Source organism: Lampetra planeri, chromosome 47 (genome assembly GCF_965212315.1).
Source record: "Lampetra planeri chromosome 47, kcLamPlan1.2.h2, whole genome shotgun sequence".
NCBI lineage: Eukaryota > Metazoa > Chordata > Hyperoartia > Petromyzontiformes > Petromyzontidae > Lampetra > Lampetra planeri.
The window spans coordinates 8,143,515-8,424,848 of record NC_136153.1 but is presented as its reverse complement, the minus strand read 5'-3'; the positions used below and the strand labels follow the sequence as shown (position 1 = coordinate 8,424,848).

Here is a 281,334-nt window from a genome sequence, read left to right as displayed (position 1 = left end):
GTGATGGTGAATATCGGCACGTGTCCCGTGCCTCCCAAAGGGCGACTCGGGCCTAAACCGCCTGCGCTGTTTCAAAACAATCGCCGCTGGGGAGACAAAGGCGGCCGGGCGTGACGCCGGCGCTGGGCACGCCAAATCCCATAGACGTGCCCCGCCATGCAGCCTTCACGAGGTGCTCGCGGACAGCACTTGCCCCCACCAGGCCGGGTGGGCTACACGGGGGGTCTTTGTCTTTGTGCCCGTAATGCTTGCTGGCCACGCTCTATGCGTTCACGCGCTGTGTGGTCACGCGCTGTGTGTTCATGCGCTGTGTGTTGACGCGCTGTGTTCACGCTCTGTGTTCACGGTTTGTGTTCACCCTGTGTGTTCACGCTTTATGTGTACACGTGCTATATGTTCACGCGTCATGTGTTCACGCGCTGTGTGGTCACGCTTTATGTGTACACGTGCTATATGTTCACGCTCCATGTGTTCACGCGTCATGTGTTCACGCGCTGTGTGGTCACGGTTTGTGTTCACGTGCTATATGTTCACGCTTCGTGTGTTCACGCTTTATTGTTCACTAACTTTATGTGTTCACTCTTGTAAACGGACGGCGCCTATAAACGCGTTCACGGTGTTTAAAATCCACCTCCCACCCCAAGTCAGACAGAGGCTGACCGCGCGATTTACAGGACCCAGTGGGAGCGTTCAATCTGTTAACGAGTCACGAGTATAAATTTATATATTTATATATTAGTTTTTTGAATTTGGTTCAATCGGAATATTTTACACGAGATTCGAAGCTTTCGTGACTGCAGGAATTATTATTTGGTTCTTTCGGTAAAGGCACGTAGAGATAAATTAAATAATAATAGAATACGACGTTTCGATTGCAGCACAAGCAACCGTCATCAGGTACAAATGAATGAGAAAATTAAACATAGTAAACTGAAATATATATATGCATTATATTTCCAAGTTTACTAGGTTTGTTTTATCATTCATTTGTACCTGATGATGCTTGCTTGTGTTACAATGGAAACGTCGTATTATATTATTATTTAATTAAATTAATTTCTACGTGACTTTACCGAAAGAGCCAATGAATAATACGGAACATTTTAATTTAGACTGCAGGGCAAGGAATTCGATGAGCTATGAAGCTCTTTGTTCACAGATGTCCAGCATGGGGCGTGTGGTCAGCAAGTTACAGCAGCAAAACAACACGAGACATACACACGTATATAAATGTGTGTGTGTGTATGAGACGAATGGATGAAGTGTCATCAGGTGTCATGCTGCCCTCTCCAAGTCGGCGCGACAGGGAGGGGAGATCGATGATGGAGTCTCTGAGACTTCTTCTGTCATTTTACATCGAAGGTGGACATCTGCGAGGGGAGGGGGTGGGGGGGAAAGAGCTTTAGAGCTCATCAGATTCCTCCAGTCTAAATCGATATGGATGATGGCGTCAGGAGCGGCGGAGTGGTGAAATCGCTGGCCGCTGCGACGATGCCTCCTCTTCCTCCACTTCCTCCTCCTCATCTGCTCCATCCTCCTCTTCCTCCTCTTCTCTGGTGGAACAAGTGAACTACTCCACTCAGCTACCCCAGTACACCACGTGTACCCTGGTGGAACAAGTGGGCTACTACACTCAGCTACCCCAGTACACCACGTGTACTCTGGTGGAGCAAGTGGGCTACTCCACTCAGCTACCCCAGTACACCACGCGTACCCTGGTGGAACAAGTGGGCTACTCCACTCAGCTACCCCAGTACACCACGTGTACCCTGGTGGAACAAGTGGGCTACTACACTCAGCTACCCCAGTACACCACGTGTACTCTGGTGGAGCAAGTGGGCTACTCCACTCAGCTACCCCAGTACACCACGCGTACCCTGGTGGAACAAGTGGGCTACTCCACTCAGCTACCCCAGTACACCACGCGTACCCTGGTGGAACAAGTGGGCTACTCCACTCAGCTACCCCAGTACACCACGCGTACCCTGGTGGAGCAAGTGGGCTACTCCACTCAGCTACCCCAGTACACCACACGTACCCTGGTGGAGCAAGTGGGCTACTACACTCAGCTACCCCAGTACACCACGCGTACCCTGGTGGAACAAGTGGGCTACTCCACTCAGGCCATTGTAAAGATGCTGCCACGGGACGGCCCACGGCATTGAACAAACAAGCGCAGCCTTCTTCTGCTTTGCCGCAACCTCCATTGCGCAACACGAACACCGACTTGACTCACCTGATCAGACTGTGGGGGGAGGGGGGGGGTGGACATAGCAAAGACAAAGATGCCCTGTATAGCCTTCACGGACTGTTGGGGCAAGTGCTGTGAGCGAGCACCTCAAAGCATAACTCACACCCCCACACCTCACGCCAACCTTTAATAACCAAGAGCGTTCGACGAAGCGTTCGACCCCCTCAGTTGAGCGGAAGTCAGAGAATGACTCAGTGGGATCGGCGCACTCCCCGGAAGTGGACATGGCAGAGCTACCTCCGACGGCGGGACTCGCCTAAAGTGCCACGGGCTTTCTCGTCGACCTCACGAGCACGTGGACGAGTTGAACAAAAGTTGCTGACGGAGTAAACTAACACCTCTGGGGGGTGGGTGGTGGGGGGGAGTGGGGGGGTCACATTTACGAGGGGGTCACTCGGGCTGGTTTCAGGAGGCAACAACAATGAGGCCGTGTCTGCAGACACACACAGACACACAGATACACACACACAGACACACAGACACGCATACAGACATACAGACACACACACAGACAGACACACAGACACACACACAGACACACACACACGCAGACACACACAGACACACACACACAGACACACACACGTAGACACACAGACACACACAGATACACACACAGACACACACACACACATAGACACACAGACAAACACACAGACACACACACACACATAGACACACACACATAGACACACAGACACACACACAGACACACACATAGACACACAGACACACACATAGACACACAGACACACACATAGACACACACACAGACACACACAGACACGCACACATAGACACACACACATACACGCACAGACACACACGCACAGACACAGACACACACACACAGACACACACAGACACAGACACACAGACACACACACACAGACACACACAGACACACACACAGACACACACAGACACACACACACAGACACACACAGGAGGCGCCGCGAGGACGTCGCGAACACGGCACGGAGGAATGCTTCCGTCTGTTTGCTTGGGTCCATTGTAACATCTGGAGGAATGTGAAGATGCCAACAAAACAGAGTTGCACGTGCGTGTGTGTGCGCGTGTGTGCGTATGTGTGTGTACGTGTGTGTGTGTGTACGGTTCGATTCCCGCTCACGGCCACCACCAGTGACGATTATCTGAACCGGTCCCGGGCCTCCTCTAGGTCGACTCAGCCTCAAATGAGTATCTGGGGCCGTGTGTAAACATTGCCACTGGGGAGACAAAGGCGGTTGGGCGTGGTGCTGGCCACCCACCCCCTCGTGTACCGTTCCGGCCTTCATAGGTGCTCGCTAACAGCACTTGCCCCTACAGTCTGTTAAGGCTATATGGGGGATCTTTTTGTGTGTGTACGTGTGTGTGTGTGTGCGTGCGGGGAGCGTTAGTGTAGCGGTTAGCGCACGGCCAACATCAGTGGCGAGTGTCTGAACCGGTCCTGGGCCTCCCCGAGGCCGACTCGGCCTCAAATGAGCACCTGGTGTGGTGTGTAGTAAACATCGCCACTGGGGAGACAAAGGCGGCCGGGCGTGGTGCTGGCCACCCACCCGCTCGTGCGCCGTGTCGGCCTTCATAGGTGCCGCTCGCTAACAGCACTTGTTCTAACAGTCTGTTAAGGCTACACGGGGGATCTTTGTATTTCTAGTACTTGCCCCGAAAAGTATGTACAGGCTATATAGGGATATTTGTCTTTGTCTTTGTAGCCGTGTAAATGCACTGCGCTACGAACCCGGCGAGACGAGGTCGCTTCCCGCTCACGACCTACAACGATAACGATTAACCTGAATGAACCGCTTGTGGGCCACCGCTAGGGCAACTCAACCTTAAAAGGAGTCCCCGGTGCGATGTGTAAAAGATCAGTATTGGGGAGACAAAGGCGGGCCAGGCGTGGTGTGGAGCGGCCACGCGGGCCTTTTAGAGGCGCTCGCCCCAACAGTCTGTTGGAGGCCAATCGGGGTGGGGGGGGGGATTTTAGTCTTTGCGATCGTGCGGTTGTGAGCACACGCGTACAAAGACCCCCCACAACAGACTGTTGGAGCAAAGTGCTGTTAGCGAGCGCCTCTAAAGGCCGGCACGGCACACGAGGGGTTTGGGGGGTGGCCAACACCACCGCCCGGTCTACCTGGTGGCGAGGTTTACACACCGCACCAGGTATTCATTTGAGGTTGAGTCGACCTAGGGGAGGTCCAGGACCCGGTTTAAATAATCGTCACTGGTGTTGGCCTTGAGTGGGAATCGAACTTCCTACGCTACCGCACTCGCGTTCCCCTGTGAGAGTGAAGAAGACTCCTTAAGCGCTATAGCGCCTCCAAACATCTTTGCAAATCAAACACAGCGTGGTGGAGGCGCGGCGCCACGGTGGATAGGAGATGTTAACTACCTCGCCTGGTATACAGGAGGTCGTTGCTTCGATCCCGACACGGACGCCTGCTGTGTATTTAGAGTTTTGCGCCGTTCTCCCCGTGGTCGCGTGATTTTTTCTCCGGGTCCTCCGGGATTTCCCCTCTACATTTCGCACCAAAATCACGCGTTTCGAGTGTTTGGCTGCTAAACATTTCCACGTGATGATGATGATGAGCCCACTTCGTTGAGCGATCATTTGTGGCAGCCAGGTCGCTTCTGAAAAAGAGCTGCGTAGCTCAGCGGGCCTCTTACCTGGTCAAATAAATAAATAAATATCTTCTTGGTTCTTTCGGTAAAGTCACGTAGAATGGAAATAATAAAGTAATAAAAATAAAACAATAAAATAATTCTCACGACGTTTCGGCCACAACGCAAGCAGCCGTCCTCAGGTGGAGAACAGGTCTGTCGAGAACAGGTCTGTCGAGAAGACCTGTTCTCCACCTGAGGACGGCTGCTTGCGTTGTGGCCGAAACGTCGTGAGAATTATTTTATTATGTTTTATTTTTATTATTTTATTATTATTTCCATTCCACGTGACTTTACCGAAATAACCAAGAAGATGAATCCCTGCAGTCACGAAAGCTTTAAATCGAAAAATAAATTAATAGTTTCTAGTTTTAGTTCAGCTTTAAACTGTAATGCATCCACAATGTATAAACGCTTCCGCGAAGCAATGCCTTGGGGCTTTTTGTTGTTGTTGATTCGTCGAACTGCCAATAAGCTTGAACTGCCCCATCCACTTCCCCGTCTCGTTCACTCTCAATTGGTGGCGCAGACGGAGGAGGCGGCGCAGCTGATGTCATGTCTGCTCCCCAAACATTCGCCCAAACACGTGGCCGCCACATTTTGGCCGTGGGAGAAAAAAAATGTATCCCAGCTCCGGTTTGCTGTGCCTGGAACATTTTGTAAAGTTTTTTTTGTCTGTGTGTGTGTCTGTGTGTGTATATGTGTCTGTTCATATGTGCTCGCTAACAGCACTTGCCCCAACAGTCTGTGAAGGCTATACGGGGGATCTTTGTCTTTGTGACTGCGTCTCATTCACAATGAACTCTCGCACACGCTGGCATTGCCCAACATGTGTTTTCGGCATCGCGGTCGTTATTTAAAAATAAAGAAAGCGAACATTTTCAGCGACGAATGTTTTTGTTATGGAATATTTTTTTTACCTGTCAGTCAAATCCAGCGTGATTTTTCTAGGAGTGAATGTGTGCGTGACCGTGCGTGCGGGCGTGTGAGTCTGTGTGCGTGTGTTGGTGTGGGGAGCGGTGGTGTAGCGGTTAGCGCATTGCGCTACGAACCCGGCGACCCGAGTTCGCGATTCCCGCTCGCGGCCAATACCAGTGCCGATTATTTTAACTGGTCCCGGGCATCCCCTAGGTTGACTCAGCCTTAAATTAGTACCTGGTGCATCGTGTAAACATCGCCACTGGGGAGACAAAGGCGGCCGAGCGCATTGCTGGCCTCCCACCCCCTCGTGTGCCGTGCCGACCTTCATAGGTGCTCGCTAACAGCACTTGCCCCAACAGTCTGTTAAGGCTACACGGGGGATATTTGTCTTTGCAATTGCCGGTCATCTAAGTCAGTCAAACCATGGCACCTGGGTCTGTTCCGATAGCCTCAAAGTGCACCTAGCCTGGCACAAGCGCCGTGGTGACGCCACCGCCACTGAGTGACGAACGGCGCTTGTTGTATTTTTATGTATTTGTGAATCGTCATCATCAGTCAGTCATGCTCGATCCCCTGCTGGTTGACGGCTTCTCAAAAGCTGCTTTAGGCACCGCCTCCTCCAACGAACCGACAACGCAACGGCGTTCACACACCCCAGCACGTGCATACCGCTCCGTCTCCTTGGGGCGCGTCCTCTCAGACGCGAGCCACATCTACGCGCAAATGTTTCCCCCTTTTAAATGTTTACCGTATTCTACGTTTACCGTTGGACATGGAGCGACGGTTTCGGTTTGCGTGCGCAGGCGCGAGGTGGGTTGTTGTTGTCGTTACATCCAGCAGCAGACTGAGCGTGGATAATGATGACGTTGGCCTGGGGAGGCCTTCATCCAGCAGTGGATCAGCCAGGAGTTCCCTGCCTCTGCCTTCGCATTCCCGCAAATGCCACTGCCAGTCGTCATCAAAGAGTATAAACGTAGCCCCCCCTCCCCCCCCGTATGTATCTGCATGTTAATTAACTTCTGTTGCACCGTACGTAGCCCAGCCGTGCTCATCGGAGGTGCGAGGACACTTCAGCAATTGCTTCTTGCTGTGGTTGTCCCACCTGATGACGGACGCTTGTGTTGCGCCCGAAACGTCGTGATTTATTTTATTTTATATCTACGTGACTTTAACGAATAAACCAAATGGTATAAAGAAGCAGTTGTAAAGGAATGAGTTTTTCAACCTAGAGAAGACGATTTAAAAGTGCATAGCCCCAGTGGCTTCCAAAAATCGGAAGGAAGAGCGTTCCAGACGGTCGCAGAAACGCATCTGAAAGCGCCACGCGGTGCGGTGAGTGTCTTTGTTCGACGTTTCGCCAAAATCCGCTGCTGCTGGTGGGGAGCGGTGGTGCAGCGGTTAGCACGCTGCGCTACGAACCTGGACACCCGAGTTCAATTCTCGCTCACGGCCAACACCAGTGACCATTATGTGAACCGGTCCTAGGCCTCCCCTAGGTCGACTCAGCCTCAAATTACCTGGTGCGGTGTGCAAAACATCGCCACGAGGGAGACCAAGGCGGCCGGGCGTGGTGCTGGCCACCCACCCGCTCCTGTGCCGCGTCGGCCTTCATAGGTACTCGCTCGTGGCACTTGCCTCTACAGTCTGCTCAGGCTATACGGGGGATCTTTGTCTTTGATGGTGAGCCAACATCCGCTTGCTGCCGCGAGGATGGCCGGAGTTCCGCGTGATGGCGGTACATGCTGTTGAGTGAGAACACGGGAGGCGGTGTCACCGTGTGGTTTTACTCGTGGCGAGAAGCGCATCCGTTGCGCAAAGGGTTGCGACCTTGCGAGAGATGTCGACATGACGATGAGCAGCGTCCCAGCCTCGCCAGGTAGCGCTGGGGTGGGAAGACTGCTCGCCGATGGAAGCACACGCGATGGATTCTTGAATGCATCCGTGCGGAGCTTTGAGCGTCACTCCCCTAAACGCGACGCGTTTTGGGGTTTTCCTGCGACGACGATTTCTCCGGATGTACTCGACACGCTCAATCACGGGACTTGGCCCAAAAACGTCACCGAAGTAGCGGGACCTTCCTCTCGACAAACAAACACAGAAGTGAGAGATCAGAATCACAATGTTTATCATGTGTTTAGACTGGAGGAATCCGCAGAGCTAGAAAGCTTTAAAAAAAAAACATGTCCAGTAAGGGCAATGGCAGAACGTTACGACGGCAATCAATACAAAAAACACGATCGGAGTGCAAATTATAGGCAAAGTAAAAACTTTACTTGAAAAAATGTTTACACAAATAAACTAAACATTCTAGATTATACGTTTTCGTGACTGCAAGGATCCATACTCTTTGGTTATTTCGGTAAAGTCACGTAGGTGTAAAAAATGAAAAAAAAATATGAAAACAAGAATAAAAAGAAAAAAACGTCGTGATTTATATATTTCAATTTTTATTTGTATTTTATAATTTTTATTCTTATTTTTATATAAAAAAAATTTCACCTACGTGACTTTACCGAAAGAACCAACGAGTATAAAACTAATCAACTGTTGTCGTATCTTACTGGGCGAGGCCCCACTTCGACACGAGGCTTGCTTATTCAGAAGCGACCTCGCTCGCGGTTGGGGCGAAACTTCGAGAAATGTCTCCCCGGGGCATTGCACAGACGCCTGCACACACGCTCCAGCTCTTCACAATTAGCAATTTTAATTCCCGGTGATGTAATATCCTCACATGCCTCGAGCAATGACAACGCAGACTGACGCAAGTGAGCAAAATATTTCCCACTTGAATTCTCCAAACCCTCGGCGAAGGAAAACATGGGGTGGTGTGGTGGTGGTGGGGTGGTGGTGGTGGGGTGGTGGTGGTGGGGTGGTGGTGTTGGGGTGGTGGTGGTGGGGTGGTGGTGGTGGGGTGGTGGGGTGGTGGTGTGGGGGTGTTGGGGTGGTGGTGGTGGTGGGGTGGTGGTGTGGGGTGGTGGGGTGGTGGTGGTGGTGGGGTGGTGGTGGTGGGGTGGTGGTGGGGTGGTGGTGGGGTGGTGGGGTGGTAGTGTGGGGGTGTTGGGGTGGTGGTGGTGGTGGTGGGGTGGTGGTGGTGGGGTGGTGGTGGTGGTGGGGTGGTGGTGGTGGGGTGGTGGTGGTGGTGGTGGGGTGGTGGTGGTGGGGTGGTGGTGGTGGGGTGGTGGCGGTGGGGTGGTGGTGTTGGGGTGGTGGGGTGGTGGGGTGGTGGGGTGGTGGTGTGGGGGTGTTGGGGTGGTGGTGGTGGTGGGGTGGTGGTGTGGGGTGGTGGGGTGGTGGTGGTGGTGGGGTGGTGGTGGTGGGGTGGTGGTGGGGTGGTGGTGGGGTGGTGGGGTGGTAGTGTGGGGGTGTTGGGGTGGTGGTGGTGGTGGGGTGGTGGTGGTGGGGTGGTGGTGGTGGGGTGGTGGTGGTGGTGGTGGGGTGGTGGTGGTGGGGTGGTGGTGGTGGGGTAGTGGTGGTGGTGGGGTGGTGGTGTTGGGGTGGTGGTGGGGTGGTGGTGGTGGGGTGGTGGGGTGGTGGTGGGGGGGTGTTGGGGTGGTGGTGGTGGTGGGGTGGTGGTGGTGGGGTGGTGGTGGGGTGGTGGTGGGGTGGTGGGGTGGTAGTGTGGGGGTGTTGGGGTGGTGGTGGTGGGGTGGTGGTGGTGGGGTGGTGGTGGTGGTGGTGGTTGGGTGGTGGTGGTGGGGTGGTGGTGGTGGGGTGGTGGTGGTGGTGGGGTGGTGGTGTTGGGGTGGTGGTGGTGGGGTGGTGGTGGTGGGGTGGTGGGGTGGTGGTGTGGGGGTGTTGGGGTGGTGGTGGTGGTGGGGTGGTGGTGTGGGGTGGTGGGGTGGTGGTAGTGTTGGGGTGGTGGTGGTGGGGTGGTGGTGGGGTGGTGGGGTGGTAGTGTGGGGGTGTTGGGGTGGTGGTGGGGTGGTGGTGTTGGGGTGGTGGTGGTGGGGTGGTGGTGGTGGGGTGGTGGGGTGGTGGTGGGGTGGTGGTGTTGGGGTGGGGGTAGTGGGGTGGTCGTGTTGGGGTGGTGGTGGTGGCGGGTGGTGGTGTGTTGGGGTGGTGGTGGTGGTGGTGTTGAGGTGGTGGTGGTGGGGTGGCAGTTATTTGCTGTTGGGGTGTGTGGGCGGAGATTAACTTGTGTTAATTGCCGCGTAACGTGTACGTAATGTCTACAAAAATAAAAAAGGCAACAAGCATTCCTTTCAGGTAAAGGGTTACATGGGGGGCCATTTGTGTCGGAATATTTATACAGTTAATGAGCAAGATATGCTGATGCGGTCTGGTCCGTAGGAGCGGGCCGCTGTACTCTGTGCTTCAAGTGGATCGCGCCCTATTATAATAATCACGCGTGTGTGTGTGTGGAGCGAGGACATGTGTGTGAGAGGAGCGGTGGCGCAGTCGTTAGCGCACTGCGCTATGAACCCGGCGACTGAAATTCGATTCCCACTCACGACCAATAATGGTGACGAATATCAGAACCAGTCAGCCATGGTCAATCCACTGCTGGATGAAGGCCTCCCTCCTGGTCAATCAACTGTTCACGAACCTGAGATGTAAGACAAAGATGCCCCGTGTAGCCTCTAAGAGGCTGTCCGGGGCAAGTGCTGTTAGCGAGCAGCACCTATGAAAGTCGGCACGGCAAACGACGGGGTGGGTGGCTAGCTCCCCTAGGGACCGATTCAGATAATCGTCACTGGTGTTGGCCGTGAGCAACAATCGAACTCAGGTGGCCAGGTTCGATGTAATAATCCACCAAGCACTCGCATACGAACTGATTTCATAACTCCATCTCCTGAGAAAAGTCATCTCTTTTAAGCACTAATTATGAAGATTAAAGGGCATTAAAAATTAAGCAAATTATTATATTATCTATAAAAATGCGTGCTGCAATTTTAAATACAGCTCTGTATAATTGGATTAATTTGAATGTAATACGTATTTTTGTTACATTTTATGATGTACTAAATAATTACAAGCTGGTTAAAGTAAAATAATGATACAGTAAATTTTAAAACATGTCATAGAATATCATATTTTACGTACATACATAAAATACATGGATGTTGTTTTGTATGTTAATTTAAATTAATTGCATCATAATGTAAACATGAATATGACAAATATAATAAGTGTAGCATGCACTTGTGCACAAAGACAAAGAACCCCCGTGTAGCCTTGAACAGACTGTTGGGGCAAGTGCTGTTAGCGAGCACCCTATGAAGGCCGGAACGGCACAAGAGGGGGTGGATGGCCAGCACCATGCCCGGCCGCCTTTGTCTCCCCAGTGGCGATGTTTTCCCTACTCTACCAGGTACTCATTTGAGACCGCGTCGACCTAGGGGAGGCCCAGGAGCGGTGTAGATAATCGTCACTGGTGTTAGCCGTGAGCGGGAATCGAATCCGGGTCACCGGGTTCATAGTGCACCGCGCTAACCGCTACACTACCGCTCCCCACACACGTACACACACACACGTACACACACATACGTAGACACACACGTACACACACACCTACACACACACGTACAAATACAACAGCTCTAATAAATTTAAAACAGCAGGCATGACTTTTGGGGAAAATATATTTTTCGCTCCTGTTTAATGGGATCGTCTGACATAACTCTTCGTGACTGGGGCTTATGTTTCGTATGCGAGCTCACTGTTCTGTCCCGATGGAAATTATTGGTGTTATGTTTCTACTCGTTTAAATATCACTGCGGAGGTTTTAAATTCAAGCTGCCATCATTATCGGCCGTAATCCACCGTTGCTGTTCATGATGTGTCTCGGCTAAATCCATGCAACGGCTCAATCAACACAATGGCTCAATAAATACCATGGCTCAATAAATACAATTAATCTCAAAATAGCCAAACGTGAGTTCCGGCTCAAATGAAGATTCAGACATTGGGGGCCCATCTCCTGTTAACAGCGCTGCAGAGCCAGTGATGGGAATTCTTTATTCATATGGCAGGGGCCGAGTCCGTCGATAGGACACACCACCGCCGACTATTTTATGGACCCCCGGAGTGATGATGGGCTCTAATCTGCCGTCAAATTATTAAAATGTATGACTTTGTTCTTGATAATTTTCCATTACTTTCTACGATTCACTCCAAACTACATTCCTAAAAAGATCAATACATTCAAATCAGGGCCAGCACCAACGCCCGGTAGCCGGGTTCTTGGCGCAGCGCGCTAACCGCTGCGCCACCGCTCTCCACGCACACAGATTACACAACGCACAGACGCACACACAAAGGTCCCTATGTAGCCTTAACAGATTGCAGGGGCAAGTGATGTTAGCGAGTAGCACCTATGAAGGCTGCCATGGCACACGAGGAGGTGGGTGACCAGCAACTACGCCCGGCCTTCCTTTGTCTCATTCGCGGCGATGTTGGCACACAGCGCACCAGGTACACACAGACACACACACAGACACACACACACAGAAACACACACACAGACACACACACAGACACACACACAGACACACATACACACACACAGACACACACACAGACACACACACAGACACACACAGATACACGCACAGACACACACAGACACACACACACAGAAACACACACACAGACACACACACACAGACACACACACAGACACACACAGACACACGCACAGACACACAGACACACACACACAGACACACACACAGACACATACACAGACACACACACACGCAAACACGCACACAGACGGTGTCAAATACGCACTACTCCCCCCGTCTAACCCCAACCCTGCCGGCTTGTCGGGGCTGTATTAGGAGCCAGCTTTGCCGTAGAGGGGTCGGGTGATTAATTTGCCCTTGCGCAGACAGAGGGCTTGTGTGGCCAGGTGCTCCCTTGACACACAGGGGGAGAGTTTGAACAACAAGGTGGGCTAGGTAGGTGCCCCTGGCAAATCAGTAATGGTCGCAGGGCAGGTGTTGTCCAAAGAAACTCGGGCCAGAGCAAACACAGGGAGCGCAACTTCCTTCAAACAGGGCCTCCCACTCGTCCCCCTGCGAGAGGGATGACGCGCGGCTGCTTTAACTCAAGTCACGCAGGCGATATTCGGCGCATCATGAGACGCCCCGAAAAGAAAGAGGGCAACCCCCGCAGCTTGCGCCCGGTGTGCTAATAAAGTTGTACGAGTTTGTTCACACACACAACACACCAACACACACAACACACGCAACACACACACCAACAACAATAACAACACACACACACCAACAACACACACACCAACAACACACACACAACAAACACAACACACCAACAACAACACACGCAACACACACACACCAACAACACACACAACACACACAACACACCAACACACACAACACACACACACACCAACAACAACAACCGCCATTCGCCACTAAAGTAGCGGCGACGTCACCACGGCGCTCGTGCCAGGCTACGTGCCCTTGAAGGCCACGTGAAGTGTCGAATGCCCGCTGGCAGGAGGTCACGGGACAGATCCCAGGTGCCGTGGGTTGACTGACTGAGATGAGTGGCCGATGCACCACCACTTGTGCCCCCTGCTGTGCCAACTTGATGTGCTTTAACACCCGACGCTTCGCTCGTTGTTGTGAGCGTCGCTCCTCCGCCCTCCGTTGTTGTTGGAGGGCGACTGCCTCCAACTGCCCAGTAGCGTCCTTCACGAGCCTCCTCCACAGAAGCCTCCTCCTGCACTCTCTCCTGTCCCGGAGCCATCATCTCCACGCACACTCCACATCCCTGGGTCTCCTCTTCGCAAAGCTTAGCCTAGTCTCTGCTCTGGTGCCTCTCACGTTCATCACCGTTCAGAATATTTGTTTTTTATCAGATTTTTTTTTTTACTGAGCCCGGACGCGGAATCAGATGAGCGTGGAAGCTCTTTCTCATTGATGGCGAAGTATGGGCGGGGTCAGCGAGTTCCAACGGCGAACAATGCCAGTGTTTTAAATTGTATTATTTCTTCTGTATACTTTCTTCTGTCCGTGTGGAATCTTATCTCCTTTACGACGCATCTCCCTTATAGCCCCCCCCCCACCCGAGTGGACTTTAAGCTTATCCGAGATGGGCACCACTGACCCCTGATCTGACCCACAAGCCCCAGCCACCTGAGGCGACCTCTTCTCGAATTATCTGAGATGGGTTCAAACTCAACCCCTGACCCAAATTTTTTTTTTTCCATTTCGAGATTTACACCGCACGTTACTCAAGTGGGATCGCAAGCACAGTAGCGGTCATCAGCCCCCCTGCCGGCAGACCGATGTCCCAGGCCACTCTGGCAAACGGGACCAGCCCCTTGCCTTTCGAGTTCTCAGCTGTGGTTAAACAAAAACAAAACAACCCCGTTCACTGAACTTTCTTCCCGTGTGATTTTGTCCATCTCCTCTTGAGCCACAATCGTGTCCGCATTGACTTAGCCGACTTTACAATCTACGCTTGTCAAGAGGTGGGTACCACGTGGCCCACTCACCTACCCGCCTGTCAACTCACTCACGCACCCATCCACTCACTTGGTCAGCCACTCACCCACCCACCTCCCTTACGCATCCGCTCACCCACTCACTCATCTGTCCACACATTCACCAATCGTTCCATTCACTTACTCATCCGTCTGTCCACTCACTCACCCATCTATCCATCCACTCACCCACTCACTCACCCATCCGTCCACTCTCTCACCCATATAGCCATCCACTCACCCATTCACTCACCCATCCATCCACTCTCTCACCCATCTATCCATCCCCTCCCCCACTTACGCACCCATCCATTCACTCACTCACCCATCTATCCATCCACTCACCCACTCACTCACCCATCCATCCACTCTCTCACCTATCTATCCATCCACTCACCCACTCACTCACCCATCCGTCCACTCACTCACCCATCTATCCATCCATCCACTCATCCACTCACCCATCCGTTAACTACCCGAGGAGCGCACTTTCTCTCCGCTTGTCACGAGACGGGCACCCAAACCCTTCTCTCGCCGCCCTCCTCGTCTCTTCCGCGAGCCGCCCCTGTAATCCCTCACACCCTCGCGTATTTACATCGTCACTGCGGTGCACAGCGATCTTCTCCCTCCCCTGGTCTCTGAGAGCCCAACGCTCAGAGCCGCATGTGTGTCACTACGGTATTGTGTTAAATGCAAGATGACAGCGATAGTGTGTCATTTTAACACGTAGGCTTTCGCGACCAAAAAAAAATGACATTTATGATGAATAGTGTAGCCATTGTCAATACCGGTCTTAAACTCATACCGGGCGGGGGGGGGGGGCGCGGGGGGGAGGGGAGGGGGGTAACAGTGACCGCGTCATCATCATCAGCGTAGGTTTGGCTACAAGCCACATCACCATCATCATCACCATCATCATCACCATCATCATCACCATCACCATCATAGGTTTGGTTACAAGCCACATCATCACCATCACCACCATCACCATCATCATCACCATCACCACCATCATCATCATCGGTTTGGTTACAAGCCACATCACCATCATCATCACCATCATCATCATCACCATCATCATCACCATCACCACCATCATCATAGGTTTGGTTACAAGCCACATCACCATCATTATCATCACCATCACCACCATCATCATAATCGGTTTGGTTACAAGCCACATCACCATCATCATCACCATCATCACCATCACCACCACCATCATCATCGGTTTGGCAACAAGCCACATCATCACAACCCTCGTCACGCGAGGAGGTTCGACGTCGCGCGCTGTCTCCCACCGGGCGACCGCTCTCCTCTTTCGAGCGTCCCATTCCAGGGCTGCTGCTGCCACTGCGTCATTCTTCTTCTTCTCATAATTATTCTTATCATTAAAATTATTATTCTTATAAGTCTTCTTCTCATAGTGATAATTTACATTATTCTCATTATTATTATCATTATTATTTTTCTTATTTTTATCAGTATTCTTATTATTCTTATTAGTATAAATTTCGATTTAAAGCTTTCGTGACTGCAAGGATTCATCTTCTTGGTTCTTTCGGTAAAGTCACGTAGAATGGAAACAATAAAAATAATAAAATAAAACATAATAAAATAATTCTTCACCTGAAGATGGCTGCTTGCGTTGTAGCCGAAACGTCGAGAGAATTATTTTATTATGTTTTATTTTATTATTTTTTATTGTTTCCATTCTACGTGACTTTACCGAAAGAACCAAGAAGATTCTTATTAGTATTATTCCTCTGCTTATTATTATTATTATTATTCTCGACCTCCGTCCGTCATTTCCTCCTGCTCATGGCCCACGCTCCACTCGCCTCGCCGTTTGGATGATGTCATTAAGCTAGCATGATGTCACAGCGCGCCCGGCCGCCTTTGTCTCCCAAGTGGGCGCCGTTTCCACCCCTTGCACCAGGTACCCTTTAGAGACTGAGTCGACCTTGCCTTCCTTCCTCCCCCCAGCAATTCCGATAAGCACGGTTGGCTACGTGCGGAGCCGAAACGAGTTGAGCGTGAATATACACAAGGGGAGGCCCAGGACCGGTTCGGATGATAATCGTCACTGGTGTTGTGAGCGCGAATCTCACCCGGGTTTTCCTCGCAGCAGTAGCGGATTGTGGCTCACCGTCAAACAAAGACAAAGATGCCCCGTATAGTCATAACGGACTTTTGGGGGCAAGTGCTGTTAGCGAGCACCTACGAAGGCCAGAACGGCACACGAGGAGGTGGGTGGCCAACACCACGCCCAGCCGCCTTTGTCTCCCCAGTGGCGATGTTTTTACGCAACGCATCAGGTACTCTATGCACACAAAAACAAAGATCCCCCATATAGTCTTAACAGACTGCAGGGGCAAGTGCTGTTAGCGAGCACCTATGAAGGCCAGAACGGTACACGAGGGGGTGGGTGGCCAAAACCACGCCCGACCGCCTTTGTCTCCCCAGTGGCGATGTTTACACACCGTTCCGGGTACTCATTTGAGGGTGAGTCGACCTAGGGGAGGCCCAGGACCGCTTCAGATAATCGTCACTGGGTGTTGGCCGTAAGCGGGAATCGAACCCGGGTCGCCGGGTTCGTAGCGCAGCGTAGCGCTAACCGCTACACTACCGCTCCCCATGCACACACACACTCTGACGCACACACACAATCGCACACACACACACTGGTGCACACACCTCTTCTGTCCACAGAGCACCACACACAGGCACAATTCTCTGCTTGTTTTGCTTAAAGATGACAGCCACATTTTCTGATCCGTATCACAAGCCCGTGCGCGTGATGGGTTTATTATTTTTTGGGCTCGGCTGGGCTCAGAGAAAAGTTTTGTAAAATGAACAACGACAAAAAAACGAGTCGAGAATTCGCGTTCGAAAAACATGCCGTGTGGAATGTAGCGCCGTGGTCTGTGTCATCGTCGTCATCGTGAGGTCGTGTTCAATCCACTGCTGGATGAAGGCTTTTGCCGCAGGCACTGCCCGCCACCACTCGCGATCCCGCGATGCAATAATCCGCGCGCACGCGAGGTTCAAGGTAACGCGAGCACGATTCCGTTGCTCCATCTCATCGGCGGATGTGACCCCTCGGTCGCGTTCTGTTCCTCGGCCGCCGCTCCGCTATGTTTCTCGCGTATTTCCTGGTCGTTGGACAACGTCCGAACGGGCGACGCATCCTACGCAAGCCTACCCAGCTGCTCACCCACCCAACGACCCACCCCATCTACCCACCCCACCCACCCACTTACCCATTTACCTACATACTCACCCACTTATCCACCCACCTACCCACCCTACCCCACCCACCGACCCTACATACCCACCCACCCACTTACCCACACACCCACCTACCCACCCCACCCACTTACCCACCTACCCACCCACCTACCCACCCCACCCACTTACCCACCCACCCACCCCACCCACTTACCCACCTACCCACTCCCCCACCCCCACCCACGCCGTGTTCCGGACAAGAGCTCCTCGCCAAGCCAGACGACGCAGAGACGACGCAGAGACGGGACTACGTGCGGGCGCTCCACAAAGCTGCGCCGGGCACGGTTCGACTCTCGCTTACAAACCCTGGGATCGCTTCATCCACGCACCAACCAGGGCTCAACACTGCGTAGATTTGCCACGCAACCTCCGATTAGCGCGGTTGGCTATGTACGGTGCAAAATAAGTTCAATGTCCATATATAACCTGGGGTTGCATGCTAGCCGCTCATCCACGCACTACCCAGGCTCAACTCTAATTAGCTTAACCATGCATCCCATAGCACCTGTGATGCATGCTAGACGCTTATCAACAGACAATCCAGGCTCAAAATCCTGCTTGTCTTCCTGCTTTGCTCCCAAGATGTATGTTTGTGTTTGTTGAACTTCTTTTGCATCGTACGAAGCCAACCGTGCTATTCTGGGTGCATTCTGGGTGATTTGGCCGTAGATTCTGCAACGAGTTCAAAACGAAAAGTTTTTATTTTATTTTACCAGATAATGCCCCACCAAGCTATATAGTAGCTATTTTGCAGAAAGGACCTAGCCACGCATGATAGCTCGACGAAGTGGTTTATCGTGTGGAAATGTTTCACAGACAAATACTCTAAACTCATCGTCTTGATACTCAATGTGGAGGGAAAAACCGGAGGACCTGGAGCAAAATCAACGCGAACACGGGGAGAGAGAGAGACACGCAAACTCCAAATATACAGCAGCAGGCGTCAGGGTCGAGATCGAATCCACGACCTCATGTATACCAGGCGAGGTAGTTACCACCTCCTAGTCACCGTGATGACAATGAGAGAGACGCAACTCCAAATATACAGCAGCAGGCGTCAGGGTCGGGATCGAATCCACGACCTCCTGCACACCAGGCGATGTAGTTAACATCGCACCACCAACTGCCACGCAGGGAGATCGAATGGAACGGGCGACCTCGAGCACCGCAAGTCCGCCAACGCAGCGGGAGCGCCCTGCGTCAAACAAACAAAAAAACACGAACAAAAATAATAGAGAGGGCGACAGAGAGCAAGTAAGAGGGAAGGTTTATTCACTCAGGATCCCAGCAGAATCCTTCGCTAAATAGCGAGACAAGTCCTCGGGCGGAGGTGGTGTGCGCGCCGCGCTCTCTCCCCCTCTCGTCTGCCAGGGCTTTACCCCAAATCCTGGGGGGGGGGGAGTTTTTTTTATCGTTTTCTTTTCCCCTTCCAGAAATGGGGGCCGTGTTGACACCAGGATTTTGTTCCCCCCCCTCCTCTCCCCCGCCTCCTCTATACAAACACAGCAGCAGCACGATTCTTTCTGCTGCCCGGTCAAGAAATGCTGATTTGTGTCCACCTCCACCCAAGACTCAAAGCAAATGCCCCCCCCCCCTATCTCCCACCCACCCCCATCTCCCACTCCTCCATCTCCCACCCCTTCCTTCTCTCATCCCCCATCTCCCACCCCCATCTCCTACCCACCACCCATCTCCCACTCCTCCATCTCCCACCCCTCCCTTCTCTCATCCCCCATCTCCCATCTCCTACCCACCACCCATCTCCCACTCCTCCATCTCCCACCCCTCCCTTCTCTCATCCCCCATCTCCCATCTCCTACCCACCACCCATCTTCCACCCACCATCTTCCACTCCCCATCTTCCACTCCCCCGTCTCCCACCCCCCATCTCCCACCCCCCATCTTTCACTCCACCCTCCCATCTCCCACCTCCTCTACCGCCCGCCACACCCACCGCCCCCACCACCCCCAGAAAGGGTAAAGCCAAATTCTTATATTTTCATAATTTTGATACTGCCACAAAACGTCCCATAGGTACAGCTGCTCAACCCGAGCGATGAATACGTGGGCGCTCGCTCCGCCGTGATGCCCTTCGCCTCTCGGCGTTCTCTGGTCTCACACTGGTGGTTGAGACAAGGCCACAAAGAAGGCGCCATGCGTCTTCACCCGCGGGTTATCGTCCCGTACAGGGCACCGACTGCGTCTGTTTCTCAGCGAGGGGCGACGCCCGCTGTGCGTTTATAAATCTTGGGTTTTTTTTTTTACGTCTGAATTTTTTGTTCTTCCCAAAATTTGTCAGATTTTGAACCCTCACCGGCTCCGCTCTCAATGTCTGAGTAATGTTTATTAACCCCCCCCCACCACCAATTGGAAGCACGATAATTAGCTGGGCAGGGGCCCACCTTGCCCTGTCAGCAGAGGGGGGCAGGGGGGGGCGGGGAGGCAGAGAGTGGAGGGGCGGGGGGGCTGTGGAGGGGCGGGTGGGGGGGCAGGGGGAAAGGCGGGCGAGGGACGGAGGGGGGGGGGCGAGGGACAGGGAGGGGGCAGGGGTGGGGGGGCAGGATGAGAGGCGGGAGAGGGACGGAGGGGGGGGGTGCGGGGGGAGGGGCGGGGGGGCAGGGAGAGGTTGCGAGGGTTTTATCGATTCGGGGCCCACCATTGCCAACATTTTGAGAAGCGCCGATATAACCCCCACCAAATAAGACTCCACGCACGGGGGTGTTCTCAGCCGGCAGTGCGATAGGTGTTCATCTCATGTTGGGTTAGGCATCGGAATACTCTGCCCAATTCTGTGTTGCCAAGCCCCTCCGCCACCCGACGAGGCCACACGAATTGAAACTGTCGTGCGTCCTGTACGTGAAGACACATGGATAAGAGACGCGTGACCCTGGCAATTGGACACGTGTGTGTGTGTCTGTGCGTTTGGCTAGACACATGTGTGTGTGTTTTAATTGTGTCGAATTTGCAGCGTTCGATTTAGTTCTTGTTAAGCTTACCGATGAGCTGCAACAATAATAATAGTGGCTCAATGAGAGAGAGAGAAAAAATAAAATCAATTGCGGACCCACAAAATAATATCACACGTACCAATACAGAAGTCGGGCATACGCCGCTGCTCAAACAAAGATCCCCCGTATAGCCTCTAACAGACTGTTGGGGCAAGTGCTGTTAGCGAGCACCTATGAAGGCCGGTACGGCACACTTAAGGGGTAGATGGCCAGCACCACGCCCGACCGACTTTGTTTCCCCAGTGGCGATGTTTACACACGGCACCAGGTACGCATTTGAGGCCGTGTCGACCTAACGGCACAAGCACGCGCGCGTGACATTTCACATTGCAGGACTCTAAACACACGGCGCGGCAGAAGCACATCGCGACACCGGTGGGCAGCGGTCATCTGCACGTGTGCGGACGCAAGTGGAGGGAGACAGGGCGCCGAGGTGCGTGGGCGGACCCCGAGCGAAGGGCACAGACGCGCCGGCAAGCCCGCAAAGAAAACACGCGTCTCAAATCGTGAGGCCATTCATCAGTAATACTAGCCCGAGTGATGTGGCATGTGACCTCCGCAAGAAGACGGGCGGGGAAGGGTTCACAAGCGGGGAGATTTTGAGCGCGGGTCAGGGCGAGATTTGCCGTCCTTTGGTCGTTAGCAACAAAGCGGCATTTTTTGTTGTTGAAAAGTTTAAGTCGTTAACGCTCGCCGGGCTGAAGTCGAAGCGTTTGTGCAACAGCTTTGTGTCTGTCTGTCTGTCCGTCACGGGCGGGGGTGGAAGAGGGGATGGGGAGGCGGTGTTGGGGGGGGGAGCAGGGTAACTCCATCAGAAAGTTGACCCGATACGATGGAAACTTTCGTGTGAAGTTGTGCCGCTATTTAGGCACCTGGCACCTTTAGAGGGACCGGACAAACCCATCCAAGGTGGGGGTGGTCTTTTTGCGTTAAAAAAAAACCCCATAGGCGAAGAGAACGAACAAAAAACCAGCGCTAAAAGGGTGCCCAGACCTCGGAGTCTCGGCGCTGGCCGGCCACACACCGCTATTGTCGCCATGATCACTGATTACATTATTATCATCATCGCTGATTCAATTAGTATCAATAATTAAATTATTGTTATCGCCGATGGAATTATTGTTATCGCTGATTTGGTCGTAATTTTTTGTTTTGCTGACTGATTATTATTGTTATCGCCAATTAAGTGACAATTATTATCACTGATTAAATTATTGATCTTATCGTCGATTAAATTATTGTTATCGCTGAATACGTAATAATTATTATCGCTGACTCTATTATTATTATTTCCGTAATTAATAATAATTATCACCGATTAAATAATTCCGATCGCCGATTAAATAACAATAAATTATTATTATCACTGAAATATGTTTTTATTGTCGCCCATTTAATTATTATCACCGATTAAATAATTTTGTATTATTCTTCTCATTGTCGTCGTCGCTTATTAAACTCAGTCAGCGTGCCAAGCAAGGCTCAAAGTGGGCATGCACTTCGATAATTTTGGCCGACATTTAACCGAACGTTTCACCATCACCATCGTTAGCCATGGTCAATCCACTGCTGGATAAAGGCCTCCCGCCCCCCTGCCCACCCCCGCTGCCATTTCTCACGATCCAGCGATGTAGCAACCAACCCAGAGCACGTGCACCGACTTCATCGCTCCGTCTCCGCAATGCGCGCGGTCTAGAGCGGTTTGAAACGCATTGTACGTACATTGAACTTCCTTGGCACCGTACGTATCCATCGCAGGTGCGGGGGGGGGACAACAAACTCAAACACAATCAGCAGTCCTAAAAGAAATGATTGTTGTAATAGGTTTTTACCCTTTCAACTGGTACAAAAACTGACACCTTTATACAAGGCATCATGTTTGCAATAACCACAACACAAGCAGTCAAAATGCAAACAATGGAGACAAGAAAAGCTGTCTCGGGTGTGGACCAATCAACTTCAAAGACAGTGCATATCATTATCATTATCAGAGTTGTTTTTTTTTGTTTGCATTTTGACTGCTTGTGTTGTGGTTATTGCAAACATGATGCCTTGCATAAAGGTGTCAGTTTTTGTACCAGTTGAAAGGGTAAAAACCTATCACTATATTTTGCCACTGGTAAAGGAGCTGTCTCATAGTGGAAATTAGTTTTGTCAATCCACACGATGTAACAAACGTGTCACAGCTCCTAACATCGGAAGGGGAACGGAAGCGCGCGCGCGCATCTCAAAGCGCACGTGAGCAGTGACCCCCCCTCCCCCCCTCTCTCTGGTGGGGGGGGGGGGGCACAGCGACGTCTCGTGCAGTGCCGCTGCCTTGCGTGCTCCTCCGTGATGGGCGCGACTGCCGCTGACTTCAATTGCCGAGCACGCAGTTGCGGCCACTCGGCTCAATGGGAGTAATCCTCGAGGCTGTAGGAGGGTATCCGATGAGCTATGAAGGAACTTTTTGCCGCAGATGTCCAGTAAAGAGTGGGGTGGGGGGGGTGGCACGGGATGAGAACGTTGCGAGAAATAAATGCAAAAAAAAAACACGATAGAATTGCAAAGTTCAAGAAAGGTAAACAAATCACTTAAAAGTTTTGCGTAACGGAAATGATGTTTTATCCTACCAGGCAAAGGCCACTGAGGTGTTCATGTATTTCTCAGTAGCGACCTGGCCACGCATGATAGCTCAAAAAGTGGCTTATCGCGTGGAAATTTATAGCAGCAAAATCGTTTTAGGCAATCTCAACGCATGTTTCTAAATGTGGAGGAGGCGGGGGGGAGGGGAATCCCGGAGGAGCCGGAGGAGAAAAATAAATCCACGCGACCACGGGGGGAGAGACGCAAACTCCAATACATCAGAGAGGGCAGCAAGAGTGCCCGAGCGAGCGAGAGAGCGAGCGTCTGTTCCGACTTAACGAAGAGTTAAATGTGGTCATGCATACCTGCTGTTATCTTAGCTGGCCCAGGGGAGCCATCTGTACGGGGCACTGATGGGCCAGCCTCCAGGGATGAATCGGGGATACGGCTTCGTGTCTGTGCGTGTGTGTGTCTGTGTGTGTCTCTGTGTGTGTCTGTGCGTGTGTGTGTCTGTGTGTGTGTGTCTGTGCGTGTGTGTGTCTGTGTGTCTGTGCGTGTGTGTGTCTGTGTGTGTCTGTGTGTGTCTGTGCGTGTGTGTGTCTGTGTGTGTCTGTCTATGTCTGTGTGTGTGTCTGTGTGTTTGTTTGTGTGTCTGTATGTGTGTGTCTGTGTGTGTTTGTGTGTGTGTGTGTTTGTGTCTGTGTGTCTGTGTGTGTGTCTGTGTGTCTGTGTGTGTCTGTGTGTGTGCGTGTACGTGGCGCAACGGTTAGCGCGCTGTGCTACGAACACGCCCGACCCGAGTTTGGTTCCCGCTCACGGCCAACACCGGTGACGATTATCTGAACTGGTCCTGGGTCTCCCCTCGGTTGACGCAACCTCAAATGAGTACCCGGTGCGGTGTGTAAACATCGCCACTGGGGAGACAAAGGTGGCCGGGCGCGGTGCTGGCTAATCACCCCCCCCCCCCTCGTGTGCCGTGCCGGTCTTCATAGGTGCTCGCTCACAGCACTTGCCCCAAAAGTCTGATCGTCGTGGAAGAGTAGACAAAATACGCTCTAGAGATACGTCCACGTGGAGGCCCCTTCTGCCGGCAGCAGCGTGAAGTGGGCAAGCAGTTGCAGGGCCGCGCCTTTGCCTTCTCATTGAGAAACCCGTGCCAAGTGCCAACCCGGCGCTCCCGCGACGAAGATTTCGATTCAATGATGACAACAACAAAAAGTTGAAGTTTAACAAAAAAACAACTCTATTCCGATTAAACAACGATCCCCCCCCCGCCATGCCCTCCCTCCTCCCCCCTCCCCGCTCTCAAAACCAGTAACCGATCGCGAGAACGGTTACCGGTTCAACCGGTTGTCGCCTGACGACGACCCGAGGTGTTGCACGCGAGATCCGTTTACGGATTTATTTGTCGAGGACCCAGACACCAAACAGCATCGGGGGGGGCAGCGGCCGCTCGCCGCACTGCACCCCCCAGCCCCAACCCACACACCCCGGGCAACCGGAACGAATCCATAAAGGGGGGGAGGGGTGGAAACGTCGACGCTCAACGCCTTCCGACGGGATTATCGCCCCTTTCGGCCCAAGGCGCGTTTCGTTGCACAGCGGTCCCGCGGAGGCGATCGCAGCCGGGGGCCTCGGGAGAGTGAGACGCGAGTCGCTCTCCCGTCACGGGGATCGGGCCACGTGCTGCGAGTCAGCGGTGACGACGACGACGGCGGCGGCGGCCGTGCCGGCAAACGAAGGACGGAGGCCTCGAGGGAGCTTGGCGACGCGGCCCTCCACCACCCGACCACCGTCGCCATCCTCGCTTCCAAACCCGCCGGCGCATCCGTCCCCACCACCATCACCACCACCATCATCACCACCACCCCTATCATCACCCCAACCATCACCACCATCACCACCGCCGCCATTTCCACCACCACAACCACCACCATCTCCACCACCATCGCCACCACCACCATCATCTCCGCACAACACCACCATCACCACCACCACCATCATCTTCACCACCATCTCCACCACCATCATCTCCGCCACCATCCCCACCACAACCACCATCACCATCTCTACCACAATTTCCACCGCCACCATCTCCACCACCCTCCCGCGTTGCCCCCCCCCCCATCTCCCGCCAGCGCGCGTCGCTAGGGAGCCTGCCCCCCCCTCTCTCCGTGGTGTCGCGTCAAGGAAGAGCGAAGGCATAAGGCCGATTGTTTTTGCCGGGATCACGAGTGTCACCGAGAAGCTGCGGGGATTAACCGCCCATAAGCCAGCGATGGGCAGCAAAGCCTCCTCAAATCCCTTAGAAAATCGTTCACGCAGCGGCAGATGGAAGGGGAAATTCACCGCTCGGACCATAACCGTGGAACTTTTTTTTGGTCGCTTTATACAACAACAATAATGATTATTGTAATATTGGCATTTACATGGCACGTGCTTCAATGCCACAGCAGCTCCATCGGCATCTCCTCTGAATCAAGACAAAGGTCACCTCCCGGCGGCAGCTGTACCTGCGCTGTGTATGGCAAGTGGGGGGGCACTGGGTCTACCAGTAGAGAGGGCGATGAGAGTGGTGAACGTAATCCAATTTGGGGGCGATTTGCCGGTAATGTGTTTTGTTTGTTTGAAGATTTGGACAAAAATTCGCCGTCAAACGGCGGCCCTCCTCGCTTCGAACGACGTCGGCGGGGAATCTCCACGGGCCACTGCGGACGAGGCAAGCGGCGTGGAGGGTTGGCGAGACGCCTGGGCGCGACGCCGCTATTACGCCATCTTGCTGCTGGGAAGCTGGCATCGGCACGGGGGACATCGTGCCTGCAGATCTCGCGGCGACGCAGCCGCGTAACACGCGCGCACGTGAGCAGCGATCGAAACATCGCCCGTGCAAGGACAAAGGTCACGCTACACAAAGACGAAGGTCCCCCGTACAGGCTTCAGCGGACTGTTGGTGCAAGTGCTGTCGGGGCAAGCGAGTAGCACCGATTCAGGCCGGCACGGGAGGTGGTGTGGTCAGTGCCACCGATGTGTCTCCAGTGCTGATCAAGTGAACACGCGGGCGTTTTAACACACCGCACCAGACGCCCCTTTTAGGCTGCACGTTTGTATGCTGAACTTCTCTTTTGCACCGTGCGTAGCCGACCGTGCTGATCGGAGGCTGAGTCGACCTAGGGGAGGCCGAGGATGGGTGTAAAAAATAAAAATGTTTGCCACCGTTATTGTTGACGAGCGGGAATGGAACTCGCGCCAGCGCTCCCCACGTACGGGCAGATACATTCTTGCTCGGATGTATAAATACAAACATCCCCCGCATAGCCCGAACAGACTTTCGGGGCAAGTGCTGTTAGCGAGCGCCTATTAAGGACGGCACGGCACACGAGGGAGGTTGGTGGCCAGCACCACGCTTGGCATACGCGCATACGCACAAATGCACTCATATACAGACACAAATATTAAATAAAGATGCCAAATAATATATATTTTTAGGAGCTTAGACCAGATCATTTCACTCGACATGACACCGCATATTGCGTCACTTGCAATAACTAGATTGGTGTGTGATTCCTGGGCTTGAAAGAATCCCACTTGCAATTACAACCCACTTATGGCAATGCATCTTTAAAGCCGCACACGTGAGAAAAATCAAAATGCGTAAATCACAATGCGTCTTAAACGCATCCCCATGAAGAGTGACAGGTTTTTTTTTTGTTTAAATCCAGATTATTGAATCCAAAGCCAAAGGAGTAAAAACGAAATCAATACTCTATGAATTTTAAATCAATTGCAAATGTATTCTGTGTCCGATATTTTTCACTTTTATAATTGTATTTATTTCGTAAACAAATGCTACAAATTGTTCCTATCTTTCATATTTGCCCAGGAGAGTCGAACACGGAGTCTCCAGGTCGGTGCTGATTTGGGCGTTTGGTCAAATCTACACTTAAAGGTTGGAGTGTTTTTTAGGTGGAAGTGTATTGTACAAAATGGTTTCGTCACCATTATTACCGTCATCGTCATCAATGATAAGTTATCATCCATTATCCATCCACTGCTGGATGAATGCCTTCGCAGTACGTATGCGAGTCGCAGGGGTTATTTTGACCATACTTCACCAGGCTGGTCAGTGCGGGTTGGTGACGGCGGGAAGACACAAAGACCTTTTTCGCGTAGTACGCTACAACAATGCTGCACTGTCCTCTGCTGATAACCACGCAGCCCCCTTGGCGGCAGCAGCAGCAGCCGATAGAACCTGCGGTGATGGCCCATCCGAGCACTTCGCCAGGCTAAAGCCCTGCTTAGCTTCCCGAGATCTTACCAGCCGAGTGATATGGTCACAGCCATAAAAAATCACGGTTTAATAAACACGTGTGCGTGTGTGTGCGCGCTAATCAGCATTGTAGAACACTGCACATTTTAACAGGTTGGGCTTTCGCCACCAATATGATCCATAATAGAAGGGCTCTTTTTGGGGGGGTTAGATCGCGTAAATATAAATTAACCACGAACGGAATGGCACGTTCTGTGTATGTGACAAGCCTTACTAATCGGCTGTGTCGGATGGTGGCGTGTTTAACGACACATTTAAATATTTACGCGATCTAACCCCCCCAAGAAACCTCTGTTGTGGGTGTATCAAGTTAGAAGTTCAGTTACAAATTACGGGCGGCGGAGGGGGTCAATGAGTAATTCATTTTTGGCATTTTCAGGATTGAATATATACGAATATAAATGTTTCTGTTTACAGAAATGCCAACTATGTGGAAAAACAAACCCAAAGCAACACACACATTTTGTGCTCATCAAGTTGGTTACGAAAGTCACAATGCGGGTTTGGGGTTCGGTAGAGTTGTGAATGCCCAGCCCCTGCAAGTGCCCACTCACGCCACTGCCGGAGGGCAGCTCTGGAGAGGCCCTCTGAAGAGTGTCAGCACAAGACGATCAACTCGTCCCGACCGGCCAGACGGCTCCATCAGAAGCGGTGGCGATGCCTCACACTTTACCCCACCACACGCAACCGAACTTGCACCCTCCCTCCCCCCACACCGATTGTTCGAACGCCCGGGAGATGGAATCGAACCGGCGACCCTCTGGATACGCGACACACCGCCACTGTGACGGCAGCTGCAGCAGCAGCAGCGACAGCAGTGTCCCACTGGGGCTCGTCGAGGTGGTGGTAAGGAAAGCCCTCTTGAATTTCTGTCAAGTGCTTCCCGATATTCTGCTGCCAGTCGAAAGTGTTTAGGGATTTACCCCCTGCTCACTCCCGATTGGCTGAAAACTAATTAGACAATAAGCCTCCTTACAATTGGACCACCTGCTTCCATCATTTGCACATTTTAAGAAAGACAACGATCCCCCGTATTGCCTGACTAGACTGTTAGCGAGCACCTTTGAAGGCCGGCACAGCACACGAGGGGGTGGGTGGCCAGCACCACGCCCAGCCGCCTTTGTCTGCCTAGTTGACACACCTAACCAGGTACTATATGTTTTATCACACTCGTGCACACACACGCACTCTACTGCACGTGCGTGTGTGTGTGGCTGAGAGACCCTGTAAGCGATTTTCAAATTCCAGAGTAAAACGCGGCCCAATCGACAATGTCAGCGAATAAAAGGTTTGCTTGATTTTAAAATGAAAAAAACAAATCAATTGGCATATTTGTCCCATGACGTGAGAAAGCGATTTTATTGGCTCTGTCGGGTCGGCGGTGAAGGGGATGCGTTTATGAGGCTCATTTGTTTTGCAGCTGTCAAAATGATGAAACAATAATGTAGAAATACAGGAGGCGATAGGATGTTCAAACACCAACAGGTGTCTATTGAGGGTTTGAACATCTTAACTCCTGTTTCAGAATCAGAATATTTATTTAGACTCGGAGGAATCCGATGAGCTATGAAGCTCTTTTTCACAGACGTGCACGAGTTTTCGCAGATGTCCAGTCGTATTATAATTGGAGGGACAGAGATGAACATTTCCATTACACACGACAGGACGAATCTAACCAAAAAACGAGCAAACAATGATCAGCCGCAGAAATATTGCCTGCGAATGAAAGTCCACGGGCTTGAGGAGGACACATCGCTGGCAGGGATGAAGCGGAGTGGACGATACGGGTGACAGAATGGGAGCGAAAGGAGGGGATACACCCACGGATACGGAGCCAATGAGATCCATACTCTTAGTTTAATCGGTAAAGTCACGTAGGTAAAAAATGTAATGAAATTAAAATTAATAAAAATAAAATAATAATTGATGAGATCCGTTGGCTTTCGCGACCAATATCATCATCCATAATACAGGTTTCGTTTTGGGTTAGATGGCGTGAAGAAAAATGTGTCGTTAAAACCGCCACCACCCGACACAGCCAATTAGTAAGGGTTGTCACGTAAACAGAACATGCCAAATCTGGCTGTCGCCTGATGAAGCTAATTGTAATTACTGGCGAAACGTCGTACTCAGATTGTAAATGTTGTGGCTTGGCTCTCCAACACACCGGTTAGTGCTGTGCTCGTGACGAATTGGCCACGTTCTGTTTACGTGACAACCCTTACTAGTTGGCTGTGTCGGGTGGTGGCGGGTTTTAACGACACATATTTACGCGCTCTAACCTCCACAAAACCTGTGTTGTGGACGAATGAGATCCGTTCACGTGCAGCGGTGAGTGAGAGACGGGCTCGTGGCATCGCGAAGGCTGCGCGAAGTGTTGGCAGCATACGGAGGATTTCATCTAACTGTGGATGGAGCATGGCTCAGGGGTGGTGCACAAGACTAGGACTCACGAAACACCTCCGATTAGCACGGTTGGCTACGTGCCGTGCGAAATAATTTCAACATACATACATGTCCGTACGTTCAATGATCTGGAGGTAAAAATTTTATATTGAATATTTTTAAGGGATTTGTTAACCTTTCCTATACTTTCCACTCCTATCGTGTTTTTTGTATTTCTTGTTATAACGTTCTGACCCCTTGCCCCTTTACTGGGCATCTGTGAAAAAGAGCTTCATCGCTCATCGGATTCCTCCTGCATTATAAATAAAGATTCTGATTGAGGCGACAGTTTCGTGCAAATAGCCCTTTCTCATCGCATGATGGGACGTGGCCCAACACATCACCTAGTCCAGTGTACACATGGCATTCCTTCTCTGCGCCTGCAGAGAACGGGCCATGCCTGAGAATCAGAAACATAACTCAGACCCAGGCGGTCCTTTGTTTAAAGAGAGCTCGCGGAAAATAAACCTCCGCTGCTGATATCTGCGGCGATTGCCCTGCCTTGTCATTCCATGTCTGCTCTAAGCCCCTTCACTGTCCACTCAGCATTTGCCCTCTTCCTCCCTCCCTTCCACCCCCAGCCATGATGACACACTGGTCAACAACTTCGACACGGGACAGGTGTCTGAGAGCCGGTGACATATGGAGGACACTGGGGCCATAACCATTGCGACCTCGGCTCCGTGGAGGCAAAGTGTCTTTATGCAGGACGCTGCGCGGAATTCCACTTGACGGATTTGCCGGGAGATTGGTTTGCATCTCTCCCATCCCTCCCTCCCTCTCATCCCTCCCTCCCATCCCTCCTTCAACCTCTGCGCGCTTTGTCCGCGGCCGGCACTTTTGAAGGCCCCTCCCGAATGGCCACAATGGCCTTTTTTGTGTGTCCAAATCAAACACCAGCAGATGGGAATTATGTTTGAGAGAGAGCGAGAGAGACGCACACAATGCCGGCGAATTGTCGCAAGCGGGCATTCGTCGACTTCATCATCATCGTCATCAGCAGTAGTATCTTCCCTCGGTTATGTTCCATCCACTGCTGGATCAAGGCCTCTTTCCCGATTGTAAAAGCAAAATAAACCTGAAAACCGAAGGTTGCCAAATGTCCCGCATTGGCCAGGACAGTCCCGGTGGGCTCGGAAAATCTGTCCCAGGGTCCCCCCACCCCCCGCCTATCAATCAGTATTTGATCACGAGTTTAAAATATTCTGACCGCGTGCTCGACTCAAAGGGCGGTGCTACCTGAGCAGTCGGCGTGGCTACCTGAGAGCTGTGGGTGGAGTTAACGGAACAGTGGGCGGGGCTACCTGCGCAGTGGGCGGAGCTAACGGGATAAGTGGGCAGGGCCTGTGAGCAGTAGGCGGAGCCAATTTACAGGCGCAGCGAAATCCGCTTTCTCTCTCTCTCTCTGGCATCCTCCTGACTCCCTCCGTGCTCCATCCCGCCACCGGATCTCTCCGCAGCTCCACCCAGGAGCACCTCTCGACACCCTAGAGAGTCAGGACCACGATCGCCATTGCGTCGTTTCCTCCACCACCTGGAACGCCGCCACCCACACCCCTTGCAGATTTGACCTACTTTTAAGCGCCTTCTCAAACACATTTTTTTTTTACAATATGGCACCTTTCTTGCGGGTTTCAAAATATAACAAGTGGTTTTATGCTTTCTGGCAATGAGAAAATGTGTTAAGATATTAGAACACCAAACAGAATCATGTTTTACAAGTTATCCGGTCTGCATTAACCGCACGTACCTGTGGTGAACATGCAAACTAAACCCGCTCTGGTTTGACTGATTCGGAGTGAGACATCTTCGGTCAAACCGGAGCCGGTCATGAGCACACTGCCCAAGTATGGGAAACTCTCCACTATCTCCACAACTGCCTCCCATTGTATCTGTACCAGAAGCAATCGAAGGCTTTACGAACTACATGGTCGAAATACATGTTAAATAATGTGGGGGCCAGAGGACATCTCTTTTCACACCCCAAGGTGAACAGGGAATGACTGACTCCGACTCCTGGCCACGTAGCTTTACCCAGGCCCGCTCACCATCATGAAGGTCCTTAATGATCGTGAGCAGAGAGTCAGGGACTCCGAAAGCACGAAGAACAACCCAGATCCCAGGCCTACTGATGGTATCATAGGCCTTGACCAGGTCAATAAAGCAGAGATGTATGTCTTGTTGGAATTCCCTACATACCTGCTGTAGCAGACAGACAGAGAATATGGCATTTGTGCAGGACCGCCCTTTCTTGAAACCACAGTGGTGCTCCGCAAGCCTCTCCTCAGCGTGCCTAGTAAGGCGATGTTGAATAATCCTCGCCAGAACCTTTCCCGGCACACTGAGGAGTGAGATGCCCCTGTAGTTGTTACAGTCTTTGTGGTCCCCCTTCTTAAAGAGGGGGGCCACCAGGGCATCCTTCCAATCCTGTGGAACCCGTCCAGTGGTCCAGACTGTTCTTATGATGTCATGTAGGGCAGTTTGTGCACAAACGCCACCCTCCCTCAGCATTTCGCTTGGGAAATCATCTCTGCCCGGTGCCTTTCCTCGTCTCAGACTCTGGATCTCCTTCAGTACTTCCTCAACAGATGGCACCTCAGCCAGCCACTCACAGGGGGTGACTTCTTCCTCCAATATTTGAGGCACAGCAGCCTCAGCAGGGTCATCCCCACTTTGCCCCATGATCTTTTCGAGGCTGAGGGATTTCCCCTCCCCCAGGACCTCACGGAAATGGTCAGAAAATATGCAAACCTGTTCCTTGGATAACCGTTCTTTCCCTAATAATGGCAATAGGTGTGGCGCTGCAAGCAACTTTTTGATGGAATTAAAGAGTGATTTGTGATCGCGGGCCACTGAGGCAGATTCCATCTCCTCAGCAACCCGCGACCACCACCCATCCTTGCAGCACCTCACGGCTCTCCGAACCTCCGAGCGAAGGCTGTGGTAAGCCTCCTCATTCTCTGACGTGGGATGCTATAGACAAGCAGAGTGGGCCTTTTGCTTTTGCTCAGTCAGCCTGAATACCTCCTCTGTCAGCCAGGGTCTCTGGGGAGGTCTGGACCGTATACCCAACGCACCCATTGCAGCTGCATGAGCGACAGTCCTAAACCTCGCCCATTTCCCCTCGACATCAACTTGTATCAGCTAGCTGAGACCATGCCACTATGGGTTTGAATGGGGTCCTGGGTGTACACCCATCACCGGAGTGGAAGAATGGCAGGTGCATCTTACAAATGACAAGTCAATGGTCAGTGGGCAGATCAGATTCACGGTAGGTCCTGGTCTCAAGGACATGGGCGCACATCCGCCGTTCCATCATTATTTAGTGCAGCAGATTTTCTTGCTTGGACCCAGCATGCATCCATGATGTTGTGTGGATGCGCTGATGCCAGAACAGCATGTTGGTAGTTACAAGCTCATGGGCTGCACAAAAATCTAGCAGCCTCCGACCATTGTTATTGAGCTGATCTGGCCCATGCCTTCCAACCACTCCAGACTAGGTGTCAGCATCATGACCAACTCGAGCATTGAAGTCACCCAACAAGATGACTCTATCCCGAGGGGCCACTTTAGCTAGCACCTGGGACAGGAAGTTATATAAGGCATCTGACTCATCGGCTTTGCCTGCATCCCTCCGCGGATGTTCGTCTTTGGTGGGGGCATAAGTAACCAGAACCACCACTCTTCGCCTCTGGTTAATGGGAAGGCGAGCCCAAAGTAGCCTGGGGCTTATAGCTTCCCACACCTCACTGCCACGCTCCCACACCACCTTCATTAATTTTGTTCAGAAGAAGAGCCACTCCCTGTTGTTTGGCAGTCTCCTGCCCCGAGTAGAGGACTGTCCACCCCTCATAGTGGCGGAAGCCAGAGCCGGTCCACCGGACCTCCCGAATACCACAGAGATCCAAGCGGTACCGGTCCAGCTTCCGACAGAGGAGTGGCAGCCTCTCCTCTGCAGTGAGTGTTCGAACATTCCACGTGGCCACCTGCAGTGTTTTTTTGTTATTTCTGGAGGAACCCCGAGGGCAAAGATTCAATCTCCTGGCTCCGCCAAATGTTTTTTTTTCCAGAAGACATCATGGACGCCTGTCCCCCCGGGGCCTCCGACACAAGCTTAATTAGATTTATGTTCCGTGATATCGTGGTAATTTATTTGATGGTGGAGGGATTACCAGCCCCTCGCACCCTTCCAGAGCCCCCATTTGGCCGTTATGGTGGCTACAAACGCCATGAAGGGAATGGCCAATAGAAATTGGCCCTCCCCCCAGGGCACTGCTCACCACAGCGTGGCCGTCCGGCACCAACGAGGAGGTAGGGGGTTGTTTTTGCCGGACTAGCACACTCACCCACACACTTACTCATCCACACTCTCATACCTGTCAACCCCTTATGAGTGCCCTACCTCATTACAGACCAATTCAGACCTCATTGGTCACCCCGTGCCCCTTTACAAATCTCAACGTTCATCCTACAAAGTCCCATCACGAGGGAGAAACACAAACAAATAGACAATTACCACTAGTACACTCACCACTTGTACACTCAATAGACAAAACAAAAATTTGCCCGTATAGAAACGGCTGTACGCCGTATGGACCTGAAAGCTCAATTTCCCTGTACAAAGAATACGGGGTGGTAAACCGTATTGGTTGGCAGCGATGTTAATACGCGTATGTGTGTAACGCCAATCCACTGCTGGATGAAGGGCCTTCCTTACGCCGTTGCGGGTCTTGTTTGACAATACTTCACCACGCCGGTCAGTGCTGGTTGGTGAACGCGGGGAGCATAGATGTGGCAACCATATGGGTCTGTGCTGCAGTGTGTCACTGCATATGCAGGGGTGTATTTGTGTGCATTATGAACGCATGTGAGTACTGTATGCAATGTTTTTGTACCGTACTTATTATGTACACAGTACACGTATTACGCGTGCAAAAGTTACGTTTGCATTGTGAATGCATTCTTAATGTCCGTGTATATTTGTACGCATATGGAGACTTCAGATATAAGCTGTACACTCTATATAAACAAAGGCAAAGATCGCATGTATAGCCTTTAGCAGACGGTTGGGGCAAGTGCTGTCAGCATGCGTCGATAAACAATACAATTACAATTTTACATCGCGTCTTTAATGTCATTGCCTCTCACAACGCTTAAGCTCCGAAAATAAGAATATAGGGGGGGTGGGTGACCAACACCACGCCCGGCCGCCTTTGTATCCCCAGTGCTGATGTTTAATCACCACACCAGGTACTCATTTATGGTTGTGTCGATCTATGGGAGGCCCAGGACCGGTCAAGTATTCGCCACTGTGATTGGGTCGTGAGCGCAGCGTGCTTACCACTGCCCCACCGCTCCCCACTATATACATGGACTGAATATATATACACACACACATGCAAAGAAATGGTTGATTTTTTATTATTCTTTTGAAACATAAATCTTTGTACCGGTGGCTGCATCACGGGCAGATGAGTCAAGGATGGAATGCACGGGGCAAAGAGAAAGGGACGGGAGAGTGCAGAGACAGGACGGGGAATACGAGGAAGAAGATTGGAAAAGGAGCGGAGAAACAGGAGCACGTGGTGAGCAGAGGCAAGGCGAGGAGGTAGAGGCTGCATCAGGGTCTCGACTTTGCTGCTGTGCTGCACATAGGAGGAGGAGCGGAGTGTGTTTTCACAGTGGGCGGGGTATCAGAGTAGGGGTGGCCTCACACGAGTCACGTGGTGTACTGGAGGCTTGAGCTAATTTAGATGTAGGGGTGTGAGGATGGAGGGATTCAGAGTGGGGGTGGCCACGCACAGTTTCGCGTGGTTTACTGGAGGCTTGAGTTCGGCGTAGAGAGAGAGATGTAGAGGGGGGTGGATAGCCGCCTTCAATTGCTGGCCGAGGTTCGCGCACTCTGTCGCGTTCTCCACTCGTGCCGGTTATTCGGCGAGCCCATCGAGCCGACTCTCGGCCAGGAATCAGAACAATGGGACGCTGATCAACAGGTAACAGGAACATAAAAACTCAAACAAATCTCATCGTGCGTGAAGAGGTGGGGGGGGTGAAGCTTGGAAATGCCGCTGGAGCAAGGTCAGGGGACGTCCAGCGAACATTCTAGACTTCACATCGACATGCTGAGACTGCCAACACAGCTTGCTAATTCATAATCAACGTTTCTGGGTTTAGATCGCGTTATTTAAAAATGTGTCGTAACCCTCCATCACCCGACACGGCCAATCAGTAAAAAAGTGTCACGTTGACCAAAGACAAATAGTTCACTGCTTTAGCCCACCGGTGTGTTGAAGCGTGAAACCACAACATTTACAATTTGAGTACGACGTTTCGCTGGTAATTGCATCCAGCATCATCGGGCAATTCGCGAAAGCCTACGCGTTAAACTGACAGCTTGCTAAACTAACTTTTTATTTAACCAGGTAAGGCGTCCACTGTGCTGTGTAGCTTTTCTTTTTTCAGAAGCGACGTGGCCACAAATTATAGCCCCAGTGAAGTGGCTTATTATGTGAAAATGTATAGCAGCCAAATACTCGAAGCGCAGGTTTATTATAACTACGGAGGGAAAAACCCGGAGAAAAATCCACACGACTATAGGGAGCGAGAGAGAGAGACACGCAAACTCCAAATATACCACAGGCATCAGGATCGCATCCACGACCTCCTGTATACCAGGCGAGGTAGTTAACATCTCCTCGCCACCGTGATGATGATGAGAGAGACACGCAAACTCCAAATATACAGCAGGCGTCAGGGTCGAATCCACGACTTCCTGTATTGTATACCAGGCGAGGTAGTTAACATCTCCTAGCCACCGTGATGATGATGAGAGAGAGACACGCAAACTCCAAATATACAGCAGGCGTCAGGGTCGAATCCACGACTTCCTGTATTGTATACCAGGCGAGGTAGTTAACATCTCCTCGCCACCGTGATGATGATGAGAGAGAGAGACACGCAAACTCCAAATATACACAGCAGGCGTCAGGGTCGAATCCACGACTTCCTGTATACCAGGCGAGGTAGTTAACGTCTCGTGTCTCGCCCGGGCCACAGTGGTCAAGGCTCAGGCGGGAGCGGCAGCCCATGCAGGGGCAGTGCGCCCGACGGGAACGTCCGCCGCGGAGATGGAGCGATGGGGATCGGCTCGTGGAGGACTCCCGGGGGTTGTTGTTGCATCGTGGCACCGCGGAGTATGCAGTGGATAGAGCACGGCCGGTGACGGAACGCACGCCATTTTGTATGCGTGATGCGTTTGTATGTGTGTGCACGTGTGCGCGTGTGCGTGGGGAAGCGGTCTCGTGGCGGTTAACGCCTCCAATGAGAGGCCCAGTGTGGTGTGTAAAATGTCACCAAGATGGAGACATAAGCGGCCGGGCGTGGTGCTGGCCACCCACCCCCTCGTGTGCCGTTCGGGCCTTCACAGGGTGCTACTCGATAACATACCACTCTGGTCAAGGCTATCCGGGGGATATTTGTGTCACGTGTTCATGCATGAATGAACTTATGCCGTACGCTACGTGTGTACGGTTCGTGTTTTCTCGTGAGTGTGCTGTTGTAGGAAGGGCCCTCATCATGACACAGCTGGTGTCTCGGTGGTAAAGGCGCAGCCCTGCAATTGCCAGCTCACGCCCACCCCTGGCGGAAGCTCCAGAGGGCCCCTCTAGAGGGCGATCGGCCGAAACCCTCCTACGCTGGCAGGACGTCTCGGAGGAGATGTTCTTACCCAGCTTGACCCCACCACACGTGACCTGCCCATCGAGTTAACTGCGGTTGAACCCACCCGTGACGAGCTGGTGTGGTGGACAGAGGCGGTGCGGTGGGTGGGGGGGGCTAAAGAAAGTTAAGAAAGTCGCTCCCACCGTTTCAGCTGCTGCGCCGGGAGGTTGAATCGAACCGGCGTGCTCACCGCTACACCGCCACTGTGGCATCGTCCCCAGTGGAGTGAGCGCGTGCGTTGAACTTCTTTCGCACCGTGCTCGATGGGAAGTGCGGGTGTGTGAAATAGGTGCACGCATGAAATATTAAACTGATTCATGGATAAGTCATCAACAATACAACCTCAGGCATTGATTTATTGATGAAGTTTGCACTTTATAGAGTAAAGGGGGGGGGGGGGCATCTTGTCGCCTTATAACCGGTGATATTCTCCCCAAGAATTCTTGGATGTTGGGCCTTCAAAAGTGAACATCAAATGCCATCAACTCATGCAACAAAGTGGCTTTGAATATGGACAGAGTTAATTTCGTTTTTCCCCCTCGCACTTTTAGTTTTTTTTTTCTCCCAACGTGACCCAAAACAATTGCAGCTACTCCGTTTTCTGATAAAATAATAAAAAGTAAATATCAACAATAATAATAATAATGATACAGGTCTCATTAAATTGTACATTTATACTCAGGGAGTCTCTGAACAGTCCTCTTGATCCACTGGCATCAAAATCTCTCCGTCCGTGGACGCCGCCGCTATTCTACACGAGCCACATCGTTTGATCAACGTCTTCTCCCCCAACCATTATATTAACCTCTCTCTTTATTTCAACGGCGCTTTGTCCACCTGGCCGCCGCCGCTGCCGCCCGCCCGCCAGCGCTATCCAACTTGCAGGCGAAGTGCAAAACGCATCTCCGGGCCAGGTCACGTCCCACAAAACTAGCGGCGGCGGCGGTGGCGAGACCACGAGTCGCTCCGCGGTTCACCCGGCCCGGAGGGATGAGACGAAAAAAAAGAATCCCGTCCAGGAAACTATCTCCCGTTCATGATGATCACCGACGTCCCGTTCAGCTGCAGGTGTCCATGGTGGCCGTGATGAATCCCGGCGGCGTCGAAGGCCGTCCTCTCGCCGTACCCCGACAGCGAGAACCCGCCGGCCTTCCCGTCCGCCGCACCGCCGCCCCCGCCGGCGAGAGTCCCGGGGGCGCCGCCCGCGACGACGCCGGCGGCGGCGCCGTAGCAGGCGTGCCTCGAGGCGGCGCCGTAGCCCGAGTAGGCGCACGGGGAATGCTCCGCTTCCCCCGCGACGTCGGCCGGCGAGCCGCGGTCGTGCCGGGCGGCCGCGTCGCCGGGCACGCCGCGGTGGAACCGCGCGCGGAGCTCCGGCGGCGAGCCGTGGCAGTCGGCGTCGCCCGCCGACCCCTCGTACGCCGCCGGCTTGAAGTCGCGGGCGTAGAGGCCGCCGCCGCCGCCCGCCACGGCCTTGCCGTAGGCGAGCGTCTGCGGAGGGGAGTGGGTCGACGGTTGGATTCGCGAGTAGTCCAGCACGGTTTGCGAGGAGCTGTGCTGCTGCTGCTGTTGCTGATGGTGGTGGTGATGGTTCTGCTGCTGTTGTTGTTGTTGCTGGTGGTGGTGATGCCTTTGAGCCTGCTGCTGCTGCTGCTGTTGATGATGATGATGGTTCGTGGGCGGTGAACAGCTGGCGTAGGTATTTCCGTTACCGCCGCCACCTCCTCCGTGAGATCCCTCCAGCGACGACGTCGATGAGGGGCTCGGGAATTTGGCGACAGACGAAGACGTCTTCTTGGACGGAGCCAGACGCCTCTGCTCCTCCTCCTTAATCATCTGTTGCGTCGCTTGGATGAGAGATTCAATGCGACTCGGTTGCTGCTGCTGCTGCTGCTGATGCTGCTGCTGCTGATGATGATACACCTCGGTCGTGTAATCGTCCGCCAAGCCGAGCCCAGTGTGGTCCACCCCACGCCACCCGTTGCTTCCTGTAACCAGCAGCACGATTGCGCAACGAGTTAAGAGACTTGTGTTGGAATCGAGATCTCCACTGAGACTGGAGGAAGCCGATGCACTACGTTAGGGGGGGGGGAGGCGCATCAAAATCTGGCCCGGTGGCTCTGTGTAAGAGCGAGTGGCTCACAATCGGAAGGTTGTTGAGTTAAACTCCTGGTTAGGGGGGGGGGATTGACTTATCCAATCATCCCTCCAGGGTTTATTAAATGAGTACTGCGCTGGACTCGCCAGGAGGAGGAACCACAGATGAGCGGCGAGGCAGCAGCAGCAGCCACGTGGTGAGCACACCCAGGCTCTATATATTAAGTTGTTCTTGGCCAATTAATGAGTGTTTGCATGCGGGAGGAAACCGGAGCACTCGGATCAAACATACGTGTACGAGTGGAGAAGATGAGGGTCATTGACGATCGTGATGGTGGTGACAATCACGACAATGATGATGATGGCGACGATGGTGATGATGATGATTGTGACGATGATTGTGACTGATGGTGATGATGATTGTGATGATGATGGTGACATTGATTGTGACAATGATTGTGATGATGATGGTGACGATGATTGTGACAATGATGGTGATTATGATTGTGACGATAATGGTGATGATGATTGTGACATTGATGGTGACAATGATTGTGATGATGATGGTGACGATGATGGTGACGATGATGGTGACGATGATGGTGATGATGATTGTGACATTGATGGTGACGATGATTGTGACATTGATGGTGATGATGATTGTGATGATGATTGTGACATTGATGGTGACGATGATGATGACGACGGCAATGCTCTCTCGTGCTTACCGTGCGCTGCGTGGAAGGGCATGGCGTGTGGGGGAGGGGCGATGACCCCGCCACCGCCGCCGCCGCCGTACGAATGCCTCGTGTCCCCGCCAGCGCGCAGCGCGTAAAACCCGGAGCGGACCGCCTGCCACCGGCACTCCGACTCCACGTCGGCCGTCACGCCGGAGGGGGCCGCTGGCACGACCGCGCTGAGCACGGCGGCTGCGGCGGTCGCGGCGGCGGCGCCGGCTGCCGCGGCCGCCGCCGCCGAGGAGGAGGACGAGGAGGAGGAGGAGGGGCAGTGGTAGCGGCCCTGCTGGCCCAGCGGCCCCCGCAGGGGGCTGGCGTCGTACTGTGGGTAGGAGCCCAGCGCCGGCTCCGGCGAGGCGAAGGCCGGGTGCGGGTCCTCGTAGGACAACGAGGAGATGGTGGTGGTGGCGGTGTCGCTGTGGAGACACACACACGCACGCGCGCGGGGATGATTTTGAAAATTATGACGACGGCGATCATTCGGATGATGATGATGATGATGATAATGATGATGGTGACTTAATTACAACTATGATCACAATGACGAACATGGGGATGATGACAGTGACGATGAACAAAATTATGATGATGATCACAGCGATGACGACCACAGCTATCATCGTCGTCGTCGTTATCCGCAGGACAGCGTTATCCATAGCACGGCAATCATTGTCGCCGGCTATCCTGGCACAGGTGGCGCGTGGCTAGCGAGTGGGACACTGGCCGTGGTGGTGTGCGGTGCAGGCGTTGGCGTACGGGTGGGACAGCGTGTAGGTGTGCTGCGTGCTGCCGTAGGCTGCGTCCCGGAACGGCGTGCCGAGGGGCGGAGGGGACTCGGCGCACGACTGCTCCTCCCACTGGCTCTCGCGGTCCGAGTCGCCCCTCTCGGAGTAGAAGGTCGTGTGGTGCGTCTACACGCGCAGAGAGAGAGACACACACACACAGATTAAGCTCCCGCCCGTATAGCCACGCAGAGTGATGCACCCGTGGGTGGCTGAAAGACGCTCCTGGATGGGTAGCTGAGTCACGATTCTTAAGTGGATGGCTGAGTCGCACGGGTTTCCGAGTCAAGCATTTGAGTGGGTTGCTGAGTGATGCGTCCGAGTGGGTGGCTGAGTCACATGGGTAGGCGAGTCACACGTCCGAGTGGGTGGCTGAGTCACATGGGTAGCTAGTCACGCGAGAAGCAGGAGGAGGTGCTACGCCCCCACCTGTGGGTAGGGCGACGCGCGTGGCTTGCCCCGGTGCTTGGCGGCGCGCCCCTTGGCCGGCCGCCGGCCCTCGGGCTGCTGGTGCTGCTGCTGCTGCGCGTCGGTGCTGGCCAGCTCGCTCGCCACTTTGCGAGCGTGCATCTGCTCCAGGGAGAGCTGCAGGTCCTTGTACTCCACGTCCCTGTTCGCACACACACGCACGCACACGCACACGCACGTCCCGCGCACCTCCGATTAGCACGGTTGGCTACGCACGGTGCGAACAAACACGTCCCAAATGTCGTCTCGAATCTCAACCCAAATGTTGCTTTACACCGACAATGATGATGACGACGATGATGATGGCGACGATGATGATGACTGACGACAATGACGACGATGAATATGACAATGACGACGATGATGACAATGACTGCGACAGTGACGATGATGAAGACGACAATGACGACGATGAAAATGACGTGAATGACGACAATGACGACGATGAATATGACAATGACAACAATGACGACGCCGCGCGAGGAGCTCACGTGAGGACGTAGTTGACGCTGACGATGCAGTGCGGCCGTGACGAGCGGCTGTTGTGCACGATGGTGGCGCAGCTCTGCATCCACACCCAGCCGCCCCGCTTGGCCAAGAAGCGGTAGTACTTGGTGGTCACCTGGCCCTTCACCAGCACTGAGCAGCACGCGGACGGGCAACGCACACGCACGCGGCGTCACGATCATCGTCCACCATCTCCACCCACGTCACAGCCTCTCTCGCCACGGACGCGTCACAGCCTCGCCCGCCAGGGACACAATCTTGTAGGCTACACGTAGGGGGGGCGATGATTGCTGCCGTGCGGTCTAGCCTAGGGGCACCCCCAGTGGCAGCTGTCCCCGTGCGGAGCTCACGCAGGTGGTGGGCGTAGCGCAGGTGGAACACGTCACAGCCGTGCACGTGGTGGTACAGCGTCTTCTCGATGAGGTCCTGCGGCTCGTAGCCCGTGAGCGCCGACACCCTGGCAACACAGCGGCATCGTCAGTGACGTCATCAACGGCAGTGACGTCATCGTCGACAGTGACAACATTATGAACATCACTACTGATAATAGGAATCTTATCATCATCGGAAGCATCGTCGTCATCATCCTTGGTAAAAGTATTATCATCATCGTTCTCACCATCGTCGTCAATGGGCATCAACAGCATCAGCAATAATGATTCATAATAATCGCATCATTATAGTCGTGAATAAACTCACCATCATCAATAATCATCTCATTGTCATCAACAGCACCAGCGTCACCAAAGTCATCGCCGTGTGTGCACGAATCGCTTGCCAACATCGTTATCATCATCGTTATCAACGTTATCATCATTGTTATCATCGGCATCATCATCAGCGTCACAATTATCAGCAGCAGCAGCAGCAGCAGCAGCAAGGGCATCGTCAATAATTATCATGCGTCGCTTGTCATCCGTAATGTCAGAGAGATCTCACCACCACCACCAATATCGCCTTAATTAAAAAATGTCATTAAATGAAATGATCCCAGTTGCCACCATTATTATCAACAGTTGCAGTGATTAAATTCGTAATCGTAGATGACAACCATCGCAGGGTCTCCAGGTATAGCGATGGTGTGGGGAGGCCACCACCCAGCAATGGATTGATCATGGCCGATGGATAAATTCGCCATCATTTTGTAATAAAGCTCGTTGAGACGACTTCTGGAATCCGTTTTTATTCAACTTATGTTACAGATACTTCACGATGCTGATAGGCAGCGTGAGAGGGACAGATAGACAGAGAGAGACGCACTGCCACGTGGCAACTCGGAGCCCCGCTCCCGCGTGGCCCCCCTCCTCTGTTCGTTCCCGTTCTGACCACCTGTCGTTCGTCTCCACCCCTATTTAATACCCGGATCACGTGGTACGTTTCCGCCAATCCTCGTTAGCCTGCATCGAATCTTCCAGGCTCCCTCGTCAGCTCGCGGGACCACGCCCCTGACTCATCTCCCCATTGGCTGAGGCCAAAGCCAGCAGAACCAATCTTTATAGCTGTCACCTTTCCATCACGTCAGGGCCATGCCCCCAGGCTTCCCCCCATTGGCTGTAAACCAGCACCGGCAGAGCCAATCACCATGACAACTTGTGATACGTCAGTGAGCCGGATATATCCTCATATTACAATTTGATCTATTAAATGTATCATGACAGTTGTATTCATCATCAACAGTAATTCATAACCAATCATGAACAACATCATTCACTTTCCATCATCATCTAAATTAGCGTTCATCAGAAATCAAATCGCATCATTGCTCAAATACACCATCGTCTCTGGAATGACAACTTCTCGTGTCTTTGAATGTACGCATGTTGGAATTCTTTCGCACCAACCGCGATAATCGGAGGTCTTTCACACGACGGGTGAGGGCGCAGCCCCTGCAAGCAGTGCCGGATTATCCCAGTAGCACAAGTAGCTGCACATGTAGTAGCTGCTGCACATGTAGCTGCACAAGTAGCAGCTACACATGTAGTAGCTACACAAGTAGCTGCACATGTAGCTACGAGCCCAACAACTTTCAAGGGCCCTGCGCTAAATGCTTTCAAGCTATCAATTCCGGTATAGTGATTCTGCACTTGCTCTATTACTATAGTACTATACCGCCTTCAACTTTTACGAACGACCGGGTGTTTAAGGTTAGCGATTTGTCGTATTATCTGGCTGTATAGCAACTAAAAACAAGTGCAATTACTTTACTGTGCAACTTAAAAGTAAGTATTTTAATATGTGCGTGTTGTTTTTATGTAGGGCCCCTTTATAACAAATGCCACAGAGGCCCTGCATGATCATCATCCGGCACCGCCGCCTGCAATGGCTCGCCCACGCCACTGCCGGCAGAAGCACCTCCTCCACTCGACGGAGCTGGACGAGGTTCCCTTCCCCGGGGCACAATGGGCCTCCTCTTCCACGCTCGCCCGACGTTTCGGAAGAGGTCTATAATTGGCGTAGCAACAACAAAAAAACGACCCAAAGCGTGCAATTTTAACTATAAATCGTGGGCTACTAGAATTTTAGAAGTTTACCAAACGTCGCTGCCGGCCTAATTTCCACCGCCTCGATTCACGAAGTCACGTCCCGGCAATTAACCGGGGCGTGGGCGGCCACGCGAGCGATGATGAATCGTACAACGTTCGAGAGGCTGGCTGACATCACCCCACCCCCCCACACCGATTAGCACGGTTGCGCTACGTACGGTGCGAAAAAAGTTCAACACACACGCGCGTACGTTCACGTTGCCGGTTGCGCTGCTCGCGCCACAGCACAGAGGGGGCGCTTTGAGAGGTTCGAGTGGCAGGGCGGTTTTTGCCCGGCCACTCGAACCCGACGGGAAGGGTTTGTGCAACACCGAGCGGCTGACCCTCGTTAAGACGTCAACGTTCGGCGAGCCACGTGTAGCCACGCGCAGCACGCACGCACATCAACACGCCCCGCCTGTCACGCCCCCACCGCGCCACACACACACGGCTGTGGGGGGGGGGGGGTACGTGGACGTGGGGTATTTATTTATTGTTTAAACTATGGACCGTGCAAGCTAACCCATTGAGACCCATCGAGACACATGGAGACCCATAGAGATACATAGAGACCCATAGAGATACATAGATACCCATAGAGATATAGAGACTCATAGAGATACATGGAGACCCATAGAGACCCATAGATATAAATGGAGACCCATAGAGACCCATAGAGACCCATCGAGGTACATAGAGACCCATATACGTACATAGACACCCATAGGAGATGCATAGAGACCCATAGAGATACACAGACACCCATAGGAGATGCATAGAGACCCATAGTGGTCCATATAGATAGATAGAGACCCATAGACGTACATAGAGACCCACACGAGATACATCATGATGCAAGTCCGTCCCTAAGGAAAATGGACATCTCCTTGCATCGGCAGGCAGGCATCGTTCGTAGTCTCACGTGGTCGTTGCGTTTGATTGCTCCGAGTTCGCTTGTGACGAACAAGGCCGCCGTTTGAGCGACACACCTTGCCATGTAGACCGCACGCACGGTGGGCCGAGCGTAACTCCTGAGATGCAGATGCACCGGTTGACGCACTAACCACTTCTAGACCCGACTCTCCTGGCTCAGAGATACGTAGAGGCTCATAGAGATACATAGAGACCCATTGACACTCATAGAAATACCCATTGAGATACTTTAAAGACAGGCCACAGTAGCAGTGGGAATGTGGCCAGCACCCCACGCTATGGACCGTGCAGTAAACCCAGAGACACATGGAGATGCATAGAGACCCATAGAGATACATGGAGACCCACAGAGATACATGGACACCCATAGAGACCCATTGAGACCCATAGAGACGCATAGAGACCCATAGAGACCCATAGAGATACATAGAGACCCATGGACACTCAGATGCATAGATACCCATAGAGATGCATAGAGATACCCATAGAGATACTTTAAAGACAGGCCACAGTAGCAGTGCGACTGTGGCCATGCACCCCACGCTACGGGTTGTACAGTGAACACCGCTGTGGTCGTCTGCGCTCCTTCAACGGAGGAGGTGGAGGAACAGCGACACGACACGAACTCTCTCCCTGCTGAAGCCCTCTCATCGTGACCAGCAGCAGTATAAGCAGTAGGTCTCAACATTGGCATCGGGCTCCTGAACATCTTGCTGCTGCTGCTGGCACCATGCATGTACGAGTAGAATAGAACATGTCACGACCCAGCAGCACTTGCGCACAATCACCTTCACCCAGTCGCGTAACCACCACCACCACCGCACGAGTCTGGATAGGCGAATTGTTTTTGAATGACCCCGCCGTGTCGCCTGTAACAGACTGTTGGGGCGAGTGCTGTTCGCGAGTAGCAGCACCTATGAAGGCTGGCACGGCACACGAGGGGGTGGGTTGGCCAGCACCACGCCCGACCGCCTTTGTCTTCCTTGTGGCGTACCAGATACTCATTTGGAGTTGACCAAGTCGAGGCCCAGGACCGGTTCGGATCATCGTCGCTGGAGTTGGAGGCCGTGAGCGGGAATCGAACTCGGGTCGCCGGGTTCGTAGCGCAGCGTAGCGCTGAATGTGGCGCTACAAAATCACGCGAACTCCGGACATTCTCACCGCATCGCGCGCTTTCAGATGCCGTTCTGCGGCCGTCTGGAACGCTCTTCCTTCCGATATTGGGAAGCCACTGGAGATGTTCGCACTTTTAAATCCCCAAGGTTGAAAACTCGTTTCTTGAGAACCGCTTTGTAGCACAGCTTAGTTTGTTGCCCTTGCCCCGCGCCTCCGCTTGGCGCGGTTGACTACACACGGTGCGAGAGAAGTCTACAACCTGGACGTGCAAACATCCTCCTCCTCCCCAGCCCCTGGTACAGACGGACGGAGAGAGACGCATCGGCGCTCCGAGCCCCGTCGTTGGCGAGCGTAATGGGGGGGGAGGTTGTTGAGAGGGGGGGGGGAACCCACAAGGAAGCGTTTTCTCATTCCCAGAAACATTTTGGTCGCCGTAGCTTCCTCGCGACACCACCGTGTTTACGTCATCTTGTTGATCTGGCGGTGCCAGATGTTTTAATTCCGCCCGCCTCTCGTTTGTTTTTCTCTCCCGTTGGCGAGCGTCAATTCGCTGCCCTGTTTAGTGGCGGTAACATTCTCCCCCCCCCTCCACCAAGATGTTCGGCTGATGCGTCACATCTTGGTGAAACCGCGCGGACTCGCTAATGGCCCGTGCGGGAACGAGCACAGACGGGCAGAGAGAGGCACGCACAGGCGGACAGAGATGCACGCACAGGCGGACAGAGGTGAGGCGCGCACAGGCGGACAGAGAGGCACGCACAGGCGGTCAAAGAGGCGCACAGGTGGACAAGGAAACACAGAGGCAGATCGAGAACTAAATGAATGGAGAAAAAAAAACAGGCAGACAATTAGATAGACACGCAGATAAATGGACATGTGGAGTGATGGTGGTGCTGCTGATGGTGCTGCTGGTGGTGGTGGTGCTGCTGGTACTGGTGGTGGTGCTGGTGGTGGTACAGAGATTTTAACAGCTAGGTTTGACGTTTCACTGACAGATTCCGCATCCTCAGGCAGGTGCCAGGTATGCGATCTTGGAAATGTTGAGAGTAAGCAAGGATCACACTCGAAGCTAAAGTGCACACAGATGCACGTAAAAAAAAGACAAAGATACCCCATGTAGCCTTAACATACTGTCAGCGAGGGGGTGGGTGGCCAGCACCACGCCCAGCCGCCTTCGTCTCCATAGTACCGATGTTTACACACTGCACCAGGCACTCATTTGAGGCCGAGTCGACCTAGGGGAGGCCCTGAACCGATTCCGATAATCGTCACTCGTGTTGGCAATGAGCAGGAATCTAACTCGGGTTGTCTGGTTCGTAGCACAGGGTGTTAACCACTACACTACCGCTCCCCACACACACACACGGCACGTATGTACACACAACACATGCATGCAATATGTGTGACATTAAACATGTTCATCGACTTTAAAAGATCCAAAATCTTTGACAGCTGCAGCAGCACCGCACGCTGCTGGCAGCGGCGCGTTCCTGGACAGCGATCCGCGCAACTTCTTAACAATGGAGAAATCCGATGAGCTATGAAGCTCTTTTTCACACATGTCCAGTAGGGTCAGCAAGTTCCAGTAGCAGCAGCATCATCATCATCGCCAAATGAACCCATGAGAAACCCAAAACCATACGAACGCGGCGCTCTTACCGCTCTCACCGCTCGCTCACCACTCACACCGCTCGCGAGTCGAGCGCTCACCGCGAGTCGAGGAAGATGAGCTTCATGTCGAGCGAGGCGCGGAACATGAACATGTTGGTGTGCAGCTTGATCTCGGTGATGGCGCTGGGGGGCAGCGAGTGGCCCACGGCCACCAGGCCGACGTTCTGGTAGCACGCCTCGAACGGAGAGACGTCGAGGGCACACGGACGCACCTTCAGGTAGCCGCTGCAGTGGATCACCTGCCGGTCACGGGGGGGGGGGGGGGGGGGGATGAGCGTTGAGCGTGCCGGGGCTGCCGTGGCGAGCAGCCGATACGGCAGAAAGCAGGGCACGAGGTTCGGAGTCCATGCTGATGGCGTTCCGGGGGGTTTCTTTTTTCCCAGGGCCGCATTGTTACGATTTGTAATTGTTAGAAACCAAAAATATTTCGCAAAAGTGCCGTGGCCTGGCAAGGAAAAGTTTGACGAGTAATCGGTCAATGTGTCTAGGTCATGGCTCTTCTTCTTCTCATAGCACGTGGGGTGTGAGGGGCGGGAGAGGGGAGGGGAAACGAAGGTGGAGGCCGCTACAATTTCCCACGTGATGATGATGATGAGCCGCTAAGGTGAGGTGTCATTTGTGGCCAGGTCGCTTCTGAAAGAGAGCTGTATAGTTCAGTGGGCCTCATCTGTAAAAATACACAATAGTTTTAGTTCATTGCTTGGAGGAATTGCGCTGGACGTGGTGGGTTCGATCCCGGACCCTGGCGATGCTGCTGCTGTTGTAGATCTGGAGTCCGCGTGTGTTCGCTCTCTCTCCCCGTGGTGGTCCCAGCGCGGATCTTTCTCCGGGTTTTCCCTCCTCCCCCTCCACATTGAGAACCAATGCGCGCTCAGATGCTCTGGCTGCGACCTCACCATTTCCGTACGCGTGGCAATGATGATATCAACCACGACGACGATGATTAGTGATCCTCACGTGGTTTTGCGCACCCCCCCCCCCTCCTCCTCCACATCGAGAATGAACGCGCGCTCAGATGATCTTGCCGCTACTATAAATTCCCACGTGCGGTGATGACGACGATGATATCGACCGCTGCGATGATGAATTATCATCCCATGTGGCCAAGTCGCTTCCGAACGAGAGCTAGAGAACTAACAGCTCAGAGGGCGTTAATGTGCCTTGAGATTTTAGGTAAGTATTATTTAATATTTATTACAATTATTCAAATTACCATTATCATAATTATTACTACCCTGAGAAAATAAAGCAGTTTTTTGTTGTTGTTTGGCGACCGTCACCATAACTGTAAGCCGTGCCATCGAGTGCCTCTCCCCTACGGAGGAGACCCGAGGTGCTGTCGTATTTTTAGTCGCTCGTCCTTCCACCCCGTGCCTCCGATGAGCATGGCCAGCCACGTACGGCGCGAAAGAAAGATGCAGCGTGCGGTTACGTAACCAGGAGCCGGGTAAACCAAGTGGCTCTGCCCGACCACGTGCGGGAGGAGTGTCGCTAGTGACCGCTCACGACAGCGGCACCCCGGGGGGTTTGTTCACCTTGTATCCTCCGCACGTGAGCCCCGCGTTCCGCTTGGCCAGGACGCACTTCATGCGCAGGAAAAACGATCGCTCGATCTCCAGCTCCGCTGGAGGAGGACGGAGAGGGTGGTGGGTGGGGAGGGAGCGGAGAGGGGCGTGTGAGCAGCTGGTAAAGGGGCAGCCCCTGCAACTGCCCGCCTATGCCCCCCCCCCCTCCGCCTCTCCGTCTCGAGACGGCCTGAATAATGTGTTCGTCTAGCAGTGGATCGATCGTGGCTGACGATGAAGATCAACGTACCATAATAATCATTGATTTGATGCCATCATCACGTGAGTTCACATCCAATACAAATTTGCGTCACAACATCAATTGTGGAAGTACTTAATGTAAGTCATTAATGAACACCCTCATTCACTTGGTATTATCATCTGAAAAAAAAAATTCACGTTAAATCAAATCGCATCATCATCATCATCATCCAAATACAATATCGTCCTTAGAATGATAAACAACTGCTAACGTCTTCCGCAAAATGGGCAAAGGCGCAGCCCTGCTATTGCCCGCTCACGCCACCGCTGTCGGAAGAGCCTTCCACTGGAGGGAGCTCTGGAGATACCCGCTCTTGGGTACTTGGCCTTCTCTTCCCTGCCAGCAAGACGTCTTGAAGAAGGCGACAGTACCCACACTTCACCACACGGCGCGCGATCCGACGCGCGCCACGAGCGACCCCGTTTCGACTGCCACACCCGGGACATGGAACCAGGGGGGAGTCTCCAGCGCACCGCACAGCGCCACCAACCCCGGCCACCCGGACATCTGAAGCGGTCTCGGGGCATCCGCTAGCTCCATTCGGCCTCAAACGGCGCTCCTGGCGCGGTGTCTAAGACATCAGCACCGGGGTGAAGAAAGCGGTCGGGGGAGCGGCACGTGACCACGCCGGCTGGGTGCGCCGCGCCGGCCTTGGTGGCACTTGCCCCCATCGGTCTGTCGAGGCTACGCGGGGGGGGGGGGGGGCAGCTTCGTCCCACCGCCGCCCTCTCACCTTGCACGAAGTTGGAGTGGAAGGGCTGGTGGAAGGTCAGCACGGCCGTCATCTCGTCGTGATCGGCCGGGTGGATGTACTCAAAAATACTGTTCCCTGTCAATTCTACCTACACACACAGAGCGGGGCGGGCGGGTGGCACGGTCAGAGGCGGCGGCGGCGGGGGGACAGAGCCCCCCCCCCTCCCTGGGAGAGGACCCCCCAGACCCCCCCCCTCCACCCCAGAGCCCCATGCCCACCACATTCACCCGCTGGGTCACTGGCACCGCACACCTGGATGTCACCGACGTGACGCAGAGAGAGAGACAGAGACACGGAGAGAGATGAACACACAGGTTCGACAAGCGGGCAGAGAGACGGAGGGATTAACAGAGAGTCGGACAGACAGGTTAATATTTAGACAGACAGGCAGGTGGATAGACAAACAGACAGACAGGTTGATGTACAGACAGAGAGACAGGTGGATATAGAGACAGATATAGAGGCCTGTGTATAGATGGACAGGCAGGGAGATGGATAGACAGACAGGCACACAAGCGAGCACACTGACAGGCAGATTAGCAGGTAGACACAGACCATCAGATGGACTGACAGGCAGACAGACAGAGGGGCAGAGAGACACAGAGAGAGAGAGACGTAATCGCGTGAACACGCACCGCAGGTACCGGGACCGAGGCACGGGAGGGACGCGGACAAGCCGGGCGAGGCAACGCGTCGACGCCCGAGTGTTTTATTGGGGACGCGAGCCGTCCGGCTCCCCCCGGCGTTGTGGGCGACGGCGAATGGACGACGCGGAGCATCTTACCTGAGAGAGGCCCAGGTGGACCGATGCCGTCTCCGAGATGTACATGATCTTGCCGTCCGGAGCCACCACGAATATGAATCCGTCCAGCGTCTGTCCACCGACGAGACGCACCGAGAGCATTTGCGACCCGCGCCAGCGTCTGTTTACGCGACGTGAGCGAAACTCGCGTGCGCACCTAGCCTGGCACAAGCGCCGTGGCGGCGGCGTCACCGCCACTTAAATGGCGAGCGGCGGTTGTGGTTGTTGTTGTTGTTGTCGTGGTGGTGGTGCAGCTACAAACCCCTCCTCTGCATCAGGTGGAGGGTTTTACGACACAACGTTTTACTCACGCGGCGAACCGACACACCCCCTGTTATTACACTTTGGTAATTGGTTAGTATCTACTTCACATTTACGCCGGTAAATTGTAACGTGAGTGCGTTCTTGGCCACGTCTCAATGCTTTTGTTTGCTTGGTTTCACTGTGCGTGTGTGTGCACGTGTGCGCGCGTGCGTGCGTTGACCTGCAGCAGATGTGAACCCAGCTCCCGGCCCACATTGTCAAGGGCACTGCTCCGGGCAGTGTGACCCCACGCCTCACCCAGACCTGACAGCGCACACACACACAAAAACAAAGACAACGGTAAAGATCCCCCGTGTAGCTTCAACAGACTGTCGGGGCAAGAGCTGTTAGCGAGCAGCACCTATGAAGGCCGGCACGGCACACGAGGGGGCGGGTGGCCAACAACACGCCCGGCCGCCTTTGTCTCCCTCGTGACGATGTTTACTACACACCGCACCAGGTACTCAGGACTGGTTCAGATAATCGTCATTGGTGTTGGCCGTGAGCGGGAATCGAACTCGGGTGGCCGGGTTCGTAGCGCAGAGCACTAACCTGCTACACTACCGATCCCCACACACACACGGACACACAAAGACAAAGATCCCCCATGTAGCCTTCATTTATTATTGCCCCAAAATAAATAAGAAATTGGGAGTGGTGGGGGGTGGGGGGATAATAAAATATGGCTACACGCGAGAGAGACGGCGCACGCAAGTGGACATCACAGAACCAAATCTGAGACGTCACTTCTTCAGGTCACACCTTAGGTCCATATGCGTTGTAGGGTAGAGGGGTGGCCAACGCCTTCCACACGCGCCACGCAATACGAGAGCAATGGTTTCACTCTCAAGAGCTGCCATTCGGCCACATTAAGCACAACAAACATATTCACAACTCACTGCGCTTTAGACCTCGGTTTAAAATCTCAGGTGGCTTCCTGGATTCGAACCCAAGGGCCCGCAGTGGTGCAAGCCTTGCGCTCTGGTCTCTGAGCCGCGTGGTCACCTCGTGTCAGCCCACGCTGTCTGATTGAGTTGCTTCGAGCGCTGGGAGCGGGCACGCTACGCTGGTCGGCACAGCGCACAGAGGAGTGGTTTATGGCTCGCAAACCACGACCTGGAAGCTGGTGTCTTCCAAATCCTGATGTCCACACACCACACGAGGTACTCATCGAAGGCCGAGACGATCTAGGGGAGGCCCTGGGCCAATTCAGATTATACCCGACATTGATGTTGGCTGTGACCGGGTATAGAACTTGGGTCACCGGGTTCGTAGTGCAGTGAGCTAACAACTATGCTACCGATCTCCACACATGCACCTACACGCGGCCTCGTACACGATTACAAAGACAAGACAAGACAAAGATCCTCCGTATAGCCTGTAACAGACTGTTGGGGCAAGTGCTGTTATCGAGTAGCAGCCCCTATGAAGGCCGGCATGGCACGTGAGGCGGTGGGTGGCCAGCACCACGCCCGGCCGCACTTGTGTCGAAAGCCTCAAAGTGCACGTAGCCTGGCACAAGCGCCGTGGTGACGTCACCATCGTTGTTGACCAGATTTGTGTAACTTTATTGACACGGGGCCATATGTTTGGTGTGCGTTGTCTTACTTTCCGGAGATGATATATTTGTAGGCCACCCCATACCCCTGATCATATGGGGGGGGGGATTGTTTGACCATACTTCACCACGCTGGTCAGTGCGGGTTTGTGAATGGTGAATTGGGTGGGAAGAGGGGCAGCATTATGCGCAGCCCTTGCAATTGCCGGCTCAATCCACTGCTGGCGGAAAGCCCAGAGATCCCTCGCTCGATACAAATCCAGGTGCCTCTTCGTCCACGTTCAGTAGAACATCTCGGTAGGTGGGTGACCCCCCCCCCCCCCCCCACACTTGAGCCCACCCTGCACACGACGTGCCCAAAATCAGTCCCGCTGCCTGCGGAAGTGGACAGAGGCAGGAGTGGGTGGGGGGTAGAGGGGTCTGGGTATAGGGTGGCAGGGGTGTGGAGGTGTGGGGGTAGAGGGGTCTGGGTATAGGGTGGCAGGGGTGTGGAGGTGTGGGGGTGGAGGGGTCTGAGTATAGGGTGGCAGGGGTGTGGAGGTGTGGGGGTGGAGGGGTCTGAGTATAGGGTGGCAGGGGTGGAGAGGTGTGGGGGTGGAGGGGTCTGGGTATAGGGTGGCAGGGGTGGAGAGGTGTGGGGGGGGGGGTGGAGGGGTCTGGGTATAGGGTGGCAGGGGTGGAGAGGTGTGGGGGTGGAGGGGTCTGGGTATAGGGTGGCAGGGGTGTGGAGGTGTGGGGGTAGAGGGGTCTGGGTGTAGGGTGGCAGGGGTGTGGAGGTGTAGGGGTGGAGGGGTCTGAGTATAGGGTGGCAGGGGTGTGGAGGTGCGGGGGTGGAAGGGTCTGAGTATAGGGTGGCAGGGGTGTGGAGGTGTGGGGGTGGAGGGGTCTGAGTATAGGGTGGCAGGGGTGTGGAGGTGTGGGGGGGGGTCTGGGTGTAGGGTGGCAGGGGTGTGGAGGTGTGGGGGGTGGGTGTAGGGTGGCAGGGTTGTAGAGGTGTGGGGGTGGAGGGGTCTGGGTATAGGGTGGTAGGGGTGTAGAGGTGTGGGGGGGTGGGGGTGGAGGTGGGGTGGGTGTAGGGTGGCAGGGGAGTTGAGGTGTGGGGACAAGTGGCGGTGGGCATTGAACCAACTTCCAAGAGCGTTCTTTCTTTCTTTCAAACCCTGCCCGCTCAGCGGAGCTCGAACCGCGCGGAGCGAAGTTCCCCGTTGCGCCCAAAGAAGCCGCGGGCGGCACTTGATGGTTACGTAATGGGGTGGGTGGGTGTGGAGCGGGTGGGGGGAGCGATGGGTGAGGCAGCAGGAGGAGGAGGAGACACGCAACGAAGGGGACAGGATGGGCGAGTGGGGGCACATGAGCCCGCATACTGATGCAGAGATTACTGGCGAGGAAAAGTCATTAAGCGGTGTGGTCAGGCACTTTGCAAGCATCGGCCGCTAAACAATAAATCTTAGGGGATGCGCGCCACTGTGGACTTCTCCCTCGACGACGACGACGACAACCGCCGTTCGCCACTCAGTGGCGGTGACGTCACCGCGGCGCTTGTGCCATGCTAGGTGCACGTTAAGGCCACGTGGCAGTGCCGAACGCCCGCCGGCAGGAGGTCGGGGGCAGACCCAGCAAGTGCCATGGGTCGACTGACCGAGATGAGTGGCCGATGCACCACCACCTGCGGCCCCTACTGTGCGAACTTGCTGCGCTTTAGCCACCCGGCGCTCCGCTCGTTGTTCTGAGCGTCGCTCCTCTTGACACAACCCACACACGCACGTGACACCACCAACAACAACAAAACCCAATCACACCGTTTGTGTGGGGGGGAGCGACGTTTCGGACAATGGACCCTTCATGGCATCGCTGCCAATGCAAGTTTAGGTCAACACGTGGTGTCCGAAACACCGTGGCCTTTATTTAAATAAATAAATACGTGATGGACAACTCAGCACCCGTACACAGCACGTGTCAATCCACTGCTGGATGAGGGCCTCCCCACGCCTGACCGTTGCTGGTCGTCATAAAAGTGCAGTGCAACACTGGATTGGTCGGCACTGCCCTCTGCATACCATTGCATTCGTGCACAAATTCACGTGCACGATATAAAAAGACAAAGGTCCCCCGTATAGCCTTAACAGACTGATTGGGCAAGCGCCTATGAATGTCGGCACGGGTGGCCAGCAATGCTGAGCTCTACACACCGTACCAGGTACTCAGTTCAGGTTGAGTCGACCTAGGGGAGGCCCAGGACCGGTTTAGATAATCGTCACCTGGTGTTGACCGTGAGCGGGAATCGAACTCGGGTGGCTAAATTCGTAGCGTGGTGCGCCAATCACTGCACCACCGCTCCCCATACTCAAGACAAAGAACCCAAGTACAGTATAGCCTTAGCAGACTGTAGGGGCAAGTGCTGTTAGCGAACACCTATGAAGGCCGGCAAGGCACACAAGGGAATGCAGTGGCCAGGGCCACGCCAGGCCGCCTTTGTCTCCCCAGTGGCGATGTTTACACACCGCACACTCTATTTGAGGCCGAGTCGACCCAGGGGAGGCCCAGAACCCGTTCAGATAATATAATCGTCACCAGTGCTGGCCGTGAGCGGGAATCGAACACGGGTCGCCAGGTTCATAGCGCAGTGCGCTAACCGCTACACCACCGCTCCCCACCACACACACACAGACACACACAGACGCGCACCCTGCCACACACACAGAGACACACACAGACGCGCACGCTGCCACACACACACAGACACACACAGACGCGTACCCTGCCACACACACACAGACACACACAGACGCGCACCCTGCCACACACACACAGACACACACAGACGCGCACCCTGCCACACACACACACAGACGCGCGCGTTCATCAAGGAAGACACAGGTACGCCGCGCGTTTTGCTCATTGCATTTAAATGAGAGCTGGGGGTGACCGCCTGTGGCCAAGGCGTGAACATGCGCGGGTGCGACTCGGCGTCTCCCCCCCGCCCGCCCGCCCCGCCGTCTCAACGCGGGCCCGGGGTGAGTAGGGAGGAGAGAGAGACGAGGGGGTAGGGCGGGTAGGAGAGCATCGGGGTAATCATCACATCAGCATTCTGCGCCACGTGGAGGCGAGTGCTCTACACGTGTAATATTAGAGGGGGGGGGGGGTATTTGACACACATACATATACACACGGATATTGCATGCATGCATAGAGAGGAGAGAGAGAGAGCGATGGAGAGAGACTGTTACAATGCGTGCACACAAATAGAATACAAACACCACTCCCCCCACCAGCCATACGCACGTATGGGGTCTTTGCTGGGAGCAATTGCTGTTAGCGAGCACCCATTAAGGCAAGAGGGAAGTCCTACGGGTGTGTATGGTATCGTGGCTTCCATCGAGAGAGATACAAAGACAAAGGTCCCCCGTATAGCCTGAGCAGACTGTTGGGGCAAGCGCTGTTCGCGAGCACTAATGAGGGCCTGAACGGTACACGAGGGGGTGGGGTGGCCAGCACCACGCCCGAACGCCTTTGTATCCCCAGTGGCGATGTTTACACACCGCCATCAGGTACTCGTATGAGTCTGAGTCGACCTAGGGGAGACCCAGGACCGGTTCAGATAATCGTCACTGGTGTTGGCCGTGAGCGGGAATCGAATTCGGGTGGGCGGGTTCGTAGCGCAGCGCGCTAACCGCTACACCACCGCTCTTCAAGAACCCCCCCTACACACACTGCACACCACAACACGCACAAGCCAACCAAAAAAAACCCTTGTCTCCATGGCAGCCTCCCCCTCCTAATGATCCACTAATTATCCAGGATACAAATATATTATCTTCCTGCTACTCCCTCCTCCTCCACCACCACCGCTGCCACCACCACATTAGGTATTTAATTCAACTCAAATCGATGGCCATTTAATTGTAATCAGGGGCTCCTTTGCATTTTTATTGACTTCACGTGGAACTGCAAGCAGAATTGTACGGCATTACCATTAAGTATGATTACCGTCCTCATAACTATGCCATCGTTACAATATTTGTATTTATTACTTTATAAGAGACTGGGAAAACATGTGTGCGTGTTTCTTTAATTATATATGTTATATATTTTTGCTGCGTTGCCTGCAGTTCGAGTGCAGAATATAGACGGGCGAGAGGTGGGATTTTTTTTGCTTTCTAAGTCTTGAGAATTCAAATATTGATCGTCATCATCATTACCATCAACCCCAGAACCACCGCCATTCATTAACATCACCATAATAATATATTAGAATTATCACGATCGTTATTGTAATGATCACACCGCACTATAATCATCATCTCCACCACCACGATCATCATCATCATCGACGTCATCACCGTTGTGATTATCGTCACTGTCACACGTCACCCATCACTTTAACCACCACACATCTTTAGCATCATCACCAAGAACCACTGCTGTTCATGAGCGCATTCTCTCACCCCAATTAACTCTACCTCTCTGGCCTGTCTATGTGCTATGAAGGGCCATTGCCCGAAACGTCACCTATTATATTTGTTTGTTTTAAGGCTACACACACAGTGATCAATTACTGGCGAGTGTGTTTAGGGGATGATCTTAAATTGTGATTGTGCAAAACTGCCATCACAGCACCACCGTCTAATGTGTTTCACTCTGATCATTATCACCGTCACGATCATAAAATCATTATCATCACTGTTGTTATCATCATAATCATCATCACGTATCCAAGTCCCACTTTTTCAAAACGACAATGACATCCCCCCCTCCCTCACCCCGCTGGCTAATTAAAAGAAAATGTAATTCAAGTTGATGTTGGTGAACCACGTGGGAACTCAAGGGACTCCGCGATGAGACTAATTTGGAACGAGTCACATGGCGTCTCCAGAACATCAAATCAAAACTGAGACGTTCCAGAGTTGACAATTACAGCATTGGCTTCGCGGCCCAATCACGCAACCCTTTGAACCGTAACTTCTAAAAGTCTTAGACTCATCTCACAAAAAAAACCCATAGACTTACATAGAGATCCACATACTCACGCAGAGACCCATGGACTCGCGTAGCGATCAAGAGACTCGCATAGATATCCATTGAAAAAACTGGAATGCGCTGACAGGGTCATCTACAGTGCTCGAGACCCAGAGTCTCACCAATTTCCGCCATTCGCCACTAAGTGACGGTGACGGTGCCAGGCTAGGTGCACTTTGAGGCCACGTGAAGTGTCGAAGGCTCTCTGACAGGAAGTCTCGGGACAGACCCAGCAGGTGCCATGGGTCGGCTCACTGAGATGACCAGTAGATGCACCAGCTCTACCCCCTAGATTCACTCACAGAGGGACCTACAGACTTACAATCCCATAGACTAACACGAAGACCGAGTGACTCACGTAAAGACCAAGAGACTCACATGAAGCGCCATAGACTCAAAGACCCACATACTTTCACAGAGAGCTCATCACTGGTGCAGCAACAGCATCATCACCATCTTCACCACCACACACTGCCTCTGTGTTCCAATTATCAACGAGTCGACCCGCAACTCGCCATCACCTGATGTTCGTGATGTGATGTTGACGTCACCCATACTCACATAGGGATCATGGGTCGCTGTGTGAGTCTATGGGTCTCTATGCGAATCTATGGGTCTCTATGTGAGTCTATGGTCTATATGTGAGTCTATGGGTCTCTATGCGAGTTTATGGGTCTCTTTGTGAGTCTATGGGTCTCTATGCGAGTCTTTGGGTCTCTATGTGAGTCTATGGGTAATCTATGTAAGGTGACTTTAACGTCACTGGAGTACATTAACGATGTCCTGAAGTGTAACTTTATACGTATTTAATTTGAATATATATTTTTAATAAGCTTAAATTCGTGTCGGACATATCCACTCCGACAAAGGCAGAGACTCCGCGTATCGTTTCACAAACTGTTGGGACGCCTGCTGTTGGCGAGCACCTATTAAGGGCGGAACGGCAGACGAGGGGGGTGGTGTGGTTAGTACCACAGAAGGCCGCCTTTGTCTCCCCAGTGCTGATGTGTGACACACACACAACAGCGGGGACTCGCTTCAAGGACTAGTCCTCTTAATGGAATGTCTCTGGACCGCTTCAGATATCACGCATCAGTGATGTAAGCGCGGATAGGAATCGAACTCAGGTCTCAAGTAGAGCATACGTATAGGGGGTGGAGCGGTGGCGCAGTGGTTAGCGCACTGCACTATGAATCAACTTGGCAACCTGAGTTCAAATCCCGGCCACGGCAAACGTCAATGGCGAGTGATAACCTCAACTGGTCCTGTAGCACCAACCGGTCCAGCGTGGTGAAGTATGGTCATACAACTCCCATGATCGACACGGCATTGGGGAGGCACTCATCCAGCAGTGGAGTTTGCCAATGGTGTTTTAGAAACGTAATTAAAGTACGTTATTATTGTTGCATTCGTCGGCAAATAATAATGCAATTTTATTTCTCTACTAACTGTTAGTCCAAACATTTAACATTAATATTGTTGGACTTGTTCGGGAAAGCGGTTGGCGTATTAGAATGATATTGCTGCACGGCGCAGTAATTTTTACACATACAGTACACAGAGGCAATGTTCATGAATACTTATTCACAGCAACAACAACAACAACAGTTGCCATTCGCTCAGTCACGCGATGACCTCGCCAGCGCTTGTGCCAGGCTAGGTACACCAAACAAACACACAAAGACAAGCTTCCCTGTCTAGCCGCTAAACAGACTGTTGGGGCAAGTGCTGTGCACGAGTAGAACCTATCAGGCCGGCACGGCACGCGAGCGGGTTCGGTGTCAAACACAATACCCGGCCGCCATTGTCTCCCTAGTGGCGATGTTTACACATCGCACCAGGTAGTCATTCGAGGCTGAGTGGACCTAGGGGAGAGGCCCACTACTGGTTCAGATATAATCGTCACCGGTGTTAGCTACGCGCCAAACCTTAACAGCACTTGCCCCCAATAGTCTGTTCAAGGCGACCCGGGGGGGGGGGGGTGGGATTCTTTGTATCGTTGTGGATTTGTTTTTGTATTTTCTTTAAATCTAAAATGTGCATCGTAGTGTTAGCTATCGCCCGTTGTCGGCGGGGGGAGAACATTGACGGTGATGATGAGTGCCAGACCATTCGTTGGCACTGCGCTTACAAGGGGAGGTGGAATCCTGATATTACACTGCAGTCACGCGCACGCCGATCGAGACGAAGGGAGCGAGCGAGCGAGCCAGAGCAATAATTGCGGAACATTTACAAAGCGTAGCGCTTTGCTCGTGGTTGCTACATTGAGGCTGCGAGGTCGCTATCGTGCACTGCGTGTGAGTGTGTGAATATACGTCTTGTGGGGAGCGGTGGTGGAGCGGTTAGCGCGCTGCGCTACGAACCCGGCGACCCGAGTTCGATTCCCGCTCACGGCCGACACAGGTGACGATTATCTGAACCGGTCCTGGGCCTCCCCGAGGTCGACTCGGCCTCAAATGAGTACTTGGTGCGGTGTGTGAACATCGCCACTGGGAGACAAAGGCGGCCGGGCGTGGTGGTGGGCACCCACCCCCTCGTGTGCCGTTTCGGCCTTCAAAAGGTGCTCGCGAACAGCACTTGCCCCAACAGTCTGTTACAGGCTATACGGGGGATCTTTGTGTGTTTTTAATGTCTTGCCAAAAAAACTCCCCGCGGGTTCGAGTACGGAACCATGTTGTACCTTTATATAGAGACGCCGACTCATCCGGCGATGATGATGCTGCTGCTTTTGTGTTGACAGCAGGTGCGCAAGCACAAACAACAACAATAACAATCATTCCGTGTCAATAACACCGTGATCTTAGCAAAAATATATAATTGTCAACGTTTCGGGTAATGGCACCTTACGTCCGTATGAAGCATGATAATTACCCGAAACGTAGCCTATATTTGTTTTTACTTTTCAGACCACGATGTTATTGAGGAATGCGTTGCGTTTTGTCTTACCGTAGACTGTGTAATATAAATATAGACATGAAAGTAAAGATCCCCCCCAGTAGCCTGAACATAGACTGTTGGGGCATATGCTGTAAGCGGGGCAGCACGCGTGAAGGCCGACACGGCACACGAGGGGGTGGGTAGGCGGCCAGCACAACGCCCAACCGCCTTTGTCTCCCCAGTGGCGATGTTTACACAGAGCACCCGGTACTCATTCGAGGCCGGGCCAACACACACACAGACACAAGTACATATGTAGGCGCACACACGCGCAGACATGTAAACTCACACGTTCATGTATATACACATACAACATATATTCTTGGTTCTTTCGGTAAAGTCACGTAGAAGGGAAATAATAAAATAATACAAATATAAAACAATAAAAAAAAATTATCACGACGTTTCGACTGCAACACAAGCAATCATCATCAGGTGTGAAATCCACAACATGTTTTATGTCAGTAGAGAACATCTCATCATCATCATATTTTTTTTCAGACATTCGGTCAAATCATTTAAATCGATCGTCTTTCGAATTTACATTTTCAGTGATAATGATGCCGATGCTACATCGAGTGAATGATGTTTGCAGTAATGAAATGGCAATTATTTTGCAATTAGAATGTATAGATTTTTAGTTCGAATGTTTGCCGTGTATATGATACTACGTCTTTATAGAGGATTATACAGTGTACAGTACATGTAAGTCAGAATGTCTTATTATGCACTCTTACGACTCCAGTGTGGCCGCTTTGTTTCACCAATACTGATGTTTACACACCGCATTTTTAAGGCTGAGTCGACCGAGGGGAGGCCCAGGACTGGTTCTGGAATCGAACCCGGACAACCGAGTTCATAACACAGTTGCGCTAACCACTGCGCCACCGCTCCCACTATATGTGTGTATAATGATACACACACACATCGAGTGAATTTACTGCCTATTTAAAACCCTCGTAGCAATATAGATTGTGTATTTAATTCGGTAATATAATTATTGTAGTCCGTATAAGTGTTCATATGTATTTATATTCTAGTAATATACCTACCGATGTAGGTGTGTATTATATGCAATTAATATTTGTATACAGAAATATTGTGCGTGTAGTTACGTTATATGTATAAGATGATACCAGAGGTGGGACAAAGTCATTGTTATGCAAGTCCAAGTCGAGTCGCAAGTCATCAAATTCATGACTCGAGTCTGACTCGAGTCCAAGTCACATGACTCGAGTCCACACCTCTGGATGATACGTATTTTTTATGCCGTACATGTGTTTGTACGTTTGTGAGTGTGTACGTTAAATTGTGACACTGTAAACACTTTAAATTAAAGTGCCTATGTACTAAAAAGAAAAATAAGCATTCTATGTACAGCACATTAAACGCAACTAGAATAAAAATTATGCTTACGCATGGATTCTGTAACGATTTCCAGTCCGCATGTATCATGAAGCATTTCAATATCGAGTTTAACGATCCTGGTCAATAACCAATTTGTCCGATGTTATCTGGGCTCAGTCCCTTAAATGACACACGACTCAATAACAAAGTTGAAATTACTTCGGATAAAATGTACGAGAGTTCTCGTCGGAGATTGTTTGGCTGCCTATGTGAGGCTCTGGATCACTCTGTGTCTATCGGTATCTATTTGAGTTTTTGAGTATGTATTCGAGTCTACGGGTATCTATACAGGCTATGGGTCACTATGGGTCTCTGTGGGTCTCGGAGTCTTTGGAAGCCTCAAGAACAGTTGGGTCGGACTTTCTCGTCTGGAAAGAGTGGCAGTGCAAATGCGTTGTGTGCACGACGGGGGTTCTTGTATGTGAACTTGACGTGGATTACGAATGAAAACGAACGTGCCGATTATTCTTCCACACCATTGTCACATTATATAAATAATGTATACAGAATCCAATATTCCTACTATTTTCTTATTCCTTACATCTGCGGTACGAATGCTATGATGAACTCGGAGATCTGCGTTCAATTCCTGTCCGCGCTAACATCAGCTGTGCGTGATATCTCAGACGGTCCAGAGCCCTCCCATGAGTACCCGCTGTTTCATGTGTAACACATCGGCACTGGAGTGATAAAGGCGGCTGGCGGTTGTGGTTTCAACCACACCACCCCCTCGTCTGACGTTCCGCCTTTAATTTGTGCTCGCCAACAGCACGCGTCCCAACAGTCTGTGTAACTATGTCCGGCACGAATTTAAGCTGATTTAATTTGAAAACAAATGTATATTTTTTACGTATGAAGTGACACTTGAGCGTATCGTTAAGGCACTCCAGTGACGTAAAAGTCACATACATAGTCACCCATACACTCAGAGAGAAACCCATAGACTCAGAGAGAGACCCATTAACTCAGAGAGCCATAGACTCACACAGAGACCCACAGACTCACACAGAGACCTACAGACTCACACAGAGAGCCACAGACTCACACAGAGAGCCACAGACTCACACAGAGAGCCACAGACTCACAAAGAGACCCATATACTCACAAAGAGACCCACAGACTCACACAGAGAGCCACAGACTCACACAGAGAGCCACAGACTCACACAGGGAGCCACAGACTCACACAGAGAGCCACAGACTCACACAGAGACCCACACTCTCCGTGCGAGTTTGGGTGACGTCCCCATCACATCACGAACATCAGTGGTGGTTGCCCATCACCAGTCGTAGGTGATGGCGAGGTGTGGGTGGACTCGCGAGGTGTGGGTGGACTCGTGAGGTGTGGGTGGACTCGTGAGGTGTGGGTGGACTCGTGAGGTGTGGGTGGACTCGCGAGGTGTGGGTGGACTCGTTGAATATTGGAACACAGAGACAGTGTGTGTGGTTGGTGATGAACGCGTGAACGTCAATACGTGGACAGTAATTATACGTTGAGACACAAAAAACACAGAAGGGCACGTGACAGACCCAGGTGCCATGGCTTGCCAAACTCCCATACAAAGGCAAACACTAAGACCCCCCGTATAGCCTCAACATACTATTGGGGCAAGTGCTTTTAGCGAGCACCTATGAGGGCCGGCACGGCACACGAGGGGGTGGGTGACCAGCACCACGCCCGGCCGCCTTTGTCTCTCCAGTGGGGGACGTTTACACATCGCACCACAGACTCATTTTAAGGCCGAGCCGACCGAGTGGAGGGCCCCAGGAGCGGTTCAACTGTTCGCCACTGGAATTGGCCGTGAGCGGGAATCGGGGTTCTGCAGCGCACTACGATGGTGACCCGGCGTGCCGGGCTGGACACGACGCTGCACTGCACGCGCAGTCACTCGAGACGACACCCGAGTAGCGGCTCTGCCCAGCTCGGTGTAGACGTCACCGTCACACAAACATCGCCGTGCTGCCCAACATCTCTGACGCGACGCAGATGCGCGCCTGGATTGGGGGGGGGTCTCAGTCGAGACGCTCTCTCTCACCCTCTCTGCGTGTGTCAGTAGATCAGAATCTTTAATTTATACCGGAGGAATCCGAAGAGCTATGAAGCCTCTTCTTCACAGACTTCCAGTAGAGCCACTCTCTCCCATCCGTGTTTCAGTAGATCGGAATCAGAATCTTATTTTTATACCGGAGGAATCCGAAGAGTTATAAAGCTCTTTTTCACAGATGTCTAGGAGATAAAATCTCCCCTCTGGGTGTCTCATTTCCGTTCAGTAAGACCACTAAAGTTGTCTCAATTCAAAGTCTATGCGGCGCCTACGAATTATTTCAAAAAGTTGTACAGAGAGGATGGCAGAAAATTTCGATTTAAAGCTTTCGTGACTGCAGGAATTCATCTTCTTGGTTTTTTCGGTAAAGTCACGTAGAAGGGAAGTAATAAAATAATAAAAATAAAACATTAAACAATTCGCACGACGTTTCGGCCACAACGCAAGCAGCCGTCTTCAGGCTGCTTGCGTTGTGGCCGAAACGTCGTGAGAATTGTTTTATGTTTTATTTTTATTATTTTATTACTTCCCTTCTACGTGACTTTACCGAAAAAACCAAGAAAATGGCAGAGAAGCAGACGGATAGACAGACTCCCGCTCTATAACCTACTATATAAAGACAAAGACCCCCCGTATAGCCTAACAGACCGTTGGGGCAGGTGCAGTTAGCGAGCACCTATGAAAGCCAGAACAGAAAACGAGGGGGTAGGTGGCCAGCACCACGCCCGACCGCCTTTGTCTCCCCAGTGGCTATGTTTACGACACACCGCACCAGGTTCTCATTTGAGGCTGAGTCGACCTACGGGAGGCCAATCGCCGGTTAAGACAATCGTCACTGATGTTGACATACACAGACGATATTCCTCCTCGACATATTAACCTTATGGCGGGACCCCATAAGGTTAAAATGTATTTCCAGATAAAAAATTTTAAATCAAAGGTATGTTTTACATAACCCATAGGCCGCACAGCCTTCTCGCAGTGCATTAATTCAGCAGCATCGATTAAGGTACCGGACAGTACTAGCAAATACATACTGCACACATTCCTGCAGTGATATACAGGATGGTCCAGATGTTTTGTGACCCCTCCAATTTTTATCTCTTTGCATATTAGTTTCTGTTTAAAATAAACCTTATTTTAAAAAAAATACGTTTTTTTTATTAAATGTAGGTCACTCGACATCATCTGGACCACCCCTATACGATATTAGACGGTGGTGGTCACTAACACACAAGCTGGACTCGCCGGATTGTGCTGCGTACTCAACATCAAGGCGATCGCGTTCCAACGGGTCAGGCCACCAACGGCCGATCCGGTCCACCGACGGCAGATCCAGTCCGTGCGGCATTGGCGGCCGAATCCGTGCTCCGCGCATCCACTCCACGTCTTCCCTTCCCCAACCCGGCTCAACAGAATCACGTTGATGCCGATTGGCCAACTTCGTGATCAGCGCAAATCACCTGAAGCCAGTGGCTCCGCCCGCGTAGGTCGCAGTCCGCGCTCGAGACGCACGCCTCACGCGCATGATGAAGTCTCTCTCGCGTGTTCGGGCAAGCGAGTGTTTGCGAGCACCTGTTTAATGTCCAGGGTGGGTGGGCGAGGGGGACTCTACACCACCACTGCTCTATATTTCACCAAGGATTGGCGTTATTTTGCACCCGCTGGAATATTGAGGCTCGCGGCCACAGCCAGAGCGAGAGGTTAATACTCGATGCGGTGTGCCGGTTGCCACAAAAGACAAGATCCCCCGTATAGCCTGCAACATGCTGTTGGGTCAAGTGCTGATAGCGAGGAGCACCTATGAAGGCCGGCACGGCACACGAGGGGGTGGATGGACAGCACCACGCCCGGCCGCCTTTGTCTCCTCAGTGGCGATGTTTACACATCGCACCAGGTACTCATTTGAGGCCGAGTCGACCTAGGGGAGGCTCAGGACCGGTTCAAATAATCGTCACTGGTATTGGCGTGAGCGGGCATCGAACCCGGGTCGCCAGGTTCGTAGCGCAGCGCGCTAACCACTACACCACCGCTCCCACACACACACAGACACGTAGATGCCCACACACACACGCGCCTGGCACGCAGGAGCGCGTGCGTTCGATCCCGGGGCCGCGGCGATTATGCTGTTGTACGTCTGGAGTCCGCGTGTTCCCCCTCTCCCCGTGGTGGTCCCAGCGTGGATCTACTCCTCCGGGTTTTCCCTCCTCCCCCTCCACACTGAGAATCAATGCGCGCTCGGATGATTTAGCCGCGACCTCACATTTCCGTAAGCGTGGCGATGATGAATATCAACCACGACGACGATGATTCGTGATCGTCACGTGTGGCTAGCACGCCTCTAGATGAGAGCTAACAGCTCCATTGACTTCACCTGATAAACAAACGAGTTTCGTTTTCGTATATCAAAGACAAACGTCCCCTGTATAGCCTTAGCAGACTGCTGGGGCAAGTGCTGTTAGCGAGCACATGTGAAGGCCGCCACGGCACACGAGGAGGTGGGTGGCCAGCACCACGCCCGGCCGCCTTTGTCTCCCGATATTTACACACACTCATATCTGGTATTCACTTAAGGCCGAGTCGACGTAGGGGAGGCCCAGGACTGGTTCAGATATTCTTCACTAATCTTGGCCTCCACACACACACACACTGGCACACCCACACAGAAACTTGCACAGAGAGATTTGCACACACACACACACACACTTTCACACACGCACTTTCACACACACACACACTTGCATAAAGACACACGCACATAGAGACGCGAAAAGACCTCGAATAGCCTCATACTTGAGTGCAAATCCATGCGTGGGGCCAACACAGCCCTTTCGTCCTTTGTGGGGACAGATTAAAGACGATCCACATCTTACAACGCGATCCAATAACAGTCACAGCCAGCCCCACACCCCACCACCCACCCACCCACCCTCCCATCACCATCGACACCACCCAGCCACTCATTACCACCACCTCCATCACCCGCACACTCATTACTACCACCACCCACCCACCCTCTCGCCACCACCACCCCCGCTTCCCACCCATCCATTACCATCACCACCACGAACTTTTCCACCCATCCACCCACTCACTTCACCACCCACTACCATCACCACCACCCACCCATCACTGTAACCACTAACCCCACTCAACCACCCATCACTACCACCCACCCATCACTGCAACCACTAACCCCACTCAACCACCCATCACCACCACCCACCCATCACTGTAACCACCAACCCCACACAACCACCCATCACCACCACCCACCCATCACTGTAACCACTAACCCCACTCAACCACCCATCACCACCACCCACCCACCACTTTAACCACTAACCCCACTCAACCACCTATCACCACCGCCACCACCAACATCCACCCCAATCCTAACTTCCCACCGCAGCTCTTACTTTCATTACAGCTCTTTCGCTCTCTCTCTCTCGCGCTCTCTTTCAGATAATTCCCATCTCGTGTGAGGAGGTCTCTTCAGGAATGTAAATCTGGGCGCGCTTTCGGTAAATGGAAAGTTAATCTCGGGCCGACAACTTCAAAGCAAATAATGATGCTGTGCGCGATGTCCGCGGTGGGGGGAGGGGGGGTGCCTTGTGTTCAGGGAGCGGTGGCGCAGCGGTTAGCGCAACTCGGGAACGCGGCGTCGGCTAACATCGGTGGCGATTATGCAAAACGATCCTGGGCACTCCCCTAGGTCGACTCAGCCTCAATTGAGTATCCGGTGGGCTGTGTAGTAAACATGGCCTGCTGGGGAGATGCCCAGGACCGGTTCACACATGCATACGTACACACACTAATATATTGTTTCCGTGCATACCGTAGCTCAGAGAAGACGTCTGCAATTATAAACACTACTGCTTAATCGAAATGAAACACATAGGCGACGTTTCGTGCAATGGGCCTTCCTCATGAGTAAACAAATACATGTTCGTACTATAAAGAGATGGCAATTGCCCCAACACGTGAGCGATGTATGTGTCTCTGTCTTGTCGTGCAGCGTTATCGGTGCCGAGTCGCTGTTGGACTGTGCTTGTGCACCCAGCAGGAGCAGCAGCAGCAGTGGCAGCATCGCCGCAGAATTGGAACTTTGATCCTCACCCATGTCGTTACTTTGTGCGTGACATTGTCTTGATGTCGCCTGGAATTACTTTTGCTGCATTGCCCAAGCGTGCATTTGCTGTTGAAAAATCGACAGGAATTGATGTACTTTATTTATTAGTAGTTCGATTATTTTATTTCCCATGACTTGCTTACCTCTGCACTGCTGTCGCGTTTTGCATCATTGTTCTTTGCTGTTGTTGTGAAAAAGAGCTTCATAGCTCATCGGATTCCTCCTCAAGGCCGAGACGATAATCGCGACTCTGGATCTGTGCCGACGGGCAGCAGTCGCCGGAGAGCGAGAGAGGAGTTTCCAAGACGCGAAGGCGGCCGAGAGGGCGAAGGAGCGAGTGGTGGAGGAGGAGTGGAGGAAGGAGGGCAGGAAGAAAGGAAAGATGTGGCCTCGAAATTGAAACAAGCGAATGATGTCATTTTCTACTCTGGCAGTCGCGGTAGCTAAGTCGGGATCTTGCAATTTCCATTTAAATAACAACCACCCGGGATTAACAACTAATCTGGGTCCGACCTATGTCGCAGAGATGTTTTTTTTATTCTCCCACTCTGCTTTAGCGCCTGTGTGTGTGTGTGCGTGTGTGCGTGTGTGTGTGCGTGTGTGTGCGTGTGTACGTGTGTATGTACGTGTGTGTGCGTGTGTGTGCGTGTGTACGTGTGTGTGCGTGTGTGTGTACGTGTGTGGGCGTGTGCGTGTGCGCGTCTGTACGTGTGTGTGTGTGTACGTGTGTGTGCGCGTGTGTGTGTGCGTGTGTGCGTGTGTGTGTGCGTGTGTACGTGTGTGTGTACGTGTGTGTGCGTGTGTGTGCGTGTGTGTGCGTGTGTACGTGTGTGTGCGTGTGTGTGTACGTGTGTGGGCGTGTGCGTGTGCGCGTCTGTACGTGTGTGTGTGTGTACGTGTGTGTGCGCGTGTGTGTGTGCGTGTGTGCGTGTGTGTGCGTGTGTACGTGCGTGTGTACGTGTGTGTACGTGTGTGTGTACGTGTGTGGGCGTGTGCGTGTGCGCGTCTGTACGTGTGTGTGTGTGTACGTGTGTGTGCGTGTGTGTGTGTACGTGTGTGTGTGCACATGCGTGTGTACGGGGAGCGGTTAGCGTGCTGCGCTACGAACCCGGCCACCCGAATTCGATTCCCGCTCACGGCAAATACCAGTGACGATTATCTGAACCGCTCATGGGCCTCCCCTAGGTGGACTCGGCCTCGAGTACCTGGTGCGGTGTGTAAACATCGCCACTGGGGAGACAAAGGCGGCCGGGCGTGGTACTGGCCACCCACCCCCTCGTGTGCGTGCTGGCCTTCATTGTCGCTCGCTAACAGCACTTGCCCCAAACAGTCCGTTAAAGCTATTCAGGGAATCTTTGTCTTTATCTGTGTGTGTGTATGTCTCAGTCTATATCTCAGTGTGCGCGCGCGCGTCGCGATTTCGCGCCTAGACTCGCAACGAGACGTAGGAATCACGAAACCCAATTAGCGAGTAGACGAAGCGACGGTGGAAAAATGGCCTCGCGAAATATAAAAAAAAAGATCCGCGACACCCTCAGTCCAGGCGGCGAGGCCGCATTCTCAAAGAGACAACAACCACCACCACCACCCCCCACCCACCCACCCCCACCACCATTCATCTCCTCGGTCTCTGCCATCTGGTGCGCCAATGCCTTCCTCTGTATGCATCCAACACACGCGACGGCGGACCATTCGATTTTCAAACCCCGGGGCCAGGGTTTTCTCAAACTCCAGTCCGCGCGGAGACACCCACCTCTCACCCTGCTGCTTCGTCTTTCCGCGTTTGACAATTTACTCCATCACCCCCCCCCCTCCCTTTTCACATTAAAATACAAAATGCAACCCCCGTTCCGCGCTTCACGCACACGATGATTGTTAAAAGCACGTCCCGTGTGGCGCGCGAAGCAATTGACACGCTGCATGCGTCACGTGTAACGCGTGTACACGCGCGCGCGCACGTGGAAGACGTGTGAACACACACGCGCACTCACACGTAGACAGCGTTCATTTTTTACCAGCCCGTCACGTGGGACTTGTTTATCAATCATCGGGTGCGTGCAGCGCGGAACGAGTTACATTTGTATTCCGATGGGAGTGGTAACTTGACGAACGCGGAGAGACAGAGCGTGGTGATGGGGCCGCGGGGACTGGCGTCAACTGAAAGCCGATTCAAAAACAAAAATCGAGATCTTGGCGAACCGCCTGCGTGGTGTTCCACTTGGCTGTGGGGGTTTTCTTTTCAAAACACCAAGCGGCCAGTAACAAACATCACTACCACAATTATTATAGATGATTATTAACACGCGTTTTGAACCGAGCAGGATAATCATTACGAGTATTATGATAATGGGCCAGGGGAGAGAGGCGATGGTGATGATGATGATGATGTGAGACTGAGTTCCTCAGTCGAGCAGCGCAAGGGAAGAAGCAGCAATGGAAGTGGTGTGAGCCGCAGTGTGGGTGAGTGCGTGGGTGAGTGCGTGGGTGAGTGGGAGAGTGAGTGAGTGAGTGAGTGGGTGAGTGGGAGAGTGGATGGGTGAGTGGGAGAGTGAGTGAGTGGGGAAGTGGATGGGTGAGTGAGGGAGCGAGTTGGAGAGTGAGTGGGAGAGCGAGTGAGTCGGAGAGCGAGTGAGTGGGGGGAGTGAGTGGGAGAGTGAGTGAGTGGGAGAGTGAGTGAATGGGAGAGTGAGTGGGAGAGCGAGTGAGTGACTGGGAGAGTGGATGGGTGAGTGGGAGAGTGGATGGGTGAGTGGGAGAGTGAGTGAGTGGGGGAGCGAGTGGGAGAGTGAGTGGGAGAGTGGGAGAGTGAGTAAGTGGGAGAGCGAGTGAGTGAGTGGGAGAGTGGGTGAGTGGATGGGTGAGTGGGAGAGTGGATGAGTGAGTGGGGGAGTGGATGGGTGAGTGGGGGAGCGGGTGGGAGAGTGAGTGAGGGAGTGAGTGAGTGGGAGAGTGGATGGATGAGTGGGAGAGCGAGTGAGTGAGTGAGGCTACACCGGAGGTTGTTCGCATCGACAGGACTTCACCCAAGGGAGAGGAGTGGCTTTCGCTGGGGCGCTATGGGCAAACACAACTCTAATCTACATTTATCCACCATCGATAGTCAACACGGGGCGAGCCAACACCACCGCTGTACGAGCCGTCACCACGTCCCACCACCAACTGGTGGATGATTGATCACCACCACCACCGTCATGCCCATCAACAGCCACGCTCAATCCACTGCTGAATGAAGACTTCCCAACCCCCTCGCACACCCAAATCCCTGCTGTCGTCATCCCTCACGACGCTGCCACTGCACGTCAGCGGAGATAATAATTTACTGCTGCTGCTGTGCCTGCTGATGCCACCGATCCTGACCGTCGGACATAACGACCCGTTCTTTCGTAGCGGCGACGTTGCTCCTAAGCGACCCACAGCGACCCACCACCTTGTTCACAACGACCAACGTGATGGGACCCCGGCTTCACTCTTTTGCTCGAAGAATATACGAAGGTGTTAAGATGTTCAAACACCAAATAGACAGCCTACTAAGTCGGCATTCACCACAAGTGCGCGTGGCAGAACGCGCCACACAGACGCGCTTTGGTCATCACGTCTGCGTCGTCTTTGGAACTGGTTGCCCTCCACCAGCGCTGCGCCCTCCTCCATCGCCTTGCCTCGCCGCCGGCGTGAGATCGGAGGACAACGCCAAGAGGACAATGTGGTGATGTCTCGCGCATGGAATGCGCATTGTACATTTGAATAATTATTAATATTAAACCTCTGCGCGTGTTCTCGGGTGCACGGGCTCTCTCCAATTCTGCCTCTCTGTGTCATTTCAAACGAACCTCTATCTTCATCATAATGAAGTTTTTTGGGTTAGATCGAGCAATAATATATACAGAGACCCATTAACCTAACCCAAACACATTTATTATTAATAATATTAGTCGCGAAAGCCTACGTGTGAAACTGTACCTCCATCTAACCATCCAGCTTTTTTGCATCAATTGTGATGAATAAAATAACGATGATCCACGTTTCTTCATCAGTGTCGCTCAGATCCGGAGGAGCCCAGCTGCTTTAGCGATCAGAACGGAACGCGGATGTGCAAAATAATTAAAAGTATTATAATAACAATAAACACGACCTCGTCCTGATTGGAGATCCACATATCGCACCACCACCACCTCCTCCTGGCTTTGACATTCCTCCTCCTGCTACTGCAAGGCACACACTGGTGGTGGTGGAACCATCAACCGTGTCGTCAGAACATCACCGGGCAGGCCGATGCTGCACCGCGTCTCGTTCGTTGAGTGGAAACATTTAAAGACGAGGGGCCACAGCCGTGCGACCGTGGCCATGCAACCCAAACTACGGACCACATTGTAAGCCGACAGAGACACAGAGACTCATATAGACGAATAGGAGTTGCATAGAGATACCTCGAGAATCAGAGAGATGCATTAAAGATAAGCCACAGTAGAAGTACGACTGTGGCCATACAACCCAAACTATGGACCATGCAGTAAACCCATAGGGATAGAGACACATAGAGATACATAGATACACACGGACACTCATAGGAGATACATAGAGACCCACTGACACTCACAGAGATACATAGAGATACCCATAGAGATACTTTAAAGACATGCCACAGTAGCAGTGCGACTCTGGCCACGCTACTGGCTGCGCAGTGAACACCGCTGTGGTCGCCTGTGCTCCTTCAACGGAGGAGGTAGAGCAGGAACAGCGACACGAGTTCTGCTGAAGCCCTCTCGTTGTGACCAGCAGCAGCAGACCGACAAATTGTTTCGAGCTCCTGAACTCTTTTCTGCTGGCGCTTATTAGAGGCCGAATCGACCTAGAGGTAGGCGGCCCAGGGATCGGTTTAGATAATCGTCACCGTTGTTGGCCGTGAGCGGGAATCGAACTCGGGTGGCCGCTAGGCCATCGCTCCTCACGCATAAAGATCCCCCGGGTAGCCGTACAAGAGGTTTTGGGCCAAGTGCTGTGAGCGAGTTGGACCTAACGCAGGCCGCAGCGGCACACGAGGTGGAGGTTAAATTTTGACTTGAACCTTTCGTGACTGCAGGAATTCATATTCCATGGTTCTTTCGGTAAAGTCACGCAGATAGAAAAATAAAATAAAAAATATCACGACGTTTCGGTCGCAACACAAGCGCAACACCGCTTGTGTGTTGCGATCGAAACGTCGTAATATTTCTATTATTTTTTCTATCTGCGTGACTTCACCGAAATAACCCATAGCATACGAGGTGGGGGTTGCCCAGCATCCACACGCACCCACATCGACATCCACCCACCCACGCGCGCACACCCGTGCCGGCTGCCGGGATGTACTTCTATGGGGTTGTTTTCTGGGTCTACCTCTGAACTCCTCCGAGTTTCGTTGGCAGCGGCCGTGACGGACGGCGGGATGTGGGAGGCGTGGGGGGGTCTGGGTCTTGGCTTGCGACGTCTAATTGCGGATGAGAAGTGTTGTGCGGCTACTGCTGTGAGCGCGGTCTGCAGAGACTCGTGCTCGCTCTGCGTCCCTGCCAAGCGCGCGCGCGTGTGTGTGTGTACGTGTGTGTGTACACGTGTGTGTGTACGTGTGTGTGTACGTGTGTGTACGTGTGTGTACGTGTGTGTGTACACGTGTGTGTGTGTACACGTGTGTGTGTACGTGTGTGTACGTGTGTGTGTACGTGTGTGTGTGTACGTGTACGTGTGTGTGTACACGTGTGTGTACACGTGTGTGTACGTGTGTGTACGTGTGTGTGTACGTGTGTGTGTGTGTACGTGTGTGTGTGTACGTGTGTGTGTGTGTACGTGTGTGTGTGTGGTGTAGCAGTTAGCGCGCTGCGCTATGAACCCGGCCACCCGAGTTCGATTCCCGCTCACGGCCAACACCAGTGACGATTATGTGAACCGGTCCTAGGCCTCCCCTAGGTCAACTCAGCCTCAAATGAGTACCTGGTGCGGTGTGTAAACATCGCCACTAGGGAGACAAAGGCGGTCGGGCGTGGTGCTGGCCACCCACCCCCTCCTGTACCGTTGCGGCCTTCATAGGTGCTCGCTAACAGCACTTGCCCCTACAGTCTGTTAAGGCTATATGGGGTATCTTTGTTTATCTTTGTGTGTACGTGCTAAAGCCCAGCAAGTTGGCACAGTAGGGGGCACAGGTGGTGTATCAGCCAGTCATCTCGGTCATCTCATACAGTCGACCCGTGGCACCTGGGTCTGCCCCGTGACCTCCTGTCAGCGGGCGTTCGACACTTCACGTGGCCTCAAGGTGCACATGGCTTGGCACAAGCGTCGTGGTGACATCACCGCCAATTAGTGGCGACTGGCGGTTGTTGTTGTTGTTGTTGTGTGTGTGTCGAAGTGAGGGGGGTGACGCAGCGAACCCGCCGACCCCAGTTCGATTCGCCGTTCACGGAAATGAGGATTATCTGAACTGGTTCTGGGCCTTCTCCTAGGTCGACTCAGCCTTAAATGGGTACCTGGTCCGGTGTGGGGAGCATCGCCACTGGGGGGAGACAAAGGCGGCCGGGCGGTGTTCTGGCCACCCACCCCCTCGTGTGACGTGCAGCCCTTCAGAGGCTGCTACTCGCTAACAGCACTTGCCTAGTTGGTTAATGCTACACGGGGGGGTGGGGGAGATCTTCGTCTTTGTTATCGCCACCACCACCACCACCAGCAGTAGCAGCACACGCAGGGGGCTTCAAATATTCCGCTCAACATTTTCCCGAACGCTGCAAGAACGGCTCGCTTGGAGTTGGGTATGATCGGCGTCAGGCACTCACCACGGGAGAGGTGCAGGCTAGGTGCATCTCTATTCATCCACACGCCGTGTGATTATAGAACGTCGTCGGTGTTTATCTCGAGGACAGATCAAGGTGAGATGGATCTGGCTTGCCAAACTATTTTCCGGAACGGCGTTCTGGACTGATCCGGCCTTAAAAAGCAAATATATATACAGGGTGGTCCAAAAGTCAGGACACATAGTTTTTTTATATTTCAACACCGACGTTAAACCATCTGAATTGTTTATTATTGAAGTTAATATCTTGTTTTATTATTCCACTTCCAGATGACATGAAACAAATCAGAGACCATTGACTCAAGACGAACGAGTTTCAATTCGTTTTTATGCAGGCAGCTGTAATCTTAAAAAAACTAATCCTAAAATAATTTAAAAAGAGAATGCACGCATCCTGCATTAAGATTAAATCCAAGTCAGTTTGAACATTTGCTAACATAAATTAAATAACCCTACGTGCCCACACTTTTGGGCCACCATGTGTATACAACGGGCGACGTTTCAGGCAATGGACCTTCTTCATAGGAACGTGTGTGCGTGCGTGCACGCTTAGCTCGCGGTTGCCGAGAGCAGTCCCAAGGTCCCGAAACGCCAAGCGGCGAGTACCAAACCGCACCTCTCGAAATTGCAATGGCTGCGAGCTAATGCGTGTCTTGAAGCGAGCGAGGTTATTCCGAGAGATGGGAACAAGATGCGATGATTAGAGGAGGGAATTGCAGCGCTGTGCAGCGCGCGGAGAGAAACAAAGAGAGAGAGAGATGCGAGGTGAGCGGCGGTGTGGCGAGTGGATCAATTGGGGAGTGAGTGGACGAGTTAGTGAGAGGGCGGTGTGTGAGTGAGTGGTTGAGTGAGTGACTGAGTGTGTGTGCGAGTCAGTGGGTGGGTGTGTGAGTGAGTGGGTAAGTGTGAGGGTGAGTCAGGGGTTGATTGACTGAGTGTGTGTGCGAGTCAGTGGGTGGGTGTGTGAGTGTGTGTGTGTGTATGTGTGTGGGGAGCGGTAGAGTAGTAGTTAGCGTGCTGCGCTATGAACCGCGTTAGATTCCCGCTCACGGCCAACACCAGGTGACGATTATCTGAACCGGTACTGGGCCTCCGCTAGGTCGACTCGGCCTCAAATGACTACCTGGTACGGTGTGTAACCATTGCCACTGGGGAGACAAAGGCGGTCGGGCGTGGTGCTGCCCACCCACCCCTCGTGTACCGTTCCAGCCTTCATTGGTGCTCGCTAACAGCACTTGCCCCTACAGTCTGTTAAGGCTATACGGGAGATCTTTGTACGAGTGAGTGATCGCGTGACTAGTTGTGCAAGTGGTTGATTGAGTGAGTGGGTGAGTGGAGGAGTGAGTGAGTGTGTGTTTGAGTGAGTGTGTGTTTGAGTGAGTGAGCGAGTTTGTGTGTATGTGTGTGTGCGGTGGTGGTGGTTCCACACAGTGCAGACTAAGACAACGCAGTCCGGTAGACCGAGGAAGGCCTCCCCAAGATGCACTGGCGTCCCACGCCACACACAGGCACTACGCATCATAGCAGCACACACTCACACATCGCTAAATACATGCAAAAAACACACACACACAGGCGTGTGAATGTATGGGTGATGATACTGTGGGTGATTATGACGCTGTGTGTGACGACACTGCGGTTAATGTTGCTGTATGTGATTATGACTGCATGAGATGATGATGAGGGTATTGATGATGACACCCGCAGTGTTAACCTGGGCGGACGCGTGGTCCGAACCGCGGACCACTGCAGACACGGCCAACATCATCTGCTGGTGCGTATTTTTTTCTCCTCGACTATCATCTTACTCACAACTTTGTGCTGACATGGTCGTTGTTATTGTAATTATACCTGCGTGTGTAACTACATGTGCACACACAGACACACACACACGTGCGTGTGTGAATGCACGATCGCGAGAGAGGGTGTGTGTTTGTGCAGAGTTCCTATAGAAACAAAGCGAAGAAAGAACCGCTTTCTGTATCCTTGTAACGATTGCTTTATTCCTATTCTAATGCCGGTCCTCTCTATTCAATATACATTACAAGGGCTTGTGTAGGAGAAGTGGAGAGAGGGGGAGGAGGATGGGGGGGGGGAGTGAGAGGGGCTGGTGAGAGAGGTAAAAGATAGATACACACACACACACACTGATAGATACACACACATACACGTAGACACACGCACGCACACACAAGCGAACACACTCACCAGGCACACACACACACTGGACATCTGTGAAAAAAGAGCTTTATGGCTCATCGGATTCCTCCACTATGAATAAAGATTCCGATTCTGATTCTGACATGCAGACTCACAACAACCAGTGGCGGTGACGTCGCCACGGCGCTTGTGCCAGGCTAGGTGCACTTTGAGGCCGTCACGTGCAGTGTCGAAAGCTCGCTGCTGGCAGGAGGAGGTCACGGGACAGACCCAGGTGGTGCCATGGGTTGACCGACTGAGGCGACGGGCAGACTCGCATTACACATGAGCACAGACACGCGCATACAAAATGAACCACACACACACACACACGTTGACACATGTTACAGATGCCCCTTATAGCCTTTAACAGACCGTTGGGGCAAAGTGCTGTTGTGGGCGAGTACAGAGTGAGCTGCCAGTACCATGCCCGGCCGCCTTTGTCTCCCCAATGCTGATGTTTACACACCGCAGAACAGGTTCTAATTTACGGCTGAGTCGACCGCGGTGCCACTGCAAACGCATTGTACACGTGCGTGCACACGAATCACACCGATTCACAGACACCCCCAAACCCACACGCAGGCAAACATAGCCACACGTTATCCACTCCCACTGATATATACCGGGCTTAAAATAGCCTTATTTGAGACTGTCTGAGCGAGTTAGCGAGCACCTATGAAGGCCGGCACGGCACACGAGGGGTGGGTGACTAGCACCACGCCCGGTCACAAGGATTGCGTGTGTGTAGCAGTTTGCGCGCTGCACTACGAACCCGGCGACCCAAGTTCGATTCCCGCTCACGGCCAACACCAGTGACGATTATCTGAACCAGTTCTGGGCCTCGCCTAGGTAGACTCAGCCTAAACAAGTCCCCGGTGCTGTGGGTAGTAAACATCGCCACTGGGGGAGACAAAGGCGGTCCGGGTGTGGTTGTCGCCGTCACCACCTCGTGTGCCGCCCGGGCCTTCATAGAGGTGCTGCTCGCTCACGGCAACTTGCCCCAACAGTCTGTGGAGGCTACACGGTGGGTGGGGGGGTCTTTGCCTTTGTGTCTATAGAGGCTGGATGCTGGCTGCTGGCTGGATCGCTTTCAAAGGCGCGGCGCGGCACAATGGTGACTCTGCGTTGCCTCTCTCTGCTCGCCGCTGACCGCTACTCCATTAGGCGGTGGAGGCGCGCATTCGGCGCTTTAAGAGTGGGGGGGGGGGGATTACGAATCCGCGCTCTAAGCGACCATAATTGGATTGCGCTATGTAGCTGGGTTCCAACCACAAAGACAACGATCCACCCCCATTCCCCCCTCCCTCCCCCCGTGTTGCAGACTGTTGGGGACAAGTGCTGTGGTGAGCAAGCAGCGAGTAGCAACCTACGGCTCTGGTACGTAACACGAATGGGGTGGGAGTGGTGGTCAATACCACGACCCCCCGCAGCCCGGCCGCCTTTGTCTTCCCAGTGGGTGATGGTTTGCACCACGCCGGGTGTACGCATTTTGAGGCCGTGTCGACCTGGCCGAGGTCCCAGGACCGGTTCAGATAATCGTCACCGGTTTTAGTGGCCGTGAGCGGGAATCGAACTTTTGGTTCGTAGCCCAGGGCGACACGCGCACGCAGACATACAGATGGACGAAGACAAAGATGACACGGGTAGCCTTCACAGACTGTTAGGGCAAGTGCGTTATAGCGAGCATCACCTGCTAAAGCCGGCGTGGCGAGCGAGGCTGCGTGTGTAGGTGCGTGGGCCACGCCCGGTCGCCTTTGTATCCCTTACCCCAGTGCTCGGTGCTTACATTCTCCCGTTCCCTCCCTCTCTCTCTCCCTCCGAGTGGGAGCTCCCTCGGCCAGCAACAGTTGGCGTGAGAAAGCAATTGCAGGGGCTGCGCTTTCGCGTCGTTTGTTTCGTTGTAAGAGAGAAACGAGAGCGGTGACGTGCCACGCGGTGACGTCACGGCGGCCCCCGTGGCGTTTGTTCGGCAGCGCGTGACAATTAGGCTAATTATTATTATTTGTACGTTTTAAAAAATAATTATTTAACTACTAAACACGGTTACCGGTTCGTGACTTTCGGAACCGATAATTAATCAATTACGATAGCCGCTTGTCGTTTGACAACTTCTAATTTAAAAGGTATATAATATAAAGACGTTTCGGGGAATAGCCCTTCCTCATATCGCGCAACTAAATAGCGAATAATATACATATACACACAGACACGCGACAATACAAATACTTACTGCTACACACGTGTAAACATGCACACAGAGACAGCCGAATACATATATATATACAAAGACCAAGATACCACCAATAGCCTGAACAGACTGTTGGGGCAAGTGCTGTTCGCGATAAACTACGTATAATATACACATATACATATTCACTCACAACAAACACACGATAATATATATACACACATTAAGATAAACTGTGATATTTACAATGTATATGTACACACAGATACTTCACACACACACACACATACCACACCACGGTGACTGTGTAGAGATCGGCACAAACAAACACACAATACGCACACGCTGACACTATATATATACACACACACACATTGTGTTCTGTAACTACTGCATTAGCAGGTGGGGCACGAGCAACGTTATCAACGCAACACATTCGTCAGCAACACTGCGCGTGTGTGGCCTTAAAAGGGATTGATATGAAAGCCGACGTTTCGGGCAATGGCCCTTCGTCACGGCGCGTGAATGGAGGGGGCCGGAAGAGCGACACGAGTGGAGACTGCTCGTTGCACCGTGGGGCATTTTGATAATTATCTCTGAAGATTGGGATGCGGCTTGACGATTTTTCGCACCCGTGGCTCGCGCCCGCAGCCCGAGCGAGAGGTAAATACTCGATGCGGTGTGCCGTTTGCCACAAAAGACAAAGATCCCCCGTATAGCCTGCAACAGACTGTTGGGGCAAGTGCTGTTAGCGAGGAGCACCTATGAAGGCCGGCACGGCACACGAGGGGGTGGGTGGCCAACACTACGCCCGGCCGCCTTTGTCTCTCTAGTGGCGATGTTTACTACACACCGCACCAAGTGCTCATTTGAGGCCGAGTCGACCTAAAATACAAAGACACACGTACACACAGACTAATATATGCACACGCACGAACGTATACATATTACCACTCGCTAATAAACGAATTCCTATACAGACTAAAATTTAAAAAAATATACAAACACGCACACGTGCATATCACTGCGGACACGCGGAAAATGTAAATATATATATATACACACACGCACACTCGGGTTGTTAAACGACAACAGTTAAACGGATGAACCGGTAACCGTTTTCATAATGAATTAGTGGAATTTTAGTGATGCACACGCGGGATTGGCACGGCAGCAGAAGGCACCGCGTGGCGAACTGGGGTCGTCATTTATCAGTTAAAAAGGTTAATGAAAGTTAAACTTTGCGTGCGTTACTTGACATTTACATATGCGCGTCAAACCGGTAACCGTTTGGAACCGGTTTTTAAATCCGATAACCGAAAATGAAACGCAAAATTGTCCAGCGGTATAACCCAAATACATATTACACATCGAAACAAGCACACAAAGATAGCCTTAACAGGCTGTTGGGGCAAGTGCTTGTTAGTTAGTAGCACCTATGACGGCCGGCACGGTATACGAGGTGGTGGGTGCCCAGCACCACGCCCGACCGCCTTTGTCTCCCTAGTGACGAGGTGTTTACACACCACACCAGATGCTTATTTGAGGCCGAGTCGACCTAGGCGAGGCCCAGAACCGGTTCAGATAATGGTCACCGGTGTTGGCCGTGAGCGGGAATCGAACTCGGGTTGCCGGGTTCGTGACGCAGCGCGCTAACCGCTGCACCACCGCTCCCCACAATACACTCATTCACACGCACGCACAACAACTTGTTTTGCACGGACAGACTGTTCGTGTAAGTGCAACAACAACCGCCGTCCTTCACCACTAAGTGGCGTATGACGTCACCGCGGTATTTGTGCCAGGCTACGTGCGCTTTGAGGCCACGTGCAGTGTCGAAATCTCGCTGGCAGTTCACAGGGCAGACCCAGGTGCCATGGGTTGACCGACTGAGATGGCTGGCGATGCACCACCTGTACCCCCCCCCCCCCCTATTGTACGAACTGGCTGTGTTTTAGCTGCCCGGCGCTCCGCTCGTTGTTGTGAGCGTCGCTTCTCTGCCCCCTCCGCTGTTGTTGGGGGGCGACTGCCTCCAACTGCCCAGTAGCGTCCTTCACGAGCCTCCTCCTCCACAAGGGGCCGATCCTGACACCGCTGCTACCGGTCATCGTCAAGTCCACCCAGCTCCACATCCTCCTGCACCACATCAGCTCCATCTCGTCTCCAGCACGTGCCTCGCCCGTTTAACCCCCCCCCCTCTCTATCTGGCTAAACAGAAGCTGCTGTGGGCATGCGGGCTACCGTCGAAGTGCATGCACACACACACACACGTGGCATTCATTCCTTCATTGACACGTGCATACCATTTGTTATGAACAGACTGTGGGGCAACTACATTCGGCATACATTTCATGTTAGAGAGCTCCTATTAAAGCCAGCACCGGCGCGTATGTTTAGGGCCGTGGGGTGGTCAGCGCTATTCCCGATCCGCCTGTCGCCTTTTGTCTATTTTCACACACGGGATATCCAAGTTCTCCGCGGTCCTATTACCTACGACTCCCATTATCCGCGACAGCTGTGTGGTCCGCTAAAACGAAGTTCATCCGCCGCTCCATTTCATATTATCCGCGATTATCCGAGGGTAAACGGTAGTTACGTCATTACTCCTTTCATCCGAGATTTAAAAAAGAAAAAAATTTCCACCGCGGTTGAGTCGCGATATCAAGAATATCCGAATCCGCGGAATTGATGTCCCCACATCACCGCGAATTATACGAGTCTTGCGGTATTTGTTTAGTTATTTAAATGCGACATTAAAGCTAATGAATCGCACTGCAATAATTGCTACTTACGTCCGCATAAAGGCAAACGCGCCTACACTGTACATACTTAACGCATGCAACGCATGCTACCCATGTTGCAGGCATGTGCAGCAGCGTGCAAGTTGTCCCGCGTATTAGTAGCCGTGAGCGGGAATCGAACTCGGGTTGCCTGGTTCGTAGTGCAGCACGAAAACTGCTACACACACACGCGCACACACACGCACACGCACACACACGCACACACGCACACGCACACACACGCACACACACACACACGCGCGCGCGCGCGCGCAATCCGTGTGTGTGTCTTCGTGCATGGACCTGGCACTTGGCTGTCAATGGCTCGACTCTTCGACTCGTGCGTGCATGGTGGCAGCAGCAATGAGTTCAGGATCTCCATACCATTGCCAAGGTCTGCTGCTGTTGCTGCTAGCCATGACGAGATGGCTTTAGCAGAGAGAGAGAGCGAGAGCGAGTGTCGTGTCCGCTGTTCCTCTTCGGCTGAAGCAGCGCAGTTGGGACGACAGTACTGTGGCTTGTATTTTATGTATATATATATCTATGGGGTTTCATGGGTTTACGATGTCGTCCCTGGTTTGGCTTGCATGACCACAATCGCCCTGCAGTTGCGCGTATTTTAATGTAAATCTATGTACGTCTGTGAATCTCTTTGTATCTTGCTGGGGTTTATGGGTCCCTAAAAACACGAGTCTCTGATCCCTACGAGTCTCTATGGGTTGACCGTACGACATGGTCCGTAGTTTGGGTTGCATGGCCACGATCGCACGGCTGTGGCCCCTCGTCTTTAAATGTTTCCACTCAACGAACGAGACGCGGTGCAGCATCGGCCTGCGGGGTGATGTTCTGACGACGCGGTTGATGGTTCCACCACCACCACCAGTGTGTGCCTTGCAGTAGCAGGAGGAGGAATGTCAAAGCCAGGAGGAGGATGAGGTGGTGGTGCGATGGTCTATATACACAATACACGGGCTATTTACAGATATCACACACATTTAAAATAAATACAGGATACACACACCAGTGGCATTATTGGCACGCAGATATGCAGTATAGGGGGAGCGGTGGTGCACTGGTTAGCGCACTGCGCTACGAACCCGGCCATCTCAGTTCGATTCGCGGCCACGGCTAATATTTGTGGCGAGTGATATCTGAACCGGCCATGCGTCCAGCCACCCACGCACGCAGCCCCCTATCAACTTCACGAACCCGCACTGACCAGTATGGTGAAGTATGTCAAACACCGCTTGCCTCCCCTCCCCCTCCTAACCCCCATCCTTCCCCAGATATTGCCTACACGGCTAACATCAGTGGCGAGTGATACCTTGAATCGTTTTTTTTTTCTCGCCGTGGGCTTCTCTCACGTTCCCCAGCCCGCATTGCGCTGACCAGAGTGGTGAAGTATGTTTGCCAAACAACCCCTATGGCCCACATGGCGTGGGGTGGCCTTCATCCAGCAGTGGATTGGCCCAGGCCTTAGTCAGAATGTTTGCCGGGTCCTGCCGTAGACGTTTAGAATTTAAATTCGTGCACAACCTATGCTAACTGATGCTGAATTACATATATATGTGTGTATACGTCCACACACACACACATATATACACACACAAATGGTCAATTCAGCCTTAAATGAGTAACTGGCGCGGTGTGTAATACAAACAGTCACTTAGGGAGACAAAGGCGGCCGAGCGTGGTGCTGACCCACCACCCCCCCTCCCCTCTCCCTCGTGTGCCGTCCCAGCCTCTACAGCTGCTCGCTAACATCACTTTCCCCAACAGTCTGTCAAGGCGACACGCGGGGAGTTTTGGTTTTTGTCTTTACGAACAATCGTTGAGTGGTGGCGCAGTTGTAGCGACACCGTGAACTATGAACCCTGCCGGCCCGAGTTCGATTCCCCGAGCACGGCTATCATCAGCGGCGAGGTGATAACCGAGCCCATCCTGAGCCCCATAACAACCCGATACCAATTCACGCCCCTAACGCAGACCAGCGAGGTGAAGTATGGTCAAACAAACGCTCGTGGTGGGGAGACTCATCCAGCAGTGGATTAACAATTCATGGATACAAAAACTAGACGCACACACGTAGACTCGAGCACACACACACACACACAAGATCCCGTATAGCCTGAACATGCTTGTGGGGCAATTGCTGTTCGCAAGCACTTCTACGCACACGTAAATTCACACTGCGCGCACGCATACACAGACGTAGAAATACACCACGTGACGGGGTGGGTGGCCAGCACCACGCCTGCCCGCCTTTGTCTCCCCAGTGCTGACGTTTACACACCCTACCAGGTACCCATTTGAGGCCGAGTCGACTTAGGGGCCACCCAGGATGGTTTTATTTTTTTAGAAATCCTTCACCGATGGTGCGCCGTGAGCAGAAATGGAATTCGGGATGCCGGGTTCGTAGCGCAACGCGCTAACCGCTGCGCCACCGCTCTTAACTTGACACACACGATAAGCATTATGCACGCTCCACCCCAACACGCATCTTGCTACATACGTTATATATACACACGGGGCCCCTGGACATTTGTACAACACGCATAATTTTAGTCGCCTGTCTGGATGACTTAGAGTGAATGATGTATCGGCGTAATGCACTAGAGCGTGTGCAAGGTACGCGTAGCCTTCATTAATAATATACAACAATAATAACCCTACGCTACCATACACCTATGTTCCTGTGATCAGTTGTATAAAGGGTTATACAACACAGAGATCCGTGGGTTTATTGTTGTTGTCAGCTGTGGTGGTGTGGCTTTCACGATCTAGCAACTGCTGGATAAAGGCCTCCCCATGCCGTCGACAGTCCAAAACGGTCCCGCGATGTCACAAGCCACGTGGCTCCTCCCGCGATTCCATCGCTCCATCTCCGCGATGGGCGTCCGCTCACATTAGAAAAAGCACACGCGCGACTTTTCCGAGTACTCGTACCAAAAGTAATTGCCGCTCCGTCCGCACTGCCACTGCATAAATGAAGCCCAGATTTAATCCCGAATGTATAATTTCGCACTGTAATCGCATAATCGTTTTGCTATTACCACCACCACCACCCACCATCATCGTAATGACCAATGTCAAGCATCCTACAGCTGTGCTCTACGCGGCGTACTGTTTGGAAGACGGTGGCGCAGTACACGCGTGTGCACATACGCCGCGGGGAGCGGTGGCGCAGTGGTTAGCGCGCCGCACTCGTACCTAAATACTAACATCAGTGGCGAGCGATATCCTAAGCGGTGGTTGATTTCGGAAAAAAACATTTTGAGCAGGGTTAGGGCCAGGTAACAAAAAAAAATAAAACCGCAATGACTGTAACAGATGCGGTATCAGGAAGCCTGTATACAGCAGTGGATAGAAAATCGCTGCAACAGACACAATGTCACATTGAAACAATGCCGCGAAATGATCGTAGATTTTTTACGGTTAATATTTCTTTTGCACGGTTTTTTTTACACCCCCCCCATATTTAATGCAACTATTTCGTGTTGCAATTTATATATATGTGTGTGTGTGTACTTGTCCAAAAACACTGCTGTTGTGTTTGTTGTTGTCGTCTGTTCATTGACTTTAGGCGTCGCGTTCGCATTCAGCAAAGCCATTATTTACAACCCCGCGATTGATACCACCCCCCTCCCCCAAAAAAATAACAACAAACACAATTTGCGATCGTCGTACGAAACACTTCTGCACACGTGTTTTTTTTCTCCCATGTGCAATGAAGAAGGGCCCTAACCTGAAACGTCGCCTATTAAATATAGTTTTTTTTTTTTAACGCCACACACACAGTTGTTATTGACAAATGTGCCGAGTTGTTGCGTTAGACTGCGCTTTCGCGTCACCGCCAATAGAGCAGCATCATCGCCCCCGTCAGAGAGTTCTCTTACATTCAAGACGCCAAACGAACGTGCGGATTGTTACTCGCCGCTCGGTGTTTTTGGTGCATTTGGGGGGGGGGGGGGTCAGTGCTCTATGCTCAACCACCCCGCACCATCCACAATCCTTTCAACATATGCTACAAATTACACACATGTGCATTTCAACTCTGGATCACATCCTTTACATGTAACGTGATATATATAGTGCAAATTTGTACCAATTAATTTGCATGCGGTACGTGTGTTGAACTCCTGATCGCACCGTAGGTAGCCAACAGTGCTTCATCGGAGGTGCGCAAAAAAAGTCTAACGAATTTTTATTGTTAAATAAATAAAAGGTGCATGTTCAATTAACGTACTGGATATACCGAGAAGCTTTTTTTTTATTATAAAATTGTTTCGATTTAAAGCTTTCGTGACTGCAGGGATTCATCTTCTTGGTTCTTTCGGCATTAATATATTTCGGCATTAATATCGGTAATATATTTATTTTATTATGTTTTATAACTATTATTTTATTATTTCAATTCTACGTGACTTTACCGAAAGAACCAAGAATATATTAAATTGTTACGTAGATTTCCGACGGGAAAGTCGAACGGGCAGATGGAACCACGTTGAATGAATTATTGACATCACGCAACTGCGGGAGGAGGCCTTCATCCAGGAGTGGATTGAGAATGGCTGTCGATGAATTAAATAATTATTCAGGAATGCGTTACCGGCACCTCCGATTTGCACGGCCACGTTTACGTTTCGGTGCGAAAGACGTTCAACATGCATACATATATAATAATAATAAACACGGAAAATAAGTACGTTTTGTCCAATTCCTAAAGATTCATTGAAGCTTGATGTCAGTAGAGACATCATCATCAACAGCAGCAGCAGCAGCAGCAGCCATGGTCTATCAACTGCTAGATAAAGGCCTCCCCGTGCCATCCCGATCGGGCTCCTCCTGCGCCGTCTCCGCAGTGTTCGGGCGCGATGTTTCACTCTTTTGGCTGCAGTCCCATCACCGGCCTCGGCCATCGACTTTGATCCACCCCCCTCCCCCTGCTATGAGACAGCGAATGCTCTCGGCCGAACCCACGTGCACATTTCTTGACGGTCAATCACGATGCCACAGATTTGCGCGCCTTTCATAAATCAATGTGCTCCCATTTGTAGGCTTTGGAGAGCGCGTTTCATCCAGCAGTGGATTTATCATAGCTACTGCTGCTGCCGATTGCAATGGCGATATAAAACCACGGACAATGTCAGTTCCCGTACATTCACACGCACAAAGAGGCAACGATCCCCCATATAGAATGTGAACAGACTGTTGGGGTGAGTGCAGTTAGTGAGCCCCTATGAGGGCGAGTGACCAAACACCACGCCCGGCCGCCTTTGTCTCCCCGTGCAAATATTTGCACACCGCGGCAGGTGCTCGTTTATGGCAATCGACCTCAGCGGAGAAATCGGACCGGAATCAAATGTCGGTTGTGAGCGTAAATCGAACTCGGGTCGCCGGGTTCGTAGGGCAATGCGCTCACCACGACACAACCGCTCCCCATAAGACACAGACATATAATCACTTACTGCAGATATTTGACATCATTGCAAGCACATTAATATTGACATTGAAAAAAAAAACCTGTTGTTAAACTTGCCACTGTAAATGAAACAATCTTATTTAAGAATTCTATTGCTTTCGTGTTTTATCTTAAAGTGTTTTTTTACATTTAATAGGTAATACATACTTAAGTTTTTTCGGTAAAGTCACGTAGGTAAAAAATAAAAATAAAATAAATCACTTGATACAGTAAATTTAGCTGTGACGGTCCCACCTGAAGACGGAGACTTGTGTTGCCTCCGAAACGTCGTGATTTCATCGATTTATTTTCATCTATTATTATTTTATTTCTATTATTATTTTTTTACCTACGTGACTTTACCGAAAAAACTGAAGAGTATGAATCCTTGCAGTCACGAAAGCTTCAAATCTAGAATTAATAGGTAATACGTCGCAAAGGCACAGATCGGGTTCGAGTGAACAGCCCCTTCCAAGGAGATGGAGCGATGAAATATAGCTCTCGTCTGCCTACAGATGCCAGGCGGATTGTTATAGCATCGCAGAATGGCGAGAGATCACGGAGGGTTTCGGGGAGAGGCCTTCATACAGCAATGGATTGATCATGGGTAATGATGATGATGATGATGACGATCCCACACCTCCGATTAGTACGGTTCGCTACGTATGGTACGAAATAAGTAAATATATTCATGATTATGGTGGTGGTGGTGATGACATTCACGTGCTTACAAGTGATACACGACAGCGTTGTGTACAGGAAGCGTGTCCGTTCCCCTATATCGAGAGAGATGCCCCGTATAGGCGAATATTGCAATGCGTCTATGTCAAGATCGATTTACATTTTGGACCACGAATTGTCGTCTCGTGCTTAAGCGAATTGTATTTTTCGCTAATATTGTGGGAGAAAACAAAAATAAGCTTTACACATTTTTTTCCACGACAACTCCGTGCAACGACATGTATCATTCACGCAACGCAAGTCATCCATTAAATATTACAGTCACGCATTTGTACACACATACAAAAACGAGACAAAGATCCCCCCTATAGCCTCGCTAAGCTTTTGGGGCAAGTGCTTTTAGCGAGCACCTGTTAAGGCCGGCATGGCACACGAGGGGGTGTGTGGCCAGTACCACGCCCGGCCGCCTTTGTCTCTCTCTCGAGTGCTGACGTTTTACACACCGCACTGGGTACTCATTTAAGGTTGAGTCGACCTAGGGGAGGCCCAGAACCGGTTCAAATTTTCGTCACCGGTGTTGGCCGTGAGCGGGGATCGAACCCCCGGTCGATACGCTCGTTGTGTAATGCGCTAACCGCTGCGCCACCGCTCCCCACATATGTACAAAGACAAACAGACTGTTGGGGCAAGTGCTGTTAGTGAGCACCTATGAAGGCCGGCACGGCACACGAGGGGGTGGGTGGCCAGCACCACGCCCGGCCGCCTTTGTCTCCCAAGTGGAAATGTTTTTACATGTCGCACCAGGTACTCATTTGAGGCTGAGTCGATCTTGGGGAGGCCCAGGACAGGTTCAAATAATGGTCACTGGTGTTGGCCGTGAGCGGGAATCGAACCCGTGTGACCGGGTTCGCAGTGCGCTAACCGCTGCGCCACCACTCCCCACATGTACACACATTCATGCACGCACTCACAGATACATACATGCATACAGTATGGATCATGCTTCTTATGCATTAAACGGAACCCCTTTAAGTATTATCGTGGGTGAGGATCGCGGTGTGGAACACATTTAGCACTGGGGAGACAAAGGTGGCCGGGGAGTTGTGGTTGGTCACGCTATCTCAATCGTGTCTTTTATTAGGTGCTGCTCGCTCACAGCACTTGCCCCAACATCCTCCGTAGGCTACACAGGGGATCTTTGCATTGTCTTTGTACATAGGAATGTATATATAGGACTGGAACAAAATCATGTAAAAGCATTCCAAGTTTACGTGCAGTATTTAATGGAGTGGATATTTTAAGCGACAAGTTAATATACAATCAAGATTGACAAATGTAGCATTTATTTTGGCAGATTCTTAATTTATTCTACGGTACATTTATCTTTATTACGCAGTTTACAACAGCGACAAACAGTACACACACATACACGCGCATGCCCAGACACTGACACGTAAATACACGCACACATCGACACACACAAAGACAAAGATTCTCCGTATAGCCTTCAGACTGTTGGGGCAAGTTCTGTTAGCGAACGCCTATGAATTCCGCGAGGGGGTGGGTGGTCAGCACCACGCCCGGCCGCCTTTGTCTCCCTAGAGACGTTCCATGTACTCTTTTGAGGCCGAGTCGACCTAGGAGAGGCCCGTGACCGGTTAGAAAAGTCGTCAGTGTTGTTGGCCGTGATCGGGAATCGAACTCGAGTGGCCGGGTTCGTAGTGCAGCGTGCGCGCCATCCGCGGCACCACCGCTCCCAAATACACAAATATTCACGCGCACAAAAAGACAAAGATCCCCCGCATAGCCTTAACATATTCTTGGGGCAAGTGCTGCTAGCGAGCACCTATACACACACAAAGACACGTGTGTGTGTATAGTACTCATGCACACTCACAAGTACTCATGCACACAAGTACACAAACACTCCCCCCCCCCCCATGCACGCACACACGTGGCCTTAGCGTAACGTAAACAGGGAAATTAAGAGCAATTATTTTCCGCATGAATGTTTCGCCAAAATTGCTGGGCAAAAGACATCACTCATATTTCGTTGGTTTAGGAAAGGGAGCGAGCGTTCACCCCCCCCCCCTCTCCGTCTTTCCTGGAAAGTTTGGTTTCATCTGGAGGGCTATCATGGCGATTGTAGTCAAACAAATATTTCGCGAGGACACGTAAACAATTTTGACAAGGCCTGCGACAACAACAAATTAACTCTTCACTTAAAAACGAACCGACTCAAACATCCATCGCCCCCCCCCGCCACTTGACAATTAATGTATAAAGCCACTCAATAACGGGTGTCTCTACGGGACACACTGGGCCCCCGTCATAGCAACGAGGAATTTTCACCGATGACTCGAAGTACGAGGGGGGTGCAGTATCTGGGAGAGACAAGTGGAGGATTGCAAGGCGACATTCCATGGCAGTCCAGCAGTGGATATTCGAAGCTCCACGCTCACCCCCACCCCGCTCTCTGCATATCTCAGATTTCAGATTTGCTGTACGCACAGAAAAAAACAAAAGTCGCGTTGTTGGAAGTGGCCAAACATCCCAATGGGTCAGGGTCCTCTCCTGACAAGGAGTCTTGAGACTCCGTGAGTCTGGCCCGAGTCAAGAAGGGGGGGGGGTGGAAGGGAACACCAGACGAGAAAGAAAGGGGGTCGTACCCCCGTATCCACCCCCTCGGTTAAATTTGCAACCCAACGTGGAAATGAGCGGTGGCGAAGTGGTTAGCGCGCTGCGCTCCTGAACCCCCACCCCCTCCCCAGTTCCGAGTTCGACCTCCCGGTCGCGGCTCACATCAGTGGCGAGTGATGTCTGGCAATAGCAATGTTAATGACCAGCGTGGTGAAGTATGGTCAAACCACCGACATGAACGGCACGGAGTCGGAAGATGTCGACTTCATATTGTACATATACTATACACATCTAAGGCGACGTTGTTATGGATGATGATGATACGGTGTGAATACGTGCATACAAATGAGGGCACTGTATCGACGGCGCGTACAAAACAACGTTGCTGTTATATATAAACACACACAAATAATGTACACCCCCCTTCGTCATCAGACACGGCCAATCCACTGCTGGATGAAGGCCTGCCCGACCAGGCCCGTGTCGGTCGTGTTGGGGTCGCCTCGCCGCTGGAGTTCGCGAGCCGAGGTTCGACTCCCCGGCCAAGGCCAAAAATCGTGGGGGGTGTGGGGGGGGGTGTCACTCACGCGAGTCACGGTGACGTCGCTCAATCTGACCGTCGCATATCGGACAGACGAACCGCCCGCGACTGCGTTGACGGGCATCATGGACAGATGTTCACTTCGTCGATCCATACCCTTTGGTTCTTTCGGTAAAGTCACGTGGGCAGAAGATTAATAGATGGCGACGTTTCGATCGCAACACAAGCGACCGTCATCAGGTGAGAAACAATCACAGCAGGGACCTCTTCTGTTGCTGTGTGTCTCACCTGATGACGGTTGCTTGTGTTGCGATCGAAACGTCGTGATCTATTTATTTTCTACCTACGTGACTTTACCGAAAGAACCGACGAGTATGGATTCCTGCAGTCACGAAAGCTTCAAAATCAAGATCGTCGATATTTTTCACTAATCCGACTATTCCCCGTGCGAGACCGATGTTCCCGTGCTGGAGCGTATTTGTCTTTGTAATTTTTAAAAATTATATTCCGGTGATGTGTAAAATATGTACCGACGAGTATGAATTAAAGAGTTGTAGGTATTGAAACGTTAATCGTGATATGTATAATTGTGTTTGACGGCCTTCACAGCTGCTCCCAAACGGCACTTGCCCCAACAGTCTATGCGGGGCATCTGCGCATATATTGTTTATATTTGTCGTGTGCATTATTTATTATGCACATACATGAATACGGACACGTGATACATTATTGAACGCGCTATTGTGTATAGAGTTGTTTAACGTGGACCACGTCTCTACGCATGGACCGCAAGGTTATTCGCGTGTGTATATATATGTGAAGCGCTTGTGTAGAAAATGTATGTAATATAACAATGTAATAATATAGTGTGTACTTCTGCATAGTGAATACGCGTACGTGTGTGTACGCGGGATGGGGAGCGGTGGTGTAGTGGTCAGCGCGCTGCGCAACGAACACGGCGACCCGAGTTCGATTCCCGTTCACGACCAATCACCAACGGCGGATGATTGAGCCAGAGCCCACCCCTAGGTGGACTCAGCCTTAAACATGAGTACCTGGGTGCGCGTGTAAACATCAGCACTGGGGAGACAAAGGCGGACGGTCGCGGTGTTTGTCACCCACTGCCTTCCCGTGCCGGCGTTTATTGAACCTCGCCAACAGCGCTCGCCCCAAACAGTCCGAGTCGTTGTCTTTGTACACGCACAACCCGATTTTTATCTCAATCCACCGCTGGATGAAGGCCTCGCGGGGGTGGTTGACCATACTTCACCACGCGGGGCAGTGCGGATTGACAGAGAGGAGAGGTTGATGTTTTGGCCGCGGGTCGTGAATCTGGTTCTGAGCGCAGTGCGCTAACCACTGCGCCACCGCTCCACCCCAGTACGCCTGCGTGTTTTACAGGGTGCTTCAAAAAAATGTTAACACTTATATGAGACTATCGTTTTTTTATGGAAACAGAACGGATAATATGCTGTGGCATGATAACAAATGTCATGTTAATAGCTTCAACAAGTCAAAAAGTCTCCACTTGTGAACGCGTCGCTGGAAACTTCTCCAGGTGATCTCCAGACCCAAACGCTGCACATTTCTTGGTGGTGTTGTTACAAATTCTCAGAAGTGTCAACATTTGTTTTAAAGCTCCCTGTATATTCAGTACCCACGCAATACACTCGTACAAATTCCATAGTTGTAATTGATGTACACGAACATTAGTGAGATTTTAACGATAATCGTTTAATAGCTGCGATTGATAACGGAATACTGTACGTAACTTTTAAAAACACATACCTACACATGCGTATGGATATACGCTCGTTGCTGATTTACGCTACGTTCTTACAGCTTCTGTCGCACCGTACGGCGCGGAGAGGTGGGGCAGCGGTGGTGAGCGCGCTGCGCTAAGAATCCTGACCCCCTTCGAGCGGGTTCGAGTCCGGACCAGGGCTAGCGAACATCGTCATACCCCCTCAACCGCTACACTTCCGCTGATGATGCCCAGGACGTGTCTAACCAATCCTTGACAAGAGCGCAACGTGCAGTTTCATAGACAAACGTCCAGTATGTGACGATGTCGGCTCGTTCGCCATTGTTAGCATATAAGGCGACGCAGCAATAACTCGGCGCTGTCGACTTTCCCGAATGTATCGCACCCCCCCTCCTACCCCCCTCCTACCCCCCCCTTCCCACCCCCTCCTACCCCCCTCCTACCCCCCCTCCTACCCCCCCTCCTACCCCCCCTCCTACCCCTCGTTCTGCCGAGCGATGTTAATCTGAACCGCCCCATTCAGGGGAGTTGTGTGTGGAGGGGAGTGCCTGCGTCGTGGTCAGCGCGCTACGAACCGATGACGATTATCTAAAACCGGTCCTGGGCCTTCACTAGGTCGACCCAGCCTCAAATGCGTAACCCCGGTGCAGAGTGTAAATATCGCCACGAGGGAGACAAAGGCGCCCGGTCGTGGTTGATGGCCACCAACCCACCCACTCGTGTGCCGTGCCGGCCTTCATTAGATTATCGCTAACAGCACTTGCCCCTGCAGTCTGTTAATGCTATACGGGGGATCTTTGTCGTTGTGTCGTGGTTAGCGCGTTGCGCTATTAACTCGGCGACCCGAGCTTTCGATTCCAGCTCACGACCAAAATAAATAAAATTGACGAATATTTAAACAGGGGGGGGGGGGGGCTCGGCTCCCCTAGGTCGACTCAGATTGAAATGAGTACAGGACCGCGTGCGGTGTGACAAACATCAGCACCAGGGGAAGACAAAGGCGGCCGGGAGGGGTGCTGGCCACCCACCCTCTGTGTGCTTTGGCGGACTTCATTAAGTGCTCACTCGCAGCACTTACCCCAACAGCTTATCGAAGGCTATAGGGGGGATCTTTGTCTCTGGAAATTAAGTTTACTCGCCGTTGTGCACACAATAGCAAATGCCCATCATCACCACCACCACCATCATCATCACCACCACCACCATCATCATCAATACACTGCTGGATGAATTCCTCCCTAACCCGCCGCCGTCGCCACGATGCGATTCCGAGCGACGTTTCATCGGCGAGGCTCCTCTGAACACAGTTCAGTTTTTGGCCTACAACACGTTCCTCCTTGCCGTGCTCAGCGCACTCGATGACTATGAGCGCCACGTCGGCGTGATACAACCTCGACACATTCCTCAATAAACGCTGCGTGGCCTTGAACGAAAGAAAAAAAATATGCAATCGGTAACGTTTCGGCCCACGAGCCTCTATTCTTTAAAAAGGCACACAGCAGGTGGTTTAAAAAGCGCGTGCACACGTAAACACCATCACTATGCAATACCACACCACACTGCACGGTACATAAATACGCACGTATGCGTAAAAACTATGTCATATATACGATGTCATATATATATAGCCTGTGCATTGCGAAGACAAAAGACACCCCCCCCCACTCTCCCTGTATAGCCTTGAACAGATCTATGGAGCATTTGCGGTCTGCACCGATGAGAGACGCCACTGCACACGGAGGAACGAGTGGCCAGCACCACGCACTGCCGCCTTTGTCTCTCCCCCAGTGGCGATATGTTTTTGCTTTGTGTGCACAGCGCACGAGGTACTCATTCGAGTAGGCGCGCGTGCAATATGTAGGCCGTTGCACGTGTCCCTGAATTGTGTTATCTTTCATATTCATCGTTATTGGTTTCAGCCTACCCTTGCCGGCTTCTTCTTCTGTATGATAGAACAACGTGAGGACGACGTTCTTCTAACGCGAGATGTAGCGAGGAGTTTGGGGGGTGAGGAAGACATTCATCCAGCAGTGCGTTGATCACGGCTACTGCCAATGCTGCTGCTGATGATGATGTATTTGGCGCTAACGGAAACGTAAAAACATTACTCACCCGGCACACCACATCCAGTATACCAAAACAGCTTTCGCCGTGTTCCGTGGCTATCCGATCCATTCCAGAACTAGCGATCCCGGGACACGAGAATATGCGAAAATAAGCCACGGGTGTAGCCAATAAAGACACGCAAAACACATCACCCGCTTCGCCTAATCAGACCTTTGGGGGCAAGTGCTGTTCGCGAACACCTATTAAGGTCGGCACGGCACACGAGAGGGACGTGGCAGGCCGCCTTTGTCGCCAATAAAAAGACACGCACACACGCGTAAAGCGAATACATATACATATCTATATCTATAGACACGTATTAATTAGCGTGTACACATACGCGTGTGGAACGTGCATATATATGTGTGTAGTAATAATGTACACGTGTGTGCAATGTACTCGTATGATGTGGAATACACCCCGCGTCGCCTGTAACAGACTGTTGGGGCAAGTGCTGTTAGCGAGTAGCAGGGCGGCACGGCACGCGAGGGGGTGGGTGGCCAGCACCACGCCCGGCCGCCTTTGTCTCCCTGGTGGCGATGTTCACTACACACCGCACCAGGTACGCTACCGCTCTCCTTGCGGAAGAGCAGCACCGTCTCCACACGTGTGCAAGCTCACACACATGTAGGTGCAATGCCCTCTTACACATACGATGAGGGTACGCTGCACGTGTTTGTCACGCACACATGAATTAGAGTATCAACAGCAATGCACATACACGCGGGTGATACCATTAACATCATTAGCAGCAGCAGCCAGGGTCATTCCACTGCTGGATGATGGCTTGCACAGTCCCGTCGCCCACTTGACTGTAACGATCCAACCCAAGAGACCGCCACTCGAGGCCGATTTCATCGCTCCATCTCCGCACCGGGAGGACGGCGGCGACACGAATAGCGATAAACATTGCAGACGTTTGTGGATGGGGGCGCCACGGTGGCTAGGAGATGTTAAGTACCTCGCCTGGTAGGCAGGCGGTCGTGGGTTCGATCCCGACCCTGACGCCTGCTGCTGTATATTTGGAGTTTGCGTCTCTGTCAGTGGTCGTGTGGATTTTTCTCCGGGTCCTCCGGGTTTTTCCCTGCACATTGTAGAATCAAGGTGCGTTTAGATAATTTGGCTGCCATAAATTTCGACGTGATGATGATGATGACGTTGAGTCACTTCACCGAGCTACCATTTGTGGCCGGCTCGCTTCTGATAAAAAGAGCTCTATAGGTCAGTGCGGGTCTTACACGCAATAGTAAAAACAAATAGTTTATAGTTTAAAATAAAATAATCATTCTTGATTTTAGTAAAATCCCCAAGCTCTCCCAACGTCGATGCCTAGTTAAAAATAAAAACACGTTGAGATACAATGACAAATCATTTTCGAAGACGCCGTTAAATGTTCGAGTAATGTATATACACACACACATCCTATATGGGTTACACCCACTTGCCGGCAATGTACATATATACAACAGTATACGTGGTATATATTACAACAGGGTTATTAAAAGCGGTTTCTTATTGTGTACATCGCCGCGAAAGAAAAAACCCCGATGATAGATAACAGTTTTATGCCGCAGATATCGAAATATCTCGAGCAAACAACTATCATCACATGTGGATGTTGATTGTTTTGTTAACCGAGCAAACGCAAGCGAGGACACAAAGCGCGACACTTGCCACAGTCGAGGCTGTCGCTGGTTTTGCCGGGGAGCGGTGGCACTGTGGTTAGCGCGCCCAAGGCCAACATCGGCGTCGATTACCTGAACCGGGCCCATGACTACCCCCCCCCCCCCCTAGGTCGACTCAGCCTTAAATTAGTTCCTGAGACGAAGGCGGCCGGGCGTGGTGCTGGCCACCCACCCCCTCGTGTGCCGTGCAGGCCTTCATGGGTGCTCGCTAACAGCACTTGCCCCAACAGTCTGTTGAAGGTTATACGGGGGAACTTTGTCTATGGTTTAGCAAGCTATTCTGTACCGGAGTTTGCCGTCAATGTGCCAGTCTCCCGAAAGGGGCAGATGGAACAACCACGGTGCAAGATTCGATAAGGAGCGAATATATGATCACAACTGTTTTTCCACCCGTGAATCGGTTAGCGGTTACCCGACTTTCAGAACCGAGGCTGTAAAACGGTAACAGGTTCACCGTTTAACAACCCTATCAACTAGCGCGCACATAGTGTGCGCAAATAATATGTACACACAAATACTATATATTGGCACTATGTATACAGTATTTGTATGTAGTGTCTGCGCATAGTATGTTCGCATTTTATAATATTTTTTACCAAACATGTCACAAATTATCTTCATTCAATGTCTTATATATCGCGATACGAATATATTTTCCAATCGACCACATTCATAAAAAGCTCCCCCGGATCGCACTGTTGGATACGTACGGTGCGAAATAAGTTCAACAAGTGTTTGTAGCCTTAAGAATAAAAAAATAGATGACGCTTCGGGCCACGACCCCTCTTCACAGCACATTTCCAGAAGCCGACTTTTATATTATTTTAAAATCCCACACACATACACATAGTAGTTGTTGTTCGTGCACCACTGCCAACGCGACACCACCAGCATCGCCAGATGATTGTCATATTTGAAAAGCGGTGTGCAGTAATATAGGAACATATTTTTTAAAGATGTCGCACCCTAACAACTTTAAATCGGTGGTACTGGCAAGCCGACTCAGCCGCAAATGGGTACCTAGAGCAATGTGTAAAACATTGCCAAGAGGGAGACAAAGGCGGCCGGGCGTGGTGCTGGCCACCCACCCCCTATGAATGGCGTTCCGGCCTTCAAAGGTTATCGCTAACAGCACTTGCCCCAACCGTCTGTTAAGACTATACGGGGGATCTTTGTCTTTGCCACACTCAATGCAAACGGCGTGCGTGTAACTTGCGTACGTAAAGCCAATGTACACGTATGTGCGAGTGATGGTTGTACACGTGTGTGCGTGTGATGGTTGTACACGTGTGTGCGTGTGATGGTTGTACACGTGTGTGCGTATAATGTATGCACACGTGTGTGATGTCTGTACACGTGTGTGCGTGTGATGGTTGTACACGTGTGTGCGTGTGATGGTTGTACACGTGTGTGCGTGTGATGGTTGTACACGTGTGTGCGTGTGATGGTTGTACACGTGTGTGCGTATAATGTATGCACACATGTGTGATGTCTGTACACGTGTGTGCGTGTGATGTATGTCATCAGACTGCATCGTGCTGTACTTACAAATGTTCGCCGGTACGATTGGGAACGCTACCCCGAGAATAATTTTCGCCACTCGCCATCCACTCGATGGACAACTTTTTAAAAAAATTATGAACCAGCCATTTCTAGCAAACGGTGTAATATATGTCTATATGTACGTATATACATCCGTTTCCTTATGATTCAGAGGAGTATATGGTATAATAATAATAATGATAGAATATTGTTAGTGATAGGGGTAGCTTATACTCTGTAGTCGTGGTTAGTGCCTTAGGCCGACACTGCCGACTTCTTAACTCGCCAGCCGAACGAGCGGCGTTCCAGGAACATACCGAGTGAGAAATGACTCCCTGATTCTATTAAATGTGCACGTGCGCAGAACGTACCGACGACAACAAGGCTGATGAAACACGTGTAACCATCACGCACGCGTGTGTGATATCGTACAGCTGTGTGTAAGATGCGCGTGTGGTTGTTCATAGAGCGTGGACAATGTTACAGCCTTGGGAGACTGTAGAGCGAGTAGCACCCATGATGAAAGCCGGCAATGTACACCACGCCCGACCGCCTTTGTCTCCCCAATGCTGATGTTTACACACCGGGTATCATCCTTCATCCAGCAGCTGATTGACCATAGCACACAGGAAGACGATGCACACTGCTCTTACACACGGATGTGTCATAGACTGCAGATTACATGCTATTAATCACGTGTTAGTAGATACACATGTTATACACATGTTGCAAGTGAAAAAATACAGTGCGGATACTGCACTGACTTCCAACTGAATTTTTTTTTTATAAAAAGTGCGTATTAATGTGCGGGGCTTAACGTCCATACATCACCACTTTCGTTTCCACGCGTACCAACATTCTCAGAGCGCGCACGAATTAAACCGGTGCACACGCTGCACGCACCTGATGATTGCGTTATCGCGTTCCGCGACGCCGGCTGCCACCCCGCGTGTTACTCCTGCCGCTGTGTTAACCACGACGATATGGTAGCAGTGATAATGTCGCTCGCACCGCATGCTTCACTCACTCACACCAGACGTTAAATATTCGCCGAGGTCATTCGCAAGAGTTGGTCAATCGTGGTCCAAAGTTTCGCCAAATTCGAAAAGTCACAACGCAAACGACGCAATTGTTATGCTATGCATATATGTACAAGGGGGTAATGATTATGTCCGCGTGTGTAATGTACAGCTATGTGTAATATACACGTACGTGTGTGTGTGTGTGTAATGTAGCGTGTACAAAGACAAAGCTTCACCCAGTATAGCCTTAGCAAATCACAGGGGCAAGTGCAGTTCGCGAGCACCCTCCTCATCCCGGCAGCAACAGTCGCCACCTTCTGACAGACGGGTCACTCCTGGTCGCCCCGAGTTCGCACCCTGGCGACACCGCTTAGAGACGCACACACAGATCGTGATCGCAGAGCCGCTCTCAAACGCGAGACACGTTAGAACTCGTACGGAGGTAATTGGCAATTCAGCGGAGAGTGCGTGCTAACGCCATACGACGTATCGGAGTTTGAGAATACCTCGTAATTTGTTCTATGGTATTTACAAACTGCACACATTCGGCGTCGTGCTTCTCAGACCCCAGCACCCGCGACGCGCCACGCTCCGGCCATGCGCGTTTACCCATCTGTTCCACATTCAGACTCAACTTAGAGTCCTTCCACCGCTGCACGCGCCCGATGCTTGTTCAACACGTCCCACGTGACGCGCTAAGCAATTCGAATGAAGTGTTGAGATCTCAGTGCGCGTGCGTGTGTCCGCGTGTCCCGTGTGTGTGTGGGTACACGTGGCACACGTGTGTGTGCGTGTGTGTACACGTGTCACACGTGTGTGTGTGGGTACACGTGTCACACGTGTGTGTGCGTGTGTGTACACGTGTCACACGTGTGTGTATGCGTGTATGTACACGTGTCACACGTGTGTATGCGTGTATGTACACGTGTCACACGTGTGTGTGCGTGTGTGTACACGTGTCACACGTGTGTGTATGCGTGTATGTACACGTGTCACACGTGTGTGCGCGTGTGTGTACACGTGTCACACGTGTGTGCGCGTGTGTGTACACGTGTCACACGTGTGTGCGCGTGTGTGTACACGTGTCACACGTGTGTGCGCGTGTGTGTACACGTGTTCCACGCGTGATGCGGACAGCGTTTATTGTTTAGCGCGTCAGGCGGGACGTGTGTTTAACAATCATTGGGCGCGTGCAGCGTGGAGAGAATTATAATATTTGAATTAGATCGGTAAAGACGGCAAGCGGTAGGTCCGGGGGGTTCTGGAGTTCGGGAAAGTCGTGCATTCGCTTGCCACTCAACACGCGTGGACACTACATCATGTGTGCGGGAAGCGAAATGTGATTTTTTTTGGGTTAACCCGTCCACTCAAAATTGTACTTGTTGGTGTTAAAGTCAACAGCATTCAAATGTCATTCTACTCGCTTCATGTTGACGACCGAGTGCTCAGGATCTGCTTCCCTGCGTCGATGCCTCTATTCTGTGACTGTGTGTGTACTGAGTGGTACTCACCTACTCACCTACTCACACACCAACTCACTCGCTCACCTACTCACTCACTCACCTTGCCTTCTTGCCCGTGTCTATGCCTCTAGTCTGTGACTGTGTGTGTACTAAGTGGTGCTCACCTACTCACCTACTCACGCACCAACTCACTCGCTCACCTACTCACTCACGCACCAACTCACTCGCTCACCTACTCACTCACTCACCTCGCCTTCTTGCCCGTGTCTATGCCTCTAGTCTGTGACTGTATATATTGACTGTCACAACGCATTATTAGACTCCGTCGAGCAAACCGGTGAATATTGAGCGATCGTCTTCAAACTCGCATTGCCTTCAGATGAAGAGGGGAATGAATACAATACGGAGGTGCGATATTGAGAATATCAACCTTGAATATTGAGTGGTTTCCTTTTGCACGTAAGTGCATTGCACTATGCAGTATATATACATACACACAGCAATCACACGTAACATGACTACTATTACTATATATATTTTAAGTTTAACCAGGTAAGGTCCCACTGAACTATTATCGGCCTTTCTCAGAAGCCACCTGGCCACAAATGATAGCCCAACGAAGTGGCTTATCACGTGGACATTTATAGCAGACAAATACTCTAAAGTTGTATTTATAAATGTGGAGTAAAAACCCGGAGGACCCGAGAAAAATTCACGCGACCACGGGGAGAGAGACACACACCGCAAACTCCACATATACAGCAGCAGGCGTCAGGGTCGGGATCGAACCCACGACCTCCTGTAGACCAGGCGAGGTAGTCAACATCTCCTAGCCACCGTGATGATGATGAGAGAGAGAGAGACACGCAAACTCCAAATATACAGCAGCAGCAGGCGTCAGGGTCGGGATCGAACCCACGACCTCCTGTAGACCAGGCGAGGTAGTCAACATCTCCTAGCCACCGCGACGCACACCACCACGCACGCGGTTTGCATGTCAGCTACATGCAACGCGCTTGACACGCGTGTGTCATGTATGTGAAATGCGTGTGCGGTCTCCACGAAAATATATTATGCAAGCAACATTATTCATGTTGACGATTCATTCTGGATGTTGTGGCTTTGGCCACGCAACAGTGGGTGGTGGAGGGGCTTGAAGACACATATGTGGTCAGACCATTACGGGGCTTTAACTCGCACAACTATTGTGAATAGATAAAACACAGTGAAAGAAAGCATACATACACACACATGTATACACGTGTGTGTGTGTGATGTACGAAACATACGCATGTGATTTACGTGTTGTAAGATAACAACTATATTGTACACAGTATACACAATGAACACTTCGCACACAGTGCACGCTACACTGAATAAACGTGATGTATAACAATGCGTTATTGTACACATAGACAAAGATCCCTTCCTGCAGTCTTAGACTGTTGGGGCGAGCGCTGTTAGCGAGTAACAGCATGCCTCTATGTAGGCCGGCACGGCACGCGAGGGGGTGGTGTGGCCAGCACCACGACCCGGCCGCCTTTGTCTCTCCACGCACACTGACACACAGATACACATATCCGTCATTTGCCGCGAAGTAACGGTGGCTTCAACGCAGCGGTTGTACCAGACTAGGTGCGCTTCGAGATGCACAACGGATATGCATTCGCACACCGCAACAGATATATATACACACACATGCATTCAGACACACGTACACACACAATACACGTAGATACACAGACAATGTCATGAAGTTACAAATATTATAAACACATTCACATTGACAGCCCTACACATTGACACAGACTGACACACAGATACACACTGACAACTACACACAGTGACATAAATATACATTGATACGGTTAGAAACACTGACACACCACTACACAGGCTGACGCACAACTACACATACTGACACACAAGTACACACTCTGACACACAACCACACACTCTGACACACAATTGCACACTCTGACACACACGTACACAATAACACACATATACACCGATACAGCTACAGTCACGCACGCACAGCTACTGCACCGCACACCGACACGCCAACAGACACCCGTCGAACTTAATTTACCATCTCAGACACCAGCAGCAGCAGCAGCAGCAGCCGCCGCTGTACTAATATGAAAAGTAAAATAACCGCGAGACTTGAAAATACAGCTGGTTTCATTCAGTTCTCGAAGAATCTCCCAGCGTCGGCAGCATGTGGTGCGAAACGTCGGACATCACGCGCGGCACAACACATGAGAAGAAAGAGAGACGGGGCTCCACAGTAGGTGCGCGCACGACTTCGTTAGTCCAGTCGTCGGCAACCACAACAACAATAACAAGAAGTTTATCTTTAAAAAGTTTCTCTCAAATTCAGTTAAAATTAAAATAATAATCAATATTTGAAGATCCGCAATGCAACGTGGTGAATAGGAGGTGAATTCATGGTGAATACGTGGTGAATTCATGGTGAATTCATGGTAAATACGAAGTGAATACGTGAATTCATGGTGAATAGGAGATAAATACGAAGTTAATTCATGGTGAATACGTGGTGAATACGTGGTGAATTCATGGTGAATACGAGGTGAATTAATGGTGAATTCATGGTGAATACAAGGTGAATACGTGGTGATTACGAAGTGAATACTAAATTAATTCATGGTGAATACGTAGTGAATACGTGGGGAATCCATCGTGATTACGAGGTGAATACGAAGTGAATTCATGGTGAATCCGTGGTGAATAGGAGGTGAATACGTGGCGAATTCATGGTGAATTCATGGTGACTACGAGATGAATTCGAGGTGAATTCGTGGTGAATACGAGACACCGTGGGCCCTTCGCGCATAACGTCACGAAGCAGACCAAGTTGAAAGGTCCACACCACACCGCGTGGAGCAACAACGACTACAACGACTCCGACGACTGCAACGACTCCGACGACTGCGACGACTCCGACTAAGACGTTACGAATCTCACGCACGTGGCGATGGTGGCGGCGGTGGCGTCACGGAGTTCGGTAGCTGGGAAAGGGACGCACGCGACTAGTTGGGTTGTTTGTTTGTTGTTGTTGTTGTTTGTTTGTTCGTTACCTTCGGGGAAGACGGAGCGCATCTTGAGGTAGCTGGTGGTGAGGCGGATGATGGACGCCTTGTCGAGCTGCGAGGTGATCGCGGACGGGAGAGGCAGCAGTTTGGCGAGCTCATAAAACTCCCCGTTTTCCTTCTCCCGCCGAGTCCTGGCGGCGTTCTTTGTCTTATCCTTCATCGCGACGGCGACGACGACGACGATCTATCTTGTCGGTAAACAAGTCGCGTTGTTGTTGTTGTTGATGTCCTTGTTGTCGTTGTTGTTGTCCTTGTGGTGCCCAGTCACTCTGCGCGCGTCAAAGAAGTTTTGCTTAAGTCATGTCTCGCTATTGGAGCGCGCACGCACGCGCGCACGCACGCACGTGTTGTTGTTGTTGTTGATTGTTTGTTATCGTAAACCCGGTTGTTGCTCTCGGCTCGCTCCTTGTTGTCGTGGCCGCGAGATCGCCGTCGAGCGGTGGCAGCGAGGAAATCGTCGGCGTGGAACGGGCCGAGGTGGACTCACGTCTCACCGCTCGCGCCCATCCAGCAGTCACGGCTGCACAGGAGCATCGGCTGACAGCTCGTCGCAGCGGACGATCATTGGACAATCACAACGGCGACTGCCCTCCTCCTCCTGCTCAGTTGCCCGTAACTGTAAAGATCTTCTGCTGTGCAGGACGAGAAAGCGACAGGCCACCAACCCCGAGGCGCTCGTGGATGAACGAGAGGAGAGAGAACGACGCCGACTCTGCGCGCGACTTGTAGCTAACGCGGCTCTCTCCGGGTCCAACAAACTTATCGAGAGATTTCGAACTCGGGCCGACAGCCGCCCGCGCTGGACTTGTGTCGTTGTTGTTGGCCTCTGCAAGTCGTCACTCGCTGCCTTCGCTAGTGGATGCCGCGGCGGTTGGCGATGTGCAACGGCGACTTCTCCGAGACTCGAGGCGGCGTCGAAACGAACGCAGGCATCTTCTCGATGGCAAAAGAACAAATTCAGCTCGGGCTCCCTCCTCCCCCTCTCGCTCTCTCTTTCTCTCTCTCGTCCTTCCCGAGTGTAAGGACGCGAGAAAGGCACACACAGGGGCACGCACACGGCACGGCACAGACACACACACACACGCGCGCACGCACAGATGTACGTACGGCTATCTTCTGTTACCCCGCGAGCCGCTTGCAAGCCTAACGTGCCTGCCGCATGGCTATGGAGCGTGTCAGTGTGTTGTCTGCGTGTGTGCGTGTATATATATCTGCAATATAACTGGTACTATATATACGCGATACTACAGTGAAGTGTTTGCGGACTCACAACATAATTAAACACGCAGACTCGTGTGTGTAAATATAAATGTACAAGCTCAAGATCATATATCCGATGCTTTCTTGATTGCAGTGTCCTAGGTGTTAGTGCGTGTGTCAGTACAGAGAGCAATACGCGCGGAGTGACTGAGTGTGATTGTCTGTGTGTGTGTGTGCGTGCAAGAGGAGCCGTCTCTCTCTCTCTCTGTCTGTCTCTCTGTGTGGTGGGGTGGATTGAACAGGCCGAGGGATGGATGCTGGGGTTTGGGGGAGGGAGAGGAGAAGGGAGGGAGGAGAGGGCGCAGTTTCGCTTTGAAAGAAAAGTGTACGGCACGTCACAGTATCATTAACATAACCGCCGCCTCCTCCCCATCATCGCATGGACGAGAAAGGAAGAGATTTCAGGGGCGCAACGTGATGAACAAATGATGCCACCTCTTCCACGCTCGCACTCGTATCTCCACATGAAACAACACGATAGGAAAGTATATACACAAACACATTTATTTTAGACATCCCATCGGTTGAAATCCGATTAGCTTGAACGGATTTGGCTGAGAAGCGCATTGCTTGATCCGCAATGGTGTTTCAACACGAGGACATCTCTGGACCGGTTTCCACATTCAGTTTCTCACGACCAGCAGAGTCAGACTTTGCGTGAAGCAAATGCGATATTCACGTTGTGGACAAGTGGTGCTGGCCACCCACCCCCCTCGTGAGCCACAGCGCAGGCCTTCATAGGTGCTGCTAACAGCACTTGCCCCAACGGTCTATCGAGGCGAGAGGGTGGGGATCTTTGTCTCTGTAACGCGACTCACGACCTCCTCTTGATACCAAGATCCAGGATGGCCATGTCTATGCGCCGCTTCTCGGTGGCAGCCCCAACAGTCTGGAACGATATCCCTCTGCACATTCGCAGCATCACCTCAATCGCCTCCTTCAAGAGAGACTTAAAAACTCACCTCTACAATCACGTGCTTTCGAGCGACTCTGAGCTTGGCTTCGCGCCTCTGAGTTGCGGCCACTACGTCTGCAAATTTGCGCGCGTTACAAATTGAACTATTATTATATTATTATATTATTATTACCGGCGCTGGGGAGACAAAGGCGAACGAGCGGCGTGCCAACCACTTCCCCAACCCCCTTGTTCTTCGTGTCGGCATCCGTGACAGTAATCAGTTACAATCCTAGGGGAGGCTCAGCCTGACGTTGTACATTCATTTAAGTCTCATTTAAACAATTACAGGGACCTCGTTTTTTTTTTTGTGAACCAAGTAAATCGCCCGGTCGCTGGTGTGTCTTTAAATACATGACGTACACGCAGTCGGATACAAATACTAAACATCAATGCACACGGATTCCTCCAGTGTGATATAAAGATCCCCAACTCTGAAAACACTCCTTGCAGACCGCAACTTGAGTACATCACTGAAACTGCGCACACTGAAATGCTACATCTGGTCAATTTTGCTGTACGGAGTTGAGACGTGGACACTGACAATAACAGCAACAAAAAGGCTCGAAGCTTTCGAGATGTGGCTGTATCGAAGAATGCTGAAAATCCCATGGACAGCCAAAACCACCAATACACAAGTTCTGCAAGATATGGGCACTGACAGGCAACTGCTGAAGACCATCCTTAGCAGGAAGTGTTACTACCTAGGCCACATTGCCCGAAACGACCACAAATTCCAGCTATTAAAGCTAATCCTGGAAGGAAAAATCGAAGGGAAAAAACGACCAGGACGGCCAAAAACGACATGGCTCAGTAACATCAAAACATGGCTACAATTAACAACAGCAGCACAAACTCTACACGCCGTGCTAGACCGGGACCAATATCATCGTGAAGTCGCATACGCCGTTAGGCAGCACTAAAGAAGAAGAACTCTGAGTCTGTTCGCACGCGCGAAGTATCAATCCGAATGTGAGCTCTCTCTCTCTCTCTTACATCACGTAGGCATTTGTTGACACACAATTATCGGAAACGTGTAGCGTGTAACGACCTCGTTTGCACTGGCACAGAAGCAGCACAGGGCAGCACAAGGCAGCACAGGGCAGCACAGGGCAGCACAGGGCAGCACAGAAGCAGCACAGGGCAGCACACGTGCGCAGGTTGCGATAGGAATGGCGTTCGGGAACCGCCGAAAGGCAACCCAGGTGGACCGTGACGCACCCTGGGGGTAACAAAGCCATGCACGAGGTCAAGTTTGACGTTGGGTTTGTGCAACCAGCTGAAAACTGAAGAGACCAGGGTAGAGACAAGAATCGGTGGGTGGGTGAGTGAGTGGGTGAGTGGGTGGGTGAGTGGGTGAGTGGGTGGATGAGTGGATGAGTGGGTGAGTGGATGAGTGGGTGGGTGGATGAGTGGGTGGGTGGGTGAGTGGGTGGGTGGGTGGATGAGTGAGTGAGTGAGTGGATGAGTGGGTGAGTGGGTGGGTGGGTGGGTGAGTGGGTGGGTGGGTGGGTGAGTGGGTGAGTGAGTGAGTGAGTGGGTGGGTGAGTGGGTGAGTGGATGGGTGGATGAGTGGGTGAGTGGGTGGGTGGGTGAGTGGGAGAGTGGGTGAGTGGGTGAGTGGATGAGTGGATGGGTGGGTGAGTGGATGAGTGGGTGGGTGAGTGGGTGGGTGAGTAGGTGGGTGAGTTTAAGTTGTGTTTGTGCAACCAGCTGATAAATCAAGAGACCAGGGTAGAGTCAAGAATCAGTGGGTGGGTGAGTGGGTGGGTGAGTGGGTGGGTGAGTAGGTGAGTTAAAGTTGATTTTGTGTAACCAGCTGTGAACTCAATATACCAGGATAAAGTCTCATTTGCAAGAGCCAGTGGGTTGGTAAGTGGGCGGGTGAGTTCTAGATTGTATAACCAGGTGAGAATTCAAGATAGCAGGATGAGTCTCATCTTCAAGACCTGGGCCATTCGTCGTCACTCTAGTAAGAGTGCGATTATTGCTGCTGCTCCTGAGCCTACAGTGTGATCCCAATTGTGTCATTGTCTGGTGATGTGGTCCCTGACGCTGGCACACAGAGGCCTGCTCTTGAGGGGGGTCTTTAACGTCCCGCAGTGACGCGGACGTCGCGTATTTTTTTTTTATCGAAATCAACCAAAACCTCCCGTACATCACGTGACTTCCGTGTGGCCACCCCCGCTCTCGATCCACCGCCTCCACCAGCATCATCACCGTCATCACCATCATCATCACCATCACCACCGTCATCACCATCATCATCACCATCATCACCGTCATCACCATCATCACCGTCATCACCATCATCATCACCATCATCACCGTCAGCCACGGTCAATCCACTGCTGGATGACGAGTAGTTTCAGCCCCGCCGAACCTCTGCCTTTAGCCACGATTCAACACGACGTAGAGGCGCCGTAAGGCACCCACCGCGCTATCTAACGCGGCCATTCTTGTCCCAACGATCTGAACTGCCCTCTGAAATCCTCACACCGCCTCATCTCAATTTGGTTTGTAACAATGGACGCGTCGCGTCGTGCCTGCGAGTTCACGCGCTGTCCGTGAGCGCTTCCATTATTTAGACATTCACATATTTACTCGCTTGCTCGTTCATCGTTATCCCCGCGTTCTGCGCAGTGTCACCACACGAGGAATCCCGTGAGAAATATCCACCCCGCTGCGTGAGAGAACGGCCCGCGGAAGTAGTCACAAGCCCGCAGAACTACCTCCGAGACCTCCGTCTTCACGTGACCTCTGAACCACACACACACCCGCTCTGAGGAGCAACTCTGGAATGAAATTTAGCCAAATTAAGCGCAGAAAGAAGTGTCACGTGATGTTTATTTTGTGTGCGTGTGTGTACAGTCATTGGAGACCGGACTGAGACCATTAACTCACTGCAGTTGAGAACCCGGCTTAATCACAGCTCATAGGGTCTCTGTGTGAGTCTATGGGTCTCTATGAGTCTATGGGGTTCTATGTGAGTCTATGGGTTTCTATGTGAGTCTATGGGTCTCTGTGAGTCTATGGGTCTCTATGTGAGTCTATGGGTCTCTGTGTGAGCATATGGGTCTCTGTGTGAGTCTATGGGTCTCTGTCCGAGTCTATGGGTCTCTATGTGAGTCTATGGGACTCTGTGTGAATCTATGGGTCTCTGTGTGAGTCTATGGGTCTCTGTGCGAGTCTATGGGTCTCTGTGTGAATCTATGGGTCTCTATGTGAGTATATGGGTCTCTGTGTGAGTCATTGGTGACTTGAGAACCCGAGTCACCCCAGTGAACAATGTAATTGCCATCACCACTCAACACACACAAGACAAAGATCCCCCGCGTCGCCTTCATCGACTGCTAGGGCAAGTGCAGTTAGCGAGTATCACCTATAAAGGTATACGAAGTGGTGGGTGGCAAGCGCCGCGCCCGACCGCCTTTGTCTCCCCAGTGCCCATGTTTTATTTTTACACCGCACTAGGTCCTTATTTGAGGCTGAGTCGACCTATGGAGTTCGGAATCCGCCAGGTTGAGTAGCGCAGCGCGCTAACCGTTGCGCCACCACTCCCACAAAACGCACGGTTAGACTGTGCGCACAGCGAAGACCCCCCGTGGTGCCTGAGCAGACTCGACGAGCGAGTGCTGTGAGCGAGCACCTTACGAAGGTTTATAAACACGCACGAAAGATAAAGATCCCCCGTGTAGCCTGAACAGACTGTTGGGGCAAGTGCCGTCAGCGAGCAGCGCCTATGGATGCCGGCACGGCACACGAGGGGGTGGGTGGCCAACACCACGACCGACCGCCTTTGTCTCTCTCGTGGTGATGTTTACTACACACCGCTACACCAGGAACTCAGGTGAGGCTGAGTCGACCTAGGGGAGGCCCAGGACCGGTTCGGATATTCGTCACTGGTGTTGGCCGTGAGCGGGAATCGAACCCGGGTGGGCGGGTTCGTAGCGCAGCGTTTGCTCTAACCGCTGCACTACCGCTCCCCCCACTATACACACAGACACGCACACAGACTCACACAGACACACACAGACACAAACATAGACTCGCACAAACAACACGCAAACAACACGAGGGAATATGCAAACTAGCACCGTGCGGTGTCTTCACGCGGACCCGCGGCATGCGTCAATGGCATTGTTCGCGCAATGGAAGCTCCGAGGTCTACCTGCTCGGCCGTCTCACGCGCAGCTCCCAGAGCTGGTCTCCAAGGAAGTGCGGCGAGGCATTTGTCTTCGTTGCACAACGCAGATCCACCCCGACTTGTTTGCTCGCGTTCACGGAACTCACTCTTGCTGATGAGAACCCGACGCATCGAAAACCCCCACCTTTCCAGAGGTTTGCTTGTTGGCGCAACACTGCTCGCTTGATGCACACGCACACAAACTATAGTAGTGTCGCGGTGTGGCGAGACGTGGACGTGTCGGATGGCGTGAAGCCCTATTTGAACATCGCGTTTCAATCTCATACATGCGAAGGGCACCCCCCACCCCCCCCCCGTGGCAGCTGTCTCTGCGCGGCACGAGGTGACTCGTCGGCTGGACTGTTGGCGGAGCCAGGAGAGAGGGGGGGGGTGCGATTATTGTTCTGGGGTTTGACTCCAATTGAGTAAACTGACGGTGAGATTTTAAAACAAACAGAAAAAAAAAAGATCTGCTAAAATTTGGACCGTGACGCCGTGTCGGTACACAATGGCCTCCTGGCTCATTAAAGAAGAAACGTCACTGGATCTTTAACGTGCCTCTTATTGAGTGAAGGAGATGGCGAGCAGTAGTAGCTATTCATATTCCTGGGGTTTTTCGGTAAAGTCACGTAGGTAAAAAACCAGGATATATACGGGGTCGGATCTCTTGGAATTTCTCATTTAGTTGATACAGCGAGCGTGCGGTGACGGTTCCACCTGAAGACGGTGGCTTGTGTTGCCTCCGAAACGTCGTGATTTTTATTTTATTTTTTATTTTACTTGTATTAATTTTCATTTAAATGTTTTTACCTTCGTGACTTTACCGAAAAAACCCAAGAATATGAATCATTGCAGTCGCCAAAGCTTCAAATCTAGAAGTAGCTATTCAACTTAACTATATGTTTTATTTTACCAGGTAAGGCCCAACTGAGCTATACAGATTTTTTTCAGAAGCGACCTGGTTATTACAAACGATAGCTCAACGAAGTGGCTCTTGAAACGTGGAAATCTATAGCAGACAAATACCCTAAACGCGTGTTTCTAGATGTGGAGGGGAAAACCGGAGGACCCGGATAAAAATCCACGCGACCACGGGGAGAGAGACATGCAAACTCCAAATATACAGCAGGCGTCAGGGTCGGGTCCGAACCCACGACCTCCTTCATGCCAGGCGAGGTAGTTAACATCTTGCCAGCGCACTGTTAACCAGGGCCGCCTGCCGGATTCGAACCGGGAGAATCTCTGCAACGAGTGTCAAACGCGGCACCGCTCGGCCACGTCGTCACGCTCAACATAAACTCTCACACACATAAAAAAAAAACAACCCACTGCTTTCATTCGCTCACGCATGTCTGTTCTATTTACACACGCACACACGCCACCCAGTGCAGACTTTCCTAAGGTCGGCGGGATTAACGCTACGGGCGATGCTGCCTCCAGCCCCGTGGAGGGACATTCCTCGTTCGCTTATCCCGGCTGGAGGTCGCCCCCCGAACTCTGGGGGTCTCGGGAACGGGCTGCCGGACTTGGGGGCCGGCCCGAGACCCCCTCGAGCACGCTGACTCCGCCACCTGGCACGAGCGCGCACAGCGATAATCGCCTCGCTCGCTCACGCCTCAGAATAACATTTGTACGATTCTGTAAGCCTCCCTCCCCGACCCCCTCCACGACCCGATATATAAAAAAAAAACCCATAGCCGTATGACGCAACCCTTCCCCCTCCACGTGTTCTAATACAAAGCACGGCAGAGTCCTCGCTTAACGCGTGGCGGCGTTCACACCGCAAGGCGTTCCCGCGATGAAGCGGTTCTTCCGTGAGGGAAAACTTTTCAATACGTGCGCCGTTATAACGCAGAACGCGCCCCCATTATAATGATGAACGCCCACCATTACAACGCGGAACGCACCAGTTTATAACATGGAACGCGCCCCCATTGAAACGCGGAACGGCCTTGTTATAACGCAGAACGCAACCATTCATAACGCGGAATGCGCCCACATTATAACACGGAACGCCACCTTTTATAACGAGGAAAGCGCCCCCGTTATAACGCGGTTTCTGAGCGGTGACGATGAAAACTACTTGTTTGACTTGCACGGCTGAGCGTCGATACCGAGACACGGCGCGCCCTCAGTTATTTTATCTCGCCATCTCCAGTGCGCGTGCGCGGTGCTGGTCGTGCACCGTAACTCGCCACGCCTCATCGGTAACTCATCGACGGGAGAAAGCGTTTGCTGTGTTTCCGCTGAACGCGTTCGTCGCTGAACGCGGCACTTTCGAGGAGGGCGTCTGCGACCGGCCGAGGAAAATCACCGTCGTTTTATTTCGCACCGCGTCGCCATCGGCCGCACGCGCTTCCTCCCCAAGGTTCAAGCGCAAATTACTTTACTTTCCACTGCTTGCGCACGCACGCGCACACACGCACGCGCACGCACGCGCGCACACACGCACGCGCACGCACGCGCACACACACACGTGCACACACACACGCACGCGCGCGCACGCACGTGCGCACACACGCACGCACGCACGCGCACACACACACGTGCACACACGCACGCACGCGCGCGCACGCACGGACGAGAGGAGATGGAGCCGTGCTGGGTGTCCCCGCGGTGTATTTTGGCGGCCGAAATCGCCGACCGACAACCCGCACAGAGAGCGAGCGCGCATCGGCTCAACTGCGGAGTGGCCCGACCGAGAGACTTGGACTCAATAATTGTCACAAAGCTTCAAATCAAAATTGTAACAACATTTTCTTAAAAAACGTAAAAAAAACCCACAAGAAACAGGCGCAGGATCGTCGGTACCTGGGTCCGGGTGTTTATTTTTTTTGTTTGGAAAATGAAATATTCAATTGTCACGCGAGGCGACGACTCCCTGCAGAACATTTCAGCTCGTCAGGCTCCGCAGATGCGACGATGTGAAGCGTCAAAACAATCTCAACGAATATCAGCGGACAACAGGGAAAGTTCAATACAAGTGTGAACCAAAACAAGTGGGGGGGGGGGGCAATCACAGCCCCATTCACAGACCCCTTGTTTTCACTCACCCACCCCACCCACCACCCACCCACCACCCACCACCTACCCACCACCCACCACCTACCCACCCCACCCACCCACCACCGCCCACCACCACCCACCAACCACCACCCACCCACCCACCCACCAACCACCACCCACCTACCCACCAACCACCACCCACCCACCAACCACCACCCACCCACCACCAATCACCCATCACCCACTTCACCCACCACCCACCCCATCTACCCACCAACCACCCACCACACGCACAAACACACACACCACACATCACCACACACGCACACATACACACACGCGCACACACACACCACACACACACACACACGCGCACACCACCACACACGCACACACTACACGCACACACATACACACACACACACTACACACACACCACACAGCACACCCACACTACCACACCACACACAACACACACACACACTACACACACACGCACACATTACACACACACCACCACACACACACACACACCTAGACACACATCTACACACACACCTAGACACACACACACACCTAGACACACACACACACCTAGACACATACACCTAGACACACACACACCTAGACACACACGCACACACTACACGAACACACACACCACACACACACACACGCACACACACACACGCCTGAGTGAGATCCGGCTGGCTCGCGCGATTTCGTCTCCAACACGTCCGAGCTCCGTGCTAAAGACGTCTTTAGCACCAGCGGCCCGGGCCTGTCTCTCTCTCTGGCGCGCTAAAGTAAATATCAACACCCCACAACCACCACCACCACTCACTCCTCTCTCCCTGTAGGAGGGCGACCTCGCTGCGGCGACTGCGTGCGAGAGGGAGGGAGGGAGACGGAGCGCGCATGCCATTCCAATCAGAGGGGCTTTGTCTGCCGGACAGGGAAAGGTGTTGTGTGTGTGTGTCTAGGTGTGTGTGTGTCTATGTGTGTGTGTGTGTCTAGGTGTGTGTCTAGGTGTGTGTGTGTGTCTAGGTGTGTGTGTGTGTCTAGGTGTGTGTCTAGGGGGGGGGGGATTAAAGGCGGTCGGGCGTGGTGCTGGCCACCCACCCCCTCGTGTGCCGCTCCGGCCTTCATAGGTGCTCGCTAACAGCACTTGCCCCTACAGTCTGTTAAGGCTATAGGGGGATCTTTGCCTTTGTTTATCTTTGTCTAGGGGTGTGTCTAGGGGTGTGTCTAGCTACGTGTGTGTTTAGCTAGGGGTGTGTATGATTGTCATTGTGTATGGGCGAAGCGGTGGCGCAGTGGTTCAGGTAACTGTGAGCTGACCACGCTCACCTGAACCGGTAGACTCAGCCTCAAATTAATTTCGATTTAAAGCTTTCGTGACTGCAGGGATTCATCTTCTTGGTTCTTTCGGTAAAGTCACGTATAATGGAATTAATAAAATAATAAAAATGAAACAAAATAAAATAATATAATATACTAATATAATAATAAAATAATATAATATAATAAAATAATAATAAAATAAAGTCTCAAATGAGTACCTGGTGCGGTGTGTAAACATCGCTACTTGGGAGACAAAGGCGGCATAGTCGTGGTGCTGGCCACCCACCCCCTCGTGTGCCATGCCGGCCTTCCTTCATAGGTGTTCGCGAAATGCACTTGACCCAACAGTCTTGTGAAGGCTGTGTACGTGCGTGTCTGTCTGCATACGAGTCTGACCGTATGCAAGTATGCAGTATGCCTATCCGTCTTTCTCATTGTACATATCTGTACGTGTGCCTCTTTGTGCGTGTGTGTGAATGCGTGTAAGTGTGTGTGTGTGTTATTGGAGGATCTGTAGGTAATGAGTGATTTCCTAAACGCTTTGGTAAACGAGTGCAAAGGTGTCACACCTGCACACACACACAGCCCATGCACCTTCACATATACAAAGCTACCCCGCATATCCTTAACAGACTGTGGGGCAAGTGCTGCTAGCGCCCGCCTATGAAGGCCGGCACGGCACACGAGGGGGTGGGTGGCTAACACCACGCCCGGCCGCCTTTGTCTCCCCAGTGGCGATGTTTAGACACCGCACTCGGTACTCATTTGAGGCTGAGTCGACCAAGGGGAGGTCCAGGACCGGTTCAGATAATCGAACCCGGGTCGCCGGGTTTATAGCGCAGCGCGCTAAACGCTACACTACCGCCCCCCACACACACATACAGCTCCCCCCACACACATAGACCATCCCCCCCACATACAGCGCCACACACACACAGCCCCACACACACAGCCACACACACACACAGCCCCACACACACACAGTCACACACACACACAGCCACACACACACAAACTCCCATGCAGTGTGCAGAGTGATCCATGCATAGGTATCTCGATGCGAGCCGTGTCCTTCCGAATCGCTCTCTTCGTGGCATTTACTTAAGAACTTTGCATCAGACACTCCCCGTGGCATCCAGGAGTTCACGCCTTCTCGTTGTGCCCACGATTTCCCCCGGGTCACACCTATATAACGAATCAGTCTCGTCTGGTTTTCATTGACACGTCCAAGAAATCTCACCCTAATACAGGTTGCTGTTTTAAAAAAATGAGAACGCGTAAATAAATGTGTCGTTAAACCCGCCACCACCCGACACAGCCAATTAGTAAGGTTTGTCACGTAAACAGAACGTGCCAATTCGTTACGAGTACAGCACACCGGTGTGTTGGAGAGAAAATCTACAACAGATTTACAATCTGACATTTAACAATCTAACCCTGCCTTCTCAAAGGCAGGGTTAGATTTGTTGTTGTTCGCTTCTGATATCCGTGACACATTTCCCACTCGTCTTGTCTGTCCACCAAATGTTTAAACATCCTCCTGCGTCTTAGAAGCAAACACACAGACTTCACGTTGTGTCTTGTTTGCTCTCTGCCTGGTCTTTGTAATTGCCTGGCCTGTACAGCCGTCTAACAGAGCACACCTGCATGGGTAACACCGCAGTATACAGGGTGGCCCCGAAGGTCAGGACACATCGGCTTATTATATTTACCCAAACAAGTGGCATAGAGGCATTAAACGTATTTTCACACGTCCAGACTGACTTCCAATTAACACGAATGCACGAGGCATGAATTATCTTTTGAAATTAATTTAGGACGGTATTCAAATAAAGCACACACACACCCACACGCACTACGCTGTGTGCATTTCTGTCACATTCACCGCTGGCGATGTTTAGTCGTTTCACTTCACTCCGGGTTCTTGATCGAGTTTTGGTCACGGTGGATTTGAGATGACGTCACAGGGAGAAGACAAATATAATAATTATAATAGATAAGCTATCAACTTAAAGAATACACAATTAAAGTGTTTTAATGCCAGTGTTAAAAGATATTCTTAGGTTTTTTCGGTAAAGTCACGTAGATAAAAATTTTAAATCAATGAAAGTAAAATAAAAATAAAATAAAAATCACGACGTTTCGGAGGCAAAACAAGCTTCCGTCTTCAGGTGGAACCGTCACAGCACGATAGCTGTATCAAGTGATCAAGTGATACAGCTATCGTGCTGTGACGGTTCCACCTGAAGACGGAAGCTTGTGTTGCCTCCGAAACGTCGTGATTTTTATTTTATTTTTATTTTACTTTCATTGATTTAAATTTTTTACCTACGTGACTTTACCGAAAAAAAACTACGAATATGAATCCTTGCAGTCACGAAAGCTTCAAATCTAGAAGTGTTAAACAATGTTTAGCATTTCGCTTATTTTCATTACGAAAGGTTTCTGACGACACACGAGGCGGTGAGTGGCCAGCACCGCCCCGGCCGCCTTTGTCTCCCCCAGTGACGATGTTCACACATCGCACCAGGTACACATTTAAGTCTGAGTCGACCTAGGGGAGGCGCAGGACCGGTTCAGATAAATCGTCGCTGCTGTTGGTGGCCGTGAGCGGGAATCGATCTCGGGTCGCCGGGTTTGAACGCGTGAAACACAGTTTCGTAGCTCATCGGATTCCTCCAGATTTGCTGCATTAAGTCAGTAAAGTCACTTGATACAGCAAATCTGGCTGTGACGGTCCCACCTGATGACGGAGACTTGTGTTGCCTCCGAAACGTCGTGATTTTTATTATTTTATTTTTTATTAATTTTAATCTCATTTTTTACCTACACAGTGACTTTACCGAAAGAACTAAGAGTATGAATCCTTGCAGTCACGAAAGCTTCCAATCTAGAATTCTTAATCTTCTGCTTCTCAAGAAACTCGCACCATTGTCGGAGCTTCAGCTACGACTGGGACCTCCGGTCTTCGAGCCCTCGGGAACAGAGAAACAATGGGCTCATCTCTCTCTCACCCTGTGCACACGTAAACAAGTCAAACTTCGCATTCTACCGCGTCGCATCGCGTGGCCTTTAAATAACGAGGCACGCGCACGGTGGATATCGCACAGAGGGCGAGTGCGTGAATAGCCTGACACATCGTGCTCAGCGCGCACGCACAGACACACAGACACACAGACACACAGACGCACAGACACACGCACGCACAGACACACAGACACACAGACACACAGACGCACGCACGCACAGACACACAGACACACAGACACACAGACACACAGACACACGCACGCACAGACACACAGACACACAGACACACAGACACACGGACGCACAGACACACAGACACACAGACACACAGACGCACGCACGCACAGACACACAGACACACAGACGCACAGACACACAGACACACAGACGCACAGACGCACAGACACACAGACGCACAGACACACAGACACACAGACGCACAGACGCACAGACACACAGACACACAGACGCACAGACACACGGACGCACAGACACACAGACACACAGACGCACAGACGCACAGACACACGGACGCACAGACACACAGACGCACAGACACACAGCCACACAGACACACAGCCGGCGAGCTAGCCGCGATTACATAACGCGTTCTCGAATTCACACATTCACTCAAGAGCGGCGGTCGAAGAGTCACGGAGACGCGCACACACACAGGCGCGCAAAGAAGAAGCAAGCAAGCGAAGCAATGACAGACGCCGCGAGTCGAGCCGCACGCAACGGGGGCGTGCAGGGCCCGCTTGGTGGTGCCCCCCATGAGTCTCGGCGGCGGCGGTGACGGCGGTGCTGGGAACGGAGTCCTCGGGACACGGAACGAAGCATTTGTGGCCTCGCACGTGGGGACCTCTCGGACACGCCGACTCGCACTCGCGTTCTTCGTCGGTCGCATCGTGCGACGAAGCGACGCGAAACTCGGGTCGTCTTCTCTCTGTCTCCCTCTCTCTCGCTCTCTCTCTGCATGTACCTTGAACTTCGTTCGCGCCGTACGTGGCCAACCGTGCGGAATGGGAGGCGCCGGGGGAAGGACACCAAACTGAACGCAAAACGACACTTGTTGAAATCAGTTTCCAATTTACGAAAAAATACATGTGGATTTTTTATCGCTGTCTCTCTCTCGTTGTCTCTGTCTCTCGCTCGCTGTGCCTCTGTCTCTCTCTGTGTGTCTCTCTCGCTGTCTCTGTCTCTCGGTGTCTCTCTCCCTGTGTCTGTCTCTCTCTCGGTGTCTGTCTCTCTCTCGGTGTCTCTCGCCGTGTCTCCGTCTCTCTCGCTGTCTGTCTCTCTCGCTGTCTCTCTATCTCGCTGTCTGTCTCTCTCTCGCCGTGTCTCTGTCTCTCTCGCTGTCTCTGTCTCTCGATCTCGCGGTCTCTCGCCGTGTCTCTGTCTCTCTATCTCGGTGTCTCTCTCGCGTGGCGGGGTCGACAGCACGGAACACGTGGGCGAGTGGATCGCAAGCTGGCGAGGCTTGGTCTGGACGGGGTTTTCTCTCAGCCCATTATCCTCTCGGGGTCGATAAAATCAAGTGCTTGTACCCCATTCGTGGTGAAGTCAACCGTAGTTGTCCGATCGACGGAATGAACTCCACCCTACTCACCCCGCCCACCATAGGAATGTGGAATTTCCACCACTGGCGCAAGGACTGGAAGGAAGGCGAAGCGCACAGCCTCAATGCCACCTGGAGCAGGCCATCGATTGGACTTGGCACCAACCTTAGCGGCACGCTCGTAGCTTTATCTTTGTGTGGGTAGGTGTGTCATTGTGTGTGTATGTGGGTAGGTGTGTCATTGTGTGTGTGTGTGGGTAGGTGTGTCATTGTGTGTGGGTAGGTGTGTCATTGTGTGTGTGTGTGGGTAGGTGTGTCACTGTGTGCGTGTGGGTAGGTGTGTCATTGTGTGTGTGTGGGTAGGTGTGTCATTGTGTGTGTGTGTGGGTAGGTGTGTCATTGTGTGTGGCTAGGTGTGTCATTGTGTGTGTGTGTGGGTAGGTGTGTGTGGGTAGGTGTGTCAGTGTGTGCGTGTGGGTCGGTGTGTCACTGTGTGTGTGTGGGTAGGTGTGTCAGTGTGTGTGTGGGTAGGTGTGTCACTGTGTGCGTGGGTAGGTGTGTCACTGTGTGTGTGTGGGTAGGTGTGTCATTGTGTGTGTGTGGGTAGGTGTCAGTGTGTGTGTGTGGGTAGGTGTGTCACTGTGTGCGTGTGGGTAGGTGTGTCAGTGTGTGTGTGTGGGTAGGTGTGTCACTTTGTGCGTAGGTGTGTCACTGTGTGCGTCGGTGTCAGTGTGTGTGTGGGTAGGTGTGTCACTGTGCGTGTGGGTAGGTGTCACTGTGTGCGTGTGTGGGTAGGTGTCACTGTGTGTGTAGGTGTGTCATTGTGTGCGTGTGGGTAGGTGTGTCACTGTGTGCGTGCGTGAGTAGGTGTGTCAGTGTGTGTGCGTGTGTGCTTAGGTGTGTCACTGTGTGCGTGTGTGGTTAGGTGTGTCATTGTGTCCGCGTGTTATCCACTTAAACGTGTTTTTTCGGTTCGGAAATCAATTACTACTTCAAACAATGAAAGCAAAACATTTTAATCGACGCGATTAGTGCATGATTGGTAAGTTATATCGTAGCATTTACCTGTCAACCCCTTACCGGTGCCCTACCTTATTACAGACAAATTCGGACCTCCTCGGTCACCCCTTGCCCCCTTATACATCTCAACGTTCACCCTCCAGTCCCATCGAAACGGCTGTACGCCGTATGGACCTGAAAACTCAACTTCCTGTACAAAAATACGGGGGGTCAACCGTGATGGGTTGACAGCTATGGAAGCAGCATTGCCACTATCGCGGCAAGCTTTCTTGTCATGGACATTTGTAAAGTCTTTGACACGAGCCCAACAATTGTGTGATGTAACGCTTTTTATTTTCACGACTTTTTCCCAAAAAAAACCTTTCGTCCACGCATCTTCGTTTATACATACACACCGGTTTTAAAGTTTTGTATATATTATTTATATATATATACACACACACATGAGAAAGGTGAGCCATGTACAACAGGACCTCCACACGACAATAGTTCGGTCTAGAAAATAAGGCAATTTGTACGTAAACATAACAAAGTCTCGTCTCACAAAGTCATACGGCTAACTTAATGGCCACCATCGGTGTTGCTGAAGACCTTGTTAAATGCGCGATGCTTAGACGCGAGCGCATGTACGGCGTCCATAAAGCTCCTGGGCCTCCCCAAGGTCGGCTCAGCCTTAAATGAGTACCTGGCGCGGTGTGTAAAACATCTTCACTGGGGGCTGGGTGTGGTGCTGGCCACCCATGGTCCTGGTGTGCCATCCGGGCCTGTATAGGAGCTACTCTTGAACAGCGCTTGGCCCAACAGCCGACGTAGGCGATACGGGGGGGGGCTCTTTGTCTTTGTACGTACACACGCAATATTACTGGTACGAGAGTGGCTGTTGTATCAGATGTATGCAACACAAAACAATCAATGTTGTGTAGAGACAACTCAAACTGGCCTGTGACGGCTTTGGTAAGGATTCAACACGTTTGTAAAACCTTCAAAACTCAAGAAAATGTAAAAAAAAGACAATTTCTTATAATTACATCTTATTGAGATGCAACCTCCTATAATATATTACAGGTAATCAAGACCTGCGATAATTGTTCAAAACAAATGCTGTATACATTGATAAAGATTTAAGAAAAAAGATGAATGAGATGCCTTTTTGAATTTCAATGAATGAACCTTCATCCTAACATATCAATGTCCAGTTTCCTATGAAAATAACAGCTGTGTGATTATACGCATCTCTCAGCTATGCAGAACATAAAATAACGTCGTTAATAATTGCAACTATTACTTAAAAGGGGTTTCGTGTGCCTACATAGGCACTACGGAAGATGACAGTGGCTTGAACAGTAGAGATGATTGTTGGGATTAGGTAGAAAGTTACTAATATTCTCGGGAAGGTCACGGAGGCGAGACTTAGATGGTTTGCTCTGAGAAGGGCTTTGGAGATTAGAGGTCCATAGACTCACACAGAGAACCACGAACTCACATAGAGAGCCATGGACTCGCAGAGAGACCCACAGACTCACAAAGACCCCATAGACTCGCGCAGAGACCCACAGACTCACAAAGACCCACAGACGCGAAGGGCAAGTGGGGTGCCACCAAAGCAGAGTAGAAGAGGGAGACCGAGAGAGAAATGGGATGGGGTGGAACGAGGTGTGAAGAGGACAGTGGATGTGATGAGAGAAAAAAACACATGACTCCTTCGGTGTCTATGTACGGTGCGAAAGAGGTTCAACATACGGACATTATATATGCGTCTATGCAAGTCAATGGGTCTCTGTTTGAATCTACGGATTTCAATTTAAGGAGCGTGAATGCGCCCTCAAGGGAAGGCACGGAACAGAAGATCACGGAGATCGAGATGAGATCTGAGAGTCTGGGCCCGTGCAGAAGATGACGAGGATGTGATGACACCTACCCGACACGGGATGATTTAATTTCTTTAAATAACATTTCCACTAACAACTTCCTTTCACAGGGCAATTCGATTTCATGTCATTAAACAGCAAAATAATTTCCGACCACTTTTATGAATATTTACTTTTATTCCGATTACTTTTAAAGTAAACAAAAACAGGTCCTTCTCTTTTATACTCGGATGATATGTTATACATTTTCGAGAAAATAAACACTCACGCGCACTAATTATATATATATGATATAAGAGTATCGCAAAGTTTGCACATCCTGGCATAGAGAGCAGTGAGTGGCCTTGTTGAAGCTCTGTTATTTCTCTTACTTGGTCCATCACCATCATAATCATCATCATGATCATCATCATCAATCACCATCATCATCAATCACCATCATTGAAGTCCCAAAAATTAAATCCGCCCACGTGGAAGAACTCGGTCTGGCTCCAGACACCACTCGGAGCTCACGGCTCGCACGCTGCTCGAGAAGAACTACCCTTGAACGCGTGCCTCCTTAACCCTTTCCCGTTCCCATGATGTGCATGTGCGTCATCACTTTCTCTTCCTGTTCTGTTCCGATGACGTACGTGTGTGTGCGTGAAAAACTAAAATTAAATAACTTTATCAGTACCGAGGCTCCCACAAGGCCATGCGGGAGGGCGCGAGGCAGTTTCGCGCCAGCTATCGTAGGGTTGCGGTCGTGTCGCTACAGTTCTCCGCGGTGAGTACAATGTCTTTAAAAATAGAGGCCCTACGCCTCTCTAAATAAAATTAACGCCGCGCCGCTTGCGTGCTTCGAGATTCAGCGGTGAACGGGACACCGCACCCTGCAACTTGCCAGACGTCTCAAAAACGGGGAAGGGTTAAGCGGTCATCTCGTGTAGGTGTAACGTGCGAGAGTAGCCCTTGGTACGGCGGAGCAGATGGTGTCCCACCCGGCCGTGCTCGTGAGCTCTCCAGCCCTGGGTTGTCTCACGCACGGAACGTTCGGACGTTGGTTGCAGCCCGCGGGATGTTGCGATGGACGCACCGGACACCACGAGGTTTTATTCGACGCAAACCCCCCCACCCCTTCGCCCCCCCGACCGAGCGAAGGAGGTCGAACCATTCCAGAAGGCAAGAGGCTTCGCCGGGAAGAAACCTCCATGCGGACTTTGCACCGGAAACCTCTCCCTCGTGGAGTCAGGTCTCTCCGAGTCGGGAACGTCACGCTCGAGTTCCCACCGACGTTGGGAGAGCTGGCCAAGCCGAGCGGGGGGCCAACACTCTTGGCACGTTCGCGCCCACGAGCGAGTTGCAAACCCCGGGCCGCCGAGCGTGGCAACAACGTGGGGAAGGCACTGGGAGACCGGTGTGGCGGTCTCGTGGGTGGTTTCCTTCGCGTTTCTCTCACATTTTCTCTCCAAAGTTTTGCTCGAGTTTTTTTTTTTCCGTGGCTGTTTGAGATTTCTCCACCTTCAGCCCCGAGACGTGTTAACACCCAACAGGATACGAAACCCTTGCAAAGGTGAGTGTTCGCCCTTTTGCTTGTAGCGCCGACTTCCCTGTAATGTCCAGGCCGTCAACATGTCCATCAACTTCTCATGTACATTTGGAGGCGACCAGTACTGTTTGGGGTGTTTACTTGCGATCTTTTTCCACCGAGGCCTCGGGCTCGTAAAAATGGCACGTTCCTGTCTTTAATGCCCATCGTGTCCATCATTGCCCATATTGGCTCACGTCATCAGCGATGACAGGCTTGGCACTTCTAGGAGGCGAGCCTGTGGCCTCACTTCCTCGTCCCACGAGTGTGATGATGGAAGAACAGAGGAAAAAAAACAATTGCATCCAATGATCCGGTCACCAGCTGTGTCTATAAAGTACCTCGGTGTGTTAAGCGGAAGATGCAGCCGAAAGTAAATCAGAAAAAATATATTAAAGTGACGATCAGGCACACCTTTGCAATACTCTAGGGATGTCACTGCTGCCATGATGTTTCAATCAGAGCTAGGCCCCCCATCCCTCCAGCACTCGACCGATTATCTGTTGCTCGACTGATCGGGTCGCCAAAAAAAAACTGTAAAAAGCCTCAACTCTGTTCTCATGCGTGCCGCTGAACGGGAGGTGATGGGCGGGGTTTGGTGATGTCGTGGGGGGGGAGGGTTGTCACTTTTGGAAGGCAGGGGTGTACGGGAGGAGGGGCGGCCGCCGTTTATGGCTCCGAGTATCCAACGACAGCTAAAAAGTTGCCGACCGCGATGTCTGGTCGACAGCTCAACTTAAATCGGCGGCCGGTCACCCCCCGCCGGGGCTCGAACACGACCGGCTCGTCTCATCAACGGCAGCGACAACACTCGCGTGCTATTGCAAACATCTTGACAATCGAAGGCTGAAGCTCGCTTTAGGGGGGACAGCCCTGCTGACGCAGCGTGGGTGACGCAGCCAACCAACGGGGTGTGAGCCGTCAGGGTTCCTCGTTGGCGTCCACGCGCGCGGTGAAGAGCGGTCGAGCCGCCTGCCCGGGCATCACTCGCACACCTCAGAGTTGACCTGCGCTCTGATGCTGGCGGGGATGACTTCCAGGTGTATGTCGTACTGTTGGTCCAGGCCCAGGTAACAGTCGCTCATTACGTACAGCGTGTAGATGCACCTGCAGGGAGAAAAAAGGCAGGCGCGTCATCAGCGCCACACCGGCGTCATCGTCAGTGATTTTAGACATCAACATTTCCATCACTATTCACGTCTTCATCTCATTCCTTGAATAGTCACCCTCATTAAATATTACACACATAAATATGTTACTTCCCTCGCCTGTTATCCAGGAGGTCGTGAGTTTAATCCCAACCCTGACGCCTGCTGCTGTATATTCGGAGTTTTCATGTCTCTCTCTCCATGGTCGCGTGGATTTTTCTCCAGGTCTTCCCGTTTTTCCCTCCACGTTTAGAATCAACATCACGCGTTTAGAGTATTTAGCTGTATTCATATTCTTGGTTCATTCGGTAAAGTCACGTAGATAGAAAATAAAAATATTTATTAAAACAAAAAACCCACGCCTGATGAAGTCCGCTTGTGTTGCGATCGAAACGTCATGGGTTTTTTGCTTTTATTATTTCCAATTTATTAAAATTGTAATTGTATTTAACAATTTTTATTGTGGGTTTTTTGTTTGTATGATTTAAAAAAACATTTTAATTAGCATTTAAAATTGTATTTTATTATTTTTGCTTTATTTTATTATTTTTATTTTCTATCTACGTGACTTTACCGAAAGCACCAAAAATATGAATTCCTGCCATAACAAAAGGTCTAAGTCAAATTTTGCATCTAGCTGCTATAAATGTCCACGTGATGATGAGCCACTTCGTTGAGCTATCATTTGTGGCCAAGTTGCTTCTGACAGAAGAGCATCATAGCTCAGTGGGCCTAACCTGGTAAACTGAAAAAAGATAAGTTTTAGTTGAATTGCCATGGTGATTGTGGTCACCTGGAATGGGCCAAAATTGTCATTCTGGCTGGATGGAAATTATGCTACAGCAACTAAGCCAAACCATAACCAATTGGTATTTTGACAAAATAATCGCTTTATATTGCACAACACTTCCAAGGAATCCCTGGCAGGATCAGACTCTTCACATAAATGGAAATTTCAAGGTGGGAATTACTCAGAGGATGTGTGATTCCTGCAGGTATCATTCCAGGGTTGGAATTTATATGAAATGAATACCATTTCTGCAGGAATTCCTAGCTCAAACCATCATCATCATCAATTCATTCTAATTCATCATCATCGCCATCATTCATTCTCATTCAAAATGATCATCATCATCATTCAATCTCATAAAGATCATCATCACTATCGCTCATCCATTCTCATCTAACAATGTCATTCATCACCAACAACCACCGCCATTCAATCTTCGAGGCACACCCGGTTTGTGCCACCCAGCCACAACCCTCTCTCGAAAGCAAACGGCGGGGACCACATTAAAGACATCGACAGTGAGGACCACAAAGAAAAATACGGGGGGGGGTGAGGGGGACCGCCGGAGCCCCAATTGGCGGGTGATCAACACACACGCGCGTGCTAGTGCGGGTCAAACGGAGTGCCGGCGTGAACTCGCTCGGTGGGGGTCCAGAGCTCCACCGTGAGACTGGCTCGCACGCAACGACGACGCCAATTCAGGTGGAGTGCCGTCAATTTCAATCCTCTTCAAAACCGGTGGGGGCGGGCACGCAACGGGTTTTGTTTGAGAACCCAATATGTCTATTCACGCCTGCCCACTCTCGCTCTCCTCTAAACAGCCGAAATTCAACGTGGACCGGTCCGTCCGTCGCTCACTCGGTTGCACAACCGAAGTGCTCTCGACATCGCGCAAGTCAATCACCGCCCGCCAACTGCTTTGTCCACATCTGAGTGAGCGGTTGTGCAGCATAACCCCGGCCCTGGTCTGCGCGCAACTCAATCGTGCAACAGAATCGCTCGTGTGGAGCCCCGCCTTGTGCTGTGAACACGACCCCGTGCTACGTCAAAAGCGCCCGACTTTCCATCACCACCACCACCACCGTCGTCATCATCATCACCAGCCGTGATCGACCAACTGCTGGATGAAAACCCCCACAACCCGCAGCGGTGCAACAATGATCCACCACCCTGAGCTGAACCTTATTTGACCCGGTGACTGCATCCCCCGCCCCCCCCCCCTCTCTGTGACCTCCCAGCGTGACCCCTCACCGGCCCGTGCGCTCGGGGGCGTAGAAGGCCAGCGAGACGGTGGTGGCGCCGCGCACGAAGCCCACGCGCTTGAGAGCCAGCAGCTCCTTGCGGTCGACCTCGCCCAGGACCAGGATCCAGGCCTCGTCCTTGGGCTTGGGGAAGCGTGGGCACTGCGCCTTGCTTTCCGCCTTGCCCTGCGGGCGCGAGGGCGGCGAGTGTCACCGTGTGTCAGCGCCGTCGCTGTGCGTCAGCGCTTTCAGTGTCAGCTCCGTCGATGTGCATCAGCTTCATTGTCATTATCACCGTCATCTTTGTCATCATCATATGCATCATCATCAAAGTTGACATCGTCATCGTCAGTACCATTGTTATAATTAGTGTCGGTCACCACCAATCACTAAGTTTCATCATCATCAGTTTCAGTGTCATCATCAGTGTCACCGTGGTAATCATCAATCTCCGGTGTCATTGTTACCATCAACATTATTAGCAGCATTATCATAACCATTGACTGTGTCATCATAATTATAATTTTCATCATTATCAGTTTCGACAGTAATTATAATATTGTTGTTATCATCCCATTCATTTATCAGTGTATGCATGACGCACTTTGCCGTGAAGTGCTTGTAATTGCTGTGATGATAAAGGCTCATTAACATAATTATCATCACTATCACCACCACCTATGTCACCACCAGCAGCAGTAGAAGCACCACCACCATCACCACCACAACCACCACCACCATCACCATCCCTGCTGCTGTGCGCTTCGCACCTTGCCGTGGTGCGCCGCGTGGCGTCTCAGCCGCACGGTCAGCACGTACTCCTGGTCGGCGTGCAGCCGCAGCCACCGCTGCGCCGCCCGCGGGACGCCGTCGGCGCTCGGCACGGCCCGTTCAGTGCGGCTGCCCCCTCCTCCCCCTCGCCCCCCCGACTCCTGCACCTCCTCCTCGCCGCCGTCGTCCCAGCAGCCCCGCACGGTCACGCTCACGTCGAGCAGAGGCAGCGCCGACACGTAGGCCCACGCCTGGACGGGGAGAGGGAAGGGCGGCAGTGGGAATGGCGGCGGCGGAGAGAGGAGGATTGCGGAAGGGGCGGTGGGGAGGATGATGATGATGACGATGGAGAGAGTAGGAGGCATTTGTGGAGAGTGAGACAGGGTGGAGCAGTGCAATGATGAAGAGGATAAGGAGTGAAGGATGATTGGGAGGTCGGTGGAGGATGATGATTGGGAGATGAGTGAAGGATGATTGGGAGGTCGGTGGGGGATGATGATTGCGATAATGGTGGAGGAGGGGAATGAATGAGGGCGCAATTAAGAGGATGATGCAAAGGGAGGATGATTGCGATGGCGATGATGATGATGGAGGGATGATGCAAAAAATGGAGAAGAGATTCAGGAGGAGGATGGAGAGGATGAGGAGGATTTGGAGGAGAAAAATTAGGACAAATGTGGGTTAGGAGGATGAGGAGAAATATTGAAAGTGAGGAGGATTATATGAGAAGGTGGATGGGGAGGAGGAGGATGAGAAGGATGATGAACAGGGAGGATGACGGAGGAGCAGCATGAGCTTACACACTTGCGACATCTTAGCAGCAGTGATGATTTGACCTCGGATGTATCTTTAAGTGGGACAAGCTGCGGACCGTTAAAAACGCGTGCCCGCGGGGGAATCGGACCGTCATCCATCATCATCATCATGCGACTGCTGCTGCTGTTGCTGCTACTGGCAAGCGTGTTCGGCCTGCACGCTGTTGCAAGCACATCTTGAATTGGGCGCGCACGGGGGATTCGGGACCGTCGCACGTCACACAAACGATGCCGCTTTGCTCCCACCGCCCCCCCGTAACCACGGTGATACTGCCGCTATCTTCTGTGCGACATCCATGCTGAGGTGCATTGCTCCACCTCTGATCTCCGGCGGATGCATGCAAGGTGGCGCGCGCGCGTGGCCAATTCGCACCGTTGAAAACCTGGATTGCAAGTTACCAGCGCGTTATCCAGGGTCTGTTCTACCATCACATTTTTATCCCCCATATCTAGCCTTAACAGACCGCAGGAGCGAGTGCTGTTAAGCGAGTAGCACCTTTGAAGGCCGGCACAGCACACGAGGGGGTGGATGGCCAGAAGCACGCCCTGCCACACCACCCTGGGTACTCATTTGAGGCTGACTCGACCTAGGGGAGGCCCAGGACCTGTCCGATAATCGTCACCGGTGTTGGTGGCCCACGAGTGGGAATCGAACTCGGGTTGCTGGATTCGTAGCGCAGTGCGCTAACCGCTATGCCACCACTCTCCACACATTTGAAACCACGAGAAACAGGAGGCAAAAGGCAGCAAAAGCGACTTCCACGGCACTTTTCCACCACACGTTTTTTATGCCCCCCCCCCTCCACCACACACCCCACCGCTTACAGGAAGAAGTGCAAATATTAAAATTAATAATATTAATAATCGCAAGACAAGAAAACAAAATAACCAAAAGCTCCAATTAAATTCTCATCATCGCAGGTGAAATGAATTTCGGCGATTCCCCAGTGACAGAAATCAGCGGCGGTGTTTTTTTTTTCTTTCTCCACGGCTAAATCGAATTCTTGCCTCCTTGGCAAGGGTGGGGAGAGGAGGGGGCGGAGAAGATAGGAAATGAAAAAAGATCTCGTTTGGCGAGGACACCACTGTGCATATGATTATTCAATTAGCAGCGATGCAAGTCGGAGCTGTGATTATGCTGATTAAATGTAGGCACTGCGGCCAGCCTGCATCGTGACGCAAATGTAACAATTGTTGCCGGAGCTCATAAGTATTCATTGATTTTACATATATGTGTGTGTGTGTATTCATATACACTAAGATTGGCCCCTATCGCATTGACAGACTGCTGAGTGCTGTTGTTAGCGAGTAGCGCCTATTAAGGCTGGCACGGCACACGAGGGGGTGGGTGGCCAACACCACGCCTGACCGCCTTTGTCTTCCCAGTGACGATGAATTTACACATTGGACCAGGAACTCATTTAAGGCTGAGTTGACCTGGGGGAGGCCCACGACTGATTCAGATAATCGTCACAGGTGTTGGCCGTGAGCGGGAATCGAATTCTGATGGCTGGGTTTGTAACGCAGCGCGCTAAACGCTACACGACAGCCCCCCCTCCCCCCCACACAGCTTGACACAAGCGCACATTCGGCTGCAAAAGCAAGCTCTGCTCACCTGTGAGATGTGAGTGGGGGAAAGCTCCGGGGAGAGGATAGAGGCGAGCGTCGCTTCCCGGCCGTCGCAAGCCGCGATGAGTTGAGGCAAACTGTCGATGGGGCCCTTGAATCCTCCTCCCTTGGCTTCCATCCTCCGGCCAGCGCTCCACTTCCTGCGAGGGGGCCAGGTGACAACGAGCGACGTGACACCGGCGATTTCGCGGCGAGCCGTGCGGCAAAGCTGCAAGCTGTTACGCATTTTCCTGGTGAAAGTCAGCGTTGCGCCGTGAATCCGGCGAGCTGAGTTTACTCAACTATACTAAGCTATTTTTTTTATTGTAACAGTTAAGGCCCACTGAGCTTTCAAGGGCTTTTTCAGAAGCGACCTGGCCACAAATGATAGCTCAACGAAGTGGCTTATCACGTGGAAATTTATAGCAGCAAAATACTCTGAATTCATGTTGATTGTAAATGTGAAGGAACAACCGGAGGACACGGAGAAAAATCCACGCTACCACGGGTAGAGAGACATGCTAATTCAAAATATACAGCAGGTGTAACGGTCGGGATCGAACTCATGACATCCTGATACCAGGCGAGGCAGTTAACATCTCGCCACCGCAGCGCTCAAATTAATTGAATTCCCATCCAAGGCTAACACCGGGTGACAAGCGACATCAGGAATTGGGCCTGGGTCTCTCCCCCCCTCTCTCTCGCTTCACAACTTGCGCTGTGACCAGCGTGGTGAAGTAACAACCCCAGCGCCTGTCAAAGCACGGGGGGAGGGCCTTCTTCACCCACAAGTCGATTGATGAAGGGCTGTAAAAAATCGTTACATTGGGGCCACAGGCCACAGTCTAACGAAAGGATTACCACTTTTGACTTTCTGCAAATTGGTATTTATTTTATCAACCCTGGAGGGATGATGATGATGATGGTGGTGACAACTGGCCGAATTGACCCTCTGAGTGGGAATTGCGAGTCGATCACTTCAGGTATTGGGTGGTAGATTTGTGGCAGAAAGGAACCAACACCATCACGTGTTAACCAAACATAAATTTCACTCGACTTGAATGTGAAACGATACAAGATCCGCAGTGTAAAACATCTGTACCATCACAGGATGCCCATGAAATAATAAGAGCATAGCAGCTCAATGGGCCCTTCCTGCTGAAATAAATAAAATCTAACAACTAAAAAAAAACTGAAATAACCATTGCAAAAAAGAAGTAAAAGCAAAAAAGTAATCTGTGTACAAATGCATCACTCGGTAATGCTACACACAGCGAGCGGTAAAAAAAGTTTTTATAATGCGTGCGCAATAAAAGTTCCGCCGGACTTTAATCGAGGCTTACTTTGGAGCCCCCGTGCTTACGTTATAATCCTGTCTTATTGCACAATGATGTATTAATAGTAGTGGCTGTTAGAAAAAAAGACACCAACAAGGATAATCCTCCAGGATATACAACTCAGGCATATGAAGCATTCGCTGTGCGTGTGGTTTCAGGCCGGGGATGGTCTTGCACCGACATCGTATTCTCTGTTCGTCTGCTACAGCAGAAGTGCAGAGAATTTCAACAGGACCTACATATCTGTTCTATTGCCTTGGTCAAGGATTACGACACCATCGATAGACCAGGGCTCTGGGTTATTCTTCATGCCTTCAGGGTTCCTGATCCTCTGCTCACAATAATTACGGACCTGCATGATGATGGGCAGGCGTTGGATAAAGCTGCATGGCCAGGAGTTGACCTTGGGGTGTCCTCTGGCTCCTAGATTATTATTGAACAACTTGTTTGACCACGTAGTTCGAGAAGCTTTCCATGACTGTGCCAGAAAATATCCATCTGGTACAGATACAATGGGAGAGGCTGATCGATGCCCGCGTGCGGTCAAGGGATGGCTCCTTATTTATCAACCATGTCACTCACAACTGAGTCATGCCGATGATTTGGTAATTGCAGCTCACTCGCAGAAGGAGTTGGAGCCTCTGCTGCTGAACCTAGAGTGTGCCAATAAGAGGTGAGGCCTTACCATCAGCCCCACCAAAAACTAAGCACCTGCCTGGATATTTTTTTGTCAAACACTCCACCCCTCAACTCCCCCATGAGTGATGGGGCAGCTGTGGAGAGAGTGGAGAAGTTACAGTCACTGGGCAATCTGCTTATGACCGACTCCGGTTTGGTAACAGAGGCCTCACTCTGACTCAGTTGTGAGTGACATTATCTTTTCATCAGCTGCGAAAAAGCTTTGTGGAAGCTGCCTGGCCTGTTGCTCCACAGAAAGCTTCAGATCTTCAGCGAGTGAAGTTCGTGGCTGTCGTAACCACGACAGTAGCGATAAGAGAGTGACAAGGATTTGACAGACTGCCGGTGATGGAGCGAGTGGCTGGATGACCAATCACGCCGCTCCACGTGCCGGCGCTCTCACCTGAACAGGTGCAGGTGCTGCCTCTCCACGTTGGGCACCGTGAGCAGCGAGTGCTCGTGCAGCCAGCGCGCCTGCACCAGCATTTGCACCAGGTGGGCGACGCACAGAGCCGACACGAGCCAGCCCTGCTCCGCCACCGTGTCCAGCATCGCCTGACGCACGGGGCGCACACGGGGCGCACACGCGCGGGATTGCAGGAAGGGAGGATTGTAATCATCACCATCGCCGTCGTCATCATCACCGTCACCATCATCATCATCACCGTCACCATCGTTGCTGTTAGCCGTGATCTGCTGGATGAACGCCTCCCCCCCTCCCCAAGCTGTTGCCATCGTTGACGATCCTGCGATCAAACAATTCACCGAGCACCTGCACGCACATCCGACTAGCATGGTTGGCTACGTACGGTACGAAAGAAGTTCAATGTACATCAACATACATCCTCCCGCCCCCCCCCCACTCCGTTACAGACAGACGGACAGAGCTAACGCATCAGTGTTGGCGAGCGTTGATTATAATCGGAGAATGTTGAGAGGAAAAGGGACACAAGGAAGCGTTTTCTCATTCCCAGAAACATTTTGGTCGCGTGGCTTCGTAACGACTCCGTCTCCACAGAGGACGTGCTTTCTCCTCCAAATGCCACCCCACCATTGTTGTCAACTGTGCTAATCGCACCTCCGATTCGAACCTCCGATTCGCACCTTCGAATAGCACGGTTAGGCTACGTATGGTGCGAAAGAAGTTCAACATACATACATCCTCGATGGCAGTATCCTGCCCAAGCCCGCTTTTAACAAGTCAAGGTTATGCCTTACACCTGCGCGTGTTATTTAATTCGAGATGTTGACTACCTCGCCTGGTATGCAAGAGGTCGTGAGTTCGATCCCGTCCCTGACGCCTGCTGTATATTTGCTTTTCTCTCTCGCCGTGGTCGTGTGGATTTTTCTCTGGGTCCTCCGGTTTTTCCCTCCACATTTAATAACAAACTGTGATTGACGATAGTGATGGATTGCAGGGGATGACAGTGATGATGAGCGTGCGGTTATTGATTAAAAAAAAAACTCTCGTGTCTCACACAACAATTTTAACTCCCTCTAATAAAGCCAACTTTAATTGACAATGCACTTTACGGCCCGATGCGGACAGCTGTTATCTCAACGCTACCACAAACTGAAGCCACCCATTCTAACCGACTAGATTTTACAAAGCAGGCAATGGCAAAAAGGTCAAATAAGCATATTTGCAACATTTTCTGCCGTCTTTGACTCGCTGTAAAGGTGACAATCTGCAAGCGCTAAATTTAAATTGATTTCTTCTTTCGACGCACGGCTGTCTTGCGGACGCGCGACCATCGGGCACAGACCAGGCCGCAACTCAGTCGGGGTGTTAAATTGTCGCCGAACCGCGAGGGTGGTGACTAACAACACAACACGTGCCGGCCTGAAAGCAACACTCCGTTGAAGCGGCGAGCGCCTTATGGACGGGCCGGGAGGGGCATTAATGCGCTAATCCCCTCCTAAATGTGGTCAAGGGAGCAAATGTCTCATTCGGATGCCAAGATTAAACTGTCAATTTTTAATATCAGATCTTTATTCTCATTATTATAATTATTATTGTTGTGACTTTGAACGCTCGCTGCCGTACACCTTTGAATGACCATGATAGCCCAACACCGCCCTGCACTTAATAAATAAAAACTTGAACCGTTGTAACAGCAGTGTAAACATACACACACACACAGGGACACACACGGACACACGCACATCCACCCTGGCTCCCAGCGCATCACATCGACGCTGAGCTCTCACGCCACACGCGCTAAATTAAATCGCGCAATTTCTCATTATTAGCATAGTTAATGGGCCGCCAATCTTCCTTTTGAGCATCCCGCACAGACTGTGCGTTGATTAAAGCATTGGTATGCATTGCCACTGTCGCTCGCAACGAGCACAGGTGTATCGGCAGATTTAATTTTCATCGCTGTTTTTTTTTTTGGTATTTACACATGCACACACGTGCGCGCGCACACACACGAGCAAAGGCAGACAACAACAGCCGCCATTCGCTGAGAAGTGACGGTGACGTCACCATGGCACTTGTGCCAGGCTGGGTGCACTTTGAGGCCACGTGAAGTGTCGAAGGCTCGCTGGCAGTAGGTCACGGGACAGACCAAGCAGGTGCCACGGGTAGATTGACAGATGACTGGCAGATGCACTGCCTGTGCTCCCTAATGTGACAATTTGCTGCATTTTATTCGCCCGGCGCTACGCTCGTTGTTGTGAGCGTCAATCCTTTGCCCCCCCCCCGCTGTTGCAGGAGGGGCGACTGCCTCCAACTGCCCAGCAGCTTCAGTCACGAATCGAGGCCGATCTTGACACCGCTGGTACCAGTCATCCACACTGTGTTCAACAACCACCACGACCACTCTGCAAGTCACAACAACCACAACACTCACTCACCCACTTGCTCACCCACTCACACCACACTGCAGGTCACAACAACCACAACACTCACTCACCCACTCGCACCACACTGCAGGTCACAACAACCACAACACTCACCCACTCACTCACTCACTCACCCACTCGCACCACACTGCAGGTAACAGCAACCACAACACTCACTCACCCACTCACTCACCCACTCGCACCACACTGCAGGTAACAGCAACCGCAACACTCACTCACCCACTCGCACCACACTGCAGGTAACAACAACCACAACACTCACTCACCCACTCACTCACCCACCCACACCACACTGCAGGTAACAACAACCACAACACTCACTCACCCACTCACTCACCCACTCGCACCACACTGCAGGTAACAACAACCACAGCACTCACTCACCCACTCACTCACCCACTCGCACCACACTGCAGGTCACAACACTCACTCACCCATTCACTCACCCGCTCGCACCACACTGCAGGTCACAACAACCACAACACTCACTCACCCGCTCACTCACCCACTCGCACCACACTGCAGGTAACAACAACCACAACACTCACTCACCCGCTCACTCACCCACTCGCACCACACTGCAGGTAACAACACTCACTCACCCGCTCACTCACCCACTCGCACCACACTGCAGGTAACAACAACCACAACACTCACTCACCCGCTCACTCACCCACTCGCACCACACTGCAGGTCACAACAACCACAACACTCACCCACTGACTCACTCACCCGCTCGCACCACACTGGGCAGGTCACGACATTTCTTGGTCCGCTTCCTGCCCCGCACTGCTCGATTAACCAAGCCACTGCCTCATAGCACGTTCAAGAGCAACTCTGCGGCTAAATGACAATAATATATTAGGCCAACTTGCACGAAACATAATCTGCCAATGGACGATGCACTACCAGGTACAGAGCATTTCATTAGGCTGTTTAGGCGAGTCTGGAAGTTGAATACATACAGTAATTGGCTCTGTGTGTTTGCAGACCGTTCCTCACTTACGCCATTTAAGCACTCCCGACATTGATTGCAATGTGTTCATTCATTCACCGTATTGCAGTTGCACATTCACTGCTCATGGTCGATGTAAAAAAAAAGAACTGCTTTTTTAACAGCGATTCATCAAGAGGGGCGACCGGGTGGGGGGGGGGGCATCAGATGTCAGGAAGCGGAGCTGGCACCGCTGAGAACCTGGGTTCGAATCCAGGCAAGCACCACGTGTGGTTTAAAACAGGGTTCTCGAGCGCTGCGAGTTGATGGGCTGAGCGCGGTCACCAATGACCGCACCAACAAACAGACAAACAAACTCCCATCACATTTAGTTCCCTCCTTAATTAGGCTTAATTTCAGCGCGGAGAATTGTCGACATTGAATCTGACTCGTGGCCGACATTTGAAAGCGTTGGCCCCCGTCTGTGCTGACTAAAGGTCACTTGAAGGGACCTCGGAGGGAGCTCTGTGACATCTACTTCTGTGGCTCGTTCTCGAACACCAAGGATGGCACTGCTCAAATGAGAAATCTGGACGAGTTCTTCGTCTTAACGACGTGACGCCAGTAGCGGAATCGGGGTACAATTTTGGATTTTGAGGTTGTTAAATTATGAAATAATATTATCTGCATGAATCTAGTTGATGTATAATCACACAAACGACCACCCACGACCCACATGTTACGGGGAAGTTTTTATTCTGCAGTGCATTGACAAAGCAATGGAAATGAAAAACCTACCCCACGAACAAAAATACAAAATATTTTTTTCTGTTTGGCAAATTTATCTTTGGTGAAATATGAACGACCTCAACTGCTATACAGGAGGTCATCGTGGGTTCGATCCCAATCCTGACTCCTATATATTTGGAATTTGCATGTTCTTCCCATGGCCGTGTGGATTTTTCTCCGGGGCCTCCGGTTTTTCCCTCCACGTCCAGAAACACGCGTTTCGAATATTGGGCTGCTCTAAATTTGCACGCGAAAAGCCGCTTCGTTGAGCTCCCATTTGTGGCCAGGTCGCTAGTGAAAAGAGCTCCATAGCTCAGTGTGCCAAACCTGGTAAAATAAAATATATATATATATCGTTCATCTTCTTGGTTCTTTCGGTAAAGTCACGTAGAAGGGAAATAATAAAATAATAAAAATAAAACATAATAAAATACAATTCTCATGACGTTTCGGCCACAACACAAGCAGCCGTCCTCAGGAGAAGAACAGGGCTGTCGGAAAGACAGCGTCTTCACCTGAGGACGGCTGCTTGCGTTGTGGCCGAAACGTTGTGAGAATTGTATTTTATTATGTTAGATTTTTATTATTTTATTATTTCCCTTCTACGTGACTTTACCGAAAGAACCAAGAAGATGAATCCCTGCAGTCACGAAAGCTTTAAATCGAAATATATATAGTTTTTAAATGTGGGTGAACACAGGAGTGACCAGAGAATGCGTCTACACACTCACCAGAAATCACCGTTAGCAGGTTTGAATGTACGCCTGCCTACATTATGCAAACGTGCAGAGGCATGCACACACACACACACGCGCAAATGTTCCTGGTGCTGTGTATATATATATAAACACCTGCTCTAATTAACCAAGTTTAGCCAGTTTTCATAATAACTTAATTGAAACACAATGGAAATTCACCATTTGCATAATTGGCTTCATTGAAATACAACATAAGTAATGTGGAATGAATATGCTTCAAAATGGATTGAACCGTGCATGATAGCGCATTGGGATTGGTGCGTTGGGGATGTACGGATGAATTGCACCGTACAAATGTAAATAAGTATTATTATTACAGGCAAACGCGTGCCTCGTGCTGGGTAAACATGTCCACTGGGGAGACAAAGGCGGCCGGGCGTGGTGCTGGCCACCCATCCCCTCATAGGTACTGGCTGACAGCACCGGCGCCAAAAAGTCTGTTAAGGTTACATCTTTGCTTTTGTGCATGCGTCTCTGCAAAATGTGTTATTCATCCGTTTCATTTCATTGTTTCTCTGGCCGGTAAATGCGGCACATGTTTAGAAAGCGGAAAAAAAAACGCTCGCAAACCCACAACGAGCAATGTGTCCTTTCCATTCAATCGATTCTCGGATAACGAAATAAATAAATAACTAGCAACCCCCCCCCGCCTTCACCAAACCAAAGAAAGATCGCAGGAGACCGAGAGAGAGAGAGAAAAAAAGATTTATGCTCGAATCGCTCGCTAGAAAATCCAGACACCTGCTACCCCGTGTACACACTCTCCCAGCCGGCCAGCCAGCCCCACAACCTCTCTCTTCTCCTGCACATCGCTTCCCCATCTCCACTCTCCCCCCCCCCTGCTCCTTTTCCCCCATTTCCCATTTTTCGTCCCAGACGCCCACGCGCCGCAGCAGCAGCAACCCCCCCCGCCCCCCCCCTCCTCCCCCATAGGAGCCTTGCCTCAAGCTCGCTGCCGGCAGACTTAACACGCTGGCATTAGGAGCTAACACGCACTCTAATTAAGGGCAATCTGTGTCTCCTTTGGACGGGTGCCCCTGCAATATGCCCAGCGACACACACCATCCCTTTTTCTTACTCCCCGCTGACCCACCCTCCCTCCCGCCCCATCCAAATCCACATTCATGTCCGCACCATCCCCCCCCCCATCACCAACCCGAACCCCATCCCATAGCGTCCCCCCGCGCCCCCAACGCAGAGCGAGCAGAACCCAATGGCTCACCCACCAACACCTCGATCGCTGCCACCACCACCACCACCCACCACCCACCCCCTCCCCATAGTCCCTCCACACAAAGGAGACCCAGGGGAGGCGTCTAATTTAACGGGCGAGCGAGCGGAGAGATTTACAGGCGCACGCTTTTACACGGTTTCACAGGTTGGGGGCGCGTGGAGTCATTAGCATAGCGGCTCTTGGTCAATGCGCGAGCACAGTTTTACACTTACGCCGCTCTCAATGGATACGCCGCGACGTATTCATCGACCGGCCAGTTCACGGCGTCGTCTGTCCGCGTCGAGCGGCCAACGGGCGCGGCACGAAGTCTCCGCCGTTGGCCCCGGAGCCAGCGGGGGAAATTCCACGTTAGCAGCAATTTTCGTCGGTGTAAAGTGCTCGCTCAATTTTTGCCCACCCCGGAGGCATGATGGGATGAGTCCATCCTTGACGACATGTTGAACTCCACGAGTCCTGACAAGTAACACAATCTAAACATAATGCCACCCACTCAGAGATATTTATACGAGCTGTGATGTATTTATGAGCTGTGAAAATTATATAGTGCACAATGACTTGGTCGAACACAGTAGACGCATACATTTGATGATGCTCACAATGTATACTGTAATAAAATCAGCCAGGATGTGTCCGATCTTGGAAGCAAAGTAAGTTTGAGCCCGGACAGAGTTTGGATGGGGCAAACGGCGTGCATAACGGGTGTTACAGGCAGTGGGGCTACACCGTGGGCTGCGGAAAGGAGTTCAGGAAGAAAAAAAACACCCAACACAGCCACAAAGGGAAAAGCTAAAAGGAGGTGACGTGTTGGGTGAATGGTTATTTGTTTATAGTCCATACTTAGCCAGGAAAGTAGATGATATAGATAGGCTAGAGAAGCAGAGTCTACCTCCATGGCCTACCTATACTCGTGCAGTGAGACAAAGAGAGAAAGAGAGAGACAGGCAGCAACTGGCGCAAACACAGACATTGAAAGAGAGACCCAAAGGACAGAGAAATCGGGAGAACTCGGGAGACGAAGGAACGGAGGGAGAGAATCAGCCAAAGACACGCAGAAGTGACAGAAACACAAAGAGCGAGCAGCAAGCGACATGCACAGAAAGAGACACACAGACACAGAGAGAGAGAAACAGAGAGAAGCATAGGACACAGACAGAGGGGGAGAGGAAGAAGCAGAAGTCATTTAGAAAGCTACGGGCTGGGGTCATGCCTTGCCGGCATGTGCTGCGATAAATCGTCTCCGCTCCCACCACCGGGCCGGGCAGCGAGCCAGTAGGCGACGCAGACTTCATTATCGTGAGGAAGACGGACCACGCTGGCGGCGGCCAAGAGAAATGCCGAGACGCAAAACTTACACACACACACGTGTCGTCGTCGTTGTTGTTGTTGTGGGCTGCACTTTTGCATGGTTCAGTCGAGTTAAAAGTGTCCCGACACTTTTGCATTGTCTCTGCGCTGTTCGCCTCTTGACGTTCTCTGGTCTGACACTGGTGGTGAGACTAGGCCACAGAGAAGGCCGTCTCTGGTGGAGGCCAATCAGTTTCAAAGACAACGCCACATATTATTAGAGCGTGTTTTTGTTTGCATGTTTTGCCACAAGTACCGTGTGTGTTGTTAATGCAGACCTGATGCCTTGCAAAAGGTTTCCGTTTGGTATTTTAACATCTTAACACCGATTGTTGTATTGCCAGGAAGGTTAAAACCTTTTGTTATTCATCATCAGTCGAACTGGTTAGGCAAATCTAAATGACCGTGCTTCTATCGTCTTATCGTATCTTATTTTATATTCGTAGAGCGCCGGTATCGTGCGAGGAACATCAGCACCAGCGCTGGGGCACTCCGCAAGGCAGGCTCAGGCGTTAAACGAGAACGTGGTACGGGGCGTGGCAACGTCGGCACTGGGGAGACAAAGGCGGCCGAGCCCGGCGCCAGCCACCAGCGTCCTCGCGCGCCGTGCCGGCCTTTTCAAAGGTAACCAAATAACTTGGCAATGTCCCCTTCACGCATCCCGTCTCTCCGGCTTGGAAAATGTTAAATAAATAAAAGCATCATTTCAGCAGCACTGCTGCAATACAAGCAAAACTCTGGACCGGTTCGACGCACGGTGTCTGACCAGCAGTCGGGTTTTATTTTAATCGATGCTGGTGAACTGGCGACCTTAGAGGAAAGGACATGGGGGTGGGTGTGTTGGTTCGACACAAAATAAAAAAAAAGCAACTCAAAATAATCACGAGCTCGCTTTAAAGCACTTGTTCAGAGACGCCTGTATTGGGCCCTGCGAGGGATATTCTTCTGAACCGTCTTTGTTCAAAAGAGAAATGGAATACAACGTACGCACACACATGGTAATGAGCGTGCACGTATTTTGGTAGTCCCGCGTAGCGCCTTTCACAGGACACCTCATATGATTTGTATGTGTCTTCCCGCTAAACTAACTCGCATGCCAAACACACGCAAACTATTATCTCCCTTCCCTTGCCCATAAAAACAGCGGCGATTGTGCCTCGCCGCAGCTGCTGTAAGCAAGACGATTTCTCCAAGTCGCAAGTACAATTGCTGTATGCTTTTAAACCGCACGTGTCCCGCGCAATACAAAGCAACTCCCCCCCCCCACCCCGTTAAGCCTGACTGACTGCCGGAGCCAGTGGCGTTAGCGAGCACCCACTAAGGCTGGCCCCAAGTGGAGCGGCCTGCAACATTCCTGGCCGCCTTTGTCTCCCCGGTGCCCGTTTGAATACTGAACCAAGTACTAATTTAAGGCTGAGCTGACATCGACACGTGGTTACGAAAATATATGGCTACATATGAACAGACAAAGATACCCCATGTAGCCTGAACAAAATGTTGGGGCAAGTGCTATTAGTGAGCACCTATGAAGGTCGGCACAGCACACGAGGTGGTGGGTGGCCAGCAGCACTCCTAGCCGTCTTTGTCTCCCGCATGGCGATGTTTACACACTGCACCAGGTACTAATTTAAGGCAGAGTCGACCTAGGGGAGGCCCAGGACCGGTTCCGTTTATCGTCACTGGAGTTGGCCATGAGTGGGAATCGAACTCGGGTTGCCGGGGTTCGGAGCGTAGCGCGCTAAACCGCCACTGCTCCCCAAGCGCACACACACACACAGCTATACATGCACACACACACATGCACACACACGCACACACACGCACACACACTCACACACACACACATACACGCACACACATACACGCACACAGCTATACACGCACACAGCTATACACGCACACACACGCACACACACACACACACACGCACACACACACGCACACACGCGCACACGCACACACGAAGAATCCAAAACGTGCACCTGCATGTCTGGGCAACCAGTGCATTGGGGTCACATCCTGACTTATGCCGCGAGAGTAGAAAGATGTCCTCTAAGCTTTTTTCCCCCTCTCTCTTTCTTTCCCCACCGCCGATAATTCTTGGAGATGCCTCTGCGTTGGCGTTCTGTGCAGAGCGAGCGCCCTTGGCGAGTATCGCTCTGCGCTCAAACTTTTACGCGAAGCTGACAGCGCTGCGAGCGCACGGCCCAGGACAGGCCGCGCTCGCGACAACCGCGTCGCCGACACACTTTGCAAAGCGTGATCTATCACCCCGAGGCCGTCAAAAACGGGTCGCACTCTCTTGGCGCTCTTGACGAATTATCGCGTTGCTGTGGAGCATTGTGGGCAGAAGCAAACATACATCGCAGCTCCGTTCGGAGTCTCCAAATAAATGAATAATAAAAATATGTTGCTTAAGTCCATCAGCCAGTTGTTGGCTTTCGAGGCCAATATTTTCCAGCCAGATTTGTTCGGGCAAGCAAATTCTTAAAGAGTGGTCAGTCAACACAAAGACTGGCCTTCTTGGCATACTAACGTGGAATTTCCACCACTGGCTCAGGGCTGCCAGCAGAGATGAGCACGGTCTCTCCCATTACTAATGCGACATTTTTTTCTGAGAATAAAAGCAAATAGTGAAGTTGTAACTCGATGAGGAATTACTAACTTTTGTCGTGTAGATTATAAACCTCGGTTACGCGGCCCCGTCAAGACACGGGTCTTGAAGCTTCATTAACGGGTGAAAAAGTCTGGAGTGACTTTCAAACACACTGCCACGGTACTTGTGATGCCACTCCGCTGGTGCTGCATGGACACGTTTCCCCGCTGGGTATTTATTACATATGTAGCTACTACATATGTAGCTACTACATATGTAGCTTCTTGTGCTACTGGGATAATCCGGCACTGCCCGACTCCATTTCTGATGGCTAATTTCTTACTTTCCTTTGCCATCAGGATCATTATCATCGTTATGATCGTCACAAACACTTCTACAATTCTACAAACGCAGCACCACGACGGTCAATCCAACGGCCATCCTACGCGCACCACCGCCACTTGTACACCTGCCACAGTAACGTGGAATTACCAACGCTGGCGCACGATCGTTTGAAGGGGGGGTGGGTTGTCTGTGGGGAGTCATTTAAGACTTTCGCTGCAGCACTCTCAGGAAGATGTACCCCCCAATCCAACTCAAATTGCCTTTAACAGCGGAGGGTTAGGATGTGAAAAGTAATTGTGGGCAATTAAAGGGGCCTCGTTTCTTGTTCTACCCCTTCGTCTTCTGCCTCACTCTCTCTTCTCGCTCGCTCGCTCCACCCCCGACCACCAACCAACCCAAACGTTTGGCCGCACGGGCAGAACGGCATCCGGCCCGCTCCACAGACAGCCCCCTCCACCCGCGCCCCAACCCACCCCCCCACAGTTCGCAGCGCAATTACATTAATTCGTCTGTTTTTGCAGTGGCCGTTTGTTCCCAGACCCCCCCCGCCCCTACCGATGCCTTGCCATGTCTTAGACGTAATTAATACGGTATTTTCTGGACTCGCGACAGTAACCAGCATTGTGCCTGCACGTGGCTTCCACGCTGGTTAGCTGGGATGTCGGCGACCAGCGTCGGCGGGTTGAGATTCCCGGACGTGGTCAACACCGGTGACGATTACCTGAATGGGCTCTGGGCCCTGCGCCCTTAGGTCGACTCGGTCTTAAATGAGTACCTGGTTGCGGCGTGAAGACATCAACATTGGGGAGACAAAGGTGGCCGGGCGTGGTTTCTGGCCACACCAATCCCCTACCGTGTTTCGTATTGGCCTGAAAAGCTGCTCGCTACCAGCATTTGCCCAAGTAGTGTGTCAAAGACTACACGGGACACCTTTGTCGTTGTGCGTGCGTGTGTGCAAACACGCGTGCCTGTACGCCTGTACGCGCGTACCGTACGTAACACACGCAAACGCGTACACTACACACGCCGTCACAAACTTCTATTTCTCTCGAGCAGCAACAAAAAACCCACTCCCGACTTACTCCGTCTCAACAGCAATCCACACGCCCATTCCCCATCCTCGCCCCTCCTCAAAGGCCCAAAGAGCAGCGGGCAGGCAAGGAGAGCCTTCGCCCTGTTGCCCGGAACTTATTCTGCAACCTGAGAATACCAAGGAAACATTAGAGAAGGGTCTTTATCTGACCCCGTTCCTATCCATCACTCTGGGCTGCATCCACCCACCCATCCACCCACTCGCCCACCCATCTACCCCACCAGTCACCCCAACCCCAATTGCGTGGACACCCCCCCAGTAGGTTCCCCCCTCTGCCCCCCCGCCGCAGAAAACCGGAATGGCTGGCAATCTGTCAATGGCATGGCCGTGAGCTCAGAGCCTTTTACAACCGGGCGCACATAGCCCTGGCCAAAACGAAGTCCCGTTTATAAATAGCCCAGATCGCTGCAGCGTTTGAGGATGAGGGCAATTAGGGCCAATTTTAAATCAGCCGCTTCTTCTGAAAGTCGTCGCGAATGCAATTGCGAGCTTAGTGATGCTTACCGACAAACGCGAGTGCGCGCGCGTGTGTGCGCGTGTGTGTGCACGCGAGGTCTGTTCAGAGGTTTAGACACCGCTTTATCCTGTGTATGATGGGTGCGCGCGCGTGTGTGTGGGTATGCGGGGAGCGGTCGTGTAACGGTTAGTGTGAAATGCGCTGTGAAACCGGCGACCCGAGTTCCATTCTCGCTCATGGCCAACATTGGTGATGTGTATCTGAACCAGGGCCTCCTCCATGTCAACTCCCGCACCTCCGATTAGCAAGGGCGGCAAGGCAAGGTGCGAAAGAAGTTCAACATACATACACACAACTCGGCTTGAAGTGAACATCTGGTACAGTATATAAACATCAGCACTTGGAATACAAAGGCGGTCGGGCGTGGTGCTGGCTGCACCACCCCCTTGTGCGCAGTTCCGGCCTTCACAGGTGCTCGCTAGCAGCACTTTCCCCAACAGCCTGTGTAGGCTACACGGGGGATCTTTGCCTCTGTGGGGAGTGTTGGTGTTTCGGTATGACTGTGCTATAAAACCGGCGACCTGGGTTCGATTTCCAGCCATGCAAAACATTACCGGCATGTGGTATTTGAACGTTTGCCCTGGCACGAGGTGTGATTAGCAAAGCGATACGTGAATGTTCTCCCTCGGGTCAAACTCAGCCTGAAGTGAATGCCTTGCATGGTGTGTGAATATCGCTGCAAGGGAGACAGAGATGGCTAGGTGTGTTGCCGACGACACCGACCCTCCGTCGTGCCGTGCCGACCTTAATAGGAGCTTGCTTACAGGACTCGCCCCCCACGTTCTACAAGACGGTGTATGCGGAGTGTCCAAGTGCGCAAAGTATCGCCACACCGAAATAAGCACTGGGAATTGTTCCTTTCCTTTGGAAAAGCTCCAAATAGCACAGGTGGCGACGTACGGTGGGTGGAAAATAAGTTCAACCTACGTACATACATGCAGTGGTGGAAATGCCACATTCTTATAAGGATGACACCAATATTGCCTTTCCATAAGTGAGTAGTGCAGCCTCAACAGTTGTTTTATTTATGAAACCTGCAGAAATGACGATTTCGTTTCTGGTAGTAGTAACAATGGTTGTGGCTGTAGTTATGATGGTTATGACTAGGTTATTACAGTATTGATACTTGTGGTTGTCATGACGATGATAGTGGTGGTGATGATGGTGGTGACTATGGTGATGGTGGTGACGATGGTGGCTGCGATGATGAGGGTGGTGAAGAAGATGATGATGGTGGCAGTGGTGGTTGTTGTGGTTGTCGTGATGACGATGGTGGTGGTTGTGATGATGAGGGTGGTGATGACAACGACAGTGGAGGCTGTTGTGGCTGTAGTGACGACGACTGTAATGATAACAATGATGATGATGGGCACCGATACGGCCGAGCGAACACCAGTCCTGGACTCAAACACGTGCCCTCTCACGACTGTGCGCCCGGCTCTTCAAACCACCGAGCCAGCCGCTAAGTCACAACACATCACACGGCTCATTTACTCAACACGCAAACACACACACACATGACCCACAGCTCTGGCCACGTGACCACGCGTTCACATTTCTGCGGTGGTCAGCCGAAGGGACCACCTTTCACGTCTGGCCCATTCCGAAAATAATCCGCGCTCACAGCTTGCGAGATCCTGGAAAGTTTCTCCTTAACTTTTATGTGGGCGGGCGGCGGCGGGGGGCTTTAATTATTATTATTATAATTATATATTTTTTTGTCCTTCACTCCCCCAGTCCCCCAGGCCTAGATTGTGTCGGATTTCAAAGGGGCCGCGGGATGTGAAGATGGCACGATGAGACGATGCGACACGACAGGCGAGGGGTTGGGGGGCAGGGGTCTCGCACACAGACACTCACAACAGAGAGGTGAGTGACATCAAGAGCGCAATGTGTTGTTCATACACGTGTACGCATGCGTGTACACAAGCATGTATATATATGTAAACTAAAACTTTTTTTAATTTTACCAGGTAAGGCCCCACTGAGCTATGTAGCTCTTTTTCGGAAGCGACCTGGCCACAAATGAAAGTTCAACGAAGTGGCTTATCGTGTGGAAATTGATAGCAGCCAAACAGTCTAAGCGGGTGTTTATTCTAAATGCGGAGAGAAAAATCGGGAGGTCCCGGAGAAAAATCCACATGACCACGGGGCGAACACGTAAACTCCAAATATACAGGCGTCAGTCGGGATGGAACCCACAAACTCCTGTACACCAGACGAGGAAGCTAACATCTCTCCACACGTACGCACATATACATGTATGTGTACGCACATATACATGTATGTGTACGTACGTAAAGACACCTTCCCACCGGTAACCTTGACGGACTCTTTGCTGCGTGCAAGCCCTGTTAGCGAGCGCCTATTACAGCCAGCACGGCACACAAGGATGTCGTGGCCAAAGCCAAGCCATGCTCCGCCGGCTGTCTTCATCTCTCCAGTGGCGATGTTTACACGCCGGGCCGAAAACTAATTTAATGTTGAGTCGAACTATTAGGGGAGGGGCCCAGGACCAGTTTAGATGTTTGTCACCGATGTCGGCCGTTTGTGTGCATCGCAGCGCAGTGTGCTAACCACTGCGCCACTGCTCCCAACATATATATAAAGACAAAGATACACACACGTCCGCATTATATAGTGAAGATGGGCAGATAATAATAGATTGAAAGAAACTACGAGTATTAGTAACATTCCATGAGAGCAATGAGAGAAGGATAGTCTAGCAAGTGCTAGGGTATCTGTAGAGCCAAACTTGCTGACGGTGCTGCTGTTGCTGATGGTGCTGAAATGGAGATGATAATGCTTAACAAAAAAAAACATATTTCTATATTACTGTCGATGCTATGTTTAGAACAATACTGCAGCTCCTGATTAAACAGGCTAGACAATCGTGGTAAGTCATGATGATCTTGAGGATGCTGTTGATTAAAACCATAGATGTTTATAATGATGCTGATGAATACGATTTTAATAATAATCTACTCGATTCTTGTGCATGAAGGGAGCAATGTGCTCAGGAGATGAATGCCAATGGCGGGGTCTGCTGGTCACGACGAGAGGGCTTCAGTGGAGAGAATTCGTGTCGTTTTGCTGTTCCCTCCTCCAACGAAGGAGCTCCGACTACAGTCTGACAATGCTACGATTGTTTAACAACTTTCGCACCGTACGTAGCCAACCGTGCTAATCGGAGGGGTGGTAAGGCCCTACTGAGCTCATATAGCTCTTTTTTAGAGAAAGAGAGAAAGAGAACACACAAACTCCATATATACAGGCGTCAGGTTCGGCATCGAACCCATGACCTCCTGCATACCAGGCAAGGTAATTAACATCCCGCCACCGTGGGGGGAAGTGGTGGTTGGCACACCGAAGACGCAAACTGCAAACACACAGCACTGACCGACACGCCGACCCTCACCTGGCACACGCGGAGCGCCTGGTCGAGCACGGACTTGGTGTCGGTGCCGTAGTCGGGCGAGGGCAGCGGTACGCGGCCCACGTGCGCCAGCAGCAGCAGCAGCGCCTTGGTGTGCGCGCTGTCCATGGGCCGCTGGGCCACGCCGTCCAGGGACACGTGACCCGCCAGCTCCAGGTTGAGCGAGTCCTCGTTGTGGCGCACGGGCAGCTCGGCGTACTCGGAGGCGTCCTGCGGGGCGAGCGGCGCGCACGGCGTCACGGTGGTGGTGGTTGCACATCATTACAATGATGATGATGGTACATTGTTACAATGATGATGTTGGTACATCATTATAATGATGATGTTGGTACATCGTTACAATGATGATGTTGGTACATTGTTACAATGATGATGTTGGTACATTGTTACAATGATGATGTTGGTACATTGTTACAATGATGATGTTGGTACATTGTTACATTGATGGTACATTGTTACAATAATATGTTGATACATTGTTACAATGATGATACAGTATTGCAATGATGATGCATTATTACAATGTTGATGATGCATTGTCACAATGATGATAAATTAACACAATTATGATGATGACACCTACGGTATCACGATTATGATAAAAGCGACCGCATCTCAATACACTGTGCAAGAACACTGCGCGTGTTTATTTTATATTGGCAAGCGATATCCGCACCGCCGATTTCCCGCACCTCCAATTAGCACGGTTGGCTAGGTACAGTGCGATAGAAGTTCAACGTACATACTTACATCTGGATGTTCTCCCTAGGGTCAAACTCAGCCTGAAGTGAATGCCTTGCATGGTGTGTGAATATCGGTGCAAGGGAGACAGAGATGGCTCGGTGTGTTGCCGATGACACCAACCCTCCGTCGTGCCGTGCCGTTCCGACCTTAACCTTTTCGTGTTTCTGAGATGTCTGGCAAGTTGCAGGTTGGGTGTCCCATTCACCTCAGAATTTTGGAAAGTGCACCGTTGTTTTTAAAGACATTGTACTCACGGCAGCGAACTGTAGCGAACCGACCGCATTCAATGATCACTGGCGACAAACTGCGCCACACGCCCTCCCGCATGGCCTTGTGGGAGCCTCGGTACCAATGAAGTTATTTTATTTTAGGTTTTATTCCGGTTTCATTTCGCTCATGTACGCGTACGTCAGCGGAACGGGAAAGGGTTAATAGGTGCTTGCTTACGGGACTCGCCTCACGTCTACAAGACGGCGTTTGCAGAGGAGCCGAGTGTCTAAAGTGTGTGAATCCATTGAGCATCACCACATTAGTGGCAGAGGAGAGGAAGTTCTCCAGCCTGAACTTGAACAAGGTAGGGGAGCCAAAACAGCACGGACGGCTGGCGGAAGAAGGAAGGCGTTCCAGACCATGGAGGGCAGCAGAAGAGAATGAGCGAACGCCTCCAGAGGGAAGATCGACCGGAGGCTTCATCAGAAAGCCTTGGCGTGTATCGTGTACGTCGCCGCTTGTGTGCGCGTAGCATTACCGAGTACGCTTGTTGAACAACATCGACGGCGATACTTTTCTCTCTCGCGACGATGATAACCATCCAACGAGTGATGACGAGACGTGCTAACGTGGTGACGATTGATGACGATGACAAGGCACGTGATGATGACGTTACGGCGAGTTTCGTGAATGCTTTATGAGCCATGCTAATGTGCCGATGACGATGATAATGCTGCACACGGTAATGATGTCATGACGGTGGCGATGTTGAAGAGCATTGAATATCATATTTACGGTGAAAGGACCGAGTTTGGTAATCGAACGCAGAAATCATCATCATGAAATACTTGTACTCGTTGTCATCATCATAGCAACCACTTGCTTCGAGATGAGCTCGACACGTCGGCCCAAACCTTGCTCACGTGACACGATCAATCACCACCACAGCTTTGAGAGTGTTCACAAGGTGGGCTAACGAGTCAAAAGCGAAAGAAGTTTCGACGCACAAATGAGCAACGTAATCCCGCTCGCCGTTCTCTCTTGGCAGAATTGGTAGTAAAAATAAATAAAATACTCCGTGTTCCCATAGCAGGAGCCGGTTCATTGACAAGACAACCACGAAGTGACGAACAATTTATTGACCTTGAAAAAGAAGACCAACGATTGATGATGCCAGCAATGCTGACTATGCGGTCATTGATGACTATGATGATACTGATGATGAAATCCATGATGATGATGATGAATGAGTGAATCGATGCCCGACTGGGATTTAAACTCACAACCTTCAGGTTGGCGGTCAAGCGCTCGAACCACAGGACCTTTCAGCTAAAGAACGTCGATTCAATTTGGGCTCGGTTAACAACCTTAGTAATTACAAAAACAATAGATGGTTTTCTGAGCTTCGTCACGAACTGTTATACTCAGTTACTGAAGCGGCGCGTGCGACGAAAAGTGGCACAACCCTGAAAAGTGGCACAACCCTCAACGCGCGTGTGTCGGAGAGCTGTGCGCAGCGCGGAAAACCCACTCAGCGATATCAACAACGACAATAACAACAAACACCGACGGATAGGGATGAATCTATCACCACGATAGCTTTGCCCTGTCGCCATCGCCGTCAGTGTCGCCGCGCGCGCGCACTTGCGCGCGCGGCAGCCCTGCGATTGATGCGAAGCGTGCGTGCGCTGTACAACCGAGCGCCCCGCTCACACATCGGTGCGAGTGCGGCTGTGCGCGAAAGCTATTGTGGGACGAACTGTGGAGCAGGAGGAGGACGAGACGGACATCTGCTCCAGCATTCAGTCGGAGCTGGGGTTAGGGTCGAGGTTGGGGTTGGGTTTGGGACACACACGAGTTTTTTTTTTAACCAACTCCCTCCACTTTGCCCACTCCCCCCCCCCCGCCCCACTCGGGGGCAAACATGAGTGGCCGGCAGTTGTGAAAACACGGGGGGCGCTAAAGCGGCTGTGCACCCACGTGCACAAAGACAAAGATCCCCCGTGTAGCATTCATCACTGTTGGGGGCAAGTGCTGTTATAGCAAGCACCTCGGAAGGCTGGCAGAGAGGACAAGTAGGCGGCGTGACCAGCACCACGCTCGGCCCCCTTTGTCTCCCCAATGCCCATGTTTACAGACCGCACCAGGTACTCAACTCGGGTCTGTGGATTCGTAGCGCAGTGAGCTAATTAATTATTGCTCCACAGCTTCCTAAGCGTGCCTGCCTGCCTGCGTGCACGCGTACACACGAGTACAAACTAAGCGCACAAATGCACGCGCACCTCTAAACGTAGAGAGACACCGAGACAGAAAGGCACACATTCTCGTGCGCGCGCAGAGGGTCCGATTACATCTCCATTTGAAACAACGGAGCAAGTTTCTTGCACCTCTCCCAGCATCTGTCTACCCAGCGGTGTGAGTGGGTATCGCGAGAGTTCGCGGAGGACCGGCTGCGTGCGGCGGGGGCAATGTGCGCGTAAATCCCACCTCTGTCGCGCGTGGAAGAGTAGGCCTAAAAAATAAAAAAATTCCCACCGGTATTCTTGGGCTCCCTCTCGTGGAGCCTCTACCTTCCTCTACCAGTGGCACGAGCAGCAAGACATTGCAGGGCTGCACCTTTGCCATTACCTTTTTTTTGCGTCACACCGCGTTTTACAGAACAAGCGATTTTGACACCTACGATCGCATGACCGTGGGGGGCTTTGTCTGCGGCGAGCCGGCAACTCGACATCGTTGAGCGTGGGTGGCTCCCGGACTCGCAGATAAAGGCTCCCTTTCAGCGGAGAGCGGCGGGCCAGCTAAAGGTGAAACGGGGGTTTAAAACGCGACCCCCACCCCCCCGGCACCTTTTGAGTGCGACACTCGCTGCTCGTGAATGGGGGCAGCGAGCGGCAGGGTCACGGCCATGGGGATTGTTCGCCGTCGACGAGCGATGGCGGAAAGCACGAGAGAGGGGGTAACGCGTCGCTCGCCGCGTTTTGTTTCGGTACGTTTTTCCGTCGTTTGCGTGCGAGAGAGAGCGAGTGCAGCGAGCAAGCAAGAGCGACCGAGAGGAGCGAGAGAGAACGAGAGAGCGAGAGAGAGAGAGCGATTAAGAGAGCGAGTGAGAGAGAGGGAGTGAGAGAGCGAGCGAGAGTGTGAGAGATCAAGACAGTGAGAGAGAGCGAACAAGCGAGAGCGACCGAGAGGAGCGAGATAGAGCGAGTGAGCGAGCGATTAAGAGAGCGAGTGAGAGAGCGAGCGAGCGAGCGGAGCGAGAGAGAGAGCAAGAGAGAGTGAGCGAACGTTTGCAATGAGCAAGTGACGGAGCTTCGCACTGAGCGATGTGACGTGTGAGCAGTGTGACGTTTGAGAATAAATGTTCCAACGGAACGAAAATATTGCTGCATCCCACGTTGAAACATTTGCACAGTTGCTGATCATTGGCTGCAAAACGGCCGGCAATTGCACTCTTGAAAGGTGCAAACGATTAGCGGTTAATGCCTCTCTACAATTGAGCAAAGGTATATAAAACAAAACTTGGGAAAAAGAGATGATGAGTGAATAAAAAAAGTGGAGCAGTGCGAGCTAAGAAAGCGGACCTGAGCTGTAGTAGCTGAATGCAGTACGGAAATGTTCACGGGCCTTTTCAAATCCACTGCTGGATTAAGGCCTCCTGACACCATGTGGAACGTATGGACTGTTTGATAATACTTCACCGCGTTGGCCAGTGTGGGTTGGTGAACATTGGGGGGGGGGAGGAGGCCAGGACCGGTTTGCCAATGATGTCAGCCTCGGCTGGGAATCAATCTCAGGTCGCAGGATCCATAGCTCAGTGCACTCACCTACCCCCGCTACCCATAGCGAGAGAGAACGAGAGAGCAAACGATTAAGAGAGTGAGTGAGAGAGCGAGCGAGAGGAGAGAGATGAGCGAGGAGCGTGAGAGCGAGCGTTTGCAAATAAAAAAAAAACATTAACATACCTACTGATACACACACACAAAACACAGACTCGCACAGACACAAGTCATGAACAAATATACACGGACAACATGACACACACAGACACACTTACTAACAGATTTTTGGGGCAAAGACTACGCCCGGCCACCTTTGTCTCCCTAGTGGTGATGCTGACACACTGCAAAAGGCACTCAATTGAGGCCGAGTAGACCTAGGGGAGGCTCAGGACCGGGAATCGAACTCGGGTCGTCGGGTTCATTGCGCAGCGCGGTAACCGCTGCTGCGCCACCGCTACCCACACGTCCACAGTTACAGACACACAGACAGTTGGACGTACATTGTTAAACACAGATCACGTGAAAGACAGCCAGACACTGCCCGACACATTGACAGCTTGACACACAGTTAGATTACCAGCAGCGCCGAGTGTGACAGACAGCGGCAGTCTTGAGCGCGAGAGGGTGCGAGGTATCAGGATGGCTTTTGTGCACGCACAAAAGACAAAGATCCCCACGTGTAGCCTATACAGATCGTTGGGGCAAGTGCTATTAGCAAAGAAGTATGAAGACCGGCGCGGCACACGAGGGGGTGGGTGGCCGGCACCACGCCTTTTGTGTCCCCTGCCAGTGCAAATGTTTATGCACTGCATCAGATACTCATTTAAGGCTGAGCCAACCTAGGGGAGGTGCAGGACTGCTTCAAATATTTGCTACGCTTATTGGTCGCGAGCGGGAAACAAAACCGAGTGGCCAAGTTCGTAGCGCAGCGTGTTAACCACGACACTACCGCACATATCAAAGATTCAACCGACAGACAGAAGTGCTGTTAGCGAGCACCTATGAAGGCTGGCGTGGCACACGAGGGGGTGGGTGGCCAGCACCACGCCCGGCCGCCTTTGTCTCCCCAGTGGCGATGTTTACACACCGCATCAGGTACTCATTTCAGGCTGAGTCGACCTAGGGGAGATCCGAGGATTGGTTCAGATAATCTTTACTGTTGTTGGCCATGATTGATAATCGAACTCGGGTCGCCGGGTTTGAAGCGCTAACCTCGAGACTACCGCTCCTAACAAAGATCCTAGCTGTCCCCTTCCCCCGCACCTCCGATTAGAACGGTTCGATCGAATTTGCGGCCAGAGGTCCCGTGGTGTAGAGTTGTCTTGCCGCCTGGAAGGATCGTTCGGTTGGCTACGTACGGCGCGAAAGAAGTTCAATATACATTCTCGCTATCGCCTTAATAGACTCTATGGGGCAAGTGCTGTCAGCGAGCGCCTCCTAACACACACACACACACACAAGCTACGCACGTGCGTACAAACGCACACACAAGACGCGCCAGCACGCCGCCACGCAAAAACCCGTGCCGCATCCACTCCGCTGCCTTTGTGCTCAGCCGATAGGGCAGTGTGCAGCAAGGGCGCGCTGGCAAAGGCCGGGGTGGCCGACGGCCATCCGCTAAATCCAATTTGGCGCGTTTAAGCTCGCTCGGGTGAGCGGCAAAGAGACTACGGAGCGTGCACGTGCTGACAGATCGAACCTGAAAAGAATAAAGAGCCGGGGGACAAGGCGGCACACGGAGGGGGGCGGCACACGGAGGGGGGGCGGCGGGGGGGGGGGGACAGCCACCGGCTAGGGTCCTTATTTTCAACGAGTGCCGTGAATTATGTCACTTGTGTTTGCCGCTGTAATCTCGTTAGTGGGGGGGGGGGGGGTTAACGCCGCTCGCACTTTAATTGGTTGACTCGCCCTTGCTCATTGCAGTGTCGCTCGATTGTCAATTCTGTAACGCCGTGTGTGTGTGGCTGTGAGTGAGGGGGATTGACGTCAATTAGGAGGGGGGTAATTTTTTTTATTATAATTATATTTCTTCGGCACCTCCGATTAGCGCGGTTGGCTGCGTACGGTGAGAAAGACGCTCAATGTACGTGCACACATGCATCGTCGTCGTCGTTATTGTCGTTGTGGTGAAGAGTTCCAGATCGCTTGATTGAGAAAAGCCGCCCCAACGAAGGTGTGTGGCCAACAGCTTTGTAAGGACCGATTCGCCGAACTTGGAAGGAAACCTTCACATCCGGTCCATGTGTGCAAAAGTTTATGCACTCAAAAGGTTCCACGCGGCAGGACCCGTCCTGAGAAGAAAAGGGTCTAAATTTCGATTTAAAGCTTTCGTGACTGCAGGGATTCATCTTCTTGGTTCTTTCGGTAAAGTCACGTAGAAGGGAAGTAATAAAATAATAAAAATAAAACATAATAAAACAATTCTCACGACGTTTCGGCCACAACGCAAGCAGCCGTCCTCTTCGCCTGAGGTCTCCATGAGATTCACCTGCAGCAGCAAGTAACATTCGTATTCTACGTAAAAAAAATATACGAATCTTTTAAGGCAGCCTTAATGACAAAGATCGTGGGCGATTTGATATTCATGACAAGAACATTATCTCCCAAACGTTATGGTCGCGAGTCAAAGAATCGATTTAGATACGCAACAGACGTCAAAGAGAACCCTACTCCCCGTGGAAGCGGATATCAGAGAGCTACCCTCAAGAGATCTTTTGAGATTGAGCTCCGGTCCTCGACGGCGGAAAGTCTTCAAGTGCGCACTTCCATTTTTGAGCTTCACCAAAAAAATGGCTAAAATAAAATGAAGGTGTTAGTTACTTCCTCCTGGCGTGTGTCCAGTTTTTAAACCCACAAGACCTCGACTCCACACAAGCACGCCCACCCCCCCTCGCACACTGCCACTGCTACCCTTTGAGTTTTAATCTGTAAATCTGCATTGTGGGCGCAGAGGGAGACCCATTGTGCCCCGTGGCGTCTGGGTCCGGGGGGGGGGGCACAAGACATCTCAGCGGCAGACGCACGAGTGCCTGCAGAAGATCGGCTTAAGGAGGGCCTTCTTTCTCGCCCGCTGAGGCCAATGTATCTGGGACACGCAGCGAGTAACTGGCGTTAGGGATGTCAGGGAGATGAGACCGCAGGGTCCATATGGGAGGGGGTGGTGCTGGTGGTGGGGGGTGCAGAGGGCTTTTGGTGTTGGTAGGCATTTAAATGCCACTCTCCACAGCCACCTCCCCACAGACAAATCCTTCACCTCCCAGATGCCCCGTGTCTCTGTGCCTCTGTCTCAAAAGCACACATGTCGTATTGGCGGGATTGGGGAAGGAAAAAAGAAAGCAAGCAGCACGAGCAGACAGCATGTGGGCAAACTACTTGCTGTCCGGTCACCGAAAGACACCACACCTACATGCCCTGACGGGTCCACATCCCAACTGGTCATCGACAATGGGAATCACGGACAGGAATTGAACTTGGGTTACCGCTGTTATCATTGCACAGCGTGCCAACCACTACAAGATTGTTCATATACACACAAACCATAAAGCATGTGTAAGTATATAAAGATGTAATGCTATTTCGGTCAATCATAGGTGATACTAAACATCATACTACGATTCAAATAATCTATGCCTCGAGTTTCCTGGCTGGCTGCTGGCTGGTTCCCTGTCGAACTCTGCTGTTGTTAGTGGCTGCCGCAGGGGGCCATTGCAACCGAAACTATAGCAGGGTAACTGGCTGCACAGGATTTTCTGTGAAACAAATAAACGTTGGGTTGAAACAGCGGACTTCTGCACAACTGAACAATTTGCTTGTCAGGAGAAGCAAACCACACAGATAATTTTCTGAGATTCCCTGCAGCACCGCAATGGGACTCCTCAAGATTTGAAAATGCAAACACCAGAAGCGGTGGCCTGTGCAGAATATTGGGAAAAGGCCGCATAGGTTGGACAGGAGACACGGTGAAGAAGGAAACTGGACAAGTTCAAAGTACATTAAACTAAAATAAACACATTTATGCGGAGGGAGCTGGTAGGAACGTTGGGTTGCTCGGTCAATGGCCAGGGTCAACGGCGGCATGGTGTATTCCGCAAATATGCCCGACTGTGAGGGCGGGCACAAGCTGGCGTGAGTAGGTTAAACGTTGAGTTTTATAAGGGCACCACGGGGTGACCAGCCCCTCCCCACCCAGTCCCACCCCTCCCACCCCCCACCTCCCCACCCAGCCCCAGACTCCCCACCCAGCCCCTCCCCACCCAGCCCCTCCCCACCCAGCCCCTCCCCACCCTCCCCTCCCAGCCCCACCCTCTCCACCCAGCCCCTCGCCACCCTCCCCTCCCCACCCAGCCCCTCCCTCCCCACCCAGCCCCTACCTGCACGACGGACGGACACAATAATCCCCTGTGGGCTGGTGTAACCAGGAGGTTCCTACCAGTATGATGATAGATAGCGACACTGAAGAGGTGGGGCTAACGAATATAGAATACTGAGAAGGTTAATTTAAAATGTACCCAAACTTTTCAAATTGTGCCCCTATTAATGTCATTCTCTTGCCAGAATCTTTTTTTAGATACGAGAGAATACAAAAAGAAAATCTCGCAAGATATATTATCTGGCCATTTTATGATATAAAAGAGTGGATTACTTGTAGTGCTCAGAGTAACAAGATTGTGAGAAAAGTATTAAATTGACAGCCGTCGATAATTTTCCATTGCAGAGCAAACGTGTTCTCTACTCACTAAATAAATAAAATAAAAAGTCAAGGTGTAGCCCTAACCATTACATGCCACGGCAGTGTCTCCCATTTAAACTGAGAAAACAAAAATCTAAATATTAATTCGATGAAGAAATAACACAATCTAACATCTGATCTGCCAGTGTGTGTACAAGGCGGAGCAGCAACCCGCTGGGCACTTTGTTCAAAAAGAACGGCAACATTATCGCGTCATTTTATATTCATCCGTATCACTATTAAAAGGATTACAAGCTGGCAGTGAGGTCTGGTCGCCTCCCACCAGTGAACTAACACAACCTCAGCTTTCTCTCTTGCTGCTGCTGCTGCCACCACCAAAGACAAAGATCCCCCGTAGAGCCTGAACAGATTGTTGGGGCAAGTGCTGTTTGCGAGCACCTATGAAGGCCGGCACGGCACACGAGCAGGTGGGTGGCCAGCACCACGCGCGGCCGCCTTTGTCTCCCCAGTTGTGATGTTTTTACACACCGCACCAGGTACTCATTTGAGGCCGAGTCAACTTAAAGGAGGCCCAGGACGGGTTCAGATAATCGTCACCGGTTATGGTCGTGAGCGAGAATTGAACTCAGGTCGCCGGGTTCGTAGCGCAGCAGTGCGCTAACCGCTACACCACCGCTCCCCGCACCACACCACCGCCACACTCACCGCACAACACTCGGTGTTTTTTGTTCGTGAATCTGTCGACGCTGTGAAACGGAGAAGGGCGGCGCAAACTGCACAGAAGCGCCCCCCCCCGCACCCCCCCTTCCCCCCCCGTTTACCAGTTTGTATTTGTACTTTGCATTAATACATGGCGATTAAACAACCATCACCGACGTCCTGAATACTAATGGCTGCATTAATCCTCCGCCGCATTGCCTTTCCTTTATTCCGCTCGCCCTTTCTTTTTTGTGTCGCGCCAAACCCCCCCCCACCCCCCCCTAGGGCTTAGCTGTCCGCGATAGCGCCGCGCTCTGCCCGTGCCTTACTGAAAAATCTGCGAGCGTTTGTGCGCACGCGTGTGTGTATGCGCGCGCGCGTATGTGTGCTCGTGTGTGTGCATGTGGGGAGCGGTGGTGCCGTTGGTTAGCGCACTGCGCTACAAACCCAGCGGATCCGGGTCCGATTCCCGCTAATGGCCACCCACCAGTGATGATTATCTGAACCGGTCCTGGGCCTCCCCTAGGTCGACTCAACCTCAAATGAGTACCCGGTGCGGTGTGTGAACATCGCGGCCGGGTGTGATGCTGGCCAGCCACTTGTCTGTTATGGCTACATGGGGATCTTTGTCTTTGTGTGTGGATGGGGAGTGGTGGTTGGCACACTGTGCTACGTACTTGGCCAGCCAAGTTTTCACCTTCAACATCAATGTCGAAAACCAGAAACGGTTCCGAGTCTCCCCACGGCAGACTCATCCTTAAATGAGCAGCTGGGGAGACAAAGGTGGCCGGGCATAGCACTGGCCACCCACCCCTTCATGCCCAGTGCAGGCCTTAAGAAGTGCACGCGAAAAGCACTTGCCCCAACTGTGAGTATGATGGCCATACGGGGGGGGGGGGGGGTCTTTGTCTGCGTGCCTGTGTGTGTGTTGCTGTGGCACAATTGAGTGTAATAGGCTGCAACTGCTGGCCACCTGGGTTTGATTTCATGCTGTGGGTGACATTTATAGTAAAACTAAAAACTTCGTAAGGCCCATTGAGCAATATGTAACTCTTTTTCAGAAGCGACTTGGCCACAAATGATAACTTTAAAAAGTGGATTATTATATGGATATGTATAGAAGCCAAAAACTCCGAATGCATGTCTCTAAATGTGGAGGAAAACACCCGAGGACCCGGAGAACAATCCACACGACCACGGGGAGAAAACGCAAACAAATAATATACAGCAGGCGTCAGAATCAGGATCGAACCCACGATCTCCTGCATACCAGGCGAGGGAGCTAACATATCACCACCGTGGCACCAAACTCTGTCTTAAATGTCTCCTGGTGCGGAGGATAAGCATTGGCAGTGGGTAGACACAGGCGCCTGGGGAGGGTGCCGCAAAACCATCTTCTTTGTGTTTTGTTCCAGCCTTACCAGGTACATCCTATCAGAAATAGATCAGGCAGTTCACGAGGCTGAACGTGGAATCTGTTTGCGAAACGTTTACAGACATGGGTGCGTATTCCCGTGTATGTGTGAGAGATTGTATATATTATTATTTTTACACAAATGCATCCTGCTCACTTACAACACAGCTCGGCAAAGACACGCACAAATTCAAGTCGACACAAGTACAAAGGTCCCCTGTGTAGCCACACAGATTGTAAGGACAAGTGCCGGGACTACCTATGAAGGTCGGTGTGGTGCATGAGTGGGTAGCGTGACCAGCACCACGCCTGGACGGCTTTGTCTCCCCAGTGCTGATGTTTACATACCACACCAGGTACTCATTTAGGGCTGAGTAAAGCTAGAGGTGGGCCCTGGACAGATTTAGATTACGCCACTGGAAATCGAATCCAGGTCACCTGGGTTCGTAGAGCGGTGTGCTAACCACTGCGCCACCACTCCTCCCACAAGCCCACACACACGCAGGCAGGCACTGACACACCCACACACACGAAATAAATCAAGGATAATCTTTTTTTCATTCTTCCTGGTGCGTGTGTCCCATCTGCCAAGCTATTTTCCCCATCAAAGTCGCTCAATTAAGCCCCTAATTGATGAGCATGTTTAACAATAGGGAGCCGGTGGGTATGGGCTTTTTTTTTGGTTAAACTATTCAGCGTGGTGGATAATGAAGGGTGTGGATAGACCAGGCTTGGGTTAAAGGGACTCTCGGTTTGTCTTAAAGGCAGCTGGTTAACGTGGACTATAAAACGTAATTACAAAATGCAGTCGTTTAAAATCTCGGCTTGAAAGCCTAAAAGTTTGGGATGCAAGTGGGTCAGAGAGATAGGTTTCAATGGAATGGCAATGAACGTCTGATTACAAACTACGAAATGGCTCAGTGTGGCGCTGTGTGTGCATCTGTGTGCACGTCTGTTTCAACATTTTCATGACCGTGCGCTTAGCAGAGAAGCTTAAGAGGCAGTGCTCAGCCCTGTTGGTTGCACGTGCTGGACATTCCACATTACTATCGTGAGAGAATCCCCCCTGCCTTTCCCCCTATATAGATAACCGCTGTTGATTTAAATGAACTGTGTAATCGTCATATAGATCCTGGAATGTCTAGTGGGCTGCACTGATCCACAAAGAGATGAACCCACGGATATTTCATTGTCAGGAACTCTCAACAATAAATTAGTATTACATCATGACAATGACGATGGCAAAGATAATTACGAGAATATTTGCAGTAACAACACTACGTGACGATGATTATGATTAAGGGAATGAGGATGATGTTGCTAATGACAATTGTCAACATGACAGCATTAATTGTAATTGTGCCGGTTACTAAGATTGGGATGATAATCACGAGTGACAACGATAATGACGACGACAATGATCACGATGCCAGCCAACAAGAAGTTCAAGTGTATTTAGTTTAACAGCTCTGAGAACAAAATAGACCAGGGATGAGTCTCATTAACAAAGGGACCTACGGGGCAACCAAAATTACCAAAAAAAGAGAAACCAAAGGAAATAAAAAGTACGGCAAAGACGCAAACAGAAAACTGGACGCATCACAATATTTAAATTTAAAACACCGCACAAACACCAAAATCAAAGGCAAATAATAATCTCCCCACGTTGCGTGTCGCCAATAGTCAAGGTTCGCGGCAGCCCACGCCGTCTGCAACGCCAACGCCACCCGCCGCGCATTCGTGCCTTCGACTCCACAGGCACTTTTAAGAGACAATTTAACCCGTGAGCGTTACGATAACGTACGTGTACGTCAACAAAACGAAACCGGAAGATAAACGAATATAAAACAACTTATCAGTACCGCGGCTCCCACAGGGCCGTGCGGGCGGGCGTGTGGCACAGTTTGGCGCCAGCTGTCGATCGTAGGGTTGCGATCGACAGTTCTCCGCTATGAGTACGATGTCTTTAAAAATAACGTTGCTAAGTCTCTCTAAATAAAATAAAACTTTCGCGTTCCGAGACTCAGCGGTGAAGGGGACACCCACAGCCTGCAACTTGCAGACGTCTCAGAACGGGAAAAGGGTTAAAGGCCTAATTTCTCTTTCTTAAAAGGCCACGCACCTTTTCGCCTGGCTTTCGAGCGATACTGAGCTTGGCTCCGTGCCTAAAGAGTCGTCACCATCGTTTACGGCCGTGGTATATCGTGCGCGTTACAAACCCACGTCATCGGAACCGCCGTCACGGATGGTGACGACGACGATGATGACAACAAGCGTTGAGGAGGGGCGATCCATATGTATGTTGAACTTTTTTTCGCACCGTACGTAGCCAACCGTGCTCATCGGAGGTGCGGGGGAAGTACAACAAAATCTATCTAGATTTTAAAAAGAGAATAGCTCCAGTGGCTTCTAATATCAGAAGGAAGAGCATTCCAGATGGCTGCAGAAGTGCATCTGAAAGTGCTTGATGCGGTGACCGTCTTTGTTGGACGGCTCGCCAAAAGCCGCTGCTGCTGCGAGGATGACCGGAGTTCGCGTGACAAGATGAGCAAGGTGCCGTGGCTCATTGACGGCGAGCACTTTTGTGTGCAATGAGCGTGACCTTGCACGTAATGAGTGCGACCTCAACAGTGACTCACGGACAGGGTGACGAGGAGGTCCTCAACGCGGCTGTCGGCACGGAGCTGTTCACGGAACATGCGCACCGTGCCGTGCTTCAGGTAATAGTAGGAGGAGATCTTGCCCGGTGGGAGCGGCTGGATGCTCCGGTTGTCCTGAAGGAAACATGCATCAACACTCATTCACAAGATGAATCATTAAGACGTTATTGTTTAAAAGTTAAAATACATAATGGAGATTATGATACGTATTTTGCGTAATTTTAAAAAACCGCGACACCTTGCTTATATCAGATGGTGTTCTGGTGGGTGTGGCGAGTAGCATGCCCTGCCACCACCTTCGTCTCCCCAGTGCGAACTTTTCACACTAAACCGGGTACTCGTTTAAGGCTAAGTTAAAACGTCGTACTCAAATTGGAAATGTTGTGGCTTGGCTCTCCAACACAACGGTTTTCTGTACTAGTGACGAATTGGCAAGTTCTGTTTACGTGACAACCCTTACTAGTTGGCTGTGTCGGGTGGTGGTGGGTTTTAACGACACATTTATATACTTACGCGATCTAACCCAAAAAAAACCCTCTATTATGGATGATATTGGTCACGAAAGCCTACCACGTGTTAAACTGGCCTGGTACAGGTTCAAACAACGTCTTCGGCACTCAAGTAAACAGTGGCCAGGAATTTAAATCACGTCTCCGGGTTCACAGTGGTGCCGGGACTAAATAGGACTCCGTGACTCCGTGACAACCGACGGGACGAGTTAAGACCCACACAGGCGATAGCCAGAAATGTTCTGGCCATCGACACATTGATAGGCACGTGATCCAACCCACAAAAAAAAAAACTTTCACCAAGGTGCCGCTCCCTTCACGGCGCTCATCTCAAGCCGCTCGCCATTGCACGGCTACAGCCCTCGACCTCGACGTGCGGCTCCGCCGACTGCGCGAGTATTGCAGAAGGGCGTCTCTTGGTCCCGCGATGCCAAAGCACCAAAGCTTGCGCAATCGAAGGCACCGCTCAGGAATGGCTGTGACCCAGGGGAGGTCGCGCGCTCGCAGACGCGGAACGCGCCGCTCGCCCAAAACTTTCTCGCACGCAAATGTGCGCGACCGCGTGCGACTGCGTGCGACTGCGTGCGTGCACGACATGCGGCCGGTGTCGTAAACCACCTCTTCGTAATTAATATTGATGCAAACACTTTGGGTGGCGCCCGGTACATTACGGGCGTGAGCGCGGATAATTGCCTAAAGCCAATTACAAACGAATTACTGCTCTGTCGGCGTTAGAGAGAAAAAAAAATTATGCACCCGCGGCCCCCCGGTCTCGGAAGAGAGAGTAATTAAGGCATCGCGCTGCGTGGCGAAGCGTAAACAATTTAGCGCTCTGCATAGCTCCCCTGCCGGCCAGCCAAGCCCGGGCATAATGAATTGACCATAATCGCATTACTGCCGACGCGTGGCAGTAAACAGCGACATATAAAGGCGGCAATTAGTAGTGCTATGGGGGGCACCAGGTGTCTCCACAAGTGGATGGCGGTGGCATTGAATTTAACGGGGCTTGCATACGGATTTTAGAAAACTACCCATGCTAATGCCTGCGTGTGTGTTTGAGTGCACTTGCTCCAACAGTCTGTTGAGGGTATTCGGGTGATATTTTTCCTTGCTATTGTTTTGAGTACCTGGTGTGGTGGGTAATCATCGACCACCAGAGAGACAAAGCCAGCCGGAAAAGGTGCTGGCTACCCCCCCCCCGCCTACACCCGTGTGCCGTAATGGCCTTCATAGGTGTTCGCGAACAGCACTTGGCCTAAAAGTCTGTTGAGGCTATGCAGGGGGATCTTTGTGTGGAGGGTAGGGATGATGCATCGGTTAGGCGCAAAGGGCGATCACGAGTTGTCAAATCAGAGTTCCAGATCCATCCACGGGTAACGCAAACAAAAAGTGGGACCAGAATCTGTCGTGAGTAATGTTCGTCAAATAATAATTGTAATTCCCAGCGTGAGAACTTTAGCCAACAACAAAAACCCGTATTCCCTTCCCCGTTGCCAATGTTGACGACTGCGTCACTATGTCGAGTGTGTCACTTTGCCGGCTGCTAATGGATATCGCTGACCGAGAGGAGGCGGAGACTTGACTCGGATAACAATTTCCACGAATGTGAAAAGCCAGTGCTGTACTCGTAATTGAACCCAGTTTTACAAGGGATGGTGGTGGTGCAGAGTGCAAACCACTACGGGAGCACTCGACACTCTAGACACAGCGTCTAAACAAGCGCAAGCACGCAAGCACGCACGCACGCACTCGCGCGCACGGACAGCGAGACGTTTTTTTACACTTTCACGCGAATCGTGTAGTGCAAGTAAAACAACATGACGATGCTGATAATTGTTGATGCTGGTGAAAAATGTTCGTGATCATTCTCATGCTTGCCGATGATGGCCATCACGTGACAATCGCTCTAGTGATGCTCTTGTGCTGAGGTGATAATCCTGCAGGCTGCTGAAGCTTATTCCAAAGATGCAAATGACAGTGATGACAACAATGACGAAGACAAAGTTGGTGAGACAGTGACAACACTGCTGCAAATTCCAACGATTACGACAACAACAACAATACTGATGATAAAGATGCCGATGACAAATACAGTAGAACCCCTCTTAACGACCACCCCTGTTCACGACAGGCCTCCATAGAGTCCAATGTGTTTGCTTACCGACCATTCCCCTGTTTGGGGGAAAAAGGGAAACTTTCGATGCTATCGGAACGAATCAAGCCTTAACGTGTATTTCCTACACTCGCTTAATGGCCAAATCACTTAACGACCGGTTTCGTGGAACCAATTACCGTAGTTAAGAGGGGTTCTACTGTATGATGATGGCGATGCCGATGGCGAACACAACTCACCTCCCCGACCTCTATACATCCCGAGAACTCCAAGTCAAAGAGGGCACTTCCCACCAGCCCCGACAGGAAGTTGTTGATGGCCTGATGGTCGATGTTCTCAAGTTTGTAGTAGCTGCGGATGGAAAAGAGAAGCGCCACCAATGTTCACTTAGTCATCAATGTTCAGATTTTAGTCACGGTCCGAGTCTCGTCGGTGACAAACCGTGGCGTACGAGTCGAGTCTGAATGTCCTACCCATCCTGCCCGCACCTCCGATGAGCACGGTTGGCTACGTACGGTGCGAAAGAAGTTCATACGTACAGCCTATGGGAGTCATAACCCTGAGACTCGTCGACTAAAGCAGTCAAACATTTAGTCAAACACTCTGAGTTATTAAACGTTCACGCGAGGGCACGCAATCCCCACACCGAATACATGCTGGAAGATAATGGTGCAGCCCTGCAAGTGCTTGCTCTCACCACTGCTGGGCACAAGGGCCTCAGCGAGAGGATGCTTTGGCCCACTCTTCGACGCCGACCAGACGCATTGAAAGAGGTGGGAGCGCCCACACTTTTATCCCACACACACGTGACTTGTCAATCGACCAACGTCAGTTTCATCCATTAACACTGCTCGGTGGACAACAGAGGCGGAGAGGGAATCGAACGAGCGACCTCCGGATTGCAAGCCCGGTGCGCTGACCGTTACACCGCCACTGCGGCAACGGCAAAAGTTGTAGCCGTAGCTTCTGCAGCAGCCGCACCAGCAGTATCCTCTGTAGTAGCAATAGCAGCGGCAATAGTGGCAATAGCAGCGGCGGTAGCAGCGGCAACAGCAGAAGTTGCAGCAGCAGCCTCTATTTGCATCGTAACCGCACTAACATGACGGCAGTGTGAATACGTAAATCTCGTGTAAAGCATCTGGTTTAATAAGCCACGGTTAACTTCCCTTCCTGTGCATAATCTTCACCACAGCTGCAATCAGTATTAGAATTACAATGTATTCCTATTGCTTTTTAAGCAGTTCTTAACATCTGCGGGTCCTATAATGTCTCTAGCAGCAGGGACCCATTAGCCTATAACCCCACCGTGATTTATGGTTTACCGCATGTCCAGTGGAAATAGTCCACAATGATATACAACTTGCACTCTTTTACGGAGCCAGAGTTTTATGTAAAAAGCGAGCATTGCGGTGTGACTCTGCTTAAATGAGTATTGATTGGAAATAATCAAAAATCCTACCCGGATACCCACCCATCGATCTGCTTACGTACCGAACAACCAACCAACCATCCACCTACCAATCCCAGCCATGCACCTACCCACCAACTAACCCACCCATCCAACAACACGCCTACCTACATACCAACCCACTTACATGCTAACCTACCTATGAACATACCAACAAACCTATGCAAGCATCCGCACACCTTTAAACTCAACCACTCTCATCCAACCACTAATCCACTGACACACAATGTATCTACACAGCCGTTCACCCACACATACACCTACTTATCAATCTACCTATACACATGCAATCAATCCACCTACCTACCTACCCACCTCCTTGCTATATTCCATCACGTTTTTTTTTTCCAAATTTGAACGCATTGCCAATCATTGCCTTTGAAACGCGCGCAGTTAAAAATAACGTTCCCCTCTGCCGCGTTTAGCAAACAGCGGGGGGAAGCAGCAGCAGCGGCGGCGGTAGCCGCAGCCGTTACGATCGATGGGATCGTTGCCGAGTGACCGCTAACCTCGCCGCACACGCTGGACACGGCGCTGGCCTGGTGATTTATTCCGCTCTGTCAGGATCAGCTTGCGGCATCGCTCACCTTCCTCGCTCTCTCTCTCCCACACTCTCAGGAGGGTGTAAAAAAAACAAACCCCCTCCCGCCCGCCCCACCACCGATAGCCGCTCCTCCCAGTCACCACCACCACCAGCACGAGCGAGCGAGCGAGTGAGCGAGCGATGATGTATTTACATTGGCACCTCCGAGGTCTCCCGTGTACGTCGAGCTGCCTTGCGTAATTACGTGTTTGCTCACGGAAATCACCGACGGTCTTAAGGAGATCCGCGGAATTAGCCCGTGGAATCGTGTGTGCCGTGGCGGTGTGTAACTACCGCTCAAGCGCCGCTTCTTAAAGAGGCGAACTCCCTCCCCCCCCCCCCCCCCCTGCAAAAACAAGGGCCGTGCCGTTTTATTGCGCGATGATCAGCGCAGTATCGACTCGCGCGGCAGGCACAGGCGGCCCTTGAAATCTGGGTCAATTACTAAAATTATCCTAGGACTTATATCGCCCTCAATGCGCCCCCCCCCCGCCCCCCGGTTGTTGCCACAGGTATTCATTTAAGGCTTAGCTGACCTAGGGGAGGCCCAGAATCTCGAAGACAAAGATCTTCCCGTGTCACTTTAAACAAGCTATTTTTCGGTAAAGTCACGTAGGTAAAACATTAAAATTTATCAAAGTAAAATAAAATAAAATCACGACGTTTCGGAGGCAACACAAGCTTCCGTCTTCAGGTGGAACCGTCACAGCCACGACAGCTGTATCATTTACTTGATACAGCTTGATACAGCTGTCGTGGCTGTGACGGTTCCACCTGAAGACGGAAGCTTGTGTTGCCTCCGAAACGTCGTGATTTTTATTTTATTTTACTTTTATTAATTTTAATGTTTTACCTACGTGACTTTACCGAAAAAACCTAAGAATATGAATCCTTGCAGTCACGAAAGCTTCAAATCTAGAATTTAAACAAGCTGTTGGGGAAAATGCTGTTTGCGTGAATCTGTTATGGCCAGAATGGCACACGAGGGGGTAAACGGCAAGTATAACGGCTAACCGCTTTTGTCTACCCAGTGGCGATGTTTACTGCACACCGCGCAAGATACTCACTTGAGGCTGAGTAGACCTAGGGGAGACCCAGGACCGGTTCAGATAATCACCACTGGTGTTGGTCGCGAGTGGGAACTGCACTCGGGTTGCTGGGTTCATAGCGCAGTGCGCTGACTGCTACATTACCGCACCCCACATATAAACACACATTCATACACACTCACTCATACTTGCAATCACACACACACACATACACATTAATACACACTCAATCGTATTCACTCACACAGACATACACTCTGCACGCACGCACTGATTGACACACGCTGAGATGCACCTGGGGTTCATGATGAGCCGACGGAAGAAATAGGTCCAGGTGATGTAGTCCATGGCATCTTGCTTGGAGGTGATGGTACCAGAGGTGATCTCAGCATTGAGATGGTCAGCGAGTACCTCCAACAAACTAGGACACACGTACGGAGTCGGGCATGGCCACACACGTTCCAACCCTGTGCAGCCTTGCAAAGTGAACGTGATCTCCAACGTCGGTACCCATTAAAACGTCGTGGAATTCCTCTCCAACAACAACAACAATAACAACAACAGCACCGACTGGTGGCACTGCCGAGGCAGTGAAAAGCCTGGGCACGTTCGATTCACGTCACACTTTTATGAATTATCTGCGTCGGGATTGAGGAGGGTTTACGATGCACACCTTAATTACGTGACGACCTCACCCAAAAGAAACCAATCATAAAACGTACTATTTTGCCGTGAAAGCCTACGAATAAATTGCGTTCGTATTGCTGTTGTTTAACGAGCGGTGCGGAAAGTGTGCGGGCTGATTATATTATTGACGATTATCGTCATGTTGAGCAAAGCCTCCGTCCCAAACAGCAATACCACTCTCTACTCGTTCCTATTTAAACGCGAATTATCATGGCCCACTGTTACAGACACACGGACGGACCAACAGAGCTAATGATGAACAATTTCCACTTGGGTTGGAAAGTGTTTAAAAAGGGATAGAGGTTCATGGGAGGAGGTAAGGAGGTGAGTCTCACCTGCACCTTACTAGAAAGTGTGAGACTATGACCCATTGATCTCTTGTATGCATGTACATATGTATGTTGAATCCAACTGTACGATCCCAGGCGGCAACACAACTTTACACCACGAGGCCTTTGGCCAAAAATTCAATCGAAAAATTCGATCGAAAAATTCGATCGAGCTTCACGAGAGTTTATCGTGCGCCCCACCTCGCGCTACGGACCGGCGGACAGACAGAGCCGACGCGCGTTGGAACGCGTTGACGAGGGACGTGGGGGATTCTTTTCGAGAGACAGGTGAGAGAGGGGCGTCTCACCTCGACTCTACCGGGAAGGGCTCGTAGAGGAACTTCTTGTAGAAGTCCTTCTTGAGGTCGTGCACGAAGATCACCGCCTTGCCTTGATCGTCGAACTGAGGGCGCCCGGCACGGCCCATCATCTGCAGGACGTCTGCGGCGTGGGCACAACGGGAGGCGAGATATTTGCTGGTCTTTCATCATCAACATCGATGATGATTTTTTTGTGCATTCTTATATTCACGTCATTTATGCCTTGACCAAGTGCGCCTTAGAGAGAATTGAGAACGGTACGTATGAACGCAATGGCGGAGATGTGGTGAAAAGATGATAGAGGAGTTAGTGGGCGCATCTGTTTCATGCGTGTATTAGGTCAAAGCGAAACTGATGAGAGCAAATCTTGATGAATGGATTGGATAGATGGGGAATGAGTGCTAGCGATGGAGAGAGATTGTGAAGAGGGAGCGGGAACGGTAGTGGTTATAGAGGCAAGATTAAGGCGTCGTGGGGTAAGCAAGGGGAAAAAAAAGGGAGTTTTGAGGGAGGAACGTAAACTGGTGAGCGAAGATAACTGCTTGATGTAATGTTTGTTGATGTAACTTGCTGACCCGCCCCAACTGGACATCTGTGCAAAAGAGCTTCATAGCTCAAAGGATTCCTCCTCTGGTCAAAATAAAGATTTTTATTCTGAATCATCATTAACAATGTATTGCCATCATCAGCTCATCGTCATCGTTATTGTTATGAGCCAATCACTGTCTCCATCATCATAATCGTCAACAATCATCATCACCACGGTGCTCTTCAACACATCATATCCACGATGATCATTGTCAGGTCATTATCATTTCTGCCTACATCTGCCCAAGCATATCACCATCACCATCAGCACCATCAGCACCATCACCTTTGTTATGGGTTAATTACAGAGTACATAGGATAACTCATTGAAGAGAAGGAAGATGGCCTAATAAGACTAGATACGCTGTTAGTGTACTTGCAATGTCCTCGAGGTTTGTGCCCTGTGCAGCAAGGGCGATTACATCTGTATATACGAACTTGGGAGATGATGTAATTGGCAGGTCACTTTATGTGTGTGTGTAGTGTAGCGGTTAGTGCGATGCACTATGAACCTAATGACCCGGGTTCGATTCCCGCTCATGGCCAATACCAGTGACGATTATCTGAACCGGTCCTGAGCCTCCCCTAGGTCGACTCAGCCTCAAATGAGTAAATGGTGCGATGTGTAAACATCGCCACTGGGGAGACAAAGGCGGCCGGGCGTGGTGTTGGCCACCCACCCCCTTATGTGCCGTGCCGGCCTTCATAGGTGCTCGCTAACAGCACTTGCCCCTACAGTCTGTTAAGGCTATACGGGGATCTTTGTTAAACAGCCCTCCTATGAGAACCTGCCATGTGTAAGTTCGCACCTGTGATAGGGAAGTCCACGTATCTCCGCGTTTTTCCGTCAAAGTACTCGGTGCCTTTGATGATGACGAGGTGAGCTGGGAAGTTCACCCCCCAGGCCAGCGTGCTGGTGGCAATCAGCACCTGCAAGAAACGACGTATCTTCAATAACGACGCGGTCAAGATCGCAGCCAACGTGATGGGGGGGGGTCCAGATACAGGGTGAGAGCCACAAGGCCACACTCAGGTACAAACACCAGCTTCACGTAAACACACACATACATGCAGATTAAAATATACGTATCCGAATTCAACACAAATACTAGATTTGAACACACATCATGTGTAAACACAAAGGGCAGACTCGAACATTGAGAAGACATTAATTAATTAAGATAAGATTCACACGCAAATATGAGATTAACACACACACATACTTGCTGACCCGCTCGTACCGGACATCTGGGAAAAAGAGCTTAAAGGCTCATTGGATTCCTCCTCCGGTCTAAATAAAGATGCTGATTCTGATACACAAACTAGATTCAAACACATGGCTCATGATGAAACACGAGACAAGACTGAGTTTCATGCGCATCACATTTGAGACACAATGATTAGGTCAATACACAAAGACCAGATTCAAACACGAAGATCAGGCTCGGGCACAAACACCACATTCAGGCACAGAGACCCGATATAGACGCCAACACCAGGCTAAGACACAAATGTTAGATTAAGACGCAAACATCACCTTCCGACACAAGCACCGGATGGAAGCGCGGAGGCTGGGCGCCGATCGCCTGTTGCCTCCGTGTGTGCGTGCGTACATGTGGACGTGTGTACGTGAACGTGTGTGTGTACGTGAACGTGTGTGTGTGCGTGCGTGAACGTGTGTGTGCGCGTGTGTGTACGTGTGTGCATGTACATGTGTGCGCGTAAACGTGTACATGTCCGTGCGTGTGTATGTAAGTGCACATGTGCGCGCATGTACGTATGTGCGCGTGCGTGCGAACGCTTGTTTGCCCGTAAACGCGTACATGCATATGTATGTATGTATGTGCACATGCGAGCGTGTGTGCGTCTTGGCGCATGTACGTGTGTGTGTGCGTGAACGTGTGTAAGCGTATGTGCGTGTGCGTGCGAGCGCGTGTACGTGTGTGTGCGCTGTGAGCCGTGAGTTTGACCTGGATCCTGGTGTTGACAAAGAGCTCCTCCACGGTGCGGCGGTCGCGCTCGTGCAAGCCCGCGTGGTGCATGCCGATGCCGAACGCCAGACACAGCTTCAGGTTCGAGTCCTTCACCGTCGAGATGATGTGCTCCATCTGCACACAGAGACAAAGGATACCCCCCCCCCCCCCCCGTGTGGCCTTAACGGACTGTCGGGGCAAGTGCTGTCCAACGAGCACCAAGAGAAGGCCGACACAGAGCACGAGAGGGTGGGTGACCAGCACCACGCTCGACCGCCTTTGTCTCCCCAGTGGCGATATTTACACATCGCACCAGGTACTCACATTCCTGTCAACCCCTTATCAGTGCCTACCTTATGACAGACAAATTCAGACCTTATCGGTCACCCCGTGCTTTTATAAATTTCAACGTTCATCCTACAGAGTCCCATCACAAGGGACAAACACAAAGATAAATATTTGTTGTTGCCCGTATTGAAACGGCTGTACACCGTATGGACCTGAAAACTCAATTTCCCTGTACAAGAACGCGGGGGTAAGCCGTATGGGTTGACAGCTGTGCTCTCATTGTAGGCCGAGACGGCCTTGGGGCGGGCGCAGGATCGGTTCTGATAATCGTCACTGGTGTTGGTGGCCGCGAGCGGGAATCGAACTCGGGTCGCCGGGTTCGTAACGCAGCGCGCTAACCGCTGCACCGCCGCTCCCCTCCACGCACACGTACACACAAAGACGCACACCAACACTCACGGCTGGCTGATTCAGTGGTGAGCACAAGGGGGCCATCTGTTTCATTGGGCAAGGCACGAGGATCAACACTGAGAGTTCTTGGGTTGAATAGAGGTTCCTTGGACTGAGCAACGGGTGTTCAAATAAAGGTACAACGCCGACGTATTCCCGCGCTGCGCAGCACGCTGGTGTTTGGCACGGCGTCCGACGTTTCGCCCCACGTGCCGAGGGCACGCGCAGCAGAACGTGGGAGGTCATCGTGGGAGGAAAGCTCGCGGAGAGAGCTTCCTCGGGACAATCGCGAAAACCTACGCAGTTGTAAATAAAGATACAAACGACAAAAAAATACAAAGAGCTCTTATCTTGTAGATTCGAATCTAGGTTGTGTAACCACCAGGCTTGTTCAACAAGAGTTTAATGTTGCAATAGTACAACACAACACAGTTTTTCTTTTGTATATTGCTCTCCATGCACAGTATCCCAGGGTAATTTACAATAAAAAGAACATCTCAAAAAATCAACTGGGGAACCGATCCAGCACAAAAATGACAACACGTGACAAGTGCCCATTGGTCAGCAGAACGATCTGCTTAAAAAAAACAACTGTATTGTGCAGCCGGTAAAACATTTATGGAAACGTAAAGATGTTAAAATGTTATGTTAAAGGTGTGACGGTATCATAACTAGTCTGATTTGGAGCAGAGCTCCAGTGGCAGCAGGACTGCTCCTCTCGTGTGTACGTACACGTGTTGATCTTCCTTCGCAACGTACGTAGCCGACCGCGCTAAATAGGAGGTGCGGGTGGAGGACAACGAAACTAAACACAAAAGCCAAATTCTAAAATAATGAGTTTGTCAATCTCGATGATGATTTAAAAGTGCACAGCTTCCAGTGACTTCCTAATATCGGAAGAGCGTTCCAGACGGCCGCAGAAGCGCATCTGAAAGCGCCGCGCGATGCGGTAACCGTCTTTGGAGGTCGCTGGAGAATTTATTCCCGGCTGAAGACCTCACCAGCTGTTAAACACGCCTCTCTCTCCGTCTCTCGATCTGTCTCTTTATTTTTTTCCCCCACGGTAACTTCTCCTCTACATGCACGGCATTCCGAGATCCATTGCTTAAGGGCGCCTTCATGAATTTCAACCATCATTAGCACTGTTATTTCTCCACCTTGTGAATTCGGCGCTGCGGTCGGATTGCCACCTGTCCTGGTTTTCCCGGGATCGTCCTATGTGTTTTTTGAGGAGGCAGATGTTTTGGGAAATCCATAAGTCCTTCCGGAACATTCCTTAAAACAATTCAGGTTTTTGTCAGTTCCATAAGAGTTCTTCCCTTCTTCCAGTACTGACACATATTCTTATTCCCACGGTACGTCCGAGTGTTTTGTATCTCAGGTAGCAAACCTCGACCCTGCAAGTGACATCATGGGAATGTGCTTGCTATTTAAACGTTTTTGTTATCTCATTAAGGAAGCGTTTGTGTCCAACAGTACCGGGCGACACGACCGTAGGTGTGTATCTATGAGATAAGATCTGTTCCACCTGATGGGTTTATGCCTTCCGTTAAAAGGGGACAACCAATGTTGCCGTTTTCAGACTGAACATGGCTTCCGCAAGCAGAGCCTTGCCAGAAGCAACACGAGCGCAATCCAGGAAAGAAAAATCACGCACGCGCATGGATCATGTAACGCTTTGCAACACGCGGTTGGTTTTATTTGGGGGTATTTAATTTGCAAAGTATTTAAAGCCGACAAGTAGCCCTTGGGGTAAAAAAATTAATGTTCAGAAATAACAATCCCTTCACACTCCGTTTTGGTTGTTAACAAACTTTTTGGTAAATTTATAAATTTCACGGCCATTTTCCAGAGCACGTGAATGAGGAATGACCTTCACCCCAAAAACCGTAGCCCGTTGCGTGCTTTTTCTTGTTACCGACAAACGCGTTTAGTTTTAGTTTTCATTGTTGTTGTTAATTGTGCTTGTGCACCACTGCCAACGCAGCAGCATGACCAAACAATGCGTTTAATTTTGTTGAATTTAATTGTGGTAAATAACAGCATAACTTTCTACCGGGGGGGAGGGGGCTGGTCCACACTGGATCATTCTTAGGAGGGTTCCAACCCCCCCCTTCCACCCCTCCGTGTTACAGGCGTACAGACGGACATAAAAGACTTGTGCAGAACACTCTTTCAGACCGTAGTGGGGAAGTGCTGACAAAAAAATTGCACTGAATAAAGCAAGCGTTCAAGGGGGGTGAAAAAACGGAGGGAATTGATAGAGTACTGAAGATAAACTCCCCAAACCGGCTCAAATGCACAACTGCATTCACCCCGCCCGGAACGAATTAAACTTAACAGCTAAATCATAAAGCTGTCGTCACCAATGACCGTCCTAAAAAAAACACCCCGCTCATCATATCCGAGTTGTCACTTTTAATTTGCCGTTTTCCCATCGTCGGCTACAGAAAAAACATCAGCATATTACTGTTACGAGTGACATATCACGGAAAATGCGCATTCATCAACACGAGGACGTGACCTTAGAAAGTGGTTACGCAAAGTCTACTTCCTCGGCTCTTCTCGGGGGACACGCGGAGTTTGTCGCCCCTGCTCGCTGTGAGAATTCTGGGTAGAAACGTCGACTTTTCATGACATAACCGCCGATATAAAAGCTACAAACGGAAAATAATTGCAAGCAAAAGAAAAGGACAAAAAAAATCGCAATACTTTGGGAGCGCTGGCCCGGCTTGTGATGTTAATTACGTTGCCGCCCACCCACCCACCCAAATTAAAACGTTAAGTCTGCGAGGAAAGCGGGCATGACAAACAGACTGCCTTGGCTGGTTTGTTTTCAAGTGAGAGAGGTGGGGGGGGGCGGGTGGGGGCGGTCTTGGCTTGGAGCTTGGCGGTGGAAAAAGATATGTAAACAAGCTTTTCCCAGGATAACTGGGAAACGAGCGAATGTGTGGGGGGAAGGGGTGGGTGGCGGAGGTGGTCGGGAGGGGGGCGCTCCCGTTCCCGGGTCTCGCTAATCAGCTACACAAACAGACACGCACACTCGCACACACAGCAGAGGTCGCGGACAGTTCAGGGGCCAGAGGTCGAAAAGGATCACCTCGGCCTGGAATATACTTCTCAAGGGACTCCATATATGTTACGTGCGTTTCGCTCGGCAAATGCAAGTTTTGCGTGACGATTGCAGCTGTGTTTTTTTTGTGAGGGTTTCAGAGTGGTGCGGGGGGGGAAGGGAAACAAAAAAATGCGTCTATTTTTTTTTACGTCGTGTTCTGCGGAAAAACAAGGGCAGTTTGCGAGTTTGTGTACGGGGTACGCGCGCGCGTGGTGAGGGTGTGCCCCCTACTATACCAACAGCAAGTTGGCATAGTAGGAGGCACAGGTGGTGCATCGGCCAGTCATCTGTCAGTCAACCCATGGCACCTGGGTCTGTCCCGTGACCTCCTGCCAGCGGGCATTCGACACTTTAAAAGGCCTCAAAGTGCACATAGCCTGGTACAAGCGCGGTGGTGACGTCACCGTCACTTAGTGGCGAATGGCGGTTGTTGTTTTTGTTGGGTCAGCGCGCCTGGCGAGCGGTAGTGTAGCGGTGAGTGGCACTGCACGACCTAACCGGCAGACCCGAGTTGGATTCCCGCTCGTGACCAACATCAGTGCCGCGTGTCTAAACCGGTCGTACGTCTTCCCCCGGGTTGACTCGGCCTTACATCAACGCATTGTGTCCCGTGTGTAAGACAAAGGGCAGCCGAGCGTGATGCTGTCCACACAACCCGCTCGGGCCTTCATAGGCGTTCGCTAACAGCACTTGCCACAACAATCTGTACGGCTATACGGGGTGCCTGTGATCTCTGTGTGTGGGTGAATGGTGGGTGCTGTGGGACGGCAAACTGCACTGCAATCTCCTAAAACACAGGTTTGTTTCCCGGGCCAAGCTTGACAGCAGCGGCAGCGGTATCTAAACCTGTCCTTGTCCCTCAACTAGGTCAGCTCAGATGTAAATAAGAATTCTGTGCATTGCATGAACTACCAGAACTACTTCGGAGGTGAGGGTGGCCAGGCGTGTATGAAGCTGGCCACGCCAACTCGTTGTGCACAAAGCCGGCCTAAATAGGTGCTCATTAACAACATCTACCCCTACGGTGTTGTAAGGCTAAAGCGGCACCCAATGTTTGTGCATCCCCAATATTAAAGTCATTCCCATTGACAGCCATGGGCCAGTGCAGCAGTATCACAGTTCTAACGCAGAGCCCCCATTAGGTGGTTGGCTTCCCACAGTTAGTACCCAGTTCATTCATGTTTGAGGGATGACGACGCTGAGGATGAGCTGGGTTCAACCCGAGACCAGGATTTGAACAAATAACTTTCCCGACTGAGTGCTAGGCGTAGCTCAAGCCAGTCAAGGGCAGATACAAGTTTATGTGGAGGCTCCAATGTGATTCGTTAAGGCAAGGTTGGTGTTTTCGTCGGCAGTACAAGCTGGCACGGAACAGGCCAGGGAAATATTATTCAACGTTACATCACGTATCATCTACTCGAGTGTCTTTTAGCAGTTTTGGAGGTAGAATTGGTGGATCACACAGAGATGAATATGCGAGTTGGTAAGCCCCAACCTTATGATATAAACAATATGTACCACCTACGCCATCTGCTGGACACTAATGCTGCATGCTCTACGTGGGGGGGGACATCCTTTCTAACCACCGTTCAAACAAGGAGCTGTCACAAATTGTTCACGGTCTTGTCAACAGCACGTGCACTTGAAGCCCTTTCGTAAAAGCACTGCTGGATGAGGGCCCACTTCCTCCCCATGCCACTTGGGTCATGGGGGTTACTTGACCATACTTCGCCACTCTGTGCTTTCGTGAAGGCGGTGAGCACAGACGACGGGAGCTTAGTTCAGTATAACAATTCATCGTTCTGCACTGCCTGCTGCTGACGACGCAGTCCCACAGCAGCCTATAGCACCTGTGTTATGCACGGTGATCGCCCATCCAATCACCATCCAGGCTCAGATCCTGCTTAGCTTCCGAGAGCTTACGAGATCGGGCATGTTCGGGGCGATCTGATCACAGGCATCTGTCAATAAAAATAGAATCACTTTGCTCAAAGCCAACTCTTGTTGTCCTGCTATATGAATGAGAAATGTAGAGTGTTGGCCTCGATTGGAGATGAGTGTTGCCCCACGCTCCTTTGAGCAGGCACACTTTCTGAATTGAATAGAGAGGTTTGATGATTCTAACAAGCAACACAAATCTGCACAGTGGCATGTTTACGCATATTACTTTTCGATTTGCAGTATTGATATGGGATCGGTGTCCAATTTTGCCTTACTTTCCAGGACAACTAGCACAGTGTTTTATTGTTAAAGACATTCGTAAAATAAAAACAGAAGTTAATGCTGGACTATCACTGAGCATCATTGTTTTTTGATAATTGTTTTTACTTTTTACAAGTAATAAAAACGGATTGGAATGATTGCAGCAGCTCATCATCCATCTGGGGTCAATAAAAAAGACACGATCATCCGCCTGGGGTTGTATTATGGACATACTAGTCCCTGTCATGGGAACGTCAAATTTCCATCACCGGATAAAAAGCTTCCATTCGAGAGGGGCGCCCCACCTCTTGATTTACCGTGGAGACACGCCGACACTTGTCGATTGTGACTGTGTTTTGAGAATTTTGCCGGATCCAGAATCCAGTTGGTAAGAAAGCACGTCGGTCCACTCCAGGGGTTTTGCTAACCGCTTGGACCAGGTGCTGCTGGACTGCGGACACTTGCAAGAGTTTGTCGCACGGACAATGCGCGCGATGACCTGAGCGGGCTCCCGCTCGCTCGGAACGCGCACGCACACGGAGACCACCACCGCTCCCACCACAACATCCCCCCCCACACACCCACACCTACACGCAGACACACCCACGTGCACGTGCGTGACGCATACACAACACAAAAGCTATCTTCCTTCCTCTACATTGTCCTTGCAGGTGCTGTTAGCGAGCGTCTATTAAGGCCGGCACGGCACGACACGCCCGGCCACCTTTGTCTTCCCCGTGCTGACATTCAGGGCCAATGATACACGTGTTTATTTTAGGCTGACAGCATGTAAAAGAGACCCTTTACGATGATATTTATTGATACGAGAAACGCTTACTGAGTGTTAAGACTTTTTCAGGATGGCGATGCATTGGGGATAGCTGGCCATTTCTATTTGAAATTATTATTTTTTAAGTGGATTTTTTTAAATATATTCTTAGATAAAAACCACACGGCAATCGCCGAGATTCCATAAACAAAACACATCCATGCAGTCAGAAACCCACTTGCTGCACTGCCATCTCCCGGCCACCTTGCTGATAATGGGGAGTTTCACAGCACATGGTTCGTTGACGCATGACACCAGAGCACCCATGGGCACCGCCAAACCAAACGTGCTGCAGCTATACGAATGAAAACGTTGAGGCTGGAGAGATTCCCTTAAACCCCCATCCCCTACTCTTTGGTTCTTTCGATAAAGTCACGTAGGTGAAAAAATTAAACATAAATTAATTAAATCACGACGTTTCGATTGCAACACAAGCAATCATCATCAGGTGTGACAACCACGGCAAGAAAATGTTGACTTCAGTAAAAATTTCAGCAAAAATTTTCTTGCTGTGGTTGTCACACCTGATGATGATTGCTTGTGTTGCAATCGAAACGTCGAGATTAAATGTATTTATTTATATTTTTTCAATTACGTGACTTTACCAAAAGAACCAAAGAGTATGGATCCTTGCAGTTATGAAAACTTCAAATCTAGAATGAACCCCCACCCCCTCTTGTAGCCTGTCCACCCAGCAGTGTGACTGGGTACACCACGGTTAGTTGACCAGCAGCAGGAGGGCCTAACGCTAGCAGAGGAAGTGAGTAAAACAATTGTAGGGCTGCACCTTTAGGCTGTATGGTGATTGGTGGAGCTGTTCGTCTTGGTCTTTGTGTGCGGGGCAGATAGCAGCGGTGGCACAGTGGTTAGTGCATTGCACTACGAACCTGGCGACCGGGGTTTGATTCCTGTTCACAACCAGTAACAGTGATGAATATCTGAAGCAGTTCTGGGCTTCCCCAAGGACGACTGAGACTTAAATAGGTACCTTGTATGGGGTGTAAAACATCAGCAATGGGGGAGACAAAGGCAGATGGATATGGTGTTGGCCACCAACCCCCTTGTATGCTGTGCCAACCTCCAATGGTGCTCACGAATAGCACCTGCCCCAACAGTCTGTTGAGGCTATACGTGGGACCTTTGTCTTTTTGTGTGTATGGAGGGTGGTGGTTGGCACACTGCACTCTGTACCGGAGCCAGCTGAGTTCGATTCCCACTCACCGTCAACATCAAGGCGGAGAACCAGAACCGCTTTACATGAGCAAGCTCTACGGGGTGCGGGCGGGCGGGGGACGTCTCTGTTTGGTAGATCGGAAACCGCAGTGCTCGGAAAAAACCCACGCGATGCACGGGGCGGGGGGCGACTCGTGGGGTTCACCTCGGTCTCGTCCGTGTGAAGCCACTGCTTGGGATTGTCCTCGCCGGCCAGGAAAGCGATGAGGTCGAGGGCCGTGAGACGCGTCTGCCTCCGAGACGACACGAAGATGAGCACGGGCTTGGCCGGGGAGTGCGTGCGGATCGCTGCGGGGACGTCAGGTGGACGCGGAGACGAGCGATCGACGCGAGCAGCAGCATCGTGTTAGCCACGTGGGCATCAGCATCGTGTTAACCACGTGGGCATCAGCATCGTGTTAACCACGTGGGCAGGAGCCTCGTGTTAACCACGTGGGCAGGAGCCTCGTGTTATCCACGTGGGCATCAGCCTCGTGTTATCCACGTGGGCATCAGCCTCGTGTTATCCACGTGGGCAGCAGCAGCATCGTGTTAACCACGTGAGCAGGAGCCTCGTGTTATCCACGTGGGCATCAGCATCGTGTTATCCACGTGGGCAGCAGAATCGTGTTATCCACGTAGACAGCAGCCTCGTGTTAACCACAAGGGCAGCAGCTTCGTCCACCACGTATGTAGTTCTGCATGACTGGTGGACATTCCACGTCCTTTCTGGCAAAAGCCAATTTGTCTTATAGAAAATCCACTTGGTTTCCCACATTGTGGTCCCAAATTTTATCAACCCATCGGAATGCATTGGTTGAGATCTTACGAGGGTTCGACAAACGCTTCCAATGTTACCAACTGATGAATTCACAGACTACACACACGCGGGTTAATCCACACACGCGGATTAATCCACACACAGCACCACGACGCATTCAGACGCCGCCACGCAGCAGCAAGCTACGAGGGGGTAAGACGGGAGTAGTGCTCGCACGCAAATTTCAACAAATCTTCAACAAGCCTCTACAATCCACGTGCGAAGAATAATTGGCGCTAAATAGAGCGCGTTCCATTCAATCAGCAGCTCCCTCAACAGACAGCAGTGGCAGCCATATCCACATTATGACCCCATTAATCATAACGTCCGTGCGCATTTGTGCGGAGACCCGGTGACTGGTAAATGCTACTGACCCAATGCAGCGTGACATTAAGTGGGCGGAAAAGCCACACACACACACAATACACAACAAGAGAAGAAAAATGCTGCCTCCCGATAATACACAGTAGCTGCAAATTGTGTTTCGAACACAAAAGGGATGTTGTTTTTTGGGTGTGGGCGTATGTTATTTATTTAGCAAAAAAGTTTCATCCGGGGCTGAGTGAAATGAGCACACGAAGGCTCAGGAAGTTTGACACGGTGAAAGGGCGAGAGTTGGTGCGCTTAGCTGCAAGTCCCAGGGATGTGGCACCATGGTGGGTGAGATGTTAACCACCTCGCCTGGTTTACAGGAGGTCGTGGGTTTGATCCCGACCCTAAAGCCTGCTGTATATTTGGAGTTTGCATTTTCTCCCTGTGGTCGTGTGGATTATTCTCTGGGTCCTCCAGTTTTTTCCTCCACTTGTAGAAACATGCGTTTATAATATTTGGTTCCCATAAATGTCCACATGATAAGTGACTTTGTTGCGCTATCATTTGTGGCAAATCCGCTTCTTAAAGAGAGATGCCTTACCTGGTAAAGTAAAAATAGCTTCGTTTTTTTTTGCGAGCGTCATTATTTTCACAATGATGATTCAATCTCTAAAGAAACTTTCAACGTACGTACCGCCAACCGCAAGCAAGCTGCCGCGAGCTCGTGAGCTCCACCGGCTGTGGAAATGAATCGCTGAGTTGGCGGTGTCTATAAATCCACACATTTTACGGCTGTAATCTTGCCGACGTGCAAGTCGGCTGTTTGGCGAGCGATTCTGTGCCCAAGAAATATCGTGTCTGTCAATAACCCAAGGCTAAACCGACAGATTTTCACGAAAACTACAAAAAAAAAAATCCTAAATTAATCACTGAAATGTACCACACAGATTACCAATAGCTATGTGCAAATATGAACAGTTGTACCGCAAGACGGAGATAGGAATATTTTTTTTTAAAGCACTATTTTTTCTACGTAAAATAAATGTATGCCGTACATCACTTATTAGTGTGTGTGTGTGCATGCTAGTGTGTTCACGTCCATTTAAGCTCACAAATAATATCTCATTTGAGGCCGAGTCGACCTAGGGGAGGCCTAGGATAGGTTCATAATCGCCCACTGATGTTGGCTGTGAGCAGGAGTTTTAACTTGGGTCACCGGGTTCGTAGCGCAGCGCGCTAACCGCTGCACTACCGCTCTCCACATATATACACAGGCACACTCATGTACACACTCGCACCCATGAAACCTCACGCACATATCTACATATACATACAAATTCACACACGCACACATATAGATGCACACATATATAGATGCACACACACAGATATCCACACTCATATTGAGTAAGCCAGTGGTAAAAGTGACGGTAAAAGTGAGTGGTTCGGGGGTTTCAGCAAATTATTGGGCGAGTATTAGATTGAGTGAGTGAGAGATTGAGAGAGAATGTGGTTGAGCGAGCGGTCGAGTGAGTGAAATGATGTGCACGGGGGCAGCACCTTGGAAGGTCGGCTTGTTCATGGTTGCCATGCGAGGGCAGTAGTGCTGCCCTGGGAAGCCGTGAATGTGAGCCTCAAGGGGCACGGGACGCACAGACGGACGGAAGTTGAAGAGGCCAACCTGTGTGGACCACGCACGCACACGGTGAGTAACACGAGCACACATACACGTGTGCATACACACGAGCATGCACACACACGAGGACGCACATGTACAAATACAACAGGTGACTTGAATCACCTCTTTGATGGCAAGCCAATCGGCGAGGTCCCTGGCATTGGCGAGCGCCGTGGACAGCCCGACCACGCGCACCGGCTTCTCCGTGTGCGACGAGATGAAGTTTGTGCGAGACACGATCACTTCCAGCACCGGACCTCGGTCATCGCCTGCAATGGCACGGAGACCGTTTACTCGCTCACTCGCAGCTCGCTCACTCGCCCGTCGATCACTCACGCACCCAATTACTCACCAGCTCACAGCTTGCAACGCTCGTTAACTCACTCGCATATTAATTTTATGTAAGTCAGCCTGTCGTGCTGCTCAAACATGTGTTTGGCGTTACCCTTCCCTGCCGGTGGTGCTCAGCTAGAAGTAGATTTCCCAAGACGACGCAGTGAAGACCCCTGAGCAAATGCCACGGTGTGTGAACCATGATGCCACCACTCGCATACATTCTCTCTGCAACGCAGGTGGCATGGATTGTAGCACGCTGTGCGAACCACTGCAATACCAATACAATGACAAAGATCCTCCCAAACAAACTTTTGGGCCAAGTGCTATGAAGTCCGGTACGGCACACGAGGGGGTGGGTGGCCAGCACCACGCCCGCCCGGCCACTTCTCTCTCCCTAGTAGCGATGTTTACGCACTGCACCAGGTACTCATTTGAGGCAGAGTCGATCTAGGGGACGCCCAGGACGGATTCGGATATTCTTCACTGGTCTTGGCCGTGAGCTGGAATCGGGCCGCCAGGTTTGCCGAGCAGTACGCTAACCGCTGCACTACACATCTATACACTCAATCCCACACGCACGCACACGCGTCTGCACACTCAGGGCAATGGAGCCACTTACCCAGCAGGTGTATCTCGTCGATAACGAGCAGCGCCACCTGCTTGACGTAGGAGCGGCTGTGCCAGCTGCGGCTCACGCCGTCCCACTTCTCGGGGGTTGTGACGATCAGGTCGGCGCTCGCGATGGCACGGGCGTCTGGGGTCACGTCGCCCGTGAGCTCCACCACCCTGGCAGCGGCGCACACACACACAGAGATCCCCCCCCCCGTATAGCCTTAACCAGAACTGCTGAGGCTGTTAGCGAGCAGCACCTGGCCGCCTATGTTTCCCCCAGTGGCGATGTTTACACACCGGACCAAGTACTCAATTGAGGCTGAGTCGACATAGGCGATGCCCATGATCGGTTCAGATAATTGTCACTGGTGTTGGCTGTCAGCAGGTATCAAAGCCCGAGTAGACTGTTGGGGCAAGTGCTGTTAGCGAGCATCTATGAAGGCCAGAATGGTACACGAGAGGATGGGTGGCCAAGACCACGCCCAGCCGCATTTGTCTCCCTAGTGGTGAAGTTTACACACCACACCAGGTACTCATTTGAGGCCGAGTCGACATAGGGGAGGCCCAGGACCGGTTTAGATAATCGTCACTGGTGTTGGCCGTGAGCGGGAATCAAACCCGGGTCGCCAGGTTCGTAGCGCAGCGCGCTAACCGCTACACTACCGCTGAGCACACACGCAGTGACTACACAATTTGTGTCATGCCATGGAGTGCGTGACCGATTAGTGTAGAATCTCGGAAGTTAAGTAAGGTTGAGCCTGCTTACCATCACTTAGGTGGGAGACTGCTTTGGGATACCAGTTGCTGTAGGCTTGAGCTGTGATGCAGCCACCTTTCCATCACCCAATGACCTACTGATTAATACACCTATGAACCCACTGAACCGCTGTCTCACCTAACAACCCAGGCACCTACCCACCCACCCGTCCATCCATTCTATCGATCTATTTATTTGTTCCTTAATCTACATGATCTCTGGACTATCCACAAGCCAAAGCACTGCGTAAGCCAGCACTGGGCATGGTACCACACAGTTCCATCAAGTGGGGAAAAAGGCCTTGTACTGCGTGAGATGTGAGATGAACCACCTCTTTCCCAGCTTCTGTTCCAGTCGAACCTTCCAGTCCTCCATCCTCTCCCGCACCAAGGCCTTTAGGGGAGCGATGTACACCGCCTGCCAGACACGTGCGCAGGGGCGAGCATTCAAAGGCGCGGAAGCCGGTGACGTGTTAAGGAGGCCTGCATCCAGCAGCGGATAGACCACACCAATCGCAACAAAACACCGAAACGCCGGCGACCGAGACCGGACCTTGGCTCCGGGGTGAGCGTTGAAGATGCGGAAGATGGCGAGCTCTGCCGCCACGGTCTTGCCGGAGCCTGTGGGTGCGCCCAGCAGAACGTTGCCGTCCCCGTGGTACAGCGTGTGGAAGATCTGCGTCTGCACGGGGTTGAAGTGCGTGAAGCGGTAGAGGGCCTCCAGCCGCGTGTCGCCTAGCGCGCTCACGGGAAGCGGCTGCAGGTCCAGCAGCTCTGCAGGGGAGTGGGCACGCGGGGAAGGTAGCACACACGGGGAGCCGCGGTCAGGCCACAGTGTGGTGGTGGTCTCAGGGCAAAGCTCTCGTCGTTATCGCGACGCCACCTGACAAAAGACCGATCCAATTCTGATCGAGAACGATCCTTGCTGGTCCCTTAAAGGCTGTTCGTGACAGAATTTAATTAACATCGAGACCTGGCTTTTTACACCGACCGCTCTGAGCTTCATCAAGTAATGAACCTTGGTCAGGTGGTGGAGGGTTCATGAGAAGACTTTTGGCATAAAACTACTACGTGGCCGCACCAAAAACTAAATATGGATCATTGCATTTGCTAGGACAACCCCTCGTTTTAAGTTAGGTTTTCTACTCTGACGCCTTTTCCAATGGCTCCACAGATCTCAGCCAGCGTGGGGGCCATCAAGGTATGGGCGCTTTCCCACTAGCTCTTTGTCGAGCCGAGTCTAGCTCGGGGCCAAGCAGGGCCAGGGACTCGATCGAGCGCACAACTCAAACGCAGCGACAACCACATCATCTACACGCGTCTCGACGCGTTCATCCCTGAGCGACACCGGCTGCATGCACGGCCTGGCTTCTGCACCTCCAGAGCCATGCCGGGCTGGCCATCGGCGAGAGGGGGCCTTGATAGAAACTCAAAGGAGGACGTGACCTGAAAAACCAAGCAGCTCGGTTCATCCATTCATCGATGAGTAGGTACCCCGGTGGCGAGATGTTATCTGCCTCGCCTGGTATACAGGAGGTTGTGGGCTCGATCCCAACCCGGACGCCTGGCTGCTGTATATTTGGAGTTTGCATGTCTCTTTCCCCATGGTCGTGAGAATTTTTTTCCAGGCCCTCCGGTTTTTCCCTCTGCATTTAGAATCAACATGCGGTCAAGAGCATTCGGCTGCTCTACATAGTTTAAATAGTTTTAGAGTCAGTCTGGCTCGGTATCTCGCACTATTGATTGGCAGTGCTCAAGTCTTCTTCTTGCATGTTCTCTCTCCCAATGGTTGTGTGGACTTTTCTCCGGGTGCTCCGGTTTTTTTCCCTCCACATACAGAAACATGCATTTACAGTATTTGGCTGCTATACATTTCCAGATGATAAACAACTTCGTTGAGCTATCACTTGTGGCCGTATCTCTTCTGAGAAAGAGCCAAATAGCTCAGTGGGGCCTTTACCTGGTAAAATAATAATAGTTTTAGTTTTGTTATCGCTTTAGAGTAGTCGTAGTAGTAGTAGCAGCGGCGGTACCAGTGTGTGGCGGGTGCCTCTCTGGCAGGATCAGCTGCTGGAAGTTGATGGGGCACACGGCCTCCGAGCCCAGCCAGCGGTCCGACACGGCGCGCACGTAGTACTGCGAGGGCAGCGGCTCGAAGATGGGGATAGTGAACGTGACGCACTGTGCCTCCTGGGACAGCACCTGACAGGCCGGTGGGAGGGGAGGAGGACGCAAGGATCTCGACGGTGACTTCATCTTAACGGCGGCAGCGTGGTGGTAACGGTTACGCATCACGGCAACGAGTGCCTGGGTTCAATTGCCGACTGGGGCGCCTTTCTGTGCGGAGATTGTTTGTACCTCCCCCCGTTCTGCAGAGTGAGAGTGCGTGCGTGCGTGGAGCTTTACGTGTGGAGCGGTGGCGTAGCAGGTTAGCGCGCTTTGAAGCAATACAAATGCAACACATTCACTGTATTCATTACAATAGTATGGGGGTTCTTTTAAATCTTAATTTAACGTCTGTTTTTCATTTTCCATGTTTTTTTTTATTCCATGCGGCCTACAATCCTGCCCATTAATTACCCCGCATAATCAAGAGTTGACTCTGCATTAATACATTTCAGATGTTACCAGAAATTAAACAGCATGCTACTGCTGGTTATGAATGCTGTGAACGCTGCTGCTACTGCTGCTGGAAAACGTGTTTAGATTTCATATATTTGTACAAGTTGTGCATTTCGAAGTAAGGTCTTGCTTAACTCCGTGTGTATCCCAACATGACCGACAGCTCATTTTTAGAACCTCACATGCACGGTGACAACCCTCAGCCTCATACATTCACGTTTTCCTCGAGGCAACCTGGGGCTCCGGTGCCGCGTGTGGGCTCTTTGCTTCGTTACTGTTATTCACCAAGGATCCACCCCGTCTCGTATTCACATGCAATATTGAGTTTTCTCTCAGGCTACGATGCAGACACGTAGGCTATGATTATTTATACATTCAGACTGTTACCTAGACGCTCAACAGAAAGCGCTCCGAGGCCTTGTGTGAATGGCGCTATATAAAACTGACTAACTTTCTTACTTACTAATATATTAACATTTTTAAATACCTTTGTTGGGCAACACATTAAAACCCCGCTCGGTCGCTTCGAATTGGCCGATGACACCTTAATCTATAGGGGACCGCAGATGTTGGGGTGAGGAACTTGGCACCGGCTCACCGGCCGGCTTCCTTTCCCACTCATCTGTGGTTCCGCGCGTCCCCTCTCTCACTTCAACGGCGCGCGAACGCCGTGCAGTGGCGGCGCAGCGGTACAAGTTGGCATTATTATTATTCCTTCCGTCGAAGCAAGCGGCCGCTGCAGCAACAGCGGTGGATGGGCGCACCAACATTAGGAACGCAATGTTGGCGGTTAAACATATTTCCCTCCAGTGCCCGAAAAGCAAGGCCGAGATGCTCGTGTTGACGAATAAATATAGGCTTTTTTGGAAGTGCAAGGCCTCATGTGGCTGTGAGCCGCACGAATTAAAGTTGCGGGTCGTCGGTTTCCGCTCTGATCTAGACGCTCCGACTACGAAGCACCGTACCACATGTCAGTTTCAGCTGGACATGAAGGCGATTACACACTCTGGATATACGCTGTCAGTTAGACACTCGGGTTACGAGTATGCGAGTGGCTCACCAAGCCTGTGGGGTGTCCACGCGGCGCGAGGGTAGGACGAGTGCGAATGTCACCTCACCTGCTTCTTGAGGATCATGAAGTTCTCTGAGTGGTAGATGTGATCGTTGGTGGGGTCCTCAACCCAGATCCACCACGGTTCGCCAACAGAGCCGTGAACCTTGACGTGGTTTAGATAAACAAACACGTCATCAACAATCGAGCAGTTACGTTTTGATTTAGTCATTAACGTACGATTGTGGTGGCGACATATCCATGTTGGATGTATCTCGAACTTCTTTCGCACCGTACGTAGCCAACCGTGCTAATCGGAGGCGCGGTGTTTCAAGGCATCGTTGCATACCTGACGCCTACGAATGGTCGGACAACGCTTGCGAATATATCCTTGAGTAGCAGCTCACCTGGTCGCACCAGGTGAAGTCGGCCGTGATGGAGAGACGCACGCGTAGCACGGTGCGCGTGATGGGCTGGATAGAGGCCTCTAGGGCCAGCGTCGGGATCTGCTGGACGCACTGCTTGATCTTCTGACCCATTGCCACGTGATGGATCATGTGTCCTGCGTGCATGCGTGGGTGGGAAGGGGAGAAGCGGCAGTCACTTCAAGCACTCATTGTGAAAGACCCGAACGCAGGCGATGCCGGGGATTGATCTTCCGCGAAGCTCATGGTCCAACCTAAACGACATCCACTGCACATACCAAATGGCAGATGCCAATACCCGATGCACAAATGAAAAATATAAAACCCTCCAGTTTGCGGCCGTGGCCATCCAGAACGAACCGTACAACATATAACGACGCAATGCCCGATCCACAAATACGAAGCAGACATCACAGTGATACCTGCGATTACCTGGCTTGATCACCTTGATGTGAAATTGTAGTTGTTGCTCTGCATCTACATCAGCCATATGGAAGAAGAAGACTTGAGAGCACTTCCAATCAATCGTGCAAGATACCGAGCCAGACTGACACTAAAACTATTTAAACTATTTAAAGCAGCCGAATACTCTTAAACGCGTGATGTTGATTCTAAACGCAGAGGGAAAAACCGGAGGACCGGGAGAAAAATCCACAGGGAGAAAGACACGCAAACTGCAAAAATACAGCAGGCGTCAGGGTCAGGATCGAACCCACGAGCCCCTGCATACCAGGCGAGGTGGTTAACATCCCCGCCACCGTGGCACCGCTATGAATGATCCAGTAGGCGGCGTACCCTCAACTCGGCTCTTTGTCCCGCCATGAGATGAGTGCAGGCCGATTTCACGCTGCGAATGCGATTCATGCGAGCTGCCAGTGGGGAGCGAAGCTGCCGTGCACAATCCCAATCGAGGAATTTGCGGTGTCATTTTTAAAACTTGGCAAAAATGTCGACCACAATGGGCCTACGCTCCTTTCCAATGACACCAGGGGGGATTTTGAACGTCCACGGCGCGCATTTCTGTACGGTCAATACGCGCCGCGGAGATAACCAGTGAAGCCTCGTTGGCTTCAAACCAAACCACGAACCTCCGGCAACGAGCGGCAAACGCTCCGCACCGCTGGGGCCACGTCACCACCCCCGCTGCCCATTCACTCGTAAACGTGAGATAAGGAAGCCAACACACGGGAGACCTGCCCTGCCCTTTTCCCCTTCTTTTATTCCACGGTCGTGACGCAACGAGCGTGATCAGTGTGGGGTCGGGATGGGGGGGGGGGTTGGGATGGCGAGGTGTGTCTTTTCTGAAGAGTTACGGCTCCCCCTTGCCAAAAAACCCACGGCCGTCACGGGAAATTTACCACAAGTGCCGTGTGTCGGTGTGCCGTTACGCACGGCTGCCCGGGAACCACGCAAGCGTCTCGACGCTTGTCACAACAGCCGCCCCCGGCCGAGGTCGGACGGGAGCACACGCGATGGCGATGGGGATAGGCAGGCGTGGAGGCAAACGAATGAGAAATTCAAAACTCTGGTCTGCTACTTTAAAGGGACGTAAACGCAGGAGGAGACGGTTGAATAGGCAAGGCTGGTGCCCCAGGGTGTTGCCGCTAACTAACCGCGATGGACTCACATTTGCTGCCTTTACAAGAGCCTCCTCGCCACGCTTAAAATTCCTCTCGGGGGTAAGTGACTGCGTTGGGGTCAAAGGTCATGGTGCTGAGCTGGCACCGCTGAGATGCTGGGTTCGATACAGGACAGCCAACTAAGATTACCCCGAGTTGTCAAGTCCAGTGAGTTTATTGCCTTAGCCCAGTCACAAATGACTGCAAGACCCCATTAAATTGAGCTGCGTACTTAATTCAGCTAAATTATAGCTATAAGAATTAAAATATTGGTTTGATTTTGACCATCAGGTCCGGAACCGTACTCTCATATGCAGAGCGAGTAGGACAGTGCTGCTCTCCACTCTGGGGACCAGAGTTCAGAAGTCTCCATGAAATTTGCCTCCGTGGTGGGCCATTTTCTCGCACGAAGGGTTGCAACTGGCTCAGAACCGGCAGGATTCCTCAACTCACGGCGTGACGTCGACAGCACAATCGGGATAAATATCTGTGCAAAAGCTCTGCTGGACCCACGTCGCCTTCAAATCCTCCCACGTGATGTTCCACACGACTGACAGTCCCGCCTCGTCAAGTCGTTGCTCAGTGACTGACCGTCTCCACCATCCAGCGTCTTCTCTGCCATTCGCACTGCAGTGCAGCGCACTGCAGTGCGAACCAACGGGTCACAGGTCAGTGGCGGCCGGGTATCTGAACCATTCCCTGGGGCACCTGCTTCCATCGAGGCACACCGACCGAGTAGGGTGAAGTACGGTCAAACATCCGCCATGACCTTTCGCAGCAAGCGGACGTCTTCAATCAGCAGGAGATTGACAGAGGGCTGTAGATTATTACCGTGATTAAATTGATTGATGCGATTCCACGGTCTACAAGAAGCAATACTTATGAACACAAAGCCTAATGTCTCTACACCATCTACCTTTCTCAGATTTACCAATCGCAACACGAATCACAACCACTACCCAGGAGCTTGCTAAACACGGGCAAGCTAGAAACCGGGTAAGAACAATCAATAAAAAAAGACGACGCATGCATTTCACTCTGATGTAAAAAAAAATAACAATGTTATTATTTAAATAATTATATCTATGTTTTGCATTCCACGTGCCACAGGGAGAAGCCATTCAGCTTGGCGATTCACCTTTGGCCATTGTGCTCACACAGCAGCACCTCCCCGTTCATCATCATCACTATCATAGCCAACGCAGACAGACTCAGACGAGCTGGCAGAGTTGCGCACAACACGTCGGGCACAGGTGCGGCCCCCCTCCGATGCCGTCTGATGTCTAAGAAGATGGAGCGCCCGATACAGAACCAAACAACAAAGAGGGGCATTTGTGTCCAAAACGGAGCACAAGGGAACAATACCTCCGCTTGAAATGCCTTTGAGAGATGCGGGCTCCCGTAAATCGTGGCTAGTAAAACAAACCAGACAGGTCGGCCCATTAGACGGGCCTTGGCCCCGTTAAATTTAGAGGCAGCGGCGTTTTATAGGGTGTGCCGTATAACTCGGAGAAATGTGCAAATGCAATCTGTTCCACCTGGCCGCCCGTACAGGGTGTGTTCGTTCGAGTGTGGTTTGCACATTCATTACTTCTGCTGTGTGCAAGAACGAGGACAAAGATTCCCCCTCGCTCTGTATTAACAAACAGACTGTTGGGACCATAGTGCTGTCAGCGAGAAACTATGACGGACGGCACGGCGCACTCGAGAAAAGGTGCACCGTGCCCAACTGTTAATGCCTGCCCCAGCGCTAATCTTAGCCGAGAGGGACCAGGTTCTCATTTCAAGATGAGCCGCCAGCCTAGGAGAGGCAAAGGACTGACGGTTTAGATATCAATCGCCACTAGATGTTAGCCGTGGCGGAAATCGAACCCAGGTAGCTGGGCTTGCAGCCAGGCACACTAACCAATGTGCCACGACTGCTTCTCATCTATGGTGCGTGCGAGTGCACACACGCCTTCGCATGCAAAAATAAACACGTGTGTGCGTCACACGTAATGCATCAGTCGAATGAGCAATCGGATGAATGAGCGAGCAGTTGAACACACGGACAATCGAATGAGCGAGCAGTTGAACGATCATTAGAATGAACGCGGCTGAACGAGCCACGAGATTGCGATGTGCCACAACACGCTACCTATGTCGTGGCTGCTCATGTCTCGGAGGTTGTCGACCGTCATCTTGCGCGCCTCCAGCTTCTCGAGCGTCGTGTGCGGCAGTGCCGAGAACTGGCGCAGCGGGTGGGCCCAGCCCCAGAGGCGGCGGTCGATGGCCTTGCTCAGGGCCAGGAGGCGGCTCGTCATGGTGGGCCAGCGCTTGCGAAGCGCCGTCTCGAAGAGGGAGCGCACGATTCGCGCTGCGTTCTGCCAGGGGGAGACGGACGGACGTGTTTTGGAACGGGGAAGGACTCGTTCCATGTCCTCGTGGTCAAAGTGTCTACCTACTCAATTGGGAGTTGGAATGGTTAATCGGCAAACAAATCAAATGAACCAAGCCATGAACCACTTAAACCGACTATTTAACCAGCCCACCAACCGCTAACCATTTTTACCAAACACTAAAGCACTTAATCATCCAACCACTAAGCCAAACACTTAACCAGCCAGCCAACTAACTAACCTACGATCTATCCAATGAATCACCATAACAACCAACCAATCAACCAACCGACAGACAAACCAGCCATCTAACAGGGCAGCCTGGCAACAGAGCCACAGACCAACACACAAACAGGCAGACACATAGAACAACACCAAGACGCACTGAAACACAGGCAGACACACGCAATCAATCACGCCCCCACAATCGTACAAACGCCCATCATTTAGACCAGAGGTCGACAACCTGCAGCTCCGGAACCACGCACGGCTCTTCCAAGGACCGCTTCGTGACGTCGTTTATCAACGACCACCGTCTCTCGTATTCACCACACTCGCGGAGCGTGCCATCCAGACCCACCTGGGCGATGTAGGAGAGGTCGGACACGAGCGAGAAGCAGTCGACGTCCCCGCGCGAGATGTACGTCTGCAGCAGGATGTTCACCTTGCCGTAGCCGTTCTCCACGCCGCCGGCCACGGGCAGCAGGCAGTAGCCGTCGGCCAGCTGCTCGAGCTCGCCGAGTTCATCCTCTCGCACCTGCTCAGCAGCCCAGGGGAGCAAATACAAAGATCCCCCGTATAGCCTGTAACAGACTGTTGGGGCAAGTGCTGTGAGCGAGCGCCTATGAAGGCCGGCACGGCACACGTGGGGGCGGGTGGCCACCACCACGCCCGACCGCTTTTAACACACCGCACAAGGAACTCATTTGAGGCTGAGTCGACCTAGGAGGGGGCCCAGGACCGGTTCAGATAATCGTCACTGGTGTTGACCGTGAGCGGGCATCAAACCCGGGTCGCCAGGTTCATAGTGCAGCACACTAACCGCTACGCTACCACTCCCCAGACACCTATAGGCACACACACAGCAGGCTGACGTAGCAGTTGCCGATAGTGCGGGCCAGGCGTGGTGACGCACGCTAACGGAGCCAGCGCGTCGGAGACAAGAGTTGGTGGATGTGACGCCGATAGCAGAATCGGTATAACATTGGGTAAAAGATAGAACGATAAAAAATTAAATACAGACCGATTGGCATCTGCATGAACAATGAAATTGGTTGATTGAGAACAAACATTCAATGGGCATGGGGATGCCTTTGCAAAAATGCTCATACTGTCTGCAATTGCCATGCAGTCCCACCTTGATCTGCTCAAACTCCTCTGCCTTGCACACCATCGATAACACGTCCGATTCCGTCAGGTGCGGGCCAAAGTAGTCGTTGAAAGTCTGCGACAAGAGGAGAAACGAAACGGAGACAGCGAAACGCCGTTTAAATTACGACAAAACCCCAGCGTATACTTTCCGTACAAAATTTTAGAAACCGTAAATAACTGAATTCTACGTGTTGCGATTCAATGTACGTAGTGCAATTGTAACGGTTAATTTGAATCAACAACGTGTTGTATAGGCTTAGTTGCGAAAAATATCAGTGGAGCTTTAAATGCCAGCTTCGCAAAAGAGAGTGAGATTATTTTTTATTCATGACAATATTTGTTGGGCAGAGGTGTGGGACTCTTGCAACCTACTTAGCATGTTACCCAGTGAACTACTGGTAGCTGTATGCAAAATACACGTGTTCAAACATGAACGCAATATATGGTACCACTGATAATAGGGTTTTCCACTTTTTTCTGGCAACAAAACAGGTGTTAAGATGTTAAAACACCAAACTGAAACCTTTACAAGGAATCACGTCTGCATTAACCACAATGCTTGTGGTCAGAATGCAAAAAAAAAAACCTACTCTGATAATATATGCATTGTCCTTGAAACTGATCGGTCCACACCAGACATCTTTCTTTGAGCCTCGTCTCAAACAGTGTTAGACCAGAGGACGCCAAAAGGCGTACGGGTACCACTATAGCAATCAGGAAAATACATCAGAGAGTATTCTGAGAAGTGTTTTTTTTATCTGGCTTTTTACAATTCTAATGTCTTTATACTAACAGTAAAGCATTATCATTTACTAATTCAGCTTAAAACAATTATCTCATTCGTCTTTGAACCCATAAGCAGTGAGGCACACCACACACAAAGCTCTCTCAGTCAAAGCTATGTTATTCAATTTAATTCGGATATTTCTCCCCGTCCCGTGGGACCACAATCTAAATGCTAATTTACCCTAAGCCGTAACGCTTTATGTTCATTTAAATAAAGGCATAAGTTTAAAGGCATTTTCCATAAAGAGGTATTTACTGCCAATGTCTTTTCCCCGGGACGAGTTAGTATGCGCCGATACCAATCAGGCCGAGATGGCGGAAACGTAACGGTGCCTGCCAGGTGGCTCAGCGGTAGAGCGAGCGGCTCGTGAACTTAACCCTGCGAGTTCAAACCCTGGTTTGGGGCTTGCCTCAGCCAATCATCCCCTCTAGAATAAAAAATAAACGAGTACCACTTGGCGGGGAAGTTCACAGTGCACCGTCCTATTGATTGGACTTGGCCCTGCCATAGGAATGTGGATTTTATTTTATTCCTGGCACAGGGCTGCAAATAAGATATGAGCACCACCTCCATGCTTATTCGAGCAGTAAATGACTCGCCCCTGGGTTGGCCAAATAGTAGATGGATTGGGCCTCTCCTCACAGCCAAACGTGAGTAGTAAGTAACCTGGTGCAGTGGTCATTGTTTGCATTGTGGAGACAAAGGAGGCGTGGGGTGCTTATGGTGCTGGCCACGTCACGACGGCTTTGCCAGCAGTCGTTAGCTGTGATGGTCTGGCATAGTTCTGGCATTCGGTGTAAATGAGAGGGATAGAACTTCCTGCGATTGTGCCGATAGCATTCACTTGATCACGGATAGCATTCACAGTGTTCGCACTGCTAGTGGCGGCAATGGCTGTGATGGCGTCTGACAGTGATAGTTTTTTACAACAGTAGCCGTGATGTGAAATCGATAGTGATACTGCCAAGAGCCACATCGCTGAGTGAAAGCGGTGACAGCGACGGCGTTGACAGTGCCAGCACTAACAGTGACAGTACCGACATTGGCAGCTATGACTGTGGTCGTTCAACACTGGCATTGCCAGCCGTGGTATGACTGACAGTGCACGGGTGGAACCGGAAACATGCGAGTGAGACTAAAAAACAAAGTTCCCCCATACAGCCTTGTTGAGGCGAGTGCTGTTAGTTAGCGAGCACCTATTAAGGCCGGTAAGGCACACGAGGAAGAGGCTGGCCAGCACCACGCCTGGCTGCCATCGTCTCCCCAGCACTGATGTTTACCCAGTGCACCAGGTACTAATTTAAGGCGGAGTCGACCTAGGAGAGACCCAGGACCGGTTCTGATATTCGTTGGCCACGAGCGAGAATCGAAACTCAGGTCGGAGGGTTCGAGGTGCAGTGCGCTAACCGCTGTATTACCGCTGGAGGCGCCACAAGCGCATGCACGCATGAGCACACGCAATGCACAGAGACAAAGGTCCCCCGTGAAGATTTAACAGGCTGATGGGGCAAGTGGTGTTAGCAAGCACCTATTAAGGGGAGCGGTAGTGTAGCTGTTAGTGCTCTGCACTATGATTCCCACTCACGGCCAACACCAGTGACAATTATCTGAACCGGTCAAGAGCGAGCCTCCCCTAGGTCGACACCCCTACGCCTCAAATGAGTACCTGGTGCGGTGTGTAAACACTGCCACTGGGGAGACAAAGGTGGCCGGGCGTGGCGCTGGCCACCCACCCCCTCGTGTGTCGTCCCGGCCTTCATCGGCGCTACTCGCTAAAACACACACGCTCGCACACGAGCACGCACGCACCTCGATGGTGTTGTACTTGATGTAGAAGTGGCTGGCCGTGCGTCCCGTGTCGGTGGGCGAGAAGTATCCCGTGCGCTCGTCAAAGCGAATCATTCGCGCCTTGTCCAGCTTCCGGCCCGCGTCCACCACCATCTGCTCGCGGAACTTGTGCAGCGACGGGTCGGCCTTCGCCGCGGACACGCGCCGACGGGGACGGGGAGAGAGGGTGACACGCGGACGAGGGCATGAGCCAATGGAGGCGTGAAGTGAGAGACTAACGTGGAGATGCACAAGAGAAGAGACCGGCGTTTGGGATTCGCTTGCCAAAAAATACACGGGAATGAGAAGGCGGTTAACGAAATGTTTACTAGCGCCTGAGAGCCAGGTGGCTCAGTCGGTAGCGCTTGCAAATGCTAGGGATACAGATTGACATCCTGGATGGGGATCGATGAGGTCCATCATTTATCTGGGGTTACTATATAAGTACCAACTTTGTGGGGAAGTCAACACTAGTTTTTATAATGATAAGACTCGCCCCGGCCATAGGAATGTGGAAATTCCACCACTGCCTCGCGGTTGTAAATGGGAGATGAGGTCGCCAGTTCGATTCCATCTCCCAGCGCGGCAGTTGATAGAATGGGCGAGTTTATTAAATCCGCCCCACTTCTGTCCACCCAGCTGTGTGAATGGGTACAAGTTAGTCGATCGACAGCTGGCGTGTGGCGGGATAAAGCGTGGTGGGCACTCCCACCTCATACAGCATGGAAGAGTAGGCCAAATACATTCTAGATTCGGGGCTTCTCCAAAGCTCCCTCTAGTGGCAGCCCTTCTTCTGCCTGCAGTAGCGGAAGCAAGCAATTGCAGGGCTGCACCTTTGCCGGCTTGTACGGCGGTGTCACGTGACATGCAAGGTATTCTATGGGGCCCCGAGCTCCGGGTCACAATCGCCAGCCTTTGCGTTGTCTAGATATCGCTTGGACACATTTGTGTGTACGTCTCACCTGCTGCGTGTTGTAGCTGATTCCGTACGCCAGTGGGTTGGCTCGCATGCGGACGTACAGGTACGTGTAGCTCAGCCACCTCACGGCCTCCTGCACGTTGGTCACGGTTCCCAGGGAAATCTGCGCCGGGAGAAAATAAAACGCCACAGAGCTCAATCGGGCGCATCAGTCTCGACGGCCCGCTTTGACGTCAACACACGTGCGCGTGCGATCGAGATACGGTGTAATCTACGTCAAAAAGGTCATCACGGCCAATGCCCCAGATGCCACCACACCCCCGCGATTGCTTCCTTCCTTCTGTCAGACACACCCCTGTTGCAGTTGAAAACCGACCTTTAAGATCTGCCCTTACAGAACCTCTACAATCTGGCCTTATTGCCTTGCCCTTGACACACACGCAGTTCATGTGTTATCCGAGGACATGGCCTTGTGTGAGCGCTGCACAGGTACACGGTTCGAATCCAGCGGGTGACCTGGTTAATACTGCGGGTAAACCAGTGTGCTAGCGTCATGCTACAAATTGCTAAATTGGGATGATGCTGATAAATCACCGCCCCCTGTCGCGAAAACTCGGCAGGAACTCTCCCTGAAATAGTCATGAGATTTGGCAAAGCTTTCCTAGATAAACATGCAATAACATAACGTGAACAAAAGGTCATCACGAGCATCATCTGGCTTGAGGTATTTCAATTGGCCACCAACCTCTGGCTACCACCCCTATACATGCTGCATTGTATTATACAGAGATATAAACATGAATATGGTGGACGTTTTACATTCCCAATGGTGGAGACAAGTCTCTCTATCGGACAATCACTGTTGGCTTCCCCACAAAGTAGTCTTAATTTTATCGACCCCCCCGAGGGATGATGGGCGGCTGAGTCAACCCCCCTTAACCAGGAATTGAACTCGCAGCCTTATGACTGCGAGCCGCTCTCTCTGCTGCCGAGCCACCTGGCCAGACATCGAGTCCATGACTTTAGGAATCGATTTGACAAACGGCTATCGCAAAAAACTGATAATAAACTGACAACCCCCCAGTAGGTTACATTCAATATCAGGTTTCAGCACAAGTCCTGAGCCAATGATGCTGACACGTTGACCGACTCGCCCACTCTAAACGTGACAATGACAATGATGAATAGCAATATAACGATAATAGGTTTTTGTCAAATGCTCCTCGGCTTTCTTTTTGTTAGTATTATTCGCGGGGCAAATGCTCTACATTTTGACCGATTCCCTTTTTACAAACACTTAAATAGGCAAACCGCATTGAAGACCTCTCACCCGTAACGGCAGATCCAGACAAAAAAAAAATAGACATTTGTTACAAAACCCACGGAGCACGAACAAAACAAAAAACGCATGGGCAACGCAAGCCCTTTCTTTTGTTATGGCAACTCCTCCGTGCCAAGTTTGATGAGGCTGCCGATGAAAGGCACGAGTCACGCAGGTCAGCGCCAAATGACCTGGGGGGGGGGGGGGGGGGGGCTCTCTCTGAATTTCCAGCCGAGCGTGTGCATCTGTGCAACAGGTACGACGACGACCACCGCAGGAGGACACGGAGCGGGCCAGACGCCTGCCCCCGTACGTGACAAATTTACCATCGCGTGATGCGCGCGGTGATTTATTGGCGGCTAATGGCACAGTTGTAATAACAGCGGCGTGGAAAGGGGCCCGAGGCGAGCGATTATTGTTCATTGATATCTGCCAGAGGCATCATTATTATTACCATCATCGGGCCAATTATCTATCCATTCAGAGATGAAGGCCTCACCATGCTACTGACACGCCTTGCAGTACCAGTAATGCCACAATCCATTTAACTTCTTCACACGAGCCGATCTCATTGTTCCATTTCTGTGGTGGTAATCCTCTCTCGGATTTGCATTATACTGCCAATAAATTACTAGGCTTGTCCACTGGCTGTCGTCATTCCCTCCAGCTTTGTATCCCACTCATTTGCTTGGACTGAATCCATACTGCTCAAGTTAAGCACTCCCAGAAGGCCGTGGGGACGATGGTTTGTGTAATACATGCGTTTATTTCTTATGTGCAGAAACATATTGATGCACATGAAGGTATCTGCTTGCTTATATGTTTACTTACATGAAATCAACACGATGGCTCTGATTTGCATTTGTTCCCTGATTCCAATGAGACTCCACCAGTCTCTAAGTGTAATTCCCCAACGAACATCTCCCCATGCTTCTTTGCACACCTTTTATCTCCAGTTACATTTTTCGTAATCAGTGTCCATAGTTCTGATCAGCATGTTTTAGCTGGCAAAATGCAATATTTTTTTTTTAAAACTACATTTTTATTTTATTTTATCATTCAGAAGCGACCTGGCCACAAGTGATAGCCCAATGAAGTGGCTGATCATCATACAGAAATGCACAGCAGTCAAATACTCTACACGGATGGTGATTGTAAATGAGGGAAAAACCGGAGAAAAATCCACACGACCACAGAGAGAGAGAACATGCAAACTCCAAATATACGCGCGTCAGGGTTGGGATCGAAAGCACTAAAACTCATCCTCGTCCGTGCCTTCATTTCATAATTCTCTTCTCAATTCCACCTTCACTAAGTGCCCGATGTACAAATTTGTTACGTTTTACTTTCAAAGAAGGCTGAAAAGTTGGACTCCAGACAAGTAGGAACAAAACATAGGCAATGAACAACAGCTTTTCATAAACAAAACAAATCACGTATTGGATGGACACCACTTGGAACACACACACACACAGACGGCAATACTATGTACTCAAAAACCTTCCTCAGGCTTTACTGCCCCCTGCAGATTTAAAACTGCATTTAACGTCAAAAAGTTGCAAGCGGTTGACGTGTATTCATTACAATAAACACTGTGGCCTCACGGGAAAAAATGTATATTTTAATCTGTGACGTTTCTGGCAATGGACCTTCTTCAGAGCATATGTACACACTATGTACGCAGCTGTGGCTAAGCCCGATTCATCCTATCACCCACACAGCATTCTCGGTGCACAAAGCGCCGCCACCTCCTATCCCACTGCGACCGGACACCACAAATTCAACGGACAACCAACCGTGGCCGTTCGGCTTGAGCGTCGCCAAGTGCGGCGCTCTCTCCCGTACGCACCTCCGCGTTCAGGTTGTCCTGCAGGCTGGCCTGGAACTGGCTCTCGATGGGGTTCTGCTGAGTCAGCAGCGTGAGGTAGCGGCCGAGCTTGTCGTGCGACGTGATGATGATGCCGAGGCCGAACGTGTCGTACTGGGGCCGCCCGGCGCGCCCGAAGATCTGCATCACGTCCAGCGCGCCGAGGTCCACGAAGGTGCCGCGCTTGGCGTCGTAGATTTGCGTGCCCTGTGTTGGTGACAATAACGATAATGCTACAGTCGAAGTCGACGATGATGCTGCATGCTACTATTGACGATGACGACGACATCTGCAACAACGCGGCTGCTACCGCCGCCGCGGATGAAAAGGCGAAGACGACGACAACGCCGACGATGCTGTGCCACCGCTGTAAACAATAACGGCGTTGTTCTGTCGCTACCCAAGATGGTGTTGCAGCAATTAAATCATCTTGTGATAGCACAGCTGCTATTACTGGTGACGATGACCATGGTGCCGTCACTGTTGCTAATGCAGCTCCTGCCAACAACAGCGATGCCGCTGCCGATCACGACGTCGACGCCGCGTCCGCCGCACCGCTGAACCGGGGGGCAGCCACCACCGCGGTCGCACCTTGATGATGACAGCGTGGGCGGGCAGGTTGACGCCCCAGGCGAGCGTGGCAGTGCACACGAGGACGCGCACGAACCCGCGCGAGAAGAGCCCTTCGACGAGCGAGCGGTCGGGCCGCAGCATGCCGGCGTGGTGCGTGCTGAAGCCGTCCGGAAACAGCTCGCGCATCGGCTTGTTGCGGGAGCGCTCCACCTGCACTCGAGGGGCACACGTGGAGGAGGAGGAGGACGAACGCCGTCAGGAATACCACACTGGGAGCACGCAAAAACGTGCAGCCCTGGAGGATTGCTTGCTCAAGTCACTGCTGGTGGAAGGGGGTCAAAAGGAGATCAAGAGAGCCGCCACCCCATCCAGGACCGTAAGAGGTCACTTGGGGCTCGCGCGCTGCCTCACCAGAGTGCCATAGGGGCCACAGGAGGCAGCTGGGGTCCGCGCGGCCCAAACTTTGTTCGATGTGCACTGTAGTACAATAAAAACGGACCACGGGTGATTCACCGATCGTGCAGATGTTAGCCAATCAAAAAAAAGAGGCATTTAATTTGAAGCTTTACTAACCAATGGAATTACTCAATCCATGGATCGCCTGCCAATGAATCGACGCGCCGATTAGCCCTCAATGCATCGATACTCTTAACTTGGCCGTCGGATCGACCGCGAGCAGAGTCGATACAACAGACACCTCGATACGGGTTTCACAAGACCATACGTGGACAAAGACGTGCCCCAACGGGCAACGCCACGCCTACTTTGTTCCATATACGGGCCGATCGCTGATCGTCGATTTCGTCGGGTGTCCGATTTCATCAACTTCCAGCGCCCGCCGCCCTCACCTGCTTGAACGCCGTGCCGTACTCGGCTGACTGCGGCGGCGTGAAGAACCCCGCCTCCCCGTTGTTCTTCGCCATCTCTCGCAGAGCCATGGCCGTGCGGACGGTGGCATTGCGAGCGTGCACGAACACCATGACCTGGGCAGCGCCAAGTGGAGGCGATGCGCAAACGCTTTAGAATCACGCCTTCGAATCACAGCCCACTCCACGCCTTGAGAAGTCCGCCGGTCCGACCGGACGTGCGATCGTCCGCGTGAGCTTGCGTCTTCGCGCGGAACATTTTTTTAATAGGCATGGTGCGCGATAGTGAATGGGCAATGGAGATCTTTCCACGCGCGGTTTGGGACAATTTTACCGGGTCTTTTTCTCCCAGATTTTGATTTCATTTTCCAATTTTACAAGACATAAATAACATGTGGTCGGCGTATGACAATCTCTATTTGCAGGCGAAAGGACGAGTTTTAAATCTTGAGTCAGCGCAGCCCATTATTCCCCTGCGGTTGTTAAAAATCGGTACCACTGTGGGAATATAAGAGGTCATCATCTCACTTCCTCTTACAAATTGATTCCCCCCCCCCGCTCCCCCTCCCCCGTATGTCCCTGATCGTTCACTCCGTTCCCGAGAGGAGAGATTAATGAAGCTCCCTGCATTCAGAAGTTGAACCCCGGAGTGACAGAACCCATTCTTATTAGGCTCCCAAGTCTTTTGAAATGTCTTACCACCCTTGGTAACATGTGCCAACTCAGCATCTACTTTCAAATTATGCCTGGAGAGTTAATTGTAAAAACATTTTTTTTATAACATTCAAACAATAATGAGCCGGGTCCTATTTACCCAAACATTTTTACTTAATATAAATTTTATTTTAGGGCCACAGTGTTACTAACAAATTGTTGAGTTTGTTTTTGGTTATAAATCTGCTGAAGCACCGCTGTCAATGCAGCAGCATCACCAAGTAATGTCAAATGTTGCTGATTTTACTATATTAATCACTTTTTTTTATAGTAACTGTTACAGAAACTCAGGAATCATCAACCCTTTGTGAGAGCCTTGGGAGCTATAAGAGAGGCGGCGTATACCAAAACTTATTTATGTTTGGCTTTGTAAGGGTTTTGTGATAGCGAAAAATTGCGGAAAAATCCATAATTTAATACGTGTATAAAACGTGAAGTTATTGTTTGAACTGATGCCATCCTTGGCGGTTTTGAGATGCTGCTGCCGACGTGCGTACGTGCGAGTGCAGTTTTGAAAGCACTCACCAGTTAATCTCGTAAATTCAAAACGTACAGCAAGCGCCCACGTTGCTAGAACACCATTCCCATTTTGATATCTTTGTAAAAGTTTACGGGGCCAGCGATTCATTATTTTTTATTCTTAAAAATATACGTTTATATTCCTCGACGTTAAAGCAGCCCCTGGACACGGTCGGAACAGTCAGCTCTACATGCCAATTGCAATACCGTGAGATGCTTCATGGACGTGAAGAAGATGTTAGGAGCCAAGCTGAGATGTGATGTGTTTTCAATTTTGTTTCCGTTGATCATTGTTGGTAAATGTGTACTAGCCTTTTGCCCATCTAAGGACGGGTTTATTTCAGTAAATCTGAAACTTGCAAGCGAAAAGCAGACCGTGACGTGACATTCATTGCATCAATCCGTGTGCAATTTATAACGCCGCGTTGACACAGACCTATTTCATTTAAAGGTTATAATCCCTTGTTCATTATGTCCTTTTTACTTCTATGTCTCAACAGCGTTACGGAGATCGCGTGACGTGTAGTGAGGGTTGTAAGTTGACGCTGAGGAGGGGGGCGGAGGCGACTCGCCCCCCATGTGGAGTGACGTCACCCGCTAATTATTATTAATGGAGGGGGAGGTCCATTTAGAAGACGTCACCTTATGAAAATCGATTCGCGAAGCCACTTGCTGTACTGCCGCCTTCTTGCCAATTCACAACCCCAGTAGGTTTATGAGTTTCACAAATCCAAGTGATCCACCAATCCTTTCTGCATTGCATGTGGCGTAACATCTCGCTCGGTTTAAATGCTGTACCACAGGATACGTGCAGCCCTATTGTCAATCCACTGCTGGATGACAGATTACCCATACTATGTGGGGCATGGGGGATATTTAACCGTACTTCACCACGTCGGTCAGTGCGGGTTCGATGTTGGTGGATAAGCACGGTTGTGGGACCGTTGAAGTGCAGTACAACAATGTCTTTGCCCTCTCCTGCGTGTTAAAAAGCCTACGTGTTAAACTGCCCTCTTCTGCGGGTGAATCAAGGCCCTCAGGACTAAACATCCCGCTGTATGTGGTAGTCGCCTATCCGAGTGCAACAAAGCGTTACCCAGGCTTGGGATCTGACAACACTGGGCACATTTCTAGTGATACAACAATAGTGGGCCTGTGACAGCATCAACATATTAAGTGAATAACAAAACTAATAATTGGAGTGTCCATTCATGATAATGCAGCACGTCAAATTTGAATATTATTTCAGCAAATGCCTGGATTTTCTCCAGGCCCTCCCTCCGGTTTTCACCCACATTGAAATTGGCCAAGCGTCCCAACACAGGACACTTCTGACAAGATGTCACAAGACCCCCAGTGAGATGACCATCCCAGGAAAGTTAAGCGACACTGTTACCACCGCACCTCTGATTAGCACGGTTGGCTACGTACGGTGCGAAAGAAGTTCAACATATATGCACATACATACCCCGACCATAAACTATTCGGGGAGAGAAAAAAAACCAACCTGGTGTCCAGCCTTGACTTGCTCCAGAACTTTATCATAACACACTTCATCCATGTCGTGCATTTGCTGCATCTGTGAGGCAAACAATTAGAGCGAAGACAGCAGCGCATGTGCATACACGTCTCCTGCAGCCAATGCAGCTTGCTTTCAATCACAAAAAAATAAAATGACATTTCTAACCAGATCTTGTCTAATGCATGTGTCCCTCTTTCAGTCTCTCAGCGTAAGTAACTCTGAGCATCCGCCACTTACTGCACGGTAAAAACGTCTTTCAAGGATCGCTCATAGTTCAAATTGGCAATATCTGGCTTTAGGTATTTCCTTTGTTGCGGTTAACAAGTCCTTCAACGTCAGATCTCTATGTCCCTTTACTACCACCATCTGACATTAGCTCTTTCCTTTGGGCACTGACCAACTTGCTGTGAAAAAGAGCTTCATATAGCTCATCGGACGTTTCCAGGATAAATAAAGATGCAGATTCACGTACCACTGGGTACCACTCGAAAACAAGTCTTGCCTCCTCTGCTATAAACTTGGCTGCTATAAATTGCAGCCAAACACTCTATGAGCCACTTCGTTGAGCTATCATTTGCGACCAGGTCACTTCTTGGAAAAAATAGCGATATTCCTCAGTGGGATGTTACCTGGTAAAATAGTTTAGTTTACTGGTTGGGGGGGGGGGGGTGATGATTGCTGCTGCGGTGCGTAATCTCAACATCGCTACGAAACAAACTGCGGAGTTTTCCCAAACTGACAGGCACACCTTGTTGGTCGTCTTGACGCCGATGAACGTCTGGCTCAGGGGCACGGGCCGGAAGCGGCTGTCGAAGAAGAAGAGGCCGATGTACGGGTTCACGTGCAGGAACCGCGCCACGTCCAGGTAGTTGGGCAGGGTTGCCGACAGACCCACGATGCGAATCATGCTCTGAGTGCTCTCCACCTGCAGTCGGACACAGCGGGTTTAACGGCGCGATTCTACAATCAGAATGCATGTACGTGTGTATGTATGTTGAGCTTCTTTCGCTACGTACGTAGCCAACCGTGCTTAATCGAAGGTGCGGGGGAAGGACAGCAAACTAAACAGGAAATAAATCATCTTTAATTAGACTGGAGCTATTTTTACACAGGCCTCCAGTTGGGGCATGGGGTCAGAAAGTTACAACAATACAGAAAACGTTAGAAGTGCAGGGGAATCAGTCTGTGGTGGGGCAAAGTGTGGGTACTCCCACCTGTTTAGACGGCCCTTGAGCTCTCACCCTAGTGGAAGCCAGCAGTGTCATGACCAAGTAATTGTAGGGCAGCGCCCTTCCACTTTACCAAGGAAATTTGACCACCTTGTGTGTAACGACTTTTCACTTAATGTTGATTTTACACTCACAACTCCGCACCTCCGATTAGCACTCAGCACCTACGAGTAGCACGGCTGGCTACGAACGGTGCGAAAGAAGTTCAACATACATACACAACGGATTATACGCGTCACCCTAGACACCCCGACACCACGAGGGGCTCTACGGGTAGGCAAACGGACCGCGAGCTGCAGGTCGCCCACCCACCACTGGTTTAGGTGTTCAACCACCACCCTGCAGGTCTCAACACTTTCTGCGTCAGCCCTCGCCACTGCCCCACTTTGACATTCCCTCTCATCATCTCTTCACCACTTCCCCCCCCCCCCCCCTCAAAGTTCTTATAACAACCTTGTTCGATTAAAGAAACGTGTTAAATCGTATCTATTACAACTTTAACAATGCTGTTTGTCGCCAGCCACGGGGTGATTTGGGATTCTGGGCCCGTGTTCAGCAACCGAGATTAACAATCAAAGTGCAGGCACTGGACACAAAACTAGCCTTGGCAGAAACCTCCCATTAAAGTTGCTAGAGACTCGATGATGGTTTTTCAGGATATATCATCAATCATCATTTTACAGAAAGCGGTAACCACCATGACCATACTTTCTCCAAGCGGTCATTCATTAATATACACATCAATTTTTCTATTTACATTCCCAATATCTGATAACTAAGCTCAATGCAATATACATGTTAAATCTAAATGATTACAACTCTGACAATGCCATTTGTTGCTGACCGCCAGACGTTTTGGTCCTTTGACCCTGTGCTCAGCAACTGTGTTCGAAAATAAACACAACATATCCAATCTGTTGACTATAAATAAGTCAACACCTGGGGCTAAATCAGAAAGTTTGAGCATTATCGCTCACTAATTATATAAAGGTCTCACTGTTGGATAAACCACCACCCTTTCATCTGCATGGTAATTTATATTTATTTACTCATTAATGAAACTCCCGAGTTAATCTGCTCATCTGTTTTAAAACTAAATGTTATAATCTCCCGGCACTAATCACCTTTGCAAATTAGTTTTTCTTTGTCACATGCAGTAAAAAAGAAAAAAAAAACCTCATCACAAGCAAGCCAAATTGGGTGGAAAAAATTTCAGCGTGTATATATTAGTACACGAGCGCATCTCTCATCGGCGACTTAGCATTCGAGATGGCGACGAGCCGTTTGCCAAAGATAAAACCGCAAAAGTTGTCACGTCGCACGAAACGCAAAACCGCCCGCCCCCCCGCCCGCCCGCCCCCCCGCCCCCCCGCGCTGTTCGTCAGAAATTCGCCGCCACATTGCGAGCCGTTGCCACCCTTCAGCCTTCCGCAATTCCACCGCGTGGTGTTTTGACGACGCCAACAGCTGGATCGTAAGAAATAAAAAACCCCACAACCGTTGGCTCCACGACGTTCAGAATGAGAATCGTGATGTTTTGTTACACTCGAGAAATCGGATGAGCTATCAAGCTCTTTTACACAAGACGTCCAAGTTCACTCGGCCTAGCTTTCCTGCTTATTTGGCGTAAAACTATATATGCCGCGCGGGAACTGCCCACCGATTAATATGCAGCGCATAAGCGCAATTCGGTAAATGTGGAACGCAAGTCCCGTACAAACACAAATGCTAATAAAACCCAAGTGATTTTCAGTTACACATTGCAGTTCTCTGAAAGCGGAGCTGATGCCAGACCAAAGCCGTGAGTCAGCAAAAGCTGAGATTTACGGTTTTAATTTCCGATTCGTAACAAAAATAGTACCTCTTGCGTGAAGCAGCGCAGCAGTGCGGCACGATCCACTGTTATACCCCACGTGATTGCTCCGCAACTACGGACCTGGCCTTCATCGATCACTATCTCTGAACCTGGAGAGTGCCTGGATTAGCAACCACCGAGCATAACAGGTATTATAGGCTGTCCGGCTACACTATGCGGAGCATGCAGCAGTGCTGTAAAATCCGCTGTTGTACTGTACTTCTACACTCCTACATCTCAGGACTTGCATAGCCTGGGGGAGGCCCTCATCCAACAATAGATCAACCAAATCGATGCAAATGTGCGTATCAATATTGCCTCTCTTGTCAGTTAAAGGGCTTTTGTGTATTACCTTATAGGTTTGCCAGATTTGTTGAGTTTGTGAAAAAAGGGGGTATGGTTAGGCTGTCGTAAAATGTGCTTCAGCAGAAAAAATAAACTTTTTTTTTCAAGATTCAACTCTGGCAAATGGTACGCACTCAAGCTCTGCAGCCCAAAAGGTTTTGGCAGCTAAAGCTGCTGCTGCTTGCTAATGATGACAGTGCTGTTGTTTGCTCCGAGCAATGAGAATTACAATAATGATGCTATTGCTGTTGCTTCTGATAAAAATGATGCTATTGCTGCTGATTGTGATACCAATTATGATAGTGGCATTACCGCTGTTGATGCTGCTCATGCCATGAATGATTGTTATGACGTTGTGGCTGCATTAATGATGGCAAGTGCAATCAGTGAATGTTCACGTTAATGCGGAGAGCAGGGGGTATGCATCAAAAAAACTTAAAACTAACAAGAGCAAATACGCACAAAAACCCGAGACACTTTCAACACAGGCTCCCTTATGGCGCAGGTAATAGGGTTCTTTATCATTTGAGCTCCGAAGTCAAAAGAATGTAAATTGAACACTTGGTTAGGCAGACAACGGCGGCTGGGTCACGGCGACAGGTCTACGTGACATACATCACGGACGCAACGAGAACTGAAATTGGATCACGACAATACGGGCGGGATAATACATGGCTCTCGGTCAAAACGACCTCAGTGTAGTTCCGCATGCAGCAAAATTCTAATGGCCAACTGCTACCGGAAATTAAATTTTCTGCTTTTGTCAATAGATAGAACTTTATTAAAAGAAGAAGAATAAGGAATTTTTTGTTGTTGTTTTGGGGGGGCAGGGTGAAGCAGAGGTCTCTCAAATGCATTGTGTGACTTATACAACACAGGAGACATTGTGGACAAGTGTTAGGATGGTCGATATTTTTCAAATGCTAATTGAATATAAGTGAACAATCAAGCGTACTGCGAGTGCTCACATGAGCGAGTGAGCAAATTCGTTTGTCTATGGTTGATTCAGTGAGCGACATAGTTTGCCTACGAATGAACAAGTGATTGTGTTTACAAATGAGGAAATGTATTCGTTAGTGAGTAAACCAGTTATTAAGCGAGTGACTGAGTGTTAAAATGATCATGTGAGCGATACAGCGAACATGCGAGTGAGCCAGTGCGTAAACGCGTGAGCAAGCCACCGAAAAAAATGAGCGAGCGATTGAGTGTCTGAGTGAGTAATAAACGAATGAACGAGTGAGCAAGTGAGCAAACTAACGAGTGAGCGGGCGAGCGACACGGCGAGCGAGCTGGCAAGTGAATACAAGTGCGCGGCTGTGCGAGGCAGCAATCCCCCAAAACAGTGAGCGAGCAAGCGACCGAGTGGGCAAATTCAACGAATGAACGCATGAGCGAATAAACGAGTGAGTGGGGACGAGCGATTGAGCGAGCGACACAGCGGACGATAGGGCAATCGAGAAGGTGGATAGGGCGGAGCGGGCGAGTTCACCTGGCGCAGAGTGCGCGCGACCAGGCTCTCGAGGACGGGCCCCCGGTCGTCGTGGAGGAGGTGGACTTCGTCGAGGATGAGCAGGCGCACGAGCTGGCTCAGGGCCACGTCGCCCACGCTCTTGCGCGTCACCACGTCCCACTTCTCCGGAGTCGTCACCAGCATCTGTCGCCGGCCGAGAGACGCAGTGCGCAGGGGAGGGGTTGGAGAGAGGTGAGCGGGGAGAGGAGAGGCACACGGGGAATTCCAAGTGTGTGGTCGTATTTTTATAAATGTCCACGTAAGGTGCGACTGTGGCAGCTGCAGCAAAGAAGCCGTGGCATTTATGCGATTTGTTTACACGGATGGGTTGTGCTTCAATTGGGGGACCCTGACTTGCGACACCGAGTTTGACCAAGTGATCGAGCCCAACCGAGCGGTGCTCAGTTTATTCACCCCAAGATGAGTAGTGGTCATGGTGAAGATGATGGTGATAGTGGTGGTGGTAGCAGCATGAGTGGTGGTGATTATGCTGCTGGCAGTGAGAGGGATGAGGGTTTGGTAATAATTTACTAGGCGATGGTAGTGACGATGATGATGAAAACAATGCTGAAGATGATGCTCGTGGGACTGTGGTTGCAGCGATAACGATGATGGCTGTAAAGGTGAGAATTATGACAATATTGATGCAAATCATGATGATAAGGATGGTGGTGATGGTGGCGAATTGACCCAGATTGTGATTTTTTTAAATTCACAACTCAATTCAACTGAATCACAAGGTGCGGAAAGTATATAAATTCATGTCTCACTGCAGGAATCTTGCCGTTCTACCAATGGAGCTGAAGCACATCCCCCGGGTGTTACTCAACCGGCAACGCCGACGACACGCAAGCTAACAAACCTGAGTGCGTAAGATCTCCCCCTTGGTGAGCTGCATGTCTCCCGTGAGCTCTCGCACCGCGATGCCAAGCGGCTGGAGGCGCTTGCCGAAGTTGCTCGTCATCTCGGCCGCGAGAGCCTTCATGGGGGCCACGTACACGATCTGTAGACGGCGCACACAAGCAAGCGCACGTACATAAGTATGTACGTAGGAACAGCACAACAGGGGAATGCATATGCAGACACGCGCACGCACAACCGCATACTCGCATGGCATAGCATGCAAGTGCACGCAACAAAGACGACGCGCAGGTCGCCAGGTTCATAGCATAGTGTGCTAACTACAATACCACTGCTCTCCTATCTTACAAAGACAAAGATCCCCCATAATGAGGCAAGTGCTGTTAGCGAGCACCTATGAAGACCGGTACAGCACATGAGGGGGTGGGTGGCCAGCACCACCCCAGGTCGCCTTTGTCTCGTCAGTGGCGATGTTTACACACGACACCAGGTACTCATTTGAGGCTGAGTCGACCTACTTCAACTCCTCTCTTACACGCATGTACATAGCTACACGTGAAGAGACACGTGCAAACTTTGTGTTGTTGTTGTCTAGTTCTACCAAAACTAACTAACTGAAGTTGCATTTCCCGTACCTGCTGTTGGGCCAGAGAGGCATGCCATACGTTTATCTAAATCACTGGTTCTTAACCTGGGGTCCACGCACCCCCTGGGGGTGCGAGATGCCCTTACGGACACGTAAGTACAAGTACTTTCTTTTTCGATTTAAAGCTTTCGTGACTGCAGGGATTCATCTTCTTGGTTCTTTCGGTAAAGTCACGTAGAAGGGAAATAATAAAATAATAAAAATAAAACATAATAAAATAATTATCACGACGTTTCGGCCACAACGCAAGCAGCCGTCCTCAGGTGAAGAACAGGTCTGTTGGAAAGACAGCGTCTTATGTTTAATTTTTATTATTTTATTATTTCCCTTCTACGTGACTTTACCGAAAGAACCAAGAAGATACAACTATTTTGTTTCATCAAACCCTAAGTATTTATTATTGTACATTTGTTTTTTACCAATTGAGAACCAAATGGGTGCAAGGCTGCAGTAAAGGTTAAGAACCACTGATATAAAGGTACGACCTCCAGCTTTGCCGGCAGAGAAATAAAATAATATAGATGCATACACGTGGGGGTGACACTAACACGGCAACCCACAGTGAGAGGTAATGCATATTTGATGCATCCCCTCCAAAGCGACGTCACTCTGCGTGCACACTGTGTTTAACGTCGTGGTGGCAGGGCAAATCAAACCAGATGTGGGCAAAAACCGCGGCAAAGCTGTATGGGTGCCAAGGAAAAAATCAAGAGCGACCCGACAGAAATAATTTATAGCACGCGAAAGAGAGATTTCACGTTGTGTTAAATTATACAGATGTGTTGTTTCGTGCGTGCAGTTTTTTTTTTATGCCGTGTAAGCTGGATCGTACAATTCCCTGTTCATTGCACCAGCCGTGCGCTCCGCATCAAATATTCCACAGGTCACATCCAATGGTGGGAATTTGCAAAACGTGCGGTGTTTTAACATATCACAAAACGTACAAGCGGGCTTCAAAGAGGGCTCATGTGGTCCCACATTGCAGACACGTAATGAAAAGTGAGCGTGCCTTCTCAACGAATAAAAGATGTAACTGTCTGAATTTCAGTAGAGTCTACCTAAGGATTCCTGCATCGTGTGTAGCTGCGATTGAAACCAAATGTTTGTTTTTAAAAGGAAAATTTTTAATGATAACTCTGGCCAACAACCACTCCTATCCTAATCACTACTCCTGCCAGTACTTGTCAATGTCACGTCCACCACGGTTGACATTACCACCGTGGTGATCACTAAAACCAACACAAGCCATTGACGTGAGCAGCAAGATCACCGTAATCATGATCATGATCATGACCATCATCAGCGAAGTCATCGCCATCAACAGCAATGCATCAGCAATGGCATTGGCAGAGCCATTATCATCTTAATCTCCATCATCACCATCATAGGCTTCATCACCTCTGCCATCATGATCAGCACCATCATAATCACTATCACCACCTTCCTCTTCACCACCAATCCCGATTAGCACCGTGGGCTACGTATGGTGCGAAAGAAGTTCAACATGCGTGAATTTACAACCACGACCGCCACAACAAATTAACAACACACGACAGCAACATTATACGCACCAATGATCACCTGCCACTACCACCTACATTATCAACATTACCATCATCACTAACCACTACCACCACCATCCACAACAAAAGCCGCCATTTGCCATGAAATGAGAGCGACGTCAAACCCAGCCCGCCCCTTTGCGCCAGGCTAAATGCACTTTTGAGCCCCGCCATCGAAATCCGCACCACGCACCAGTGGCGCCATCGCCGCAGCCAGGGGTCTCACCTTGAAGTCTCCGCTGTTGAGGAGCCCACCAGGTCCCACGTGCTGCCGGACTTCTCTCAGCACAGTCAGCATGGCCACGTTGGTCTTGCCAGCGCCCGTGGGGGCGCAAATAAGCAAGTTCTCGTTGGTGTGGTACGCTGTCTCGAACACCAGTGACTGCACGCGGTTCAGCTTCTGAGTGCCGCTGAAGGCCAGCTGTCCGATCTACGAGGTGGAGACGTGAGCGAGAGAGGGAGCGAGTGAACGAGCGGATTATTCGCAAAAACCTAAAAACACGTTCGTCAACAGCGCTGCCCTGAAAGTAAACAAAAAATATACGAGGTGACGTTTCGTCGTGATCTGCTTAGCTTTCAACAGCTGATGCTGTAAGGAGAGGGGTGATCGCCTGTAAGATCGGCAGTTTACCAGCACCGATTCAAGCGAGCCGGACTCTGCTGATGAGACACTTCGCGCTAAAAGCGGTTGTGAGTTTTCTCGTCTTCAATAAACGGTGCCGAAATTATGCTATCCTGATGGGTTGTGTAAGAAATAATTATAATTACCCATGAGATCAGGTGCATTCTGGGTGATACGGTCAAAAGCATTGCTTAGACAGCCAAGGATACAAAGACTGGATGTGGTTCTATGAATGTAGTTGTAACATCATCTCAGTCAGACGACCCGTGGCACCTGGGTCTGCCCCATGACCTCCTGCCAGCGGGCGTTCGACACTTCACGTGGCCTCAAGTTGCACATGGCCTGGCACAAGCGTCGTGGTGATGTCACCGCCACTTAGTGGCGAATGGCAGTTGTTGTTGTTGTGTTTGCGATCACAAAGTATCCCACCTCATCGAGGTCGCGGATGAAAACCGGCTTCTCTGCAATTCCGATGGGCAGTGGTGGAGTGGGTGGGATGCTCATCTCTTCGTACATCTTGTTGTTCTGCACCGAGAAGCCTTCTGGCAGAAGCATCTGTGTCAACGTGCGCAGAGAAAAGGAACCCGGGCAGGCCAGCGTGACGAATAAGCTTCAACTCACGTTATTTCTGAATCTCCATCGGTGGAAATTCCACATTCATATGACGGGGGGGAGGGGGGGCGAGGGACTATCCCAACAGCACCACATTTCAGTGTTAATTGTAGTGGTACTAATGAATTCAGTTACACTGGAACCCCTCATACGTAGAGTAGACCAATTACAAATAGTCATACGTAATGCACATGTACAGCCATTTTGTCTATCAACTGTTGGATGAGTCGTCTTGTGCTGCGCGGGGGCTGCTGCCACTGGGAGTCCCCTTGGAATGTTCTGAGATGTGATGCGTGGTGCTTTCAGTTGCCGAGTCGTTCAAGCTCCGTATAAATGCAGAGATGATTATTATTATAATTTGTCTTCTTGGTTCTTTCGGTAAAGTCATGTAGAAGGGAAATAATAAAATAATAAAAATAAAACATCATAAAATAATTCTCACGACGTTTCGGCCACAACGCAAGCAGCCGTCCTCAGGTGAAGAACAGATCGGCTGCTTGCGTTGTGGCCGAAACGTCGTGAGAATTATTTTATTATGTTTTATTTTTATTATTTTATTATTTCCCTTCTACGTGACTTTACCGAAAGAACCAAGAAGATGAATCCCTGCAGTCACGAAAGCTTTAAATCGAAATTATAATTTGTATTATGGTCATCCGACACTGCGCGGGGCACGCTGGTTATTTGACGATACTTTAAGACTGCGATCTCCACGAACGCTCAAAATGCGCGTCTCCCCGTACCTTGGAGCCTCCGACAAAGGCCGACGTCTTGCGCGCGTCCGCGTAGGCGTCGTACACGTTGGGGAATCTCTCTGGCTCGGTCCACTGAGCCCGGGGCAGGAGTATCGGTGCGATCTGAGCGTTCAGAAGGGCCTCCTCCCTGCCACACGCATTGCACCCGTGCCAAGATTTAGTTTATTTTTTATCGTATATATTGAAAACTCATATGTTGAGAACTGCGTAGTCTGTTTAATTTGTTGTCCTAGCCTCCGCACCTCCGATTAGCACGGTTGGCTACGTTTGTGCGAAAGAAGTTCAACATACACACATACAAGAGGCGATGTCCTGCTGCCACTGGAGCACTATTCTAAGTCATATCAGGTATGCGTGCGTATATCAGAAAATCTTTAAAATAACATTTTAAAATCGATACATTTTCATGGCTAGCCATCGAACAAAGACGGTCACCACATCACGCGCTTTTAGATGCGCTTCTGCGGCCGTCTGGAACGCTCTTCCTTCTGATATTAGGAAGCTACTGGAGCAATGCACTTTTAAATATAGATTGAAAAGTAATTTTAGAACTGCTTTTTGTATTTAATTTGTTGTCCTTCCCCGACACCTCTGCTTAGCAGAGTTGGCTATGTACGGTGCGAAAGAAGTTAAACATACGTACTTATCCGCCCTGAACGATTGAAGGGTCACACTCAGTGCAGTGTTTGTATGTGTGTGGCGGTATAATCGTCAGTTTTCTACAAATCGCCAAAAAGCCAACCTTTTCACATGCAGTACATGGATATTATTCTTAATCTCATGCACATTCACCGAGTGGACCCCAATTACAGTGAAGAATTTTCGCATGTTCAAAGCAGTTTAGTAACCAATTTGTGTATGGCACTTTGATCAAGATGATGTTGACAATGGTGAAGTTGAAAATTTGCGATCACGCTCACGATGGCAATGATGATGATAACAACATTGAAGATAGTGACAACTATTATTTTTACGACAATCACGATGCTGAAAATGACAACCGTGATGACGACAATTCGTGATAATAAAACAATCACGACGATGATTACAATGCGGAAAATTACGGGTGCTGGAAGTGACGATCACGTGAAAATGATGGGACAGCCCAAGGCAACCCACGACCACTGGGCACGTGACCTTGTTATATCTGTGAAAGAGGTGCTTTATAACACTCGTTGGATTCCTCCCGACACGTCTCCATTCATTGTGTTGAGCACTGCGTGCAGTCTTTGATCACCGCTCCTCCTCCCTCCCGATACGTTTCCATTCATTGGCTACCACAGCCTGATAAGCTCTCCCCCCCCCTCTCCACCTCCCTTCAACTTGCTTATAAGGGATTACATCTTGAATCATTGCTTCACTTGATGCAGCTAATTCGGCTGTGACGGTCCCACCTGATGACGGAGACTTGTGTTGCCTCCGAAACGTCGTGAATTTTATTTTGTTTTGTTTTATTTTACTTTCATTAATTTTAATGTTTTTACCTACGTGACTTTACCGAAAAAACCTGAGAATATAAATAAATATTCTTCTTTGGTTCTTTCAGTTAAGTCACGTCTAAAGATAAAATGATGAATTAAAATAATAGTGACGTTTCGATTGCAACACAAGCAATCATCATCAGGCATAAGAGAAATAGCAACAAAATCTAACTAGAAAACTATAGACAGACATACAAGCAGACAGACATCACAAGGACACACAGAGAGAGGACACATATCGGCACAGAGAGAGGGGTCGTTTCTGTGACGGTCCCTTAAATTTAGGGAGGGGGGGCGGGGACGGAGAGAGGGAGGGGGCAGAGAAAATTAGCATATCAATGAGTGGACGGCAACGTGTTGCTGCTGCGCAAGTAAGATGACGACGTGGCACGGCACGCAAGCTTGAAAATTAGGAGAAAGACACACTAAAATTAAATAACCTCGCAAAATATCGAAATGTGATGTAATGCAACACAGAGAGTCGGTCAACACACAATTAACGCATAGCCTGGTTGTTTACGTATTTCAAAGATTGCTAAGTTAGAATTTAAGTGTGAACATTCCAAAGAGAGGACACAAGCAGAGAGAACAAATAGCCAGAGAGAAAAAAGATAAGCTTAAAACTTCCCCGTAGAAGTGGTTCAATCTTAATTTTTGGAGCTTTCGTGACTGCAGGAATTGTTCTTTGGTTCTTTCGGTTAAGTCACGTCTAAAGATAAAATAATGAATTAAAAAAAAATAATTAATTTTATCTTTAGACGTGACTTAACCGAAAGAACCAAAGAATAATTCCTGCAGTCACGAAAGCTCCAAAAATTAAGATTGAACCACTTCTACGGGGAAGTTTTAAGCTTATCTTTTTTCTCTCTCTGGCTATTTGTTCTCTCTGCCTGTGTCCTCTCTTTGGAATTTTCACACTTAAATTCTAACTTAGCAATCTTTGAAATACGTAAACAACCAGGCTATGCGTTAATTGTGTGTTGACCGACTCTCTGTGTTGCATTACATCACATTTCGATATTTTGCGAGGTTATTTAATTTTAGTGTGTCTTTCTCCTAATTTTCAAGCTTGCGTGCCGTGCCACGTCGTCATCTTACTTGCGCAGCAGCAACACGTTGCCGTCCACTCATTGATATGCTAATTTTCTCTGCCCCCTCCCTCTCTCCGTCCCCGCCCCCCCTCTCTATATTTAAGGGACCGTCACAGACACGACCCCTCTCTCTGTGCCGATATGTGTCCTCTCTCTGTGTGTCCTTGTGATGTCTGTCTGCTTGTATGTCTGTCTATAGTTTTCTAGTTAGATTTTTGTTGCTATTTCTCTTATGCCTGATGATGATTGCTTGTGTTGCAATCGAAACGTCGCTATTATTTTAATTCATTATTTTATCTTTAGACGTGACTTAACCGAAAGAACCAAAGAATAATTCCTGCAATCACGAAAGCTCCAAAAATTAAAATTAAATAAATATTCTTCTAAATCCCAGAGCTCTGTAACCATTGCGTCTTCATGCACCTCTGGAGCCGCAGGGCCAGGGGATCGAATCCGTTGACACCGGTGGCGGTGGCGGCGGTGTCGTCATCGCCGTTGCGACGATCGCGCTTGAGGCTGCGCTTCTCCTCGCGGCGCGCCGCTTTCCCCAACAGCCGCTCCGTCTCCGACTGCACGGTCACCTGGCGGGCGACGCTGGGGCCGACGGGGGCTCCCGTTCCTCCGGCCGGACCTGAGCGCACAAAGACACGGGTGGGGGGTGGCGGCCTCTAAGTCTAGATCGAAAACGAATTTCTTTTGAAATGCTTTTTGTGTTTTGTTTGTTGTTCTTCCCCCGCACTCCTGATTAGCGCGGTCGGCTATGTACCGCGCAAAAGAAGATCAACATACGCACATACATAGTCGCTCAAGTCGCCTACGAGTTCAGCGCAAGAGAGTATGAAACTCGATGCCATCATCATCAGCTGTGGCCAATCTGCTACTGAAGGTCTTTCCTAAGCCGATTGTGCCAAGAGTGTCGCCGCAAGAGATGAACCAACCATTTGGATCTCTCGCACAGCAGTGCAACTCCTGCGTGTTCGAAAACGGCCCACAGATGCAGAAATTACATGAAGGACCTCTGCTGAACACAATAAGCGACAAAACTTTCTTATCTGCTCTGCCACTGGCAGTAATGTTCACCGCAGGAGAGCCAAACCGATATAGATATATATTGTTAATTATCAGATCTACAAACACAAATTTCAATGCAGAACCAAATTTTGTGTGCAACTCATTCGTAACCATTCTGACGCTGTCAGCTCTTTGCAGTCGACAGCCCTGGTTTAATTACGGGCTCCTGTCCGGATTTGAATGCACGGATCTCAGCGGTGCAGGTTTAACATTCTGACACCCACAGATTCACTCAGAACACCAGTCTACAATCTCAATCGCTGTGGAGGTGAGTGAATAGAGGTGATCTCACCACGATTAACCGGAGGACCCTCATCCACGGGCTCCATGGCACAGTCCACAATCTTCTTCCTCTGCTGCAGTAGCTTTGTGATGAAGTCAAACCCGCCCACTCCCAGCAACTCGAACAGCTGGGAAGACACACAGTGCGGTGGAAAACACATCAAAATGTCAACATCAAAACGGAATATGCAGCCGCGTGGCTTGCTGGAGTTTAGTCGCTTGCTGTAACTTAACCCTTTCCTGTTCAGATACGTCTGTAAGTTGCCGGGTGGGTCCCGTTCACCACTGAATCTCGAAATTTTATTTAGAGAGGCATAGCGTCGTTGTTTTAAAAGACACCAATAAAGTTATTTAGCTTCCGATGAAGTATGACATCAGAACGAGATCGGAAGAAAAACTAAACAAACTAAAATATGGAATCAGAAGAAAAACTGATGGCGTGCACGTACACATACGTCATCAGAAGGGGACAGGCCTAATCGCAAATGGTTTAAATTGTCATCACATTTTTGTTGTCTTTGTCTACGATTGCATTTGAAACGTGCCCATCGGCGTCGTGTCCTGAGATGAAGACACGCCCATTGAGAAGTCCCGAATACACCAGTGCATCATCCTGTATTAGAAAACTGTGAATGCACAAGAGGGACCCTGCACTTCCGCACGTGCTCTGGTCGAAGGATGATCATCGCATGGAAAATTACAAAGAGGCAGCCCTGAGATGACTTGCTCATGCCACTACTGATGAAAGGACTTTCCAGGTAGGAGAGTTTTAGAGTGTCCCTCCAGAAGGCACTCCAGCCTACCCTTCTACGCTGACCAGATACACATAAAGAGATGGGAGTACACACACTCTACCCCACAAAACGGGAACTTCTGTAAAAATGGAAGATTGCATATGTATGCATATTTAATGTGTGCAAGGACATTAATGACTTGGTTAAAATAAACTTCAGAAAAAAATAAAAAAGGATAACGTTGTAAATGTATAAACACACAAGGCAGGAATATTAAAAATTTCCATAAAGACCTGACATGTTAGATGAAAAATAATTTGTTTACATCTAACAAAAATGCCCTTTAAAAAGATAACACGGAACTCCTGCTGTGGGTTCCCACATCAGGGCACTGACCTGGAAGATGATGCAACTGACCCAATTCAATAATAAGAGGCCCTTCGAAAGTGGTGGTTTCTCTCACCCAACAGGACACACTTAACGCTCTGTAAAAGTCTCTAACCCAAGTTTTTAATTCAGCAGACTTGCACAATGCTTGCTCTAACTTTCCTCCCGAAAGTATCCGAACAGAACATAAATATTGCTCCTAAGAGAGTGCAGTTCCACAATGAATGCGCTACTCAAGGGGAAGGAAAGGGTAATGGGGTAGAGAAGCTTCAAGGCGATGAGCTCAACGACCGGAAAAACATATGGAGCCCCCCGGCGGAGGAAAGTTTGCAAAGTTACTGGTAATTGTACCTTTTTAAAAAAAGAATGCGCGCAGCGTCGTTAAAGGCAGCTGGCTTTCCCGCTGATTAAAACCATAATCACCGTTTCACTGGGGTTCGTGGAGTTAAAAGACGTTTGCCGCACTCTAAATGAGCCTTGGGACGGCGCACCGTGCCACCGCGGAGTCGCTCGGGAGTGGGAGGTTTACTTTCTCCGGGCTAATGGTGTTGCGCAATCGTTAGTGCAGCCGTTCGTGCAGAGCGCGCTCAAGTGGTGGCACGTTTCAATCAATCAATGATTCAAAGTTAAACATCTAATTTGCAGCACTTTCTGCATTCCTATTTTTGGGGGAAAAACCACCGCCCCCACCGATTCTATTCAAATTGTGCCTGCCAGAGTCGGGTTAAAAAACAATGATCCAATACCGATCTCTCATAAGGCAGTATAATCCCTTCATGCTACAGAACACCTCTGTGAGAAGCGGATATCACAGAACTACCACCGACATTCTTTCAAAGGACCTCTCTTACACACAGCAGGAGGCAGCAGCAATTTCTCACTTGCACCGACACCAACGTTTGTTGTACAACATCCTGGAATTTAATGAGAATGGATTCTTTTGGTGGAGTCATTGATGACCGGTCTGAGACAATCAACTAAAATCCAATTAAAATCTGAGCGTAACGCGGCTAATTCTGACAATGAACTTGATCCTAACAGCCTCGAGGTTCCAAATTACCCTGCAAACAATTAATGCATTTCCAATTTTGGGATTAATTTAAAAAAATCAGGCCGAGGCACAACATTTTCCAATGATCAGAATTCTTAAATGATTTACTTTATTTTTAATTCATATGAAAAACGTACGTGACGTCGCTTTTTGCGACGCCAAAAATGGCATCACGCGGCATTGGGTCACGTCCCGACACATTTTAAATTAGTACATCATGTAAATGACCCCAAACCGCAGAGATGATCTGAAAATTGTTCTTGAAAAATCTAGAATTTTTGTTGTTGTAAGATCTCCAAAGTTCCCTTGATCAGTGTTGAATCCCTATCCCCTACCTCCCCGTCTTTCGGAGTGGGGGGGGGGCATACCTCGTTCTGAAGCGCGTTGTCGCTCTTGTCCGAAATGAGCGCCTCGAAGAGGCTCGAGCAGAGCTCGGCGGACGGCAAGCTCGAGCCGCCAGCGGCCACGAACTCCTCCACCTGGCTGCGCAGCCACCCGCCGTCCACGCAGCTGGCCTGGCCCGCCGCCCCCTCCTCCCTGCCGCCCGCTGCCTTCACGAAGCGCGAGTAGTCGAGGCTCAGCTGGTTTGGCGGATCGAGGTGCCTCCGGGCGATGAGTTTGTCGGCGGGCTCCAGGACGAAGCCGTCGGAGGAGAAGGGGATGTTCTGCCCAAACGGAGCGCAGGTGTTGCCATCGTCGTCCTGATAAGAAAAAAAAGAAAAACGGGAAAGAAAAAAAACCGGCGATTTAATCGCGCTTTTCCGGGCCGGGCTGTGCGTAGAGCATTTCTACACATGAGCTGAATTAGACTAGTTGAGTTGGTTCAACTCCGCAAGATGATCATACATTCAACTCCGGAAGATTCCCGCAGCGGCGCGTGGCGAAAGTTTTTGAACGCACAGCGCAACCAGAAATATCCACACTTGAGCGGCAGCGATGCTCAATCACGTGCGTGTCCAAGCGGGTGCCGATGGTGGATAAGTAGATGAAGAGATAAGTGTGGAAACAATCACATTCAATAACCGATAACAGGTCGATTTTCCACCGGGTGCCAACAGTGATAACGGGAGACGGTGAAGAAAATTGTAGATACAAACTCCAAAATGCATTGTTGTGGTGCAGTATAGGTAGCACCGTTAGCCACCAGCATTTGTTTAAGCAAGCAAACTAATGCAAAAAAAACTGCATATTTGTCATGCTCTTGTCAGCTAGATTTGTAAGTGAAAGCGAAGAGCATTTTTTGTCCCAATGCAACTGCTCCACAAATGTTTAAACGTTCCCATGATTCACAGTTTTCACCCAATTGCAGCTTCATTCGTCCATAAGTGTGCAGATCGCCCCTGAGCCCGGCTCGGGCGCCGGGGGCTAAGACGACGATGGCAAATTGGACAGGGGTTGGCGGCATCGTTGTATTCCTCGCACCAGGGCCCATGCCAACCAATGGAGAAGAGCATGGAAATGTTTAATCCAGGGCCGATGCCAACCAAGCAGGCCAACTCAAATGCTTATTAAACTATGAAACTATTTTAGATTTTGCCAGATTTTGCTTTTATCACGTGGAAAATGTTTATGAATGTGGAGCAAAAAAACGGAGGATCTGGAGAAAAATCCACGCGACCACGGGGGGAACATGCCAACTCCAAATATACAGGCGTCAGGGTCAGGATCGAACTCTCGAAATCCCATATACTTGGTAAGGTATTTAATAATGAGTTTTCGGGTTAGATCGAATAAAATATATGTGTCGTTAAACCTTCCACCACCCGACACAGCCAATTAGTCAGGTTTGTCAAGTAAACAAAACATGCCAATTCGTTACTATTCTTCGGTTCTTCTGATAAAGTCACATAGATAGAAAATATAATAATACAAATTAATTTTGAAAATTTAGACAAACATTTTTTTTTTCTATCTAAATGACTTTACCAAAAGAACCAAAGAATATGCATTTCTGCAGTCACGAAAGTTTTAAGGCAAAATTAAATGTGTTACTAGTTTAGCACACCGCTGTGTTGGAGACTAAAACCCACATTTACAATTAGAGTATGACGTTTCACCAGTAATTACAACGAGCATCATCAGACGGACAGCCAGAGTTGGCTGTCCGCCTGCTGATTTTACTCTCCAACAGACCAGTATGCTTAACTGGTAACGAATTGGCATGTTTTGTTTAAGTGACAAAGCTTACCAATAATAACAGGGTTTTTCCCCTTTTTTTCTGGCAACAAAACTGAAACCTTTTTACGAGGATTCATGTCTGCATTAACCACAATACTTGCAGAAAAAATAGAAAAAAAAACACACTGATAATATATGCATTGTCCTTGAAACTGATTGGTCCACACCAGAGACAGCTTTCTTTTGAGCCTCGACCCAATTGGTGCTTGACCAGATGACGCCAAAAGGCGTACAGCTCAAAGACAACGCACTATCAAAGTATTGAGGGCTCGGGGTAAGCATCGACATCATTATTATATTTTGGTACTGGCAAAGGCGGTCTAATGATGTAAAGCTTACCAAATTGGCTGTGTCAGATGGTGGCAGGTTTAACAACACATTTATATTTACGAGCTCTAACCCAAATGTTTCTATTGTGGAAAATATTGGTCTCGAAAGCCTATGTGATACACTGAGATATTTAACACCTTGACAGAACGGTGGAGACAACTTACAGGGGGGCACATTCTTACCTGCTCCTCCTTGCTGGGCAAGGAGAGCTCGGAGAGGCGCGAGGGCTCGGGCAGCCGGGACACGATCCGAGCGACGACGTCGCTGGCGTCGCGAGCGGCGCCGGAGGGCACGGGACCCAGCGCGCCGCGCAGACGGCTCGCTCGCTCCTGGCGGGCGGCGCTCGCTCCTCCCCGCTCCTCCTCCTCCTCCTCGCCTGGAGCAAAAGTCTCGAAGAGGAATGCGGCGGCGCACTCCACCGACTCGGTGTCCTCCTCGCTGCCAACTTCGGTGTGGGGCGGGCGGGGGGGAATAAATAAATGAGCAAACAAAATCGCACGCTGGCTTGACGTACTGGGGACACTTCGAAAGTATTTATTAGAATTCCTTTGAGTTCAGACCATAGGGTGCTGCCTGATATCATTGCGTTTAAATGCACTATCGGGCGTGATCCCCTCCTTTGGTTGCCAGTCCATCATTATTCTCATCGACCAGCCATCATCTTTTATAGAATCATATTTATCCTGGAGGAATCCGATGAGCTATAAAGCTCTTGTTCACAGATGTCCAGGAGGGGCGGGTGAGAACAATACTAAAACAACGATTGGAGTGCAGAGTATAGAAAAGGTAAACAAATCACTTCAGATTACCTTGCAGACTGACGGCACCATGGCCTAATGATGCTTTGTCAGGGCAGGTCACGACCTGCCGACAACTAGTGCAAATAAAAGAAACCTTCACAAACACACCGGTCGCTCACAGTGGAAGGGTAACGACGCTCGGCGAAGTCTCACCGATCCGCTTGGCCACCTGCAGCAGCGCTCGCAGGTCGTCGCTCAGCTGGCTGCGCTGGCTCTTGACGATGCTGCACGACAGGAAGTCGACCACCTTCTTCCAGCTCAGCCCCACGTTGCCCGAGGTCTGTTTGACCAGCTGCCTCTTGGACTGAGTGGGCGTTGAGAGAGAGAGTGGCTAATTAACGGAGGCAAACTAATTCTGTTCTGAATTACAAAAAATAAGGGACAGTGCTAGGCAAGCACAAGTATCAACAAACTCACAGCATTCATACTCTTAGGTTTTTTCGGTAAAGTCACGTAGATAAAAATAAATAATAAAAGTTCAAATTATATAAATATTAATTACTTATATTATTTTAATAATAATTATTTCTATTATTTTTACTTTAATTATTTATTTTTACCTACGTGACTTTACCGAAAAAACCTAAGAGTATGAATCCTTGCAGTCACAAAAGCTTCAAATCTAGAATCACAATATTCATCATTAAAACTGGATTATTGCTGAAAAAAAAATATATTGACACTTTTAGCAATGGTCCAACAGTTTGTTATGACATCAGCCTACAAGCAGACATTGTTAATGTTGGCTGTGGTGAGTCTTTTCAACTCTGTTCCAAATGACATTGGTTTCAAACAGAACCTGTTCTGAACCAAATGTCTTTGACGGCAACCTTTTAGTTTAGCCATTTCCGAACAAACGATTTTACTGTCACGGGTGTGTTGCACGTTTGCTCATATTACTTGGGAAAACAATCGTCAATATTTGAGCACACTTCATCCCACACTGGTCAATGTGGGAAATCTATAATAGAAGTCGTTCCTCCAAACTCAAAACGAGTCAACGCTTGAGGAATATGTCTCAGCGGCACAGGAGTGAAAAACGATGGCATTCTACCATTGCCTCTTCGTCATTATCCGCTTTAGGGAAGATACGTTTGTGTTTAAACAACCGCGTGTTTATAAAACGTGGATGAATGTTCAATGTTGTTAGCGTGCATGTTGCAAAGCGTTCTACAATCCATGCACGTGAGACTACTTTTGTCTTCCTTGTTGGGGTTGCGCCTTCCTGTAAGTCACATCGTTAAGTCACGCAGAAATAAACCGAGGAGCATAAACCATCACGTGAACTCCGCTCGTCCTCGCAGCGGCTTGTGGCTTGCCGTCTAACAAAGACGGTCACTGCATCGCGCGCTTTCAGATGCGCTTCTGCGGCCGTCTGGAACGCTATTCCTTCCAATAATAGGAAGCCACTGCAGCTATGCAGTTTTAAATAATATATATTGAAAACTCATATCTTTAAAACTGCTTTTTGTGTTTAGTTTGTTGCCCTTCCCCTGCACCTCCGATCAGCATGGTTGGCTACTTATGGTGTGAAAGAAGTTCAACATATGAAGAACATAACTTTGAACCACGCGATGGGCCTGCTTTTGCGGCAACGTGATGTACGATTGACGCAATGACGCAAAATTCTCCGCTATCAAGGCGGTGCTCACCTGCAGGTCAAGGTTTGAGTCCGTGTCTGGCTCAAAGCTGCTATTGCTGACATTGGTGAACGACCGCAGGGCATTTGTGAGCCTGGGCAGCTCCATTGCCATCAACATCGCTCCTCTCTCCCTGCAACAGAATAATAATACAGTAAATATCCTTGTGGTTTAACAAGTGACTTGGTGATGCTGTGCTGACTGTAGCGTACAATAAACATACACAAATAATAGGTGGTCTTAAAAATTTCAAACATATAGTAGGCAACATTGCGGCCAATGGCCTTTCTTCACGGCACACACATTACTTGTTGCATTGCTGAAATATCGCCCCCCCCCCCACCCCCGAGTAATTTTTTTGTAATGTGGCCAGCACCATCACAGGATAGGGATGGTGAGGCTTGCAATACCAACACAAGCACGCACAAAGCGCACATCACACAACGACACGGGTATCTAATAAAAAGTGCTTCGCGCATGTAACCACCAGTAATCACTAAGACGAAACAAAGCTAGAGTATAATGATGTTGTGCAAATCCCCACTTATTTATCTTCTACTGTGGAATACCTAGAGGTGATTACGCACACTGGCTTGTCAATTCACTGCTGGATGAGAGTTTCCCCCATGCCATGCATCACTGACTGTATCTCAATTTACTTTGGTGCAACATTACAGCATTCACTAAATTACTCTACAATGACATTCACCTCTCTGCATACTTCTTGGGTTTCAAAGCTATCCTCTACTCTTAGGCGTGTAGATATCATATGCAATCTCGTGTATGTATTGTTTATACGAGTCACATCAAGAAGAATACACGTACAATTAATTATGAAGAGCGTTAGGAGGCATTTGCCTCCATCGAGGGGCCATGAGATAATGGCAGAAATCCCATATTCTGATGGCAATAAGTTTCATTTAAAGAGCGGCGACTGGACTGTATATACTTACAGGGGAGTGGTGTCATTGTGGATTGTGTACATTGACGTCACGTTCAATCCCGGGGCCACGAGGCACATTGCCATCAGCAGAAACACAAATGAAACCATTGCGGTAACCTCCTGGGTGAACTCAAGCTTATATATTTAAAAACATTCAATGAAATGAAGACCACCAGTACAGGGGAAACAAAGGTGGTTGGGGCTGCGAGGTTCTGGCCACACCATTCGCCTTACTAATTGCGACAAACAGCAACCCGGACAAATCAATGTATAAATGCAATATGAGGCACTCAATATTGCTTCGCATACATGCAGCCGATGACCAAATCGCTGGGAATGTGCCCGATCTCGCCAGATCACAGAAGCTATGCCTGGAGGCCTTCATCCAGCAGTAGATCGTCCATGACTGATGGTGATATATCATTGGACCTCCTCTGCCAGTACCAAAATATATAGAAGTTTGTTTGCATTCTGACCACAATCATTGTGGTTAATGCAGACATGATTCCTTGTAAAAGGTTTCAGTTTGGTGTTTTAACATCTTAACACCTGTTTAATTGCCAATAAAAGGGGAAAACCTCTTCTCTGATGATGCAGTGAGGAGGATGACAATGATAGTGAGGATGATGATGATACAGTGAGGATGATGATGATACAGTGAGGATGATGATGATACAGTGAGGATGATGATAATACAGTGAGAATGATACAGTGAGGGTGATGATACAGTGAGGATGATACAGTGATAATGATAGTGAGGATGATGATAGTGAGGATGATGACAGTGAGGATGATGATAATAGTGAGGATGATGATAATACAGAGGATGATGATACAGTGAGGATGATACAGTGAGGATGATGATGATACAGTGAGAATGATGATGATACAGTGAGAATGATGATGATACAGTGAGGGTGATACAGTGAGGATGATGATGATACAGTGAGAATGATGATGATACAGTGAGGATGATACAGTGAGGATGATGATGATACAGTGAGAATGATGATACAGTGAGAATGATGATGATACAGTGAGGGTGATACAGTGAGGATGATGATACCGTGAGAATGAGGATGATACAGTGAGGATGATGATGATGCAGTGAGAATGATGATGATACAGTGATAATGATAGTGAGGATGATGATGACAGTTAGGATGATGATGATAGTGAGGATGATGATACAGTGAGGATGATACAGTGAGGATGATACAGTGAGGATGATGATGATACAGTGAGGATGATGATACAGTGAGGGTGATGATGATGCAGTGAGGATGATGATACAGTGAGGATGATGCAGTGATAATGATAGTGAGGATGATGATGATAGTGAGGATGATGATACAGTGAGGATGATACATTGAGGATGATACAGTGAGGATGATGATGATACAGTGAGGATGATGATACAGTGAGGATGATGATGATACAGTGAGGGTGATGATGATGCAGTGAGGATGATGATGATACAGTGAGGATGGGCCGAGTCTGCTAGGTGGTGGCGCTGTGCCAGTGGTGGAAATTCCACATTCCTATGGTCGGGGCCCAATAATTGCACGTCAACCACCGTTTCACTTCCCACAACGTGATACTGTGGTGAAGTATGGTCAAACAACCACTGAACCAGCGTGACGTATCGTACGGCCAAGTAACCACTGAATCAAAGAGCATGAGCGTAGGGAAGCGTGATCAAACAAGCGTGGTAAAGTATGGTTAAGCAGTGAACGAGCGTGGGGAAGTATGACCAAGGCCTCAATTGCGGCCTACCGGCTACTTGAAGCAGCACCAAACGCGGCCAAACAGCTGTGAATGACACCGCGGCTAGGCTCATTGTAGACGTGACTCGAGTGTAAGTACAACTCACCGACAGAGACTTTAAACCTCTCGTCGTTGTTTTTATCACGAACCCGTCAACAGTGACAGCAGCAGCAGTAGCAGCAGCTTCGAGTGAATGCGCACTGTTCCCGTACAGTAACGCCGCACAATCACCACATGGGTTGGTTGTTTTTCGTGTGAGAACTGTTGCGTTTTATTTCTGCCTCGCACTTAAATGAACAGCGAGAAAACGACGCGCACTGATGGGCGGGCGAGCGAGTTTGGCGGTTATCTTCTGACTGTCGACGTCTCTTTAACGCCTCCGTTTGTCATTAATTGTAGTCGTGACGCCTCTCGTGCCAAGGCCTCGGAAAAAAATCGGCAAACAGGGGGGCGGGGCGAGGGGCGGGGCGAGTGGTGGGGGGCGGGGCGAGGGGTGGGGGGGCCTGACGTCACGCGCGATTCTTGGGGTTCTGTTTTTGTCTCCCCCCACCAAACACCCCCCCACCCAAACACCCCCCCACCCACCCAAACACCCCCCACCCAAACACCCCCCCACCCACCCAAACACCCCCCACCCAAACACCCCCCCACCCAATAACCCCCCCACCCAATAACCCCCCCCCCACCCAAACACCCCCACCCAATAACCCCCCCCACCCAAACCCCCCCACCCAATAACCCCCCCCAACCCAATAACCCCCCCCAACCAATAACCCCCCCCCACCCAAACCCCCCCACCCAAACCCCCCCACCCAATAACCCCCCCCCCCCACCCAAACACCCCCCACCCAATAACCCCCCCACCCAATAACCCCCCCCACCCAAACCCCCCCACCCAATAACCCCCCCCCCCCACCCAAACACCCCCCCACCCAATAACCCCCCCACCCAATAACCCCCCCCCCACCCAAACACCCCCTACCCAATAACCCCCCCCAACCAATAACCCCCCCCACCCAAACACCCCCCCACCCAATAACCCCCCCACCCAATAACCCCCCCCCCCCACCCAAACACCCCCTACCCAATAACCCCCCCCACCCAAACCCCCCCACCCAATAACCCCCCACCAAAACACCTCCCCCCCCACCCAAACACCCCCCACCCAATAACCCCCCCCACCCAAACACCCCCCACCCAATAACCGCCCCCACCCACACCCCCCCCACCCAATAACCCCCCCCACCCAAACACCCCCCACCCAATAACCCCCCCCACCCAAACACCCCCCACCCAATAACCCCCCCCACCCAAACACCCCCCACCCAATAACCCCCCCCACCCAATAACCCCCCCACCCAATAACCCCCCCACCAAAACACCCCCCCACCCAAACACCCCCCCCACCCAATAACCCCCCCACCAAAACACCCCCCCCACGTTTGAGAGACAAATCTCCACTTGTTTGTTTATATTCACCACAACGTCTTCGATGATTGTTGAAATTTTTGTTTTCTTTCGTCACATCATATTTCCATGGAATTGGGATCGATATTGCAGAGAACGACGAGCAAATGGCAACAAACTAACTACAAAATGGTAATTGTATTTTATTTTACCAGGAGTGATGTTGTGGCGTGATGATGCAATGAGATGGTGTGCATTGATGGTTGTGACTAGAAATCAGGGGTGGGGAACGTCCGGCCCGCGTGCCGTATAAAGCCCGTGGAATCATCTGGTGTGGCCCTGCCAATGCAACCGGAGGCGGGACTCGAAATTCAATAAATCTAGGAGCAAACCTGGAAAAGCAGTTGCGAGTAGCAACATCATCAATACCAGCCAACATCACACGCCTCACCAAAGAGAAGCAGTTCCAGCCATCGCATTAGGGGTGAGTTAATTAAATGTTTGACCAAATATAACAGGCGAATTTTTAAGTTGATAATTTTGTATGACCCGCGAATGATGTTATAAATATCCAAATGGCCCTTGGCAGAAAAAGGTTCCCCACCCCTGGACTAGATGGTGTGATGAGATGATATAATGGGCCTTGGAACCATTTCAGAACAGTTATTCAAGCAACAGGTTTCAGGTAAAGTCTTAGACTCATCATTGCTCAGCAAGCACTGAGTGGCCACAGTTGCCCTTGGTGAATGTATTGTTAAACAATTTTTTTTTACCAGGTAAGGTCCTTTGAACCATATACTGTAGCTATTTTTCAGAAGGGACCTGGCAACAAATGGTAGCGCAACGAAGTGACTTAAATATTATTTCCCTTCTACGTGACTTTACCGAAAGAACCAAGAATTGGAATCCTTGCAGTCACGAAAGCTTTAAATAGAAGTGGCTTATGTGTAAATGTATAGCAGCCAAATACTCTAAAATGCATATTTATAATGCGAAGGGGAAAACTGGAGGACCCGGAGAAAAATCTACGCGACCACGTGGAAAGAGACACCACAAACTCCAAATATACAGCAGGCATCAGGGTCGAGATCAAACTTATGACCTCCTGTATACTAGGCGAGGTAGTTAACATCTACTAGCCACCATGGCAAAGACAGGCCGGGATCAAATGATGAAATAGAGAGAGAGTGAGCGCAGATAGCAGTGCTTTTTGAAAGCTGAAATTCATTAATCTTTATTTGAAGCTTTCGTGACTGCAGGAATCCATGCTCTTTGCTTCTTTCGGTAAAGTCACGTAGGTATAAAATAAAATAAATCACGACGTTTCGGGCACAACACAAGCGTCCGTCATCAGGTGGGAAAGCCCGAAACGTCGTGATTTATTTTATTTTATACCTACGTGACTTTACCGAAAGAACCAAAGAGTACGATTTTGATGCTTCGTCTCAAATGGATTCTCACGCGGTTGGTGAAATCCCAGGTCAGCGGCCACCAGATGGCAGCATCGGAACGTCGAATTAAACAGAAAGCGTGTGACGGCAAATCCTGACTTAAAGCTCTCTTGACTGCAGTAGCTCATATTCTTTGGGTCTTTCGGTAAAGCCACGTAGTTTTTGTTGTTGAAACAAATGTTCGACGAAGAATGCGGCATGATGAGTGAATGGTGCTCGGCTCAGCGAGGCGATCGATGCAGATGACAATCATGGGAATCGTCCCTGGCTCAACGTACACCGCGTGTCCATCAGTGGCAATTCTTAAATTCATCAATTGTTCGAGTCTCAACCACACAGTCGCGACACGCCGCGCTGATTTCGCACCTCCGATTAGCACGCTCGGCGACGAGGGGAACTTCGACATGGCACGTGCACACAACACTTTCTTCAGGCGCGTCGGTGCTCTTTATAAACAACCTGTACCATCATCGCAATGCCTAATACACCTTGACGCAGGTGCCGGGATTGTTTTGTCAATCCACTGCTGGATGAGGGCCTCTCCAAGCAGGTGCGGGTTGTGGAGGTTGTTTGGCCATACGTCACCACGCTGTGCCAGTGCGAAATTAAGAGAAAATAATCCTTGGTCATGGGAGAGCATTTATTTTTATTTTTTTATCAACCTCTTATTTACCAAAAAGTTGTCATATAACTGCTGTCTATGGGAAATAGGACCGCCTATACGACGTGAATGCCCGGGGCACAGGCGTGCGTGTATGGACGTCACTTCGACGCATTTGAGGGCCCAATGAGACGGACGTGTCTCTGACAACGCGGAAAGTTCGACACATTCGTCAATAACACTGCGGTCTTAAAATGAAAATAATAATATTATAGGCGACGTTTCAGGCAATGCCCCTTCTTCATAGCACATACAACGTAGAGCAGGGATGTGAGCATACATGTTTCGGGGCATGGAAATTAAGTGATAACAAACAACAATCACACAGACAAAAAATAACTAAATTAACAAAATAAATTTGTGACGCGCAACAACCGTGCAGCGTAGGTTAAAGCGACATTGATTGTCTTATTCAAATGTAACATTTTCATCTCCGTCAATTTAAACTTAATATTTCCATCACTGGATCATAACCGCACATCGATCCATTACGATGTTTTAATGGAACGCTCCGTTCGGCATAGGTTGATCGTCGTGATCATCATCATTATTGCTTCAGCTCATTAAGACTAATCAATGTACGTAAATTGGTCTCTCTGAGCAAAGTGGCTAATTAACGGCAGATTACACGTTACCTCCCAAGAGGGTTAACAATCTCTCAATGTTGTCAACCATCACGCGGTGTCGTCACTGGTGACCTTGTGACGGCTCTTCTCGATTTGCGTCGTTTTTGTTTTTGTTCTAGATTCGAAGCTTTCGTGACTGCAAGGATTCATACTCGTAGGTTTTTTCGGCAAAGTCACGTCGGTAAAAATAAATAATAAAAATTAATAATAAAATAATATAAATATTAATAGAAATAAAATAATAAATCACGACGTTTCGGGCATGCCCCCTTCAGCATTTGTTTCTTGCTGTGGTTGTCCCACCTGATGACGGACGCTTCTGCTGCGCCCGAAATGTCGTGATTTATTATTTTATTTCTATTATTATTTCTATGATTTTATTATTCATTTTTATTATTTTTTTGTTGTTGTTGTTGGTGGGGCCACGTAGGTGCCTCGTGTTGCTCATGAGCTTGCAAGTGTGGCCTGTTTATTGGCCGCGGGCGGATTTCCGTTTCCCCTTCGCCTGCCCCTTCCCCCGTAATGTTTCTTCCACGGGAGTGCTTAATCGGGTTGCCCGTGGAGACGGCGTTTAATTCACGCTAAAGTTCATCTGTTGTGCCTTCTGAAACTTCTGATTTGCATATTTAAGTGCGCATTGTTGAGTAGGCTTGAGTGAATTCAGAAAATGTATGTATTTACTTTGTACATTATTGCAAACTTTTCATGAATCATTCACAAAAATACTTGTTGTTTATTATTTTGTTACCAAACGAAAGCACCAATGTCTCTGATATGGAGATGTGTTTGCTTCCTGAGCCATGAATTCGTTAAAATCAAATAGTTATCTTTGCATGTTGAGTGAATGTCACTCATGCTATCATACTGGTAGGAACCCACTGGTTCCACCAGCCCACAGGGGATTATTGTGTCCGTCCGTCCGTCGTGCAGGGAGGGGCTGGGTGGGGAGGGAGGGGCTGAGTGGGGGGGGGATGTGTTTTCGAGCACAAGTAAGCCCATTCAACCATTGTAACTGGACCGTTTAAACCATCTTGAACATGCATACAATTATACAACCATCATGTTCTGATTTTAAGTTCCGACATAAACATTATAACATGTTTACCGGGGAGCTTTAGGTAACAACTGTTTTGACTTCAAAGACCCTACTTAAATGTAGACGTTAATATAAGTTGAACGAAACGAGCCATCATTAATTAAATTCAGGTTTATTTTGGTTAACAAGTGTGAGGAACTCAAGAGACCAGGGATGGTTCTCGTTTGCAAGGGTTACATGGGTCACCAAAAATGGCAAAAAGCAAAACAACTTAAGTGGGAACATGATTTGGTGATGCTCAGTAGCGTGACGAGCATGTGGGCCAGGGGCTCCGTTGATAACCACCGTGACATATGTTTTCAACAACAGTGCAAAAGGAACAAACAGTTATTTAAAACGCAGTTTGAATTAACATTTTATGCAAATTATTTCATTTACGTTGCACGTTTTATTTTTGTTTAATTGGGAGCAGTGCCGTTCAGGCTTTTGCAAATTGCGTAAATCAAATATTCGGGTCCCCATCTGACCGATTGCCGCACCGCCTCAGCTGATCTAATGTAGTTACTACGTCGCTGGCGATGCTGCTGCTGGGTTAGCAGTCGTGCATAAGCACATTTAAAAACAACAACAAAAATAAAACGTTCATTACATCGTGGTCTTAAAAAGAAAATATAAAATATTAGGTGACGTTTCGGGCAATGGGCCTTATCTACCGCACGTCTTAACAGTACATGCGCTTCTTCATACCACGTGCGTTATGAAGGGCCATTCCCCAAAAAGTCACCGATCAGATATTTTTGTTTCCTATAAATCCACAGTGTTGCTGACGAATGTGTTGAGATTGTTGTTAATTGTACACTCCTGTCAGCACAGCAGCATCACCAAACAACGTGTTCGTAGGTAGAGGTGACCCGTGGCTCAGAGACAAGGGCTCTGACCTGGCAGGGCCCTGACCCTGGGTTCAACTCCAAGGCAAGCCGCTTGTGATTAAACGAGGTTCCCGAAAGGGTGTTGTGAGTTAATCGTCTCAGTCCCATCATCAATGACTGTGCAATGAATTCCAGCCAGCGATGACAGTTACAAATATCAAATGTGACTGTCATACAACAAACATTATACTGTCGTATGCAGAGTGGGTGGGAAAGCGCTGCCGTGTGCAGATCTCGGAGGTGGTTCTGCTATATCCGCTTCCACGGGCCGTTGTTCAACACGAAGCGTTGGTTCGCCCTGTTCTACGAGGCATGGATTCTTCATCTCGTGACCAGGCACGGATATAGCACGCAAACAAAAAAACACTTAAAGGACAAAATATTATAGAACGCACGTCGTGTTCAGAATACACGCTGCGCTAAGACATACGTGCGTGACAATAGTACAATTCAAATCGTATTCCCTTAAGTGTCTCGCTAGCATATGCAACTTGAGGCCAGAACAGCCATTTCGCTGTGACATTAAAGCCCACAATTTAATTAACAGCATACTGTCCCAAGCTGACCTGGTTGGCTCAATTAATGCTGTTGGCGCTTTGCCGTACGCGCTGGTACAAGCCCGGAGAAGAAAAAAAAATATCTCTCTGTAGCGTTATTTCACTTGACCCAGAAAGACATGCTTTTACAAACACACTGATGCGCACACACACACACACTGATGCACACACACACACACAAACACACGTACATGCGGTACTGGTAAACAAGCACTGACACGCACACATCGATGAAGACAAAGGCACAAGTAGGACAAAGATCCCCCCTATAACCTCAACGGACTGTAAGGGCAAGTGCTGTTAGCGAGTACCTATGAAGAGCGGGACGACACACAACGGGGTTGGTGACCAGTATCACGCCCGGCCGTCTTTGTCTCCCTCGTGGCAATGTTTACACATCGCACCAGGTACTCATTTGAGGCTGAGTTGGACGAGGGGATGCCCAGTACCGGTTCAGATAATCGTCGCTGGTGTTGGTGGCCGTGAGCGGGAATCGTTGCGCAGCATGCTAACTGTTGCGACACCACTCCCACGGTAATGCACGCACACACGCACACACGGTGATGCACACACACGCACAAACGGTGATGCATACACACACACGCACACACGGTGATGCACACACACACACACGCACACACGGTGATGCACACACACACACGTACACACGGTGATGCACACACGCACACACGGTGATGCACACACACACACGCACATACTGATGCACGCACACACACACTGGTAACACACACGCTGACACACACACACACGCCATGTCGAATACAAACACATACGTACTCTAATTCACGCACACTGTGTTTATGTTAATAATGCTAGGATTATTAAAATAGTTTTTTTGCATTACCAAGAACCAGAACGAAAAAAAACCCAGTAAAAGTCCGGTTACCGGTTTTGCCACACGTATATAAATGCCCGGATGAATAGGCACCACGTGTTTAGATTCTTAACTTAGAAACGAAAGCGGCCAGCCACTGCAGCGTTGCCATGGTCAGCACACTGGACTTGCAATCCAGGAGTCGCCGGTTCGACTCCGTCTCCAGGCCGAAATAAACAACGCCGCAAGTTTCTCAAATCCCTCACCGTCTCTGTCCACCCAGCAGTAAGATATCGCTCCAGTGAGAAGTCTGTGCATCGGCAGATCACACGTGGTGGGGTAAATTGTGGGTACTCGCACCTCTTCCAACTAATCTGGTCGACGTGGAAGAGTAGACCAAATACCACTCTAGAATTTGCTTGCTTGCTCGATTGACTGTTTTTTTTCTTCCGACATCAGTGGCATGAGCTCGCAATTGCAGGGCTGCGCATTTATCTTTTTGACATCATGTCAACACGTGGAGCAACAGCAAAACTGCACGACATCTCTTGAACATATCGTTGCTATATGCAAGGCTGTGGGGGCAATGTTAGTCTATGGGCAATGCGAGTCTATGGGCAATGTTAGTCTATGAGCAATGTTAGTCTATGGGCAATGTTAGTCTATGGGCAATGCGAGTCTATGGGCAATGTTAGTCTATGGGCAATGTTAGTATATGGGCAATGTGAGTCTATGGGCAATGCAAGTCTATGGGCAATGTTAGTCTATTAGCAATGTTAGTCTATGGGCAATGTTAGTCTATGGGCAATGTGAGTCTATGGGCAATGTTAGTCTATGGGCAATGCAAGTCTAGGGGCAATGTAAGTCTAGGGGAAATGTAAGTCTATGAACAATATATATCATGGGCAACGTTAGTCTATGGGCATTGTAAGCGTCTATGGGCAATCAACGTCTATGGGCAATATTAATCGATTTGCCATGCAAGTCTATGGGCCATATAGCAAAACCACTGCGGTCTGCGCTCTTTCAAAGACGGAGGGAGGAGCAGCAGCGACACGAACTCTCTCTCTCTCTGTGTGTGTGTGTGCTAAAGCCAGTGGTAGACATCGACGTCGGTTGGCATCGAGCTCCCTGAACGTGTTGCGGAAGAACAGAATCAAACAAACTTTGGCACCGCAACACTCAATCGCACGTACAAAGATGCTTGAAGAAAAAAAGAACACGCGTTACACAGTTCTGCTGTCGTATGCTCCTTCCCGCACACCCCAACATTTAAATCGATACAAAAAATAAAATCGAAAATCAGCGCTGGGTGTAATTTTGCACGCTGGGATGTGAACAATGCGCAGAGGGTGGCAGGGGGTTCGTGCGAGATTGGATGATTCCTGTTGATTGTCGGTGCACACACCCAAGGCGAGATGGATTATCCCTGTTCAGCCCAGAGGCTCCAAAAATCGGATAATCAAAAGGGATCTAACACAATGGCTCAGATATACAATACAAATATACACTCCCCACCCCCCCCTGGGACAGGCACGTGTTTCTCTCCGTACACAATGCTAGGGACGCCATGCATGTGCTGCAGGCCCGCAATCGCTTACTCGTGCCATGGCTGGCCTGCCCCTCTCCAGAGATGGCTCTCGACTGGAGAGCGTCTCGAGATGGGGATTTAGCCGGCTCTTACATACAGAAGTGGGGGTACCCACACTTTAACCCACCACACGGCACCCGCTGATGGGCTTAAACCGCGCTGTAGCCATGTGTACTCCTGGGTGGACGGCGGTGGGAGAGTGGCGGGGGTTTAAGACAACGTAGCAATTGATAATTGGTTTTTTACCCTTCTATCTGGCAACAAAACTGACACCTTTTTACAAGGAGTCATGTTTGCATAGACCGCAATACCTGCAGTCATAATACAAACAAAAGAACATAACTCTGATAATGTGCACTGTCCTTGAAGTTGATTGGTCCACACCCGAGACAGCTTTCCTTAGAGCCTAGTCTCACATGGGTTGGACCAGATGACGCCAAAAGGCGCACAACTCAAAGACAATGCACCATCAGAGTATGAGAGCTCGGGGCAAGCATCTACACTATGGGAACCTCATTTGCCAGTAAAAATATGATAATTGGTTTTTTACCCTTCTATCTGGCAACAAAACTGACACCTTTTTACAAGGAGTCATGTTTGCATAGACCGCAATACCTGGCAAATGAGGTTCCCATAGTGTAGATGCTTACCCCGAGCTCTCATACTCTGATGGTGCATTGTCTTTGAGTTGTGCGCCTTTTGGCGTCATCTGGTCCAACCCATGTGAGACTAGGCTCTAAGGAAAACTGTCTCGGGTGTGGACCAATCAACTTCAAGGACAGTGCACATTATCAGAGTTATGTTCTTTTGTTTGTATTATGACTGCAGGTATTGCGGTCTATGCAAACATGACTCCTTGTAAAAAGGTGTCAGTTTTGTTGCCAGATAGAAGGGTAAAAAAACAATTATCATATTTTTACTGACAAATGAGGTTCCCATAACGTAGCAATTGTTGAAACTGCCGCGCAATGCGATAATTCACTGGTCAACAAAAACTATTTCTGGCCTGGACTTTTGCAGCTGTTCTAGACTAATTTCAGGGTGCTGATTCCAAATCTGATCTCAGATTTGCTCTATATCATCTCATTTTTATGCTATCGGCATACCCCATTTTCATTGATTTTACCCGAAATTAACTCTATCACTTATGATTGCAAGTTGTTGCGAGTCAGTGACTGCTTTAGTGTTAAAATATGGTGCTGTATTTTTAGGATAGTGTATTTTTCTTATGCAGTTTTTATTGAAAATACAATATTTGATATCTCAAAAACCTGATGTGATAGACAAAAACTGATGCCAGATTTGTAATCAGCACCCCAAAATTACCTTGAAACCGTTGGAATACCTTATTCCAGAAAAAGTGTGTTGACCAGTGTAACCATTACACCACGGCGGCATACCACAAACCCTGGACGTATGCAAGACGACAATTTCATTAAATCAAAGCCCTTTGTTAATCCACTGCTGGACGAAGGCCTCCCTCCTCAAGCAGTGTCGGTGACGGGTTCCTTGACCTCAACACGCTGGTCAGTGTGGGTTGGACCGGTTTAGGTATCACTCACCACTGATGTTTGCCGTGGTGGCGAATTGTTAACTGCTACGCCTTATTCATATTCTTGGTTCTTTCGGTAAAGTCACGTAGAAGGGAAACAATACAAAATGAAAATATAAACAATAAAATTCTCGCGACGTTTCGACTGCAACACAAGCAATCATCATCAGGTGTGAAATCCACAGCAAGAAAATTTGAAAAAGTGGCGTTTTTTTCGTAACGTCAGCACCACGGACAGCGATTTGGCAGTTGTTCAGATGGACGAGTCCAGGTCATGGGTTCAATCCTGACCCTTACGCCTGCTGCTGTATATTTGGAGTTTGCGGTGTCTCTCTTCCCGTGGTAGCTCTGGATTTTTATCCGGGTCCTTCGGTTGTTCCCTCCACATTTAGAAACATGCGTTCAGAGTATTCGTATGCCCTCATGAATTTCCACGCAATCATTTCCACGTAATAAGCTACTCCGTTGAGCTATCATACGCTTCTGAAAAGGAGCGATATAACTCAGTGGGCCTTACCTGGTAAGACAATTTTTTTTATAGTTAACAGTTTTGATGCGGTCGTCTGGGTATGTACCATAGCACGACGTGCTATCACAGTGTCCTATCATCCCCGTCTCTTGTCTGCACATCCATCCTACTTGAAAGTGTGAGCCCCAAAAGTAACGGGGGGGGGGGGGGGGCATCACCAATGTTTAGGCAATGGAGACAATATTCACTGTGGAGACAGTGTCTCTCAACATCGTAGCCTTGGAGGCCACTCCAGTCAAAACCACACGGCCAAAGTCCCTGCGACCCGCCCCCTCCTCCAGCCCCGACACGGCGTCGGGGGTCACCGAGGCCACGACACACAGGGACGACAACGCGTCCACGCCGCACAGCCAACGCGGTGTTTGTTGTGGGTCCTTCCGCCCGCACCTCCGAAGAGCGCGGGTTGGATACTTCGGGTGGTGCGAAAGAAGTTCAGCTGCGCACGCACGCACCCACACGCACCCACACGCACGCACACGCACCCACACGCACCCACACGCACCCACACGCACCCACACGCACGCACCCACATACAAAGACAAATACAAAGATCCCCCGTATAGCCTTAACAGACTGTAGGGGCAAGTGCTGTTAGCGAGCAGCTATGAAGGCCGGAACGGTACACGAGGGGGTGGGTGGCCAGCGCCACCCCCGACCGCCTTTGTCTCCCTATCGGCGATGTTTATATACCGCACCAGGTACTCATTTGAGGCTGAGCAGACCTAGGGGAGACCCAGGACCGGTTCAGATAATCGTCACTGGTGTTTGCCGTGAGCGGGAATCGAACCCGGGTCGCCAGGTTCGTAGTGCAGCGCGCTAACCACTACAATACCGCTCCCCACATACACACACATGCACACACACATACACACACACATGCACACACACACACGGCCTCCCTCTGCTGCAGACACAGGGCGAGTGACACGGGGAGAGATGTAGAGAGTGGGGTCGGGGTGGGGGGTGAGGCGGATGGCGAAGACAGCACAGCGATGATGATGCAGGGTCTGAGCCGCGAGAGGTTGAACGTTGCAGGATTCAGAGCAAGCAGCGACTCTGCACTGATCGCGCAGTGCGCACGCACCCGCACTGACGGGCGGTGACCCGCAGACAAATCCAAAAATAAATAAATAAGCCAGCGAGCGCCACGTGGCAGGCACCGTGCGCCTTCGTGGCAAAGCGTGCCCGCGGTTGGTTCAACCACTTTTTTTCTTGACGTTCCCGATTGCATTTCGAACGTCATTCCGCAGCTCCGGGTTGCACCGTGTGAACCACGCCGCGACGCGTGTTCAAGTCTGCCTGTCGCCAGACTTGCAACTGAAACAACGCGGCATGTTTTTTTTTATTTTTTTCTCAATCCGTACCACCCCGCCACCACCACCAACCAGCCAAGGCCCTCTGCCCACACAGCAGCATTCGTGGGTGCACCGCAGGTCGCGCGCGGTGGTGGTGGTGGGGGTGCAACTAATTTGTGGCCGCTCCCAATTAATCCAAGGCGCGTGACCAGCGTGGAATAGAAGGCGGCGAAGACAAACGCAAAGATACCCATCTGGATGGGCTCCAAAAGAGCGGAGGCTTCGTCCGCCAGCGGGCAGCGCGAGTAGGAAGTTGCAGGGGCTTTTACACTACCTTGACCCCGACAGACGCCACGTTAACCTGTCACTCACGGGGAGGTGGGGGGGGATGGTTGGTCGCTTACAATCTTCGAGGTGTCCTGCAGTGCTGGCTCGGGTCGCAACTTCCTGTAACCGCTCCTCGCTCCGCGTGCTTTTATTTTGCGAGAGGGATTACTCCTCTTCTCGGTGGCCTCACGGCAAGGCTGAGCAACTCTGCGGATCTAATCTTGGAGGTCAGAGATTGGATCACAATTATTCTGCTGAATGATGGTAATAAGAGGTGGTGCTGTAAAGATTACTCTTTGATGGAAAATACAAAAACAAATTGTGATTGGGGACTGCCGAGGCAGTTTCCATCCCCTCAACTGCATGAGCCACAGTCCTGAAGCTCACCCAATTCCCGTTGGCATCAGGAGGCGTAAGGGAAGATGCAGCTGTAAGCGATGGTCAAACACTGGCTCGGAATTTTTGACTGCTAGCCGACACCAAGTTATTGTGGCTGTGGATATGGCCCTAAGTTTACCAAAATCCTCCGCTACAGATGACAAGCCAATGGTCAGTGGATAGATAATCTTTACGGTAAGTCCTGGTTTCAAGGACATGGGTTAGCATGCGCTGTTCCGCCAAAACATAGGCCAGCAGATGTTCTTACTTGGACCCAGCATGAACCCCAAGATATTGTGTCAGTGTGCCTATGTCGAAACAGCGTGTTGGTAATTACTAACCCACGGGCTACATAAAAAATCTTGCTTCCTCCTACTGATATTGCTGAGCTGATCTGGCCCATCCTTTCCACTCTCTCCCGCCAAAGAGCTAGTGTCATGACCCAGTCGGGCATCACGCAGTAAGATGACTCTATTCCAAAAGGTCATTTTAGCCCGCACCTGGGAAAGGAGGTCATAGAAGGTATCTGATTCATCAGCCTTGACTGTGTACCTCCACTGATTTTCATCTTCAGTGGGGGCATAGGCAACCACCACCACGGCTACCAATCCACGCCTCCTGTTGAAGAGGACACCAACCCACAAAATGATTTTCATTCGTCCAGGGCTGGTAGTGAAATGCCCACAATCCATTCAACCATAACTGTTGACCTCTTGTAACTAGGTTGTGCAGGCTCTCTTGCTGTTGTTCAGTTTATCGACCTCAAAGGGATGATGGATGATGATGGATATTGATAATGGATTATGATTCAACCCTGGCTGAGATTTGAATCTATAATCCTGTCATTGGGAGCCCCCTTGCTAAACCATAAAGAATTTGAAAGCCTGGATAATGTTCTGTAAGTAGGATAAAGGTACAGCCCCGAAATTGCCGTTTCACCCTACTGCTGGTGGAAAGGCCTCACGAGAGGACGCACTTAGAGAGGCCCACTCAAGGATATTTGGTCTACTCTTCCACGGTCGCCAGATATCGTGTAAGAGGAGGCCGTACCCACACTTTCACCCACTCAAACACGACTGCACTGGTACCCACTCACACTCCTGCTGGGTGAACAGAGGTGGCGGTGGGGGGGGGGTTTAAAAAACTCGCCTCCCTCGTTGCTTCCCCTCCCACGCCGGGAGATGGAATCGAGCCGGCGGCCTCTGGATTGCAAGGCGCAGCGCGCTAACCGATTCGCCACTGTGGTGGCACGCCGTGCAGCACAATACTGAGCCGTAATAAGATTGCATTTGAACGGGCTCCCGAACATGAATGTTAAATATGCTGGCCACATATGCCTGCCTGCCTGCCTGCATTTATTTGAATTTTACTTTGTTAATTACAATTTTAATAAGCAGCCAAACTGCACGGGAATGCTTATAAACGGAATAATGTAGGTACATATAAAAAAAAACATTCGTGCTTTACAAAAAAGGGTTCACCCTTTCCATCTGGCTGGCCCATTTATGAGACTCGCGGTTTGTTTTGTGTTTAATTAAAATCGTACTTAGCTTGTTCATTGCACGTGTAAATACCTACGCAGCACCTGGCTAACGATGACTTTGGTTGACATCGGGAGGCGGTTCAGCAGGTGGTTCAGGCGGTCTCGGTCTTCATCGTGAATCGGCTCTCTACGAACGCAATCGGCGTTGATTGCTGAGCGCGTCAGGTGCGACGCGTTTAACAATCATCGGGCGCGTGCAGCGTTGAACGAGATAATGTGGCATTTCAAATGGGGACGAGGTAAATGAGTTAAAGCGGAAAGACGTAGTGTGGTGAGGCCTGACTTACACAGACAAAGATTCCCCCCCCCCTATAGCCTTGACATGCTGTTGGGGCAAGTGCTGTTAGCGATTACCAATGAAGGCCGGCACGGCACACGAGGGGGTGTATGGCCAGCACCAAGCTCGGCCGCCTTTGTCTCCCTCGTAGCGATAATTGCACACCCGACCAGGTACTCGTTTGAGGCCAAGACGACCTAAGGGAGGCCTCGGACCGGTTCAGATAGAATCGTTACTGGCGATGGTGGCGGTGAGCGGAAATCGAACTCGGGTCACCGGGTTGACAGCGCAGCGCGCTAACCGTTACACTACCGCGCCCCCATTACTTGACTTACACACACACACGAACGCGCATCGTCACACACACAATGAATCACATCAATGCATAATTCGCATCTCGTAATCATGATCGCTGCGTGTTGCTCATACCAGAAATAAAAAAAATCACAAAGTTTAAATTCATCTGCCGCTCATACAGAGCACTTCGCCGTCAATTTCAAGGCTTATTAAACAGCCTAACAACATCTGACAATGCAGGTGGCCCGCGCTCGATATGTTCCTCACACCGAGCACAGCCGAGCACTTGGACAGCGCAGGGCACAATTATTATTCGTATCGATGACAGCAGCTCGTCGACCTGCCCATTGCGTCGAGGACGATGCGTAAGTATCTCTCTCTCTCTCTGCGTGTCGCTCCGTTTGCCTCCCACGTGTGCGCTGCACGGTCACACCGAGCGGGTGACCTCCCCCACCCCCTCCACGTGTGCGTGGTGGTGGAGCGGTTAGCGCGCTGCGCTACGAACCTGGCGACCCGGGTTCGATTCCCGCTCACGGCCAACATCGGTGACGATTATCTGAACCGGCCCTGGGCCTCCCCTAGGTCGACTCAGCCTCAAATGAGTACCTGGTGCGATGTGTAAACATCGCCACTAGCGAGACAAAGGCGGCCGGGCGTGGTGTTGGCCACTCACACCCTCGTGTGCCGTGCCGGCCTTTATAGGTGCTCGCTAACAGCACTTGCCCCTACAGTCTGTTAAGGCTATACGGGGGATCTTTGTCTGTCCGTGTGGGGAGCGGTAGTTTAGTGGTTAGCGCGCTGCGCTAAAAAACCCCGGAGCGTCCCGAGTTCGATTCCCGCTCACGGCCAACATCAGTGACGATTATCGGAACCTGTCCTGGGCCTCCCCTAGGTCGGCTCGGCCTCCAAAGAGCACCTGGTGCGGTGTGTAGTAAACATTAGGGAGACAAAGGCAGCCGGGCGTGGTTCTGGCCACCTATCACCCCGTGTGCCGTGCTGGATTTCATAGGTGCACTTGCCCCAGCATTTCTCTAAGGCTATACGGGTGATCTTTACATTCCGTGTATCAGTGCCGGATCATCCCAGTAGACAAAAGTAGCTACAAATGCTACGGGCTCGCACTTTCATGGACCTCGCGCTAAATACTTTCAAGCCATCAATTCCGGTTCAGTGATGTTGCACTTGCTCCATTACTATAGTACGATACCGCCTTAAACTTTTATGAACCACTAGGTGTTTAGGTTAGCGATTTGTCATATTATCCGGCTGTATAGCAAATGAAAAAATACAATTACTTTGCTGTGCAAGCTAAACATTTATGTTTTAATATTTATATGTTTTTTTTTTATTAAACCCCTCTCATAACATATATGCTACAGGTCCCGCACTAGCTTAATCCGGCACTGTCGTGTATGTGTGCGTCTGCGTGCAGGTTCGGAGAGCTCCCCACTGCCCCAACTCGGGGCGTTTTAACCGCCCGTCGCTTCTCTCGTTGTTGTGAGCGCCGCTCCTCCGCCTCCATTGTCGGTGTTGTTCACACGACAGAGACACAGATCACCCATCAGGGTATTTTCAGACAAGTTGGGTCACGTACTGTTACCGAGAGCACGAAAGCCGTGGCGGGTTGGTGCGGCCATACACAAGCCTGGCCACGTGGTTGTACCCCCAGTGCCGATGTTTTACAGCGGGTATTCATTTCAGGCTGAGTCGACCTAGGGACGGCCCCGGCCCGGTTCAGACATTCGCCACCGAGCAGGGATCGAACAGTGGACTCCGGGTTCGTGGTGCAGTTCGCGAGCTAGCACGGTCCGCTCCTCCACCCCAAAGACAAAGATCCCCCACGTAGCCTGCACTGGCTCTTGGAGCAAGTGCTGTTCGCGAGGACCTATGAAGGCCGGCACGGCACACGAGGGGGTGGATGGCCAGCATCACGCCCGGCCGCCTTTTTCTCCCCAGCGGTGATGTTTACACACCACACCAGGCACTCATTTGATGCTGAGTCGACCGGTTTAGATAGACGTCGCCGGTGTTGACCGTGAGCGGGAATCGAACTTGGGTGGCCTGGGGTTCGTGGCGCAGCGCGCTAACCGCTGCAATGCCGCTCCCTGGCGGAGAGAGACACAAAAAAAAACCACCATCACCGAAATCGTGCTGCGTAGATTGCGAAATGCATCACGGTAAGCGGGTCGTGCTTGCATCAACAGCGAGAGCAGAACGTGGCTTGGGAGAGAGACGTCGCATTTTGTGACAATGAGCAAGGGACCCCCCCCTACCACGGCTCGCTCGCACCTCGTACCGAGCGCTGTAAACACAGCTCTCGCCTCGCGCCGCTGCAAATTACGCGACAATCGTCGAAAGGGGAAAATGGGAAGATGAAAAAAAAATGTGCGCGCGCGCTCGATCTGCGACAGCTGTTGACGGAGTCGCGCCGCATTTTATTTTGTTTGCGGAAATATCGAAGAGGGAATCTCATCCGCTCGTCCACAGAGCCGCGGGGCTTTGTTGTTGTTGTTGTTGATTCTGGTAATGAAGCCAGCCCAGAAACTGTTGGGGGGTTTTGAGAAGGAGGTGTAGAACGGGGGGGGGGGGGGAGGGGAGGGGGGCAATGGGTGGGAGGAGCTAAAAACGAGGGCGTGGCTCTTCCCACGTGCGAGGGTTGGTGGATCACGCGAGCGTTGTGAGGCTCCCCGTGGCTGCCGAGGAGGAGCCCGACTTGCCAGGACAATGCAGTACAGCCAAGTGCGGACTCCACCTCCTCCTCCATGTGCAAGGGATAGAGTGTTGCCCCCCTCGCACGCGTAGGTTTTTCCCCGGGTGCTCCAATGTTCTCCCACATGTAAACACTCGTTGGTTGCCCGATGACACCTTCATACACGAAGGACCGCAGAGCTTGGGCAGTTGTTGGCCACGACTCGTGGCGTGGCTGCTTCCGCTCGTCGTCTGTGGTTCCTCCTCCGCGTGCCTCTTGAGTCGCCCCCTCTCTCAGAGGAAGCAAGAAGATGCTCGGTGTAGTCGGCACTTTGCTTCGTTCCATCATTTCGTTTTTTTTTCAATGCTTTGCTTTATGTGCCCCCCCCCCCCCCACCCTGTGTTTAAATGAAAGATTTTACGAAATATTTCAAGCTCTGCTCGTTCTTCTTGCCCCTCCCCCTCTCTCTACCCCCCCCTCCTTCTCTCTACCCCCTCTCTCTCTACCCCCCCTCCTTCTCTCTACCCCCCCTCCTCTCTACCCCCCTCCTTCTCTCTACCCCCCCCTCTCTACCCCCCCCCTCCTTCTCTCTACACCCCCCTCCTTCTCTCTACCCCCCCTCCTTCTCTCTACCCCCCCTCCTTCTCTCTACCCCCCCCTCCTTCTCTCTACCCCCCCTCCTTCTCTCTACCCCCTCTCTCTACCCCCCCTCCTTCTCTCTACCCCCCCATCCTTCTCTCTACCCCCTCTCTCTACCCCCCTCCTTCTCTCTACCCCCTCTCTCTACCCCCCCCTCCTTCTCTCTACCCCCCTCTCTCTCTACCCCCCCCTCCTTTTCTCTACCCCCCCCTCCCTCTCTCTACCCCCCCCTCCTTCTCTCTACCCCCCCTCCCTCTCTCTACCCCCTCTCTCTACCCCCCCCTCCTTCTCTCTACCCCCCTCTCTCCCGACTCTATGTCTATGTTTCCCCCTGTTTTCTATGTAATTGTTTTTCTCCGTGTCTACGAGAGCGAGCGAATACTGTGCGACGCGTTACCAGTCTCACTCAACAACAATCCTGATCGCGGACCAAAGAACAAACACAGGCTGGAGACCTCGTCTCTCCAGTGCGCTACTTGGTGTCAGCCGACATCGCCGTTGGCACGAGGCCCCCCCTCCACCCCTCCGTCTGCGCATGGCACGGGGGTGTTCCCCACGCCCGCACACCGCCTGAGTTCTCCCATGCGTCTGTCGATCGATCGAAATCACGACGCCCCCCCCCCCCGTCTCCGCCTGAGCGCTCAAGCGACGCGCACGAAGGCCTGCGGAGGCAATCGGGGGGAGAGCGGTACAACGGATTGGGTCAAAATAAAACCGAAGGAGAAAAAACCCCCCCAAAAAATTGAAGAGAAACATCACGAACAATCGAGCCGACGTCGGGCTGTGGACGCGCGCGCGTGCCCGAGTGATGAACAGCGACGGCGGCGGATTCTGTTGGGGGAACGCGCGGCGCCCTTTGCGAAGTGTCACGTGTCGCGCCCGCTTCGGCGAACGTCGATGAGACATTCGTCTGGCTGCGCCGAACGGAGGGACGCGAGCAGTACGGATGCATTCAAAAGTGTGTGTGTAGGGGCGTGGGGGGGGGGGGGTACATGAGAGGTTGTTTGTGCTGGCGTTTGTTGTATACATTACTGGCTGTACTACCCGGCTTCGCCCGGGACTTGGATTCACCACACCCGGCCGCCTTTGTCTCCCCAGTGGCGATGTTCACACCACAACAGTTACTCGTTTGAGACTGAGTCGTCGACCTAGGGGAGGCCCAGGACCGGTTCAAATAATCGTCACCGGTGGTGGCGGTGAGCGGGAATCGAACTCAGCGCAGCGTAGCGCTACCCGCTACACTACAATGCGTTACGCTTCCACATGAGCGGGTCACGTGACAGATTTGACGTTACAGTTCACTTGCCGTGCAAAAAAAATATATGTATTATTGAGCTCCCCCCCCTAAAACTAAACAACAACACAAAAGTGAATTTTTCTAATTGTTGCATGGGTGTACAGTCTGGAAAGTGCCCACATTGCAAATTTGAGTTTATTGCATGTCGGGAAGTATAGTTTATTGCATGTCGGGAAGTATGCTAAACATTTTGAACAGACACACATATTCACAACTTTGCCTTTTATATATATGGATATATATATTCACGTGTTTATATGTTGGATGCTATTTTTGAATTCGATGGATCTACAATAACAGACGGCCGCTCGCGATGCGAGACTCTTTATTCTTGTTCCTATCTGTGTGTATGATGAACTTTTTTCGCACCGTGCCTAGCCTACCGTGCTTATCGAAGGTACGATTAGCACCCAAACAAAACGATTCCCCTGTACAGCCTTCACATTCTTTTGGGGCAAGCGCTGTTAGCGAGCGCCTATGAAGGCCGGAACCGGTGGCCAGCACTACGCCCGGCCGCCTTTGTCTTCCGAGTAGACTGCACGTGTCTCGTCTATATGTGATTGAGGTTGTCCCCCTACGCACGCGCAGACTTTCTCCGGGTGCTCCGTGTTTCCCTCCTACATGTGAACACTCCTCAATTGGCCGATAACACCTCGACACATATATACAGAGGTCCGCAGAGCTTGGGGGCGGGGGGACTTTGACGCCCGGCTTGACCGCGTGGCTGCTGCAGCTGCAGCTGCCTTCGTCCGTGGTTCCGCCTCCCTCTCTGTCTCTGTCCACGAGAGCGAGGAGTGAGCGCTGTGGCGGCGGCGGCGTGACAAGTTGAAGCTACTGTTGCCATCACGAATTGCTCCTTCTTGCCCGAGTGTCGGTTGAAGATCAAATGAACGGCGATCCGGGCGCTACGGTGCGTCGTTACTGCACGGTTAGCGGCAGCGGTGTTTGTACACAACCACTCTGGAGTCCTTACATGAAGCGGCTCTTTAAAGGAGCCGCTTTATGTAAGGACTCACCGTCTCTCGTATTGATTTTGCGTTGCGGCTCTCGAAATATTGAGTTTGTTGTTGGGGTACAGCAAGGCCGTAGCCATGGAGTCAACATTGGGGGGGGGGGGCAAATCTTCCAGGGGGTCTGGGGGTCCCATCCCAGAAAAATATCGAAATTTGAAAACTAATTTCCTGCTATTTCCTGCCTAAAAATATTAAAAAAATTCACTAAAACAGGAGATGGACTTTTATTTCATTTTTTACAATAATGTGCAATTGTGTATTGTATTTTTTTACCATTTCTTGTTTCATTGTATGTAATGATTGAGATTAGGGGTTAATAAAGTACAAGCATAATCATATAAACATAAATCTATGTATTGATTTATATGAAGACAAGTCCAGATATCGTGGCCAAGGTTTAGCAAATTGTTCTTTTTATTTACATAGCATAGCAATTATTATAACTTTTTTATATTTTATAGCAATATATTGGGGGGGGGGGGCATTTTGAGCATATCTATTATAATGACGACCTTGGTGTACTGACTTCGCCAATAAAATGCTGGTTATTTTGGTTTAGCCGTGCCTCTTTGTCTGCACCAGTGGTGGGTCGTAACTTGGGGGTGCGAGGTGCCCTTTCTGGGATCCAAAGGGTGCAGAGTGAAGGTTACTCGAAGCGCCGGTCTAAAACTTAGCACCGTCTCACGCCACGAGCGGCGGCGAGCCGCAGATTAAAATATCGCGCGTAAGAAAATAATACGAAAACAAAATAGAACAAGACATTAAATATAACCGTCGTAAAACGCCCCCCCCCCCCAAAAAAAAAATGATTTCGCTATTTGCTGGCAAACGCGTTAAATAACGAAGAGACGGGCGCAGGGGAGATTAAATTTCGGTTTATTGCCGCAAGTTTTTGTTGGAATTAATCCGACATCACCCGGGGGACACCGTTGCGGCTCGGGGAAGGCCACGGGAACGCGCGCGGAGCTGCAACGTGGTTGTCGCGAGCCGCTGGGGCATTATTTACGAATTTAATTTTATAAGTGCGGTATATAATCATAATAATAATAACAATGCCCCGCTCCGAGAGCCCAATGTATCAAATGATTTGTCCGCGACGATATATATTTTTTATACGTAGAAATTTAAAACCCTTTTCTTTAATGGTATTTTTGCGGGCCTGTGCTGCTTTGCCAGGCAAATGAAATGCCAAGGTTTTATTTAAAGGCATTTCAGGGGCGAAAAGTAGTCTGATGCCTGTTCTCATCAGAAAGCCATCCAGCGATGACCTACACAGACGGTCGTTGCAGCTGATGGGTTTTGTAATATTTTAGTTTTTATTGTGGAGAAAGACGGACGCATCCGTGATTGAGATGTAGAGTCTGCTTGTTTTGTTTTTTGATATTCTCCACACACGCTGACGATTGCATTGAGTTACGTACAACAATATAATGTCACGTACAACTGGGACATCTTAACGAGGCGCCCTTCGCCTTTGTAAGATCGCCGGTTCACCAGCATTGATTCAAGCGAGTTTGACTGCTGATGAGACACTGTGTGTCAAAACCAGCCCAGAGTTTTGCTCGTCTTGAATCAATGCTGCTGCAGTGATGCACTCCTAGCATTCCCTGCAGCGGGTGCGTTGTGTAAAGAATATTATTTGTTTGATATTTAATATTCTCCACGAGGACGCAAGTTAATATTGTTACGAGTTACATTGTGAACAAATGTTTCATCACAGTGTGATATATATGTGTGTGTAATGATAATATACGATGTCATGAAAATGTTCTCGTATATATAAACACAGTGTATGGATGTACATGGTGTATGTGTAACAAAGTGTTGCCATGTTCATGGCTATGGAAACCATGAACCAGGGTCTGAAATTCCACATTACCGTGACAAGGACACGTACACTCCTGAACACAATGATGATCCTGCATTAAGTAATCATCATCAACACCACCACCACTACCACTGTTATTATCAATATGTTCATACCACAATTATGACGATAATCATCATCGCTGCTATGGATGTCAGTAGTAGTGATAGGAATATCAGTGATGTCTATTGCAATAAAAGTGGTATTGATGATTATGACGGTGCCGTTTGCGGTGGTGATGCTAATGCCAACGTTTAAGTCAAAGTGAATGCCCATTGTTTACAGCCCTCAGCTGGTGATGGAAATTCGACATTCATATGGGAGAGACGAGTCTATCCATAGGACAACAATTGTTGACTTCCCCACGAAGTAGTAGGCGTTTTGTCGACCCTGGAGGGAGGGATGATGGGCTGAGTCAACCACAATCGGCAAAACCCTCCGAGAATCCATTGCCGTTCTGCCATCTCCTCGCCTAATGGTGTTCGCAAGAAGTCACAAACTCCTCCTCCCTTCCTCCTCCTCCTCCTTGTGAGAGAGCCGGCGACGCAGAAGGTCTTCGTCTTCGATCTCGTGCCCCGAAACTTCTGGGGCCACAACCGCTGAACCGCTTCCATACACAGACCATAGCAGCAGTAACAGATGCGGTCCCTTCATGAGTTGATGATGATGATGATGATGCACGAATGGAAAATAAAAAAAATAAAACTCTCAGGCAGTGTACAGAGCCTGGGGCCACCACCCAGTACAGAACTTGCGTGAAGTAGCACATCGACTCGATGCCCCCCGATTCACAAACACGAAGGAGGAGGTGGCATCATCGCCGCAGCGATAAGTCCACTCCACTACTCCGAACACGATGGAGGAGGCATCACAGCGATAAGTCCACTCCACTACTCCGAACACCACGGAGGAGGCATCACAGCGATACGTCCACTCCACTACTCCGAACACCAGGAGGCATCACAGCGATAAGTCCACTCCACTACTCCTTACTCCGGAAAATTCTGGCCCAACAGCCTTAATCTACAACGATAGTTGGTGTTCTACATGAACATCAACATCATCAATTCGCCGTAGGAAGGAGACAGTCGGATTTGAGGGGTGCACAAACCTCTTCCTTCAAGTAGAAATTGAAGCAAGCCATTGCCTCCAAAGTTCTGGTTCATAGGCACGTGTCATCATCCTTTGATGTTTATTAGTATGTTTTTTTTCTTCCATTTGTATCGTCAAGGGAAATCGACTTTAGTAGCAATGTTCTGTGTTGGCAGCTAGAAGCAATTACGTGAACGTTCCGATAGTTCTCCGCTCAAGGGACGGTTACATTCTACGGACGTGCAGATTCCCGAGTTTGCGGGTGGGCCGATGTTATTTTTTTTTTAAAATCCCCAAATACGCGAACTTCTCTCGATGTGAGCAACAAATAAAAAAAAGGGGCAGAACATTCAGACGCCGTTTTTGTTGTTGTTGTTGTTGCTGTAGGACTTTCGCCGGCTCGCTTGGCAGGAATTCGTGAGACACGTCCAGAATGAGTTTGCGTGACGGAGGTAAAGACAACCACGCAGTTGCCCCCCTTTGTGGGGGGGCAGGGGGAGGTAGAGAGATTTAGAGAATACGGAGTCTCCTTCAAGTCGACGTTCGCGCTTTCCTCGTCGGTGCGAGTGTGTGGACTGTGAAGTACAGCTTTCAGAAGCACGAATCATTTAATTATCCGTTAATCCTAGATTTGAAGCTTTCGTGACTGCAAGGATTCATATTCTTAGGTTTTTTCGGTAAAGTCACGTAGGTAAAAAAAATTAAATTAATATTATTTTTTTATTTTTTATTTTTTATTAATGTTAATGTTTTACCTACGTGACTTTACCGAAAAAACCTAAGAATATCTCGTTAATTGCTGAAACTTTGCCCCAGGACATGAATGCGGAATAACAACGAGGTGGGTGGGGGAGACGTTTTCTGTGGGGGGGGGGGCGGGGGGTGACACCCCCACAACGGAGTTCTCCATTGTTCCATTGTTCTTTGCTCGGGTACGTTTCGCTGTTCGTCCATCGCTCTCTACAGCTGAGAGTGTTGAATCAGTGGCTCAGCCCTCTGGGGGGCGGTGCCGAAGTGGTTGTCGGGGGCGAAGTGGGGGCGTGAGTTCGTTGTGGCACGAGAGCTCTGGGGAAGATGGTCCAATATGAACGGAACTTTGGTGGAAGATTGTTGGTGTCGACCATTTGTTTAGCCGAGTGATATGAAAAGAAAAGTGTTAAAACTATTTGGGAAAAAACTAATTTCAGGGCGATAAGGAATATTTGCACACTGAATGCGTGTCGTGACGGCTGCTTTGGGGTCCCGTGCTCACGATTAGACACTTCCCGAGACGAACACGCGTTGTAAAGTGCGTGTGCGTGACTCTCAATCTTTTCTATTTTCTCTAACCGTCTGCGTATCTCAACCAGCTCAAGCCTCCTGTATACCACGTGACTTCTGTGTGGACACCCCGCCACTGTGAACCCTTCAGTTCCACTTCCCTTCCTTCGCCCCTCCACTCTTTGCCGTCCCTCCACGACCGTCTTCGCGACCCTCAAGTTACCCCTCCATCGCTGTCGCTCATTCCTCAATCCTTGCAGCACGCCCCTCACATTTGTACATCATTCCATTCTGTGTCGCCGTTCTATTCTTCTTTTCTTTAACTCTGTACAGAGTGTCTTGAGTGAAGGCGCTCTATACATCTAAAACTAGACTTTAGATCGAACTCTCTATCGCCAGGGAAAGTGAGGAGTGGACCGCTCTACTCAACACGCTGCTGTAGTGTATAGTGTAGTGTATAGTAGTGTGTAATAGTTATAGTGTAGTAGTGTATAGTGTGGTAGTGTTTAGTGTAGTAGTATAGTGTATAGTAGTGTGTAGTGTAGTAGTGTTTAGTGTAGTAGTATAGTGTATAGTAGTGTGTAATAGTTATAGTGTAGTAGTGTATAGTGTAGTAGTGTAGTGTATAGTGTATAGTAGTGTAGTGTATAGTAGTGTAGTAGTGTATAGTGTAGTAGTGCTAGATTCTGTCGCCAGGGAGAGTGAGGTGTGGACCGCTCTACTCAACACGCTGCTGCCGGGGCGACCCTCACCAGGACAAGCTGACTGAGAAACGAACGAACAAACGGTGTTATATATATATTTACATTCTCACATATAGTTTTAAGCAAATTAATTTCAACTTTAAATGCATTAGGCGCAGCCCTGCAATGTCTTGACCACAACCACTGCTGTGAGACGGACCTCCGCCAGAGGGAGCTCTAGAGAGCCTCCTCTCGAGACGGTATTTGGTCTACTCTTCCACACTGACCAGATGTCTTGGTTAGAGCTGGTAGTGCCTGCACTCCACCCCACCACACTCAGCCTGCCAATGGACTGCGGCGGTGCCCGTTTGCATGTACTTTGAACTTCTTTCGCACCGTACGTAGATTAAACAAAAAAATCGAACTGCTGAGTGGACAAAGGCGTTGTGAGGAGGGGGGGGGGAGGATTCAGGTGGCTTGCATTGTGGTTTCAACTGCCGCGCCTGGAGATAGGACCGGCGAACTCAGGATTGCAAGTCCAGCTTGCTGACTGTTTCGCCGCGGCAGCGTCTGCTGTCGAGGATTTCTGTTCAAGGATTCGTAAATCCGTTGTAACGACCGGGCGAAACGCCGTTGCTCGAAATGTAAATGTTGTGGGTTTACTCTCCAACTCGCCATCGGGGTGCTGAACTAGTAATGGCTTGGCACGTTTTGTTTACGTGACAAACCTTCACTGATTGGCTGTGTCGGGTGGTGGCGGATTTAACGACACAGTTATATCTAACCCACCCCACCGCCCAAGAAAACCTCTTATGGATCGCATATCCGTGTCTCTGACACGGTGTGACATCTCAAAGCGGCCGATTATTAAAGACAAACCCGCGAGAGAGAGAGAAGCACACGCACGCACGCAATGCCTTCAGGGAAGACAGGCGAAGAGAAATAAAGAGGAAGAGAACAAGAGACTCACAAGAGGAGCCGATCACAGGACACGGACAGATCAAGAAAGCCGAAGGTTTTACGTGCCCACGCACACACACACAGACACACAGACACACACACAGACACACAGACACACACACAGACACACACACAGACACACACACACACAGACACACACACACATACACACACAAACACACAGACACACAGAGAGACACACAGACACACACAGACACAACAACAACCGCCTTTCGCCACTAAGTGGCGGTGACGTCACCACGACGCTTGTGCCAGGCCATGTGCACCCTGAGGCCACGTGAAGTGTCGAACGCCCGCTGGCAGGAGGTCACGGGGCAGACCCAGGTGCCACGGGTCGACTGACCGAGATGACCGAGACGAGTGGCTGATGCACCACCTGTGCCCCCTACTGTGCCAACTTGCTGTGCTTTAGCCACCCAGCGCTCCGCTCGTTGTTGTGAGCGTCGCTCCTCCGCCCTCCGTTGTTGTTGGAGGGCGACTGCCTCCAACTGCCCAGTAGCGTCCTTCACGAGCCTCCTCCACTGAGGCCGATCTTGACACCGCTGGTACCAGTCATCGGCAAGTCCACTCAGCTCCACGTCCTCCTGTACCACATCACTCCATCTCTTCTCTAGCCCGTGCCGCGCCCGTTTAGCCCCCTCGATCCGGCCGAACAAAAGCTGTTTAGGCATGCGGTGGCTGGGCATGCGGGCTACATGACCCAGCCAACGCAGCCTTGCCTGCCGGAGGAGCTCACTGATAGGACTTTGCCCAGATCTTTCAAGGACTTGTGAGCTCCTCACACAATCCAGCCTGGTTAAACCCAGGATGGATCGTAGGCAGGCCAGCCTAAATGTTTCCAACCGGCGAAGATGCTCCACTAGGGGGGTCCACGCTTCGCAAGCGTAGAGAAGGGAGGGAATGACCGTGGCCGAGAAGACCTGAAGCTTCGTGCGGAGCGACAGACCAGGTAGCTTCCACACAGCGTTACGCAACCGATGAAAAGATATTGCCGCTCGACTGATTCGGAGTGAGACCTCTGCTGATAAACTGGAGCCGGTCATAAGCACACTGCCCAGGTATGGGAAACTCTCCACTCTCTCCACAACTGCCCCATCACCGATTGGGAGTTGTGGGGGTGGAGTGCCAGATGGTACAAAATACCCAGGCAGGTGCTTAGTTTTGGTGGGGCTGATGGTAAGGCCCCACCTCTTAGTGGCACGCTCCAGTCTCAGCAGCAGCGTCTCCAACTCCTCTTCTGAATGAGCAGCTATTACCAAATCATCGGCATACATAACGTGGTTGACCAATAGGGAGCCATCCCTTGATCGCACCCGGGCGTCGATCAGCCTCCCATTATATCTGTACCAAATGGTAATTCCCCCGGTACAGCTATTGAAGGCTTCACGAACTACGCAGTCGAAATAGATGTTAAATAATGTGGGAGCCAGAGGACATCCCTGTCGCACCCCAAGGTGTACAGGGAAAGGCTCCGACTCCCGGCCACGTAGTTTTACCCGGGCCCGCTCACCATCATGAAGGTCCTTAATGATCGTGAGCAGAGGGTCAGGGACTCCGAAAGCACACACACAGCCACACACACAGACAGACACACACACAGACACACACACACAGACACACACACACAGCCACACACACAGACAGACACACACACAGACACACACACACACAGCCACACAAACAGACAGACACACACACAGACACACACACACAGACACACACACAGACACACAGACACACACAGAGACACACCCGGCTGTAGTGTAAGAGCACCCGCGTAGCGATCGCTGTTATTTTTGTGCCATTGGCGGTGATCGTCAATTATCTGAGTTCCGTTTCGGAACATTCAGTTCCAGCACATCCGATTAGCACGGTTGGGGGCCGTCCATAAATGACGTCACGCGATTTTGGACGATTTTTGACACCCCCCCCTCGTCACACGGCGTCATAAAAAGTCAGACCGCCCCCCCACAAATATGACGTCACAAAGCTCTGCCCCCCCCAAAAAAAAAACGTGCTTCAAATCGCTTTAAACTATTGTCATTGTAGTGCGTATTTAATGTGGCGCTGCACTCTGATGTTGTAGGAGAAAATATTTATTAAAAACTCTATTTAATTAAGTAGAACGTGTTGTCTATATTTATTTAAAGTTGTGCATTTTGATGTGACGTCACATTTCTCACCCCCCCCCCCCCTCGTCACACATCGTCACAAATGTCTGACCCCCCCCCCCCCCAGGTGCGTGACGTCATTTATGGACGGCCCCTTGGCTGCGCACAGTGTGAAATGAGTTCTACATACGTCGGTAGGTACACCTGCTAGAGGGGATAATGGCCAACGTTCAAGACGAGTGATGGTGTTGCAGCCGAGGGATGGACTAGATACGAGGGGGCGTCCCCCGAAGAAGGACCGTCGCTCGAAACGTCGACAATTATATGAATACGTTTTTTTCCTCTTAAGGCCGCCGTGTTATTGTCGGTTGTGTTTGAGCTTTTGCTGCCGTTGTTGTTATTGGAGCTCAGGACAATTGCAGTGACATCACTCTTCAGAGGCCGCCCGTGTCCTCCACACTCGGCAACTCTGGCAAAATGTCTTTGGCGACCGGCCACGGAACGAGCATCCGTAGCAGCGAGCATCATGAACTGGTCCGGGGCCTCCCCTAGGTCGACTCAGACTCAAATAAGTACATGGTTGCGGTGTGCAAAAAAATATCGCCACTCGGGAGACAAAGGCGGTTGGGCGAGGTGCTGGCCACCCACCCCCTCGTGTGCCGCTACTCGCTAACAGCACTTGCCCCAACAGTCTGTTGAGGCTACCCGGGTGGATCTTTGCCCTGCCTGCGTTTGTGTGCTGACATTGGAGGTGACACGAGCCCACGGCCCTTCCCCTTCATCTCATCGCGGCGTTCCGCCACTGTGGCCCGGTGCTCTCTCCTGCGGGCTCCGCCAAGTAGACAAATCCCATTTTGAAGGGTGTAATCATATTGCTAAATGGGCTAATCCTATTCCCCGGGCACATTTGTTGACGTTGGTTTATACCACATGTATTTACGTATGTTTACGCGCGTGTTTGTGTGCAGTGTAGGGGTTAGCGTGCTGCGCTACGTACCCCGCCACCCGAGTTCGATTCCCGCTCACGGCCAACACCAGTGGCGAATACTGTATTTCAACTGGTCCTGGGCCTTCGCCTCAAGGTCGACTCAGCCTCAAATGAGTACCTGGTGCGGTGTGTAAACATCGCACACTAGGGAGACAAAAGCGGTCGTGCGTGGTGCTGGCCAACCACCCCCTCGTGTACCGTGCCGGCCTTCATAGGTGCTCGCTAACAGCACTTGCCCCAACAAGTTTGAGGCTATACAGGGGATCTTTGTCTTTGTTCTTCATACGTATATGGGTGGGTGGGGGTGCGGTAGTGTAGCGGTTATCGCGCTGCGCTACGAACCCCGCCACCCGAGTTCGATTCCCGCTCACGGCCAACGCCAGCGACGATTATTGGGGCACTTGCCCCCAATGAGGCTACGTTAAGGCTATACGGGGGATCTTTGTCCTTGTGTATACGTACACACACCACACACGCGCGCGCGCGCACCCGATAAGCACTCAACAGCTTTGCCCTACAACACAATGATAAACCAATTGACAGCACAGAAAGCACTCAGGTAGAATTGATCGTTGATTATATCACGGCGTATTACTACTCCACGTGTTTACCGCGTATGTTAAGCTCAGCTCTTCCTGTTGTCCCCGGCATTGACTGCACTCGCGTGGAATCAGCCCTCCTCCTCCACGACTCCCTCCTCTCCCCGGGACATCCACTCGGCACCTTCACTCCGTACTCCTCCACGTCCTGCGGTCACCCCTTCGCACCACCTCTAGCCCAGGCCTCTCAGATGCCGCCCAGGTACTTCCATGGGCCCCACGGTGGCTGTGAGATGTTAACTACCTCGCCCGGTATACAGGAGGTCGTAGGCTCGATCCCGACCCTGACGCCTGCTGTATATTTGGAGTTTGCCTGTCTCTCTCTCTCCCATCATCATGGTGGCTAGGAGATGTTAACTACCTCGCTCGGTATACAGGAGGTGGTGGGCTCGATCCCGACCCTGACGCCTGTTGCATATTTGGAGTTTGCCTGTCTCTCTCTCTCTCATCATCATGGTGGCTAGGAGATGTTAACTACCTCGCCTGCTATACAGGATATCGTGGGTTCGATCCCGACCCTGACGCCTGTTGTATATTTGGAGTTTGCCTGTCTCTCTCTCTCATAATCATCATGGTGGCTAGGAGATGTTAACTACCTCGCTCGGTATACAGGAGGTCGTGGGCTCGATCCCGACCATGACGCCTGTTGTATATTTGGAGTTTGCCTGTCTCTCTCTCTCATCATCATCATGGTGGCTAGGAGACGTTAACTACCTCGCCTGCTATACAGGATGTCGTGGGTTCGATCCCGACCCTGACGCCTGTTGTATATTTGGAGTTTGCCTGTCTCTCTCTCTCATCATCATGGTGGCTAGGATATGTTAACTGCCTCGCCCGGTATACAGGAGGTCATGGGCTCGATTCCGACCCTGACACCTATTGTATATTTGGAGTTTGCCTGTCTCTCTCTCTCATCATCATCATGGTGGCTAGGATATGTTAACTACCTCGCTCGGTATACAGGAGGTCGTGGGCTCGATCCCGACCCTGACGCCTATTGTATATTTGGAGTTTGCCTGTCTCTCTCTCTCTCATCATCATGGTGGCTAGGAGATGTTAACTACCTCGCCTGCTATACAGGAGGTCGTGGGTTCGATCCCGACCCTGACGCCTGCTGCTGTATATTTGGAGTTTGCGTGTCTCTCTCCCCGTGGTCGCGTAGAATTTTTTTCTCCGGGTCTTCCGGTTTTCCCTTCCACATTTATAAACGTGCGTTGAGATCATGTGGATGATTTTGCCGCAATACATTTCTACATAATAAGGAACTTTTGTTGAGCTGTCATTTATGGCCAAGTCGCTTCTGAAAAATTAGTTCACAGCTCAATTGGCTGTCTGGTAGGATGGGGATGGTTTCGTTTAATTTGCACGTTTTGGCTGATTTGTTTCCCTTTCATGTACTTGGCACTCCTATCATGTCTCTGTACTGTTTGTTGTTCTAACGTTCTTACCCGCCCCTACGGGACATCTGTGATATAGAGGTTCAAAGCTCGTCGGATTCCTCCTGTATAGATAGTCTGATTAACACGCAGGAGGCTTTCGCGACCAATATCATCCATAATACAAGTTGTTTTGGGTGAGATCGCGTAAATATATGATCTAACCCAAAATAAAAACTGTATTTTGAAAAAGTCTGATTTCTGATTCTTTCGCCATGTGCTTTTCTCTCCTCTTCTCCAACGACGCGTCCCTCCCCCATCAACCTGAGTCGATCTTCTCCCAAAACTTGCCAGCGATGGTCCACCACGACCCTCACTCGCTCACCGAACTCTAACCCGATGAAAGCTTCCGCCTGCTCATCGGGAAGTTCGCGAGATCACATCCCGGTCGGGTGGTGGCTGCAATCATCACTTCTTTGCGTGGATGTCAAATAGCGGTCGTCCTCCGGAGAGACTCAGCCCCGGGCACAGGAATGTGGAATTTCCACCAATGGAAATTCCAAATCGTCGACGACCCCTCAATGTTCATTTGAGCAGCACCCCCAAAGGAAATCACTCTCAAACAAGGAGGTTAAGTCGCGCAGAGCAGTAATTGCTCCGCCAAAAGATGCTTTTGTTGGGTCCGATCTTAGACGGCCGCAATGAATTCTTGACTCATCAACGTGTGCATGCGTGCGCATGGATGCTTAGTTTGATGTATGATGCCATAGGACGCGCGTCGTCATGTCTGGACTGTTTGTCATTGCGCAATGGGTCATATGCGTGTATGCACGCCGTATGACAAATGTGTTTGTGTGCGTGCTTGCATCCGTAGTGATGTATGTGTGGAGCTGTGTTTATGCTGCTCGTGCGTTCGTATATTAATATGATAGGATAGCGATACTAGGTATACATAATAATAGATCATTTGTGTAATACGACTGTGTGAGTAGGCGAGTTGTTAGCGCACCGTGCTCTAACCGTGCTCATTACTTCAACTCCCGCTCGCGATTTACAAAAGTGGCAGCGAAAATATTTGAATCGATCGTGGGCCTCGCCGAGGTCGACTCAGCCTTAAACGAGTACCTGCCGCGGAGTTCAAACATCAGCACGGGGGGAGAGACAAATGCGGCCGGGCGTGGTGATTTATCCACCCTCCCCCTCGCTAGCCGTGTGTCGGCCATCACAGGTTACTATTTGGCTAACAGCAGCACTTGTCCCTTCGGTGTGTTGAAGGCTATAACGTGACGGGCCTCTTTACCTTTGTCCCACGTGTGAATGTAAAAAATGAAACCGTCAAAAAATTCAACCACCCCCCCCTCCCCCCTTTTATTTAATGACGGTTATCTCAGAAGTGGCGCAACGTTGCCCATCACGGGGGCATCCGACTGCATCTGCCACACGGGTCACACGCAAAGCGCGTCTCTCCCTGCTGTGATTAATATTCACCGTTCCTAGAGAGAAAAAAAAAAAACTACAAAAACCCAACAATCCCCATCCATTCTTCCATTCCTCCTCGCTCCCTGTTGCTCCTCATTTTCCCTTTGGGTGACACAGAATGGCAAGTTACAAAATTAAAAGTCAGGGAGATCAATCTCATCCCGGGTGACATCACCCCCGCTCATGAAGGCGGGCAGCGTCGCGCGTGGCTTTTCGATCGGATGGCGCGTTGCTCGCGAGACCCGCGGTGCTACCAGGAGGTCGGTTCAATTCATCCATTGGTTCAATTAATTAATCCTCCGGAATAAATAAGGATCGTGATTCTGAAATAGATGATGGTGTAACGGTCAGCCAAACGCTGCTCGCCCTGCGATCCAAAAGCCGCGCCGCCGATATGATCTCCGGGCGCGGCAGTCGAACGGATGGCGCACGCTTACCTAAATTAACACTGCCCCCCAAAAGCGGTGTTAACGGGTGCCACCAGCTGCGATTCGACCGGTAGGTTTGCGTGTGGTGACGTAAAGCGTTGGTAACCCCGCCTCTTCCAAGGTCATGTCTGGCCAACGTGGAAGAGTAGGCCGAATACCATCCCCTAGAGGGGCTCTCGAGAGCTCCCCCTAGTGGAGGGCCTTCCGCCAGCAGGTGCGTGAGCGGGTATTTTTCAAGCGCTGCCTGCGCCTTTGCCGTACCATTTGGTTCAATCAATGTACCTGTGGGGACACCGTAAATGTGAAATCACAAGTTTTTGAATTTCGCTGGACACATTTTGTGATGGAATTTTCCAGCCGCGCGTTAAATTGGGGGGGGGGGGGGGCGTTTAATAATCCTGACACAGGGGTGGAGGTCTTTAGGCGAGCGCGATTGTTTCTACCCCCCCCCCCTCACCAAACGGCCACAATGTAAAATAGTGTGAAAATACGTTTAAAACAAAGAGGTAAAAACCGCATTGATGCGCCAGCGTCGCTCCGGTTTTTTTAAAGATGGCAGGTCCCGAAGCGAAACAATATCCTGCTTCAGGCCGTGGCGCAACACACAAAGACAAAGATTCCCCGTATAGCCTTCACATACTTTTGGGGGAAAGTGCTGTTAGCGAGTAGCACCTATGAAAGTCGGCACGGCACACGAGGGGGTGGGTGGCCAGAACCACGCCCGGCTGCCTTTGTCTCCCTAGTGGCGATGTTTACGCACCGTACCAGGTGCTAATTTTGATGACGAGTAGACCTAGGGGAGGCCCAGGACCGGTTCAGATAATCGTGACTGGGTGTTGAACGTGAGCGGGAATTGAACTCGGGCCGCCGGGTTTGTAGCGCAGCGCGCTAACCGCTACACTACCGCTCCACACGCGCGCGCACACACACACACGTAGTGCACACACACACACACACACGCACACACACGTAGTGCACACACACACACACACGCACACACACACATACGGAGACGCACACACACGAAAATCACTAATGAAAAAAAAAATTCCCCCACACAGCTTCTTTAATTGAAACAAATGGATGAAGGTCGTAAAATATAGCAATGCAATACTTAACTGTGCCTCTTCTGTCCAATCTGTTTCTCGCTGTCCGGACTCTGTAATCCATCAGCCTGCCCACAGCGATCCATCTGGGGCTTGTTAGTGCCACGGTGCAAAATGATGAATGTGGACGCTCGAAAAGCAGTCACTTTGGCCCGCCGCATGTTTGACGCGTGTTTACCGACAGCACGTCAAGGCAAAGACATTTATCCCAATTCTGAATGTTCGGCCCACCCTTTCCCAAGCAAGACAAAGATGCCCCCGTGTAGCCTTGCCAGGCTTTTGAGCCAAGTGTCGTTTGCGAGCAGCGCCGATGACGGCCGGCGAGGTGCGTGAGCCGGTTTGGGTTGGCCAGCACCACGCCCGGCCGCCTTTGCCTCCCTAGCGGCGATGTTTACGCTGAGTCGACCTAGTGGATGCCCAATGACCGATTCAGATAATCGTCACTGGTGTCGGTGGCCGTGAAGCAGGAATCGAACTTGGCCCACCACGTTTGTATCGCGGCGCGTCAACCTTTAAACTTCCGTTTGCCACCACCACCACCACCACCACCGACCAACCACCGCCCTCCCAAATAGTTGCGTGCATCCTTAATTTGAAGCTCATGGACAACCCTCAATCGCATTCTCGCACACACCATGCGGATATTTGATGATGATGAGGACGGCGACGATGACGATGATTCTGATAATGTGCGAATGGGAAAGCCAAAAAAGCTCCAGCCGTGTGCGGAGGCTGCGGTCCCCCAGAATGCACCACGGAACACGACTCTCAATGTCCGACTCGACGGTCTGAAGGGTGGGCTGATGCGAATATGGAAAACAAAAACATCATTGAGGACCCGACCGTGGAAGTGCCTGGATTCTCTCTCTCTCTCTCACGACGGCTGTGGAGGCCCACACTGAACCGCGCTCGGACGCAGCACGGGAGATGTGCCGACACGTTGTTCCATGAATGGAAAATCAAAGATTCGCCAATCGGCGACTGTGGTAAAACCCAAACCATTGAATGCATCACCGACGAGAGTGCGTCGTCCATGCCACACACCCTGACATCATCGATACAATCCATAGAGCGTCTACTGCCGCATTGGATTGGTTGGAGGACCTCAATATTCAACTATGACATCATCTATACAATCCATAGAGCGTCTACTGCCGCCTTGGATTGGTTGGAGGACCTCAATATTCAACTATGACATCATCTATACAATCCATAGAGCGTCTACTGCCGCCTTGGATTGGTTGGAGGACCTCAATATTCAACTATGACATCATCTATACAATCCATAGAGCGTCTACTGCCGCCTTGGATTGGTTGGAGTACCTCAATATTCAACTATGACATCATCTATACAATCCATAGAGCGTCTACTGCCGCCTTGGATTGGTTGGAGGACCTCAATATTCAACTATGACATCATCTATACAATCCATACAGCATCTACTGCCGCCCGTTTAGCCCCCTCGATCCGGCCGCACAAAAGCTGTTTAGGCATGCGGTGGCTGGGCATGCGGGCTACATGACCCAGCCAATGCAGCCTTGCCTGCCGGAGCAGCTCACCGATGGGACGTTGTCCAGATCTTTCAAGGACATGTGAGCTCCTCACACAATCCAGCCTGGTTAAACCCAGGATGGATCGTAGGCAGGCCAGCCTGAATGTGTCTAACCGGCGCAGATGTGCCATTAGAGCGGTCCACGTTTCACAAGCATAGAGAAGGGAGGACATGACTCTGGCCGAGAAGGTCCGAAGCTTCGTGCGGAGCGACAGACCAGGTAGCTTCCACACAGCATTGCGCAGCCGATGGAAAAATAATTTCACCCGGAGCTGGTCCTAAGCACACTGTCCAGGTATGGGAAACTCTCCACTCTCTCCACAACTGCTCCATCACCAATGGGGAGCTGAGGGGGTGGACTGTTTGGTGGCACAAAATACCCAGGCAGGTAAGGAGTTTTGGTGCGTCTGATGGTAAGACCCCACCTCTAAGTGGCACACTCAGGTTCAGCAGCAGCGCCTCCAACTCCTCCTCTGAGTGAGCAGCAATCATTAGCATACGTAACATGGTTGATCAATCGGGAGCCATCCCTCGACTCCACCTGGGCATCGAACAGCCTCCCATTGTAATTGTACCAGATTGAAATTCCTCCGATACAGCTATGGAAAGCTTTTCGAACTACGTGGTCAATAAATATATGAAATAATGTGGGAGCCAGAGGCCATCCCTGTTGCACTCCAAGCTGAACAGGGAATGGCTACGACTCTTGGCCTCATAGCTTTACCTGGGCCTGCCCACCATCATGAAGGTCCTTAATGATTGTGAGCAGAGAGTCACGGACTCTGAAAGCACGAAGAACTGCTCACAGCCCTGGCCTGTTGTTGGTATCATAAGCCTTGACCAGGCCAATAAAGCAGAGATGTAGGTCTTGTTGGAATTCCCTACACCTCTGCTGTTGCGGACGGACAGAACATATGGCATCCGTGCAGGACCGCCCTAGTCCGAAACCACATTGGGGCTCCGCAAGCCTCTCTTCAACGTGCCTGGAAAGGCGATGTTGAATAATCATTGCCAGGACATTTCCCGGCACACTGAGAAGAGAGATGCCCCTATAGTTTTTTACAGTCGGTGCGGTCCCCCATCCTTCCAATCCTGCGGAACCACTCCGGTGGTCCAGAAAGTTGTGCTGATGTCATGTAGGGCAGTCTGCGCACATAATTATCACACAAAGACAAAGATCCCCATATAGCCTGGAACAGACTGTTGGGGCAAGTGCTGTTAGCGATCACCTAAGAAGGCCGGCAAGGCACACGAGTGGGTGGGTGGCCAACACCACGCCCGGCCGCCTTTGTCTCCCCAGTGGCGATGTTTACGCACAGCACCAGGTATTCATTTGAGGCTGAGTTGACCTAGGGGAGGCCCAGGACCGGCTCTGATAATCGTCACTGATGTTGGCCGTGAGCGGGAATCGAACTCTGATCGCCGGGTTTGTAGCGCAGCGCACTAAATATCACACACACACGCACTAAATATCACACACACACGTACAAAATATCACACACACACGCATTAAATATCACACACACACGCACTAAATATCACACACACGCACTAAATATCACACACACACGCATTAAATATCACACACACACGCACTAAATATCACACACACGTACAAAATATCACACACACACGCATTAAATATCACACACACACGCATTAAATATCACACACACACGCACTAAATATCACACACACACGCACTAAATATCACACACACACGCACTAAATATCACACACACACACACTAAATATCACACACACACGCACTAAATATCACACACACACGCACTAAATATCACACACACACGCATTAAATATCACACACACACGCACTAAATATCACACACACACGCACTAAATATCACACACACACGCACTAAATATCACACACACACGCACTAAATATCACACACACACGCACTAAATATCACACACACACACACTAAATATCACACACACGCACTAAATATCACACACACGCACTAAATATCACACACACGCACTAAATATCACACACACACACACTAAATATCACACACACGCACTAAATATCACACACACACGCACTAAATATCACACACACGCACTAAATATCACACACACACACACTAAATATCACACACACGCACTAAATATCACACACACGCACTAAATATCACACACACACACACTAAATATCACACACACGCACTAAATATCACACACACACACACTAAATATCACACACACACGCACTAAATATCACACACACACACTAAATATCACACACACGCACTAAATATCACACACACACACTAAATATCACACACACACACACTAAATATCACACACACACACTAAATATCACACACGCGCACTAAATATCACACACACGCACTAAATATCACACACACACACACTAAATATCACACACACACACTAAATATCACACACACGCACTAAATATCACACACACGCACTAAATATCACACACACACGCACTAAATATCACACACACACACTAAATATCACACACGCGCACTAAATATCACACACACGCACTAAATATCACACACACACACACTAAATATCACACACACACACACTAAATATCACACACACACACACTAAATATCACACACACACGCACTAAATATCACACACACACACACTAAATATCACACACACACACACTAAATATCACACACACACACACTAAATATCACACACACACACACTAAATATCACACACACGCACTAAATATCACACACACACACACTAAATATCACACACACACACACTAAATATCACACACACACACACTAAATATCACACACACACGCACTAAATATCACACACACACGCACTAAATATCACACACACACACACTAAATATCACACACACACACACTAAATATCACACACACACACACTAAATATCACACACACACGCACTAAATATCACACACACACACACTAAATATCACACACACACACACTAAATATCACACACACACACACTAAATATCACACACACACACACTAAATATCACACACACACACACTAAATATCACACACACACACACTAAATATCACACACACACACACTAAATATCACACACACACACACTAAATATCACACACACACACACTAAATATCACACACACACACACTAAATATCACACACACACGCACTAAATATCACACACACGCACTAAATATCACACACACACACACTAAATATCACACACACACACACTAAATATCACACACACACACTAAATATCACACACACGCACTAAATATCACACACACACGCACTAAATATCACACACACGCACTAAATATCACACACACACACACTAAATATCACACACACACACTAAATATCACACACACGCACTAAATATCACACACACACGCACTAAATATCACACACACACACTAAATATCACACACACGCACTAAATATCACACACACACGCACTAAATATCACACACACGCACTAAATATCACACACACACACTAAATATCACACACACACACTAAATATCACACACACGCACTAAATATCACACACACACACTAAATATCACACACACGCACTAAATATCACACACACACGCACTAAATATCACACACACACGCACTAAATATCACACACACGCACTAAATATCACACACACACACTAAATATCACACACACGCACTAAATATCACACACACACGCACTAAATATCACACACACACACTAAATATCACACACACGCACTAAATATCACACACACACACTAAATATCACACACACGCACTAAATATCACACACACACGCACTAAATATCACACACACACGCACTAAATATCACACACACGCACTAAATATCACACACACACACTAAATATCACACACACGCACTAAATATCACACACACGCACTAAATATCACACACACACGCACTAAATATCACACACACGCACTAAATATCACACACACACACTAAATATCACACACACACACTAAATATCACACACACACGCACTAAATATCACACACACGCACTAAATATCACACACACACACTAAATATCACACACACGCACTAAATATCACACACACGCACTAAATATCACACACACACGCACTAAATATCACACACACGCACTAAATATCACACACACACGCACTAAATATCACACACACACACACTAAATATCACACACACGCACTAAATATCACACACACACGCACTAAATATCACACACACACACACTAAATATCACACACACGCACTAAATATCACACACACACACACTAAATATCACACACACACACTAAATATCACACACACGCACTAAATATCACACACACGCACTAAATATCACACACACACGCACTAAATATCACACACACACACACTAAATATCACACACACGCACTAAATATCACACACACACGCACTAAATATCACACACACACACTAAATATCACACACACACACTAAATATCACACACACACACTAAATATCACACACACACTAAATATCACACACACGCACTAAATATCACACACACACACACTAAATATCACACACACGCACTAAATATCACACACACACGCACTAAATATCACACACACACACTAAATATCACACACACGCACTAAATATCACACACACGCACTAAATATCACACACACGCACTAAATATCACACACACACACTAAATATCACACACACACACTAAATATCACACACACACACTAAATATCACACACACACACACTAAATATCACACACACGCACTAAATATCACACACACGCACTAAATATCACACACACACACTAAATATCACACACACGCACTAAATATCACACACACGCACTAAATATCACACACACGCACTAAATATCACACACACGCACTAAATATCACACACACGCACTAAATATCACACACACACTAAATATCACACACACACACTAAATATCACACACACGCACTAAATATCACACACACACACTAAATATCACACACACGCACTAAATATCACACACACGCACTAAATATCACACACACACACTAAATATCACACACACACACTAAATATCACACACACACACTAAATATCACACACACACACTAAATATCACACACACACACTAAATATCACACACACACACTAAATATCACACACACACACTAAATATCACACACACGCACTAAATATCACACACACACACTAAATATCACACACACACACTAAATATCACACACACGCACTAAATATCACACACACACACTAAATATCACACACACACACTAAATATCACACACACACACTAAATATCACACACACACACTAAATATCACACACACGCACTAAATATCACACACACGCACTAAATATCACACACACGCACTAAATATCACACACACGCACTAAATATCACACACACACACTAAATATCACACACACACACTAAATATCACACACACACGCACTAAATATCACACACACACGCACTAAATATCACACACACACGCACTAAATATCACACACACACACACTAAATATCACACACACGCACTAAATATCACACACACGCACTAAATATCACACACACACGCACTAAATATCACACACACACGCACTAAATATCACACACACACGCACTAAATATCACACACACACACACTAAATATCACACACACGCACTAAATATCACACACACGCACTAAATATCACACACACACGCACTAAATATCACACACACACACACTAAATATCACACACACACGCACTAAATATCACACACACGCACTAAATATCACACACACACACTAAATATCACACACACACACTAAATATCACACACACACACACTAAATATCACACACACACGCACTAAATATCACACACACACACACTAAATATCACACACACACACTAAATATCACACACACGCACTAAATATCACACACACACACTAAATATCACACACACACGCACTAAATATCACACACACACACACTAAATATCACACACACACGCACTAAATATCACACACACACACACTAAATATCACACACACGCACTAAATATCACACACACGCACTAAATATCACACACACACGCACTAAATATCACACACACACGCACTAAATATCACACACACACACACTAAATATCACACACACACACTAAATATCACACACACACACACTAAATATCACACACACACGCACTAAATATCACACACACACACTAAATATCACACACACACACTAAATATCACACACACACACACTAAATATCACACACACACACACTAAATATCACACACACACACACTAAATATCACACACACACACTAAATATCACACACACACACTAAATATCACACACACACACACTAAATATCACACACACACACACTAAATATCACACACACACACTAAATATCACACACACACACTAAATATCACACACACACACTAAATATCACACACACACACTAAATATCACACACACACACACTAAATATCACACACACACACACTAAATATCACACACACACACTAAATATCACACACACGCACTAAATATCACACACACACACACTAAATATCACACACACACACACTAAATATCACACACACACACTAAATATCACACACACACACTAAATATCACACACACACACTAAATATCACACACACGCACTAAATATCACACACACACACACTAAATATCACACACAAACGCACTAAATATCACACACACACACACTAAATATCACACACACACGCACTAAATATCACACACACACGCCATCACACACACGCACTAAATATCACACACACGCGCCATCACACATACACGTGAGCGATAAAACACGCAGCGCATCTCAGATGGAATATTTTAATCGGCGCGGAGACTTTATTTGCGTCCCCCTCTCGCAAAAAAATGACGCCCTTTTGTTGCAGCAACCGAAATGATCAACATCAGGGCATAAATCTTTTGCGGCAGTGCTAAATTACCCCGCGTGGACACACACGCACACTACTCCGCAGTACTAAAAACAAACAAACCCCAAACTTTATTTACCGTTGAGCACGCTGCGTTGGCGCGTGTGCGTAGTTTGCAAGTCTTCTTTTGAATATTTTCCACGGGAATAAAAAAAACAGCCTCATACCCACACCGTGCCTGATTTACGTTTAGTATGCGGCTGGCGGTAGCGCAGGGTTTTAAACACGTCCGGGCTTGTGCTGCTGATTTTTGCGCCAATTTACACACACACACACACGTGTGTATATACATATATGCTCCTTCGGAAATTTTGTGAAGAAAAAAAATGGGTGAACCCGCTGTAAATAGAAAGGACTCCTCATTAAATTGGTGTGTGTGTGTGTCGGTGTGTGTGTGTCGGTGTGTGTTTGTGTGCCTGTGCGTGTGTTTGGGGTGCGGTAGAGTATTGGTTAGGGCGCTGCGCCACGAACACGGTGAACCGAGTTCGATTACTGCTCACGGCCAACACCGGTGACGATTATCTGAATCGGCCATGGGACTCCCCTAGGTCGACTCAGCCTCAAATTAATGTTTGTTGCAGTGTGTTAACATCAGACAAAGGCGACCGGGCGTGGTGCTTGTCATACCCGCCCATTGCGCACAATGTTGGCCTTAATAGGTGCTCACTAACAGCACTTGCCCCAACGGTCTCTGTAGGCTACACGGGGGAACTTTGTCTTTGTGTGGGAAGGCATGGCGACCTGAGTTCGATTCCCGGGCCTGGCAAACCATCAGCAGCGAGTGAAATGAGAACTTTTTGCTTGGACCTTCCCAAGGTCAACTCATCATGAAATGAGTGCCGTGCCTGGTACGGTGTGAAAACACGACCATCGGGGAGACAAAGGCGGCCGGGCGTGGTGTTTGCCACACGACTTCCTCGTACGCCATTGCAACCTTAATCGGTGCTCGCTAAACAGAGATCTTGCCTCCTGTGGTACACTGCCATCGTCGTCATCAACTCGCTAACGTCCATTGCATTATTCATGAGTGAGTCCTGCTTTGGTACAGAGATGACCTGATGATAATTTGTAAAATGAAAATGTTATTTCGTAATGATGTTTAATGCACGGAAGCACATGGACACATTATCACGGCGTGTCTCGCGTTAATATTAAGTTAATGAGGCACAGCATTGCACAGAACAGGCCCCTCTCACCTTGTCGTCATTGCGAATTTGTTTACGAGGCTCATTTGTTGGAATGGCTGGCCCAGGTTGTTTTTTTCCCCTTCCTCATTATTATGATGCTGATGCTGATTATTATCATTAAATAATGAACATTATTCAATGATGTATACACGATGACGTTATTACACGTAAATATGTGTACATTTATCCATAAAGTGACATATTTCCATCGTGTATTCATGGGAAAATGTGAAATATTGTTTCCCATACACTGATACGTTTAGGTATGAATGTATGCATTATTTAGACGCATAAATTATTATTTTGTATGTATCTATGCAAACTTTGCATGCATGTGTATGTTGATATGTATATGTAGAGTGTGCACTTATGCACAGGTAAAAGTGCAATTGTTTGGTTCACGTCACAGGTGGCGGAAGGGCCTCTAGAGGGTATTTGGCCTACTCTTCCACGCCACTGTTGGCCTCGCCATCCGTAGTGGTAGCTGGAGAGACTGGAGAGCGCCTTTCAAGGGGGACGAGCCGACTCTCACCACACACCTCACCCCACCACACTCACCACACCACTCACCTCACCCAACCACACTCACCACACCACTCACCTCACCACCCCACACCACTCTCACCACACACCTCACCCCACCACGCTCACCACACCACACTCACCACACCACTCACCTCACCACACCACACTCACCTCACCAGACACCTCACCAGACCACACCACACCACTCACCTCACCCAACCACACTCACCACACCACTCACCTCACCACACCACACCACACCACTCTCACCACACACCTCACCCCACTACGCTCACCACACCACTCACCACACCACACTCACCACACCACTCACCTCACCACACCACACTCACCTCACCACACACCTCACCACACCACAATCACCACACCACACACCTCACCACACCACACTCACCTCACCACACTCACCCCACCACACTCACCTCACCACACTCACCCCACCACACTCACCTCGCCACACCACACTCACCACACTCACCCCACCACACTCACCTCGCCACACAGCGAGCGCTCTACCGACTGCGCAAACAAAGACAAAGACTCCCCCCCCCGCCATGTAGCCTACACGGACGGCCGTGGCAAGTGCTGTTACCCAGCAAGTCTGACGGCCAGGACGGAGCACGATGGATGGGTGGAGTTCGCGTGGCCACAAACCATGCCCTGTCTGGGCGTCCGTGTGCCTCCCCATTGCCGACTAGTTACTAAAAAAAATGTTTTCAATAATGTTTTTACCAAGTAGCTTTTTTTTTTAGAAGCCACCTGGCCACAAATGATAGCTCAACGAAGTGGGTCATCATCATCACGTGGATAATTTATAGCAGCCAACAACTCTGAACGCGTGATGTTGATGCTAAACGTGGAGGGGAAAAAATCGGAGGACCCGGAGAAAAATCCACGCGACTACGGGGATAGAGACACCGCAAACTCCAAATATACAGCAGGCGTCAGGGTCGGGATCGAACCCATGTCCTCCTGTATCTCGCCACCGTGGCACCACTGCACGTACTTATTTAAGGCCGAGTCGACCTACGGGAACGATTCAAATAGTCACCGCTGATGATGGCCATTTTTGTTGTTGTTGCCAAGCATCAAAAAAATATTGGCAGCACGTTTACCGAAATGCTATTAAAAATAGCGACGTCTTCACCTTCCTGTGCCAACGTGGCCGGACCCATCCTGAAAACAAAGTCACAAGCGTCAGAAGAAAACCAATAATGATAATAATGATAATAAGAGCGAGTGGGAATTGACCTTTGGCACCGCCGGGTTCATCGGAGCAGAGTGCGCCAGCCACTGTGGAAGGCTCGCTGACAGAGGTCATGGGACAGACCCGGGTGCCATGGGCTTATTGGAGATTCCTGGCACATGCACCAGCTGTGCCACCGGCTGTATCACTGCGCTGTGTTTTATCCGCCCGACGCTTCGCTTGTAGTTGTTGTGAGCGTCGCTCCTCCACCCTCAATGGCTCTTGGGGGTGACTGCCTCCAACTGCCCAATTAGCATCCCCTTCCACAGAGACCGATCTTGACACCGCTGGCGTACACAAATACAAAGATCCCCCATATAGCCAGAGCAGACTGTCGGGGAAAGTGCTGTCAGTGAGCACCTATGAAGGCCAGCACGGCACACGAGGGGGTGGGTGGCCAGCACCACTTTCGGCCGCCCTTGTCTCCCTAGTAGCGATGTTTACGCAACGCACCAGGTACTAATTTGAGGCTGAGTCGACCTAGGGGAGGCACCAGGACCTGTTCAGATAATCGTCACTGGTGTTGGCCGTGAGCAGGAATTGAACTCGGGTCGCCAGGTTCGAAACTAAATACACTACCGCTAAAATCCCCCTTATAGCCTTTAATAGACTATTGGAGCAAGTGCTGTTAGCGAACACCTATGAACGGCACACGAGGGGGTGGGAGGCCGGCACCACACCCGGCCGCCTTTGTCTCCCCAGTGGTCCTGTTTACACACCGAAACTGGTACTAATTTGAGGCTGAGTCGACCTAGGTGAGGCCCAGGACTGCTTCAAATGATCATCAATGGTGTTGGCCGTGAGCGGGAATCGAACTCGGGTTGCCGGGTTCGTAGCGCAGCGCGCTAACCGCTGCACCACCGCTCCCCACACACTCACACACAGTCTCGCGCTGTCTGGCTTCAATAGAGCATTTAGAAGATGCTCAGTGCCTCTGTGGCGAGGGCTCCCACCGGACGGGCTATTTAAAGCGAAGAGAACGGGCCCAGTCGAATGGCATCATAAGGAGATTCCTTTGGCTCTCTGCGAATCCTAAAGGGATTATGAAGGGGCGTCGGACGCTTGTGGATAATGTATGCCGTTGGCAGGGTCACGCACAATAGCTCATCACCATGGCCCTCAAGAGCCGTGCCCTGCTTGGCCGTATCGACTGTGGGGTTAAGTGAGGTTAGTTCGCGAGCACCTATTACGTACAGCATTAACAGACTATTGCTGTGAGCGAACAGCACCTATGAAGGCCGGCATGGCACACGAGAGGGTGGGTGGCCAGCACCACGTCCAGCCGCCTTTGTCTCCCTGGTAGCGATGTTTACACAACGCACCAGGTACTAATTTGAGGCTGAGTCGACCTAGGGGAGGCCCAGGAGCGGTTCAGATATCGCCAATGGTGTTTGGCCGTGAGCGGGAATCGAACTCGGGTAGCCGGGTTCGACGCGCAGCGTAGCGTTAACCGCCACGCTACCGCTCCCCACAAGACAAAGATCCCCCGTGTAGCCGTCACAGAATGCTGAGGCAAGTGCTGTCAGCGAGCACGTGTATGAAGGCCGGGACGGCACGGGGGGGGGGGGGGCAGCACCACGCACACGAAGGTCAGCACGGTGGCCCCCCGGCTCTCCCCAATTAGGGTTGCCGCCACCTCTCCTGGTTTTCCTGGGGTCGTCGTTCTCTCGTTGAGGCAGCTGTCATGCGGGAATCTGTGAGTCTCTCCCCGGGACATTCTCAACATTAAAAGTCCCATGGCTTTTGCCTGCCGTGTAATATTAATGAGAATACAGCACTCAAGGCGCATCAAATTACACGTGCCTTTCTCCTCCTCCTCCTCCTCCTCTGATTTTGTGACATGCTCCTCTCGCCCCTATAATGCGTTCTCGTGTTTATTTTTTTTGGAACCTCCGAGCGAGGCGGTCACCCGAATCTACGTCGACTGTTGGGTGCCATGCGCTGTTCAGGTCAGCGGCACCTACTGAAAGGACGTCACAACCCCTTGCCACCTTTGTCTCCCCGTAGCCTGATTCTCGCAACCACCGCACCAACGGGCACAGGCTCCCCTCGCTCGGCGCGTTGCTCCTACTCGTAGTAGATGCGTTCCTAAGAAAACAAAGGGCGTGCACAAAGTGGAATCGCGTGGCCATGGACCCCACAAGGGTCATGCAACTCAGAAGCCGCCGCGCGAGAAAGCTGCCTGCCGTGTAGCGGACGCTACACGGCAGGCAAAGATCCCCCGTGTAGCCTGAACAGACTGTAGGGGCAAGTGCTGTTAGCGAGCACCTATAAAGGCCGACACGGCACACGAAGGGGTGGGTGGCCAGCACCACGTTCGGCCGCCTTTGTCTCCCAAGTGGCGATGTTTACACATCGCACCGGGTGCTCATTTGAGGCTGAGTCGACCTAGGGGAAGCCCAGGACCGGTTCAGATAATCGTCACCGGTGTTGGCCGTGAGCGGAAAACGAACCCGAGTCGCCGATTTCGTAGCGTAGCGTAGCGCTAACCACTACACCACCGCTCCCCAGTGCTCGCTGAAGTGCATCGCAAGATCGTACTCATCGCACCCACAAAGTGATCTTGCCACAAATGAACCACAATCCCTCGCCGATGATGTATCTCGTCAAGGAGCGTAATGCCATCACCACCGCGCGAACTCCGCTCATCCTCGCAGCAGCAGTCACCAACATGCGCGTTTTCAGATGCGCTTTTGTGGCCGTCTGGAACGCTCTTCCTTCCAACATTGGGAAGCCGCTGGAGCTATGCACTTTTAAATTATCATCTAGATCAGGGGTGGGGAACCTTTTTTCTGCCAAGGGCCATTTTGATATTTATAACATCCTTCGCGGGCCATACAAAATCATCAACTTAAAAATTAGCCTGTTATATTTGGTCAAACATTTAATTAACTCACCCTTAATGTGATGGCTGGAACTGCTTCTCTTTGGTGAGGCGTGTGTGATGTTAGCTGGTGTTGATGATGTTGCTGCTACTCGCAACTGCTTTTCCAGGTTTGCTCCGAGATTTATTGAATTTCGAGTCCCGCCTGCGGTTGCCTTGGCAGGGCCAGACCCAAATGATTTCGCGGGCCTTATACGGCCCGCGGGCCGGACGTTCCCCACCCTGATCTAGATTGACACACTTCTTTCTTTAGAACTGCTTTTTGCGTTTACTGTGCTGTCCTTCGATTAGCACGGTTATCTACGTACAGCGCCAAAGAAGTTCAACAGACTGTACATACATAGAAAGGTTAGTGCGCAGCCCTGCAATGTCCTGCCTTGCTCTGCGCCACTGCCACCGAAAGAGGCCTCCAGTGAAGGCAGCTCAAGAGGGTTCCTCCTCTGCAGGGTATTTTGGCCTACTCTTCCACGCTGACCAGACGTATGGGAGGAGGTGGGGGTAGCCGCGCTTTGTCCCACTTCGCGTGAGACCTTCCGACGTGACTCGCTGTGGCAGTCCCCGTTTCCACCGCGAGGTGGACAGCGGCGGTGGTGAGTGGCGGTGGACCGGGAGTTTAAGAAACTAGCGCCGCTGTGTGAACTGCCACGCGGCGAGATCGGATTGAAACGGCGTCCTGTAATTGCGATGGTCCTAAGCATCGCATTAAAATGGCAGCATCTGTGAATAACAAAGACGCGTTTATATATATAAGTAAGATAATCATATGCAGGTTGCATGTTTTAAAAGGGAATTTTGCGTTCATGCATTTGTAGGCAGTCTCGTGCCCTACACGTGGAGAGATTTTACTGGTAGGAACCTCCTGGTTCCACCAGCCCACAGGGGATTATTGTGTCCGTCCGTCGTGCATCCAAAAATGGGAGGGGTGGGGCTGGGTAGAGAGGGGAGGGTGGGGAGGGGCTGGGTAGGGAGGGTGGGGCTGGGTGGAGAGGGGAGGGTGGGGAGGGGCTGGGTGGGGCTGGGTGGGGGGTGGGAGGGGAGGGGCTGGTCACCCCGTGGTGCCCTTATAAAACTCAACGTTTAACCTACTCACGCCGGCTTGTGCCCGCCCTCACAGTCGGGCATATTTGCGAAATACACCACGCCGCCGTTGACCCTGGCCATGGACCGAGCAACCCAACGTTCCTACCAGCTCCCTCCGCAGAATTGTGTTCACTTCCCAGAGGAAATCTTGTCATAACTTAACATAATTTCCAAACGCAGGGCTCAAACCCATTGTTTCAGAGGTGGTGGTGTGCCATCGCCAATGTGATTGGGGTATATATTTATATTTTGTTGGGTTGTAGAGCGTATTAATTTTCCAATAAGTGGGGGAGCAGTGGCGCAGTGGTTAGCGCACTGCGCTATGAAACTGAGCACATCAGCCCTTCTGGATTTCTAGGGAGCCGCTCCAGAGGGTATATGCCTCAAGGTGGCCAGAGTTGCACACAAATGGCCTTGCAAACGTTACACACGCTCTTACGGCCTCCATACTGTAGGTACTTCGCCGCAACGGTTAACTTTAAAAGCCAGATTTAGCGAAGACGTGACTTTAATATCATGGCCTCTTTTTTTGTTTCGCAGCACGATGAATCGAGCCACGTGGGGTGTCCTTCCTGTCCACGGCTCTCATCGGGTTCGGGCACCTCTCCCTTTCACCAAGCCGCACGAACCAGCAGTGGTGAAGTACGGTCAAACAAACCCCCTGTGAACGGTGACGCATTGGGAGGCCCTCATCCAGCAGTGGACTTACACAGGGCTGAAAATGATTGTGCTGTATTTTATTATTTCGCAAAGGGTGACAAGAGAGAGAGAGAGACTTACAAAAAAACGTTTTTCTCTTGGGTCGATCTTGGTCCTAAGGCGCACAATTAGACACTCCACCGTGACTCGGGTTTGGAATTTTCTTAATTCCCACCTGGCAAGTTGCGGACAAAAGCCACCGCACGTCTGGTGGCACAAGAGTACTCCGCAGAAGCGCAATGCCATCAATCACAGCACATCTATTTTCCACGGATATTTTATAATAAGAATAAAACAAAAATC

The 281,334-nt window shown here is 50.6% G+C and overlaps 2 protein-coding genes across 5 annotated transcripts; both read right to left on the bottom strand.

Moving 5' to 3' along the window:
* Positions 1–37,987: 37,987 nt before the first annotated feature.
* On the bottom strand, positions 37,988–106,788 carry LOC144733577 (uncharacterized). Of its 3 annotated transcripts, none has more exons than XM_078615592.1 (12): positions 105,251–106,788; positions 52,350–52,432; positions 51,848–51,937; positions 51,043–51,151; positions 50,018–50,106; positions 48,522–48,721; positions 42,591–42,697; positions 42,225–42,372; positions 41,695–41,875; positions 41,240–41,394; positions 40,475–40,899; positions 37,988–39,637 (listed from the first exon to the last, which is right to left on the bottom strand). In XM_078615592.1, exons 1-12 carry the CDS (start codon positions 105,423–105,425, stop codon positions 38,673–38,675), a joined length of 2,727 nt encoding a protein of 908 aa, XP_078471718.1. In that variant the 5' UTR covers positions 105,426–106,788; the 3' UTR covers positions 37,988–38,672. The 3 variants fall into 3 exon arrangements, with proteins under 3 accessions (XP_078471718.1, XP_078471719.1, XP_078471720.1); XM_078615593.1 differs by lacking the exon at positions 105,251–106,788 and adding an exon at positions 99,671–101,258; XM_078615594.1 differs by lacking the exons at positions 52,350–52,432; positions 105,251–106,788 and having other exon boundaries at positions 51,043–51,147; positions 51,848–51,930.
* A 15,147-nt stretch (positions 106,789–121,935) lies between these two features.
* On the bottom strand, positions 121,936–230,354 carry ASCC3 (activating signal cointegrator 1 complex subunit 3). 2 transcript variants are annotated; one of them, XM_078615590.1, is made up of 43 exons: positions 230,029–230,354; positions 227,225–227,345; positions 225,726–225,876; positions 224,955–225,217; positions 222,633–222,965; positions 220,103–220,220; positions 219,163–219,370; positions 216,156–216,294; positions 215,230–215,355; positions 214,405–214,608; positions 211,972–212,112; positions 211,089–211,253; positions 206,919–207,095; positions 206,156–206,227; positions 203,398–203,532; positions 202,568–202,759; positions 201,959–202,183; positions 198,832–198,951; positions 197,852–198,016; positions 195,242–195,328; positions 194,465–194,641; positions 193,644–193,869; positions 189,870–190,024; positions 189,530–189,628; positions 187,823–187,991; positions 186,343–186,563; positions 186,122–186,207; positions 185,041–185,207; positions 184,209–184,354; positions 183,968–184,088; positions 181,442–181,584; positions 173,177–173,314; positions 172,016–172,136; positions 170,607–170,739; positions 169,578–169,703; positions 166,422–166,533; positions 163,540–163,674; positions 149,347–149,574; positions 133,851–134,002; positions 131,440–131,593; positions 129,009–129,260; positions 128,249–128,424; positions 121,936–126,166 (listed from the first exon to the last, which is right to left on the bottom strand). In XM_078615590.1, the coding sequence occupies exons 2-43, from the start codon at positions 227,330–227,332 to the stop codon at positions 126,043–126,045; spliced, it is 6,690 nt and encodes a 2,229-aa protein (XP_078471716.1). In that variant the 5' UTR covers positions 227,333–227,345; positions 230,029–230,354; the 3' UTR covers positions 121,936–126,042. The 2 variants fall into 2 exon arrangements, with proteins under 2 accessions (XP_078471716.1, XP_078471717.1); XM_078615591.1 differs by having other exon boundaries at positions 220,106–220,220.
* Between the last annotated feature and the right edge of the window lie 50,980 nt (positions 230,355–281,334).

Excerpts from the sequence above, each read along its gene's own strand:
- LOC144733577 (XM_078615592.1), bottom strand. The coding sequence starts at position 105,425 with ATGAAGGATAAGACAAAGAACGCCGCCAGGACTCGGCGGGAGAAGGAA. Across the intron at positions 51,938-52,349 it reads TGGGTTCACATCTGCTGCAG|ACGCTGGACGGATTCATATT; the intron begins GTCAACGCACGC and ends GTCGGTGGACAG. Across the intron at positions 50,107-51,042 it reads CCACTCCAACTTCGTGCAAG|CGGAGCTGGAGATCGAGCGA; the intron begins GTGAGAGGGCGG and ends GTCCTCCTCCAG.
- ASCC3 (XM_078615590.1), bottom strand. The coding sequence starts at position 227,332 with ATGTTGATGGCAATGGAGCTGCCCAGGCTCACAAATGCCCTGCGGTCG. Across the intron at positions 195,329-197,851 it reads TCAAGTACAACACCATCGAG|ACTTTCAACGACTACTTTGG; the intron begins GTGCGTGCGTGC and ends CTCTTGTCGCAG. Across the intron at positions 129,261-131,439 it reads CCCCCACTCACATCTCACAG|GCGTGGGCCTACGTGTCGGC; the intron begins GTGAGCAGAGCT and ends CTCCCCGTCCAG.